Source organism: Pecten maximus, chromosome 6, assembly GCF_902652985.1.
Source record: "Pecten maximus chromosome 6, xPecMax1.1, whole genome shotgun sequence".
NCBI lineage: Eukaryota > Metazoa > Mollusca > Bivalvia > Pectinida > Pectinidae > Pecten > Pecten maximus.
Genome location: NC_047020.1, coordinates 34,071,045 through 34,359,402, shown reverse-complemented (window position 1 = coordinate 34,359,402; position 288,358 = coordinate 34,071,045). Strand labels below are relative to the sequence as shown.

Genomic DNA, 288,358 nt, shown 5'->3' with positions numbered 1-288,358 from the left:
GAAATGTGCGAAGGTTCTTACTGCGGAGAAAATCCCATGTGATTGGGCATGTCACCCCTAACCTTTTCCCTGGCGGATTGGGATTCAAACCCTGGCTGCCCAGGTGAAAGGCAATTGTGTTACCACTGTGCCACCCAACTACCCAATCAGAGATACATGAAAACACTCTTAGAGCTGAGGAAGGAATACTGTAAACGTGGTTATTTTCGTGGGGGGTTAATTTCGCGATTACAATATGTAAACTTTACGCGGTGGGGTAATTTTTGCGATCGACCCACCTTCGTTTGTAGATCGAGATTATGATAATTGATATCAAAATGATATGCATGGGGGAAATTTTCGCGATCAAAAGGACTCCGTGTTATTAGCGTAAATTTCCCCCTCGCATGAATTTCCACGTTTACAGTAGTAGGAATGAGATATCAATATAAGGACTGTCTACATGTATTTAGAGCTGTCATTTCTGAGCCCTCCAATGTGCTGTATTATATAGATGGTGTGTAGACAGATGCTGTTGTTTTAACACTAGCTAGCCAAAGCACATTGTCTCCTCTAGGGAGACTAAGCTGTATTGTTTTGTCTTGTTGAATTCAGAAATTAATGGCAAAGTAATGAAGATGAATGGTCATTGTTAGATTGGACTTGATCAGCTTTGAATGGAAAAACCCAATGACAAACCTATATCTTTTTAATCGGCTAAAATGGTTGCCACAGTGAAGCAGTTGGAAACAAAGATAGATTGGCAAATGTCATGCTTCCAGAGAGACCCAGACAATGGTGTAATGTAGGTCAGTGGTAATTTGTCCCGTTTGTAGGTCATTCCTGGAGACAAGTGGGAGTGCGAGTTTATTATTTGCTCAAACAAAACCAGCTGTAAAAGGTCTTCAATTCTTGCTTTTTGTGTTGAAATACCCTTAATAACTACTTCAGAAATTCTACGAAATACAATTATGAAGGAATCAATTTTCTAAAAAATCATCATTGGAAAATATCATAATTTGTTAAATATTAGAAAAGGTCTGAAAATGAAATACAATCAATTTGATTAGATGAGCAAATATTGTTTAAAATAAGACAAGAAGGGAACTGAAAGTTGTAGTTTTTATCAGATCTATTATTTTCCCCTTCACCATAACAAACGTGGAGTGTAAAAGGCCTTGGATTATAACATGAAGGTAAAAGACCTGGAATTTGACACACTGTAATCGGTATGAACCTTGTTTCAAGGTAAACCTTACCTAGGAGTATTATAAATGTGGGAATTAGGAACATATATGAAACTGAGTATACAGAATTCATCACTGGAACAACAAACGAGGACAGCAAATTAAGTGATGAAATGGACAGCAACATCTGATCCATATTCACTTTCTTAATAGCATTGTGATTGAAACGGTTGATGTCAATTTATTCCATATGAAGTAGCATTTCTGATGAAACATTTGTTGGAACCAGATCAGATGCAACCTTCAAAGTGAAATTAAAACAAATGGCAATAGAATGGTGTCCTCAGTCAACCAGACGTGTGTTATGCTCTTTAGAAATTTATTCAATAATTAATCTGAATTTGACAGAGACTATTGTGTACAACTTAACAACACTTGCTCCCTGCAGGCATTTACTGTTGCAAATAATTGTTCACGTTTTATGATTTATACATGAAGATATTATGACATGGAATCACTGAGCTGTACAGCCTGATTGATTTAAAACCACACCAAACCTGTAGATGTATTTTAAAGAGGAAACGTGTTGTGTAACTATAAGTGTGAAGGTCTTATGAAAAGGTCAGAAGTCAGTGTCAAGGTCATATCAAAAGGTCAAATGTCAGATTATTGCAGAATGTATTTCAGACAATAACTGATTGCATAAATTTCCTGTTAAATTATAATAGTTTCACATATCATGCTTACCTGTTAATGTATTTTAAACAGAAAAAAAGTTTCCTCTAAGTGTCAAGGTCATATCAAATGTGATAAGATCATGTTCAGGACTATATCAGGCTGAAGTCATTGAATTAAGGGTCAAAGGTCAAGTTATGGTACTATGCCTGCAATTGCCCAAACCATAATTACTTATCATCTCTTATTGAAGTTATGTGATACCTGTCGTACATAGGTAATTCATAGTTGAATGGTAATATTACTACATATTCAGTAAAGCTGATTATATGGCGGAGTTGCATAATACATGTTTAATGTAATGCATGTTGTATGATTAATCTTCAATTTACATATAACCCTATTATTTGTGAAGTTAACCTTGTTATGTAGCTTAAGACAAATTGTGTATTGAATAATGAGTATTTTCTGTAGCAGGGAGGTAGTTTATGACCGATGATGACAATATATATATCACGCTAGTGTCTTCTGTGATTGATAAAGCTGATATGTTTAATGACAGGTTCAATTTCATCTGTCATTCTGAGCTTGATATGTGCAGGTTTCTCTGTAAGACATAAATTTAAAGAAATGTTTTGTTTTTAGTAATGAATGCCCTCAATTATTTCAGCCAATTGTAGTATTTCTGTCTTAATTTGTGTACTGTCAACGTTGTCCTACAGTGATCCTATGTACTATTGTCCTACGATGATCCTATGTATTACATTATCCTACAATAATCCTATATATTATGTTGTCCCACGATGATCCTATATATTATGTTGTCCTACAACGATCCTATATACTGTTGTCCTACGACGATCCTATATACTATTGTGTCCTACTATGATCCTATATATTATGTTGTCCTATGATGATTCTATATATTATGTTGTCCCACGATGATCCTATATATTATGTTGTCCCACGATGATCCTATATATTAAGTTGTCCTACGACGATCCTTTATACTATGTTGTCCTAAGATGATCCTATATACTACATTGTCCTACTTTGTACTATGTTGTCCCACGACGATCCTATATACTATTGTGTCCTACGATGATCCTATATACTATGTTGTCCCACGATGATCCTATATATTATGTTGTCCCACGATGATCCTATATATTATGTTGTCCCGCGATGATCCTATATATTATGTTGTCCTATGATGATCCTATATGCTATTGTGGCCTATGATGATCCTATATACTTTGTTGTCCAACGATGATCCTATATATTATGTTGTCCTACGATGATCCTATATGTTATGTTGTCCCACGACGATCCTATATGTTATGTTGTCCCACGACGATCCTATATATTATGTTGTCCCACGATGATCCTATATACTATGTTGTCCTACGATGATCCTATGTAATATGTTGTCCCACGATGATCCTATATACTATTGTGTCCTACGATGATCCTATATACTATGTTGTCCTAAGATGATCATATATACTACATTGTCCTACTTTGTACTATGTTGTCCCACGACGATCCTATATACTATTGTGTCCTACGATGATCCTATATATTATGTTGTCCCACGCGATCCTATATATTATGTTGTCCCACGATGATCCTATATATTATGTTGTCCCACGCGATCCTATATACTATGTTGTCCTAAGATGATCCTATGTATTACATTGTCCTACTTTGTACTATGTTGTCCTATGATAATCCTGCTGCCCAACTTCAATTCCAAGTAATGTCTATGACAAAGGCTTATTACTGGGTGATTTGAGTTTCATAAAATTGACTATAAAAAGGATACAGAATGTGTTTATCATTTCTGCCTATATTGCTTTATATTGTGTATCATAATACATAAATTTTACAGATTTGAAAACTCTTACCATTCTTTTACACAGAATCCGAGAAGCTTCTAGAACCATTACCAGAAAAAATACCAGAAAAAACTTTAGAAAAGGACAAAGTACCAGAAAAAGTTTGTGAGGACATCAAACCACGCCTCACAGATATCATACCCAGTAAACCAGCCACCACTCGAAAGAATAGCATTCAAAATGGAGGATTGTAAGTACTGACATATCATTTTATTCTACACTTTACTGGTTAGACAAGAAGTCTTGTGTTGTGACTGAGATTTTAGACCTTCATCACATGCTTAGTAAGAAAGATGGCATTTCTTTTGTGTTACAGGTCAAGAAAAAAAGTTGAATATGTATGCAAAAAAAATCTTCAAGATAGAGCTTAATATAGCTTTCTCTCTCTCTCTCTCTCTCTCTCTCTCTCTCTCTCTCTCTCTCTCTCTCTCTCTCTCTCTCTAAATATATATATATAATATAAGATAGTATATTTGTGCTTTGTAATGAAGTCTTTCTTTCCTTTGAGTTATGTCCCTTGAATATCCTCATATGCAGCTTATGTGATATATAACCTGTTAACTGATGTCTGTATACCCATGCTCAGACAAGGTTTCGTTTCGTTTAATTTTCAAATTGAAGAGAACACCTCTAATATCAACGTAAATGTGAAATGGAGTTTAAAAACATTTGATGGGCCTTTCTATCTGGTTTAGGTTTTAACAATAACTAGTGTTCAGAAAATGGGATTTAATCAAGAAATGCAGTTTTTGTGCAATAAATTTTCAAGGGAAATGGTTCAATACAATAGAGTGAATTTCAGATTTTGAGATAGAACTTTTAAGTGGTGCACTCTATACTCACTTTGATTGGCTCTACCTAACCATGCATGTGGAGGAAGTAATTTGTATAGTGGTTATAATACTGTCGTATTATCCGGGTTGGGGAGTAAAACTTACCGTACATTTTCTGATGGGTTGGAATTTTGTTTTGTAAATCTTACGCTGTTGATGTGTAAACATTTGAGGTGACAGAGATTAATCACGGGGGAGTTGACCCGACTTGTCGTTGATTTAATGAGCCTTCAGTAGCTCTCTGTTACCTGTTAATAGAAAAAGCTGGAATAGATCTAATAAACAATTTGAGCCAAGTTTGAAGTTGGAGAATAGTTCTGGGTCATAAAAACATGATTAGATGGAGTTGTATTACCAAAATAATTTCAGGAAAGATATGAAGGAGCCTGAAGTGAATAGGTGTCAAACTGTTATTGGACTTACATACCTCTGTGTTGTCCTAGGAGAGAATATGTCTAAAATGTGTAACATTAGGTGACAGTGTTAAAAGATCACCATGTTTATTTGAAGCTCTGTTGGCTAGAGTTTATTTGAGAGAAGGTTGAAGCCCTGTTGATTTGCATACTTGGGTAAAGGTTGAAGCCCTGTTGATATGACATTGCTTGGGTGAAGGCTGGAGCCCTGTTGATTTGACGTTACTTGGGTGAAGGTTGAAGCCCTGTTGATTTGACGTTACTTGGGTATAGGTTGAAGCCCTGTTGATTTGACGTTGCCTAGGTGAAGGCTGGAGCCCTGTTGATTTGCATACTTGGGTGAAGGCTGAAGCCCTGTTGATTTGACGTTACTTGGGTGAAGGCTGAGGCCCTGTTGATTTGATGTTACTTGGGTGAAGGCTGAGGCCCTGTTGATTTGACGTTACTTGGATGAAGGCTGAAGCCCTGTTGATTTGACGTTACTTGGATGAAGGCTGAAGCCCTGTTGATTTGACGTTACTTGGATGAAGGCTGAAGCCCTGTTGATTCGACGTTACTTGGGTATAGGTTGAAGCCCTGTTGATTTGCATACATCGGTGAAGGCTGAGGCCCTGTTGATTTGACGTTACTTGGGTGAAGGCTGAGGCCCTGTTGATTTGACGTTACTTGGGTGAAGGCTGAGGCCCTGTTGATTTGATGTTACTTGGGTGAAGGCTGAGGCCCTGTTGATTTGATGTTACTTGGGTAAAGGTTGAAGCCCTGTTGATTTGCATACATCGGTGAAGGCTGAGGCCCTGTTTATTTGACGTTACTTGGGTGAAGGCTGGAGCCCTGTTGATTTGACGTTACTTGGGTGAAGGATAATTTGTCTCCAATAAACTTTTCTCACGACCTGTAAAACTTAGATGTCCCACTGTCCTGTAGAATTGTCTACACAATCTTTGATTAACATCAGATAATTCTAATAATTTTGTTACATTTCAAGAATTCAATATTCGACTAATTCCATGTATTACTAGTAGTCAGAAAAGTGAAAATAATGTAATTTCTTTTTTAATAATAAAAGAAATATCTCTTTTAGTATGAAAAATAGTATAACACCACATTGCATTGTACTGTGTATTGTAGTTTTACAGTGTATGAAAGTATATATGAAAATTCCTTAGACAATATGTCTACAGCAAATCGAAATCCCATAGCCCAAGTCATTTTTCCATAGACCCATTTTGTAAACATATTGTTGAAAGTAGCATAACTGTCATGCAAACACTTGCACCATCAAGCAAATTATCATATGGGTAAAACAAACTCTATTGTAAGCTCTGATTTCATATGATCATTTGTTAGAAAATATTGGAATGTTGTTTACATGAATTGTAATGTATGTCAGGACTCAAACTTTTCATAGCCAATGGGGCCAACACTTTGAAATTTTACATAGACCTACCAGGTTTTCAATAGCCTCTGGCCATCAGACCACCTTCACTTTCGAACACTGAGTTTAGACGGTGTGTGTGTCACATGCTGCAACTCGTGTGGAGTAGTACAGGATACCCTGGAGTGATTCTGATTCTGGTTGTAAGGGTTGTCTCCCTTGGTTCAATTCCAAGTGGGAGAATTTCAGTAGTGGTAATTGGATTGGCCTATGTATAAACAAAGTCACTCTTTTAACTCCTCTTTGAAAACATCACTCAAGATCCTATCTTAGTGTGCGAACACCAGTCTGTACAATAGTATTTCATGTAGCCAGTATGTTTGGTATTTAATAATGTATAACAACCACAATGTGAGGTCAATAAACGGCTCACTAGTATTACATTACAATATATAAAACAGGCTACAAAGAGGTAGACTTCTATGAAGAATCTTCTGATATTGGATAATGTTTTGATTGATTCTGTTAACTTTCATCAGAAATAACTTATTCCTTGTCATACACAAAAGAGTGGAAACAATGTTTCTTGTATTTGTTTCGATTATAATGCAGTGTTGGTGGCAATTGTAATTACTTTTATATTTCTGATGATTCTTTTGAAAGCAGTTTTATCAGTGGATATCTATAGGCTTCCTGTCTGTCTGCCTGTCTTGTATGTAGGTAATGCCAAAGTTTGTCAGCGCTCTAACGGCTTCACTGGATTTTGATCAAACTTCACACAATGATAAAAGACCAAAATATCTCGGACAAGTTCCAGTTTCAAGGTTTTTAGGTCAAGGTCACTGATACTACTTCAGTAGGAAACACCAGTTTGCTTTCTTCAACCTTTTTTTAATTTGCTCTAATTTAACATACTCGTGTAATTTAATCGTTCTTTGGTTAAACTGTCACTGTCATTACCAGAATTCTACAGAATGTAACCAAAGATAAGATAGTACTGATAGAATATGTAACTATGAAAGAAACAAACTAAATAAACGTCAAAAGATTTTGGAATAAAATAGATACATCTGACAAAAAAGGGGTAAAAATCTGAAAGTTGATAGATTTTGAGTTCCATTTGGGAGGATTATATATCTGATCTGATTTAAAACAAATAAATAGCAATTGAAATGAAAAACAAAAACAGTGCTAAAATCTGGTGAGCTTTGTTTACTCGTTTGATTTTGAGTTTTTATTTGGCAGGAGTTAGAATATTCGCGCCAAATAAAAAAAACATACAAAACAGAAATTTGTTTTGTAATGAATTGTGCAAGTTTTATTTGAGAAGGTTGGCTTTGAAGCCAAGTTTTTTTTTAAAGTAATAGGAACAATATGGCTTAAATTACTTGAATGAAGAATATTTAGGAATTATTAGGATCAAAATGTTTTGTTGCTAGGTTAGAGCTATAGGGGATTGTACATTTATTGATGATGTCAAAGGCATTATCAGTCAAGATGTTGTTTATACTGAAAATACACCTCATGCATTATGTAGGTAGGGAAAAATAAAAACCTTCCAAAAATATTTTCTTCTACATGAATATTAGATTAAATTGTCCACCCTTAGCTAATTCGTCTTCAATGGCGGTTTCTGGTCTCCATATAAAAGCATTTGCGAGTTCTGTTAGATGCATTTTATGATCGACTAGTCAAAAACCAAGTGTTGTCAGTCATCAGTAGCTTTGAGAACTAGCCTTTCAACATATACAGAGAAACATATATTAATTGACTTGTGGATGCAGATCTGGCCAGACTATACCTGATAAGGGGATAGGTGCTGGGGCATGTGTGAGATTTCAGCCTGCCATTATTTGATGCAGCCTGTCACCAGTAGCCCTAAAAACAACTCGCATCATTGCTGGATGGCAACACTCCAATATTGTCTGGTGCAAGTTTAAAGCTATTATGACATTTGTGTATCACTGTGGGAGGCCACGTCGATGACCTTGTACACAAACAGAACTGTCATTTTCTGGACCATATTTACTATATTGGATTTTAGTCAATATTAAACTTTCAAAATTAAATCCAGACATTGTAACGATGTAACAATAAAGAATGATATACCTGGACAAGGCAGTTCTCTTTTGTATTATTTTTATTATTATTATTTACTTTTTTTTTGGGGTGGGGGAATTTCTCCATCCTACTAAATGTAGATAGTAAAGATAAACACAAACATATATCTGTACTGTATGCATGTACATCTTATTATCTAAGAATGAAGTTCTCAGCTGACATATAACTATGTACTGTTGACAAGCAACAACATATATGTTACGTAACAGAATTTCGTAAATGCCTTGTTTTTTCATCTGGTATGAATCCCCTCCCCCCCCCTCCCTTGTAACCCTTGTAAACTTCTTGTCAGTATTTTGCTTTCAAGTTTCAAGTTTCGTATAAGCTTGTTTTAAGTACATACAAGTCTTCTTGTTTCTTTGCACCAACAATATGATAGCATTTCAAAGGAGATTCCTGTAACAATAGTTTTTAGCTACTTCCGGATTCAAACAAATGTCTTTTCTAAAATGAAGGATTTTTTGTGTGTGAGAGACAGTAATTCACACACAAATGGATGGGTTTGACTGATTGTTCTGTTTGAGCAGCTAATGCTTGTTGCTGGTTAAAGTAGCCATTCTTTATCCTGTGGAAACACAAAGGTTGAATATTATTATTCAACATCTTCAGGGCTCCCTGGATCGAAAGTCATTTACGTAAACCAGCATTAAATGTGATATTTTTTTTTAAATGTTTGTGTTTTGTCTGTTTATCATAAAAGACCAGTTTATCATAAAAGACCAGTATATGTAGAGGTTGTAGACATATATTTGAGTTTAGTGGGACATTCGATCATTTATTCGAATGTTGTTTTTCATGGTTAAAATGTTGAGGTTTCACCAAAGATATAACGCAAATAGGATATACAATTTTTTTCTTTTTGTGTTCAGCATTGAGTAGCGGATTCTTACAAAGTTTGCAAAACAAATTCTTTTCATACCCCGATGAAAATAAAAAAAATCAACCTCAATGCTTATAATTAATTTCAGTTAATTGTCTTTTTCTAATTCAAAGCATGTTTTATGTACAATTTTATGGGTTTTATTTGGGATTCTTTTTCTCAAATCAATACGCAACGTCAATTGTCATATTGTGACGTCACATTTTTCGAGCTATTCTCGGAATTTCTTTCATAGAAGAATGAAAAGAATTTTTCGACCAATCACATTTGAGTATTTACCATGAAAACAAAGAAAAATTAATTATAAAATAATGAAGCAAAATATGAGTTTCTTTCATGAAATTATTTGCCTCAAATTTTTGTAGTTCTCTTCTTTCTATCATGGAGAATAGAACAATAGTATTATTATTGTTTTATGTTTTCAAGGGAAAAAAGCCACAGAAAATAAGATGACTTGAGGGAAACTGCTTGGTTAATGTGTGTAGTTGTGTTGTCCATTGTTGTAATTAAAGAACAAAATTTACATGTAATGTCTGCCATTTGTCTTGAATTCTATAGTAATGGGATTTAGCTGTTAGCTGGTACATCATATTTCACATTCATAATAATACGACCCGAGTTTTATCAATTTTGTAACGGTAATGACTTCAATCGAGAAATAAATAAGATTAACAATTACACACGAGTCTAAAATTGCTTATTATTTTTCCAAGGCCGCTACTTTTCACTTTCATTTTTCATCTTACTTTTTTTTTCTGCTCTACTAGCGATTTTTACAGATTAGTAACTTGGGGGCTTGTTAGAATTAGCATGTATTATTGATATTGATTGATCTAATAGTTGGTGTTAAAGTTGATGTAAAACCATTGCTAGAGGCTAGCTTCTGATGCCGTGGAAATGATTGTATCTGATAGTTTCACAATGGCTCTGTCGATAATGGTTCCCAAAGTCGGGGCTGGAAACATTTTTCATGTGAAGTTATTGTCCTCCGGGGTAAAGAAAGCAAATCTGTACATATTGACAATCTAAATTTTTGATATTGGAAATTATAAGGCATAAGTTCTTTATGCTTTAGAAAATCTTTTTATTGATGTATTAGATGTTTTAAGATTTGAATTAATATGTTGACATGATATTCTAGCTCATCTTGTCAAAATGACTGTAGATGCATTAAACACTCTTCATCAGGGCATGAATGCCATGAATGTTGAAGTGTTTGATGAGGATTCTTCAATGACATAAATGCTTTAACTTTCGCTAAAATTTGACAGATTATGAAATGCCATCTGATGACAAAGTTGAATCTGTCAGAGAAAGAAACTTTGATAGGGATTCTGGATACCTTAGAATTCTAAAAGCTAAAGGGTGTTCAGGAAATTGTAGAACTCTTGACTGAGATGATGAACCCGTGGCAAAAAAAAACATAATGCCATGGATTTATTTCCAAGTGTGCTCCTTGCAATGATAGGGGGCAACAATAGAGTAGTCGGTTCGAGCGTTGGCCTACGTTCCCTCAGATGAAGATCTGAGATGCACGGTTTGATGCTTCTGAGTTTGTGTTTCTCAGAAAATTAGAGGGGACCAGTCTGCTGTCATGGTTGTGTCCATGAGCAAGACACTTTTCCCTTATTGCTCTGGATGACATGTGATAGGTCTCCTGTATGTTGTTCAGTGAGGTAGCCACCAGCTACTACGAGGAGACCTGCCACATAAAATTGTTGATCACCAATATTTGGTAATCCATTTCAAATGTTTAATCCAATACCTATTTATTGCTATATAGTTGTAGTGAAATAAGAGTCAGTAAAATTATACACAATCATTATGATTTATATGGTTCAAATTTTTCACTGTTTTATGAAATTTTTGAATTTTAATAAATTCATGTCGCATCTTTAAATAATCGGTAAATGCAAAAAACATGTTTGTCGACCCGCTCAATAAAATAATTATGATTAACAAATTAAGGTGACATTATTTTACATTGTTCCCATAGATGAAGTTGTAAGGACATTATATAACAGTTGAGTGTGTTTGCCATCATTGATTCTCTCTCGATCTCCTAGTTTTGTCACATTAGTATGGTCATAAAGAGCAAGTGTTTTGTGACCGCATGTGGCCAGCATGTCTTTTGTAGTTTTATGGGTTAATTTCATATCTTCAGAGCAATATAAATGCTATTGAAATTTCCTAATACACTCCTGGGGAAACTTAAAACACCTATATATTTGAGATTTTTATTGGGAGTTGACAAGCATGTTTTTGCTTTTACTGATTGTGACATTTTATCCGTGGTTATACAGATAGATTGACAATTCTAATGAATTTGTTTGATAGAATAGTGAAAAATTTGAACCATATATTAACCCTGAACAAAAATATACTAGTTTTGGTTTGATCATACTTTGTAAAAAAAAAAAAAAAAAAAAATACTATTGTTAATTTACAGTACTGAAATTTATTATAATACTGTAATGTCATAGGCATAGCTAGATTCACTGAAATTTATTATAGCTTTCTGATTTTGTCTTTAACAGTGACATTGCTGATGACCTTGATGTCAGTGAAGACAGTGACATGGAGAGGGTAAGTTTTCAGCCATATTTGATATCACCTAGTTTGTCATATTGTTGTAAAGAACACATTTATTTTCATGTGATGATGCAAGAAAAGAAAATTAAGAAGAAAAAAAATCTCTGATAGGAAAAGTCGGAACAAGTAATTAATTACCTTAAAATAATGAAAAATGAATTACCCTGAAGGATGTTAATCAAAGAGGTAGACTAGTCCTGTCTCTAAAATATTAAAATTAAAGGAAAATTGAGGTTTGGTCTCTAGAATATGTCGGATTCTAGCCAAGTTTCAAACTAAGGGAGATAATCTAGTATCAGAATTCAGCTGGAGAATTCCTTCAAGGAACATAGGGGCTGGTGGCCAGTTTATAAGAAGAGACTTCTGATAAACAATTCAAAATCTAAAGACATGATTCATGGTTGTGAACTGCTAAAATAGAGTTAGAAAAGAAAAACTGCTTAACCCTAAAGAAAGTTTATGAAATAGGCTACCAACAAAAAATATCTATTACTTCAAAAGCATGTTTCATAAACAAGGAACACGAAAAACAAGAGAAAGGAAACTTAATTTCCGTGAAGAAATGTTTTACCAGAGAATCGAAAAAGAAAAAAAAAATGTAAAAGCCTAACTCATAATTGTGAAATCATGCCAGATTTAAAAAAAAAAAGAAAAAAAAAATGTTTTAAGATGTTTTAACCCTTTTTATTACAAGAATGAACAAAAATGGATGACATTGTACTTAGATAAATCTTTGACATTGATGTACTTCAGGAACAATAAGAGTATTTAAAAAATATCTTTTAGAACCATAAATCATGAAAAAAGTAATTTCCCTAACTTTTTTGTTTCAAATTTATTACTTTCCGATGTCATATGTCTACAGACTGGTTAGGGCATGAAAATATGGCTGTCTGCTCCTGATGGGGTACAGAGACTGGCATCATGTCTAGACCGGGCACTTGATGGCAGCAGTCGACAAAAATAAAATATGGCAGTACCAACACTGTTTGGCAAAGCAAGCAGACACTGAACACACATTCTATAAAAAAGAAAATACACCGGCTGATATATGTTTGAGTATGATTGTCATTGCTTGATGTAATAATATTCCTACTTAAGTAAACAGTATCCAAATCCTTCTCATGGCTGAGTAATTAGGCAAAATTTCAAAAACCTCTTGATTCGCCCATTCCAAATTTTTGATATTTCCAAATAAATACTGGTCAAAATTAGTGACAGGAGTACAAAAATTAGATGTAGTTATCTGGTTTTCTAAAATCTGTATCACTTACAAAAATAATTCAGTGATTAATGATTATATCATAAATCTTAACTTATCCTTGTTTTACCAACTTTTTGTCCAACCTACTTGTTGGAACACTGCTTCCAAAGCCATCTTTGACTTATTCAGAAAGTGATGTATATTAAAGAGTATTTTCATGTAGATTAGATGCAAATACTGTAGAAGTAAATGCTTGATTGCATTGTCAACATTGATATAATTCAGGAGGGTACTACCTAAATATTTGAATAACAACACCCACAGATCCTGTGATACTGTAACATCCTGGAGGATAAATATGATGTGTTTATACCTTAGACAACGACCCCAAAATTTCAGTTTCAGATGACAAAGATAACTTCTGTACAATGTTAGTAAGAGCAAACACATTTGATTTGTGAGAATCTTAGATTTTTAAACTGTAAATGTTCAGTGCATTTATCATGATGGAAATTGATACCAGTACTTGGAAACTTAAACTTGAAAATGCTGAGGTTTTCATGCAATTCAAGTGCATCTTATCGTGGAATTCAATATGTTTCTCAAGCTTGTGTGTTTATTGCACAGCTTTTGCTATCTGATCACAGATGTTTCTGATCAAATTCAAATTAGAAAAGGCTGTAGTCACCAGCTTGCCCTGTTAAAGGTTTTCATAGGTTTCATACACATTCTGGACAGTCCTGCATCTAGTAGATGATTACCATGGACGTTTAATAATCATTCATTAGAATTGTTTCCTTTTTGCAGTCTGTACTGTTTTCTTCTATTGGTGTCTCATTGGCTCCTGTCCCCTTGACATACAGCTGTTATTAAATCCAAAAGGAAATAAACATTACCAACAGGTTGAAAGAAGTATTTATCTCAAACAGGTTACCCAGAACAGGATATAAAAATTGATCTTGATTAAAAAATAGGTCACAGAGTCCAATTAATTATTAACGGCTCTCTTCATGTGAAACAACACTGCCAGTTCTATTAAATTTTGGTCAATCTTGTCACCTTTTAACCTTGCTGTATATGTAAATTATTCAATGTTTAATGAGATAAATATTTGATGGAATGTTACCTCCAGTGAATTAATGTATCCTGTGAGTTATGTCCCCTTAGTAAGGCAGGGTCTGCTTGGAGAACAGGAGCAATTCTACGGAGTTCAAAGTGTGTTTGTGTTTTCAAATTTTGGCAAGTGTTTCATGAAAGTAATGAGTCAGAATTATGACTAATTTAAATGTACTAGACACGACCCCCAGATTCTCCCTTCAACAACTTGGCATTCTGTACCTACTCAACTGTACTGCACATATTGTTTGGTTTCTCATCATTCTGCCGACTGGTTGTGTTACCAACGTAGACACAATGTTATTTATTTGGAATGAAAATGATTCTTTATTTTGGAATAAAAACATGTATTATGTGTGTTTTAATGAACTCCATTAACGAACTTAATAAACTTGTCCAGTGACATGTAAGCAATCAGCATAAAATCTTGAGGTTCCTTGATTGATAGTAACAAAGACATTGATTAGGATTCAGCTACATAATTTTACTGCTTTAGGATCTTCAGTAAGATTCTTGAAAAATCTTCATACAGGAAGTCTCAAATTAGGTACGACCTTACCAGTGACCTTGGCAGACTAGCTATGATTATTAATTGCACAAAAGGGATTGGCAGGAAATAGCTTTGTTCTAGATGCAGATATATTGTCTACACAGAATAACTGGACTACATGTTTAATAAGATTATAAATCACGATACTTTATCCGGCTGCAATGATTGATCTGATCACACCCACACCAAAAACCTCTCTCCCCACACATGTACTGAAACCATTTCAGAAATATGAGACATTAAAATGTAATTGTTTCATTGACTGAAGTTTCTGGTGTCGACCAGGATGAATTCTGGACATAACATATTAGCTATATTCATGAACATACAACAGTGGTATGTTGATATCTTCTTTGTCTCAGATGTGAAATTCTCTGATCTTACTGGTTTCATTTTCCATTCTTTTGATTCAAAACATCGACAAATTGTTTAAATATAGAATTGATATAAATATAGAACTGATACAAGCGTCTTTGTTGGGCATTGTTTCATCTTGTAAGGATTTACCTCATCAACATAAAATTGGGAGTTAGTAAATTTCCACAATTTATAACTTTCTTAACCCTTAACATTTCTCATTACAAAACGATAAACATATATGTATCTGACTGTAACTATAGAGCTTATCACATCTTCTCATTCCGTTAAACAAGCGAAGCCCACCTCTTCTGTTTGACAAACGAAGTACACCTCTTCTGTTAGACAAACAAAGACCACCTCTTCTGTTACAGCCATCAGATTATTAAACCTGTAACAGCTTCGGTTAAGCAGATGTGACAATCATTGTTTTAAATGATAGATGGTTATTTATAAACCTTTAAAATGTTTTTAGGCATTTTTTCACTGAAAACAGATTATTAATTGATTTTTCCAATTGGAAATATTCAGTTGCTAATGCCAAAGTAATATTAATCATGCAATGCTTTCAATGAAAAACTTCGTATTTTCCTACATTGTGAAATATATACATAATGAGTGTTCTTCAGTTTTCTCAAGTATAGAATATGACCAAGGGGGAAAAAACCCCAATAAAATGCAATCATGGGCAAATATAAATAACTGTTTACCAGCTAATTAATATGATGAGGACAAATACATTGTACAAACAATGAACCCTGGATGCCTATTTGTGACAATTAGGAAGGACTGCAGACTGGATGATTATAGATGTGAATGAGTGGGCTATATTGGGATGGAGATAAGACTTCTTATAAAGATCAATATATATTGCGGCTCACATTGATACGTCACATCTACCAGACCATGTGTATATCTGACATAGGAGACCTTGATTAAACGCATAGATATGTGATCACCGACGTCATATGTAGGATCCTGACGTAGGCATCAAATATTGAATGTGGGAAAGTCTATCAAATTTTTTTTTTAAATGGTAAAACCCTGTCTTCGATAATCACACTTTATCACAATCCGTCATTTGTTGTGAAATATTTAGAGGAGATTGAATGATTTCTGTCCCATAGGGATATTCCACACAAGTTTCGATTTTAGAAGATGCTTTTTGTGAAGAATTGTACAAAAGTATCTACTTGTGTTCTTATGGAAATCGTACACCTTATTCTACCATAAACAAACATGATATTTAATTTGTGGAAATTTTATAAAGATCTAGCTAGATCAATTCATAAACGCTTGTGTAACCTTGATTGAATCATAACCGGTTTGACAGGAGAGACATATTTTTGTTCACAAACAAGCAATCTAGTAAATTATGAAATGTAATGATGGATTCTTACTCATCATAATATAATTGTTATTTGGATGGTTACATTAAGGTTTATAAATTTATTATTCCACATGATCCTAAACAGGATTGAGGAGAAATAAAAGAATATGTGGTACTGTAGAAAAAAATCTTATTGAATTCTCTTTAAAGAATTACATGTCTATCTGGGCCTTGCAGGAATTGCAACATGTGTTCTTAACAAACACATGTAATATTTAAAAAAAAAAAGAAGAAGATTCTTAAGTCAAATCATTTGTGCAAATCCTGATTTCATTTAGCAGTTTGATTTTATTTTTAAAAATTCTATGCTTGCTCTCCTGTTCCTTTGATGAAAACCACAGATGTGTGACTATCCACCAGTTTTGTGACGGGAAAATTACATACTGATTATCACATGACAAATTTGGAATTTTCAGTTGTAAGGTCCTAGGGGAAATTACTATGGTAATTCTGTTTCTCGTGATCACCCAATAAAACTGAGCCTCCATAATCTTGGTCGTATCTCTTTGATGAATATTAATACAGGGAACTAGCTTCCTCATAACTGGGACACTGAGGTATTCACAGGACAATTCAGGCATTTCTGTGGTGTTTTCTCAAGGACAATTGATGCACTAAGTAATAAATCAATCACAAGTACCAGACTTTTTACAAATTGAAGTTTCTTTTTGATGATTAATTTAAAAAAAAAATGCCAACATTGTTTGAAACATTTTCTGATGAATATTTACATCAGCTTGTAAAGTGATTTTGTTTGTTTGTTTCTGGATTTTCTGCAGTATAATCTGTTTTGGAGTCATTGGTTTATAACTGACAGACAGGAGAGACCTAATAGATGGTGGTACACATTTGCATATCTGCGCTGACTCTTGCAATCCTGTCTTCTGTGTCAGTTTTTAACATGCAGGGATAAATTTGGGATGATACATTGAGGGCTACTTTGAAAGAAGAAAATCAGTCATACAATATTTCTGTATGAAGTTCAATTATATTCATCAAAGAACTATTTTGAGGCCGTCATTTGTGAAAATTTCTAGTTTTAATTCGTTTGTATTAAATATATTTCATCAAAGAACTATTTTGAGGCCGTCATTTGTGAAAATTTCTAGTTTTAATTCGTTTGTATTAAATATATATTTACAAGCTTCAGTTTTGTAGCGGTCTTTTCCTGAACACTGAAATCTAATCACATTTGCGTACCTGATATCAACTTGCTGTTTCGTTGTAACAAATGATATGTATAAGTAAACACACCCGAGTTTTCAGTTGCTGCACGTGCATTGCATGCTCCCTATCTTATGCATTGGTTTGAAACATTTCAAAGGTTTTCCAACTACCATGAAAAGCTGCCCACCTGTGTAGTTTTTATACAGTTGTAAGGGTAACAAAGCTTAATGGGGAATCTGCATGCTTGTACCTTCATCACTGATGGACATCAAAAGCTTAAAACTTCAGATTTACGATCTGATATATGTTCAAAGATTGATTAGCATGCCTTTATCATATTACGGGGGTCAGTCAAGAAAAAAAAGTAAGTATGTTGACGGATGTAATCAAGATAAGTTTTACCCTGAATAAAATCGGATGTTAAATTTTAAGTACATCAACTATGCAGACAAAATGTTCTGTAATAGGTGTGAGTTGGTCATCCATATTGGGTAAGTGATTGGATGGGCGATACTCTCTCCTCCAGGCAGTCTTTAATTGATAGTACATTGTCTGAGGACTCCTCTATAAACCCAGAAACATGTCTGAAATGTCGCTAGACAATGGCTTCAGTAGACATACAGCAGTATTGATCCTACAGCTAATGCCAGGGCCTTTGATGTGCTGAACCCTGATTAGCTCAGATCTTCAATTGGTGATGGCGAACAAATAAAAACAGTTTCATGTTTGAAGACAATCTTTTATAGTTGTAAATGTAATCAGATGTAAAGGCCTTGTGTGATAATATTTGAAAAACATGCTTTAAAAATGGATTTTTTCCCCCCACTAATTATTTACCTGAAATTGTAATATTCTGTGAAAATATGTCATATGCTATATATATAATATATATATTATTGATTGGTAAAAGGAAATACTTTTCTTACCTCTGGCTAGATAATGACAGTATTCATTAATACACAAGTCTACAGATTTTGGTTGTGGGTGTCGCTATAACAAAGAAAGTGCTTTATTGAGGTGATTTTGAATTATTGATATATTTTCGCACAAAGAATCAAATCTGCAGAATTGCTTTGGTTTTTTGGGTTTTTTTTTCATTAGAAATTAAGACCATTTCTTGGTAATGATGCCCCTGAAACAAAACTTGGCAACATGATTAATTTACCAATATGGCCGAGAAGCTCTGCGCTTTATTCTTTTCTCATGTAGACAAATGGTGAAGTATAATAGAAAAAATTCGACTGAACGATGCAGTTTTTGTATGTCTGAGGAAAATAATGCCTGTCGAGTTAATGAGGGTGTTGTATTAGTTTGGTGGTCTATTTCAGGGCTGGCTATTGACATAACACTGCTAAATCATTTATTGGATGGATTTCATTCATTTACATTCGATGTTGAAGGCTCCTCCGGGTCATTGCCAAATTAACTGAAACACTGCATAAGTAGGCCTTGGAATGCGTAGATCAATAGGAAGCTACAGGACATGTACATGTTTTCTCATGCCTGCATCTCCAGCTAATGTACTTAAATTACCGATCATTGAAACATACATTTCTGTTCAGAATTGGATGCTTCTGGTATACAGGCTTGAAGATTAATTACCAGAAAGAAACAGATCAACTCTTTACATGTTCCTGGGGTCAAAGGTCAGGTTATAACTGTAAAGTCGAGATGTTTAAAGATTCAAGGTTATAAAATCATAGAAATGGCAACTTGCAAGGTCACCAAAGTTCAAGGTCACAGACTTACAAAGCTTTATCAAAACAGGAAAAAATTGTAGTCACATTCTTTGGTAAGACTTTTTTCGGTAGGGTATTTTGTCACATTTTTATCAAAGTTAAGAGAGATAAAAGTATGAAACTTCAAAATGCAAAAGTATCTTTGGAATTTTCAGCATGTGTGACCTAATTCATCACACTTCTTGGATACTTGCTGGTATGTTGTCATGTATGGTCTGACAATCGTATGTTAAAAGGTCTTTGATGATGGTCTACTTGTCTTTTCGTATTTTATACATGCTAGACATGCTAATCATAGCTGTGGAGCCCTGGTGGAATGCTGATAAACCCTGAGGTATTGGTTTAGCATTCCCATCACAGCAAGCATTATTAATGCTTCACTAAATTGCAGAATATTAGGGTTGTCATGTTGTGCACTCCTTCAAAATACTATTTGCATGTCATCTGGATACACGATGCCCTTTTACAAGCCTAGAGATAGCAAAGTCACTCGTAATGACGAAAATCAATAATATTCAAATCTAATTTCCTCTCTATCTTTTGAAGTTTCTCCGTTATCAGTGGTAAGGCTGTTTTTCTGTCAAATTAATTTTGGTCATAAACTGCAGAACTTTAAGCTCTAAATGCAGTTAGTGTAACAAATAAATCTGCTGTTACAGATAAATTAAGAAAACTTTTTTTTGTTTTTTTTTGTTTCCTCTCCGTTTCACGTTTAAGTACTTCTTTCTGAATATAAAATCCACTTCAATTATCTGTTTCCTCTGGGTTATAGTTTAATAGTAGATGAGTATTCAACCCCTACAGACAGGAAAATCCAATGTAAATTTGTTTACATCATCCATGATCATGGAGCAGATTTTTGCACTAATTTAGTGATTGGAAACGTACACACTTCCTGATCAATTGATGAATTTATCAGTTGAATTTATTTGGTCAATAACTGATGGTTTCTATTTTCCATAATAATTTGGTGTGTATGCAGATAAAAAGTCAAACATGAATGTCATTGAATAGTGTTGACACGTAATCTCTTAAATATGTATTGATTTACATATTAATTTCATTTTCTAATTAGGAATTCTTCAGTAGTATGAAATTGTACAAGAAGCACCACAATTAAAGCGAAAAAGATATCTTTCAGATATCTTAAACAAATAATCTGTACCTTAGTAATTAAATGGCTGCAATTTATTTTTCTTTTTGGTGAGTTTCTTCCTTCTTTATGAAACTCTCACAGTTTTGGCCTTAAGTTGAGTGCCGTCCTATGAAACTCTCACAGTTTTGGCCTTAAGTTGAGTGCCGTCCTATGAAACTCTCACAGTTTTGGCCTTAAGTTGAGTGCCGTCCCTGTGAAGAAGGCTTCTGGCTCTGTTCCCTGATCAAGAGTTTCAACATAGCTCTCAACATCTTAGGGGCCGCGGTGGCCGAGTGGTTAAAGTGTCCCGACACTTTTTCACTAGCCCTCCACCTCTAGGTTGCGAGTTCGAAACCTACGTGGGGCAGTTGCCAGGTACTAACGGTATAGGCCATTGGTTTTTCTCCGGGTACTCCGGCTTTCCTCCACCTCCAAAACCTGGCACGTCCTTAAATGACCCTGGTTGTTAATAGGACGCTAAACAAAAACAAACCCAACCAATCTTGGGAATGGCAGGACTTCTTCGCCGTTGTCAGTATATTGTGACCGGATGGGATGGCCTGCTGGGTGTCTTTGGCAGTATACTTCAGTGAGGTTAAGCAGTAGAGAGCTGACATCAACTTCCCCTATCACAAGGAGACAAATACAATACATCCACCCACTCAGCAAATTGACACATGCATTTCACACATGGGAGTCTGTCCTTAAATGACCATAGCTGTTAATAGGATTTTAAACAATATATGAAACCAAACCATCCCGTTTATGACATCCATGATAATTATGTAGGAGTTGGTGATACTAATCTTGTCTTCCTTTACATTTCTTGTGTAAAATTGAAATTGATAGATGTACTTTTCCTTACAATTACTATAACCTTTCAAAAGTTGATTGGAATCTCCGAAAAACAAATTCTGAAGATTATACATTTTCATTTCCAACAATTTAGTTATGCTATGCTGCGCCCTCAATTTAGTATTGATTAAAAAAGAATGCCTTGTGGAATTTTTCCCCCCATTTTGAGATTAATATCAAATAAATCAAGACTTTGATTGATGTAACAGTTAGATATTGTGAGAGTAATTTTAGACCATTATTGAATTTTAATGGCTACAGCAAAGTGATGATTTGGCACTCCCACAATATATGCTGTGAAATACACTTTTCAGAAATGAAGTAGCACAGTGGTGGAAGTGTAAAAAAACTGCTCAAATAAGATTACACTTGAAATGTGTAGGTTACTCTATCTATTTTCGTCCTGATCAATTGTTTCTTACAGATATAATACTATTTTGTTGATTTAAATGTCTGCATTCACTGACAATATCATTCTTAGGTTGACACAAGGGGGCGGCCATTGTCCTACCTTCTCATTTAGACAGCTGTCCTGATCCATCCTGTCTGTTCTAGGGCAGGACGGTTAAGGGATCCTCAGACAACAACATTTATACCACTGCACCCCACTGTTACGTGTTACCAAAGAATTTGGTTTGTTTTTGTTTAACGTCCTATTAACAGTCAGGATCATTTAAGGACGTGCCAGGTTTTAGAGGTGGAGGAAAGCCGGAGTGCCCGGAGAAAAACCACCGACCTACAGTCAGTACCTGGCAACTGCCCAACGTTGGTTTCAAACTCGCAACCCAGAGGTGGAGGGCTAGTGTTAAAGTGGCATTGTCCTGTTGTGGACGTAGGGGTCGAATAGCACTGTAAAACTCGCCAAATATAAGTTGAGCGAAATTTCAAATATCAAATTATTCAACTTGCATTTTTCTGCTAGTTGATCTTTCCGATATTTTAATCAGATTTTTTAGACTTTTTCACACCGATAGTGGATAATTTAAGAAATTGACTACAACAAAATGGTGCAATATCTAAAACACACAAATAAATACATTGCCCAACAGGAAAATGCATTTTATTAGTTTTTTTTGTGTGAGAAAGGAAAAGACTGCCACTGGGGCAAAGAGGCACTGTGTGCATTCTATCAATTCAGACGATATTTCTGATTTTTTCTCTCTTTCTGATAAGATAATGTAAAATTGAATGTGAAACCTACAGAATGTATACACATATAGGCCACTTACTGTTTAACTTGATTTTGTTCTTGTTTTGAGACATTTCCAGTGCAAAACGACTAGATTTTTAGATTTGATCAAGAAAGAAATGCATGCAGTAATGTAACTTAATAACCAAGATGAAAGTCAGGATTTGAATTACGGGAAATTATACTGGCATGGAGTTACAATTATTGAAACCATTTTACAATAGTAAATTATATGCTTGTTCTATTTTAATTTGGGAAATTCATTTCTTTAAAAAAAAAATTTATATGCAAGTGCATTTTTAAGAATTTCGAAAATAATCTCCTTTCTGCATAATCCTGATTTCTCCCAATTTTCCAAAAATGGCGATATAAAATGGTGTTAACAAAAAAGCTGTTGATTATATGACATTGGTATAGGATTCATTGGAATGATTTTTTATCAATTTCAAAATAATGAGTAAGTTTCTGATGCAACAAGTTGTAATTTAACTCAGTTGCCACAAATTGCCACTTGCTTAGAAAGTTAAATTCTACCACTGGAACACAGATTACATTGACTTTCATAAAGAACTATAACTCCAACAAAAGAACAATAGGTGTCCTTATCTTCTGTCAGTGTATTGTGAAAATGATCACCCTGGACAGTTATAAAAGTGACCTTTGGGTGACCTTTGGGTGACCATTGTAAATAATATAGGGAAAGGTTTGCATACTTTAGATATAAGCTGAAAGTGTTTATTTTCACATTTAAAATGATAAAACTAAAAACTCCAATGTTAAGGTCATGAACTTCCAAAACTAAAAACTCCAATGTTAAAGTCATGAAATTCCTAGTAGGGCTAAAATTTAGTTCCTTTTTTTAAATGATGAAATTATATTTTCTTTATTTGAGAGTTTATGATCATGTGTTGAATATTCAGATGATGATTAATCTTAATCATTGGTATATACAGTAAGTTTTTATTTACCTCATTCCTCATAACAATTTGTACTTGCACATTAGTGTATAGATTGTCCTTAGCAACACGTTGTACATACATATGAAAATCGGAGACATAATCGAGGTATCAAAAATGTCATTAGGGGACGGACATAATTTCATTAGGCGGATGATTGGTGATGGGTTTCTTTCTATGTTGCGGAGATTAGCGGGTGTCACATTGTTTGTCTCATATTGATTGGAGGTCTATCAAACAAGGTGGCTTGTTAGGTCTGCTGACAGACTAGACCTAATGGTAGTCGGTAACAGTGGCCAGTCTCTGAGGATCAGAGACAATGGTTATAGACCATGTGTAATCCGACAGCTATAAAACCTGACAACAGAGATAGATACAATACACACCATAACAGAGCTCCAATTTCATAAACTGTGATCATTCTCTGTATATCAAAATGAATTGGAAATGTATTTAAAGATTATATGAATTTTCAGTTGAACTGTATGTATATGATATCAATTTACCAAAAAAACATAAATTAGTTTTGAACTTCAAACAAGATTTTGTGTTACAAGACAGAATAAAAAAGTAGATATCAAGTGTATGGTGGTATGTGGTCAGGGGAAAAAAAATACACCTCTAATAAATCCAGACTGTGGTTTCACAAAACATTTATCAATGAGATTTTTTTGCTGTGAAAAATTCCTGTATTGCTGGTGTTGAATTTGGTTTATAGACTTAAATTTGTTGGGTTTGTGAGTCACGGACCGACTAGTACATAGTGTACACCTGTACCACACACCTGTGACACAATAGACTTCGCTCAGGTCTACCGTACACCTGGACGTTGCACCATAAATGCTCACTTTCACTTTCATCAATTTTTTTTTTGAAATCTTTGAAATGTTTAATTTCATTGAATACTTTTAAATAAATTTAATAGTAGGAATAGGATAAATTATAATAAGAACAAAAATAAGTTTGTAGCTACACAAATCCTCCCATGCTAAATACATTATGAGAAAATTTGAAAGATAACCGTTGGAGTGAAATTCCTGCTGACAAGCACATCAATCAGGTTTTATAGTGTTAAAACATCTGTATATTATACTGTACTTGTAACCTATTGTTCTCCTAGGCTCCAGTCAAAAAGGTAATCATAGTGTTATGGAGAAGACCAAGTGAACTCGGCATAAGGAAGTACAGGAGGTCAATTATAGGTTAAAAAGTGAACAGTTAACTTCATAGTGAGCTTTTAAAGTGAAAAAATTAAAGTGAAGGTTTTGCTGATACATGAATGATTTTCATTCAGATTTTAGGGAAAGATGGTGTATTACATGAGATTTTAAACGAGCAAGCAAACAAAAGTGTTGTATACTATATTATTAATCGAGTGTGAAATGTTATTAACTGTGGAGAATGTGTTATTGAGAAGGTGTAGGCTAGATGTATCAGTGCAGAATGTAGGATTTCATAGTAGACTAGTGTGTGTAAATAGTGATAACTAGACTGAGTCCTGCACTCCCCCACTCCCACACAGTGAGCGCGACTAGGTCAGGCTCCTCGCTAAAGCATGGAGTCTACTGGCAATAACAGGCATGGGACTGCCATGTAAAAATGCTATGACTGGCAAACAGCAAAAAGTCTCCTGCCAGAGCTAGCACCTCCATGCACAGGGATTTATATGTGACTTCTATATTTCAGCTACCTGACAACCAGTCCCCACCCCAGAGCAAATCACGCCCCACCCAAGGACAGCCGAGAGGGGTAGGAGGGAAGGTGCCGGTCAAAGAGCCAAGGTAAGGAATCTGTTGTTGTGATGTGTATGTCAGCTGTGTTTACAGCTATGATGTTGTTGTTGTTGTGTATGTCTGACACATATGTGTATGAACAGGTAATGAGGGATGGGAATTAGCAACAGTATTGTGGTGTAAGGTACACATGAATACTAATACACATGAGCCAGTGTGTGGGTTGAGTATAGGGGGTTGACCTGTGGTATATAGAGTGATGAAGCTGTATATTGATGTAAGGGGATCCACTCCACACAATTGGCTTAGTTTACAATGTATCGCTCCCTAACTTCTATTCCAACCCTAAACCCCTACCCAACCCCTATTACCCCCAACCCCCAACCCCTCCACAATATGCAGTATATTCCCCCATGTAGTATACATTATACAATACAGTAACCCCCTTTTTCTCACTGGACTATAATATTATACAGAAATACCTACCCTCTGTAGTCTACACTATATGATAAACCTTCTTCCCCTGGACTAAAGTTTACAGTATATAACCCTTGCCCCCAAAAGTTCCCAGTATATTGATAACTCCTCCTAACCCCTAACTCCCTATCCCCCACCCCCTGGATTGTAGTATGCAGTATATAACCCCTGGGTATAAAGTATGCATATACCCATCTGTATTATAATTATGCAGTATGTAAATAAAACATCCTCAACCCCAACCTTTCCCCTGGATTATAGTGAAAAGTGCACCCTCTGAGGAATACATTATGAAGCCTTCCCCCCCCCCCCCCCCCCCCCCCCCCCAAAAAAAAAGCCAGTAAAAAAAATCCCCGCCTGTATGTCAGAATTTGTACTTGAATAACCTTCCCTTATACAACTTTCTACATGTTAATCTCCCGGCTATGGTGTACATTAGACGTTTATTGAGCAGATTCACACCATTTAACACAGCATCAGGCTGTCTTGTGAGATACACAAATTGCTTATCCAGGACAGAATAGTAGGCGTTTAATGAAAATACCTTTCAGCGATATGGTGGTAATCAGGTTTACACAAAGGGTTTTATTTTTGCAGACTTCCACACACGACAGATTGATCTATACATGTGTTGACACATGAATTAAAGACTCTGTCGATGATGTGATGATGAGCTGCTTGTTTATAAACAGCAGTATATCTGCAGCAATATTAGGTCTTTTTCTCAACTTAAGAAATGTATCTCATAGAATTGTTTAATTTCTGTCTAAATCAGATCTTGTATCATGGTTTAAAACCAGAGTTAGAAACTGACACATATTTCCTGAGAGTCATGGAAATGACACAATAATTTTGTGGACCAACATGGTACCCACACGACATGGATCATGACAGAGTCCTTTCTTTCAGTCATTTTTATTCCCTATGTAAATGACTTATTTATTGTAATTTTAGAGACTAGACTCTTCCAAATTCATTTTTCTTTTGTGGATAATCCAAGTATTTAAAACTCATTATCTTCTGTGACACAATGTGACCGTTAATATTGAACTGTAATTAATTGTCATGGTTCAACTTCTGAGAGATTTGCAAAGAATGATACATTTTTTTTTCTTTTTTAAATTATTTGTCTGGATCTTCTTTTTGATCATCTGTCAAACTGATGTAGTATATCCTGTCATTATAGCAAAGGTGAGTCACATGACATCACTGACCTCAAGGTCATCCAAGGTCACAGGAGTTCACTCCCAGACTACCAGGTTCGTTGTAACTGTTGCGACTATTTTGGAATCTGTCATCTGATACAAACTTGTTTTCCCTAGACAAAGGCATTTGGATAAATGGTACACATCATGTTATGACCGACAGATTTTTTAAAAATTTGATAGAATAAGGAAATGTAAACTTGCTAGCTAGCCTGTAATTTAGTAGATAAGCCTGCAGTGGAGATCGATAACCATGAAAATTCCAGGATATTTTTGAGAATTTTTTGTTCTGTTGTTGGGAGGAGGGTACCAAAAGTATTACTGATAGAAGTGTAATTTATTATCCAATCAACAATGCTAACAGAACCGTTTTAGATTTATTTTTCCCAAGTGGCCTGCAAATTACTCCAAAAAAAATCCTGTTACACCAACTTGTGCAATATCTCAGAGGTTTTATTGCTGAGCATGTCGCCACTCATTTCACAATGATTCGAATCTAACAGCTGCTCAGGGTGCTAAATGACACGGAATGCCACGTAAATTAGTATGTGATGTCATCACTTCCCTCCTAGCGATGCGGGTATCACTCATTTACACTCCAAAAATTATGTTAGGGAAACTAGTTCGAAGTGTTTTTCTCATGAAAATAAAACATCTAAATATACTTTAAGTATTTTCTTTAAATGTGTAGTACTTTTCTTAACGATTTTGACATCTATTAACTGTAAATGCAGAAATCCCTCAGAAATCATCATTAATTTTAATTCAACTCGCGTGTGTTGTAAGAAGCAAAGACGTTAATTGTCTATCAAATAATCACAATATTGGACCTGCATGTTTTTTATGAACCAGCACAACTAGGGTAACGGCCTACCTAACGTGTATCTCATTTATGTTGGTTAATTGATTTTAAGTTTGAACCATTCTTTGCTATGATAGAGGAAATAGAAAGATTCAAGGCCATTGTCCAATATTGATCGACGGAAAAGTATTAAATTCTACCTCATCAAGTGGAACACATGGCATTAATAGGGTATTTGTCAAAGAACCAAGGGCATTGTGGTAGAGGTAACCGTAAAAAGCATTGCGGAATTGTGATGAGATGAGACACTAATGAAAAGGAGTATGACCTAGTCTCTAAAAATAGTAGGTCATTGTCATAGACCTTCCTTGTCTTTTATTAGGGAGTGATGATTATTATATATCGAGTATTGTTGTACATAGGAAGTGAATTTAAATTTACGACATGGCAAGTCACTTTCAATGGTTCTCATCAATTTGCTCTAGGGAGAGTCTTTATTTGATGAGTAACTGCTTATTAGCAGTGAATAAAAATGCAACATTGGATCATTATTGTTTTCAACGGGGCTCACAAACTCCTTTCTTTACATTAAAATTCTGAACTTTAGAGCAGGTTTAGATTATTTCTCATCCAACCTGTGTATCCTCAGGTAAAAATAAAACCTGCTTTTCCCCAGTGCATATTTGTTAATTAGAGGTGACTGTTATTGGATCAACCCTGGTGTTTTCATTTGCTTAGAGGTTGTTGGAGAAACCAACTCCCAAAATTTTATTATAAGGCATGCAATGTCAGCGTGTCTGTTTGTAGACAAAGTTTTGTACCACCTACTCCTCCCAGGATCATGCATGGATTTCAACGAAACTTTGCACTCGTATTATTCACGACATATTCTTGTGTCTCCCTGAAAGCTATCATTATATTCAATCAATTTATACCGGAGCTATGGCCCTTGATGGCAGTAAGTGAGACATACATGTATCTTGTCCAGACTACTCCTTCAAACACAGTTAACCAATTTTAATAAAATGTGCACATGAATAATAGGGAATATTTGCCTGCAGATTTTTTTTTTTTTTTTTGGGGGGGGGGGGGGGGGGGGGGAGGAGGGTTCTTAATTTTTTTGTCATAATAACCCAGGTCAGGTTTTGTGTAATGGCCAATATCTCATCAGTCCGAAGATATAATATATTAATGCCTATTATTTATAACATCGGATGTTTCCAGAGCTATTACTATGGAAACATAATGGAGGTTTCTGATTGGTCAATATTCAGATATTGTCACATTGTGCTGAGGAAAGTTAAATAAAGGTTTTAAGGCATTGCAAATACAATGGTACTATTTTCCCAAACAAAAGATGTCATTTTGTTGCCACCAAGGTGGTCACAAGGGGCTCTTAAAAAAGCAATCTCGGGTATAGAGCTGTATGCTGTTTGCAAGCTTCTCACTCAGACAGATTATGATGTAGACAGACTCATTAAGTCTGATGTTGAGTGTTTACTAAATAACCGATATTGTTAGTTACAATCAATAAAAAAAGAAAGAAAAAAAGAGGTAACTTAAGTGGTTGATAGAAATTACTAAAACATTTTTGATGGAAGACTTTGAGGACATATGATACAGTGATAACCGATTCCTAGGACTGAAGCAGATAAGGAGACAGATAACTGTTCCACAGAATGGCGTAAACTTGTTTGAATTTTAGACTTTGACACTTCGACGCATGTAGAATTATTGAAGAGAAATCCATAACACGCTCATAAAAGTGCATGTAAGAAGTGCGCTCACCTCACTAGAGGGCAGCACTGGGTGGTATAGCCGCTGGAGTGGTGCGAAAGCTTTGCATTATGTATAACGTAGTTAGCCGTGTCACTAGGGGTGTCAGGAGGTTCATAATGCTCCACGGTACTGTGGTGTATAGAGGTCAATATTGATCATGACTTTCGGCAGATCATCATTTGTAATACTCTTGTAAATGAAGTATGTCTTCGGCTATTGACAGAGTACAGAACTGTTAAACCAAAGACAAATACCACCAGAAACACATATTTTTCCAGTAAAAACGGCACTCTTGAGTAAAATTGAGAAATTTTTTATCAGTCTATCTTTTAAAAGATAGACTGTTAAAAAATTTGTGTATACTAATACATCTAAATGAAATCCGAGTTTTAACCAAAGACTGACTCTTCCAGGGAAATAAAATAAGCAATGAGAAAAGAAAAAAAAAGATCAACCCTGTTTTAAGATTAAGACTTAACCTCGTGACTGGTTTAAGGGAACTGCTCTTTATGTTCTTGTAAGCACAATGTACATATAAGGTCAATCACAGAACTATGGCAGACTATCGGGTTTGAAAATTTAGCTTATTTTTTAGGGTCTTTGTGTTACACGATTCATAATGCATTTACAGAACAATTGTAGATCATACTGATAAAAAATCTTAGTTAAAAAAAATGAACACTAAAATTATTTAATGGCCTTGTTACGTACAACTTCTATTTCAAACCGTTTCATGTAAACACATACAGATGATCGTGGGACAAGTAAGTGGATTGTTGCTGAACGTGACTTCTATGTCATCCAACCAGTAAACTTCATTACCAATATAAAAACAAACATCTGACAAATCAGTCTCATGTCAACAAATCAAGAAAAACAGTTGAAATTTGGAAAATACAACATTATCACTGATACAAAAAAAAGTTTATTATCTGGGATAGAATTACTTTTCTTTTTATCTGTTTTTTTTTCCAGTTTTAGTTGAGATAGTGCATGGTCAATATTTTGAAGAGCTTATTTTTATAAAACTGTTGAGCTTTAGGCTACTGTTTAGTGTCTCAGTTAATGGATTTCAAATGTTTATATGTAGTTTCCGACAAACTGAATAATGCAAATTACATTTTGTTGAAAGAGTTGACTGACATAATCACTTATTCCATTGTTTATAGCTCGTGATAATCATCAGAAAGATTTGTCAGTTTCTTTCTTAGTTATAACAGAAGTGTAAATTATTCATTGTGAGTCTAGTTTTACTACTGAAATTATCTGAATATCACAATAAAAGTAGAGAGTTTCCCTGACAACAAAATTAATCAATTAGCTGTTGACACAAGCTTTACCAATTTGTTGTCTCCGAAGCAGGAACCATTTTGTTGATCTAGAAACCAGTATGAAGCAAATTATTTGCCCATGACATTATGAAGGAAAATGTTTGCCCATGACACTATTATGAAGGAAAATGTTTGCCCATGACATTATGAAGGAAAATGTTTGCCCATGACACTTTTATGAAGGGAACTGTTTGCCCATGACACTATTATGAAGGAAAATGTTTGCCAATGACACTATTATGTAGCAAATTGCTTACCGATGACACCATCATGAAGCAAATTATTTGCCTGCAAAACGCATTAAGCAATTTGTTTGGCAATTAATATTGAACTAACCTAACTGTTTCTACCTTGAGTACAGTAAAATGAACTAATATACCTATTCATATCATAATATTTGCCCTTGACACAAGTATGTGCCAATCTGTCTTCCCATTGATATCAAACATAAACCAATTGTTTGCAATTGACATATACAAGATGAACCAATTTTTTGCCCAGACACCAGCATTAATTGGTTTGTTTAAACAGATCGTGATATTATGTCAATTCAGAAATTTAAGACAAATCACAGAAGATATCCAGGAAAGTGTCTTATTGGCTAATCACGCTGGTACTGGGGGACTGATGTGATTGTTTTCTGCCGTATATCAAGCCTTCTCGGCTTCTTTTGTCTTTGCGCTAGGTAAATATTTCATGGCTTTGGCACTTGATTTTGATTATTCCTTGATCTCAAAAGCCATTAAGTGGGAATTGTTAAGAGGGAAGGAGACACGTTATCGTCTACTTCTATACTGATGGTCGAGATGATTGAATCGAGTTGTAACCGATATCTGACATTGTACCGGCTATTGTAGATTGTTTATGCATTTAATTATGACAGCGATGAATAAATGGAGGTATTAAGTATGCTGTAAGATTCTTGTTTATGTACAAGTTACCTTGGTGGAATACTAGGCCATCTATTGATTTTTTTGTCCCGGCTGGAACAGATGTTGGTTAGGTTAGACAAAACTTCATTTTAATTTGATAATAACAGGAAGATAGTCATTCAAATTTAAAAGCCATTTGGAAAATTCAATATGCTTGTAATTATTAGAAAGTATGTCACAGATGTAATAGGGAGAGTTTATATAGATCAGCACGGTTCGAAGGGGGACTCCGTTGTTCATGATGTGGTAATGCACTATTTTATTTTTAGGGTTCATGACTACCACTTGCAGTCTCGCCAAATTTGAATAGATTAATGCAGTTGCTAGCAAAAAATTATTGCACTTGCATTTTTACTACCTGTATATATTAATCCTAAGACCCCGTATACAAATTCATACCGCATATATTTACAATTGTTGGTATTTCCTGACTGAAAACACCAGTAAATGTATATATAATCAAAAGCCAAATCGATAGTCACCAAAATAAGAGAAACTTCAAAATTATGAGTAAGTTTCTAGTTTTGGGAGTAGAAATTTAACACAACAAGTTGTGAACTGCTCAGGAAGTTAAATTCTACTCCTGATTTTGTGAATTTTATTGTTGATGATGAGTATTATGACATATCACAGTACAGTGGGAATTTGTTGGAATATTCTTTTGACTGATGTATATCATGTCAGTCTAGCATATCATTTAAAACATTAATCAACCGATTCTTTCTCTCAAGTTGTTGATAACTTTCAACATATTCCCATTTACCGGTGTCAAACTATTGCATGTGACGAATGATGACAATAAAACAGCAGAAGTCATTAAAACAGACGTGATGTTAATATTGATACAGTTCCACCACGATTCTGTTGTTGTAAATCAAGTTCTCTTTTGCTATCGTAACACAGACATGTTTTGTAGCGGAATAAACAAACGGAAAACAATGCAAATGAATCTCTCATGACGGAAACTCATCTGGTTGATGTAGCGGTGTGGATAGTATAAAACCGTGTTGCAATTGCTCTAATTGTGATAACATGTAGCATTTGATCAGCTCATCAATAGGCTGTGGTAGCATGTGGTACTTCTGTAGTGATTAGGTTCAGGATATACCACCCTCACATCGTGGTGCTGAATGATTTATGCTCCATTGAACAAGCTTGGTCTCACAGCTATGTGTGTACCGCCATTACACAGCCAGAAATCCCCCCTGATTGAGCTATCTGTTGTCTGTGAACATTGAATGATGGTATATAATAATTGCACTCAATTGACTGTACTTTGTCTATGGATGTTATATGGGGCGTCAATTTCCTTCCCGCAACGCATCATTTTTGCGTGATCAATGTCATATGCAGTCTCCCGTTATTGATGAGCCTGAAGTAAGGAATAGATAAGTAGACCTACAGAAACGATAAAAGATATGTCGCTATTTTACACAGATTTAACACACCCTGTGTATAAGGTAATAATTATTGTCTTTAACATGAAACCATGTTTATTTTCCAGTTGTATTTCAAAAATGTAATATAAAATGTGATGTATTGAGAATTCATTTTCGGCAAGACACTGTTCCCCCATTTGTTTTTGGATAGCATTCGATAGGTCTCCTGATGTTGTTCATTAGAGTAGCTAGCCACCACCTACTACAAGGAGTCCTGGACTCAAAATGACCCTGGCTGTTCATGGGACACTGAACTTAATAAACAAATCAATAGACATGTACTGTAAATCTTCTCATTTTCACAAAAAAAAAAAAAAAAAAAAATTCTTTAAGTTATATATAGTCAAGAACATGTCAGAGTTTACCACAGGAATTATTTTACATCGATGTGAAAAATTGTCTGAGTTTTCAATAGACTTTTACTGGCAGTGAAAATGTCATAAAATAGAAGTTGATTGGTAATCCGTGAATGTTGTCATGACAATGTAATAAACCTCCTTTTGGATCTTATTTTGTTTTAAATATTTAATGATAAGTTGTATGATGTGGAGACAGTGAAGAGAAAAAAGAAAAGAAAAAATGCATAACTTTGTCAGACATAATATCAAAAAATTTGACATTATTTTATCGGCAGATGTTGATTGGTGCTGTTGAGAACATTTGTCCTTGAGTTTAAAATCATGCTTAGACAGGTTTAAAAGAGGAAGGACAACAGCATTAGAATTGATGGGATTGTATTTATACCCGCCATTAAGGCAATGTTCTCAATCATAGTTGAGAGCCATATCACTGTTACCTCCATATAAAGAAAAATAGATCTCCCCATTCACTTGTCAACATTGACCTTGAGATTTGGGTAAATGTCGGTGCATAGCCAATATATGAATATTAGATACATTTGTTTGTGCCGCTGAATGTCATTGTAATGAGGGTTTGTCAGTAGACACTGAAATCTCCACATGATGTAGCGTGGCAACGATTGGTAAAGAAGTTTTAACATTAAGGTCTTCGGGTTGCCCTCATTGTAATATGTTATTGAGATAAGTCATTGTGATATGCTTTAGCTGTCCCCTGCATAATATTTTACAACTGTTCCGAGGTTAGTGTAACATACCAGGCTGAGGTCATGCAGTGTAATCATAACTATGGTGTCGGAACATGATTTTAGGGGTCAATAATGATGATTGTAGATTTAGGCAGCTGGCATTGTCTCTAGGCTAACCACCCATTCTACTGTACTAAGATTAATTAGTAATTAAAAAAGACAATTGAAAATTAAAAAAGGACTATTGAAAATTAAAAAGGACAATTGAAAATTTAAAAGGACTATTGAAAAAAAAAAAAAAATGAAAATTGCAAAATTTTTAAGCAATTAGTAATTTTCTGAAATTTTGTAGTTTAAAAAAAAAAACAAGAACCATCTGGTAGATATAATGATTTAAAGAAAGCTAGGAAATTAGATTTTGCATTTTTGTATGAGGTGTTCAGTCAAACTGAGTTTTTGCTTCCTACATTAAACACAGTGCCTGTTTTTTGGGTTTTTTTTTTTATAATTAATGTAAGCCCTGCTGTAAGATTTGTATTGGTGTTTTTTTTAAATAATTTTTCTAAAGAATTTGATTGTTCAGTCTGGAATAAATTTAGTTAACAATTTTTATGCTGGCGCTGATTTGTTTCTCTAGATAAGCTGTTTTCTATGATAAAGGATGAACTTCAATTATAACGTAGATTTGGTCTAAACAATATTGGATTTTGAGGAGAAAGAATCAAGGGAGAATTGGCAGTCTGACAGTATCCCACTTCACAGAGCTTAATTGATGGCACTTGGCACTTTCTATTCCAGCACAAAAAGAAAGCCTGTAAACAAACTATTTTAAGAAATCAAACCCAGCACTAGTTTAGAAGCCAGGACGAGGTTGTTATGGTTGGGTTATTGGCCTGTATACAGAGATATTTGGTATGGGTTGGTAAATTTCCTGTATTTCAATCCTCCTTCAAACGATAGATGGTTACTCCCATTTACTGATACACAAATTTTAGAAAACTGAAATCAGAATTGATCATTTCTGTATAAAAGAAAAGCTTTTTAGTTAGAATGTGACACAAACAGTTTGATGCGAGGTATTTGCCATCATAGAAGGATTAATGACACTGATTTATTTTCATAACAAAACTCTGCAAGATCCTTTTTTTTTTAAATGATATTAGCATTTCAACTGCAAATTGGATAATGACATTTAATGGATGATTAAGGCAGTAAATAATATTGAATGAAGTGATGTGTTCCATGAATTCAACCAAAGTCCTAAATCTCTTCCATGAACAAGCAAAGCCTTTCTCTTCTATAAATTCAATCAAAGCCATTCTCTTCAATGAACAAGCAAAGCCCTTCTTTTCCATAAGTTCAAGCAAAGTCCTTCTCTTCCTTGAACAAGCAAAGTCCTTCTCTTCCTTGAACAAGCAAAGCTTTTCTTTTCCATGAACAAGCAAAACCCTTCTCTTCCATAAGTTCAAGCAAAGTCCTCCTCTTCCATGATCAAGCAAAGTCCTTCCCTTCCATAAATTCAAGCGAAGTCCTTCTTTTCCATAAAACAAGCAAAGCCTTTCTCTTCCATGAATTCAAGCAAAGTCATTCTCTTCCATAGATTCAAGCAAAGCACTTCTCTTCCATAAATTCAAGCATAGCCCTTCTCCTCAATGAATTCAAGCAAAGCTCTTCTCTTCCATAAATTCAAGCAAAGTCATTCTCTTCCACGAATTCAAGCAAAGCTCTTCTCTTCCATAAATTCCAGCAAAGTCATTCTCCATGAATTCAAGCAAAGTCCTTTTCTTCTATAAATTCAAGCAAAGCCTGTCTCTTCACGAATGAAGCAAAGTCCATCTTTTCCATGAACAGCAAAGCCATTCTCATCCATGAATTCAATCAAAGTCCTTCTCTTCCATAAATTCATGCAAAGCCCTTCTCTTCCATGAATTTAAGCAAAGACCATGAATCATTCAGGAATGCTCCTGTATAACACATGTTGGAAGTATATATTAAAGTTTCTGTTTTTGGTGTCTTGGTTATGAGCACATGAGAGATTGCGGTCCACCTCTCCTTAGCACTGGTTGTCTGGTGGACTGGGGCAGAAATATAATTGGCATTGTCACATTTGTCTGTATCCAAAATCTGGTGGCAGACTGGTGGGGACTCAGCCATGTGGTGAAATGTTGAGATTTGTAAGTCTGGTTAGTATACTCTGGTACAGTTCCCATCACTTGAGGTCATTTAGAAAATGAACATTTATTTGATATGTTTTTGATTTGTTGGAATTTGTGGCAATTTTTGAATTCTTCAAAGTTGCTTTCAAATGAACTTTCTTGGAAGATTTCAATTCATTCTGGATCTCGGCACATGGAATGATATTTGGAAGATAATGGAAGTCTAATGGAAGATTTCTTTTTTAAAAAATTTTGTTTTTAAGAAAATAAATTGCTCCGATATGAAGATAACCATACGCCAATGCTGCTGTCTAGCATTTTACAGAGAGGAAATTGACCAACAATCCAATAAACAATTATAACTTGCCTTCTATCTACATGTGGTCTGCTGAAGTCTCCTGCTTACAAAGGTGCTGTTATATTGATGTGGATTTGTCTGGCTCCTTGTCATCTGCATCGCTGTATCAAGGCTTTCTGTGACCAACACTAGTATCAAAATATTAGCTGTACCAATGGCGAATAATAGCTTTCAAAATCCTAGCTGTACCAGGGGTGGATTGTGGCTTTCAAAATCTTATCTGTACCAAGGGCAAATTGTGGCTTTCAAAATCTTATAAGTACCAAGAACAGATTGTGGCTTTAAAAATCTTATCTGTACCAAGGGCATATTGTGGCTTGTAAAATCTTGTCTGTACCAAGGACAAATTGTGGCTTGTACAAAGGACATATTGTGGCTTTCAAAATTTTACCTGTACCAAGGGTGAATCATGACTTTCAAAATATTACCTGTACCAAGGCTGAATTGTGGCTTTCGGTTGATCAAGCCCCAGTTTCATCAATATTCCTTTACTGAAGGAAATTCTGTAGCTTCACATTTTCCATTAGAAAGCATTTCAGAACTTAAGAAGGGTCTTAACATGGATTTCCCCCTTTAATCTTAAAATAATGCTTTCCTATGTACATTTCAAATCTTTAATTTGCTAAAGTTAAGGAATGTAGATCTTGAATTTGCTAAAGTTAAGGAATGTAGATCTTTAATTTGCTAAAGTTAAGGAACATAAATCTTTAATTTGCTAAAGTTAAAGAACGTGGATCTTTTAATTTGCTGAAGTAAAGGAACGTGGATCTTTAATTGGCTAAAGTTATGGAACGTGGATCTTTAATTTGCTAAAGTTATGGAATGTGGATCTTTAATTTGCTAAAGTTAAGGAACGTGGATCTTTAATTTATTTACTACAGTTAAGGAATGTTGACAAAACTGGTGTCAGGTTGTTTAAATTTACTGCCTGTATTATATGAAATAACTGGGGTAGTAAATGCCATAAGTCAAAGCCATGTCTAATGGCGTGCTAGTTTCCATAGTGTGTACATCTGTAAATATTTTGATTTTTGATCTGAATTGCATGTCAAATGTTGCCTACCTCAGTGCCTCTGTTACAGGGTCACCGATATTTATGGAAAATGCATAACAGTGAAACTGAACCATTCTACTAAACATAGATTATAGCCATTCCCATGTGTGAGGCAGTTTTACTGGTATGTTGTGCATTTATGCATCAAAGCTCTAGGGGTGTTTTTATGATGTTGTATAAAGTGAGTAACCTGCAGAGATATTATAGCCATATCTCTAAGACTTGTGTTACAGCGGGAAACCTTCAACATGCCATTACACTGCAAATATCACCTGTGAGATGGTTAATATGATCTAGATTATAAAAAAAACACTGCAATATCTTTGGGATTTGTTCCCCCAACTTTCCCTTCCAAAACTCCTCCATAGGTTTATTTCAATTTATTTTCAGACTGGCCATTCTTTCATATCAGTCTACTGCCGGCCTCCTTATCGATGGGAGTTGTTTACAAAACATCTCCTGAACCCTGACACTGAGCACCTAAAGGTGGCATGTTGTGTGTACCTAACTGTATCAGTTGTAGTAAAGTCAGGGTGTATATCATATGAATCTCAGTATTTATATTTCAAACTTTACACCATTAGAGGTTGGATTTCCTGGGATATCTTGACTTGCCTACTTAAACATCTGTGTACAATAGAAGTGCACACACATATTTACATTCATACCAATTTCATTTTTAGAAAATTTATTAAAACTTAAAATTATATTTCTGTGTTATAATTTTTTTTTTTTTAAATAACTGCATGCATTTATTACAATATGATTTTAATCTAAAAACTTGGATGAAATAAATGAGATTCTATTACCGATTTAGCCTTTTCAGATTTGGAGTGATTTATTGGTTTTTCCTTGTATTACCTGTAGACGCTCACATTTCTTTACCTGAGGTAAAGACATTGCAGGTATGTGTGTTGAGGTAAGAAAGGCAAATATAGTGTACTGATTGATCCCCTACCTACTGAACAAGATAGCGCATGTATTTTACACAGACGCCCAACGCTTGGAAGAACATTCAACAAGTAACAATATAAGCAGAATTGGAAATAAAAAAATAAAAAAATTGACATCACTTAACTTTTTTGGACAAATTCCATCTTGAATACATCGTTAATGTAGGCACTATAAGTTATCTATTTTTAGAACGTTTACAATGTTTCTGTGGTGGTTGTGTGTGGAGTTTGTTTGGTACAAGCTGACTATACTTGGTATGTTTGTATGAGGGTCAGGTATAAAGTGTTTACACACAATGGCTGTGTAATGGGTAAGAAGTGTGGAATGTTGTGGGATCTACAGACAATATCTCAACACACATGGGGGAGCCACAAATTAATTAACATCTTAACTAATTAGTGGCAAGGTAAGAAGCCAGGAGGTGCAAGATCCTGGTGGGAGACAACCGACCAAGGAGGTGAGCGAACCGTGAGCGGACCGTGAGATCTAGAAGTGGGGGGTAGGCTTATTGTATTACGCATCCTCTGTGTTGTGACGCTGTCTAAGAATGCACTTTTAATATACCTTGAAATTTTCGGGGATATGATTCATGTTATATTTAACGATGATTTGTTTTGTATATGACAAGGTAAAGAGTTCGGTCGTTACTATCCCACCTATTTCAGGTAGAACATTATGCAAATCAGAACATTTATTAAGTTAATTAATCTGTCCATCAAAGTAGATGAAGTGATTCTTGCTTTTGCTTTACCAATGCACACAAAATAAAAATAAAAACAATACAAAAAAATGTACGTATTTGAGTAAGAAAAAAATTTTGGTCTTAATATGTGGAATGTGTAATTTGATCATATTTAGTCGGGAACACCTGTGTCTGGCCTGTACACTCATCGGTCTTTATACAAATACCATCCAAACATAGCCTGATGTGATGGTCAGGGCTTGCATCACCTCAATCCTGGGGCTATCGAAGCTGAACATGACTGGTCATTGTTGGTCATTGTGTCGAGGTCAGTCGGTGCTCAAGCCAGACAATAACAGACAGTAGCTTGATGTCTGGGTGGTGTCTGTAATAGCTCAATACACATCCATGATCAGTCTATAGGAAATTTAGTGTGATATGATAGTCAGTGTGGTTTATAGTGTCGTAATAGCCAGCATTCATTATAGAATATCTAGTGTCATTCACATAATCAATGCGGTTTATAGTGTCATAATAGCCAGTATTTATTATAGAATATCTAGTGTCATTCACATAATCTGTGTTGTTTATAGCGTCATAATGGCCAGTATTTATTATAAAATATCTAGTGTCATTCACATAATCAGTGTGGTTTATAGCGTCAAAATGGCCAGTATTTATTATAGAATATCTAGTGTCATTCACATAATCAGTGTGGTTTATAGTGTTATAACAGCCAGTATTTATTATAGAATATCTAGTGTCATTCACATAATCAGTGTGGTTTATAGTGTTATAACAGCCATTATGGTTCACTCTATGTCACAGGTCATAGCAAATGTGATATATTGTAGAAGAAGTGTGAAATCCAGTTGCTTTTCACAGAGTTATGATGACCAGTGAGGTTTATTGTCGTAATAGCCAGTGTCATTCATAGTGTGATGATAGCCAGTGAAGTTTAGTGTCATAATAGCAGAAGTGGTTTGGTGCTGAATCAATATTAATAACACTCGATGCAGTTCATGTTATAGATGTTGATCTATAATCTCTGGGGAAATGCACTTAAATTTATATGACCGAAAATAACTTCGTTTAATTGCAGGTTTGTACTTTAGAGATAGTTGATTGGTTGTGTTTGTAGTGTCTGACGAGTTAAGTATGGGAGCGCGGAGGTTATTAGGAGCCACTAACTCAATAATTGTTGTATGCTTCCCCGTCTATCAATTGTTTTCTGACGTTCATCACCTTTAAGAGTGCGATGAATTTGCCTTTCCCTCCTGTCAGCTAGGCCAATATCTCAAAACAGTGTTCAATGTTCTGCCCAATTGTTGCTTGTAACTTGGCAGGAAGAAGTGTATTAGTCAAATGTGCAGTGTTTTGTGTGGGTTGTGTTTGCACTAAGGCTCTCAACCAAGATGATGAATTGGGATACCTAAGCACGATCTAGTTGAAAGTAACAAATGTAAATCTCATGTTTAGAGATAAGTAGCACACCTGTTTGAGGAAAAGACCTCCTGATCTGCCACGGTGAAATTATTTAGAAAAGAAAAATCATGGTTAATACCATTTTCTGCCAATTTCAATTCATTATAGTCAAAAAAATTCTTGGTGAAAATTTGACTTCTGACTATGATTAATTGTTAACCAAAAAGATATGTTGTAGAGAGAAAAAAAAGAGAGATCTCTGACCAATAAAATGTACTTAAACAGATTGCTGTGATAATATTGTACTCGTTTGTTTATAAACAAAACCAGATTGATGTTAGAATATTGTATTAGCTGTCCTTCCACAGCAACACTTAAGCATCAAGTGCAAAGCCTTGTTTCTTGACTGTTAACAATATGTACAGCCGAGAGTGTGGTTGTCCTGTGACAGGTAGAGGAAGATGAAGTAATTAAGTGCCAGATAATGATTGATTCTAATGGAAATGGTGGGAGTCTCTACCCTGGGGTTTTGTATTGAGGACTTTTGGATATCGGCCATAATCTATAATCAGATACGATCTGTCAATTGTTGTGAGCTATTGAAAATTTGTATCAGGGCTTCAGTGGAGAAATGGTGGTTGTTATACTCAGAAAATGGCCATTTTCCCTTCGCTTGGGAATCAATTACCTAAAGGGTAAAAAACAATCGATAAAAATGGAACAATAGATAATTTGGTGGCCAACATTGTAAGGATTTTGTAGAATTGTCAAAAGCTAGATGAAAATCTGTATGTCTTTAAGGTTGTTACAGCTTTCACCTTAGTTTTCAGCAAGAGAAAATGTTCTTCTGGTTTCTGATTGTCTTATCCATGTATGCTGAATAGGGTTATTGATTGTTGGTCCTAATGGCTGATTATCTGAAGTTGAAACGTTTTATCTGGGTCTTTAGTCAAAGTCTATTTCACCATAAGGATGCGACCAACTGTACTATTTAATGACAATCTTGTATCATAATCAACCTGTTATCTGTGGATATTTTCATAATTTGCCTAACTGAGGTATGGGTTATATACATTGTGTTTGTCTCTGGGTTTAGTCCACCACCAGTTCCAGGGGTGTTGCCTTGTGTCTGTTCGTCCTTCTGCACATTGTCCACTGTCACTGGTCATGGCACCAACTTTGAATAGCTTTAAATCAGGCCTGAACTGAACTTGGAGACACCACCCTGGGAAATTCAATCCAGGATGCTATATGGTAGGAAATGACCGGAAGTCAACACAAGTCATTACAGTAGATCATAACGGGGCTCTATCTCCTACAATACTGGTAATTAGAACTTCATACATGGGTCATGGGTCATGGGTCCACTCACCTAGGTGAGGTGGTGTGTCAGGTACCAAAAGTAGGTAATCTGGATCTACATTTTTTGACATTTGACCTACATCAAAGAAAAAGCTTGTCCGAACTCGATCTACTACAGTACTTGTCACTGGAACTTCATACTTGGGTCATGGGTTTACTCAAGTAAGTCAGTGTGTCAGGTATCAAAAGTAGGTCACTCTGACCTTCATTTTGACCTTTGACCTACATCAAAGAAAAAAAAGTGTTTGGGCCTGATTTGCTGCTCCTCTTGTCACTTTAACTTCATACCTGGGGGATAAGTTCGTCTTGTTATGTGCTCAATTGCATTGAACTTCTGGAAGTGTTTACAAAGAGTATAAATATATTCGTGAATTCATTTACATTAATTCCACCAGCTGCAATTCAAATGTAGTGAGTCTGTCAAACAATCAGTGTGTACAATCATTTCAAACACAAATTCTTGGCATATAATTTCATATCCGGTGGGTTACTGTAATTCACTGAATTGTCTTGTTTAATCTTTCCTTTGTCTTAGACTTATGACTGTTTCACTGATTCAATTCTATATTTCTCCAGGCTTCCGTCTACCTAATTGATGTCTGCATCTCCTTACCTAAGTATTGGATTGCATGTTGAGAGTCTATTAAGTTCATTTAAACAGTTCAAAATGAAAGCAATGATTTCTGAAATTATTAATAACCATACCTAACTGGTCTTTTTACGATCTCTCCTTTTTTGCGATGGCTTTTCTTCAATCGAACAGTTATTGAAGTCTTTTTTTTTTTTTTTTTTTTATCAATTTGAAAAAATAATTTTTGATTTGATTGACGACATCTTCAAAGCACATTGGAAAGCAAACTTACAAGATGATGTTCCTATCAAGCAGGTCCATCAGTGTTCGGAATATGCAGGTTCAGATCAAAATCACATGTTACGTAGAGGGGCCTGCAGGCGAGATACACAGGAATCAGTATCACATTTGTGACACTGCTAATTATCTACAGAAATATAAGTTAAACCAAATATCTGTACTGAGATCTGAACATCAAATACACACATTGAAATGAAAAACCATTAGATATTCCTTTTGAAGGTAAATGATGACAAACGTACTGTTGATGTAGAAATCTTTACTACAATGAACATATATATTCATGTTTCTGGTATTTAAACCATGCTAAATGGATATTTTTTCCTCTGGGCATATATTATTTTTTTTTTCTTAAAATTTTTAACAAGCGAAACATGGAGTTAGGCTGCTTGCAATAAGTGTATGATTTCCTTCCTAGTAGCTGTTGCTGTCTGCAAAAGATTTGACAGCTAATAAAGTCTTTATCTCTTCTTTTGAAGAGGCAAAGCAAATAATTAAGTATTTAATGATTAGGGACTCCATTTACTAACAACAACACTATCGTAACTGTGTTTGATGATTTGCGCGATCTGCGTCTTCCGAGCAGAACACATTTTCAAAAGTATTAAATGCTTTATATTGATAGCAAGCACTTGGTACTCTAATAAAAATACAGACAGTGCTAATGATGTTCAGATCGCGTTGTGATTCGCACACTTTTCTCACTCTTAAATGTTTTAATACAGTGTAGTGCAGCTTCACTTTTCTAACCACAGAGAGAGAAAAAAAACGGAGTTATCTGTCGGTTTTTCTGCTGAAATTGGATAATTTTACTCTTCATATTTGAGCATTTCAGATTAAGGTAGAGAGTGATTCAATTAAAGAAAGGTATGTGTTGATACAAACTTTATAGCATGCATGTAAGTATAATAAACTCATCCAATATTCATAAAGGAATTTAAAACATCAATATATAAAAAAAATAACTTTTTTAGCTATAGTTATGGCAGAGATGAAAATGTTTAGCCGATTGGCTGATTTCAGCCTTTTTAAGAATATCAGTGTAATGTTAACTTGTAATTTTTTCCATTGAAAAGATTGAGTAATCTAATTTTCAGCCTTTTTGCCCTTAGTCCATTTTCATCTCTGTTACGGATGGTATACCCAAATATTTCTCGTGACAGATTATTAAAAACAAAAAAATCCAAGACAAGACTTGTCCATGATCACATCAATAAAAAAGCCATAATTCATTTACACATTTTCAAGAAATTTCTAAAAAAAATTGTCATTGGATAAATGATTTAACAGCTTATCAAAGCCTGGCCCGGGGGAGATAAGGCAAGCCATGCAGGATACCATTGTTATTATGTTAAAAACTTCGCCAGATCCTTTTGGTGTTTCCCCCATTACGCTGTTTATCTAAAAAGTAATTTATTTCAGGGTGTCACCTCCTTCACGATAACCAAGTTTTATTGCATCCAAAACTCCAAAATCAATATCGTATCCTGTAGTTGTGTGTTAATTAGCTTATCCGTCTTTGAATAACAGCCTGTACGTCCTGTTAATAGCAATGGCTGGTACATTGACACTCAACAACACAAATCAACACCAGTATTTTGTAAGCATATGTAATACAAAACTTCCCATCCAGCTACATTATTACAGAACCTAATTTCTGTTGGAATTAATAGTGTTAGGATTCCATTCTCACATGAACCTAATCCACACCCGACAAATCATAAGCTTACATATCTCTGATTAATTTGTTTTTTATTCAAACATCATATTTAAAGTAAACTTCTGTTTTCAAAATTAACGTTTTTTTTGTCAATAAATATATTGCATATATTGGAATTATTTTTCAATTCATATAGGAAAATTAGATAACATTTAATTTTGGATCTACAATTAATTACATATTTACCATTAAAGTGATCTTTTAGCTTATGCACTGCAACATTACTGCAGATGTTTGAAAACAGTTTAGTTAGTAATACAAAAATATTAATAATACAACTCATAAGCAACCTACAATCATAGAAAATAAGCAGTTTGTGAATAATTAATGTCAGGGATCATAGTATATCACAAACTAGTAAAATCCTTTACAAAAAGTATCAGGATACTTCCACTCACATTGCCCTTTAATTGATTGACATATACGGAAAAAAAACTCAAGTGAGCCGCTTTAGGAAGCTCCTAGTGGGCTGTAAGAGTGAGTGAATCTGTGAAAAGTAGGAGTTCGTTTGTATTGTTCTATGTCCTATTAATACATTAATATCTTTTATGGACAATGAGCTAAGTCAAGTGGGAGTTAAGTGTTGTTGGAGCTTAGTCTAGTTGGAAGTAAGTCTAGTTGGAGCTGAGTTGAGTGGAAACCAAGTCTAGTAGGAGATAAGTCAAGTGGAAGCTGAGTCGAGTAGGAGATAAGTCAAGAGGGAGCTGAGTCATGTAGGAGATAAGTCAAGAGGGAGCTGAGTCAAGTAGGAGATAAGTTGAGTGGAAGCTAAGTCGAATAGGAGATAAGTTGAGTGGAAGCTAAGTCGAATAGGAGATAAGTTGAGTGGAAGCTAAGTCGAATAGGAGATAAGTTGAGTGGAAGCTAAGTATAGTAGGGGATGAATGGAGTGGGAGCCAAGTTCTCTAGGAGCTTAATTGACTAAGAGATAAGTCAAGTGGGAGCTGAGTCTGGTAGGAGCTAAATCTTGTTGGAACTAAGCCTTCTAGTGGGAGCTTAGTCTAGTAAGAGATACGTTGATTGGGAGCTAAGTCTAGTACGAGATACGTTGAGTGGGAGCTAAGTCTAGTACGAGATATGTTGAGTGGGAGCTAAGTCTAGTACGAGATATGTTGAGTGGGAGCTAAGTCTAGTACAAGATACGTTGATTAGGAGCTAAGTCTAGTACGAGATATGTTGAGTGGGAGCTAAGTCTTGTACGAGATATGTTGAGTGGGAGCTAAGTCTAGTATGAGATATGTTGAGTGGGAGCTAAGTCTAGTACAAGATACGTTGATTGGGAGCTAAGTCTAGTACGAGATATGTTGAGTGGGAGTTAAGTCTAGTACGAGATACGTTGAGTGAGAGCTAAGCCTAGTACGAGATACGTTGATTGGGAGCTAAGTCTAGTAAGAGATACGTTGAGTGAGAGCTAAGCCTAGTACGAGATATGTTGAGTGGGAGCTAAGTCTAGTACAAGATATGTTGATTGGGAGCTAAGTCTAGTACGAGATATGTTGAGTGGGAGTTAAGTCTAGTACGAGATATGTTGATTGGGAGCTAAGTCTAGTACGAGATATGTTGAGTGGGAGCTTAGTCTAGTACGAGATACGTTGAGTGGGAGCTAAGTCTAGTACGAGATATGTTGATTGGGAGCTGAGTCTAGTACGAGATATGTTGAGTGGGAGTTAAGTCTAGTACGAGATATGTTGAGTGGGAGCTAAGTCTAGTACGAGATACGTTGAGTGGGAGCTAAGTCTAGTACGAGATACGTTGAGTGGGAGCTAAGTCTTGTACGAGATATGTTGAGTGGGAGCTAAGTCTAGTACGAGATACGTTGATTGGGAGCTAAGTCTAGTACGAGATATGTTGAGTGGGAGTTAAGTCTAGTACGAGATATGTTGAGTGGGAGCTAAGTCTAGTACGAGATACGTTGAGTGGGAGCTAAGTCTAGTAAGAGATATGTTGAGTGGGAGCTAAGTCTAGTACGAGATACATTGAGTGGGAGCTAAGTCTAGTACGAGATACATTGAGTGGGAGCTAAGTCTAGTACGAGATACGTTGAGTGGGAGTTAAGTCTAGTACGAGATACGTTGAGTGGGAGCTAAGTATAGTACGAGATATGTTGATTGGGAGCTAAGTCTAGTATGAGATATGTTGATTGGGAGTTAAGTCTGGTACTAGATATGTTGAGTGGGAGTTAAGTATAGTACGAGATACATTGAGTGGGAGCTAAGTCTAGTACGAGATATGTTGATTGGGAGTTAAGTCTGGTACTAGATATGTTGAGTGGGAGTTAAGTATAGTACGAGATACATTGAGTGGGAGCTAAGTCTGGTACTAGATATGTTGATTGGGAGTTAAGTCTAGTACGAGATACGTTGATTGGGAGCTAAGTCTAGTACGAGATATGTTGAGTGGGAGCTAAGATATCGACATTTACCCTGTGTCTTGTTAGCTGGTTATGCTTCCTTTCATCAGATGAGTTAGTATGGGACAATGTCCTCAAGTCATATGATGGTAAATTATTTAAAATTTGAAATGTTAAAAATCATTAAAAATTAAAGCCTTTTATGTTTTGACATAGATAAATGTATATTGAGGGGGGAAGGATTCGTGTTGAGTCATATGTGGCTATGTAATGTAATTATTTCAGTATCAATTCATCATCAATTAGTTTTATGAATCTACTGTCAATATCAATTTTCATAAAGACAAGTCAATTTCAGTAACTTATTTACAAGATTTGAAAATGGTATAACTTTAACAGCTACATTGAAAGATTTCTCTACATCTAATAAAAAACTCCTGTCTCATATTTGTTTTAGGTAATTTATGCTCTTTTTCAAATTGCATAAATTATCAAACTGGTGTAATGTAATTCATTTATAGTTTATAAAATACCGGATATGAAATTTATTGAATTTGGAATGCAGAACAGGTGTTAGGAAAGCGACAATTAGATATGCATGTCAAAACTTCCTTATTAAATATTGTGTATGATGTGATATGGTGCTTTTGTTAGCTTAATATATGTATATGTCTACATGGATAATTTAATGAAACTTTCTGAATCTATAGTCACAATACATTCTTATTCCAAGTAAGCACTTTGACAAATCTAATCGGCACTTTTTGACTCTTGATTTAAAGACCACTTAAACAGAATGGCAGCAAAATTTCAAAATATTTACGTAAATGGGTGTTACGAGATTTTGACTTAATTTTGTATGAAACATACCGAGGCCAAAAGGAGTTTTATGTATGAAACCATTATATATTTTTGTGGTATTCCATTAATCCAAAATCAAATTACTTCAATAAAATTTTACAAGATTTATTTGTAAGCAGTAGAACTGGAAAATTATGGAAGTAACATAAAATAATTACTAGTATCGTGTGTATTATAGACATCAAAGCAAGAAAGTTTGGTTAATTCCTCGCTAGGAGAGGCAATTCATCATCAGAAATCTGTGTATTAGTGTAAGGCTGCTTGCACTTGTATTCCATCAATACCCAGTGCAAGTTTTATGTGCGGGTTGTTGGCCAGATTTGAACGACCATTTTTTTTGTTATGAGATATCTGGCCTCTGATCAGTGCCAGTGTTTATTGCCAGTAATGATGCAGTGTATGAAAAGACAAGGTACCCTCTTCGACCCACCAATATAGCATCCACTTAAGTATCGCTCCACTTCTGGTGCAATGGTACAATCAAAGTAATATCAGAGGCAGGGAGAATTGTTAAAGTGTGGGACACACATACTCTCATTACTATGCTACATAGGACAGGTGTTCTCAACACGAGTCAAATATGAGGCAGAGACTAATATACCTTTACTCTCTCAACACGAGTCAAATATGAGGCAGACACCAATATACCTTTACTCTCTCAACACGAGTCAAATATGAGGCAGAGACTAATATACCTTTACTCTCAACACGAAGGCAGACACCAATATACCTTTACTCTCAACACGAGTCAAATACGAGGCAGAGACCAAATTAACCTTTACTCTCAACACGAGTCAAATACGAGGCAGAGACTAATATACCTTTACTCTCTCAACACGTGTCAAATACGAGGTAGAGACTAATATACCTCTACTCTCAACACGAGTCAAATACGAGGCAGAGACTAATATACCTTTACTCTCTCAACACGAGTCAAATACGAGGTAGAGACTAATATACCTCTACTCTCAACACGAGTCAAATACGAGGTAGAGACCAAATTAACCTTTACTCTCAACACGAGTCAAATACGAGGCAGAGACTAATATACCTTTACTCTCTCAACACGTGTCAAATACGAGGTAGAGACTAATATACCTCTACTCTCAACACGAGGCAGACACCAATATACCTTTACTCTCAACACGAGTCAAATACGAGGTAGAGACTAATATACCTCTACTCTCAACACGAGTCAAATACGAGGTAGAGACTAATATACCTTTACTCTCTCAACACGAGTCAAATATGAAGCAGAGACTAATATACCTTTACTCTCAACACGAGTCAAATATGAAGCAGACACCAATATACCTTTACTCTCAACACGAGTCAAATATGAAGCAGAGACTAATATACCTTTACTCTCAACACGAGTCAAATATGAAGCAGACACCAATATACCTTTACTCTCTCAACACGAGTCAAATATGAAGCAGAGACTAATATACCTTTACTCTCAACACGAAGGCAGACACCAATATACCTTTACTCTCAACACGAGTCAAATACGAGGCAGAGACTAATATACCTTTACTCTCAACACGAGGCAGACACCAATATACCTCTACTCTCAACACGAGGCAGACACCAATATACCTCTACTCTCAACACGAGGCAGACACCAATATACCTTTACTCTAAACACGAGTCAAATATGAAGCAGACACCAATATACCTTTACTCTCTCAACACGAGTCAAATATGAAGCAGAGACTAATATACCTTTACTCTCTCAACACGAGTCAAATACGAGGCAGACACCAATATACCTCTACTCTCACATGAGACAAATACAAAGCAGACACCAATATACCTTTACTCTCTCAATATGAGACAAATACGAGGCAGAGACTTGTAGAATCTAACAGAGGTCTGTTCCGTGGACAAGGATATCTCAACCCTCGTGTAAGAGTTTTGCTAGTAAGATCGAGGCTTGCTGATCATGAGTGCTGGCCAGCCAAACTTTTACACGAGGGTTGAGATATCCCTAGTTCGTGGAACAGACCTATGTCGATAATTTTTTCCACATATTTCCAAGCAGATGTAAGTTTTTATGAAAGTTTTTTATTGCCCCATTTACAATGCTCCTTGGAATGTGCATCAAAATTGATGTCATCATTTACGACATGGTTGTTCAACGTAAAATGTCAACATTACGTTATTGTGAGCAGCTTCATATAGTGCGTGCCAGCTGTCATTGACCCCCTGTGTGATATCAATCAGTCTTTTCCCTGGCAACCACGGGATAAACCCTGTAAAGTATATGAGAACAAACTTCCTCAAAAAACACTTAAATGTTAAGTGTCAAAAACATAGCTAATCAATTCTTCTGCTATATATTCATTCCCAGTATCTTTTCATACACCACAGTCTACAATTAAGTTACGTAACACAGTTCATCATATCTTTAATTCCTTGACTGCTGCGGTTTGAACCCAGGGCCTTTGGTTTACTAATCTAACGCTCTACCTAAAGAGTTAAAGGAAAGCAGTGAGGGTGACGGTTTTAACAAAAACACTTTTAAAGATAAAATCTTTGTGAATAAGCTGAAAATGATATGACAAGTACCAAATAATGTATATTCAGAGAAACCACCTCAGGGACTATATTAAGTCTATCATGTGGAAGAGACAGCATAAATACATTAAATAACTAATATTGATGAGTCAGTGCCTTCTCGTCAATATCACATACACCAAAGTTTGCTTGAAGTATCTATAACCTGAGAACATTATTTTGTCTGAGAATCAAAGATTTCTTTGTTACGACTTGTATTGTCCACAAAAGGGCCGGGTTATGGGGAACCTATTGGTTCGGGGTATATACCTGGATTTAAATAGGGAGGGGAATGCCGGGGTTCGTGACCTACCATCATCAGAGTAAAATTAACAGGCGATCCATTGTGTGTATGGGTATCGTACAGCTAGTGAAGGGAAGGTAGGGGAGAATAACAGTTAAGGTGCCTTGTGATCCTCCCAGTCAAATCTACACTGATATTGTATTACTCAGAGTCTTTAATAAATCTATTTGTGCAAAAAAGTCATTCATCTGTACTTCAAAAGCATTAGGTATTTGATTTGGAAGATGTTGTAAGGGCTTAGTTGTGTTTGAAAAGTAAATGCCTTTTTTTGCAAAACTCTGTTGCAAAATAAATGTGCTGATGTTAAAATAGATATTCGGATATTGTCTTAATTTGAGTGATATATTTCAAAAGGAAATTGTGATTGACTCAAGGAGTGGATTTTGAATTCAAGGCATACAGGGACTTTGTCATTTTGTGTTTTTGAGTACACTTTGTCGAGTGCCACAAATGAAGCAAAAACATTGCAGCAGCTGTACTTTATCTTATGACCTCTGTGATGAACTATACCTGTTGGAATATATGGGTACATACAGGTAAAAATCCAGGTTAGTTGTATAAGAACAGTGGTTGCTGTGTCTGATTGCACATGTTTGACAGTGTCTGTAATAGAAAATTGCTCTTTGAAAGATATGTATTGGGAGTTCCAATTTCAGTGTCACATTTTCCGTTAAATTTAGTATTCTTTGAACTTTTCAGGTTATTGGGTAAATTTCTTCACCTTCTGTCTCCACCTGCATGTATAATGTTGGCAGAATTTGCATGTTGGCAGTGTTAACATTCATAGCAGTCTTACTTGATTAATGAACTTGTAGCATGCTGCTGAATTTGTAATAAAAAAGGAAAAGAATTAACAGTATTCTACTTTTGATATATCATGTTTTTGAACTTAGGAAATGGCACATTCAGCATCTACGCTGTAATCAAGAACACATGCATCCTGGTATTTGATACGTGTAGTATATATAGTGTTTCATCTGATAGAGGTTAAGGGTCATGGGTCACAGGTCACAGAGAGGCAAAAAAAAGGGGGTCATGGCTCATAGCGAGCGAATATATCTCTGATAATGGATTATCTCCTCATGTATACTATTAATGACATCTACAAAAAAAAGGATATAAGATGTTCCTGTTGATGTCTGCTTATAGAAGATTTTAAATCTCTCTAGAAAATTAAATTTGAATAAATTCATTATCAGTGACTTAAAAAATACAAAATGATAAGATATTGTTTACAGAAGATTTTAAATCTCTCTAAAAAATTAAATTTGAATAAATTCATTATCAGTGACATAAAAAATACAAAATGATAAGATATTGTTTACAGAAGATTTTAAATCTCTCTAAAAAATTAAATTTGAATAAATTCATTATCAGTGACTTAAAAAATACAAAATGATAAGATATTGTTTACAGAAGATTTTAAATCTCTCTAAAAAATTTAATTTGAATAAATTCATTATCAGTGACTTAAAAAATACAAAATGATAAGATATTGTTTACAGAAGATTTTAAATCTCTCTAAAAAATTAAATTTGAATAAATTCATTATCAGTGACTTAAAAAATACAAAATGATAAGATATAACTTGGCATCCTTCTAATGTTTCAGTACAACGATGTACAGTCCCTCATCTTCTCTAACAACTTTATCTGCCAAATGTCACCATCCCTGTCCCCTGGTGTGAGCAACTACCTGATTATGAAATGTTAAGCATGTCCCTCTGTCCTTTTCAATGTGCACTTTACGTATCAAGTTACCAATCTCAGCCTCCTGCTCACTGTTCACTTTTTGTGAGAATCTAGTTTGGAATCTGACATTTACGTAGGGGAGATAATTGATATATTATCACAACCATCTATGATTAAGTTCAAGTAAAAGAATTCATGATTATTATGTAAACTGACACATTTGTTTAGCATCGAATATAAACTGACGTGTTTGTTTAGCATCAGCGATAAACTGACATATTTGTTTAGCATCGAATATAAACTGACATGTTTGTTTAGCATCGATTATGAAGGAGAAAAATAAATATAAAATGTCCCTTACTGTTTTAAAAAGATTTTTCCTTTGATTCAGGTAAATGTTCACTGACCTGATCGATAAAGATCAGGCGGAAATTAAATTATTTAAAAATTGTTCCACAACAATAGATAGAAAATGTTGTTTTGCCGTTACAATTAGATACAATAAAAGACTCTGCCGGGGAAGCTCTATTTGTGTTTGAGTTGAACAGCAAGGAAATATAATCAGCCAGAGTTATTTTATTAGATCTATACAAGCTGGATACAATCAATATGGCGGAAATGATGCCACTCTACACGTCTATAGACAAATGATAGTTTTTCAACAAATTATTATCAGCTGAAGTTGTTATGCTGGTAGGTGACATAGCAGAAATAGAACATCCAGGTTACGTGTCAGATTGTGTCAACAAATAGTCGGGTGTTTACCCCCACGTGTCATCAATTTCAGGCACAGAGGCCACAATTGTTCAACACTGGCAGGAGAACCCGAGGAGAACCCGACCTGAACGGTTGATTAGATTTATTATGAGTTGTTTATTGATTGTGTCTGGAGATTTGTAATCAATGAGGGTACTTACCAGACTTATGTGGACAGTATGTATTGAGGAGTTTATATCATTTGTCTACAAATCTTATTAAAATTGGTTTGGAAATGTTCCAATGTAATGCTGTCATAATGGTTAGAAGATGAAATTTGTCTTATCAGTGCGTTTAGAAATTCCGAGTTTTATTTAACGTTGATCTTGTCGTTTTTACTAGATGCAAAATGAATCTTTAGAACAATATTGCTCCCGGTGGATTTGATATATTTATATTCCAAAATTGAAAATGTCTGGAGATGTAACAGGATTTATTTTTCCCAAAGTTGTCTTTTATAATGACATGAAACAAAACCAGCTGATAACGTTAAACTCATGATCAGAATTTTCTGACAAAAATGTGGTTTTCAAGGTTTGCTTCTGTCAATTTAAAAAAAAAATATATCAGAATGAAAAATATGTGTTGGAAGATCCTTCTCGTAAGATGTTTTGTAGAAATGACTGACTTGTGTTGTCATTAGCTGTTGCAGTTTGTTTCGTGCAATCCGGATGCTTCAAGTGCTATTGTGTATTAAAAGTGGGATAAATCACCCGTTTATCTTCACAGAACAAAACATATTAGCCAGCCAAAGACTGAGTCTTCGGGAAAAAAATCAGTTTAGCCATTGATCTCTCAGATCTGGTGTTTGTGTATCGGTAAACCGACATGTCATTTGTTTCATATGGAATATTATTTGGTCCATTGGCGTTGTTGTCAGCTTTAGATAATGGATAAAAAAACAGTTGTATAGCCCCGAGATGACGATTAAGCCTGAGGGAGGAATTTTATATTTCAAATGCCAAACGATTCAGTGTTGTTTTTATTGCTTGAAAGGAAATTCACCTATGAAGCATCTGAAAAAAATGTGGTTTATTCAACTTTTAAAAAAAAAATGTGATTCAGGTATTAAGGTTGATTGATAGTGAAATGGTATTTCAACAATACAATGGCCAATTTATACATGATTGGACTAATACATTGTGATTTATAACACGATTATGTCAGGAGAATTTCCCTATTATCCAGATTTATACCTCATTGCTGATAGTCCTATTGATGGCATCAGGATAGAGAGAGGGATTTACTGGAATCAGGCTGTCTGTCTGGCCATCAACAGATATTCTACTGTCTATACACAGTAACAATATTGGAGCATTTTCATGAAACATCCTTTCTTACTGTCAAACATCCTCACTTACTGTCAAACAGCCTCTCTTACTGTCAAACATCCTCTCTTACTGTCAAACATCCTCTCTTACTGTCAAACATCCTCTCTTACTGTCAAACATCCTCACTCACTGTCAAACATCCTCTCTTACTGTCAAACATCCTCTCTTACTGTCCAAACAGCCTCTCTTACTGTCAAACATCCTCTCTTACTGTCGAACATCCTCTCTTACTCTCAAACATCCTCTCTTACTGTCAAACATCTTCTCTTACTGTCAAACATCCTCTCTTACTGTCAAACAGCCTCTCTTACTGTCAAACATCCTCTCTTACTGTCAAACAGCCTCTCTTACTCTCAAACATCCTCTTTTACTGTCAAACATCCTCACTTACTGTCAAACATCCTCACTTACTGTCAAACATCCTCTCTTACTCTCAAACATCCTCACTTACTGTCAAACATCCTCACTTACTGTCAAACATCCTCACTTACTGTCAAACATCCTCACTCACTCTCAAACATCCTCTCTTACTCTCAAACATCCTCTCTTACTGTCAAACATCCTCTCTTACTGTCAAACATCCTCTCTTACTGTCAAACATCCTCTTACTGTCAAACATCCTCTCTTACTCTCAAACATCCTCTCTTACTGTCAAACATCCTCTCTTACTGTCAAACAGCCTCTCTTACTCTCAAACATCCTCTCTTACTCTCAAACATCCTCTCTTGCTGTCAAACATCCTCTCTTACTGTCAAACATCCTCTCACTGTCAAACATCCTCTCTTACTGTCAAACATCCTCTCTACTGTCAAACATCCTCTCTTACTGTCAAACATCTTCACTTGCTGTCAAACATCCTCTCTTGCTGTCAAACATCCTCTTGCTGTCAAACATCCTCTCTTACTGTCAAACATCCTCACTCACTGTCAAACATCCTCTCTTACTGTCAAACATCCTCTCTTACTGTCCAAACAGCCTCTCTTACTGTCAAACAGCCTCTCTTACTGTCAAACATCCTCTCTTACTGTCAAACATCCTCTCTTACTGTCGAATATCCTCTCTTACTGTCAAACAGTCTCTTACTGTCAAACATCCTCTCTTACTTTCAAACATCCTCTCTTACTGTCAAACAGCCTCACTTACTGTCAAACATTCTCTCTTACTGTCAAACATCCTCTCTTACTGTCAAACATCCTCAAACATCCTCTCTTACTGTCAAACAGCCTCACTTACTGTCAAACATCCTCTCTTACTGTCAAACATCCTTTCTTACTGTCAAACATCCTCACTCACTGTCAAACATCCTTTATACTTTCAAACATCCTCTCTTACTGTCAAACATCCTCACTCACTGTCAAACATCCTCTCTTACTGTCAAACATCCTCTCTTACTCTCAAACATCCTCTCTTACTGTCAAACAGCCTCTCTTACTGTCAAACATCCTCTCTTACTGTCAGACATCCTCTCTTGCTGTCAAACATCCTCTCTTACTGTCAAACATCCTCTCACTGTCAAACATCCTCTCTTACTGTCAAACATCCTCTCTTACTGTCAAACATCCTCTTGCTGTCAACATCCTCTCTTGCTGTCAAACATCCTTTCCATGGTGGGCTATTAAAGTCACTCATGGTTTGTCATTCGTTGGTCTGTCCATTGTCCATCTATAAAGAATCCTTGTTAGCTCATCGGTTACAGTAACCGTTAGCTAATGCTGTCGCCCTGGAGTCTGCATCCATGTCCTGCCCCAAAAATTTTAAAACATTTTGGGGTAAGTTTTTTGAAAGCATTTAAGTCCATAAAAATAAATCATATACCCTCTTCATTTGATGAATATAATCATATAGATCTAGATATGATGAAATGAAAATTGGGTGTTGGAAATGTTTGGATTTTTTTCTGGAATTTTTTCTGAATTTTCACATATTTTCGATTTAATTATTCATCAACTTCAGTTTGTTGAGATTAGTTTTAGAATTTGAATCAAGTTTCACAAAAATATCTTATATCTATGTATCAGATGCATTTATTTGGCATTGAAAATTAATATCCTATAGCTAGGTAACTGAAATTGTAATACGAAGCATTGACGATGGCTGCTACAAGTGTGCTTCGCATAATTGATTGCACTTGTTATCACTGAAGAATACTTTTTTCTGAACTTCCTTTAACTTCATATGTAGTCCCTAGTTTGAGATTAACAATTAATGTATTCCACTTTTGATTTGCCCTTACAATTTAAAAAAAAATTCTTCTAAGAATATCAAACGTACTACCTGAAACTATCCACAAGCGTCTAGCTATTTCGTGTGTAACTAGCTGTCCTGATTTTTTTTTTTTATTTCTTTGTGAAGAATCACAACATAGGATATGAAGACTTTCTAAATTGAAGGTTAATCAGAGTTGATTAAGTGCTTGTATGGATTCATACACAAGGATCATCACCTTTCAATTCAAACACACAGATGATCTTCACCTGATCATGAGGATGTATCGGTGTTGGAAGAAATTGGAAATGAGATTGAAAACAATGCATATGATAACAAGAGATCAATATTGAAATGAATTCAGAATTAAAAGCACAACGAAAAAAAAACAAAAAACACCCTGGAGACTGATGTTATGAAATTACAGGAATTATTCAAAAATCAGCCAGAACCAACTGAATTAATTCCAGTCCTCGTGCGTTAAATTTCAAGTGCTGTTTCAATCAGTATGCTGTCGTATGAATGCACAGCAAAACATGCCTCTACTTCAACCATTTATTTACGCTTTTTCTATGAATTTCAATGTATTGTGTGTGGGGTTCTGTTCTTCAGCACCATGTGTTACTGTTAAATGTGACGAAACAATTGTTGGAACTGTATGATGGAAGCTAGTTCAAACTTAACATCAGTATCCTATCCCATGTAGGGAAATCTCCCACAATACTGTACATCTCTAGAGGTTGTGTAGGGAGATCTCCCACAATACTGTACATCTCTAGAGGTTGTGTAGGGAAATCTCCCACAATACTGTACATCTCTAGAGGTTGTGTAGGGAAATCTCCCACAATACTGTACATCTCTAGAGGTTGTGTAGGGAAATCTCCCACAATACTGTACATCTCTAGAGGTTGTGTAGGGAAATCTCCCACAATACCGTACATCTCTAGAGGTTGTGTAGGGAAATCTCCCACAACACTGTACATCTCTAGAGGTTGTGTAGGGAGATCTCCCACAATACTGTACATCTCTAGAGGTTGTGTAGGGAAATCTCCCACAATACTGTACATCTCTAGAGGTTGTGTAGGGAAATCTCCCACAACACTGTACATCTCTAGAGGTTGTGTAGGGAGATCTCCCACAATACTGTACATCTCTAGAGGTTGTGTAGGGAAATCTCCCACAATACTGTACATCTCTAGAGGTTGTGTAGGGAAATCTCCCACAATACTGTACATCTCCAGAGGTTGTGTAGGGAAATCTCCCACAATACTGTACATCTCCAGAGGTTGTGTAGGGAAATCTCCCACAATACTGTACATCTCTAGAGGTTGTGTAGGGAGATCTCCCACAATACTGTACATCTCTAGAGGTTGTGTAGGGAAATCTCCCACAATTCTGTACATCTCTAGAGGTTGTGTAGGGAAATCTCCCACAATACTGTACATCTCTAGAGGTTGTGTAGGGGGATCTCCCACAATACTGTACATCTGTAGAGGTTGTGTAGGGAAATCTCCCACAATACTGTACATCTCTAGAGGTTGTGTAGGGAAATCTCCCACAATACTGTACATCTCTAGAGATTTGCAACCCTTTTAAGATAGGATATCCAGATTTTGACTACATATGGTTTAGCTACTTTATGAAAAATCTTGTTAATGGTGTACAAATGATAAAAAGCTGATCAGATAGCAATACTAAAGATGCTTTTTTCAGTTGTGTTGGATTGCATATAAACAACTTCATTGAATAAAGGATAGTAAAATTGACATCACACTAAACTTGTATGATTAATCAAGATGAAAGTCACATAGTTAATTAATTGGTTGATCAGCGTAAAGACAAAATTGGATATATATTATTCCTGATCTATAATAGCTGGTGTAATGTATGTGTAAACAAAGATTTACGTGTAGATTGTTGTCTGTAGTTGTAGCTATAGATGTTTGTTTGCTATGTAACCAGCATAGATGTGTTTATGCAATGCCTGTGTATCAGTGGTGTATCTGGTATGATGGGGTTATACCAGGTAATTGGTGTATAAATACCTCTACACAATCATGTCTGTCCAAAATTTATGAGGCATTTTAGTTTATTTTTATTGGACACTTTCCAAGTAACATTTTCATTTAAACCAGGAACATGTGTATATACATGTATATATAAACATAGCCACTGGGTGAAATGTTGTTTATGAATAGATGCAATTTTAGGGTCGACTTGCACCGACTGTCTATCGCAATACAGTACCTGAATGAGAGATGTGGTTTTACAAGCCTAATCTGAATTATATCATTATAAGATTTCTTTTGTCTTTAATTACTTACAAAGTCTTGTGATGATTTAATACAGTTTGATAACACTTTGATGCGTTGGTATGCTGAGCTATAGCTGTAACATTTTTATGCGTTGGTATATGCTGAGCTAGCTGTAACATTTTTATGGGTTGGTATGCTGAGTTAGCTGTAACACGTTGCTGACTCGACTGTTACTCACGGTAATACATGTTGGTCTGTTTCTGTTGGTATATAATTAGCTAAACACACATTTCTGAACAACGAGTGGAATGATGACTTATTCTGATCAGGAAGAAAGATTAAAACATGTTCAGCTGGTGGCATACGAACTGGGTTGTACACCTGTCACCTGTGTTGTGTACACAAACATAAAAAACAACCTGTGTGGCTCAGGATGCTACGTGTATGCATGATTGTACAATCCTAGTATAGAGGGTGAACCTCACATTATCAGAACTCTACTCCATTGTGAAAATTAAATAAATTTTTTTTTTGACAAATGTAATTCAATATATGTATATTCCTCATCCTATTTTCTTCTTCATTCCTGAAGTGTAACAGAAATATTTCAGGAGTTACAGTTTGATTACATCACTTTCTAAAAATATCCTCATGCAGGTGGTTCAGTCGAAATATGCATTACTGAACATTACCTATCTAAACTTTTAATTATCTCAACACCTGTCATAACCACCATGCACATCATCATTAGCTCATCTGTTTTTATCAAGAAAAAAATCATCTGAACATCGGTTTAACACACAAGTAACATGTCCGTGACCGTTTGTGGTTTTTGACATTGTCATGTAATGGTGGATGTATTTGTGTGTTTTCTAGATCTGATCCGATGTTCACATCCAGTAGTGGATCTAGCAGCGATGAGTCTGAGGAGGAATCGGATACCAGCGGCTCGGATAGTGATAGTCCCGGCTCCGAGGCCGACAACCAAGATGAAATTGAAAAGACAGAACGACCCAAAACCCCACCCATTAAATCTCCTCCCCCACCTCAGGAACAGGTGAGGACATTCTTTCAAAGTAACTTTTAAAGTATGACTGATTTTTAGAGATGAATATATTTTTGTCAATTTTTATTCCTGAAACACAGTAAGGGCATTTTTCCTCCGAGATTGTGTGGAGAATTATTGGCCATTGGAGAATGTTGTGTATGTTGAGAGTGTATCCCTCCTCCTCTGCAGGGAATGTCCTCATAATTTCTTATCCTGTTATTACAATATATCTTTTGACATTTACAATATTTAAATTTTTAAAAAAGTCCAATTGAATTGTTAATCAAGACCCATAGTTATCTAAGAAAAAAAAAATTATCGCAAAAATATTATACAAACTTCACTTCACTACAAGCATTATGATAGAAATACTTCAAACAAATTAAATCATATGATGGAATATTGAGGATAAGATGTACAAGAAGAAGCAGCCATTATATTAGGTATTTTAGTGAGTGCCTCCCAAGTCTGTGCCAGTGTATGGGTGGTCCCTAAGGACCCTGTCTGTTCCAGGAAGACCAACTTGCACCTCAGAGAGGGTGGTCTCCGCTAATAGTTCAACTCCCCAGAAACCCTACACACTCGTAAAAAAGATAGCTGTTTTAGAAGTTCATTTTTAATTTATATTTTATGATGTGAAAATTTCCTGATTGTATGGCAGTTTTTAATGGAATTCAAAATAAGTGGTTCTAGCAAAGTTGAAATGTAAAATTTAGCTTGCAGTTTTGTAATGAATGTTTGAGTTCATTCTGTGTTTTGTAAATGTATATATACATAGATATGTATATCGATAATGAATCATACATGTGTCAGCTGTAGCACACCGTATCCACTTATTGTAGGCATAACTGGAAACATTTCTGTGGGCCCAGTTCAAAGGATAAAGGCTGTTTTAATAAAACATGTTGTATATTAATATTATTTTATTTACATGTACCGTTTAAACAGGTGTTTAAGTGTTACAGAGGAATCCAGCCCTACTTGCTTCACAGTATCCATAACGAGAATAAAACCATTCCATAAATTATGTTTTATTTTGATACTTCATGTAGGGATTCTACACGATTTATATCAGAATACACATCTATTTCCAGTGGTGTGTTAGTTATCATTGAAAATTGTTACGTAGATTTTTAGATGCCAACTCTGACATTACCTTCTTCCATCTCATGAAAAAAGATAGAAAAAAATAAATTAATTTATAAAAATGTAAAATGTTTTAATGGGCTTGATTAACATCAAAATACATATTAACTTCAAATAGTATGTCGGCTATAATAGAAGAATGTTACATAATATCACCCACTCTGACATTTCCTTAACTATCTCATAAAAAAAGACAAAAGTTCATAAAAATTTAACGTTTTCAGAACTTCATCAACATCAAAATACACATCATGGAAGAATATTACATAAAGATGTACCAACTTTGACATTTCCTTTTCTCCATCTCCGATAAGAAAAAAAAAAAGGAAAATTAGTTTATAAAAACATAACATGTTTTTTAAGGATTTGGCCTACAAGCCTTTAGTTTATTATCACTCTTCAAGTCATGTTATGCATCAGGTATCCAGCCAGTGTATTGTTTACTGTTAGGAGGGCCTTTTTGCCTTGTCGTTTTACTGTGATGAATTCCGTGATAGGGGCCAGGCGGAAGTATTGATCGGACAGATCCCCACGGATACGAGTCGGATACATTGATCCATGACCTGCTTCTAGGTTTATAACAGCATCTCGGAAACTGGAATAAATGTCAAAATATTTCAGTCAAGTACAGTCAGACTCATATCTGTCCATGCTGTATTATACAGACTTTAGGGTAGACTAGCCAATTCCATTTTGTCAGATTGGGCTGCGTTACATTTTATAAGCCTTCAATGTTTCTAAAGAAATGAATTTAAAAAAAAAAAAATAGAAATTTGTGATAAGTAGGTTATTTAAAAACAGTCAATTGAAGAATGCTGACAGTGGAAAATCTCTCAGATACTTTCTTTAAGTTATCATATCTTACAAAATTCAGTTGATTTGATATGATGTCATAAGGTTTTTCATAAATTCATATGACACAAAAAAGTATGATTTTTTGTGGTAAAATCATATTCTTAAAATATTTACATTGGTAATAAAATGTCTCTTTGGTGTGGTTTGATGTTAGCAGTTTAGGTATATTAGATTACATTGAACTGTTTTTGTTTTGGTTTAAAATGGCAAAAAATAGTTACCTTGGAAATGATAGAGAAAATAATGTTTGTTTCATAATTTCTCTAAAGAAACACCCTTTTGCTTCAAACTTTTAAATAAAACTGCAAATTTGAACCTTGAGAACAAAAACACTTTGTTTTTGCTAACTGGTTCGATGTCTGATACCTGTTTGTTTGTATTACAGAAGAAGACAAGTTGGGCTCTGGGGACGTTCATGCCCCCTACCCCCTCAGTTCCCACCCTCGCCTCAAATTCACTAGTCAGGTCCAGTCCCTGCAAGGAGGACCCCAACAATGAGGTCATAGACAACATCCTCAATGAATTTATCAAACCCGATTTGAAGGAAGATGGTGATGCTGATGACGATGATGATGGCGATGATGATGACTATGACACAGATGAAAGTATAAACAAAATTGTGTCAAAAAAGTTTAAAAATAATATTGTTCCTAGCAGTAACCTTGGCAATGTACGGAATTCTGGTAAATCACCCGGTGCTTCGTCTACAGGGCGAGGATCAAAACATGCCAGTGGAAAAGTACATCTAAACAGACTAGTAACAGAGGGCGCCCCCCTAGTGAATCCTCCAAAAAGGAAAAACCCAAGAAAAAAGTGTCTACATCTCAATGTGATCAGAGAAAGAAAAATTCCAAGATACATAAATCTAAGGTATTTATTGACACGGACAGTGAGGACGATGATGAGGAGGAGGTGGTGGCGCCACCTGTGATCCCAGCAATACAAATGGTCATGGACGAGGATGATGAAAATATGGAGATAGACATCCTCAGTGTCACACCAGAAAAAAGTGCCGATCCTAACGCAAAGTTTAATACGAAGGAGGTCTCGATGGTGTCAACACAACTGGATTTCCACAATCGTCACGATTCCAAATCCAAGGAAAAGAAATCTTCAAGTTCTAAAAGCAGCAAAAAGGAGAGCAAGACTGAAACTAAGTCTAGTGGTAGCAATAGTCAAACTAAACCGCCAAAATACAGTCGCTCCTCCTCTAAGGAGAAGTCCTCAAAGAAATGTCGTGCTATGAAACATAATGAAGAAAAGGATGTGAAGGAGCATAAGGTAAGCGAGGCACCAGCCCCGCCCATCGCTGTAGTGGCACCGATGAAACCCTACGAAAAAATGAATAATAGCAATACAAGTTTTGACAAGAATAGTATGAATGAGATTTTGGAGGAGTTCGGGAGAAACGACACACTACTTTCTCCTTTACCAACTGTGCCAGATAAACCTAAGATAATCCCATCTCCGGAGAAGGAAAAGGACAAATCAAAGATACTGGATGCGCTCTCCTACAAGGACGGCCGGCCAAGTATCATTGTAAGGTTAGATTGGGCTCTAGTTAGTCACTTTATCGAAGCCAGGAAAAAATCAGACAAGAGGAAGTCGAGTTCTGATATACCTGTCAGTAGTAGTGAATCAAGAAAGCCACGTGTAGATTCGGAAAGTGATATCAATAAGGAACTGATTGACAATGAGATCAACCTCGATACGCCGGAGAGTAAATTGGACTCCTCATTCTCTTCACATCAGTCCTCTAACAGTGTTGCAAACAGTCACCGAAAACTTCACAAAAAACGCAAGTCGGAGGCAGACCACGGGGATGTGGTAGCAAGTAGCAGCAAACGTCAAAAAGGCAGCAGCCATAGGTCTAGTCACCACAAAAAGACTAATCAGGACTCCAGTCAAAAGGAGTAAGTGTATCTAGTGTTTGATTCAGGGAAAGCTGGGCATAAGATTTCAAATGGAGAAAAAAATGTGTATTTTAGGGGTTTGGTAAGTATGTTTGTTTGTCTTAACAGGATTTGTTGATTACCTCCCTTGTCTTTAATAGTTCTATTCAAGATGGCGCTGCTAATCAACAGTGTGCCGATATTTCAGTGATACATTACCCAGTATATGCCCTGCAAGTACATGGTTGGCCTCTCTGGGTATATTACAGGAACCTTTTTTATCAACATTAGATATATATTTATCATCTAGTAGACTAAATTTGAAATTCATCAAACTTTTTTTGTTTCATTATAACAAAGAAGCTAAGTTTCATTGGTATTAACATCACGCAAAGTTTGTTCAGCTTAGTTTCTCAGAAGGATAAGTATCAACATCATCAGAAGCATTTAAAATTACAAAGTATTTTCAGAATTTTGAAGGATTTTGAGAATTTATCATTTACAGACTTAAAAAAAAAGACAGCAAGACTTTTTACTTCACAGAACTCTAATCATGATTCTGCAAATCAGTCTTAAGAATTATACAGAATTTTTTTTTTGTTAAAGAATTGTGTCGTGTGTCAGTATTAATTTTCCGTTCTTTTACTAGGATATAGTCTCGGTTAGACATGGTAAATCCAATCATATCTTTGTCATCTGTGGGGTGTAATGTAGATATAGGTCTGCAGGAGGATAACTCGGGTACTAAATTTTGTTTTAGGAAGCGAAGTCACACTGACGATCATGAATGGGACAGGAAACATCCAACGAGGTCAAGGTCAAACAGCGGTGAATGCCGTTCTAATGTCACTGAATCTAGTCATCATAACGCCAACAAACACACCAATCCCACTCACCACAAGTCTCAGGCTATAGAAGATGCCAGCAAGTCAGACTTCGATGAAAAGGTGAGAAAATGCTATCAAAGATGTCCATTGTAACTTTGAGAAAAGTTTATAATATTCTTTTAGTTTGCATAGACAGGACAAAGTCTCTTCGAGTCGACAGGACAAATACACTTAATGTATATTCTGACTAAAAGAGTAAATGCCGATGATTTTTGCTAATTCTTGCTGAAAAGTATGCCGAAAGGAACTAATATAGCATACAATGAATTAATCAATGTTCCAACAATTTCATAATTCCTTGATAAGTATTTTAAGGTTTTTCTCATCATCAATCATAGATGATCATTGAGACGTACAAAAACAGATTGCCAAAGAGGTGGCCATCTTGGATTTTGACAGTTTTTGGCTTTCCTTCAAGGTTTTGCATGTATCTTCATCATATTTCTGAAGTAGATTCCCCTTTGTCACCAATATTGTGCATGTTTTAATTTTGTTTATGATCCAAAGAGAGGGGGGGGGAAGAAAAAAAAAAACCAATAAGATGCTATATTGGATTTTAAGAAACCGAAAATGAGAAGGTCATATGCACATTAATTGGTACTGTTCAGTTTCACACCCTTTGGCACAAGGGTCTGAACAGGTAGCGAGGTTGAAAGCCGATGTCTGTTGTAATAGTGTAACCATTTTAGCTGTTGGATTGACAGGCTATCTCTTCAGTTGTTGATCAAACAGTAATGTTGTTGAGGTATTGAACATTAAGGTGTCGTGAGATTGTTATTGTGTAGATATGTTTCCCCACATACTACTGTCGGCCCCATCTAATCTTGCCCGTTATAGATTTAAGCTCTAGAGGCGTTAAACCTGATAATTGGTCTCAAATGTCAGAAGCCTGATTATTTTATTTTCAAGTCAATGCATTTTTTTTTTTTTTTTTTAAATCACAACCCTTAATGAAGTCGGTCACATTTAGAAACCCTTCACAAGGATTAATTATAAAATTCCAAAAATATTCAACATAACTGTTGGGTATAACAAAATATTTCACAATTTTTTTTTTTTATGAAAATTCAAGTTAAGCTAATCAGGAGTAGTAACAGCCTGGCCTATAGTGGATGGTTTATCAGACAGGCACTCGATTACTGGCTATAAATATATTTCTGTTTCTTTTGTATTCTTAATATGGAAAAACTATTTTTGGCAAGTGTTGAATTACAGTGACAAATACAGGCTTAAGGTTCCACAGTATTTTATTTTGGGAGGGGCTTTATGTGCATATATGTCATTTTAAATACATTTATCGTTTTTTGTGAAAGAATTACACATTGGATAACAATTATGTGGCTTATTATGCAACAAACCTGGACTTAATTAGGCTTATTAGGTCATCTGACCCGAAGGGTCAGGATGACCTATAGCTATCGTGCTTCGTCCGTCGTCGTCCGCCGTCCGCCGTCCGCCGTGCGCCGTGCGCCGTCCGCCGTCCGCCGTCCGTAAACTTTTCACATTTCAATCTTCTTCTCAAGTTCCACCAGTGGGATTAAGCTGAAACTTGCCAGAAATGATCCTGAGATGGTCCTGACCAAGTGTTGTTATTTTTCGGGTCGGTCCGAAATCCAAGATGGCCGCCATAGCCGCCATTTTGAAAACATATTTTAAACTTCTTCTAAAGTTCCACCAGTGCTGTTGGGCTGAAACTTGCCAGAAATGATCCTGATATGATCCCGACCAAGTGTTGTTATTTTTCGGGTCGGTCCGAAATCCAAGATGGCCGCCATAGCCGCCATCTTGAAAAACACATTTTAAACTTCTTCTCAAGTTCCACCAGTGCTGTTGGGCTGAAACTTGCCAGAAATGATCCTGAGATGATCCCCACCAAGTGTTGTTATTTTTCGGGTCGGTCCAAAATCCAAGATGGCCGCCATAACCGCCATCTTGAAAAACACATTTTAAACTTCTTCTCAAGTTCCACCAGTGCTATTGAGCTGAAACTTGCCTGAAATGATCCTGAGATGATCCCCACCAAGTGTTGTTATTTTTCGGGTCGGTCCAAAATCCAAGATGGCCGCCATAACCGCCATCTTGAAAAACACATTTTAAACTTCTTCTCAAGTTCCACCAGTGCTATTGAGCTGAAACTTGCCTGAAATGATCCTGATATGATCCCAACCAAGTGTTGTTATTTTTCGGGTCGGTCCGAAATCCAAGATGGCCGCCATAGCCGCCATCTTGAAAAACACATTTTAAACTTCTTCTCAAGTTCTACCAGTGCTGTTGGGCTGAAACTTACCAGAAAAGATCCTGATATGATCCCGACCAAGTGTTGTTATTTTTCAGGTCGGTCCGAAATCCAAGATGGCCGCCATAACCGCCATCTTGAAAAACACATTTTAAACTTCTTCTCAAGTTCCACCAGAGCTATTGAGCTGAAACTTGCCTGAAATGATCCTGATATGATCCCGACCAAATGTTGTTATTTTTCGGGTCGGTCCAAAATCCAAGATGGCCGCCATAGCCGCCATCTTGAAAAACACATTTTAAACTTCTTCTCAAGTTCTACTAGTGCTGTTGGGCTGAAACTTACCAGAAAAGATCCTGATATGATCCCGACCAAGTGTTGTTATTTTTCGGGTCGGTCCAAAATCCAAGATGGCCGCCATAGCCGCCATCTTGAAAAACACATTTTAAACTTCTTCTCAAGTTCTACCAGTGCTGTTGGGCTGAAACTAACAAGAAATGATCCTGAGATGATCCCCACCAAGTGTAGTTATTTTTCAGGTCGATCCGAAATCCAAGATGGCCGCCATAGCCGCCATCTTGAAAAACACATTTTAAACTTCTTCTCAAGTTCCACCAGTGCTATTGAGCTGAAACTTGCCTGAAATGATCCTGATATGATCCCGACCAAGTGTTGTTATTTTTCGGGTCGGTCCAAAATCCAAGATGGCCGCCATAGCCGCCATCTTGAAAAACACATTTTAAACTTCTTCTCAAGTTCCACAAGTGCTGTTGGGCTGAAACTGGCCTGAAATGATCCTGATATGATCCCGACCAAGTGTTGTTATTTTTTGGGTCGGTCCGAAATCCAAGATGGCCGCCATAACCGCCATCTTGAAAAACACATTTTAAACTTTAAACTTCTCAAGTTCCACCAGTGTTATTGAGCTGAAACTTGCCTGAAATGATCCTGATATGATTCCGACCAAGTGTTGTTATTTTTCGGGTCAATCCGGAATCCAAGATGGCCGCCATGGCCGCCATAGCCGCCATCTTGAAAAAACACATTTTAAATTCCTTCTCAAGTTCCACCAGTGCTGTTGGGCTGAAACTCGCCAGAAATGATCCTGAGATGATCCCCACCAAATGTTGTTATTTTTCGGGCCGATCCGAAATCCAAGATGGCCGCCATAGCGGCCATCTTGAAAAACACATTTTAAACTTCTTCTCAAGTTCCACCAGAGCTATTGAGCTGAAACTTGCCTGAAATTATCCTGATATGATCCCGAACAAGTGTTGTTATTTTTCGAGTCGGTCCGAAATCCAAGATGGCCGCCATAACCACCATCTTTAGAAACACATTTTAAACTTCTTCTCAAGTTCCACCAGTACTGTTTGGCTGAAACTTGCCTGAAATGATCCTGAGATGAGTCTGACCAAGTGTTGTTATTTTTTGGATTGGTCTGAAATCCAAGATGGCCACCATGTCCGCCATCTTGAAAAACACATTTAAAACTTATTCTCCAGTTCCATTGGTGCCATTGAGCTGGAAATGGGTGAGGGTGTTAAGGAAGGAGGGCCAACAAAGTGTTGTTATTTTTTCGGCCTCGTAAAAACTTTGACATGGCAGCAATGGCGGCCATTTTGTAACATGATTGCGCAATCATGGTTTTCCTGAACAACACCTATTTCAACCTTCTTCTCAAATTCCACCATTGGGATTCAGCTCTAACTTACCAGATATTATCCTTAGATGGTCCAGACCAAGTGTTGTTATTTATTGGGTCGGTCAGAAATCCAAGATAGCCACCATGGCCAACAGTGCCACTATATACTTGCTAGAGAGAATACATACTACAATAATATAAGGGTTTTAATTTAGAGTCAGATGACCGTTAAGGCCCCTGGGCCTCTTGTTAATAACACATTAATGGCTTTGTACTGAATGTTTGTTCGTTTCAGAAATATGTATATTTCAATTGCCTTTCTCTGAGATATAGAATACGATGTCTAGTGACCCAGATTGGTGGTTAAAAGGTAGCAAGCCTACAACACGGTCTGGGGCTCATAACAAAAATTACATTGAAGTAACATTATATCCATCAAGGATTGAGATCACTGTGATACCCTAGGGAAAACTAGTCCATCAAAGTACTTGTCTAGTCGATTATAAAGGCAGTAATCAGAGCTCTTATCTTAATCCTTTAATCTGGTTAGCTGGGATACATGCTGCAAACAAGTGGTTTTATCCTCATCCTCCCAGTGTTGGATATTATTTGTTTTGAGAATAATGTTTCTCTACTGGTATGTGTTGACTTTACAGAATTTATTTGGTATATAATTGACCTTTTACAATTATTTGGTATATAATTGACCTTTTACAACTATTTGGTATATAATTGACTTTTCACAATTATTTGGTATGTAATTGACCTTTTACAATTATTTGGTATATAATTGACCTTTTACAACTATTTGGTATATAATTGACTTTTCACAATTATTTGGTATGTAATTGACCTTTTACAATTATTTGGTATATAATTGACCTTTTACAATTATTTCGATATAATTGACCTTTTACAACTATTTGGTATATAATTGACCTTTTACAATTATTTGGTATGTAATTGACCTTTTACAATTATTTGGTATATAATTGACCTTTTACAACTATTTGGTATATAATTGACCTTTTACAGAATTATTTGGTATATAATTGACCTTTTACAATTATTTCGATATAATTGACCTTTTACAACTATTTGGTATATAATTGACCTTTTACAATTATTTGCTACAGAATTGACCTTATAGAATTATTTTTCTAGAACAAAATTTACCTAAATAATCAAATATAAGCGATGCAGAAATTACATCAGGAATGTTTTAAAAGGTCTCATGAGTCTTACTATCACTGTGTAATTAATTCTTGAAAAAAACAAAATAAATAAATTTATTTCACCTTGTATTTGTGTGTGGGGGGGGGGGGGAATTCATTGGAATATGTTACATAGTTTTGTATATCACAGAAGTTATTAGGGACTGCATGGTTATATTCCCGATCAGGAGGAAAATTGACAGAAATATTTCATAAAATGGAAAGATTTATGATTATATGTCAAGGAAATATATTGCATGTCGACACAGCAGAAAATCCAAATCACATTTTAAAATGGATACTAGGCACAGACATCTAGTGTAGAAATAAAAAAATCATTAAAAGGGGAAGATTAATGCCAAAATGTCTGGAAAAGATATAGGCTCCCTCTACAACGAGACTTCAGCATTAAAAATCACAGCTGGATCTCTGCTTAAATTTTGATAGCATTAGTAACTATAGACACAAAAGGCTAGTTGGATATTGATTGGGAATTGACATTAGGTAAAATGGGTGAGTGCTCGGGTTGAGACGAAGCCGCCCTGCCTACAATAATGGGAGCAACATCCAGAGTGAACTTCGCCACACTATGGATAATTCTGTAGTTGATTGTCTTGTTGGTTGGGGATGCTGAGAGATGAGGCCTGTTGAGAGCTAGTGTCGACTACCACTGGAAACTAGCATGGCATAGCCTTAAGGGATCAATATTTTAGTCCCATATACCCGTTTTCTGATTAATATGACATCTTATACTCTAGCACGAACATGATACCAACTCACCTGCCCAGTAGTTAACTACTCTTAGATCTGTTCTATAAATTTACCAGTTATTTTGTCAAGTCATGTGTTGACTCAAAATAACAGACATTTTGGCTTTGTTTCAAAGCTCACAGATTTAGGGTTTAAGTATTAGATCTTTTTCAGTGTAAGGAAATCTTGGGTTTGAGTGTAAGATCTGTTTTATTGCTTCAAGATCTTGGGTGTTGGTATTTAAGCTGTTAGATTGTTGAGAAAATCCTAAGTGTAGTTATTTGATCTGTTTCATTGTCGAGAAATCTTAGGTTTTAACATTTAATCTGTTTTAGTGTTGAGAAAAAGTTGGGGTTTTTGTCCTGCCTACAGTGAAGAGAGCCTTTAAATGGTGTTACTTTAGCGACACCAGCAGCTTCAACATTTCACTTTTTTTTTTAGTTTTGCGCTCCAATTCATTTTTCACCAAGTATAAGTCCAACATTAACTAAATTTGGTATATGATATAGTTAGATCACAAAGTGGTCATCTTTCAATGTGTGTACACAATATCGTCCAGAATTTATGGTTCAGCAACTCTGGAAATTAGGGATGCTAGGAGTCTGGAATTAATGTTTTGTGTTCAGCTCAGTTTCTCAAAAATTATCACTGTTATTTTAACCGAACTTGGAATAGAGTTGTGCTGTAGGTATTGTCATCTCAACACACTCTACATATTACATGAATTTAAACTTTATATTATGGGGTATTCTTTAGAAATTTATATAAAATCTTCATTGCTTAGCCAAAATTATAGCAAAATTTGAATGAATTCTATAATAAATCAGCTGTATTTTCTTCTCATTTTTCACATAGTGATTCTTTAGGGTGATTAAGGTGATTTTCGAAATTTGGCATGATTATTTATCTGTTTTAGTGTCAAAAAATCTTAGGCTCCAGCATTTTATCTGGAATGGCTTGATATAGAAAATAAAAATAAAAAATAAAATTTCTTCGTTTAAAATTTGGAGATAGGCAGCACAACTTGTTCTTGGAAATAATCCATCTTACGCCATACATCCTGTTATAGAGTTGCTTGGTGCGTATTCTGTTGTAAAACACTTGGTAATTCCCATAGCTACATTACTGTACTAGGTTGTATGCATCATCTCTTAAAACATTCATACAGGTTGTTACAGCAGAGATCGTTAAGAACACATCTCCTGTGTTTACAGATCCTTTGAACCGATTATTCATTGGTGTTAGTTATACCTTCAAATTAAAAAAAAAAAAAAAAAAATTGATCTAGGGAATGATATGCCTGTGGGAAGTATGTTGCCAAATTGTTACTGCAGTCAACTTTAAAATATTGACTTCATTAATCATCTCCACAGTTAATCAAATCGAGTTTTGATTGATTTAACAAGGTCAAAAGGTTATTAGGTGAAGGTAGTGGATTCCCTACAGTGTTACAATTAAATCAGTGTTGTTAATGACAAAAATTGTGTTTAATTATCAATTTTATTGTAACACCATGTCAATGTTAATCTTCTTTAGATACTGATTGTTGTATTATCTTATTTGTTAAGTCTGGCTTAATGAACAGCAGCAGTGTCGGTAACTCTAGTAATTATATAAAGGAAGGACGACTTAATTCTTAATAAATGAAATAAAATTTGTAACTGTTGATTAATACATGATGTTAAATTTAGAGTAGGGTAGTTATTCCCCTTGGTATTTTACATAAAGTTAGGACAATTATAAGTTTAATTGACGTATTATTTTTTAATTAACAAAATCAAGATTAAGATCTAGTTTCAGAATTCAGTTACACTGCAACTTTACACACGTTGGAGAATAATTTATTTTGGCTCTTTATTACAGAGCTTCTGTTAATCTCACAACTAATTTTATTGACATTTAAAATAAAATAATGCATCTGACATTATATCACCAATAATATATCCAATTAACGATTTTATCCTGAAGATTTTCTTGATTTGATGGAATTTCTGCTGTTCAGAAATTGATGCTGATGGCACAATTTGCTGGTGATAACACCAAGGTAATGAACTTAGACACCCGGAGCCTGCATGGTGTTGTTTATTGAATCATCCTGATTTAAAAAATCTCTATCTGTCTGTCTTACCGTGATCAGACTTGTTGTGGCCACGGATGTCTGTAGTCCTTGTAGACACTGCTATCACGCTGCACCCAAACCAGGTTTTAATATCAAACATGTTAACTTGTTTTCTCTTTGTATTGTACTGTAGCTGATGTTCATCGCAACTGGGTCATTTTATCCAGACTAAAATTTTAACCTGTTAATGTTTTATTTTGTGCATTATGATCCAGATGGGAAATAAAAATTGTGCTTGGTAAGATAATATATCCTATTATAGAATTGTTTACATCATCTTACAGAATATAGCCATTTGATCTTTATCAGATTTTCAAGGTTGTGTTTTGATACTTAAAGGTACACAATATAGTAAGTTTTTCTGACTACATATTTGTAATAAATAGGGACATAACAGATTGATTGACTCATGTATTCTTAGAAAAAGTAAGCTGGGCTACGATATAGGATCTGTGTATTATTGTAATGACTGACCACTATACCCTCAGGGTGTGCCTACACTATTTTAGGATCTGTCCGGACAATTTTGTCGTATGATTGACCTAGTAACAGACTGACCTTCTGTCCGGACAAAAATTGTCGTATGATTGACCTAGTAACAGACTGACCTTGTGCGTGTTTGACAATTTGACCTACAACAGCTTCAGTTCCCTGACAGGCCTCTACACCTTCAGGGCAATAACGGCTATCACCGATACAAGAGTCTTGAGATGCTAATACATTTTGTATGACATTAGTATCAACATTTCCAGGGTTTCTTTTTGAACGACAGGAAACTACAGAGAGTTGATGCTCATTTATCAATGCAGTTTTCTAGTTTTTGCAAAGATGTTTAAATGACAAGTAAATCAACAACAAGAACCGAGTTTGATCTGTCTGAAGTGTTTCTAGTTTTTGTTCAGACCGTACTTCAGTGCTCATTTCATTCTCCTAACTCGCCCTGGAAGTCAACACGTTATGCAGCAGTTTATTTCTGTCAGATACATGGTCTTTATTTCTGTTTCTTTAGATGGAAATAAAACATCATGTATTGCTCTAAAGGAAAACAATAAAATTGTACATCTTGCTCTGAAGGAAAACAATAAAATTGTACATCTTGCTCTAAAGGAAAACAATTAAATTGTACATCTTGCTCTAAAGGAAAACAATTAAATTGTACATCTTGCTGTGAAGAAAAACAATAAAATTGTAAATCTTGCTCTAAAGGAAAACAATTAAATTGTACATCTATTTTCCCTTGTGTTAATAGTAGTATACTTACGTTATATAAGTAATAGTAACAACACATCAAAATCCTTTACTGATACGGTCCATTACAATTAAGGAAAAATGGGCATAATGCTCTGTAAACCACTTAGATTTCGCAAAATATTTTATTTCGTGAACTTAACTGTTTAGATATTCGTGAATACATGATTTTGTGAAAACTGATATAGAAATGACTTTTAAGTTGTGAATGATGAGCTTACAGAGTCATCAACTCTGTAAGACTCCTTTATTGAATCCAAAAGTGTTATTTTTTCGTACAAATAATCATGAAGCATTTGAATTCGCAGTTGGCTCTCCTCGAATGTAAATGCAAAAATAAATCCTGGTGGCTCTTACATATGAAAGGGGTTAATTTAATCTCGAGGAGAAAAAAAATCATACAGGGACACCAAAAACCATTATGGTTCTTAGTTTGAACATCAATTTAGTCAATAAATGACGATCAGTTTTAAGACTTTACTTGAGAGTGTAGAGATGGCACTTGGTTTTGTCTGGAAAAGGTGAGAGATTTCCACATGGACATTGACTGAGATTTTAGGGTGACAAAGTTGTCTCTTTAGCCTTGAGAAGATTTAGCTCTGGTGACCCAGAGGTTTATTGTTCAATAGGTGAAGAGCTTCGTATTGATAATGGTGATGTTTCTTAGCTGAATCCTTGGTATGCTGTAACCTGTAATCTGTATTGTGCATCATTGTCATCAGGGAAAACACATTTTAACTGGTGCTAGACAGTACAGGGATGTTTTGGTGGAAGAGCATGAAGTTACGCAGCAGTAATGCAGAGCATTTTGTAGGGTTAACATTGCCCCTCTGGGAGCATTGTCTAGCTGTAAAGCTCCCATTCTGTTTTATTGTCAGCATTTCTTTGTTGGACTCTCCTGTTTCTCTACATCTCCATGCTGTTAATGCATTGGAGTTACACTAGTAAAAGTCTCACCATTCCTCCATATATTTCTTTAATGGATTTTCATATTCATTTTATCTATTCGAGGGAACACAAATGATTTCCTTAAGCCACATAGGAAATGTCTTTGTACATTGTTCTTCCCCATGTAATGGTCCAGTTTATAACGTGTCCACACATCTTACAAATTATGAGTACTTTTTATAGCAGGCATATCTTGTCTAGGAACTTTCTCCGTTGGAGATATAGAAATAATCACTTTAATTTGTTGGTTTCCTGGTGACGTCTAATGGAGCAAATAAAATGTATTGTGAGCCATTAGGTCATATTACCTGTAGGCAGTGGAAGAGTATTTGTTGGTGGTGTTTCTGATGGTTAATATTAAACTATGATCAGAATGTCTGATCAATCATTTGATTTTCAATCAGTTTTAACATTTTGAATGAAATGTTCACAAAAAAAACAACAAAAAAACCCAACAACAACAAAAAATCTCCCAAACAATGGTTTTTAAGTGGTATTCAATATTTTTTGAGAATTTGAGGTAAAGGTGGGTTCAGGGATTGAAATCCATTCGGAATTCAAATGATATTGTTTTGTCTTACAAAGTACTTCATTGTTATAGCTGAGGTGAGGACTGCACACTAAAACTAAACATTCATTATGTATTTTCTACAGGAAGATCAGATGAGTGTGCCCCCTGGTGGTGAGGGACAGCTTTCATCTGTGGAAACCTTGTATACTATCAACCGGGAGGGTGATGGAGACGTGCCTACTCACCCAAGACGCCTTGAAGATAGGTAGGTCATTGGTTACTAGGGATCACATGGTAATACATGGTACAAATCTCAAACCACCATTGGTTACTAAGAATCACATGGTACAAATCTTAAACAACAATTGGCTACTAGGGATCAAATGGTACAAATCTCAAACCACCATTGGCTACTAGGGATCACATGGTACAAATCTCAAACCACCATTGGATACTAAGGATCACATGGTACCAAACTCTAGCTATCATGGGTTACTAAGGATCACATGGTACGGATATTACACTATTACTATTTATAGAAAATCTTTCGTCATCTTTCAAGCGAATCTGCTTTTGATTTTGATCAAACTTCATGTTTTGGCCAAATATGAGGATACTTCAGATGAGCTGGCCTCGTGGCTTATTGAAGGATATTGTTGGGGGTATTTCTATCGTTTTTGATATCTGTTTGATTTCTGTTAATTGAGGTTATTATCTCCTATTTCATATGTCAAACATGTTAAAATCAACCCATACCAGCTACATCATTAAGCCCACTCTTATCTATTTTTGCCCTGTAAAAATGGTAACTAATGCTATTTCACCGTCAATTAGCCTATCCCATACACTGAGTCAAAGATCGTTTTGGCCTCCTGGGCTTATAGCAGACTGTAAATAATGGTAGTCTACTACAGAGGATGTATACAAAGGCGTTACAGCACAAATGTTGAGGTAGACTGTGGTCCTGATAACAGAATTATTGTCACCAGACATCATCAATTTTTACACCTCAACCTTTGTGCAAATTAAATGTATGTACGATCAAACCTGCCTTAACGACCGCCTAAATTAAGTGACTCCCTCTCGTATGTGACCATTGAGGGCTTTTTCTGAGGGCTATTTTGGGTCGTTAATGGGCCCCATTCCCAAATGGAATTTTTTCATTTTAAAGCCAAATTCCTATAATTTGCAGTTTACTCCTGAAAAAAATCTTTCCCAATTCACCAATTTTCTTCCCAAAATGTGTCAACATGATCCCATCCGAAATGAGTGAGAAAAAGTCCTGTCATTTATTTCCCTCCTAATGTTATTTACTATACTATTTACCAGAGCTATGTAAACAGTACTTAGGTGTAATAACGTAATGACTGGTTTTACTTTTTTGTAGCAGGTTGGACCCAGCAGATGTTTTCCTCAGTAGAGCCAAGGAACTCAAACACGATGCTGACAATCTGGTTTGTTATTGTATTCATACCCCAGTTAATTAACATGAACTTCTACTGTTTCAATTATGAAAAGTAAAAAAAAAAATATCATTTTTGTTGTACAAGTAAACAAGTTCAGTATTGGTTCATCAATTGATAAAAGGCATTCAGTACTGACATTATCAATTTAGATTTTTTTTTTCTTCTTAATCCTGTAAACAGTTGAATTTTCTGTGACGTTATTGTGTGTTATTGAATTATAATTATTCTTTTAAATGAAATGATTCCATAAATTAGAATTTCGTTACATTTTGACGTTAACTTTTTGTTTTGAGCAGACTGATAAGCTGGCCAAATCTCTCATGTATACGGAGGCAGTTCTGTCCTTTATCCAGTGTGGCTATGCCATGGAACGTGACCACCTGTCCGATGTGTTCCGAATGTACAGAATGTACCGAGACACCTTCAAACTCATTACGTAAGTAGTTATACAGGGAGAAGGGGGAGGTTACTCGTGATCACATGACCGGCTGACCATAGCAGAGGAGCAAACCTCCATAACCAGTCTCACCTGGGATAAAGGGGTAAAACCTCCATAGCCAGTCTCACCAGGGGAAAGGGGGCAAAACCTCCATAACCAGTCTCACCTGGGGAAAGGGGTAAAACCTCCATAGCCATTCTCACCTGGGGAAAGAGGCAAAGTCTCCATAACCATTCTCACCTGGGGAAAGGGGCAAAACCTCCATAACCAGTCTCACCTGGGGAAAGGGGGCAAAACCTCCATAACGAGTCTCACCTGGATAAAGGGGTAAAACCTCCATAACCAGTCTCACCTGGGATAAAGGGGTAAAACCTCCATAACCAGTCTCACCTGGGGAAAGGGGCAAAACCTCCATAACGAGTCTCACCTGGGGAAAGGGGTAAAACCTCCATAACCAGTCTCACCTGGGGAAAGGGGTAAAACCTCCATAACGAGTCTCACCTGGGGAAAGGGGTAAAACCTCCATAACCAGTCTCACCTGGGGAAAGGGGTAAAACCTCCATAACCAGTCTCACCTGGGATAAAGGGGTAAAACCTCCATAACGAGTCTCACCTGGGGAAAGGGGTAAAACCTCCATAACCAGTCTCACCTGGGGAAAGGGGGCAAAACCTCCATAACCAGTCTCACCAGGGGAAAGGGGTAAAACCTCCATAGCCAGTCTCACCTGGGGAAAGGGGGCAAAACCTCCATAAGGAGTCTCACCTGGGGAAAGGGGCAAAACCTCCATAACGAGTCTCACCTGGGGAAAGGGGGTAAAACCTCCATAACCAGTCTCACCTGGGGAAAGGGGGCAAAACCTCCATAAGGAGTCTCACCTGGGGAAAGGGGGCAAAACCTCCATAAGGAGTCTCACCTGGGGAAAGGGGCAAAACCTCCATAAGGAGTCTCACCTGGGGAAAGGGGCAAAACCTCCATAACGAGTCTCACCAGGGGAAAGGGGGTAAAACCTCCATAACCAGTCTCACCTGGGGAAAGGGGGCAAAACCTCCATAAGGAGTCTCACCTGGGGAAAGGGGCAAAACCTCCATAACGAGTCTCACCTGGGGAAAGAGGTAAAACCTCCATAACGAGTCTCACCTGGGGAAAGAGGTAAAACCTCCATAACCAGTCTCACCTGGGGAAAGGGGTAAAACCTCCATAACGAGTCTCACCTGGGGAAAGGGGGCAAAACCTCCATAACCAGTCTCACCTGGGGAAAGGGGGTAAAACCTCCATAACGAGTCTCACCTGGGGAAAGGGGGTAAAACCTCCATAACCAGTCTCACCTGGGGAAAGGGGTAAAACCTCCATAACCAGTCCCACCTGGGGAAAGGGGCAAAACCTCCATAACCAGTCTCACCTGGGGAAAGGGGTAAAACCTCCATAACGAGTCTCACCTGGGGAAAGAGGTAAAACCTCCATAACGAGTCTCACCTGGGGAAAAAGGCAAAGTCCCCATAACCAGTCTCACCTGGGGAAAGGGGTAAAACCTCCATAACCAGTCTCACCAGGGGAAAGGGGCAAAACCTCCATAACCAGTCTCACCTGGGGAAAGGGGTAAAACCTCCATAACGAGTCTCACCTGGGGAAAGGGGGCAAAACCTCCATAAGGAGTCTCACCTGGGGAAAGGGGTAAAACCTCCATAACGAGTCTCACCTGGGGAAAGGGGTAAAACCTCCATAACGAGTCTCACCTGGGGAAAGGGGTAAAACCTCCATAACCAGTCTCACCTGGGGAAAGGGGGCAAAGTCTCCATAACGAGTCTCACCTGGGGAAAGGGGCAAAACCTCCATAACGAGTCTCACCTGGGGAAAGGGGTCAAACCTCCATAACCATTCTCACCTGGGATAAAGGGGTAAAACCTCCATAACCAGTCTCACCTGGGGAAAGGGGGCAAAACCTCCATAACCAGTCTCACCTGGGGAAAGGGGTCAAACCTCCATAACCATTCTCACCTGGGATAAAGGGGTAAAACCTCCATAACGAGTCTCACCTGGGGAAAGGGGGCAAAACCTCCATAACCAGTCTCACCTGGGGAAAGGGGTAAAACCTCCATAACGAGTCTCACCTGGGGAAAGGGGTAAAACCTCCATAACCAGTCTCACCTGGGGAAAGGGGGCAAAACCTCCATAACGAGTCTCACCTGGGGAAAGGGGTAAAACCTCCATAACCATTCTCACCTGGGGAAAGGGGTAAAACCTCCATAACCAGTCTCACCAGGGGAAAGGGGTAAAACCTCCATAACGAGTCTCACCTGGGGAAAGGGGTAAAACCTCCATAACGAGTCTCACCTGGGGAAAGGGGGCAAAACCTCCATAGCCAGTCTCACCTGGGGAAAGGGAGCAAAACCTCCATAACCAGTCTCATCTGGGGAAAGGGAGCAAAACCTCCATAACCAGTCTCACCTGGGGAAAGGGGTAAAACCTCCATAACGAGTCTCACCTGGGGAAAGGGTTAAAACCTCCATAACGAGTCTCACCTGGGGAAAGGGGTAAAACCTCCATAACCAGTCTCACCTGGGGAAAGGGTTAAAACCTCCATAACGAGTCTCACCTGAGGAAAGGGCAAAACCTCCATAACGAGTCTCACCTGGGGAAAGGGGGTAAAACCTCCATAACGAGTCTCACCTGGGGAAAGGGGGTAAAACCTCCATAACCAGTCTCGCCTGGGGAAAGGGGCAAAACCTCCATAACCAGTCTCACCTGGGGAAAGGGGTAAAACCTCCATAACGAGTCTCACCTGGGGAAAGGGGGCAAAGTCTCCATAACTGGTCTCACCTGGGGAAAGGGGCAAAACCTCCATAACGAGTCTCACCTGGGGAAAGGGGTAAAACCTCCATAACGAGTCTCACCTGGGGAAAGGGGCAAAACCTCCATAGCCATTCTCACCTGGGGAAAGGGGCAAAGTCTCCATAACAAGTCTCACCTGGGGAAAGGGGGTAAAACCTCCATAACCAGTCTCGCCTGGGGAAAGGGGTAAAACCTCCATAACGAGTCTCACCTGGGGAAAGGGGGCAAAGTCTCCATAACTGGTCTCACCTGGGGAAAGGGGCAAAACCTCCATAACGAGTCTCACCTGGGGAAAGGGGTAAAACCTCCATAACGAGTCTCACCTGGGGAAAGGGGCAAAACCTCCATAGCCATTCTCACCTGGGGAAAGGGGCAAAGTCTCCATAACAAGTCTCACTTTTGGAATGGGGCCAATGTCTGTTTCACCTGGGGCGAGAGGCAGTCTTCATAACCATTCTTTCCAGGGGAGAAGAGCAAAGCCTTTAAGAAATAAATAGATGTGATCTTTGTGAAATTTCCAGGAAATTAGAATGCACTTCTCCACTTATTTCATACTCGAAATCCTTTAATCATGCCAGAAAAAAGAAAAATACGCAAGACTCGAAAAAGATTTTTGTGTTTCTTAAGTCACAATAGCTGAGATTCGAGAGTAATTTTAGTAGCCTTAAGGAGTGTTTGTTAGAGTATCAGATTAAAGTGTTGTAACTCTGCCGTGTCACAGTGCGGTGATTATAGATGTTTCTCAGCAGCAGCAGCCGTTTTATTTCAGGAAGATGCATCTGTTTTCCTACTAGGTATACACTTCCTGTGGCTTCAATCACAATTGGAACAGGAGACATGTTGTCTTTAAGGGACCGGATGCTCAGCTCCTAATGAAATTGCAGACCTATAACTGACTTGATACAAGCTATTAAGTACCCAGAGCCTAGATTTGTGGCCATGCCAGGGAAAATCAATGATGTCGGCTTATGATCAATTATAAGGCAGCAAAGCGAGTAATCGCCGATTAGGTTGTAGCAGCAGGAGGCATTCCAAGTACAATGAATATATTTTGGTTTAAAAAAAATAATTCTGCAGACAATTTCCAAGTGCATTGTGGAACCTTTTGTTAAAATCATATTGTAAAAACATCCAGCGGCCTGTAATCTCAGGCTACAGTGATATCACATTTTATAATTAAAATTTTTTCTCTCTTGTTTCAGGCATATATGTAGGTTTAGAAGCACCAATGACAATTCCATGTCAGAGAAGGAGAAAAAACTAGCAGTATTAAGGTACAGCAGCATAACATGTTCATGATTGAGATTGATAGATTTTGCCTTTTGCAGTATTAATCCAACTATGTCTGATAATAAGCCCACCCATATAATGATATATTACGTTGCTGTTCTGTATAATTAACAGTAAATTCCATTTCATTGTCCTGTAATAAATCCATCCCCTGCTAAAAATCTATGGGCTTATCTGTCAGTAATTTAGTGAAAGATAGATCCTGAAGCCAGGAGTGGTGATATTGTTTCGTTATTATTGTCCCATCTGGACAAGACATCAGGTGTTTATTGTTGTTATTACAGAACCAATCACAAACTTCCAATTTCATCATGCAATTGTGATGGAAACTCACACTAATGCTTACAGCTTCTTGTACAAGTTGTACATAGTCAAGTTTGCAAGTCAAAATTAGGTCACTGTTACTATCAATAGATCTTGTATAACATTGACGTTCTCTCTCTGTCAACTTCATTTCTTATCCAATATGTCCAGGAACTTCAAACCAGCATCTCTTGATAAGGATGATCACTGTTCCCTCAAAGAATTTTATGATTATCTGTATGTTGAAGTCATTAGATACATGTATTGGGGAAAAATGTTTCAAATGACTTTTGAGCTCTTGGCATTAACATACCGAAAATCAACATGAATTGTATTAATTAAATAAGATTATGAAACAAATAGAATTCTTCCATGTTGTCATTTAAGATTTTTTCTTATTTAATTTATAAAAAAAACAACAACCTTTAACTGAATGTTTTTATTTATGTTTTCTTTGCAGTTTTAGAATCCAGTCATTGTTATGCCAAAAATTATTCAAGTTAAAAAAGACAGAAGCGCTCAAATTCAAAAGGGTCATAGAGGAGCATAACAAGGTAAGAATTTACTAATCTAGGGGAAGTAACTCTTTAAAACATAATTATTCTCTGTGTTGTAGGGGAAGCAACTAGTTTCTATTTCTAAAATTTCATACCAAGTTGGTCAACAGATTGATTTTAAAATAATTGGTGTCTGTCAGTGACATCTTTGCCAGGACTAACATGTATATATTTATCATATATGTATTAGAACACACAAACTCTTCCTGCTTTCTCCAAAGATAATTCTCTGTTATGAATTTATGAATGTTGTTGGAGAATTTCAGCTTTTAGAAGACAGTAGGTGGGATTTTATGTATATGGAAGATTTCAATGAGATTCTAGGCAGAAATATTTGTACAATACCCCATATCTTTCTCAGAAATTTTCTATAAATTTTCTAAATGTGACCATAATTCTTGTATACTTGATAATAAAATCAAACCTATGTTAGGAATGTCTATGGATTATTTTAGGTATGTCTTTGGAATATGTGTTTCACCTTTCTGTTTGATTTTGTTTCAGGTGGCATCCAAAGCTCCACCGGCCCCCTCCCATGCTCCGTCTCCCCACCAGACCAGCTGGCCACGTACAACCGGCACCCCTTCACCGATGTCCCCCACCCCCTCCCCTTCTGGTAGTGTTGGCTCAAATGGTTCTCTGGTAAGTGCAGTAAACCTGTCGAGCCTTCCCCAATATTATTTACTTAATTAAAAAAAAAGGAAAAATAAGAAAAAGTAATGTCCAATTTTAGCACACACGAAAAAAAGGGGAGAAAAAGAAAAGTAAATATTTAATTACTATAACAAACTACTGTAGCAGAGTTTTGTATCTTGACTTTTGTGGTAGTAGCATTTAAAGTTATATTCTATCTACAGGGTAGCTGCAATGAAATCACCCCCTCCAAGCTGGGTGGAGGAGTCGTGTCCCTCACTGCCATGTCATCCCCGGGTAGTGTGAGCGTGCCCCAACGCATACATTCCATAACCCAGGAATACCTTGGTACCGTTAACTACTTGGTCATGGGCCAAGACTTCTGGGACCAGGCCGATGCAGCCATGATTGAGTTCAAAGGTAAAATGACATTCTGTTCACCATCATGTATTTAGGTAATGGTGCATAGTATTACAGAGTATTTCAGTTACGATGTATGCTGAGGTTTACGTTAAGAATTTCAAAACCAAAATTTGAGCCCCGCTTTGCATAATAATGGATCTATCTTAGGTGTACAGTCATACTATCTGTGGTTTTCATTTCTGGAATTACGTTTTTCAATTTTAATCATCAAAACCTTTAACCTTAAATATTTGAACCCCGACTTCATAAATCCTGATTCTAAAATAGACCTGCATTGTCAGCACTTATATGTCACTTGGAGAAATAATTTTTGTTTTGTTAACAGAGTGGTTTGCCGAGTTGGATGAGCAGTGTGGGACCCTGACTCTAAACAGCAGTATAGCAGACCTCGTACTTTATGTACAGACAGGTCTCCAGCGACTCAAGGATAGGCTCAAGGACACATGACAGAGGCAGTGATTCGGATACAGGGGGGCGGGCCAGACAAGTGTCACTAAACCGGTAAAGACACTGACTACAGAGCATTGTACCGACTGCCTATGTTGAATCTGTGTTGTACTCAAGGAAGGACATACGGCGACTGTAGCCCTTCATATCATTAAAGTGTTCAAACTGGGGTGACAATTATGTGCTCCTGATTATATTAGGTGCTGTTGTTCATGTAGACCACTTCTTGGATTAGTGCTTGATGATGAACCATTGAAGTGAAATGTCATAAGAAGGCCTGCAATTGGATGGTGCTGCACATGAGGCTTGACATGGATAGCCAGGTCACATGGTGAGGATATGATTCCCTGTCGGATGGTGCTGAACATGGTGAACAAAATCTTGGGTCTATGGTGAATGATAACACTGGGGCCTGTCCGATCTCACTTGCTTGTAATTGGTTGACAAGTTCCAGCTACGCTGGCTTGTGTGATGTTGAGATCGGTAAGCAGGATCATCAGCATCGCTGGTGAAATATATATCCATAAACAGACATCAAAGGACAACATTTTACCTTTGTCTTCAGAAATCTGACTTGGGTCATTTTTACTGTCTTCGGACTGATCTGGTTTTAACCCTGTGGTGACGACTCGACAGTTGCCATCACAAGCCAGAAATCTCCCCACTACCTAACCATCTCTGTCTCCTCACAATGGAAATTTGAATTGACTCTTTTAAAATGTCAGTTGCCGTGGAAGTTGCCATGGATACCATAGGATGTGGGTACATTTTTTGGCAGTCTAGTCGAGGCCACCCACCTCACAAGGGTTGGTCAATCATGTGTGTCGCCTTCCGTTACTTTGTGATATTAAAGTATTGTTAAGAGGAGTTCTTAAACCCTTGAGACAAGGGAAATAGTGCAAATATTTATAAAAAAAAATTATTTCCGACAATGGAAAGACTTGAGCTTGTTGTTATTGTTATACACAAGTATATTGCTATTATGTAAAAAAAAAGTTGAATCATGATGGGCGACAAAAAAATTATTTATGAAATGATGGAGATACGCCATACATATATATTTACCTGTGTTTTATGCCAATGGGAGTGATTCCAATCGTCAAAGCCATATCAAATCGCGCATTGAAGTCATTTATGTATTAGGTACAGCTGTTTTGTGTACCATTAATTTATTACACTACTTTGTCAAGGTAAGGGAAATGTATAATTCAGTATTTTTGGAGGGAGAAATCATTATTTATACCAAGACTGGTAAGCAAAGATATCTTGAGGCACTGCTTCTCTGATTAATATATAAATATATATATTTTGTTGTTGTCATGGAAAATGTTTTTTCCTAGATATTTAGCTTTTTGTCTTCCAACAGCATTCAAACAATTCAAACAAGTACGACCAATCAACGTTTCTAAGCCTGTGTAATGATGGAATATAAGCCAGCTCTACAGCCTCTTTAGTCTAAATCATTACCAGCTGAACTACAATTAAATGTTTCTAGCAATACAAGATTTTCATTATCATACCAGCTACATTGTACACATAGTTTAAACATGATTAGATATACATAATATATTATCTGCAGATAAGCCCTTGCCCACGATTAAGTCCCTGTCTTTTTTTTTTTTTTTTTTTGTAGAAACATCAATTTTTAAATTTTAAGTGGATTACAAAATGCCCTAACCGAATAAATACTTATCTTAATCACTAGGGTAGGGGAGCTTATTTGAGGATAGATATGGTAGTTTATTGTAGGGCTGAAACATCAAAAACAGAGAAAAATGGTCACCCACCGATCAGCAAATAAATGAGTTAAGACCAGCCATGAAGCATTAATAACGCAAATTTTCAAAATGTGTACAGTAATTTAAACATTTACGTTTTAGTAGGAAATAAATTCAATATTCAATTAAGTGCTATAGAATTTAAATGTGGGTATGGTCTGAGCTTATAGATCCCCCTACATTGGTGTTTACAACAAAGTATTTGTGACCTGTCTCGTGTGTTTAGTCGAGTGTGTCTGAATGTTTGTGAGTTATGTATTTATACAAGTATACTACACTGAAGCCACATTTAGCCTATAATGGATTATTCCTGTAGATGTGTCGAAATCTAAAACGAGATCTGAAAGGACCACCCTTGTGTCTCTATATCTTCTGGAGCTGTAGGGTTAGATTTTTAAGGGGAATAACTCCTGTCTACGGTTCAGGCGATCTTGCCTCCAAATAATTTTGATTATTATATTAGGATATCGAGTCTTAGCTGTACAATTTAATTTGTTGGCTTTTTCATAATTAAATATTAAAGACTTTATATTGTCTGTTCTGGACGTGATATCCAAGACTCTTTTTCCAAAACTTTGTTATAATTTTGTAGTAATGATCTGTGGAAGCTGCTCTGAAATATAAATCATTTGTTCCATATATCTGCAAATGTAAATAGGAAATGTGTTTAAAGAGTACGAATCTAAATCTAGTACTTTGGCCATAGTCCCAAGTTATAGTGTTTACTATAGACAGTAAAAAATGATGTACAGCACAGCTCTGAACCATAGGGTAGTCATGGTAACAGGAGATATAGAGAGACAAGGGTGTCTTATGTAGACAGAGATTACAATATAGAGCAGATTATAATACCTTTATTCTGTGTGATATTTTTTTAACTTATTGAAAAGAATTTGTATTTTGAACAAAAATATCTTGTATTTTTAATTGCAAACTTTTTTGTGAAAAAAAAAATTGTTCAGACCTAATTTTGGAGAAATGGACCAACTCTGAATTCACATGTATAATGATATAAATATTAATTGTATATATGTGTCTGTACAACATATGTTATTTATTAAGAAACATATACATTTTGATTCTCAGCGTATATAACACTCTTTAAATCTCCAGATACAATATTGTGTAGCAAAGTTTGAAAACATTTTGTTATAATTTTACAACGCAGATATTTACTCTGGAATTTAAAGTTTTACTTATTTATTGACAGTCTATTGTATGGAGGAAATTCTGAGATACTGCAGAAGTTTCCCTGCAGAATTGGGTCTCTGATGCAGAATTTGAATGAATGTGTATAAATCTGTGTTTTTATGTGTTAGATGATTTTTGTGAAAGCACAATGTACTGTTAAATAACTCAAAGTTTGAAACTCTACAACACTAGTTTTAGGTAACAAGGATATTGCTATATCATAAACAAAACCAATCTTTGCAAGTGATTTGTACTTAGATAATATGTGATAGATAGAAGGCTGTACTTTAAGGAATGTCGGTGAAAGTGTTGACTTAAGCATCAATATTTGATAATAATATAAGATTTTTTTTTTTTTTTATAATTTTTTTTCTTTCTGGTATGAGTAAACTTTAATTCAGATATGAACACTTGCATATTCCTCAATTTGTTTTTATAGAGTCGTGTTTTCATGTTATCGTTTTGTAGGGTGAAATAGTTTGTGATTGGTGCATTCCTTGTTGGCCACACGATACTGAATGTACACTGCAATTAGTAAGAGCAATACCTAATGATTTTGTGTGATGCATCACCATTATATTAATTTTCACTACATTGTCATTAAACTGTATGCAATGGCTAGGATTGTGTTCAATATTTAATTAGCTAAGTTACGCAACCTTTACTCCTGACTGGTATTGTATTTATGCGACTATAAGCCAATACCTGGTGACGAGTCTTCCCCCTGTCGGTTGCAGATCATTAAAAATTGGTGAAAAATACTTTTTCATTTTCCTATGATAAGCCCACTTCCTGCTTTGAGTTAGATTTTCAATGTTGGCCTTCTCAGCTGAAGAAATAAGATGAGAGAAATCTCAGACTTGTTGAAATTGGTGACAAGATGGATGTCTCTTTCAAATAAAACCTGACAGATACAACAGGGGTCAGCTGGCTATAAATCTCCCAATTGGAGAAAAATATTGACTACAAATCTTATAATTCAGGTATAAAGAGGTAGTATTGGGAAAAGAAATAAGAATATTAGTAAAGAAATTTTGTGCATTAAATGGTACAAAATTAATTTTAAAGAGCTATTTCTATGTCTGAAAATCTCTCGCTTCAAAGGTTGTGTGGAGATTTCACATGATGGAAAAATAATTGATCATAGTTCAATGATCCAAAGACTTGATGAAATATAACTACATTCTAGACTTTTCCCCTGTGTTTAGCCCCTGTTAAGAGTCATCAACTATATTTTGTTAGACTGATATTTTCACACCAATGATGAATATAACTTGGAAAGATTGCCAGCTTTGAAATATTTGACAATCGCTGTGACACAAGATTAGAGTCAAGGCTAACCTGTAGATTCGAACACTGACATCAGATACATGGCCAAATCAGGGTACACAATTATAGTCTCTATATAGCTGTTGGTCAGTATATGACACATTCCATGATGAAATTGACCAGTTTTCCATGACACATCTTGCCATACTGAAGGCTAACTAACACAGTTCTTTTAAAAGCATGATGGTTGTACGTTAATGTTAGTTGATAAGACCTACCAGTGTGGAGTGGTCTTAGCATTGTTGTATGCATGACTGGTGTGCATGGCAAGTAAAATAGGATAGTTGGTGCTGTGTTATAAATATGATCATCCTATAGATTTGGGAGTGAGACGAGACATATTCAGATACATAGATCAAATCTATGTTTGATTATGTCTTCATTTAGTCAATCAATTTCACATTAATTTTGTTCAGTGTCATTTACTTACATGTGAATATTCGTGTCATTGACGAGTGTTTATTATGCCTATAAGGCAACCCATCCCCCCGTCACTCCCCACACACCTGTACTAAAGAAGCCAGTATTTCCTTAATGTAAAAACTGTGTAGGGTACAGAAATGCCTTCTTTCACAAAGCAATTACCCGGGTTCACAAGGCAGCGCAGGGTACATATAGTTAGGTCTACATTGTTTTATAAAACTCACCATTATTATATCTAGTCCAATCATCAACTAGAATAAATACTTCCAGACACTTAAGCAATACAGAGAAACAAAAAGTGAAAACGTGCATATCTGGTTTTCCATTGGTCGGACCAGAGCAACTAGACTCATCCGCAGATGAACGTCTATCTGGAAGTACCGGCTATGGCGGAGTGTTTGGCTACATAGGTAATTGTTATGCACAGCCTGACCACAGCAAATAGTGGTGATTGAACTTTATCTTAATTTGGTACACTAGTACCCTCCCTACAAATATCAAGCCTGTTCTACAGAAAAAGGGCATCAAGCCTGTTATACAGAGAAAGGGCATCAAGCCTGTTATACAGAAAAAGGGCATCAAGCCTGTTATACAGAGAAAGGGCATTAATGGCCTCCCTACAAATATCAAGCCTGTTATACAGAGAAAGGGCATCAGTGCCCTCCCTACAAATATCAAGCCTGTTATATAGAGAACGGACATCAAGCCTGTTATACAGAGAAAGGTCATTAATGGCCTCCCTACAAATATCAAGCTTGTTCTACAGAAAATGGGCATCAATGCCCTCCCTACAAATATCAAGCCTGTTCTGTAGAGAAGCAGCATCAAGCCTGTTCTACTGAAAAAGGGCATTAATGCCCTCCCTACAAATATCAGGTATCTGCTCTATAAAACACTATACTTTGGTGTCCTCTCTGCAAGTCTCAGGCATGTTCTAGTTAGTACAGTACTTAAGTGTCCTCCCCTAAGATACCCAGATGTCACACACTGGCACTGAAGGGATTCTAGTCAGACTCAAATACAACTGGTTGCCATGGTTTCACTCGACTTTTAGCTCCAGTAAAGGTATTGGAGCCTGCTATATCTGCCTACCCCTGTTTTAAACTGTGGCCTTTGTGGTAAATCTAGGTTTGTTTTATTGTTATCATTTCTTAGTTACATGAGATTTAACCACACACTTACAACCATTACAGTTGATACGAGTATGACACTTTTGACTATTTATTTTGAATGCACTCGTGTATCATAATGCACTTGAATATCATGCTTCGTGTCTGTACAGAGAATTGGTCTATAAGCCTGTTGGTCTTCTATATATATATATATATTATAAGTCGTGTGTATATACTTACGAGTACAATTCTTTTTTCATCTTCATTTACTCTTAATTCGTGACCTACGTAAATCATATCATATATTATATATACGCAAACAATATTTTTGGGAGAGGAATGAGAGTAATCTCCCCTTCTCCCATGACAAAGGTTACCATATATGCCTAACCATGTCTCGTGTGTAGGATATCATTCAGACAGGACCCATCAACTAGCTGTCAAGTGTATATTTATGTGTAATAACCAGAGTTATCTCCCCTAAACTGGATGTGAGGCAGCATCATTGTTTAGATGCAAATTTCCGTCATGCAAGTAGATCTTTGTGGGGTAAGACTATATGTATGCAATACTATGTGGATCTTTTTGTGATGATTTTTCTTATCTTCCCCATGTCGTAGAGATTTCAATTAGTCTGGGTATGTTGTCGGACACCATCCTAAATCATTGTCTTCTAACTATACTGTACTTGTTGAATAAGCAAGACCACAAACAATAGCCATCTTAAAAATGAGTGGAAACTTCATAATGAAATTCTTGTTGATATCCAATATTTTGTCAAAGTTTTGGAATCAAAGTCATGATGGGTCAGTATGACTGATACAGAAACCCTTCATACATGGTGCTCATTACAAGTGCTTTTAACTCATTTACCTTCAGCATGGTGGACATGTAGTATCGTCCATTTTCTGATTCTCGGACATTTAAATCCATTACTCTGGGCAAAAACCATTCCATGTGCATGGCAATATTGGTAGTTTGTATGAAATTTTAGCAATTTTTATATTGCACTGCATCTAATGCATATCGGAATGCAATCAATATTTTGGCTGTATTAAGGGACAGACAGCTGTTTCACTATTTTACTTATCAAAACCATAGAGAAATATATGGCTTACTTTTAATTTTCACCAGGTATTAGAAGCAGATAATGTAATACTGCTGTCAGGATTTTTTTGATTTTTTTTCTCTCTCTTTCTTTTGCAAAGATAAATAATGAAATGTTGTGCAAATGTTTTTAAACCTAAGTCTGGTTTTTGAGCCCATTTGACCCCTGGGGGCCAAGTGAGCTTATGCCATGGCAAGTTGTCCGGCCTTGTCAACATTTTCCTTAAAGGACTACTTGTCAAGAACTGCTGAAAGGAATTTGATTGTATTTGATGTACTGCATCTCTGGGTCAAGGTAGCATAAAGAAAAATATCTAAAAGTGTTCAACCCATAACCATTTTGGAGAAGAAGGAAAAAACAGGTACATCTTCAGACTACTGCTGTTGAATATCTAGAGATTTTACCAAATTTGGTATGACACATTCCTTGGCAAACTTAATTAATTGTTTTGTGAATTGAATGGTTCAAAAATATGTTTTAATCCATAAGAATTGTAGATGGTCATATGTGGTCTAAATTTTACCAGATAGACCAGGTATTGTTTTTCTTGTCGTTTTCTGTAAATAACTATTGCAGAACTAGGTGAGCGATACAGGACCTATGGGCCACTTGTATTTACCATTTTGTTCTATTATACTGGTTGAAGCTGCTACTGATATAGCATTGTATGCTGATTTTAATATCTTATCCATGTTTTTATCCTTCGGTCACTTGGTTTATATGTTTTAACAACATTGCCTATTTCTACCTATTTCTGCCTGATTTTAGATATCTCATCGAAAGATGCATGTACCTATTCTCAACGTTGCTCAAAATTGAAAATGATGTCCCAAAACGAAAATCAAATACAAATTGAAAATCTAGGAATCAAACAGTTCTATTATTTTGTCCTGTTGAATGGTTTTGATTTAATTCAAGTGAGAAATATGGATGTTTTTATCTGTGCTTTATTGTATTGTCATTCCCCGTCGTTGAGCTACATTCCAAATATTTGAAATATGATGTGATTAGGGTCTCGGCTGAACAGAAATCAGCATTGGTAAGAAGCCACTTAAGTGGTTACATCTTATTAGGACAGAACTGTTTCATTTCCTCATAGCTCAAAATTTCAGACAATATCACTACCGTATGTATTAGCAGCTACAGCATTTGGAATATCTCACCGGGTCTAGTCAGATAATGGTGACCTTTATTATTTGTGATAGTTGTGTTGATGATCTTGCCTAATTTAGTATTTGCCAGGTCTCTTAGATGTCAGCTTGTGTATTGTGAGATTCTGTTCTAGGATCTTTTCGGTTCTAATATAGCCAAGTAGCAGTTATCCCCCCCCCCCTGTCCCCAAAGGCGCGATTATTGTATTCCTCCCCTCTCCAAACACTGTTAGTATCATATTGTAGAGTGGGTTTGGTGACGGTTTAAACATAATTGTGCAATGATGAAGCAAAGCTTGGAAAAACTTTTGTGTTCATTATTTTCAATGATACATTCATCACTTTTTAATTTATGAAGAAAAATAAAAACCTGATTTATGCTATGTAAATATTCCTAGATTTTCATCATTGGTGTATCTGTTCAGAGTTTGCTACATTTGAGTGGTGAAACTCAAAGGTATGTTTATGCATTATGTATAATTTAACTTTTCCCGATCTTCAACATAATATTACAGCATAATTTATGTGGATGCCATGACTGCCAGAATTGTTGGTGAACATTTTTTTTAAAAACACATTTGCTGACAGACTGATCTACTTCTCTAAACCGTTCTAAAACATTATGTATGCCTATGTATTTGGATAGAAAGCTGCATCATATTGAACGAAGGCCTACACAGTGCGGCCAAGACCATTTTGCATAATTGTATTTATGTAAATGATTGTTAGTGATAGACATGTGCCTTTTGAGGAATTGCACAAAATGTCCAAATCAAACGTACCAAAATCAGGAGAGGCCATATCCTTGACACACCATTTTGTTGCTAGATTTATAAAATTATTTTATGATGGAATGAAATGTACAAAATATATCATTGTGTGTTATGTTGATGGGAGTTTTGGCGATGGCCCCCCCAAGACATAAGGGACCTTTCTGTCAGCTTTGTGTACCAGCAAAACGCCATATAGTTATCATTAGATTGTGATGGATCTCTCTCTGTGATTATGTATAATTTGTTTCTTAAATGTATAAAGAAATGTTTAAAGCCTGTTCCTGAAAAGTGTGGTTGTGTGAGTCATCCGTGGCTTCCGTACGCGCTTGTCGCAGATATATCAATCTTTTTTTTTTTTTTTTTGTCATCTTTTGTCATTTCATGGGCCACAAGAATTATTATATAGAATTTCAGTCGGCCAAATGATGAGATATATTATACAAAACAATTTCATGTTCACTATTAAATTGACACAAATGTGCAACTTTACTATGTGTTTTGTTGTTTGTTTATACAAATGTACATTTACAGGGATTAAACATTTAAAGGGATTAAAATTCCTTTGTGTCCCTCTGGTGCCTCCTTCAAAGGCTATCGTATGGAGCTGTCATGGATTTTTAGGTCACCTGAGACAAAGTCACCCAAGACAAAGTCTCAAGTGACTATTCTAATGGCCTTTTGTCCGTCGTTGTGCGTCATCCGTCGTGTATCGTTCGTAATTTACATTTTCAACTTCTCAGAAACCCCTGAACAGGTTCCAGTGAAATTTTGCAGAAACCTTCCATTGCCAAATGTCAACCAAAATTGTGAATTATATGGTCCCCACCCTCAAGGGGACAGGGCCAAAAGGGGTCTAATTAATTGAAATTTCAGAAATATTTTTCTCAATACCCAAATAAGGTAGAAAATACTAGTACTTTTCATTGATGTAAGGTGCTTTACCAAAATTGTGGAATTCATGACCATGGGGTCTGCATTATAGGGAAATCATATTTTGACTATCATTTGATTTGATTTCTATTGGATTCTTTCTAACTTGTTTGTAACATTATCAGCATGGGAAGACAGTTTGCATGTTGGCCTTGACTGACCCCCTGGGCTGATGGACGGGGTCAAATTTACTGAATTATTTGATAATTTAGGTTTACTGTTAAGGCCCCTAGGCCTCTTGTTCATCTTTCCCTTTGTCCAAGTTCAGTATTTTGAATTCAGTTTGAGATGAATGAAAAAAATTCCCGTGTTTTGATTTTATGTCTTGTCCGTCATACCGTTGGAGGCGAGGTACAAATCTGTAGTAAAATGATAATTTCAACACATTGTAAAAATGTAAAGAATTTCACATTGTGATGATAAACAAACAACACTGAGGTTAAAACATCAACCCATTTATTCATGCAGTAAAATTAATTTGCAAACAATTTATAAGCTTTCTGGGGATCAGAGTATAAATTGTGGAATATTATTAGAACGGGTACATACTGATCAAGGAAAATTTTTTACTGAACACCAACTGCCAAAACAGCTTAAATTCTTAAGGATTTTAATTAACTAGGTTTTAAGGATAAAAAAAATAAATGAAAATAATATGTTTTCTTTTCAAAAATTATTTATTTTGAGATATGCAGTTGAAACTGCTGAATAAATTCATTAAAATAGTCCAGGATTACACTCGACAGGTAAGCATATATCTTCTAGCATACAAAAGTATCCTGTAATTTATATTATACTTCAATATTGATATAATTATTAATTACGATATCAGTTTGATTGGTCAATGAACTGTGAAACCTGACTTTACCGACCAATGACTATAACAACATCCTATAATTCATATCGTGATACTTCATTATTAATTACATCTATTTTGATTGGTCAGATGTAAAGTTAAACCCGAATACAAAGACAGGCTAGATCAACCCACCAGAACATACTCCACTGCCGACCCTGACTATACCGACCCTGAATATACCGACACACTGACTATACCGACCCTGACTATACCGACACACTGACATATCCGAGACGTTGACCCAGTCCATACAGAGTCGGTAAAGTTCCACTGTATGTATACACAGGTGAAAGGAATTTGGATTGGATAGAAGTATAACATTGTGAGAATGCTGAATTGGAATGTGATTCAATCAACAAGTGTACGTTATTTTAAAGTTCAACTAAAATATATAACTAGATTCAAGCATGCCTTACTCTGACACAGAATTACGATTCGGGTTAATATATTGCATGGCATTTCAAATGCCCCATTCTCCTGAAAACTTGCATATAATGAAACCTGACCTAATCGACCACTGACTTTAACAACATCCTGTAATCTGACCCTATCTACCAGAACCGTTACATGCTCCACTGTCATTGCCAACATTATGTCGTATCCAACATATTGACTCAGTTCCATACAGAGTTGGTAAAGTCAAGGGCCTGTTCGTTTATGCGGACAAACCAGTTCGTCTGTTTTTAAATGTAATATTTCAGGTATATATATTGATGGACCTGCAGATATTAATGTAGGCCTTGAAAGTCTTTGTCAAAGCTCGTCCAAAAACAACAAACTATCACTAGGTCTGTCCTTATCTCATAAACGAACAACTCAGGTCCAACCGGTCAAACCGTTTGGACCAGATAAACAAAAACGGCCCAAATTTCACTGTTTGGTTCCATGATGGACCAGGGGATCATAAACAAGCCACTGAAAACATCCACAGACTCAGTTTTGCTGAGCCCCTTCTATAAAATGCTCAGTCGACATTCGCTGAACTCTAAACATATTTGAGTAATTGCCAGATGTTCAGAACACAATAACTACATTTGTTACCCCAGTGTGCTGAACTTTTGTTGCAGATATTCTCAATCTAGTCATGCTGAACACACTTCAGACAAAGGCAGAAATAATAAACTTAACATAACTAAAAAATTATTGCACTTCAAACCAGGATTGGTCAGTTGAAAATATTGGACACAGGGACTAGCTACAAACACCCTAACCCAGAGTCTGTATTTGCATGTATATGGACCAGGGTTGGATATTTATTCCAGTTTCCTGTGGAAACCACAACCTTATATAGACACCAATGCAGACAACCATCAGTTCTTTTGAATGATAATTACATGTATGTAATAAAAATAAATTGCATATCAAATATGGCCATTTGGAATGATAAAATAAAGACAAACATTCATTTCCTTCTGTTCTTATTTTTGTGACTTTGTCATTTTGTTTCATTTTTGTGACTTTGTCATTTTGTTTCATTTTTGTGACTTTGTCAGATAGGGTATACCTTCCCCCTCAATAACAATTTGTATACTTGGTAAATATTGGTAAAGTGACATGACATATTAAGCAATACTTTTAAAATGTTTATACAGTTTACAAACCCAGCCAAATCTTTTCTAATATATTTTCACACAATAATGCAAAAGAATTATATGACAATCTTGTACTTAACTTGACATACAGTACTGAATTAATGTTGCAAAAGAAAGAGGAAATCCATTTCAACAATAGGAAAGATAAAGCAGGCAAAGTAATATAAATATTGAAACTCATTGCACAATTTCAAAAGCAGAACATATGTACTTCAAAATTCATTTTCAAAAGACATTTTTTGGCTAAAAAAGCACAATAAACACATTTGATAGGAAATACTAGAAAATGTTTGTCGTGTTTTAATTTCTGTCTTTCTCTGTACCAGTTATGACGACAAACTTCTCATGAAACAGAACATCAGTACATAACATACAAAGTGTTATAATATGTATTTCACCCGTGAACGAAAAAATGTTGACTGGACAAAAGCTTCTTTCTCCTCATGTATATTAAAATATATTGATTGTAAAAAACAAATTGAATCTAAAACACTGTAAATATGTTTTATATAACTTAATAACAAGATAAATACCAAAGTAAAAATTAACATACATTCTGTATACTGAATTGGACTACCAGCAATGAAACTACCACCCTAAGGGACTTTTTTCCATCTAGAAAATCCAGATTTTCTGATTATGCAACCAGTTTTACATAGAAATGTATCAAGTTGGCCTCTTTACACAGGTTTACAGATTGGACAAGTAAAGCTTTACATAAAAAATGGCCTCTTTACATAGGTTTACAGATTTAATATGTAACATTTTAGATAAAAAAAAAAGGCCTCTTTACACAGGTTTACAGATTGGACAAGAAAAGTTTTGGATTAGAAATGGCCTCTTTATACAGGTTTACAGATTGGACAAGAAAAGTTTTGGATTAGAAATGGCCTCTTTATACAGGTTTACAGATTGGACATGTACACTTTTACATAGATATTGGCCTCTTTACACAGGTTTACAGATTGGACAAGTCAAGTTTTACATAGAAATTGGCCTCTTTATACAGGTTTACTGATTGGAAAGGTTCAACTTCCCATAGTTGGTCTCTATAAAAATTTACAGATTACAAAGATAGGTATTTCACATATTTTGAGCATAAATGGAGGAATGTTGTCTGTCAAAAAGAGATGAAAAGCAAGTACAGGAAAAATTATGCATACATTACAAATTAATATAAAGAAAACTATGTAAGATATATAGAGGTTACACAACGAGTGGTTGTTGGATATGGAATTTATTTCACACAAGTAAGTTATTTTTTAAAAGTTACAAAAGACACAAGCTTCGGCAAAGAAAATTAGATAAAGAAAATTTTATCTATTCTGTGTGAGTGATATAATTTAATCTGAGAGGAAGTTCGCCATTTCTTCCCCCACTAACAATATAATAAGTAATCGGACAAAAATAATGTGGATCATGCTCATGACACCAACCTATCTTTTATTATGTTATTGCTTGGTATTTTTATCATCAAATCAACATTGCAATATTTGTCTATGAAGGACAAAAGGCTGGAGGTACTGGAGATATTGAATTTCATCAGTATTATATTACGGGACGGAACTGTGATTATTTACCCTGTACCTGGGTTGCTCATAGTTATTCATAGACATGAAAATCACACCATTATTTCTGTATCACACTTTGAGGAATGCAACAATTTAATATACAGAGTGAGCATTGGAAATAGTTCTGAAAATTGGTACTAGCTAATGACTGTATGATTGTCAGTTAACATAGAATTCTACTTATATACATGTAACTTGACATTGTATAATCTGTGTCAACAGGATATCAAATTTTTAACAGGCTCTTCTACATCAAAAAACCTTGGTTAAGTATTGACATACCGTAAACCTCAGGTTAATTCGAACAGAATTAAATAAATATTGACGAACCTGTTCGAATTATTCAAAATTATGCTTCAGAAAATAAGCACAAGTTCGAACTATCCGAGTCGATATTGGCGAAAATCTTGGCAGAGTAAAATCATTTACCGTAGTTAAATATTAACGTTACAAAACTCACAGGAACTTAATTATATAAATGGTGCAAATTCCCAATCCGTGACAAATTCCATTATACATTTGGACCATGGGTTGGAAATTTGAGCCCAGTCCCTAAGACTACAGTCATAGATGTATCGGTGGGAATTAGTAACATAGAATATAAAATAAATATCGAAAAAAACATTGTAAATTAAATAACTAATTTTCAATATTGATACTTAGCATCTAAGTTACATTTTCATCAGGATATGTAAATGAATTGTCAATAAAAACAACAAACACATCAATAGATATATAATGCTGAGTCTCCTGTGTGACCTTCAAGATGACCTTAAAGTTGACCTTCAATATATATATAATAAGAACACCTCAAGTGTATATAATGTATATGTATTGTCCCAACTGGACCAATGTTCTGCAGTTCTTCCAACATGTTACCAAGCAAGAAACCACCAAATTAAGAACCCACAAATATTTCATGTAAAACAGTATACAAATGTATTCTGGCTTACACAGATAGCACCAATTGTAACTCAGAAGTGAACAAAACATGGGTTCACAGCACAATTAAATATAACTGGTGTTAATTACCCAGGATATTACTAATATAATATAAAATTATCATACCAACACACAATTTACACACAAAAACATTTAACATGATTCATAGCGAATTTGATAAACAATATTTACGATTAAGATACAGGATGGCATTAGTAAACTTAGCAGTATATATAATATTACAACTGTAAGCTAGAAAAACATGGTTTCAAAAAATTTAAAATTTCAATTACCGAATTACCAATTATTGTAAATACCAATATTTTAAGGAATGATAAGAACAGATAAACTGTTTTAGATAAATTAGTTGTATAGAGTAAACTCTGTCTAAGCCAGACACTGCCTCATCCCAATGTTTTTGTTAAAACATGCCAGAAACATTAGTTCGGACAATGACAATAGATTCTCTACGGTCTGTATACAGCCAGGTGTATGGTTTAGACAGAGTACACAGTAAAGGGAGGTAACACCCGTTGATCACCCTATCATTGGAACTCTGACAATTTTTCCAGTTTCGTCTGTAAATATCCGAACCCTTTCTGTCCGGTAGTCCATTGTTACCATGGAACCATCTGGTAAGACCTGGACCTGGAACAGAAGATCAGAATCAACCATCATTACACATCCTTATAAGGTCAAGCGTTATCATACATCCTTATAAGGTCAAGCATTATTATACATCCTTATAAGGTCAAGCATTATTATACATCCTTATAAGGTCAACCATTATTATACATACTTATAAGGTCAAGCATTATTAGGTACACATCCTGATAAGGTCAAGCCTTGTTACACATCCTTATAAGGTCAACCATTATAACACATCCTTAAAAGGTCAAGCCTTATTACACATCCTTATAAGGTCAAGCCTTGTTACACATCCTTATAAGGTCAATACCTAATCTACACAGTCCTTGACTGTGGAGAGAATAATTGACACAACATCAACAAGTACTTTTTGTGTACGTGAGTACTTACCGAAATATTTGGATATTCTTTCCGAATGATAGCTTCAGCTTCCTGCCATGTCTGTGAAGAAAGAAATAATGATAGTACATTAACACATATCACTATACTTGCAGGGGTTGACACTAACAGTAGCCCAGTAGCCCTGGGCTGCCTGGAATCTGGTCGGGCTTCCAGAATGTCCTGTCCAGCAGCCCTATGGGCTGCCATCATTTTCAGTCAAATGTATAATGTCCAGCTAAAGTTTTCTTCATTTACTTCAATAAATTTTTTTTCAGAACTTTTTTCATGAAACCATTTGGTTTAAGATCTAATATCTGTATGCTCAGAATGAACTAGAATGCAGGAAACTGCATCTAGAATATTCAATTTTTTCTTCAGTGTTGGGATAAGGGGCTGAAGGGACAATGCCCCCTAATCCTCGAAGAGGGGCATCACCTTTGGCAGCCCAGGCTGCCTCATTCCAAAACCTGGCAGCCCTGTCAATCTTATTGAGTTTGATTAAAATACAGATAATTATTTTATCAGGGTATATCATATTTGGGATTTCCAATTTGCTTTCTAATTTGTCAATTTTAAATAATGTGTGCATACTTTACTGGTGACAGTCAACTGTATTATTCCTTTATAATAAAAAGACTGGCGGCCACAAAAGTAGACTGCATTATCTTATATAATAAAATAAAAAATGGCTGTCGATAGGATCTTTATATCGATTCAAATACCTGTAATTGAACACCTCTTTGTAGTACACCTGAAAAGTCTGTGGCAATCTTAATTCAATGTCATTTTTGTAGTTCAAAAGAAAGAGAAATTATCGAACAATTGGTATTTACTGTACTATATATAGCTCTCTTCTTAGTAATGATAAATATATACATGTATCTGCCTACAGGTATATAACGGAATCAAATCAGAGACTGTTGTGCTTGTTGATCATGAGATATTGGACTGGTTATATCTGCTGGAACGCACAAGGTACCTGGGTATGGTAATATAAGGTGTCTGTAGAAACTGCATGAAATCAGAATGGTATCTTTATCAAGGCTTCAAATATCAAAATGTTGTGTTGTTGCTTAAAACTCTTCTGTTTGTGTCTGTAATGTTGTGTTCATATACTGTGACAGTATCATTAACGTGTTGAAATGATTTCTTTATTATACAGATGTTCTAGTGATGGCTGAACATGTACATATGCACAGGGATTATTTTGGAGGAGGCCCACAATTTTCCTAAACGACAAACATGATTCAGTAAAATCCTTTAAATTTCTATAAATGGCTGATAAATTATATTACAGATAGTTCTTTTTCTTGGAAATGACTCATCCATTTGGTAACCCAAAATAATCCCTGCATGCGGTCTGTACATATTACAATATTTACAAATATTCATCTTTTTCACTAACATTGTTTCAGTCAGCTCATGATATATAAATGTATAACAAAAACGCTGACATCGTACCATCAGGGACAACAAATAATCCAAATAATTGTAACATTTTACCTGTTGTCAAGTATTATAAAGTCTGTGTGAAACACAGTGAAAAGATAAGAGTATATCATAAAAATCCAGAAACATAAATTGTAAAAGAGAGCTGCTTAAAAGCCTTAAACAGGGCAAATCAAAATTTGACATGGATATAACTAGTGTAGTTTATGGTTTAAAAAATGTACAAAACCAAGATATGGTACATGTATGGTGATCATAGAGTGTGAGGAAATGGATCAAATATACAGGTTAGATTAGATATAACATGCAATTCTAAGCATGTACATGTACTCTATGCTTTAATATGCACAATATGTTGTGATTTTTATGTAGGATAAACAGGATACGACCTGAAATAAGGAATGAATGTTCGAATGAATGTTCGTAGAAAACAAATTTTAAAAATGATGAATTACGTTTCCAGAAAGTGAGTAAACATACACAAATGTTCAAAGGATGAATTCTAAATACTTCTATTCTACGAACTTCAAACAGATGATTTGATCACTAGATAGTCAAAAGAGGATCCTGAAGATGTTCATAAAAATCCTTAAACCAAATATGAATACATACATAAATTGCTTATATCAAAGTTGAATGTACAATGTTTACGGATCTAATTTCTGGTATTTCAACCCATAAACTTCTTTGTAAACTGATGACATTATGTGCGTTATAACTGTGATGTCATGTGTGTTATTACTGATCATGATGATGTCATGTTACCATGAAGAAGCCAAAGAGGGCAGAAAGGCCTTAAGGTAAATCTTCATTTTTGTTTAATTTTTCTTACATTTATCCTTCGCAAGGACTTTACTTCATTTACTTTATATATATATTAAGATCACATTTTCTATATCCCCAAAAACATTTTGATTACATCATTCTTCCCATCATCAAACTTAATCAATTAAAATCAAATTTTGTCTTTAAAACATCATTGATCAAGTTTTAAACATTTGATTGTATAGTATAGAATATATATAATGGTTTTAAGAAACAGCAGAAATGCAAACTACCTGAGTATTATTTTGAGACTTTTCTCCCTTTGATTAAAAGCTATATCTGGATCTGTATATATATAAATAGGCTAATGAAAGTAGCTATTGTTAATTATTGATTTTATGGCATGTACTTATATAAGGCAAGTAGTGAATATACGGTAGTAATAAAACAAGAAATAAAGGATTTTTTTCTTATTATTTACAACATTTAATACAACTTTCACACTCACTTTCACACATTTACTGAATGCATATATATATATATATATACTTATACAGATAAAGGTGTATTTTCAGTAAGAGAAAAAATCTATTTTATATGGACCATTCATTTTCAAACTTATTGTACTCCATCTTATTTCATGCAACGCCTCAAGTTTATACAAGTGATGGTCTACTTACTATACATATATATGTCATAACTCTTCAATATTATATATGTACACCTATCAACCTCTTAATACTGTAAGCTATATATAATTCAACAAGGGTACATCTTTATCTTCATTGTTCAATACATACTTTATTTCTATTAGCCATTAAACATTGTTTCAATATATTTACATGTACGCATTTTCTAAAATGTTACTATTATGTATACCAAATCATTGTCACCCTTGATGCTCTTCTCAAAAAAATCTCAACATTTGATAGTTTATGAAGATAATAAAAAATTCAGTGTTGTCTGAATCGAAGTGAAGTTGGCATTTACAAAGCAAATTTGGTTATGAATTTCTTGAAACTTCAGTTTCAGGAGCCAGAATATTTTAGAAAGTAGAGTATTTATCTTACAATAATACCATGCCTGGTAATAGCCCTCTCCTACCTACTGTACTGGGAACTCATAAGAATACATAACTTTGTAATTAGCCTCTACTTTGGCTCAAAGATTATGTGCTCATGGACCCCTGGACTTACTGCAGGATATAATTTTATTACATAGATACTTGAGGAGAAGAAAAATTGAGATGTTTCATAAATATTGCATCACTGTCTGAATGATAAGAACTCTTTTTATGTCCTCATTTCGGCAGGTTTTACGCGTTGAAAATTTTCTAAATCGAAGTTGAAAACAGAGAAAATAATCTTTTTACGCATTTGAAAATGGCAAAGTCAAAGAAAGCAAATTTTACATAAATTTTACATAAATTTTACACCAAGCTTTTTACGCATAAAAATAAATTGAATACATTTCCATTTTATACAGATTTTACACAAATTTTATGCACTTGCGGAACAGATGCGTAATTTGTAGGTAAGGTTATCCACAAGAATTGTACAATAAATTGCATTACAGTGCATAATGATTCAAGTCACTGGCATCATTCCCATATCAGGAAAGAGAAATGTTTAATGTGCTATATGGTTGCAGTGTTTAATTTTGATTTATAATGTGAATTTGGTCTTAATAACTATACTGGTTAATGTTTTTATTATTAAAATTCTGATGACTAAGGGGAGATAATGTATTTACTGCATTATCCGAAGTGCTCGCATTAATAGAATTAGAGATAAAATCATCAGCTTTATTTAAAGAATAAATCCTGATTTCTTTGCATTGATTGGAGATTGGCCCTTTTGCCTCATTTTGCAACAAAAATCTGTAAATTGAGAAGAAAGTTTTCGAGAGTAAACAATATATTTTGGGAATGAAAATTGAGCCCATTATCGGCTCCAAAATCCCTTCAGAAAAAGCCTCAGAAAAATCACCTTATTATTTCCAAATCTTTATGAATGAGATATTTGAGAATTTGGGCAACAGTATATACGTACTTCCTAGCTAATTATGTGAGAAACAGCTACAGTAATATTCTACCAGGGAGACCTACTTTCTAGCAAAGTTGACTGGTAGGAAGACAAATTCCCTAGCCGAGTCATTCACAGATGCAACTGAAAACAAATGTTTATTGTTGTACTTGATGTAAAGTTCTCTTATTGTTTACATCAACAACTGTAAAAGCACCTGTCACATAGTATATTAAGAGGACTTTTATTTATGATGAATACAAATATATACATAACATGTACACAAAGACATAAATCATACCACAGGTGCCTGACTCGTTTTTATAAAATAATAACATATAGAGTACATATAAATGAGAAAGGTTCTGAACTCCCCCAGGCTTGAAATCTGATGTATCAGTTCAACACATTTTCTATAACCAATCAGAATGCTTGTTCAAATTTACCGCGGCTGACACAACATGGCTACTCAAGTGGAAAATCTGCTATCAGTATGCATAAAAAGTCCCGGGGCCGTCGATAGGGTGCTCGTATACATAAAGTAAGTGTATGTAATAGTTGTATTCGGTGATCTGATGAAGCGTACCTCTTGATTAACCCGTGGACTTCGTATTTAAAGCTATGTCCAATAGAGTCAAAGTGTAGTGACCCCGTTACGTCAACTTGTCCGACTAAACAAAATCGAGGGGATTTTGAAGTTTCACGCCCGATTTCGTAAACTAATATCGAGAAATCGACAACATGTTATGGCTTATTTTAAAGATTGACCATTTCTCTTCAATTTAAGTCCTACTTCGACAAAATCCACCCAATACAACCGAAGCTACGGTACTTAGAAATAAATACATCAGATTTCAAGCCTGGGGGAGTTCAGAACCTTTCTCATTTATATGTACTCTATATGTTATTATTTTATAAAAACGAGTCGGGCACCTGTGATCATACATTTATAACAGTTCCAAGCTGGGAACCCAAAGATTTGTACATGTATATTTCCATATGAAACCAAATTTTTGGTTAACCCTGCATATGTTAATGATAGACTATATACAAAGGAAATGCAGGAATCTTTTATTAATTTAGGATATTTATGTTCTCACAACAGTCAGTGGTATCACAACTTCATATTTCTCAGTAAATTTTTAGCTTCATTTTTATGCTCAATTGCAGTGATATCTATACTAAATCAAACTAATCTTCAAGAAATAGTATTTTCTGCATTTGGATGAAATCTTGATATATAACTAGCAGACATTATCCGAATATCTGCAGAAACATGTTTGTCTGGTCACAGGTGCCTGACTCGTTTTTATAAAATAATAACATATAGAGTACATATAAATGAGATTTCTCATTTATATGTACTCTATATGTTATTATTTTATAAAAACGAGTCAGGCACCTGTGGTCTGGTCACAATTAGGGATTTAAAGGAAATGTTGGCGGAAGGAGGCTGCACCATGGCATAAGCTCACGGGTCCTTCGGACCAGGTGAGCTCAAAATGTGTCTACAAATAATACTTTACAGTATATTTATATAATAATATAATATATAAAGTGGGTTTATTTTTTTATACGGTACCCCTACTGTAGTTACAGAGTAGGCCTCGTAATGCGTTTTGCGCGTTTTATCATGAGCCACTCAAAAGCTAACAGCTACTGTAGTAGTTACCCGAGAAACAGGGAACATGTTTCAATATGATCTATAAAATATACTAAAAGAAATATGTTATTGAGAGCGGCCTAATATTGAAATATACTCCTTAATAACAACAAACCTTTCCGACACAATCGGGCCAATTCGTTGTTGACATATTCTCGACGTGGAGTTGTCTTCGCTTGATTATCGTTTTCGGCTAAGTGGTCAGATTATATAAATCTCCGATATCTGTCGAAAAGTTATATCTAAAACAGCCGTGTAATATTCATAAATGTTTAAAAGTAGTTGACTAACTATTTCGATACAGGATATCGTCAACCAAGCAAATGAACACAAGATTCCTTATCAAAGTCCACTCGTGATTGAAACCGGAAGTAATGACAGGTGGCGCTACTGAATGTTAAAATGTCAACGTGTGTCCCTAATGAATATTCGAGGAGAGGTTTGTACCTAATGTGAGTAAGGTTATTGCCAAGTTTGATAATTTTATGTTTATGATAAGAATTTTGTAACCAAAGAAATGTATTTTACCATTATTTTTCCTTTTAAGTCCGACAATATTCTTAAGGCATTTACTTTCCATTTCAGGTGACGTTAGACCATTTGACACCGGCGTCTGGTGAAATTTTCAACTTGCCAAAACCTCGGAGTTGACATCATGTTTCAAAGTACAGCGACAAATTTATAAACCGCTGTATAGTTCATCAGTGGAGTAACTCAAAATTTAGCGGATAAACTGTTAACTTAAAAGATTTCAACTCATATAGATATCTACTTTTGCATTTGAAGATTTTTCAGAAAGATGGAGTATAAATTAAGAAAGTTAAGCAGTGTGACATTGCTACTAGTTATAGTTTTTGCCCTTGTACTGGAAGAAGTAGCAAGTCAAGATGATAAACCAGCGGTTGTTCCGGCAGGATTCAAATCACTGGGATCGTCTGAATCCAAGGAAAAGGTGATTTCTTCTGTCAAGCAAACTCGGTGCACTTATATTATATTAATACTTGAATTTTAAATGGTAGATGTCTTGTTGTACCTGTGATAGTATGTATTACATATTGTACATTACATTTAATGAAGAACAATATTGGCCTCTTGTTACCTGTTTGGTGTATGGGATAGCCTAATATTAATTGGCATAGGATTCGGATCGATGTACAAAAGATGTATGTTTTTTTTTTAACAAAATCTAAGTTCTACTTAGCTTCGTTCGATAATTTGTTATATGAACAGATTGGCTTCGTTCGATAATTTGTTATATGAACAGATTGGTATCAGTTTAGGAGAGTGCCAGGACTGGGCAAAATAGACAATCCCAAAGTATTGAGGAAGGAATTAAGTATCCATGGGTTTTATTAATTTTGGTTATCTATGGGGGAAGGGGACTTCATATGTTCAATGTTGTATTCAAAACCTATTTAGTATTATGTAGTCATTAAGCTATTCAATTAAGTTAAAACTCCCTGGGATTCATATTTAGAGGATTAGGTTTTCATTAGGCAAAATGAGGTCATTGTCTTAAAACCTGTAAAGGGATTAAGCCTAAATTTGGTCAAGAACATCCTTAATTAGCCCAAGGACATATATCATTTTTTTGAAATTAACCCTGGTAAATACTAGCCGCAATATACCGCTCGGCTAGAGAGATCTTCTCTTTAGCTCGATCGGTTGAGCGTAAGACTAGTAAGCCAGAGGTCACGGGTTCGATCCCTAGCGGAGGCAGTGATTTAAATTTAAATAATCCTGCGCTTTGTTACAGAAATTATGTCTACACTGGTATATCTGTATGTGTAATAGATTCAACTTTTACAGAACCTAAAACAGATATTAAAATGCTTTAAAATAAGATGTGATATAAGACATGTCAGATGGATTTCACATCAGAGAATGAAATTTGATAAGTAAAAAAAACCAGAATTTTTAATTACCTCTAATAATTCTTAAAGAATGTTCAAATATAGGACAAATTAAATATATAGACAAATTATGTCAGCTTTTAATTTTTTTTCCTTTTAGTAGAAAGCAGAAATGCATGCTAATGTTAATTGTTCAAAATAAATTCCATCCATTCAGTACAATACTATAGTACCAGTAAAAGGATTTAACATCAATTTGGTCTGGAAAATCTTGGGTCATGTTGACATTGTGTATGTTGGAAGACGGAAGTTGGTGTGACTGACTCCATTGAGAGTTGGTCCCAAAAAACTTTAGATTTACACATATTCAATACCTAATAAATTACACATACGCACTCACCACATGCACGCATGTCGCACGCATGGGAGGCCGTCCTTAAATGACCTTAGCTGTTAATAAGACGTTAAACAAAATAACCCAAACCAAAACCACGAACATTTTGTAGTAAGCAAAGAATACAAATATTTCCTAACACAGGGGTATTGGTCAGTACTAGTTAATAACATCACTTTAAAGCAGTTACCCTGTACCAAATAAGTATATATATGCCAGGGATTTTCCTACGATAGAAACAGGGTCTGTTAATTAAAGGACCCATTCACTTGTGAAAATTCCCAATTTGCCACTGAAAAATTCCTAATTTTGAAGTCACTTTTGAGTGATTAAGTAAGTTTTATCTACAAAGACCTTTACTTAGGTACTTTTGAAAAAAAACAGCTGTAGATAACCAAATGAAATCAAAACTAATATAAAGGCAAAAATCATCAAAGAAAAACTGAAATTTGTATGTATCTCGCTATTTTTTATTTTTCCCAATGTCACATTTTGTCGCTTAGAAATTCTCAATTCAATGGACCCTGCATGGACCCAGTTGAAAAAATGTAGTAAAATCACTGTATATATATGCAGAAATGAAAACAATTAGGCACTAGGACAAGCCTATGGCTCTGACCGTCGCCTGTTGGACAGGTGACAGGGCCATAACATGGAAATGATTGAGTTGAAATCTATAACCATAGGCTATATATACACATGTTATGGATCTCAACAAATCTGCTATGAAGCCTGGTATATAAATGGCATTATCATATAATCACCATGTTTAAAAGAAAAGCCTTTAAAAAAATTGAAAATGTACAAAAAAAACTAATGGACACTATCATGTCTGAAACAATATTGTAATTCAATTGCCTAAAGTAAACAATTCCATTATGCACTTTGATCTTGTTTCAGGTTGATAATGAAAGTTCTGATGAAGGATCTTTACTTAACACTATAAGGAAAGCCAAAGGAAATGTAGGATTTATTCATGCATTTGTGGCGTCACTGTCCGTGATCATTGTGTCAGAGCTTGGAGACAAGACTTTTTTTATCGCAGCCATTATGGCCATGAGACATTCTAGAGTGACTGTCTTTGCTGGTGCCATCGGAGCATTAGGACTCATGACAATTCTATCAGGTGAGAATCACAAAACTACCAACAATCTATAGTGTCCTTGACTCATGCTTTCCCTGTGGAGCTCGCCAATAAAAAATTGAATTCCCATTGCTTCTATATTTCTTAGTATTTAGACTTACCATTCTCAGAATTGTTGTTCTGAACTTGCCTAAAAAAAGTCCTATGCAGATGATTACTGTTAGATATTAATCTCAATGAAGACAATAGTCTAGAAAATAGTTTAAGAATTTGCTTATTAAAATACCAGTATACAATGTCAGGGGTTAATTTAAGATTTGGGGAATGCTACCCATTATGAAGTTTAGGGGAAATGATCATTAAGGGTCGTGGTGTCTTGAATTATTTTTTAAACTTTAACATTTTACAGCTATTCTTTGCTCTAATACTTACATATTTCATCAAAATTAGGGGGAATTTTATTCAAAGGGGAAAACGCCATCGGATGGGAATATTAGCTAATTTTATTGAATTCGGTCTAGATTAACCTCTGAATGTATATGTTAAATTGGGGAAAAAAGCTTGGTCACATCATATCAAGAAACAACTTGCTATAAAATTGAAGATCTTTCAAAATTGCCCATGATGGATTCTTGGTTACCACTTATTTAGAAGAAATGTTTTGATGGATACATTTTCTGCAGTATAAGCTCTTATGCCTTTTGTGCATTATTTTCCTAAATCAGCACAATCTTATCTGATGACTATCTAATGAGCTGTCTATTTTCATATTAACTTAATTTATATTAGAAGGCCTCCAGGTGTAACGAGAGATGTCCTCAAGGTGGTATACGTATACAGGTCTAGGTGTAATTTGTAAGTTAGGTATGGTTATAAAATTGGAGAGGTGATCTGTCAAAGCTAGGTTTGTGGTTTCAGTTATAAAAAATTTAAATGGCATTTTATGCTTTGTTGTCATTGTGGAAGTATGGAAATTAATTAATCTACTTTTTGTGAGGAACTGCAGAAATATTTTAATGAAGTAGATATGTACACATCTATACATGTGAAATGGATAGTAAAACCAAATAACAAGGGAGTTTAATGGAAGGATTATTGTCCATCTTATATATTCAAAAAATAAAGTGTTTTAAAGGAAAAGAGAAAAAATGTTGTATTATCCTTGCTTTAAGATGTCAAGACTTTTTCTGGGGCCTTTTTGGTGCCAATAATGGGTCCCATTCCAAAATGAAATAAGCCTTATTCTAGAGATTTGAAGATTTCTTAACATTTCCTTCTCAAATCACAAATTTTCTTCCAAACGAGACAACAAAAGGGCTTCTAAAGCTGTACAAAACAACTAGAACAGTGCCATAAATTGTATTTTTTTGTGTCATATATATCTGTATAATTTTGCCTTATTTGTTTCAGCTATCCTTGGTTACGCTACAACTATCATTCCAAAATATGTTACCCACTATGCATCATCCTTATTATTCGCTGTGTTTGGAATCAAAATGATCAAAGAAGGTAAAGAAGTCTGAAATGTTAAGTTATTTGTAACAAAATTTTAATGTGACATTTTATGGTATTAGGAGCATCCATCTGTATTTGCCTTTGTCAAAATCTTGGTTTTTTGCAAGATAACTTACTAAAATACATTTTTTATTAAAAATAACTTATCTAAATACATTTTACAATACTCGATTTTGATAAAACTATCACTTGTAGTCATGCATTTCTTAAATGAATCTTACAACTAAAAGATGTTATATTTTAAAAATTCACAGGTTAAGCTTCACCAGTGAACTTATGAATATTTCTGTTGATTTTTCCAGGTTATGAAATGTCTCCGGATGAAGGACAACACGAATATGAAGAAGTACAAGCTGATCTTAAAAAACGAGATGATGAGGTGGGTTTATAGTAATAGTGGCCGCTATACAGGAAACTCTCAAAGGGTGATATGATGAGATGGGTTTATAGTAATAGTGGCCGCTATACAGGAAACTCTCAAAGGGTGATATGATGAGATGGGTTTATAGTAATGGTGGCCGCTATACAGGAAACTCTCCAAGGGTGATATGATGAGGTGGGTTTATATATTAATGGTGGCCGCTATACAGGAAACTCTCAAAGGGTGATATGATGAGGTGGGTTTATAGTAATAGTGGCCGCTATACAAGAAACTCTCAAAGGGTGATATGATGAGATGGGTTTATAGTAATGGTGGCCGCTATACAGGAAACTCTCAAAGGGTGATATGATGGGGTGGGTTTACAGTAATGGTGGCCGCTATGCAGGAAACTCTCAAAGGGTGATATGATGAGGTGGGTTTATAGTAATAGTGGCCGCTATACAGGAAACTCTCAAAGGGTGATATGATGAGGTGGGTTTATAGTAATGGTGGCCGCTATACAGGAAACTCTCAAAGGGTGATATGATGAGGTGGGTTTATAGTAATAGTGGCTGCTATACAGGAAACTCTCAAAGGGTGATATGATGAGGTGGGTTTATAGTAATGGTGGCCGCTATACAGGAAACTCTCAAAGGGTGATATGATGAGGTGGGTTTAATGGTGGCCGCTATACAGGAAACTCTCAAAGGGTGATATGATGTGGTGGGGTTATAGTAATAGTGGCTGCTATACAGGAAACTCTCAAAGGGTGGTATGATGGGGTGGGTTTATAGTTCTGGTGGCCGCTATACAGGAAACTCTCAAAGGGTGATATGATGAGGTGGGTTTATAGCGATAGTGGCCGCTATACAGGAAACTCTCAAAGGGTGATATGATGAGGTGGGTTTATAGTAATGGTGGTCGCTATACAGGAAACTCTCAAAGGGTGATATGATGTGGTGGGTTTATAGTAATGGTGGCCGCTATACAGGAAACTCTCAAAGGGTGATATGATGAGGTGGGTTTATAGTAATGGTGGTCGCTATACAGGAAACTCTCAAAGGGTGATATGATGTGGTGGGTTTATAGTAATGGTGGCCGCTATACAGGAAACTCAAGGGTGATATGATGAGGTGGGTTTATAGTAATGGTGGTCGCTATACAGGAAACTCTCAAAGGGTGATATGATGAGGTGGGTTTATAGTAATTGTGGCCGCTATACAGGAAACTCTCAAAGGGTGATATGATGAGGTGGGTTTATAGTAATTGTGGCCGCTATACAGGAAACTCTCAAAGGGTGATATATATGATGAGGTGGGTTTATAGTAATGGTGGCCGCTATACAGGAAACTCTCAAAGGGTGATATGATGAGGTGGGTTTATAGTAATAGTGGCTGCTATACAGGAAACTCTCAAAGGGTGATATGATGAGGTGGGTTTATAGTAATAGTGGCTGCTATACAGGAAACTCTCAAAGGGTGATATGATGTGGTGGGTTTATAGTAATGGTGGCCGCTATACAGGAAACTCAAGGGTGATATGATGAGGTGGGTTTATAGTAATGGTGGCCGCTATACAGGAAACTCTCAAAGGGTGATATGATGAGGTGGGTTTATAGTAATGGTGGTCGCTATACAGGAAACTCTCAAAGGGTGATATGATGTGGTGGGTTTATAGTAATGGTGGCCGCTATACAGGAAACTCAAGGGTGATATGATGAGGTGGGTTTATAGTAATGGTGGCCGCTATACAGGAAACTCTCAAAGGGTGATATGATGAGGTGGGTTTATAGTAATGGTGGTCGCTATACAGGAAACTCTCAAAGGGTGATATGATGAGGTGGGTTTATAGTAATGGTGGTCGCTATACAGGAAACTCGTGGATGATATGAATGTTTTGATGATACCAGTGTTTCACTGCACAGTGGTACTGATAAAATAGCCTCCAAATGTATTGGTTATCCCCCAAAGAATATTTCAGGAGATTTTGTTGCCAGCCTTTTCTATTCCGCATTGATAGAATTTTTTTTTTTTTTTTTAATCAACATTTAACAACTTTGTTAATGAGATTCTGATATGTTCAAATATTGTCAATAAATGGTTCTTTATGATTACTTCCATATTAGTTGTTATAGGGTATTATATATGATGTGTATTTGTTTGATTACAGCGACTGAAACAGAGTTCTGGGATACAGGACATAGAAACAGGCATTATCCGGACCCCCGGACGAAATCTTTGCTATGGATTATTAGGAACAATCTTTCTTCAAGCTTTCACATTAACATTTTTGGCCGAATGGGGAGACCGGTCACAAATTGCTACCATCATTTTAGGAGCAAGAGAGGTTGGTATTTTTAGCATTTAGATATATAATCATCATTAAATGCTGAGCAGTCAATGTAATTAATGCACTTGTACTAGTATCTGCCTCCTTGTATAAAACCAAAAATTGGTGTCGTCAAAAAAAACAATTTATTATGAAATACGTGTATATCATCTACATGATCATGTGATCACTCACCGTGATATTATCAATTTCTGATGTACCAAGCTTATACCTGAATACCTGATCAATCATAAAATGTCATTAATTTAATTTACAGAATGTATTAGGCGTTATCATAGGAGGTATTCTAGGCCATGCACTGTGTACAGGTCTAGCCGTCTTAGGAGGCAGAATCGTAGCTCAGAAAATTTCAGTCCGTACTGGTAAGTAATTATAATGTTCAGCTCAAAGTTAAAGACTATTCCAGTAAAATATCTACCCAATAGGATGACTGTCAGTTTGTCAAATAAGAACCATCGAAAGAAATGATCTAATTTTAACAGTATCATATAGTCACTAATATATATAATTAGTCATGTAATAATTACAACAGTACGGACAAGTCAATTGTCAAATTTTCAAAACAATCCATCCCTTTATCAAGACAACTAAATTTTCAATAATTCATTTGCTGAAGGCCTATTGTATATATAGATACAAAAGAAATATATTTACTGTATCTAAGCTGTTTCATTGTTACAAGAATAACATGACTATTCTACTAGGGTACAATCCCGAAACCTTTTGATTACACTAGCTGTATATACAGTAGGACTGAAGCTTATCATATGCTTATGCCAGTTATGATGCTTGTATTTATACTTACATAGAACATTGCTGGGAATCATTTCAAAAATGTCATAATTAATGATTGTCAAAATAATAAAAGATATACAGTCGAACCTGTGTATAAAGGACACATAAGGGACAAAGCAAAAGTGTCCTTTATGGAGAGGTGTCCTTTATAGAGAGGTGTCCTTTATATAGAGGTTCAACGAGTTATGTCCCTTAAACAAAGAGACAATCCAAAGTCTGATTACAGTACACTATATATCTCCTGATTTATTATATTTAAACACTAAGGCAAATAACTAAAGATAAATGCTGAATTAATTATATATAATGAAAACTGGATTTTAATTGTAAAATAGCAAAGTCATATGAAAGCCTTTAGATATACAGCAGAAAAGTGAAGCGACATTGTGCAAAAAAAATAATTCAATTGAGACAGACGTGCCATGTTGCCACTATGTCCAAATGATATGGCATTGGATATTGATATGATCAGTTTCACTGAATTTGTCTGCAGATGCTGAATATCCATGATTTTATCCTTATGAAATGTCTAATTAAGTCTGCTTATCTGTTTCAGTGACGTTGACTGGTGGTGTAGTATTCATTGTCTTTGCCTTGTCAGCTTTTGCCGTGGGACCATACTGACGGAGGAGCAGGTTTTATACTAGGACTGTGAAGCAAATAGAGATTTTTTTATTTATTTTTATATCGGTGCACTGTGTTTTGTTGGTGACAGAAAAATGTGATAAGAAAATACTCTTGCTGTTGCTAATGATGTGAAAACATATTACAAATACCTCGTACACCTTTTGGTTTTTGATAATTCCTTGCTACAATAAATTACTTTGCTTAAATTAAAAGCCCATTGAGACACTATACCTGTACTGAGATTGCTAAATTCAAAGTCATCATGTGACCTGGTCCCAATACAGAGATGTTAGGATTCAAATCATTTTGGGAACTGGTACCAAAACAGATGTATTAAATTCAAATCATCTTGCGTCCCAGTACCAATACAGAGATATATACATGTTGCTGAAAAATAACAGCATTTTGAAGGGATAATTCCATCAGATTTTTGGCAAAAGATACAACAAAAATATCACAGCAGTTTTCTTGACGTTATATGGTTGACACCGGTAACTTTGACAACTAGAATTGTGCCACATGTACACAACAATATGTTTAAATTTGTGCTTGTTTTTGTTTTTAGTATTAAAAGTTATATTCACATTTGTATTGAAATTTGAGGGTAAAAATCTTTATCATCAGACATGATAGATATGTAATGTTAGTATATGCCGTCTTCAAACCATCATATCTGGATATCAGTAATTGCAGTATGACCTTTCCATGTCTTATTGCCAGTCATGGGGCTTATTGCCATACATTGGCTTATTGTCAAACATGGCCTTATTGTCAGACAAGGGCTTATTGTCAGACATTGGCTTATTGTCAGACATGGCCTTATTACCAGACATGCATGGGTCTTTGTTTGCAGACATTGGCTTATTGCCGGGTAAATGTGCCAATATAAAAAAAATACTGGTTTTGCATATGGTCAAGTTGGTAGTAAATTATCACATGCTGGACTAAAAAGGACCTGGATATTGATTTTAATGATGTTTCAGTTGTGATAGGACAGCTGATATGTCATGGTTATTTGTGAAGTGCATTAATTGTTTAAAATCACAATAATACTATGAGAGTGTTGTTAAAACTAACTAGTATTCTATCATTTAGGAATATTATCGACATTGATGTCGTATTACTGGTACAACCTTACCAGTCCCCATCCCCTCCAGTTAATCACTGTCATACAATCTCATTATACCTCATGGTTAATATATATGGGTAAATGCCATTTCCAGATTTGACGGCATATGTCCAGGCAGATACTGTAAATAACAAAGGGTCAGGTCATAGATACTCTCCTTCTTGTAATATTTGGTTCAATGTATTCAACAGAAATAAAAACTAATAGTGATTGATAGGGATAGTGTTAGACCGAATACCATATTTGACCTAAGAAGTACATTTTGTGCTTATAAAAACAAGAAAGGGGTGAAGTTGATAGAACCATTATCAGGGAAAGGTTTCCATGTGAGATCTGGGTGGGATTTTTTATCTTTTTTTTACAAATCTTTATGAAGCGAAAACAATCATGAGTCTTTGGATATAAGACTGAAGATTATTTTAATAGATCAATGAAGTAAGGAACTCTTTATATGTTTACATTAGCGCACCCAACCTCTTTTCCTGAAAAAAAAGATGAGAGTGTGCTTACAGAGGAAGGTTTGCTTATTAGGTCAAATACGGTATATCTTTTTCTTTCTTTTTTTTCTTTTTTTTTGACAGTATAGAAATTAAAAGTTTATCTATATTGGCTGTCTAGGAGCTAATCCTTTGTCTCAAAAGTAGCATTATTTGAGCTACTCATGACATTGTTTGAAATGTGTGGTAGATGGAATGTAGTTTCCATAAAGAATTAAGCAAATATTTTTTTTGGCATCATTCATACAGAACATTGCATTTGAAAAATGCATCTTGTGTATAATATAATATTCACAACTATTTGGATTTGAGGTTGAGAATTTATTAATTAAATGTTGGTTTGTGCTTTATTTAATTCAATGATTCAGACATTATGTGATTGACCAATAGACATTTAACTACGTGTTGGCTGTGTAATTACATGCAGCAACAATTTTGTATTTAAATTTTGATCACATTTTTCATAACTGAAGCTATTACTGTGACGTATACCTTTAAATATTCTCCACATTTACAGAGTTTTCTATGTACAGTACTGGAACCATGATGTTTGTTTATTGTGTTGTTTGAAGTTAATGACAAAAATTTGAACATCAAGCAAAAAATCATTTCAAACTATCATTTTCCATTGATTGTGACTACGATATGTATTATTTCATATACGCTATATATAGTTTCAAAGAACACTGGCACAAAGAACATGAGCTCACATGTGTACGATTCAATATTCACATACAAGCCGATTTGGGAATATTCTGCTATCCTGATCTATGTTTTCATAGTACATGTCAAAAGGATTCATCAACTACAACATGAATTCTACAAGCTTCAGACACTTCACCAGGGCATCCAAATTTCATGGTTAATATCCCTGAACAAGGTCCATTTCAGTTTAATGTGTTATTCAATCAGTAAGTATTAGAGGAGAAGCATTGGAGAACATTTGTAATACCGAGTAAGCATGTTTCTCAAGTTGTATGATAAATACCTGGTACATGCTTGAGTTATATACAATATATATACTTAAATTTATTAAAACTTCTTCATTTAACAAGTGAAATTTAATTAAAGAAACTTGTTCAATGAATAAATGTAACTGATCTCTCAGATTTATATATACCAGGGTTATATGTATATTTAATTACTGGGTATATAACACAATGTATTTCTTGAATATGCAGAAGTCATTTTCCTTACTGGTACTTCTCAGCCCAGCGTTTTGGTTTTAAACAGGATTCGTTTTTCTATAAATGAACTGTAAACAAGGCAGTATGTGTAGTAGAAATAACTTCATGCTTAAGAGAGTCATCAATTGAATAACAAAAAAAAAACTGTAAAACATCAAATCAGTTTGAACAAGAGATCTAGATACAATTGTTCAATCTTAAACATTCCCTTTTATTTTATATAAGAATTGGTTGTAAAATTTGTTTCAAATCAAATAAATAGTTGATGTCTTGAGAAAAGTTGGATTTGAACTACATGTATTGTCAAGTTGTTCACATGGCATTGAGGTATGTAACTGTAAGGCTTGTTTTTACAAGGTTCTGTTTTGCAATATTATTATAATAGAATCAAAATGTCAAAAAAAAAAAAAAAAAATTACAATAAAATAGAGAAAGGCCCATAACACCTTTTTTTTGTAAAAATTAATTCTTTTTGTTTCAAAATTTCAGTACAATCAAAAAAAATTTGAACCATCAAAAAAAAATTCAAATAATTGCAGTAATTTTTGGCTGTGTTATTTTTATTTTGCCATTATCCATTGGATCAACATGAATGTTGTGATAGCTACAGACTGTAGTGTACGTTTGTGTGATCTGTGTGTTAAATCACGACGACTTGTCAAATCTTTATTATGTATATGATTGTATTGCTGTTTGGTTGATATTTGTCTAAGAATAATATTATGTACATGTATAGAACTTTTGAGTTGAATCAATGTAAAAATACAAAATGTACAATGTAAGAAAGGTCATTAATATCGACAAAAAACAACATTTGGAGTTTTGATTGAAGATTTATTTATGGTCACATTCATACATACATACATAAGTCAAATTGCTTCCAAGTTAAATTCAACTTAGGTGTCATATTTCGGCCATAGCTTTGCCTCCGTTGAAAATGATAATATTTTGACCACCATATTCAGAGAAACTACAGGCACCAGTTTTTACTATCATCATTGCCATAATGTACATCGTTTATAAACTTTTTTCATTTCATCAACCGAGGGTAATTCTAAATACATTGTACACATTTTCATCCCAGTTTTTGTCAATTTGTCTCAATTTCATTGTGTAAGAAAAATTGACCTCCATCATGTAAATGTTATTTTCAGATGTTTGTTGAATTAGACACTTGTTTGAATATTAAGTTATGCTGAAATGTTTACATATATTTAAACAATCATGTAAGTATATTTGGTATTGTTTTTGTGCTGTATGTACTTGTTGAATGTACATTGTATACTTAATGTTTGAGTACATAAGTTATGTATTATTATCATCATAATTGACAATTTTTTGAGCTTCATTTAACTCATGATAACCATGATAGTAATTGAAGACTCTCCTTGCCATAAATTTTATGTATAAACTTGTGTACTGTATAATGTGACCTATTGTGACATCATAAACGAAAAACAAAATGGCATCCCATGTTTTCCGGTATAATATGATGCACAATGGAGTCGTTAATAGATAGAAAGTTATGAATGGGATATTAAAGTTTTTAAGACAAAACTGTTCTGCAAATTTTTGAACATGGGCTAAAAGTGGCCATGATATGTTTCCATTTATCTTCTTTTTTTTTGTCCGTTTTTTTATTTCAGCTCATCTAGAAGTGGATAAAATTTTCAAAAAATGGTAAAACTTGTTGCATAAATTTCATAACATGGGAACTAACAAATTTGTAAATTTCAATATCCTGGAGGTTTTTATTTTCAAAATATTACCCATGATTGTAGATATACATTATGTATATTGCTGTAAGTCTTTATTACAAGAGTCTTGCACAAAAAATATCTTTGAGAAAGTGTAACTAAGGGAGATAACCAAAAGACTATTGCAAATGAAAGTAATATAGTTAGGCTAGTGCAAAGGTTTGAAGCATGCCTGTTAGTCAAGGAAAAAATATACAATTTATGATGCATTTGTAATCAAATATAGGCTAATGGTGTATAATACATATATATATATATATATATATATATATATATGTTGTTAGTGATCTTTCATTAACAATCGTGCTAAATACCTTTGGTTAGTGCAGATAGTCTTGCACCGAAAGCTATGTGAGTGATCAGTTATGTAATTGTTTGAAGATACCATTAAATGGTTATGTATAATTGTTTAGGTCTATTCCAGAAACTTAGACAGGTTGGACAGGGATGTCACCAACCAATTACAAGCTATTTATTATTTTAAAGTTGAATCTCACCAACAAATCTCCTAAAACCTAGCACACTTTTTATGGAGTAAAGTTTTTACAACAATTCTTCATTCTGATGTCAATTAAAAATGTTAAAGTGGCAAATTAGTGTTTTGACCGTGAGAGTTTACAAAAGAACATATAAGAACAAGAAGTACTTATGATGTAGTTGTTAGAATATTCAGCAGCTGTCATTGGCTCGTTTGTTTTCATGTGCTGTTTTTGTGTATTTGAAATATGCAAAGATAATTTCTTGCGATTAGAATGAAATACATTGTTGATACTTGTAGGCCCTGAACTAGTGCTCATTCATTTTGAATCCTGTCTCTTTTGAAAAAATGTTTTGCAGGGAAAAGAGCTTAATCAAGATTGATTGGTTTCTAGTCATTAGACATTCTTTAAAGGAATTATTTTGAAACTATACATGACAATTTACAACCTCAAAGGAAAATATTGCATTTATCAGACAAAACTTTTTATTTCTTCTTGTGGGAAATATTCGGCATACAATTTCTTTTTGTCTTTATGCATGTAAATATGCACAAACACTTAATTTGAATTTAATGTACACAGGCAAAATGTCTTCATGTTAATTTGACCTGAATTTGACCTGAATTGACGTGAAGACATTTTGCCTGTGTTCTGTTTACTTGCTGCCATGGAGCTGGACTCATACGGCTTCAAGTTATAATCAGAAGTTATAATCAAGTACGTATACCAAAGGTTTTTGTGTGGGGAGTTTATACTAGTATATTTGCAGCTAGAATTTGTGTGTTGAAATACTTACGAATGGAGAAGGGCGTGGTGTACATACAATACAAATGTACTTACGAATGGAGAAGGGCGTGGTGTACATACGTGTTCGTATAGAAGGTGGATGATACCATTGTAAGTCGAGAAAAAATGTGTATGAGATTGTAGCGTCCTAACACGTATTGTGGCTTATATAAAAATACATATATTTTAAACATAAGTGTATGCATACAGTACAATACTGGTGTTTTTGTTTGTTAATGGCATTGGTTCACTTGGTATTAAATCTACAAATTCCAAATGTTCCAAAACACAAGGTATTATATTGTTTAATGAAAGAGAAGTTGGTTTTCAAAGGAATGCCATATAATCAAGTTTTGAGAGAACAAAAATGCAATGCATATTGAAGAGTACATGCACTTTTTAAATGAAGGCAGTTTAAACTAAAATAAATGTATGAATTGATAAAATGGGATGAGTTTTTATTTTACCTATAGCCATCATGTTTTTATCTATCATTGTGTGCATCATGTTTAAACTTGTAAACATTTCAAACTTCTTTCAAGTTTCACCCATAGGATTCAGCTCAAGCCTAAAATGATCCTGAAATTGTCCTGACCAGATGTTATCTCCTACCAAATGAAGAATGGTTGGGATACAAAATTTCTGGTGGCATTTCTGCAGCATATTTCAGAAACCATTCAAGATAACCAAATAATATTCAAGATTAGAGCAACATATACAACTAAATAATTTATTCAACAAAAATAATTCTGGATTTCTTCCCACAAGAATGTTAATTGTACTAGGTGAATGGACGTATATGCTAGATACTGGAGGTGAAGAGGATGTTTTTTTATATAAACTTTATGAAGGAGGTACCTCATTGCCGTCTATATAAACTATAACTATGGCATAGGCCAAAAAACCTGTCAAATGGATAGAAAACATTAGAGAGACACTAAAAAGTAGAAGTAAATGGATCTGCATCAAAACACCAAGATGTGCTCAGCAGATTCCTCATGGCAAGGTACTTGGACCAATTTGTTATATAGATCAGTGATATGACAGAGAATACAGTGTCTTCATGTCGGCTTTTAGCTGATGATGCTAAAATATACCGTATGATCAAAAACAATTAGGACCGGGAAATTCTGCAATCAGATTTAAATAGTCTACACAAGTGGTCAGTTGACTGGCTTCTAAAATTCCATCTGTATAAATGTGAGGTGCTACAGGTAAAAGGATTTGATAAAAATAGAAATTAGTCTTATGAACCAAAATGGAGATGTTACACTTGAAAAAAATCATCAGTTAAAAGGATCTAGGCATAAAAGTGGATGCAAAACTCATATTGTATTCAGAAGTTTATAAATAAAGCAAATTTAATCCTGGAGTTGTCAGAATATCTTTTACATACTTAGAAGAGACAGTGTTTAAGCAGTTATTCAAGGCATTGGTTTGACCACACCTGGAATAAACTAAAGGACATTCAAATGATTGAAAATTTTCAACGAAGAGCTACTAAGCTTCTTCCTGGATTCGAAAATATGTTGTATGAAGAAGAATGAATGGAAACATTGAAACTCAATGCTTAAGCACTGCAGGACCAGAGGGGATCAGATAAATGATTTTAAGATTTTTAAGATGAATTATTAAGCTATAATGATAATGATAGAACTTAGGGGCCATAAATTTAAGTTGTATAAAACCCAATACAATACTGAATTAAGAAAAAAAAGTCTTTCACTTTTAGAGAAGTAGATGCATGGAATAGTCTATAGTCTTCTAGAACTTGTTATAAATGTGAAGACTACCAGAGATTTAGAAATACAGCTAGATGATCACGCCAAAGACTCTGTCTATAAAAACTGATATTATATTGTATACTTGTCTTGTGAAATGTACATAGCTAGCCTGCGTCAATTATAATCCATTAAATAACTTATGCTAAGGAGCATCTTTCAGTTTCAATGTTTTCATGGCTACAGTATAGCCAAAATAACAGATTTCAGAGTTCTCAGGCACATATCAAAAACTATTTAAGATAGCTTAATAAAGTGGTCTAGTGATGCTTTTTGCTGCTGTGGAGCAATTTACATTTTCAACATTTTCACCTTTACTCAGGGAAAAAAAGTCAAAACACTGACTTCAAAGTTTCTTGATTATGTCTCTTTCTCCAAAACTATTCAAGATAACTCCACAAAAAATCCTACATACATCATTTCAGTGGTCTTCTAGTGGCTTCTGCTATAGAATAGTTTTCAGGTTTTTTTTTTCTTTTTCTTTGGTTGCCATGGGAAAAGATAGTCAATTTCACTGATTCCAGAGTTTTGAAAAATATATCTCCAAAACAGTTTAAAATAACTTCATTAAACTTAATACCCACAACAATTGAGTGGACTGTACACTAGGACTCAAATGTGTTGACGCCATTTCTGGTCCATCTTTCATAATGACGATTGCCTCCGGCTCTATACGTTCGTTGAGGATGCTATGCCCTGACCTATTTTTCTGGTCGGTCCAAAATCCAAGATGGTCACCATAGCGGAAATCTTAAAAAAAAAACATAAACTCTCCCTTTCTTTTGACTGGTGCCATTGAGCTGAAAATAAGTTGAAATATAAATGAAATAGAAGTTGACAAAGTGTTGTTATTTTTCGACCTTATCAACACTTTGATATGGCAGCCATTTTGAATCATGATTGCCAATCATGGTTTAACTAAAACGGCGAGTTGCAAGATTGTCTGAAGATCGTAGTAAAGTGCTCTGTCGTTTTTCAAGAAGGCTGGACCATAGCCCGAGTCCCGAGTTTGGTGTCATGTCGTCGTGTCGGGGCCAGAGGAAACTCGGCTAGTTGGACCACTGTTCAAGAAGCATGAAATAGACAAGAGACGTTTCCATTAACTTTCATTTCGATGCGTCAAATAGAACAACAGTTATGGCTCAACAGATTTTCGCCAATCAAGTTTGTGACGACCATTTTGGATGATTTTCAGGAGAAAATGTGTTTCCGCGATATTTAAAGGACATCTGTAATAATCCCTCACCGTTTAGTGAAGATCAGATCGAATTACAGTTTTTGAGGAGTGCGTCAGAAACTTTCGTGTCGGGGACAAAAAGAGAAAAACTCCTATGTCCCTTAACAGAAAACACACGGAAACCGATCCACCGGCAGCAACCCCTGTCTTCACTCTTACAGCGACACACAGCATTCCTGTTTCTGCATGAGTTTTACCAGAGACCTATATACTATAGTATATAGGTCTCTGGTTTTACCAAAAGGTATAGCAAATGCAGAGACATCCGAAACAACAAAAGGAATAATGGGACCAAAACTCTTGGAGAAAATAGTAACCGGAACTTTGACGACATCAAAACAGACGTAAAATAACAGGATTTCAGAACATCCAAGGGTAAATCGGAAAGCAACACTGTCACAATAAAGATCCAATATAGTTGTCCCGCCAATAGGACTCGTATTTCGTACTGAAATATGATATCTGTCCTAAACTCATACTTAACTCGCTTAAATCATGAAAAAGCAGTTAAAAAGAAAAGCCTAAACATCAAAAATAATACCTCACTTGAATTCTTTCCGAAATTCGTTCAAATTATCGAAAACATATTAACTCATGTATCAGTCAGGTCTCATTAACTCTAGCTGCGATAACGTAGCTCTGGACGACGGACGGACAATTTCTGACAGATGGTAATGTAGGCAGGGTATGAATATTCGTTCTACATTAACTCGGGCCGTGGTATTTGTGAAGGTTGTTTTCTGCTCCATCGACAACAGGAGTCGTGCTAGGTAACTGAACTCAAAAATCATTCATGCGTACATAACTGGATTTAAGGACGTATCTCTACTTCCCCTATTGGGCCCCATCCCTCCTGTCCCCGGGGTCAATATATTTATGCAAAAAAATGTTAAGCGTCCCTCAAGGATGGTGCTTCTAAGCAAATTTTGTCAAAGTTCATTCAGTCGTTCATGAATAGTAGCGTTTTAAAGGATTTACCTCTATTTTCCATACTGGTCCCTCTTGGATGAATATTTTTCTGGTGATCAATTAATACGGTAGAAGTACATGTGATGGCTTCAGGGAATTCATCTTAAATATGGAAGAAATGTCACTTAGTGAGTGATATGGCTTCAAAGCGATATCGTTTGTGACAATGGTCGGCCGTATCCGGGATGGGTTAGTTCAGAGTTTATATCGTCGTATACAAATTTGCATTTTTGTGTGGTCGGGTGGCACAGTGGTAACTAATGGCCAGGGTTCCATTCCCCAATCGGATGTGAAAAGGTATTGGGTCACCTGCCCGATCACGTGGGTTTTCCCCGGGTACTCCGGTTTCCGCCCACAGCAAGACCCCTCGCGCGCTTCCATCCGGGCCCAAAGTTTACTTTTTTTTTTAATTTGCATTGCCAAATCAACAGCATTCATAGGCATATGAAGAGTAGCTTGTCAGTATAAATCGCTGACACGCACTTTATTGATTTTGCATTTGGCCAGTTGACATTTGAACTACTCATTCATGAATACCAACTGCATGAAAACCTAATGCTTATTAGTGTCAATAAGATAAAGTATATACATAGTTAACTGATACACGTTATAACGCGAAAAAAACACGTTATTACGGAAAGAAAGCCGTTTATTTGCGTTATAACGCAGAAAAGGCGTAATAACGCGAAAAAAACACACGTTATAACGCGATAAATTACGAAATAACGCGAAAAAACACGTAATAACTAAAATAAAATCACGCAATACCGTAAATCGAAACTCTTGATAACGCAAATCGACACACGTAATAACGCAAATCGAAACACGTGATAACGCAAATCGAAACACGTAATAACGCGAATAAAAAAAGTAATAACGTAAATCGAAACACGTAAAAACACGTAATAACGCGAAACACATAATAACGCAAATCGAAACTCGTGATAACGTACATCGAAAAGCGTAATAACGCGAAGAAAACACGTAATAACGCGAATAAAACACGTAATAACGTAAATCGAAGCATGTGTACGTAATAACGCAAATCGAAACACGTTATAACGGTTTTAAAAAATATGTTTTTGCGTTATTACGTCTTTTTCTGCGTTATAACGCAAATAAGCGGCTTTATTTCCGTAATAACGTGCTTTTTCGCGTTTTAACGTGTATCAATTAGCTATCTTATTGATTAAAAATTGATTGTAGAAATTTAAGTTAGAAATACATGTGAGGAAAGTTATACAATGTACATGTATTGAGGTAACTGGTCCCTGGTTTGGTGGAAATCAATATGCACGTTATAGTTCCCGTTAAAGAAGAATTCGTGACATGTTCCTGACACGGAAATGCATGTGAACGAAATAGCTATAAAGTTAAATCTCAGTTTTATATGCTACACAACCGGTTAACAGTATGTTTGCCAACCAAGATGGTCCTGGTATTGGCTTCGTTAAGGTACGTGTTCCGACACTTTATCACTAGCCCTCCAACTCTGGGTTGCGAGTTCGAAACCTCCGTGTGGCAATTGCCACAGCTGGTCGGTGGTTTTTCTCAGGGTACTCCGGCTTTCCTTCACCTCCAAAACCTGGCACGTCCTTAAATGACCCTGGCTGTAAGTAGGACGATAAAACAAACAAACAAACAAATACACACACAAACAAAAACAAACAAAATTGGCTTCTCCAAGCTAACAACCTTGTCAGCGCAGAGGTAACTAGGCAGAAGAAAGCGAGTTTTCTTTTAAAGGCATATTTAAGGACGACAAGACATTGGATGGTGGCTGGCGATATAAAGTATATAGATCATTATATATATATAAAACAAGAAAATTGGTATAATAGATAATCCATCCTAATATGCAAGAAGAGTTTATTACAAACTTTATAGATGGAATTGTATTATGTGATCTTTTTCAAAACTTTCAATTTAAGTTAGAGGTATACTTATTATGGACGCAGACCGTTTGCCTCTATATCCATTGATATTGATAATTAAAAAAAAGTTGTCATTTCCACCTAGCTCCCGGGATAGTGTTGAGTAGCATATAGTCCAATAAACAAACACAAAATTGTCTATTCTCTAATGAATTCAAACATGGAGAGTTTAACGTATTATTGTCCTTCCCCCCAGAGGACCTTGTACTCGGTTAACATAGAGTGTTCTATCTGTTGCTTCTTTTTGTGATTTTGAACAGTTTTACTCTCTTTCATTGTTAGATCGTTTCTTACCTTTACCGGTTTTAATTTTCCCTTTTTGTTCAGTTGTTTAATATTTCTAAAAATCTTTAATTTGCCTTCTAGGTTGTCTGACACTAAAACGCACACGTTTTTTTTTTTTTATAAATTGCCACATTATATCATATATATATAGAGTTTATTGATTGTTTGGGGTAAAAAACTTTTATTGTTGTAAAGCTCTGTAAAATAAGGTTATAATTAGTTTATATTTCAAAGTAATTGTATAATAAACATATAAGCAGCTTTAAACGCTATGGACTGGAGAAAAAAACTGTTAAAATGAACTGCACTTTACATGCCAAGTTTTTTTTTTATTTTTTTTTAACATATTCAGAGTTAACTCCCTTGGGTATGGATGAGACTCTCGTTCTCAGACGTCATTTCATGAAAGCAAGATGGCGAGTGTCTGAAAACAGTTTCTCTCCTCAGAAAAAATGATTTGCAGAGGCAAATACGATGGAATGAGGTATGCAAATTTGTTGGATCGAGTATATGTTATGTAACGTACTTTTTTTGTCTGTAAATAACCTGCAGGTCATCGCTACAAGTGGATTTAGTGTTTTGTGTACGTATTCAGGTCTCCTCGGGGGTTCGGTCTGAGGATTTGCGTACAAGGTTGTAACAGGTTCCGATTGACACGAAGCTGATACAATATCAGATATATTCCAGTATGAAGTATGCAGTCGAATGCATCATTAAGTTTGCATTTATTCGCGTATGCTCATATATTTCGCAGTACACTTAAACCGTGCACATTAGCACAGACACCAGCCAGTCTTTGTTTCGAATGCACCATATTCATTTCATTGATCCGACAACTTAATACAGTCTTCGATCTTGTTAGCCTATTGATTTCAGCTGTGAAGGATAGAGTACGTTGTGAGTCTAATTTTACCGTGCATGTTCATGGTAACAGGTATAGATAGATGTTTAAGAAGATAATAATAATATGATAAAGGCCAATCAAAGGTTAAAATTTAGTGAAGTTGGATACAACTGGAACTTTAACAATGGCAATGTCACAATATAAGTGTGCTGTATGCATTACTATTTATAACTTTATATAAAGATATAATTTATACCGACATGTTGACAGGAAGAAAAGTTTTTATGGAGTTGTTTGCACAGCACACCTTGACCTACATTCAACAGTCCAATGCAAGACCTCTCGATGGATTCTTGCATGCATTGTTGCTTAATCAATTATAAACATGCAATATAGGAAAAATATCCTGCTCACACTGGGGCTTGAACCAGTGACCTTTTACTCTCAACGCAAACATCGGACCAGCTAGATAAAGGCTAGGGAAATTCATGCAAGCCTTAGCTAGTATTGAGTAAGGTGACATATACTCTCAACTTTTACATGTATCCCCTATCTTTTCCACGTAATGTGGAGATATACTTCTGATATCTGATAATGATAATATGATATCTTCCTTATTATGATATTTTCCCTTTATCAAATTTTCTCTTCCTATTTGCTTAAAATGCAAAATTATGATTAAAAGTGAAATATAATTGTAAGACTTAAATTTGTTACCAAGAATGTTTTTGGTTTGTGAATTATTTTTGTAAGCAAATTCCCAAGTAACTGTTAGTTTCACAACTGGGCAATATTTCTATGAGCTAATTATCACCAAATAGGGCACAAGTTCATGATCACCTGGCAACAGCTACATACCTATAGCTAGACACCTTTCAATTGTCACGATGGGAAACAGAGAGGTGTTTCAGTTAATATAAAGGTTTATGACAGCTGTTTGAAGACAGTTTCAAGTATACCCTTAATCTGTCTGGATATGTCAACAGGCATGAGCTTTGTGAGTAGTCATGGTAGTGTCGTGAGGTTATAAATATAATTAGTGGAAAAAAATTAAATATTTCACCAAAAAATTACAATCATATTTGGAATATGAATTATTTTTTTAATCATTTAAACATTATATTTCTTAAAAGTGAAGTTTAAAGCCTCTTTGTTTTTACTTATAAATATAACACTTTATCAAGCTAATTTTCATTATCCCCTATGGACTTATGGTCATTTAATTTCAATCAATCTGCAACAATTCATTAGTAATGTACAATGTATGTAATAATGATAAAAATATAGAACCTGAACACACCCTGCACATGCTGAGTTATATTACATCCCCGGGGACAGAAAAGCATAGGTTTGTTGATAAAATGCCTTGAAGTTTCACTGCCAACTCATGGTTGGTGGATTTTCAAGTTAAACTATCTTTGATTTATGTACTGTATAACAGAATTAGCAAGCCATAGATAGTGTTGTTATTCTGATGACTATTTTTCTTTGCCTCCAATTGACTTGGGCTTATATTATGATACGAAGATTTGATCGCCAGTCTACAATTCTTCAAAACAAAATAGTTTGTTCATGCTTGTATGACATATTTTCAGCATCTTATTTACATATAGAAAGTGGAGCATCGCATTAGATATTCTCCATAATCGTGGGTAGTTTCCCGGTTTTAAATGCAATTATGAAAATCTATAGTATTGATTCTCACATTATATTATAAAACTATGGTATTGATTCTCACATATTTTCATAAGGGTATATATATATCTTCTATTATTTAACATATTTTTGTAATTGTCATAATCTTTATGTTACGAAAACATAGAGGTAGCTTTAAGGTTACGTCACTACTAGATTAATCCGTAGGAAAATTCCTTTCAGTATATGCATGGTGATAGGAGTTTGCTTTGAGAGCAAGAGAAGTCATGTGTAGTTCAACCTTCAACCTTTAGCTTTGTGAGGAGGGAGTCATGATCCGTAGTGCAAAAATCAATTAAGGTTGAGCAGTAAATGTTTTTTTATAGCTTGTAATTATACAGTAATTTCTTCTTTGTTTCATTAATTGCATTATTCTTGCCATGTATTATTCTTGTGGGAATCCCTAAATTTGATTTATGTCTAATTATAAACTCGCTTGTTACTTTCGTTTTCTGCAGATGTGGTCCTGATCTCTCGTCGTTTGTTGCGAGACCATGGCCAACAAAAAGATAGACATTAACAGGTGTAGCGTAGAAGACCTTGAACAACTGCCAGGTATCGGACGTCACAAGGCAGAGGCTATAGTCAAACAGAGGAAGGTGAGTTTGTAACCGTCTAAGACTGAAGTTCATTGGTGACCTGTCAATGCAAGCTGGTGTAAATATGACAGTTCTTGAATCATAGAAATATATAAATTCTGGATCCAAAGTTTTGATGGAAAGCAGTTAAGATAAACTGCTTTCTTATACTAATATCCCCATGCCAGGTAGTAAGTTCACTCATGTCTATTGCATTGCAGTTAATTAGGTGAATTCAAGTCAGAGTTTGTGTTGTCGGCCCTGGTCCTTGTAAGCACACTGTCACATTTTCTCTTTTTTTTTTATTGTGGGAAAAATGATAGGTGGACTTAGCCTTGATGGTGGACTTCACCTGCACCAGCTGTAAAAAGTATTTTAAGATATTTATTCACATGTCTGATGCCAGTATTTAGATGGTGGCCTTACGCAAAATTTTCCAGAAAGTAGAAAATAAGTTGTGGAATGTGTTTGCAGACACCTGAATCTTTGTACATGTAACTTAAAATTAATAAGATTTGTTCAAGAATTGATAAGATTATACACAACTTATGGAAAACATGCAAGGTCTCGTTGAATTTACATAATTTGTCAATAGTCAATACTTGTCAATAATTTGTAAAACATCAAGGGGTTATAAGGTAACATTATTTGTCATTGGACTGTAAAACATCAAGGGGTAAAGTAAAAATTTTGAGTTAAATCAATTATAACAAAAAATAAAATTTGCTGACATTTGATCATCTTCCACAGAATATGTGTGCATTAAAAAACCTGATTATCAGATATGTGGCAAAAACAAACATGACAGCGCACCAAATCCTGTTTCCATTGACTTTTGATACAACAACCCATGACTATCTATATATTGAAGCCAAGTGTGTGAACAGCTGTCTGTCATAAGAGATGGCTATACAGGCCAGGTTATTTTGTTTGTAAAGGCCACATGTACAATGATTTCTTATGAATTACAAAATCTATCGAGATCCTGTTATATGCACAATTTATACATGATCTGGCGTCCGTATCATTGTGAATAGTTTTCAGTAATATGGGCTTTAAATTTTTCTTCTGAAATGGTGCAAGTGATGTCTACACATCATGATTATTATCCAACAGATTTGAAAAAGTAGAATAGAAAATAGACAATGCATACCAGGTATACGTAGTTTATGATTGTCTTTGTGTACATGTCAATTTCATGTGCACGTACCTTGCGTTGATAGTGCAGTCCATTAGAGCAGTGGCCTGCGTAACCTCAGGTGAAGTGCATGGTTCTATGCTCCTGTGTTTCTCGTGAAGCTGAGAACAGACTATCTATACTGTCATGGTCATATCCTTAGACAAGACATGTACACTTTTCCGTAATTATATATAATTTCTCTTGCTGGCATGCGACAGGCCTCCAGTATGTTGATGAGTGAACTGAAGTAGCCACCAGCTACTACAAAGATATCTCACCGTTCACAGGGCAATGAACCCAAACATACAAGCTAACAAACAAACCATGCTTTTGGGTTTTGTTCTACATGTTTTATAAATTGGATCCTTTAATTAGTATATATATCTTTAATGGAATTCAAAAAAATAATTGGGTCCTTTTTGATTTCTTGGTATCGAAGACTATTGGGATAGCTAACCCTAAACGTATATCTCCGATACTAAATAGCACTGTATATTTCATGATGGCAAATATTTCATTATAATGATATACATCGGTAACACCAGTGAGAGTAAATGTTATTTGTAAATTATCCGGCTTACTTGCCACTTTTGTCACTCAGCAAAAGTCACTTGGATATTGTATTTAATTACTCCTATTGATTTTTATGCTGCTACCATGAATTGGCAAGGGTCATATAATTTGTCGGCTTGTATCAGTATGTCAGACTGGCCTGGTTGTGATAACATACCCTTTGATGTGGAGTTACTGACAACACAATAAGCTATATTTGTGCATATTTAATCTGTGTAGGCTCAAAAAAATAATAATGCTATTATATGGTTGATAGGATTTTTAGCTACTGCTAATGTATTGCTACCAGGATTTTTAGCTACTGCTAATGTATTGCTACCTGAAAAGAGGTTTGAAAATTCTGTGAAAAAAGAAGGAAGTAAATGATCAATGAATAATGTGCAATAATTGTGATATATCTGTTAAAAATTATATTTTATTAAATTTCTTTTATTCTTGAATTGTTATTTTATGTTTTCTCAAGTCATTTTCCGATATGAGTGATGTGATGTTTTTTGGCCAAATTTTCCAAATATGAAAGCTAAAGATTAAAACAAAAAATCAGTACTTTTTTCCAACCTTTTAAAGGTAGAGACCAGGGAGCCCAACTTTCAATAAAGACATATGTAAATGTGCTCTGAAACTGTAAAATTTTCAGTTGAGTAAATGTGCTCTGAAACTGTAAAATTTTCAGTTGAAATAAAATGTAGTTCAGCGGGCAACATTATTGTATACAAATCAGATTACTAGAAAAACCTTTTGTAATTTGCATAACAAGTACATGAAGATCAATTATGTCATTGTAAGTACACTGTACTGTTCACAGGTTACCTTACACAGCATAACAGTCACACATGTCCTATAGACGTTCTTCGTTGTCAATTGATTTTGTATAAAAACAGTGAACTAGGCCATTCCTGTATCAATCAATAGTGATAAGTCAGCAGAAGCTGTCAGCTGTTGGTGGTGTTTGTAGTCATATATCTTGAACATGTGTATTGTATAAAGCATATGTACACAGACTGGAGAGGGAGGGACACTCGCCAGTTTAAAATGTATACCCAGCCATTGTTGGTATGATTCTCACTGAACTCGTAGTACATTCTTTAGTGTTGAATGCATATATGCTTATATAATTTCATTTAGACACATTATATTTAGTTGCAAGCTTTCAATGAATGTAACTGTAGTCTGGGGTTTAACATCCTCGCAACAGCAAACCAGATGCAAAGATTTGTTTTTGGGAGACACCTGCCAAAATTAGTGAAATTAAAAGGATATAGAAAAAGGAGAAATTCCAGATGTTGCAAAAATTAAGGGGACAGCAATTTTGGTTTCTTTGATGTCCCCAAACAGATTTAGAAAATCGAGAGAAAAACCGGTAGATATAAGGGCACCTAAACTTATTGTTACAAAATTAATACCATGTCATATAATTGGGTGAGTTTAGCTTGTTAGATGCATTTGTACATATCAATACAAAAATATACCATTGTCCAGATTGAAACTTTCAGGAAAATCATTCAATGATAAGCAGCTAGCTACAGTAAGCAATGAAAACAATATTAATTATTTACATATCATATACATATGTACACTGTACCAGGTATTGAAAATATGTTTTAGCTCACCTGATCAATATTTTTGACTTCTGATAAAAGAATTGGCTAGAATGTTATAAAAAAAATATCATATCGTAGAAGTTTTGTTCAGGAAAGTGTTTTCTGGTGTAGTCTCATTTAACCAAGTGCTTGTCAGTGCATACTAGGGTACTGGTTATACTCAACCGTCTAGTTGAACAAGACAACCTAATGATATAATATATAGTTTACTTTGAGTTTGGTTCAACTTGACTTGTAAGTTAGATAATAGAACAGTATGTATGCACATGGTAGTGCTTGGTTATAATGGATCAATTTTGCCAGCCTAGATATATGATTATACATTTATTATAATTAACATATTTTGATTTCCAGGCTATCCGAGGGTTTAGCTGTGTAAATGATCTCCACAACAAGGTACCAGGTGTAGGGGCATCAACAGTTGAACAGAACAGGGGACTTCTCGTCTGTGAGGTGACCACACCTAGATCCAGACGTACTAGCAGGTTTGTGTTCCCTTAGCTCTTGTTTGAATAAAGAACTTAAAGAAAATCAAGAAAAAGATAATGTTTTATCTTCATGCCCTAGACAGGTGTGTCGATTTTGCTATCTGTGCAAGATTTATTGAATCTTTCACTCTCTCAGGGAATCTCCATCTGAGACTTGCTGAGTGTTTCGCAGCTTAAGAATCTTACCCTTAGGGTTGTGATCCACTGTCTCACTCCCAAGGAGGGTGAATGATAATTTTTCTCTTGTCTTCTTTACCCTGGTATGTATCTAATGTTGATATTATAACAATGCAAGACAATGACGATGTGACGTGATAGACTTGTTGACAGGACATCAATGTGTTGTTGTCTGTCTTTAATTGTTGCCGTGACATCATACAAATGTTGCATATCTCAACCCTAGGTGTCAACCCTAGGTCTCAACTCTAGGATGAGATTAGAAAAACAAAACAGTTTGTTCATGCTTAGTAAAATTGGGGATATCTCTATCCAGGGTAAGAGAGTTCCTTGTTTCACATAAGGATTGAGGCAGAGATTCTTGCTGCAGGGTTATGACAGGAAATTCAGACTCATAAAATGCCAAACTCTCTGTATGCCTCATATGTCAACTTAATAATCTCCTTCTCAGACTGAGGTCTGCTTATCTAGCCCCATTGGGTGGTAGATTCTATAATTCTGTTTCAACATATACACATATTTATATTTGTTTGATTTCAGAGGTGGTAGGAGGACACGTCATGACTCATCAACAGCATCTGGGCCAGAGGTAGTGACACCCTCCCCCAAACCATCCTCGAGTGGAGTGACCCCCCGCCTGGGGTCTCGTCAGGGCCTGAGGCAGCGGTCGCGGGGAATCATTGCTCCACCCGATCTACCCACTTCAAGTTCTGCTGCTGACAGTGTGGCTAGCCTCACTCCCAGGTAGAGAGATAATTCTTGTTTTCATGATACGAAGAAAAAGAAATCTACCCAAGATGGTTTGGCATTATGTATTTTATAGCCTCTAAGATTACCAAATTTTGCTCCAGTTCATAACCCTTAGGTCAGAATTTTTTCCATTAACAATGCGACTTCCTCTCATAAATCTTGTATGAAGCAGTTTAAGTATGCCATCAAGTTTAAAATGCAACAACATTGAATCGTTATTTTAGTGAGAGACCTGTTATTTGTAGGATATAGATTTGTCTTTTGAGTAGTGATACTTGCTGTAAGAAGAATTGAGGTTTTTGATTAGTCATAAGTCACATTCTAAATATTAGGCATAAATAGATTCCATTGTCATGCTTTGTTTAGGCATGACGACACAAGTCGCAGTGCTGTGCTGGACTCGCTTAGCGACAGCCACATGAGCGAGGATGGCGGCTCTGGTGAAGAAGATGGTGGCTCCGATGACGAGGATGCCGTGGAGGATGATGATGAGGATGAAGATGATGAAGAGGAGGAAGAAGAGGCTTGGTTTGGTGATACATTATCGGATGAGGAGACGTCCCAGGACAATTCAACATCATTCCCATTCCTGTCCTCCTCGTTATCATTATCCCTGGCGGGGTCGTCCTCCGCCAGCTCCACCCCAGGGCCGTACCGCTCGCGTATACCTATCCCTATCTCTGGCTCATTCGGCAAACACATTGTAAGTGTCCAATCTCCTCCGTTTTATCCTCTTCTTCATCTATTGTCTTCAATGAAATGCTGTGTCTATTCTATATCAGTCCTATCTATCTGGTCATAAGGTAATACCAGGTAGTAAGCCGTCCTGTTAGTCCTGTGTTGTTCCCCTGGGATAACTACAGGATGAAATCTGTATGTTATTTGACATTTCAGATCAAAAGAGCTGACCTCAAACAATTCTCAATTGACCTTTTATGAATGCCTTTTGTCATTCATCACCCATCGTAAACAATTTACAATTTTGGCTTCTTCTCAATAACCAAGAGACCAAGGGTCATGATATTGGATCAGTAGCATGTTCAAATGAATGACCTTGATCTTATTTCAAGGTCACAGAGGTCAAATCTGATAAAATTGCTAAGTAACCAAGAGGCCCTGTGTCATGATATGGGGCCAATAGCATTCTGGGATGAACAGCTTCCAAAGATATTTAAATACAGAGGTCAAATTTGTTAAAATCTTTAAAATGACTTCTCAATATACATGAAGCTTTGTGTCATGATTTTGGGAGAGTGGCATGCTTTGATAACAGACTGAAAAGTTTGTTCAATTAAATGACATTGTGTTAAATTCTTAATTCAAAAACAAAAAATATCAGTATGTATTTCAGAACTCTGGTTGCCATTAAGGCCCATGGATCTCTTGTTCAATTTGCACCTGGTTGTGTTACAGATGAAGCGCAAGTGCAGCAGCAGCAGTCGGGATGAACTAGTCCAAGGGAAGCGTATGCGGACAACAGATGATGTCAGGTACTAAATTGGAAATAAAAGAAACATGCTCTGATGGTCATATTCTCAGGCTGAATAGGCTCTTAATTTTCTATACAATAATCAGCCATGTCATTCATGTGATAAAGCATATTTTTAAAATTTCCTTAAAGGTATGGAAGATGTAAATAAGCCACTGTCCACAAACAAACCCATTCTTACATTTTACAGAATCTTCAATGTTTAAAACAGTAATCAAAATGTGGTTCACAATTATACACTCCCTCAAATTTCAGAAGCAATATTTTACACTAGGAGAGGGGTTTATATGATAGTAAATACATTCAAGGAGTCATACTAGTATTAAACTGGAAAATTATTGAAATACTTATATTCAGCTGTAAGCAGTTGCTTTTGTGGGTATAATTTTTGACACAGGCTCATTACATGAATGAAAAATGAAAAGTCGATTAGTATACAAATTACATATCCCATGGAAGACTCCACCAATAGAGAAATTCTATACATGGTGATGCATGAGTGCTGAAAATGTGGCTTTATCATATGATTCTTGAGTCATCATGTGTGGTAAATAGTTTACTAGAAAAGTCCTAACAGGTTATTCCTAATTCCATCACCAACATGTATTGAAGTTCTTTCATGGTCCCAACAATGCTGCATAACGAACATGTATTGTTACAATCGTTGTGTTTTCCAAGGGACTTCATTGATATTCTCCTACATGCTTAGATGTATATAATGAATTCGTGTTTTCTAGTGCGTTCTCCGTGCTGATGAAGACTGTTCGCCACCAGTACAAGAGCGGCCATAGACCTCGAATCCCATCCAAGGAACATCCGCCAGCCAGATTGTCAGAATGGCTTCAAATCTTTCAGGTGCGTCTTGAAATATTTATTAGTAAAATAAATGTAAAATCTTGTCACTTGTAAGATAGTCTGATAATAATATATTGATAGGGATAATATTTTAACTGCTCTATGAAGTCTTGTTTTATGATAATGTTCCTTCCAGTTTTAGATAATATTTATTTCACTCTTCATCAATTCAGAATTGATTCATATATATGTAGAGATGAGATTCTGTTGTTCGACTTTTGTGATCTATCTAATTATTGTAATTGCTGAAGTACCACTAGTGTTTAACGACCAGATGTGTAGCTTATTGTTAAACTATTGTAAAACATGCTTTACCACTGACAAACACTTCCAGTTACTTTATACTTAAGCTGACGGTAGCATAAGACATAATTTGCTTATTGCATTTATGAATGAATGAGCTTAAACTTATAATATTACCTATGACTGTAACTTGCATAATTAGATGGAATTTATTGGCCTTTAAAATATGAATATGTTATTGTTAGGGGAATGGGGTTAAGGAAGTGTTCGGGTTAAAAGCACTGAAGTCATTCCTGGCCAATCTTGTTTCAGCATTACAGTTTCTCATCACTTCATAATGCAACAGTTTCTCATTACTACATAATATGAATAATTTTGTGATATTTTCTTATCAACAGACGTGGAGTAACGCAGAGCGTATGATGGCACTTGATGAACTTATCACTATTTGTGAACCAACTCAAGTTAGACATATGATGCAGGTCATTGAACCCCAGTTCCAAAGAGATTTCATTTCTCTACTGCCAAAAGAGGTAAAGTTCAATGCAATTGATTAGACAGATTTGTCTATTGTAAATATAGTAAATGAGGGGTCGTGATAACTCAGTTGGTTAAAGCGTTAGCCTACATCACCTCAGGTGAAGATCTGATGTGCATGGTTTGATACTCCCTACCTGTGACAGTTTGTGTTTCTTGAAAAGCCGAGAAACAGACTGATCTGCGCAGTCATGGTCATGTCATTGGGCATGACACTTAACGGAAATGCTGTTGATTAGATGGCAAGTGATGGGCCTCCCGTGTGTTCAGTAAGTTAGCCACCAGCTGTTACGAGGAGGCCTCACCTCTAAAAGACCTTGGCTGTTTGGGACACAAACTCAACAAGCAAAACAAAAAATGAAACCAATAGAATATTATATCTCATGAACCCTTGAACAGATTTAGCTTATGATTACATTATAGCTCAATAATATCAAATACTGACTCTGATCAGATTTTGATTGTCATCATCAAGGCTTATAGGGTCATAGGTCATAGGCCACACTTGATTACTTACGAGAACTGTAGTGGGTAGTGGATGTAGATCTTTAGGAGCACTTGCTCAATTTGTTAATATCAAAACACTTATACTACTTGCTTTTATTTTGTAGCAAGGAATTGTCTTTTGAATATCAAATTGGTACACTTTACTGATCAGTTGAATGATAAGTTTTTTACCTGATAAATAACACTGATAAATAGAGGTACGCATTCTAAGATAAATATTCTGATGTACATATAACATAATGTACAAAACTAACTTGTATGTGATTATTATTGACAGTTGGCACTGTATGTGCTGTCATTCCTTGAACCCAAGGCGTTACTGAAGGCTGCTCAGACCTGTCAGTACTGGCGTCTCCTGGCCGAGGATAATCTTTTGTGGAGGGAGAAGTGTCGAGATGAGGGCATTGATGAAAATCTAGTTTATGGACCAAACCGAATAAGGCGCAAACGCTGCCCATGGAAGGCCCTATACATGAGACAACATCAAATCGAACTGAACTGGAGATGTGTAGAACTTAGGCAACCCAAGGTAATTATTTCTGTGTAAAATTACTTATTTACATAGTAAAAATAGGTGTTCATCGAACATTCATTATAATTCCTCTGTTTAACTGAAACTGTTATGGTAAGAAATAACTGATATACCAATTTAAGTCCCTAAATTTTAAGTGAATCTTCAGAAGTTGAAATAAAAGTAAAGATCCAAGTCAAATAGCATCTTACTGATGAAGGCGAAGTGAAAGGCTAATAATCCGTGTCTAGACCTTCACTGTTATACATCCGGAAGTGGGTATGAAAATCTTTGGTTTGAGAGTTAAGGGAGTTAAATTGGTGTTTATGATAGTAGCGATTTAAAGGAGTAACCCTATTTCCCCTATTTGGCCACGCCCCTCAGGCCCCTGGGGGTTCAGAGTAAAAATTTACACAAACTCTGTTCCCCTTCTGCCAAGGATGTTCCTGACCAAATTTGGTTCAAATTCATTCATAACTTTATGACTAGTAGCGATTTAAAGGATTAACCCTATTTCCCCTATTTAGCCCTGCCCCTCAGGCCCCTGGAGGTTCAGAGAGCTGTTATTTCATTACTTCAATGATTCTATGATTTGAGATACAACAGGAACATGTTAACTAAAGAGTGTTGGTTTGGTGTTTACAGCTATTGAAAGGACATGACGACCATGTAATAACGTGCCTGGAGTTCTGTGGAAACAAAGTGGTCAGTGGATCCGACGACAACACACTAAAGGTGTGGTCAGCCCTCACAGGAAAGGTAAAGTCTGTCACTAAATATGATAATCTCAAGGTGGGGTCAGTCCTCAAAGGAAAGGTAATGTCTGTCATTTAATATGAAACTTTTAAATTAGGGTCAGCGATCAGTCGAAATGTTAAGTATGTCACTAAATATGATACTCTCAAGGTGACGTCAGCCCTCACAGGAAAGGTGGAGTCTGTCACTAAATATCAAGGTGAGGTCAGCCCTCAAAGGAAATGTAAAGTATGTCACTAGATGTAATACTCTCTAGGTTGGGTCAGCAAGCACAGGAAAGGTAAAGTTTATCCCTAAATATCAAGGTGGGGTCAGCCCATGCAGTTAAGGTAAAGTCTGTTGTTATAGGAAATCTAATTAATTTCAGCGCTTGAGTACCAAGTGTCGGTCCGTTTAAAGTGATTTAATTGTTATGTTTGTGCTGTGTTTCAGTGCCTGAGAACATTGGTCGGTCACACAGGAGGGGTATGGTCTTCACAAATGTCTGGCAACATTGTGATCAGTGGCTCAACAGACCGGACACTTAAAGTTTGGAATGCAGACACAGGAAACTGTATCCATACCTTATATGGGCATACTTCTACAGTGCGGTGTATGCACCTCCATGATAATGTGTAAGTGTGGACGAATGGAATCAGCAATATTTCATACATCTACTAGGGATTTAGCATGTCTGAAAGGAGCACAAAAATTGCCTTTCATTTGTCTGTATTCCTTGTTCAATTTCCATTCAATTTTCCATCCCAAAACTTTGTCCTGTGTTATTTAATATTGAGCTGCAATTACCTATGTGTTCTTCATGTATATAAATTTCTTTGTTTGATCTTTAGGTATATTAATTACCTTTCAAACATACAAAACAGGTCCTAGAATTGAGTAAACAATAATCCAGAATTAAAATTTCTCCTTTGTTTTTCCAACAATTGTCATTTAAAATACAAGCTGTGATTGTTATTCAGCCAGGAAAACCTTATTCATATAATTTTTATGGGTTTTTAAGTCAGGTCAACATTATTCATGTAATTTTTAAGGTTTTCAAAACTCTCATATTGAAAATGACTTGTGTAGAAACAGATTATTAATAAACCTATTTATATGTATTATTCTGTTAAAAATGTTAAAAAAAGGTTTTAAAAAAATTGTTAATTGTCTTGTCATTGTAGTGTTGTGAGTGGGTCGCGGGACGCCACACTACGAATGTGGGACATTGACACTGGTCAGTGTCTACATGTCCTCATGGGTCATGTGGCAGCAGTTAGGTGTGTCCAGTATGATGGACGTCGAGTGGTCAGTGGAGCCTACGACTACATGGTGAAAGTCTGGGACCCAGAGACCGAGACCTGTCTACATACATTACAGGGTCACACAAACAGAGTCTATTCTCTACAGGTATTGTAATTCACAATAATACAATGTATGGGGGACTCATAGAATACATAATTTGGTGAACAAATACTGTGTTTATGCCGTTTGTTGCATATTCAAATTTTTCATCTCGGAGCCATGAAAATTCATTAAACTAAAATTCAGTTAAAAATGTTAAGCCCTGTGTGACAGATACAGTATGTTTAGTTTGGTCTTTGACGGTATTATAGATACATTATCTTTCTACCCTGTTCACAGTTTGACGGTATTATAGATACACTATCTTTCTCACCTGTTCACAGTCTGACAGTATTATAGATACACTATATCTCTACCCTGTTCACAGTCTGACAGTATTATAGATACACTATCTTTCTGCCCTGTTCACAGTCTGACAGTGTTGTAAATACACTATCTTTCTGCCCTGTTCACAGTCTGACAGTATTGTAAATACACTATCTTTCTACCTGTTCACAGTCTGACAGTATTATAGATACATTATCTTTCTACCTGTTCACAGTCTGACAGTATTATAGATACACCATATCTCTATCCTGTTCACAGTTTGACTGTATTATAGATGCGCTATCTTTCTACCTGTTCACAGTCTGACAGTATTATAGATACGCTATCTTTCTACCTGTTCACAGTCTGACAGTATTATAGATACACTAAATCACTATCCTATTCACAGTTTGACAGTATTAAAGATACACTATCTTTCTACCTGTTCACAGTCTGACAGTATTATAGATACACTATCTTTCTACCTGTTCACAGTCTGACAGTATTATAGATACACTATCTTTCTCACCTGTTCACAGTCTGACAGTATTGTAGATACAATATCTTTCTCACCTGTTCACAGTCTGACAGTATTATAGATACAATATCTTTCTCACCTGTTCACAGTCTTGACAGTATTGTAGATACACTATCTTTCTACCCTGTTCACAGTTTGACAGTATTATAGATACACTAAATCACTATCCTGTTCACAGTCTGACAGTATTATAGATACATTATCTTTCTCACCTCTTCACAGTCTGACAGTATTGTAGATACACTATCTTTCTACCTGTTCACAGTTTGACAGTATTATAGATACACTATATCACTATCCTGTTCACAGTTTGACAGTATTATAGATACACTATCTTTCTACCTGTTCACAGTCTGACAGTATTGTAGATACACTATCTTTCTACCTGTTCACAGTTTGACAGTATTATAGATACACTATCTTTCTACCCTGTTCACAGTTTGACGGTATCCACATAGTGAGTGGCTCCCTGGACACGTCCATCCGTGTGTGGGATGTAGAGACAGGTAACTGTCTACACACACTTATTGGTCACCAGTCGCTGACCAGTGGTCTGGAACTCAAGGATAACATTCTAGTGTCTGGTAACGCTGACTCAACGGTCAAGGTTTGGGATATTACAACTGGCCAGTGTCTTCAAACATTACAAGGTGAGTCAAAGTCAAAATTATTTTGCACAGGGTTGCAGAAATGTATTTAACCTACTTTGAAAAAGAGAAATATGTATAAATAAGAACATCCTTGGAAGAGGGTATGCCACCTGCCATAAGTAGGTTACTGTGACCTGTATTTTGAAATTTGACCTCATTGCATGATATATTGATAGCCGTTATAGATTCTTTGTGTTTTATGTGAAGACAAAGTTTATGATTAAACGTTGTAACATGCTTATCTTTAATGGGATAAGTGAGTAGTGCCCTTTTTGACAAGTATATCATTAAAAAAGAGGGAGAAATTTATTGGAGCAGGGGAGGTAGTAGGTTACAGTAAAATGTAGAAGCTATGATATTTGTTGAGCTCTGACCATAGTTTCTTCATGTTGTATTACTTATTTTTGTTTTTGTCTTCCAGGCCCAAACAAACATCAAAGTGCTGTGACTTGTCTACAGTTTAACAAACGCTTTGTCATTACGTCCTCTGATGATGGAACAGTGAAAATTTGGGACCTTAAAACAGGAGAGTTCTTACGCAACCTGGTGGCTCTAGAAAGTGGGGGAAGCGGGGGTGTTGTGTGGAGAGTTCGTTGTAGTAACACAAAACTTGTGTGTGCTGTAGGCTCTCGTAATGGCACCGAAGAAACAAAATTGTTGGTATTAGATTTTGATGTGGACGACAAAAAAATCAGTGTATGAATACAAATCCATATAGTGCTGCAGAGAATCATGCCAAAAGAACCTAGATTGGGATGTTCTCGTCAATTTGTGGATGTCTACGGATACTGAGAATTTGAATGTCCTTGTGAATCTGTGATTTAGTGATACAGCGAGGATAGGCCATCAACCATCTTTGTGATAGTAAAACAACAGTTGAATCTGCATGTTAATGAATAACCGGTAGTATCGTATCCTGAACCCACCTCAAAAATGCCAAATAACTGGGAGTACAACTCCACACCTACTGGTAGTCTGGTCAGTGACATCACCATGGTGATATGTTGTAATGGTGATGAGTGTGTGCTTTATATAGATGCTGTTATGTACAGGACAATCACTGGTTAAACAATATTGTATTATTTTAGTGAAACAAATACATATCATTGGAGCATATTCATGTTATAGAAGTCCATTCATAGTTTCAAAATTTTGAGTACATGAAAATAGTAGATGATGTAAGTGATGGGTGGGATTTGTAGTATATATGGGGTTTTAAAAGTTCGAAATTTTTAAGTGTTATGCATACTCCATCAGAAATCCCTTAAATGAATAAGCATATCACAATCAGTTGGTGAAAATATTTCAGTACCAATCTGTTATTTACTGATAAAGTACTATTTCAATCTGTTTTATTTTAAAATATCTGTACATTCCATTTCAATGTAAGTCAAGGGTAAAGGATAATATGAAAAGTTTGTTTGACAATGACAAGTTTTAGAAAAAAAAGGGAAAGATACATATATTGTGTATAATATTTTTTCCATACACCGGCCAGTTATAAGCAAGATAATTGACATGAGTATTTATCAAAATCAATTGACATAAGAACATACATGGGCAGGACTTTGTAACTGTGGTAACAGAATATTACCAGCTAGAATGGCTTTATAATTAATTGGAGGAAATGTATGCCTGCTAATTATGAAGCTTTGAATTGCCAAGCCTTGCAAATAAAAGGCAATCAAGACGTACATGTTTTAACCCACAAAATAAGTTTCAACCAATTGAATAAACTTACATGTGTCCACCTTACCAGTCAGCTGTACATGTTCATTTATTCATTAAGACCAATTCAAGCAGGGGCTTGTATAAAACTAAATAAGTGTGAGGAATTTCTTTAATTTTGTGCTATTTATAGATATTTATGAGATTATTTGTAATGTATTGTCTATACAGGATATCTAACAATATTCTTTGGTTATATTTTCTATTATTTTAGTATACACTCCAGCATTGATCAGCCGTGGAATGATTGTGTACACAACTTCTTCAGATAATTATTGTACATGCCTGATGCCATTTAAATATGGTCTCGTAAAATTTGATCTACATTTCGTATATTGTTACCAAAGTTAGTGTAGTAGGTCAGAGTAGACTGTCATGTTCCTCGGACAGGCTGTCATGTACCTGTGTAATATGACATTTTACTTTTAATTCTACACATTGTCGTAGAAATACTTTGAGAGATATACACGACTTCTCAAAATCTAAAAAGACAAATTATAACATATTTATGTAGATGATAAAGAAATTTTGTTAAATTTTACAGGATTCTGTAAAATCTGAAAAATTTATATGATGTAACTTAATATAAATCACTTGATGAAGAATAATCCGTTTAATATCATGTGCCGAGAAAGGCATCCTTTTTGCTTCAACATTTGGTTAAAAATTAAACTTCAAGAAATATGAATTCGAGGAAATAACAGCCTTAACAATAACTGGTCTCCCAACAACATTTAAATGATAATTCTGTGATCCTGATTTATCGTAGGTGTGGGGATGTGAACACTCAGTTTTCAGATTTCAGAATGAATGAGAAACTAGGTCTGTTTTAAAACTTAATGAAAAGTCAGGAATCATTAATTAGAAAAATTTAGTCTGCATCCTGGAAAAAAGTGTCTTTCAAATATATGTCTTGGAGCAGATGGTGTTTGTCATCCCCAAGAGAATATTTTGAGGTATTAGTTTGGTGTGTTTGTATTCTCGGTATTAATTGTGATTGTATAACCCTTACTAGTCATTCTAACCAGTCAAACCATCTCTTTGTGTTCCTTTTCTTGTATTAATTGTAAATTTTATGTTACATCATTCAAATTGTTGTACTCTACTGGATTAATTTTTTTCTTTGAAGATTCAGTATTCTTCGAATTCTCTGTAGTCTCTGTATGGTCTAATGAGTTGGGTTTTTTTTTTTGCATTTGGAATAAGATTAAGAAATCAAGGTAAATTATGACATCAAAATTTGTGTTACAGTGTTGGACTGGTCAGTCTAATTCCTTGTAAAGCATCAATCATTGGAAACAAGCTATATCAGATTTTCAACTTTCAGTACTCTCAGTACTTTGATTCATTATACAGTGTAACATTTAACCTCATTTTTCTGACATGTGCAATTTCTTTGGTTTATAAATGTTTTGATTTGACTTGGTGCCTTGAGGGTAGCAAATCAGTCTTGAATAGAAAGGTTCGTGTAAGAATATAGAAAATGTGTTTTATTAAACTTTGTTCAAATTAAGATGAACTTACTTTGAAATTATTTCTTTATCCTCAAAATCCCTGTTTTAATTTGCATGTTTTAAACATGCATCATTTATGTTTGGAATCTGTAATACTAGTTTGAGGTATCACTTAAGCAAAGTCTGAAGGAACTCGTTCATTGGGATGTGATTTCCTGTTTTAAAAATGATATAAACTTGATTTACTGTTTATAGGTTAAGATGTTATGATATTGTAAGTTTGTGTAAATACATGTGTACGTATGTGTGTGCGCAAATAATTGCAGCAGGTGCTATACTTTAAAAATTATCACATTTATAAAATGTTAATTCTCACAGGTATTTGTGATTATGATGTGTTGCTAAATGATTTCAAGATTTCTTTTCGTTTTTTTTTTTTTCAAAGAAAAAATAAACAAAAAGTAAAGTAATTCATGTGATGTTGGACAACCTCCACACTTAGGCTACAAAGTGATGAGGCTAGGCTCCTAAACTTGTTCCAGATTATAATAATAGTTTATTGACCTTATTTGATTTTTTGTTTATCTCACTAAGCCCAGTGTTATTTTGTAGAGTTACTTTCCCATTTTATGTGAAGATCCATTTACACCTGTGACACTCTGTTTCCCCTGAAGAGGCATGTGTGTGTATACAATGTTATCTCAACCCACGTGTCTTCATTGTAGTATTTTGATGTTGCCCTTATATATATATATAGATATACTGTAATCTACCCATGTCTTTCCAGGGTGGAGCTGTTAAATGTAGGATTATCTCCCTTACATGTTTTGATAACTGTAGGTCGATTAATGAAAGTGTACTGGGTTATTTGTGAGTATGTTGTGATTGTACGTTGTGTATTGTGATTTCATTGTGTACATCTATGTCCCTTCAGGTTTTTTGTCCTACCATTATTTTCATTTGTGGACAATATTGGTAAATATAGAGACAAAACATGAACATTACAAATGTGGAACAGACCAGAACATGGTCTGGATCATGTGTACAGCATGTTCATGGACAAGGCAGTAATTTGAAGTATTATCGTATTTACTTTACCGACTATGTGCCAGTTGAATTATCATCGTACAGGTGACTTAACATGTGTCTGCATGTGTTAGAATGTGTTAAAAAACCGAGGTGATATTATGATGAAATTTTATTATAAAATATGTTGAATTGTATCTAAAGAAAGACCCCCTGAATTGACTTTCACATCTTGATCTTGTGACCATGCATGGTTGTTATAATATCAAAACCACAGTGAACAATTGCTGTATTTAAATGTGAGAATTATCAGTAACTCCTTTTCCTGACAACACCTCTAGCCACAAGTACCAATACCTACAGTTGCATTGAAATTTGTAACTTTAACTAGTCAGACCAAAGCACAAATATTAATATCATCTGCACAAAATTAAACCTGATGAAAATATGCCTAGCAACAATTATAAAAATCTTACGTAGCTCATTGTACCTGATGGAAATTAATTTTCAGTTTATGAATTTAAATAAATTACAAACATTTTATTTGACAAAAAAATGAATGAATTGTATGTATGAAGTATGAAGTCATTGAATTTAGCGAAACAGAGAATTCCAACTATCAATATTAAAAATAATTGATTCTGTTATTAAACAGAGAATTCCAACTATTAATATTAAAAAAAAAATTCTTTTTATTGTCAAAATAAAGGTGAATGAATCTAGTAAAGACAAACATGGGCCACATATTTTACTATGTTATATGTCTTGTAATACAGAGATAATTGAGGATGTGCCCAGTTCCTTCACATGACTTTCTCAGATTTATAAGTATTGATCGTAATGGATATGTAGTTCTATATGTTGTCTGACTTTCTCACCTTCCTCACCACTTGTAAAACTGTAGTGTTAGTTGTGTGAAGGTGCTGTTGGACACTCATTCTTGTATAGTGACAAGTACAGAATGTGATGGGCTGGTACATGTGTGTGTTGGTAGTGTGTGTGTATATATGTGTGGGGTGTGTAGTAATGGTGTGTTGGTATCAAGTGTATATATATATCCAGTGTGGATCCAGGCAAACCTCTTCTCGTAAAGACTTTTCTATTCTAACTTCACCTACATTCTGCTATAACCTCGTTAGAATTTTACTGAAATGGGCATTTGTGTATTTAAAAAAATAAACTATGAATTGGTAGCCAGTTTTAACTTTATTTTATTTTTTCAAATTTATGAGATGGTTATAAAATGTTTTAGTTGCCACATACCTAGCTCCCACCTCCTCCCCTTGTGTATGACATCCTGGATCCTCACTTGTATATGAAAGTGTCTGTAACCAGAGATTTAATTAATTCTGGTTTGCCTGTGCGTGTCTGCGTGTGATGTCTGTAAGTGTACAGATGTATAGTAAGTGAGAACGCTTTAAATGAAAGAGAGACTGTTCAATACATTGTGTGGTATCCAACTTGTACAATAATGTAAAAGTATATAACACAGGAAATACGATACTGCAGAATTAAAAAAAAAATCACAACAAACAAATTTATTCTTTTGTTATTTATATACCTGGATAGCCAAGCTTTTATGTGAAAATAGTGGATTTCCTTTTTAGTTGTCTGAATGGTTGCTTGAACCAGTCTTTTATTTCAGGAGTGCCTTGACATAATTTTTCAAGGCCCTTATTAATATCTGAAAGTCTGTCATGATTTATGCTTGAATTGTTTTTTGAAAACATACTGGATTGTCAAACATACAGGTCCCACAACTCAAAACTTGGCCAGGTTGATAATCATCCTAGCCTTACCATTCAATTTTCCAAGACTTCTACATTTCACACCCAACTAGATATACCCACAAGATATGTAGGTCTCTGATCGACTGTCTTCAAGTTTGAAGTCTTCGCTAAAGAATGAAAGGAGTAGAGCTGAGCTTGGCTGTGACATTAAGATTGGTTCAAATCTGGAATCAGTCTGATTTAACTCTTGGATTTTGCCTCTCTTGTTACAATACATACCCTGATCCCAACAGAAAGTCTTCTTCCAAGATACTTCTGAATTCTGTGGAAAGGTGATGGGGAAAATCAGCACATGCTACAATGGGTTAACTTTCAAAATTTATTGATAATCAAAACCTATCATTATTAAAATAATGAGTGACTTAAAATTGAAAAAGAAGAACATGAACAAGTCTGTATTTAATGATATGCACAACTATTTCCTCATTGTGCATGCATTGTATGCAAGCTTGGTTACATTTCCTGTTTACAAATATAATAGACTTGCTTGATAATCCAAGGGTACGACTTACCTTGTTTAAATATACTGTATGATTCAATAATGTTATATTTTAAGACTCAGCTAGTTGCTCAATAAGCCTTTGTCAAAACTAGTCGCTTTATATAGCATTCTCCTCCCTAGTACACCAGTCATTTTTGTGATACTGTAACCATGTCCAGAACCATGATGCATTGTCATGCAACAATTACATTCTATACAGATTTGATACAATATAAACTATATTGGTATCTGTTCAATAAAAAGCACTATCTGACCAGGAAATAATATTCAATAAAAATGCATTACATGCGACATGTGCATGGAAGGAATGAGTTTTGGTACAATGCTAAGTATTATAAAAAATATATATAAAAAAAATTAATAAAAGTTCGTCATTGTCGATCTCCGAACCCCCATGCGACTATTTAACCTTACAAAACTTCCCGCTCAAATGTCAACTACGAATTGAATTAGAGAGGGTCCGAATGATCATTTCCGGTTTACTTTGGTCTGGTGACGAAAGTTTGATCGACAATTTATAAAGAGCTGCCGTGGATACAACGGACTTGTCATGGTGATTTTATTCTTTTATTCTCCATACACGCTACACATACTTATATTGCTATCATTTTAATGTCTGAATTATTTTCGAGAACGAATATGTTAACAAATATAGCAGACGAAACTTGTATGTTTTTCGGCGAAAGTCGATTTTAAGTGTGACACGCCCCCCGGATAATGTAAACACTTGCATGCTAGTATAAAGATACTTCCATGTTGCGCTACATTTGTAATTCGTTATTTGTTGATTATTGAATATTTATAATGTGACTTACCAAATGTCCTCAGATATAAATTGAATCAACATTGAGGAAAGTTTTCTTTTTTTCTTTTTTTTTTTTTTTTAATAAGGAAATACATATAACGTTTGTATTGAGATGGTTTATAATATATCGCGTTTTCCCTCCTACAGTCAGCGGGATGACTCCGTAAAGTATATATTTAGCATCAGAGTATCGAGTATAGCTCAGAAAACGGATAGAAATTTGAGACCTATAATCTAATGTTCTTCAACATTACATGAGCTGTTTCACTGAAATTATTCACAAAGTTTTCATTCGTTTGCCTCAAGTCAGAAAAAAGACGGTTTCAAAAGTGCTTGCACAAAGGTGAAACAGTGGTCCAAATCAACTACATAAGCAGTGTCTTAGATTTGTAAAAGTAGCGAGTATGAGTTAGGTCACCTTACTAGCTCAGACTAGCGGAAATTTTGCCTAAAGAGCGTAAGGTCACTATAGTTTGAAGCCCGGCACAGGCAGGGTATTTTAAATAAATAAATATTTAATAAAAAGATTAATTGAGACTACAGCGAGTGAATGTTGAGACAATGAGCAATGCCCATTCCAGTACACTATGTACCCAACAAAAAAGTTATAGGAGTTTACAAATATTTTTTTTCTTCATTATGAGTATTCTAAATACTGTAAGCAGCATTTTTCTTTCTTTTATAAACTGTTTGTGATTATTCAGGAAGAAATCACAGAGACGGAGGCTGGAGAGAACAACGTTGGTGTTAAAGGTCCCTTCCAGCCACTGTTCTCCGTCAAAGTCCCAGATGCTGTGAAAAATGGAGAGATTCTGCAGTTTAATATTAAAGTATTCAAGGTGAATATTGTGTGACAAATTGATGAAAACATAGAAATTGAAACTTTAGATTACTGAAAACATGGAAATTGAAATTTAAGATTACTGAAAACATAGAAATTGAAACTTTAGAATGCTGAAAACATGAAAATTGAAACATTAGATTGCTGAAAACATAGAAATTGAAGTTTGGATTGGTGAAAACATAGTTATTGAAACATTAGATTGATGAAAACATAAAAAAAATTAAATTTGTTTATATCCTTTTTTATGCAGTTTTAATATACACATTGTAATTGGAAATGCCAGTTTTATTGATCGAGTACAAGTTTTCATTTTGTCAGTAAATATTCGTAAATAAATGCACGGCTACAATATTGTGACAGGCCTTGAGATCTAAACTATATATAAGCTTCAATGTGTTTTGTCTGTCTGACCTTCCATCCTTTCTTCGCACTTTATGCTACCTCGGCTCTATCCTACAGCTACTTGTCACTGGAACTGCATACTTGGGGCACGAGTTCACCTAGGTGAGGTGGTGTGTCATGTATCAAAATATATCACTCTGACCTACATTTTAACCTTTGACTACATACAGTGGGGGACTGTATTGATTACTTGAAGCTATATTTGATGGATTCATTGAAACATTATTGGATGGATGGATGGATGGATGTATTGGAGCTGTATTTGATTGGTTGATTGAAGCTGTATTTAATTGGTTAATTGAAGCTGTAGTTGAAACCATATTTGAAGGAAAATTGACTGTAGGAAGCTGTATTCGATTTATTTGATTGGTCGATTGAAGCTGTATTTAATTGGTTAATTGAAGCTGTAGTGGAAACCATATTTGAAGGAAAATTAATTGTAGGAAGCTGTATTCGATTGATTGATTGAAGCTGTAGTTGACGAGGTTAAAATTGATTGAAGCTGTATTTTATTGATTAAAGCTGTATTTGATGAGACGGTGATTGCTCAAAGCTGTATTTGATGAGAAAGTGATTTATTGAAGCTGTATTTGATGATATGATGACTGATTGAAGCAGTATTTGATCGATTGAAGCTGTATTTGATGAGATGATTGGTTGAAGCACAATTTGATGATATGATTGATTGAAGCTGTATTTGATGAGATGTTTATTAATTGAAGCATGATTTGATGATGTGATGATTGATTGAAGCAGTATTTGATCGGATAGGTGTGTACATGATTGAGGCTGTATTTGATGACGTGATGATTGATTGAAGCAGTATTTGATTGGATTTGTCTGTACATGATTGAAGCATGATTTGATGATGTGATGATTGATTGAAGCAGTATTTGATTGGATTGGTCTGTACATGATTGAGGCTGTATTTGATTTGATAGGACTGTACATGATTGAGGCAGTATTTGATTTGATTCGTTTGTATATGATTGAGGCTGTATTTGATGTTTACAGACAAACACAGATGACCTGATATGTACAGTATCCAGACAGTACGAGGACCTGGAATGGCTTCAGCACTGTCTCATGACAGAGAACGAGATCAATGGTCTCATCGTAAGTTATGTATTATTATCATAAATATTTGTCTTTTTTTTTCTTTTTTTTTCTCACCTTTGACACACAGTAATTGTTGATGTATCATACAAGTCATAAAAATCAACAGGAATAGCGGATCATACATAAACTTCCATTTGTCTTTGATGAGGTCATCATTGACATATCATGTGGCGAAAATGTTACCATGTAACAGTTGAAAGAAGACAAGCATTATTTACTGAAGGGGGGATCTCACAGGGCATTTTATTAGGGCTTTTTGGGACAGTTACCAGTATTAGGCCCCTTTCCTAATTGAAATTTCATATTTCAACCAAAATCCCCAAATTTGCAGTTTACTCCTGAAATTTTTTTTCTCAATTCACAAATTTTCTACCCAAAATGAGACAAAAAGGCCACATCCCAAACCAGTGAGAAAAAGCCCTGACACTTATGATCATGTCACATTTTATCAAATGTACGTATTATTACACTGATAACTGGGTATAGTTATAAACTAACATTTGGTAAAGCTTGGATTTTGACCGCTTACCAACAAATCATTGTAAACACTACCAACATTCTAGCCCGAGTTTCCTCTGGCCCCGACACCATACATAGTGTGAGGGCCAGAGGAAACTTAGACTACCAATTATTCTGGTAATAAATGAATGATACCAACCAATACAAGTACTTAGATAGTAAGAGAAGAGCAGTTGCCATAAAAGGTTTGAATAGACAGGTTGTCAGATTACACAGGTTCAGATTGAGGAGTAATGTACTAAAAGTCATTATGAAGCTGTGGGTGAATGCAACAAAAAAGTAATTTTTCATCAATTTCCAGTTACCTCCCTTACCCTCCAAACCAGAAACAGATGCGAAAGCTGCAGAGAAAAATACAAAAAAACAGCTTGGAAGTTCAACCAATGTTCTCATGGCTGATGAGTTCCACGTTCACTGTCACAGCGTAGCAAAGTAAGTTTCATTGTAACCACAATACAAAGTGACCAAAAGTGGAGAGCCTTGTCTAACTCCAGTGGGAATTTTTAAAACAATCACAGATAAAATACACCAAATCTGTAGAATCTCCTGTTTACAATGTATTGTTCCAGTCATTCTTTTGTGCCACTCTGTACTTGTTCTTGCCCCAGTTTCATCAAGTTTCCTTCACTTAAATTTTTTCATAGGAAAGCATAAAATAATATAAGAAGAGTTCCTCGAATAAGATTGTTTCCTTACCTGGTAAATCCAATTATGCTTTCCTATGGAAAATGTTAAGTCATGGAATTTCGTTAAGTTAAGGAATTCTGATGAAAACAGGAATGAAAAGTTTTTGAGTAAATCTCTTAACAAAGCCAATAACACTGTCTAGAAAGTTCTAGAAATCTCCTGGATTAGAGACTGGGACATTATTCATGTCTTTCAGGTAATAATAGTTGGCTTATATAAGACTACACACTCACAGGGACTCAGTAATGATCTTTTAATTAGACTTATTGTTAACATACTTATTTTAGCATAGTCAAATTTTAGTGCAAATACAGAAAATGTAAAATATGATTTAATGTGTGGACATGAATTAGTGCACGGGGGTGATATCTTGATATCAATTTCAGGAACAAAATTTGTGAGATTTTGCTATTTTTTTAGGTATGTAAATTATACACTGGTATAAACTTTTCAGCAATTTTAAATGGTGTTTCCTAACTAAGGTATAAGGAATTATCACCGTTTGTTCCAGTTTTGTTCCCATATATTTCATTTCAGTGAACATCTACAAATTTAATCATGCTTGTTTTTATCTTCTAGATACCTGGTCCTGGTGTTAGAACATGAAGTTTTAGGGAAGGACAAAGAAACACTCAGCAATTTCTTATGTCAACAAGAGGTTAGTGAATATCACCATTACTGGTAGGGCTGTTGATCTGATTGGCTGTTTGAGTAAGGTCTGACACATTATTGGTAGGTCTGTTGATCTGATTGGCTATTCAAGTAAGGTCTGAACACATTATTTGTAGGTCTGTTGATCTGATTGGCTACTGGAGTAAGGTCTGACACATTATTGGTAGGTCTGTTGATCTGATTGGCTACTGGAGTAAGGTCTGACACATTATTGGTAGGGCTGTTGATCTGATTGGCTATTGGAGTAAGGTCTGACACATTATGGGTAGGGCTGTTGATCTGATTGGCTATTCGAGTAAGGTATGACACATTATTGGTAGGGCTGTTGATCTGATTGGCTATTCGAGTAAGGTCTGGACCGATTATTGGTAGGACTGTCGATCTGATTGGCTATTCGAGTAAGGTCTGACACATTATTGGTAGGGCTGTTGATCTGATTGGTCATTCGAGTAAGGTCTGACACATTATGGGTAGGTCTGTTGATCTGATTGGCTATTGGAGTAAGGTCTGACACATTATTGGTAGGTCTGTTGATTTGATTGGCTATTTGGGTAAGGTCTGGACACATTATTGGTAGGTCTGTTGATCTGATTGGTTATTCGAGTTAGGTCGGGACACATTATTGGTAGGTCTGTTGATCTGATTGGCTATTCGAGTAAGGTCTGGACACATTATTGGTAGGTCTGTTGATCTGATTGGTTATTCGAGTTAGGTCTGGACACATTATTGGTAGGTCTGTTGATCTGATTGGCTATTCGAGTAAGGTCTGGACACATTATTGGTAGGTCTGTTGATTTGATTGGCTATTCGAGTAAGGTCTGGACACATTATTGGAAGGTCTGTTGATTTGATTGGCTTTTCGAGTAAGGTCTTGCATACCTTTATTTTACATGTACAACTATTGCAAAACAAGTTAATCAACTTATATTAATTTCTGTGGAAGCTGAGAAAGAGGCTGGTCTGTGCTGTTGTTTTTGTGTCCTTGAGCGAGACACTTTACCCTAATTGCTCTGGATGGCATGCGACGGGCCTCCCTTGTGTTGTTCAGTGAGGTTATCAACTACAGTGTACTACAAATAATCTCAATCTGAAAATGACCCTGACAATTCACAGGGCAATAAATCCTACAAACTTATATAAATCTCTTGTTGGCCCTGATTGAAGCAGGTGAGGGCCCAGTCTCTAGGTGAAAAAAACAGATGTTTGGGAAATGACCCCATATATTTTCATACCTGATTTGGTAACCTAAGTGAAAGGTAAGTGTGTTATCACTGTACAACCCAACTCCCCAAACAAGGGTGTATATGTTTCACAAACATTTTCAGATTTATTAATACACTCATAATGTGATAAAGACTTGTTCATACCTACTTACTTACAGCCACCAATCCGAGCCAAGCTGAAGAGAGGTATCATGAGTCGACTGTCGTCGGTTGTGGAGGAAGCCAGGAAAGGTCAACACAGGGTCAGTACTCCATCTATTTATAGCTTATACTCTTAAGGTTAACCATTACGTTGTAGATTCATATCTTATAATATTTAAAATATTTTGATAGGAATGTCATGCTTGATGACAAGGGTTTATAAATTTTAATATAATATAAATTTAATATAATAAAATATTTTATATAATTTTAAATGTTCTACTCTGCTATTAGATATCAAAATATGCATATAAAATGCTGTTATTTTGAAATGAAGTCAATTCCATAGTTACATGTTTCAAAGATGTAATTTGTAGGGATCACTTTTTGGTGAGATTTGTTGATTTTAATCCATGTTTTTGCTGAAAAATCCCATTGAAATTCTCAAAATGGGCTATATTTATGTAAAGGAAAATTCCATAACCTTTCTGCAAAACTCTGAAATTCTCCAATAATATAATTGACCAAGAATTATCTCTTAACTTTAGTAGCTTGACTAGGTTTTGAGGCTTTGAGTTCAACCTTGATACAGGTTTGAGGCTTTGAGTTCGACCTTGATACAGGTTTGAGGCTTTGAGTTTGACCTTGATACAGGTTTGAGGCTTTGAGCTTCAACTTAAGTCAGGTTTGGGGCTTGAGCCATGTTGAATGCTTTTGAGTTCTAGCTTAATTCATGTTTGTGAGTTTCAGTTTAAGCTTGAGTCATATTTAAGAATTTAGCTTGAGTTGCGTTTCATATTTTGAACTGTATACTTGGTTTTACAGGACATAGATGAATACTTCCACAAACAGAGAGAATGGAGTACAGAATATTCCAAGGCATCCAAGGAGACCTCACAGGTATATTGTAGTGTGGCCATACTGGACCTTTCGGGCAGGAATAAATTCATCCTCCCTTGGAAGAAAAAAAACAAAAAGAAAGAAAAAAATAATAATGTTCGGATTATTGTTCCATTCCTTATATTTCATGGTGGGGAGTCATGCTGGTATGCTAGAACAGTCTGTATTTTTCCGTAACATTCTGACCAATGTTTCGAATTAGAGCAATTCAACTAACGAATTTGATTAGAAACTATGGTCAGAATGGTACGGAAAGCTACAGACTGTTTCAGCATACATGAGGTATGGATGTGTCTGGATTATAGTATAGCATATGCTCGTAACTATGAGAAGCCTATGTTATGAGTATTTTCAGTGTCTTACCTCATTTTATGCATTCTGCATTGGTGGACGCTATTTTGAATTTGTATCTTCAGACCACTCGATTCCCCACCGTGTGTTTGAAATGTTGAAATTTATACAAAATAAAAATCATTTTATATAATTGACTAGTTTCCCCTTTAGGATGAGATGCTGGTTCAATGTTATAATACCTTCTAAGTTATTTTGTAACATCAGTTGAATTCATTCTTACATTACATTGTTGCTTGGCAAACAATACATTTTAAGATTAAAAATTTTTTTTTTTTATAAAATTGAAGAATGCATGACTTTTGATTATTTTACAAATTGATGTTCATTTTTTCTTTCATTTCAGAACTTCAACAGAATGTTGATAGCACAGATGAGTAAGTATAACAAGCTTTTAACTGATCATGATTGATACTAGAATTGTCCCAGGTAACTGTCAGTACAAGACAGCTTGATTTATCTTCTTATCTTATCATATCAGAAAAATATCTTTCACATACGGACATGCATGAAGTAGTTTCATTGGGTCTCTACACAGGTGTACATTAATGTGTTATCAATTTCGAGGGGCCGCGATGGCAGAGTGGTGAAGGTGTTCGGACATTTTGTCACTAGCCCTCCACCTCTGGGTTGTGATTTTGAAACTCACATGGGGCAGTTGCCTGGCACTGATCGTAGGTTGTTGGTTTTTCTGCAGGTACTCCGGCTTTCCTCCACCTCAAAAACCAGGCACATCCTTAAATGTACCCTGGCTGTTAATTGGACATTAAATAAAATAAACCAAACCAAAAGTTATCAATTTCTCAGTCATCTATAAATACAATTTACAGATTCTGTTTATCTTAAGTCCCTTAATTTAAACTACATGTATCATCAAATTATCAGTTTTATCGTTTTCAATCTTTCAGGATTGGCTGGCTGTTATGGACATTTAGCCACGGCAATGTCGGCCATGGACGTGTACAGAGATGCAACGTCTGTACAGATGAACATGTGAGTTATTTTAAAGTTGTTTAGGAATTTTAGAGGTCAATAGGTCAAGTGTAAAGATTTAAATTGGAACAAAATACAAAAAAAGTATAAGGATTGAATTCATGCACATTTGACAAATCCTCATTTACTTTTCTGGTAAATCATATGTCAAGGTCAAAGGTCAAGGACTCTAATAGATATATAACACAGGATATTTTCATATGACAGTTACTGGTAATAGGAAATATTTAAACCTAAATAATTGATGTAATTATATTCATTTTAATGTCAGAATTTAGAAAAATAGAATTTTGATGGTATTGAGAGAATTTAGAAAAATAGAATTTCGATGGTATTGAGATGTGACATTAATGAAAATAGACTTTGCTTTTTACTTAGATGTTAATGGAAACATTTTTTCTAGCTGATATATGAATTTAACATTTTGTAATACACATATTTTTGATACAAAAAATCTTGGTAAGTTGAAGTGTTGCTGTTCCCATAGCTACGATTATAGCTTCATAACAGGTACTCTATTGATGTCGGTTATTGGCCTTTAAATCACACTTCTTTCTTGTTTGTTAGTGTCAATACAGATATAGTGAAACCTGACTTAACTGACCACTGACTTTAACGACATCCTGTATCATCTGACCATATCAAGAATAGAGCCATGCACCACTGTCATTACCGACACACTGTCATATCTGACACATTGACTCCCACAGTGTCGATATAGTCAGGTTTCACTGTACACATACAAACAACATGTATTTCCAGGTTACTCTCAAAGATGGCTGAAGGAATGGAGGATTCTAAGGTAAAATTAGCCATTGTTTTTTTGTATACTCACATTACATATTAAGAAAAAACATGCTTTTTTGTGTGGTTTAAAGTTTTATATGAAATTATTTTTGATAGACAATATATTGATTTTAGTTCCTGATGTGAAAAACTTGCTAAAAGTTGCTATTAAAATTTTAAAATTAGATATAAGATTATTTGAAAATAATTAACCTATTTTCACAGCTGAATGCATGGACATTATGATCATCAATGAAAGATAAAAAAACGTGGTTTTATTGGCAAACAATATAAAATCTGAGGACATCATGAAAATGATAAAAAAATTAGATTTCATATTGTTTAAATGCAAGCCAGTCTCTGTCAAATCTATATGTTTACAAAGCTTGATTCTCTGTAACTGGATAATTCCAGGAGATTGTAAATTTAATGTACATTATTCATGAGAAATTTAAACAGTTATCTCCCTTTATAGCTATTGCCTTGACCTTTTACCTGTTTCAGCGTGGTATGGAGGTATTATGCAGTAATGATGAGAGGACCTTAGGTCGTATGCTAGACCTCTACGCCCGATACATGGACTCGGTCAAGGTTTGTCGCTGCATGTTCTCAATTACATGTACACATGTCTCCTGTTACATTTTGTGCCCAAATAAATACCCACAGAGGTGGTATGGAGTTTCATGTGTGTCTCTAGGGGTCAAAGACTTTGTTGAAGGAGAGATGAATGTAGAGGAACAGGACTGGGCCGCCGGTAGCCAGGTGGTTCAAATGTTTAGAGCATCCGTCTAGATTTTGGAAGCCCTATGTTCAAGTCAGGTGGTTCTCTTTTCAGAACTATAATAGGAAAAAGTAGGGTACTTTTTCTTATTAATGCAAACCGGGACTCAAACTAGTAACCTGGTTCTCGAAGTTGACATCCTACCATTAGACTTAAGAGAAATTCCGCCTTGCTAGAGATATTAAAGTGACTCATACTCTTCACTTTTACACTAATCCCACCTTCACAAAGTCTTCATCTCTGAAGACAACCACAATGTAAGTTCTTTTACTCCAAAGCAGCTTCTCAATCCCTCATAGCTTTCAACAGCACCAAATATGTAAGAGGAAAGTGTAATGTAAAATAACCTGCCCGTGCTGGGCTCCTACTAGCGACCTCTATAAGCGGACATCTGACCACTTATCTAAAAGGAAATTCCCATCAGCAAGTATATGTAAGGTGACCTACACTCCAATTTCACAGAGATATATTGCCTGTAAACATGTATCAGTCAAAGGTTTTACCCAATGAAATTAATCGAAATAGCTCTCTGGACACAATCTAATTAAAATTTAATGTTCAATTTAAGTCTGTATGAACTGGAAAAAAACAAAGAGTAGCAGAGTGGAATCGAAGATCTTTGTTTTAATCAGATTGCTCAATCTGGACATATATGTCCATAAAACTGTGAGGAGCATCATCTGAATATTACATGTATACATATAAATGCAGTATGATAGTGGTAATTTGTCTGAAATGCCAGAACTTTATCATTATTTCGATATATATTGTTTGTGTTACTATGGATATATTGATATGCCTTTACAGTTTCAAATATGAGATTTAATCTTGACAGTTAGTTCCATGTATTGAAGAGGACTGATATACTTTTATTGTCTTTATATGTTTGGCTATCCAGGATAAAATAAATGTGTTCGTGTTTGTAGGAGATGCTGTTTAGGAGAACCACACTATTGGTGACCTATGAAGATGCTACAAAGGCATTAGAGAAGGCCAAACCAGTCAAAAAGGCAGCAGTGAGTTTTATATAGCATTCCATATACCTCAAACAAAAGATTGTGTTGCAGGGTTCTTAGCTAGGTCAAAGAAACGGTCATGGTTACTATTAGTAGAAAATCTTGTCACCGCTCTAGCGACTACATTTTAAAATGGATTTTGATCATATTTCGATTCAAATATGGTCAAGTATGAGAATAACTTCAATGAGTTGATCTCAGGGCTTATTAATTGCAGGGTAATTTTATATCATTGGTCATTTTTGGCTGTTCTTGTATCTTACACTCCATTTAGCTGCAAATTGTAGCTGTATAGAACTAGGAAAGCTTATCATAGCTAATTATTCGACTATATCTAAAGCCTAATATCTTCAACATTTCAGATTTCAAATTAAAACTAGCTTTATCAGTAATATACTATTAAAGTAGCTAAAATGGTATTCAAGAAAGTATTTTGTGGTTTTTTTTCAGGCAGAAGAAGCGAAAACATCATCTCAAAAGGCTTATGAGTCTTGTTCAGATGTTGCTAAGAAAGAAGTAAGACGATGATTTCCTTCACAAGTAACACATCCACCATATTACAAGCAACATTCCTGCATCATAGATTATCTATCAAACAAATATACATGAAACAAACAATTCATTAACTTTTAAAGCAAACATTGACATTTTCTTAATTTAAACATGCATATAATATAATAAAAGTCAATATTTTGTAACTGCAAACAAAATGAAACCATTTTGTTTTAATATTTTCAACCTTAATTAAAAGTAACTTTTTTTCTTTCTTTGCAGTCAAAGTCTTTTACAATTCAATATTTTGTAACTGCATGCAAAATGAAACCATTTTGTTTTTTATATTATCAACCTTAATAAAAAGTAACTTTTTTTCCTTTCTTTGTAGCTAAAGTCTTTTATGCATCAGAGAATCATTACATTTGAAGGTGGGTTGTCAAAGTTTGCCGAAAGCCAAATCAAGACCGCTCGAGACTCATATACCTTATTAGTCCGAACACTTAAAGCCGTGAAAGAGATGGACATATGACACAAATCAATATAGCATGTATCTGAACCAGTCAATGCCTTACACACTTGCCAAAATAACTTAATATAGATAGGAATGAGTCTGTTTTCATATACATTGATGTACATGTATTTTGTATCTGATCCTATTAAGTCATTTTATATTTGCTAGCAAATTTTACTACCTGTGTGTAAAATGTAAATTGCAGTGAAAAGTCAGTGTATAGGCCTAATCATTTTGGAACAATTGAAACCCTTCATTTTGAAATAACTATTAGAAATGTTCAATTTTTTTTTCTTGTTTTTTTTTTTCGCTATTTGATAGAATCAAGAAGTAACCTGGAATTAAAAAAGTTTTGAGGGCTTTTCCAGTTAAATATCTCCCCATCAGGAGGCCTCCAGGTTTGTTAAACAGTAAGACTTATAGAAATGATTTAATGAAATTTGTAACTTTTAACAAGAGTCTTTTCTCCAGCACCCATGTATAAAATTTCTTTATTTCTAGTGTCATTTGGATATTTAATTTTACTGGAATAGCCCTGACAAGAAACTTTTTTTTGAAAACACTACCAAATTTGAACCCCATGAAAATATATATTTTATTTTCATGTACCTGGTAAGTTGTATTTTCCTTAACAATATGACATTGGCAGAATGGTAAGCAATACGATAGATATGTAATTGTGTAAATCCACAGTGGTGATACAATAACATATGTGACGTCATAAATACGTCTGTACATGTCAGGATTTTGTGTCTGCAATGAATCATGTGTTCTTTTGACAATACTCAGCAAGAAGTTCTGAAAATAGATTTTATAAAAGTGTTTCTTGTGTTGTAGAACGTAGACTTGATAAGTTCGAACTATCCAAAATAGTGTTAGTTATTTAAGCTAGTAATAGTTCGAACTCTGGTTGTTTATAATTATTGTTTTTCTAGAAAAAAATGTGTGTTCGAACTATCTGCGTGTTCGAACTAACCAGAGGTTTACCGTATATAGAATCTAGCACTCCTAATTGAACTTGTTTATTTTCATATAAAACTTGCCAAATGTTTATTTCATATGAAATTTAATAATTTGTTAAATGTAAAAATTAATTCAGTATTCATTGACACTTATATTAAAACCTCTATGTAGGTAAAAGACATTGACAGTAAAAAACATGTTTTTTTTTTTGTAGAGCCTGAGTATTTCATTTAATATAAATTAGATTTATATAAACATGTATAGTATTGAACTGGTCTCATGGAACATTGTGAAAAATATTTAAATCAACCAGATTTTTTCTACTTCCTTGGTATGGTTGTATTATCTGTGTTAACGGCATTGCTGAAATCCCAGATTATAAAATGTTAATAATATATTATCTGTTATATATATGATTTTTTTTTTCATGTTACCATATTTATCCAGCAATAAGGCTATGCCTGATAATAAGCCCACCATGTCAAGTGCTATTTTATAATCATACGAAAAACCCAACCCCTGTTGTGAATCTAACTTTGTATTGGCCCACTGGGCTTATTACAGGATAGATATGGTATTTACTGCTGTGGGCAATTATTTATACAATGTGATATACTATATTCTGTAAAAGATTTTTGTTAACAGTACATTGTATTACTATAAACATACACACTTCAGCAGTTATTTTATTTTAGCACTATAGGCATTCCGCTAAAATATGATTAAGCTAATTGCAGGTTCTTTATACAGTATATATTGTTTTATACAACAATATTGCGGATTTGCTAATTCATCATTTCGCTAATCTGTTTACATTCTGCTAAATTACGATTGTGCTAATTGTAGGTTCTTTATATTGGTTCCTATGACAACAATTGTTGGTGCTCTAATTCATTATTATGCTAATATGTTTAAATTCTGCAAATTACGATTGTGCCAATTGCAGGTTCTTTATATTGGTTTTTATGACATCAAATGTTGGTGTGTTAATTCATCATTGTGCTAACCTGTTTAAGTTCAGTTGTGGGTGTGCTAATTCATCATTGTGCTAATCTGTTAAAATTGAACTGTGGATGTGCTAAGTCATCACTGTGATAACCTGTTTAATTGTTCTAACCTGTTTAAATTCAACTGTGGGTGTGCCAATTCATCACTGTTCACCTGTTTAAATTCAGTTGTGGGTGTGCTAATTCATTATTGTGCTAATCTGTTTAAATTCAACTGTTGGTGTGCTAATTCATCATTGTGCTAATCTGTTTAAATTCAGCTGTGGGTGTGCTAATTGATAACTGTGCTAACCTGTTTAAATTCAGTTGTGGGTTTGCTAATCTGTTTAAATTCAACTGTGGGTGTGCTAATTCATTATTGCACTATCCTGTTTAAATTCAGTTGTTGAAGTGCTAATTCATCATTGTGCTAATCTGTTTAAATACAACTGTGGGTGTGCTAATTCATCACTGTGCTAACATGTTTAAATTCAACTATGGGTGTGCTAATTCATTGTGCTAATCTGTTTAAATTCAACTGTAGGTGTGCTAATTCATCATTGTGCTAATCTGTTTAAATTCAACTGTGGGTGTGCTAATTGATCACTGTGCTAACCTGTTTAAATTCAGTTGTGGGTGTGCTAATCCATCATTGTGCTAATCTGTTTAAATTCAACTGTGGGTGTATTCAGTTGTAGATGTGTTAATTCATCATTGTGTTAATCTGTTTAAATACAACTGCGGATGTGCTAATTCATCAGTGTGCTAACCTGTTTAAATTTAACTGTGGGTGTGCTAATTCATCATTGTGCTAACCTGTTTAAATTCAGTTGTGGGTGTGCTAATTCATTATTGTGCTAATCTGTTTAAATTCAACTGTTGGTGTGCTAATTCATCATTGTGCTAATCTGTTTTAAATTCAGCTGTGGGTGTGCTAATTGATCACTGTGCTAACCTGTTTAAATTCAGTTGTGGGTTTGCTAATCTGTTTAAATTCAAATGTGGGTGTGCTAATTCATTATTGCACTATCCTGTTTAAATTCAGTTGTTGAAGTGCTAATTCATCATTGTGCTAATCTGTTTAAATACAACTGTGAGTGTGCTAAATCATCACTGCTAACCTGTTTAAATTCAGTTGTGGGTGTGCTAATCCATCATTGTGCTAATCTGTTTAAATTCAACTGTGGGTGTATTCAGTTGTTGATGTGTTAATTCATCATTGTGTTAATCTGTTTAAATTCAACTGCGGGTGTGCTAATTCATCAGTGTGCTTATCTGTTTAAATTTAACTGTGGGTGTGCTAATTCATCATTGTGCTAACTTGTTTAAATTCAACTGTGCGTGTGCTAATTCATCACTGTGCTAACCTGTTAAAATTCAGTTTTGTGCTAAAATGTGATTGCACTCAAATAAGTACATATATGGTATCCGCTTGTATTTAGCAGGTAAATATGACCAGCTGTGATTCTTTTGTCACAATGTTAAATTAAATAGAGTGGGTATACATATATATTCTATGGTGTACATTTTTTTGTAATACAATTATCTTCTTTTTTTTTCATTTATGGTTACAGTCTTATCTGTTGGGATATATACCCGACTATAGATACATTATATGTTTGCTCTCAAGTTGATGAGCAACGATTTCTGGACAAACCAACAGAAAAACGATTATTAGGCTGAATTGAGTAGGGGAGAACACTCGTCTAACCAAGCACTAAAGTTCTATTAACAGTCAACCTGGCTTATAAACGCCACTCAAGACAGAGACAAGTGTAGTTTTTAGTGACGGACAGCTGAAACACCTGCATATTTCTGTGTTCATTTACTAAATGCAAAGAACTTCATGCCCTTTAAAGGCAGGCGACCTTTACATGTATATACCTGTAGTCTTCATAGACAGGTTTTTGTTATAAACTTTAAGGCAGGTTTGACTTAGCACTGGTTGATGCAAAGGCATTAGGTGAGTTGAGCTTGATTTGTGGATGTCAGGTGAGCTGGAATCACATATCCATCTTTGTATTGTCAATATTACTTATTTTTTTCTTTTCTAGAAAGATTCAACCACTCATTTGTTGATACTTAAAATATTCTTAATGCCTGAAAGGCAAAATGTGCAATATTTTGTAAAATTAAAGAAAAGACTATTTTCACCACATTTTACAAGAAAAACCATTCCAGGTATTTTGCATAAGACAGTATTTGTGTATTTATATACATTTATTATTGCCTGTTGTATTTGACATACGACCATTAAAACTATTAATATTGCCTGTTAGAAATATGTCTTGTGTCTTTGTTTACTGTCGTGTGCCAATGACCTTTGGTCACATGGTTTCTTGTTGACCTCCGAAGACTTTCCTTCCTTGCCATAAAAAAGTTAAAAGAAATAAAATTGTACATGTTACTGTTGCCAAGGACTTAATAAACTTGACTTCTGGTTGCATGGTCTGTTGATCAACTCTCTGCTTCAGAATTTTGTGACAAAATATTAACCTGGTTAGAAAAATAAAAATTTACCTCTGTGACCTTGATCCTTAATTTGATTTTGACAAACATGTCAATTTTTCATCTGAATCTTTTATATATGGGTTGTATAGAAAGTACAAGTCTTACGCTTTTCAAAACAATTATGACCATAAGAATGATCTTAATGTCAGATTTCAGAACTATGAACTTGTGTGAGATACAAATGTAATTTAATTCTGAACATCCATTCAAACCCATAATATGATCTGTTAAAGGCGGCTGAAATGGTGAATATAAAATAAACAAAAACAACAATTGTGTATAAACATTCTCTTTAATATCTGACCTCCATAATTGTGTATTTTACTGGTCATAAACAAAGTGTAGGTAATAAATATTTAGAACCTGGTTTAGATCGAAGAGTTCTTCATAAATATTAGGAAAATAGACAGGCTCGTATTTCATTATACAATGTTATAAATAAAACAGGCTGCTGAAAGAAAAAGTTTCTTAAAATTGTAAAAATTATTCTTTGCCACCTATCCGTGATCACCAGTTTACTGTTTTAAAATTTCCGATCCATCCAATCAAATCACATTTCTGTTAAAGAAAACAAGTAATTTACATAAAAATTTCATATTTAGAGTGATTAATTTGTATGGGTCAAACTTACATGATTTTGCTTTTGGGATTGGAATTTCATGCAAAACAAATATTTGATTATTCCAGATTGGACATTAATTCATCTTAGACATGTTCAAAGTTTGACCTCTGATTAATTTTGCAATTATATTTGATACATGTTTGACAAAAGATTCCATCTTAAAATTTAATGAAATAAAACAAAACATTAAATTTTTTTACATTTAAATAAAACATGGTAAAATATATTGCATAGGTCCACAAATTTGCTGTCAGACATTTTGGCAAATGAAAGGACAACATGTGTACATTGTTTGTATATGAAAATACATATTAAAACATTTTTTATCTTGCATACTATGTAATTGCAGAATTCTGAGAATGTATCAAATGATATCAGTATCAGTTGGAAGACTTTTTATACATAAAATGCTTTTTAAAAAACTAAATTTCTAATACTGACAATAATTCGATGTTTTACTAATTATAACTACACATGGTCACTTGTAGATTTATATGTGTAAAATGTTTTTAGTATAATATACCCAATAAAACTTGATACCTGTAACTCTTGATTAATAATAAATCAAACTTCGTAAATGTAAAATATTATCTATAGATCTAATTTACGTAAAACTAAAATATCAATGGCAAAAATAGGCTAGCGATTCGTCTAACATTCTCACTTACATATACATAAATGTATCTGATATATGAACACAGACTAAAATACATATAATATAAAAATTCTACAAAGGCACCCTGGACTTGATAGTCAATATGAAAGTTTTCACTGGGGAAAAATTAATTATTATTATTTTCATAATTTTTGCAGTTACACAACAGATCTTATAATTACAGGGCTTTTTTCTTGAACGTTGATACTTTCTGAAGTCAGATCAACTTTGGCCTCAAATCAGAATGGTTAAAACCTACCGATGTCAAATAGGTACATTTTAATCTTTGTTTTCAAGCATAGTTTAAACATGTGCTAAATGACTTATTTTGTACCCTTGTCAAATAAAGAGTCTACTGAAAAAGAAAAAAAATGAAATTATTTTTAGAACAACCTTTGGTACTGAATTGTAACAGTACACATGATCAATTAAATTTAAATCATTTCCTCTGCTAGGTATTGAACCTAGGACCTCTGGCTTACTAGTCTTACGCTCAACCCATCGAGATAGAGAGAAGTTCTAGCCGAGCAGTATATTGTGGCTAGTATTTACCAGGGTAACAGTATTACAGTAGATTTAAACTTTTGCTGAAATCTTGTGTATTTTGAAGCCAATATCAAGCCAAAACCTTTAACTTCCAACCACAACTCCAGAAAGATCATAAAATAAAAAGATACAAAGTAAACAGTGGTTATTTTCCTAAAATTATTTCAATATCAACGAGGCATGAAGCACAACCAAATTTGGTACAAATAATACTACCGTATATAAATAAGTAACAGGACTAAAACATTGACTTACATAAACTTGGGGGACGGAATGAGTATTACCTAATGCTAAACATAACAAATTAGTTTCATACATAAATTTGTTTTCATTAATTTTAAAATTGCAAAATTTAAAAAAAAATGTAGAACTACTGATACATATTAAATGTGATTGAATTTCATTAAATTTGTGCATGATTTTTGTTTGTGCAAACTTTTTAAATGAGTACAGTTAAATATGGTTTAGTATAAACATGTCTATTCCCAATTCTCACTTATATTGAAACAAGTTTTGTGTTCCTCATCAAAGAATTACCTTGGCAACATCAAATTTACTCTGTAATAACAATCAAATTATTGACATATCTGACTTTCGAGAATTATCGTTGTCACTGTGGTTTGTTATAAACATATTTTATTCTAGAATATGTATTTCTGATAACACTTGGAGTTTGTTATAACTTGGTAACTTGACACAACTCTGGTATATAGTGTAAATATACTCTGTAAAATTAATATAAAAGGAAAACTTAAAAACTTTACTGAATAATACAATCTGACTTGTTTTAAATACTTTTTACATGAGTACTGTAATATCAAAATATCTTTAATTAAATATGGTAAACATATGGTATATTCTATTTACACAAATATTATCAATCTACAACAAAGAGACTTAAAATCATCCGGAAATAATATCATTGACAAGATCTTCCAAATAAATTAAAAAAAAAATCTTTGGCAATATCAATTTAACAAAAAGAAACAGCACTATACATTTATACATGATCAGGGCCAACATCAAGCACAGGGGTCATTATCTGGGTCAGCATCACCACAGCCCACTCCAGGCCCTGTAACTTGGACAGCAAACACTCGACCACTTGGCATACAAACACACACTTTGTAGGCATTAGTTGTTGTGGAGGAGAGAGGGGTCGTCGCCCTGGGCAGGTTACTGTCGAGGTATACTCCATTAGTGGCGTCCATGATGATGTTACCATCCTGTGATAGCAGAGTAGATTGAAAATGTTCAGTAGACCTTCTTTAACCCTTTCAACCCTAAGAAACTTAAGTTGACTCTGCCATTCATTCATCATTTGAAGTCCAATATGGTCAGTAGGGGTGAAAGGAATAAGTTGATCGCTACCATCAAATTAATGATAATAGCGATAGACATATAAAGTTATCATCCTCAAATAAGCCTGGGCACCAACTCAAAAACTTTGACCGAGAAATCTAAATGGTGATGTTGGGTGTGACATATTTTAACTGTGTGGTTTATGGTAATGAGGTACTTCTGGACGAGTGCAGTATATGTTTAATGAGGTCCTTATGTACGAGTGCAGTATATGTTAATGAGGTACTTAAAGTTGGGTTCAGTTAATGCAAATGAGGACTAACTATGGAGTGTGGTTTATGCAAATGAGGACTAACTATGGAGTGTGGTTTATGCAAATGAGGACTAACTATGAAGTGTGATTTATGGTAATGAGGACTAACTATGAAGTGTGGTTTATGGTAATGAGGACTAACTATGGAGTGTGGTTTATGGTAATGAGGACTAACTATGGAGTGTGGTTTATGTTAATGAGGACTAACTGTGGAGTGTGGTTTATGTTAATGAGGACTAACTATGGAGTGTGGTTTATGGTAATGAGGACTAACTATGGAGTGTGGTTTATGGTAATGAGGACTAACAATGGAGTGTGGTTTATGTTAATGAGGACTAACTATGGAGTGTGGTTTATGGTAATGAGGACTAACTATGGAGTGTGGTTTATGTTAATGAGGACTAATTATATATAACTATGGAGTGTGGTTTATGGTAATGAGGACTAACTATGGAGTGTGGTTTATGCAAATGAGGACTAACTATGAAGTGTGGTTTATGCAAATGAGGACTAACTATGGAGTGTAGTTTATGCAAATGAGGACTAACCATGAAGTGTGGTTTATGTTAATGAGGTACTTACCGTAGAGTGCAGTGTGATGTTGTTGGTGATGAGATACACCTTGCCAAGGGAAGATAACTCCAGCCCCTCCATTCCTTTAATCTCAGTATTTTGGTACGACTCTATATTGAGACCGTCGACTCCAGGCACACTTTCCAACTAAAATGTAAATACAAGAGGTTAAATACATAGGCCATTAGGAAACACTGAGGAACACATATCATCAAAGATTCTGAATGTTGATAAAATTTGTTTTTGTAGCTGATGCCCCTACAATATTTTACAATATATACGTTGTGGTCATTGTTTTAGATGATATTTTTTTCTTCTTTTACCCCTGTTTTGGTTCCATTAATGCATGTAGAATTTTCTAGGTTTTATTAAAACCATATAGAATCTAAATCTACTTGAAAATCCTTTAGTTTATTAAAGCATTTACAATGTGTATCTGGTGCTTCTAAACAATAATGGCTCTCTCAAAAAATGATTTTACAGTATGTTAAGTTAACAGATTAATAAATACACAAATAAATCACTGACCACAGGAACCTCCACCACAGGGGCGTGTATGTTGATGAAATTTCTAAACAATAACAGCTCTCTCAAAAAAATGATTTTGCAGTATGTTACGTGAACAGATTAAATACACAAATAAGTCACTGACCACAGGAACCTCCACCACAGGGGCGTGTATGTTGATGAAATCTCTAAACAATAACGGCTCTCTCAAAAAAATGATTTTGCAGTATGTTACGTGAACAGATTAAATACACAAATAAGTCACTGACCACAGGAACCTCCACCACAGGGGCGTGTATGTTGATTCCAGGACTACTAGTGGATGTCCACTCCTGTACAGCCTCCAGCCCTGTAGACAGGAGCATCTTCCCTGTATCTGGACTTCTCACCTTAAAGTCCTCTACAGATTTCACCTCCGCACTACCTGGCCGTAGTTCAACTGAAATAAATAGAATATATTTAACCAAATGTTTTAAATCATAGCTCTTTGGTTTTTTTTTTTTATATTATATAGTAATCATGACTTTTGTTTAGATACTCTGGGCCACTGAACTTTTTGGAGTAGAGTTATCTGGACTCTTAAGAGTAGGTATTTGCATTTACTGTAGATTTTCAGGCCAGTCTACAATAGTTCACTGGCCACTGTCAGATCTTTATAGCATAAGCATATTGAAGAGATGTATTTTAATCAGATAGGATATTTCAAGTTTGGACAGAGATGAAAAACATGTCTTTTAAACATTCTACATTCATATCATGGTTTGAGCATGGAAAAGGGAAACATTACAACCGAATACATACCTTTTGAAGCCCTATCATCAAGTCCACCATCAGCCATGAAAACAACCTACACAATCAATAACCATTCTCTCAATTCAAACAACAACCAACGCTGGATCATAATTCATTATAGGATACATTTCCTTATCTATCATTAACAGGGGATTCATATCTTATTTTAATGAATATCTTAATTATTTAATAACAATTTATTTGTGTAACTCAGTCATTTTTTTTTCAATTCATGAGATCATTATCAAATTGTAATACCGTGACTGAGTTATGCAAATTAAGACTATGTCAATGTCATGTTTTCTATCAAGACAAACTTTGGAACCTTGCAGTAGGACACTTACTGGGCCATTATCATTTTGGATCATAAATGAAGAGTTTTTCCGACTTCCAATGAAACCATCAAAGATCTGGACAGTGGAAAGTGTTGTATCTGACAGGAAGCGGAGCAGTCGGGAATCTGGAATAAACTCCAGTGACTGCACGCCGAAGTAAGAAAACTTCAGGGCGTACATGATGCCAGCGGTTAACTGGAAAATAAAACAAAGAACCAAGCCCTTTAGTTGTAAAGTGTTTTAAAAAGGCTTTAATACAGGATATTAAAAATAAAAACTTAATCACTTTATCATTATCATAAAATTTAAGGAATTTATGAATAATTATATATTATTCTACAGTATAGCCATACTTTCTCCTTGCCCTGGCACCAGATGTATATCCAAAACATTTGGGGGACATATAATTTGTTTGGTGTATCAGGGCTTTTTCTGGGGGCTTTTTGAGGCCATTAATGGGCCCCATTCCCAACTGAAACTATTTCATATTTAAGCTTTACTCCTAAACAAATCTCTACAAATTCACCAATTTTCTTCCCAAAATAAGACAAAAGGTCTTTCCCAAACCAGTGAGAAAAAGTCCCGTGTACGCAGATGTTCAAATATATACCATTTGTGTATTCGCTACAACAGGTAAACTTATGAATAACTTATGTACATGGGAAAGTTTGGATAATTCAAGTTAAATACACAGCATTCCAGGGTGTTTGTTTTTGAAACATGCAGAATCGGCTTACCAATGCATTTGCACATGCTAGAAGAATGACGAAAACGATGACACAGTAAAGGAAGTATCTTTTCCTGCCACGGATGCCAGTCTTGTGGAGATAAGGCTCGTTGATGTTGATGTAGCCAGCCCTAAAGTTACTGTTATGTTCCCTGTTGATTCTCCTCTTCAATGTTGACTTCTCTCTCATTGACATATTAGATACATCTCCCCTCTGTTAAAAGATAATTATAATGAAGCATACAATTTTCTTGTGAATTTATCATCCCTATCTCTATATCAAGATGGAAACTGCAATCAACCACAACAATAAACATGTAAACAAATATTATAACATCTTTGACCTTTTTTTCTAACTAGTTTTTAATGAGGCCATGGTAGTTAAATTGACGACTTCTAACTCAGAGATTTGGCACATATTCCCAACCCACAGTTTATACATGTGTATTGTAGTATGTATTTGGACTGTGGGTTAATATGTATACGTATATATGTATTATATATACTACATATGGCATGTGGGTGGGAAATTGGAGCCAGGTTTCTTGTGATTTCTACATTCATTAACACTTAAGAATTCTGCAGAAGTGAATTTGCGAAATGTATAAACAGGTTTCTTCTGTTTTCAATCCTTTAACAAAACTTGGAGGGTGCTGCCAATTTGGGCAATCCCCATTCTGGCAATATCTGTGTCCCCTCGGTGATAAGCACATACGATAGTTATACGGAATAATACATGAACACTTTTATCAAACTTTTTTTGCAGGAAACACTTCAAGGTCAGCTGCATAATCATGGTATTCAATATATATACATAAGACTTTTGTAAAATTTTGGTGTAAAAGGTCAAAACTTGAAGCAGTGATTTTCTTACACTTAATTTACAGGGGTTTATACCTTTTCCTTTGGGAACAAAACTGAGGTATTTTTGGCTAATTGAGCAAATATTATCAACATACTTTTTTCGTGTATAATTCATAGCTTAAATATAGAAATTAGTAGCATTATTACATCTGCCTGTTAAACATTACATGAAATACTTCTAATCAGCATTTCTTTATCAGTTAATGTACAAGAACTCTTTAACAAATCCTGATTGGGAAAATATGAACATGAAATTGGGAAAACACAACAAAATTTCACAGTGGAAGGGGCCTATCACATATATATATATAGATATTTTCGGCCCTAAATGTACCCCAAAAAAATCCCTGAGAGGGCATAAATGAAAATTTAATTAAAGTTCACACAAATTCATTATTGGAGTGAAAGTGATAGACAAGTGTTATTGTTAAGATTCTGCTATGGAAGTTCAAGATTTCAACAATACAGTTAGGAAAAATGTCAAAATCTGAAGAAAAAAAGTAGGCCACAGTGATCTAGTTTACGCCTACCAAAAAAATGCTTTAGAGAAATGACAAACTTCAAAAAGAGAGCTATGAAAATACATATTCTAGGGAAGCTACTACTATTAAACGCTTATCTTATTTTTCCTAAATCAGTTGAATCCGAATGGTAAACATTTCATTTTAGCTATACACAGTCAAAATATTTTGATGGAAATTAAAACACTAAGCTTGTACGAGTTACCTCCCTCTTACAATTTGGCCTGAAATTACACTTAACAAGCAACCCAAAAGTTTTCTTTCAACTAACATTGAGCAATAAAAAGTTAAAATGACGAAAATGTCTCCATATGATTAAAAAAACACTTATTGCATGTATCAAAACAAACGTATTTACTTTCTGGGATCTTAGGTAAACTTTTGATGGTAGGGCTAAAAGGTCTTATTTCTGGTGAAATTCAAAGACACTGTGATTTTTTATGCTAACGATTGGTTTTTGGATATGTAAATATCAAGAAAACTAAATGCACCGTTAAGGAAAGTCACTAATGTCTACACAGATGCAAAAATGCAACTTCAAAACTTCTGAAAGTTAAGTACCCACCTCATAAGGATCCATCTTGAATTTTACGGAATGTCCGTTAAGAAACGAAACGAAACACTTTGCAGCAGAAACAGTGGAAAGGGAGATAATTACAGAGCAATTATCACTGTTATCACATAATTAACATTTTATTACCTGTAGACCTCTATCATTTCTAAATGGTTACGTTTTCACAACTTGTGTTTACATTTAGATACGGTTTAATACTGAATGTATGATTTATTATAGGTGTCTTATAACGCATGATCAAAACTGTTTTAGTACAAAATTCACTTTCAGACGAGTTACTGTACAACATACCGTCTGACGTAAATACTACAATATAATTTTAGCAAATATTGGCGTGATCTTGGATCGGGATATTTTAAAACCGTTCGAATGACTGCCATACGGGTGTTTTTTTCTTTTCCATGGACTAAACGTGATTTTCCTTAATTATTATAGTCAAACCTCGTTAACTCAGGATCATTAAAAACTTCGAGTTATCCGAATATTCGAGTTACACGAGTTTCAGGCTTTGGTATGATATTATATACTATATTTGATCGGTATCTCGGGTTAAACGGGGTCTTCGAGTTATCCATATTCGAGTCAACGAATTTTGACTGTATTTATTATTTTTCTCTGTCAGCATAGATACGTCTATCCATAATGACCTTGGTCAGCATTAATGGGGTAGTTTTAGAGGGTTTCCTTTCACCATGGAAATCCTTTATTTAAAGACCATTGTTCAGAACTTTATTGATTTCTCTTTTATAAATTCCATATATTAAATGTATGGTGTTCGTGCTTGCATCATTGGGTCGTAGAGTAAAATTACATCGTTATATATGCTTTTTCCATTAAATCCTTACGTAATAAAAATGGAATTAGGAGCGAGTTTAATTATATATCGAATGCTGCATGCGTCGTGTCCTGTATCTTGAAATCTGATTAATTTGCGGTCTTAGTGAAAGTAGACCAACATTATATTGCACTTGCTGATCCCCATTGTAGGCTAAAACCCTGATGTAATATAAATCTACCGGTACTTAATTGTCACGCACAGTCTCATATCTCAATATTTGTGTAAGACTCCAAAATTATAACCGATTCATTTAGAAAAGTACCATTCTCATCCCTATGAAATCATCCCTACCGGCCTCAAGTTATTTTTGCTATGGATTGGCAGCTATCCATTATGAGAAACAGCATCTTACATTCGTTTTTATTTTGAAAAATTATAAAATTTCATTATCACGATTTTATTTTTTTTCAAACTCACCATATACTTGCTTAAATGAAAAATTCGTATACATGTTCTATAAAGTATGGAAAACTCACGTGAAATTTGTGTTAGTCATTTTAAATGAATATGAATACTAGAGAAAGGTTCGGGAACGATTTATTTCGTGTTAATTTAAAGTCGATTAATAATTTAACCGAAATGGAGGAAACGCTTTGCCTATTATATTCCATATTTGGCATTGTTTACCAACAAACGGTGACTCATACAAATCAATATCCAGCATCCACGCTTCTTTTGGCGCGTTTCCATTGGTCTTCTGCGCGCTAGGCTATCCCACGCTATTTTAAACAGAAAATCGATAGATTACTAACTTCCTCGCTCATGGGCTATTTCTGGAGGATTTCCTTTCCGAAGGAAAAAAAAAAACATCTACAGCGCAACAATTAGTCATTGTGATACGACTCACAGTGATACATTTCCCAATTGATGATGAAACATTTTTGGGATTTCCAACCCATTACCTACTAGTATATAAAAATAAGAACCTTAAATTTCTTCACTTCAGACCATCTGCGGACAAGAAGTTCATTGTTTCTAACTATCTAGTGCACAATTCTAGATATCATTTCTTTAATAGTCTAGTTTAAACTTTTTTTCGTCGAACAAATTTGAAGAGATAGAAGAAAAACGAAGAAAATACTTTGCTGGTGAATCTTTATAAACATGTAAGTAATTTAAAATACGATAAAGATTTTAGTTCATACTAAAATACTTCAAACGTCATAAGACATACTACTCTAATTTTCAGCCCAGAGGAAAAGATGCTTCATGCTGACTCCACGATTAGTCCCCTACTGAGCCCCTTTCTGGCCCCTCCGTGAGTCGGGATATTGGCGCACTCCCCCTTCCCCTGTCACCCTCCGCGCGGCCCGCTGACTGAAATATTAAACACAAAACCCTCTGACTCGACTGTGCTGGAGTCAGAGCGAATATCGTGGCTCGAGAACACAGAGCCATGCTGTGTGAACGGCTCGGGAGTTTTTACGCATGGATGGTTAAATATACGTGCTACCTTACACACGAGAGGCATGGAATTTATTAACGAAGAAAAATGGAATAATTTTAACAAAGGAAATTGAAATATTTTGTAAGTTAATATACGTGTATATTTAACAAATATAAAAATGCCCAGCGTGGTTTTACTTGGGTACAAGTTTAATTGGTACCAGTTGATATAGTGCTTTAGAGAAGTTATAAGAAGTGTGAGTGTTTTTTAAGACAACGGTTCGTCATGAATATCGGAAAAGAACAGAACATCGTGGATGACAACAGGAATAACTTTAACCATGTTGGAGTCTTCATGCCGGAGTCGGATTCTGGAGACGATTCGGAACCAACTTACCGGGCTTATAGTGATAATGTGGATACGGATGTTAGCAACACACAGGACGAGGGGGACGCTCCCTCACCCCCTGCCCCACGGGCAGACAGGAGGGTACCCGTAGTGCCCCTCAATAACCTCAACATGTTGACCAGTAGTGATTCGGACAGTTGCACAGACGCCGAGTTTCTCGGCGGGCAGACGACAGATGACACTAGCAGTACGTCGGAGTCCGAGGAAACTCAAATGTAAGTACAAAACTGATTTTACCATCATATCATAATTATTTCGGACGAATTTGTATTTGACAAGTTGAGAGACCATTAAAATCGTGTTTGTGGACAGAGAAAAATGAGTTGGGTTCAGTTTTCAATTCATCAACTCCACTGTCCTTTTGTATTTGACCGTTGGTCATCCCGTTTAAATATCTGATGAACGAGACGCTATTCATAGAAATACCAAAGGGTACTCTTTAAATATTTATCACATTTTTCAAACTAGGGCGTGGAAATTGACCTATGGTCAAACTCGATCTATAAAAAGAATACAATTATAGGGGTTATCCGGGCAGCGTGTTTAGGAGACGGTGTGCAGTCCAATTTGATCTAATCATACTGATGTGCTGATATTTCAGTTAACAAATTAGCGCTCGTTCGTCTGTGTAGATCAGAAATATATATGTATGTAACGCGCGAAAGTCTCTGAACACAACATAAAGAGGGGGTCGTAAATGACATCATACCCACACATGCCGCCGTTCCAAAATGCTGACACATTTGGCACCGAACACGTTTGTGTTGGTCCATTATATTTAATTCCACCATTAGCCTGTCATGTGGCTTGTATACTGCAAGTACATACATAATTGATAAAGTCATTCACTTTACCATTCGTATTTAAAGACAGTTCATTGTGAAATCATACAGAGATGCATACGTCTATATCCGTATTGATATAATACTATCAAATTGTCTAGTGTCAACCAACGGGAGACCACATTGTTGTAGCCTTAAATTCATATTAATGACAGCTGGCCCTCCGTTGTAATTTCCTCTTAGCCTTTATCAGTCATCCTACACAACTACCGTGTAAGCAAGTCTGCTCAGAACGTGATTTCTGAAAAGGATTTACAATTTTAATTAAATACTTATGAAAACACAGCCACACAAACAAGTCATTTATCATAATTATCTATTTTCAATATAAATATTTTCGTTTTGAATATATACAAATTGATATAATTTATTTCGTGTATGTAGGCAGTGCAAGCTAACCATACTTCGCGAGTAAGAATTGACTTCACAAATAGTAAACAATGGTATTACTAGGCTGGTCGACCTTCGACTGATAACGACCCCGGACCACAAAAGGGCAGTTAGACCCTTTTAGGGGCCATCCGGCTAATTGAAAAGAATTATGTGAAAGTTGGAACCTTTTAGGGTTCATCAAGATAAAGCCCGGAAGAAGTTTATTTGGAGAATTTAACAGCCTTGCTCGTGTCATAATGTTTGATTTGTGTAGGTCGCTATAATAGGTTTAGTTCGTCCCTGGCCTCGAGCAAAGCAGACATGATCGTTAGTCATGATGAAGATTTGATTACTTTCTCTCTTTCCTGTGATGGTCGTTCAACGGTAATCATGACACTTTAAAGATAGAGAAACATTTTTTATTGTTTTTGTTTACTGCAGACGCATAGACAAAAACTGTATGAATCTACAGAGAGATCTGGAAATCATCCTTCCTTATATAACGTTTTTCATCTAGTGATCACTGGAGACTTTACGGGAAGCGTCTTTTGTGTACAATTAACCACGGGGTCAGGGTAATATGTTAAATTCCAGGTGTATTTGGACATTGATAGGCGGTTTTAGGGGACTAGATTAACAATATGAGAAAATTACTTCTCTCTTCATTTCTGAAACATGTATATCTACATTATGAGAAAATGACTGAACTTACTTATCGTTTGTCTATCTAGCCCCTAAAATGCCCTACATCATATGCATACAACAAGTTCTCGTGACCCTGTGCAATGGATTTTTGACCCTGCTGGACCTGTAACTGGCGGTGCACGTAGGTACATGTCATCTTGGTTCTAAGTTTACTCAGGTTCTAAGTTTACTCAGGTTCTAAGTTTACTCAGGTTCTAAGTTTACTCTGGTTCTAAGTTTACTCAGGTTCTAAGTTTACTCTGGTTCTAAGTTTAGTCTGGTTCTAAGTTTACTCAGGTTCTAAGTTTACTCTGGTTCTAAGTTTACTCAGGTTCTAAGTTTACTCAAGTTCTAAGTTTACTCTGGTTCTAAGTTTACTCTGGTTCTAAGTTTACTATGGTTCTAAGTTTACTCTGATTCTAAGTTTACTCAGGTTCTAAGTTTAGTCTGGTTCTAAGTTTACTCAGGTTCTAAGTTTACTCAAGTTCTAAGTTTACTCAGGTTCTAAGTTTACTCAGGTTCTAAGTTTACTCAGGTTCTAAGTTTACTCAGGTTCTAAGTTTACTCTGGTTCTAAGTTTACTCAGGTTCTAAGTATACTCAGGTTCTAAGTTTACTCAGGTTCTAAGTTTACTCAGGTTCTAAGTTTACTCTGGTTCTAAGTTTACTCAAGTTCTAAGTATACTCAGGTTCTAAGTTTAGTCTGGTTCTAAGTTTACTCGGGTTCTAAGTTTACTCAAGTTCTAAGTTTACTCAGGTTCTAAGTTTAGTCTGGTTCTAAGTTTACTCGGGTTCTAAGTTTACTCAAGTTCTAAGTTTACTCAGGTTCTAAGTTTAGTCTGGTTCTAAGTTTACTCGGGTTCTAAGTTTACTCAAGTTCTAAGTTTACTCAGGTTCTAAGTTTACTCAGGTTCTAAGTTTACTCAGGTTCTAAGTTTACTCTGGTTCTAAGTTTACTCAAGTTCTAAGTATACTCAGGTTCTAAGTTTACTCAGGTTCTAAGTTTACTCAGGTTCTAAGTTTACTCTGGTTCTAAGTTTACTCTGGTTCTAAGTTTACTCAGGTTCTAAGTTAACTCAGGTTCTAAGTTTACTCAGGTTCTAAGTTTACTCAGGTTCTAAGTTTACTCAGGTTCTAAGTTTACTCTGGTTCTAAGTTTACTCTGGTTCTAAGTTTAATCTGGTTCTAAGTTTACTCAGGTTCTAAGTTTACTCTGGTTCTAAGTTTACTCAGGTTCTAAGTTAACTCAGGTTCTAAGCTTGTTCCAGCTGAAGTTTGTTAATTTATGGTTTAGTTTTGAGAAAAACCACAGGAAAACACTCGTGAGCTTAAGTTTCAACGCCATTCAGACTTTTCCCTGACGTCGTTAAACAGTCATTAGATAGTCTTTTCCCGCCAAGTTTCATCGTAAAGTAAAGAGATGATATTTCTTGGCCAATAACTCTAAAACAGTTAAAGTTAAAAAAGTATTTGATACGATAGACCGAACACGGAAATCCAGCTCGTTAGTCCGGTATTATAACTGTTCGATGTTAAATTGATTTAAAACCAACACTTTTTAATTTCTGAACTTCAATTACTCTTTACTCAATCTTACTTAAACTTCACCATTCAACTCAATAACCTTCACTGATTAGCCCAATCTCACTTGATCATTCACTCCATTAACCTCATTACCATCTTAAAAACAATAACTGACTTAACCAATATTGACCTTAGCTATTCTTATTTAACCATCTACTAATTAATCTAGCCTCTATTAATCATAAACCCAATTAACCTCATTATAACCTCAGCTAACCATAACAGTAACATTGGTTAACCGTTGTTAAACTATCTCTTTATATACATATGTTGGAACAAATCTGTTCGTAACATTACTGCTGCTCTAATGGCTAACCGAGGTTAGGTTAAAGTTTAAGTGAACGTTACGTTGATAACAACTGAGGTTAAGGTAACACTTTAACAGAAAATTAAACGTTAGTGATGACTGAGGTTAAGAGGTTAAGGTTACAGTTTAAGAGAATGCTTAACGTTAATGATGACTGACTGATGTTAAGGCTTCAGTTTAAAAGAAAGCTTAACGTTAATGATGACTTATGTTAAGAGGTAAAGGTTGCAGTTTAAGAGTTAAACGTTAATGATGACTGAGGTTAAGAGGTTAAGGTTACTGTTTAATAGAAAGTTAAACCTTAATGATAACTGAGGTTAAGTTTACTGTTTAATAGGAAGTTAAACCTTAATGATAACTGAGGTTAAGGATGCATTTTAATAGAAAGTTAAACATTCTTAACTGAGGTTAAGGTTACTGTTTAATAGAAAGCTAAACGTTAATGATAACTGAGCTTAAGGTTACTGTTTAATAGAAAGTTAAACCTTAATGATAACTGAGGTTAAGGTTACTGTTTAATAGAAAGTTAAACATTCTTAACTGAGGTTAAGGTTACTGTTTAATAGAAAGTTAAACATTCTTAACTGAGGTTAAGGTTACTGTTTAATAGAAAGTTAAACGTTAATGAAAAGTAAGATTAAGGTTTTCGTATTACGATCGATAATTATGCTAAATGATAAATTAGATATAAAATAAATTTCTTACTTATCAGAGACCGCCTGAGTTTGATTGGAAATTCGTTATGTGAATCGAACGCTCTAACATCACATTACCCATCATGCATCTCGTGAAATCTTTAATCAACGTTTTAGTGAAATTGCTTCCGCATTATGGGGATAAAACCAAACAATTGTGTCAAATATCATTTGTTTCTGGAGAAATGAGCACAGATCATCATTAGAGATACTATGGCTGGTTCGAATCGCTCCCTGGGGTGCTAAGGTTTTATTTTAATCACGAAACTGACAGATTTACAAGGAAGAATTGATGTTTATGATCACTTTTCAACACAACGCCCCATTTTATCTACACATTCGAAGATACCAGTCAGGTATTAACTTAACTCTATATGACCTGGTATCGGCCATTCGTGCGATTTTTACGTTCAATTTGGGTTCTTGTAAAAGTCATCGATAAGACTTTCTTTATCTTACATGTGCTATGGCTCCCCCAAAACCATGCTTGAATTATTCTTAGGTCGATATATGTATTAAAAACGAAAAGGAAAGCCAAAGAGACAGAGGTCTTTGTTACATTTGATAAAAAAAATCATATACAGCATTTTGATTTTTCCAATTTCTCGACACGTACCTGAGATATTGGTGATGGGAACTTAGGATACATTTTGTATGGACGTTTGTACAAAGACTATGTAAACACGGGCTTTCGGTAAAAATCGAGACCAATAATATATAACACACGTAATTTTGACGGGAAGATGTAGCGTATGTTTTTAATTATACCGCTTTATAGCACAAGGGGCGGTGAAGTTAGCAGCAGGACCGAGACTGGTTCTCTCTTTTCTCCTTCAAGACCAAGAATGAAAAAATCTCGTTTTGTATATGATACAGCAACGTGCCCCCCCTCCCCGCACCCCCTTTACAGGTTCAACAATTACCGAAAATAGGTAAAGTGCTAAACTACAGATTATTATACGCGACGAAACAGCTCTGGGATACGTTTTTTTGTTTTCTTTCATTTTACGGCACGAAAACAACATGCCGAAATATACACGGAACACAGATTTCACGGGTCCTTACCACGTGTTTGTGATATTTACTACTGCTGTGTGTATATATACCGGCGTTTGCATCTGGACGTGTGCATGTAATCATTTTGTTGAAAATTGAAAACATTTATCTTAATTAATTACGGTCTTACAGCCGCGCCTGAAATCGGCCGTGATAGGATGACAGAACTTTTGTTTAGTTTATCTTTTATTTACGAACATAAAATTCAAATCTAAATTGAAAAAAAAAATGTTGGTACATTTTTCAACTGGGATAAAGCTGTGTATGTCTGCGTGAAGTGCTTCTATACAGTCATTCTCCATTTCTTTCAAATCACTGTCTTGGAAATATCGCAGTCAGTAGTTGTTGGAAATGACCTAGATTCAGTCAAATTCTATGACTATGAAATTGATTCTTTTCATTACTGTTGATGAAAAACTAACACTGTTTGAAAAATAATCCCTAAGGGGAAGCACAAACTCAACACATGCTCATTGAATATTGAAGTTCGAGCGATTTCAATGAAACTGGCACTTATGGAAACATTCACACAGAGAATGTATCACTCAAGAATTTAGTGTTTTTATTCTCCGGTAATGGATTATAACGGAACATTTCAATCGCTACAACGACTTGCTATATGTAATTACATAACACTTCCTTATATAAACATTTGCTTGGAGGGACAGGCAGCTCTGAATTTGATTAACGGTTCACTAATGCCCCTAAAATCGACATGTAAGGTTACTGCAGCGACCCTTGCCTCTGGTGACATCCATGAGCCGGGGGCCTCTTTTGCTCACGTTTAACTACGTTTTCGATGACATCGACCTTTTGTGTGAAATCAAGTCATTTTTCACACGAAGGTGTAAATATCATGTTTCCGTGACCCCTAGGATGAAACAGATGACCACACACGGAGTACCTGCTGACCTGCGGTCATTGAGTTAGGGTGACCCCGGACTGTATATCGAGTTCATTAAAACATGAACGATGTACTGGCGTGAGCTGCTACACAAGGGACTTTTTCTAAAGATGCTGAATTCAAAAGTCAATCATTTTTGTATTTCTAAAAAGTCGAAAGTCTAGACTAGCAGCCCTTCCAATATTAAATATTTGCCTGACGATACGACGATGCAAACAAAGTCATGACTGTAGACATGTGAACAAGGAAACTTAAAGCGTCAAAATTGCGGTTCCACACCTAAAGGACAATCTGTCATTGATGAATAAAGGGTGTAGGAAATGTATTAAGTCGTTATAACTTACAGAGCTTCAAAAATAACGTATTATGTTAAGGGAGCTCTGTCATTTTGGTATATTCATAGTTGGTAGCGATCATAGGGACCTGAGAATCTGTTACAGGTCCCTGTGGTAGCGATCATAGGGACCTGAGAATCTGTTACAGGTCCCTGTGGTAGCGATCATAGGGACCTGAGAATCTGTTACAGGTCCCTGTGGTAGCGATCATAGGGACCTGAGAATCTGTTACAGGTCCCTGTGGTAGCGATCATAGGGACATGATAATCTGTTACAGGTCCCTATGGTAGCGATGCATGGTTTCAATGAGCAATGAATATACCAGACACTAGACTGGCCACCAAACCCTGAGTTATTATTTTTATTAATAATTGCCAAGGTAAATTCTAATACTAGATTGTCTGCCCCTAGTTTGAAACCTAGAATCAGACAAATCCTAGGGACCAAAATCATGAAGCTCAATTTCATTTAATATTCTCGAGACAGGGGACCAGTCTAACCAGATACCAATGTAGTTTAGTTCCCTGGATATAGGCCTACCAAGGCTCTATAAATTTATGCAGAGGCGATATCTAAGGCGGAACCCTTGGATTTGAAGACGGATTTTGTGGTAAACAGGAAGTCGATCACTGCCACAATTTTTGTCCGTGTGTAGACGAGTCACCAAATCTCTGATACAGTTTTAGGGTGGTCATTATGTTGTATGGAAATATAGAAACATCATTGGCACCAGGCGTGACCAACTGGTAACTAAATGAAATCATGCGTATAATTTTCTTTGGAGTAGACTAATGGCAGTAATCTAAAATCGCTGGCCTAACACCAGAAAACCTTTTGGTGAAGAATCTAAACTGTTGCCATGCGTACTGTTGGAACCTTGTATCTTGAATACCAGACATTACCGTGTAGGACTTTGTAACAAGCGTATGGATGACTTGGTCCCGGATTACCAGGCATGACACGCGTATGTGGGACTCTTACCGTAGTTTCCAATCGCAACATCTCAGGGAAATTTCCAGCAACCCTCGGAAATCAACCTGTTTATTGCGCAATTCCCAGATATAAAAGCAGTTGGTACCGGGCAAGTTCGAATTTAACCGTCATGCGTATGACTCATGCCAAACGTTTAGAGGACTTAGTTTCGAGACAGACGGAACAAATCGTCAACAAAGTTTGAACAGTTAGGCTAGCGTTACTAGTTTTATATGAAAACAAGAACGGACATTATGAGTTTCGGTTGCTTTCAGACGAGCCTTGACAAATAAGGCCTTTCAAGCACCTGCAGGTCCTTTATGTCGAAAATGTTTCATTTAAAACAAAAAGAGGGAAAGTTTGTCCGTTAGGAAACTGTATCGGGCTAACATGCAGACAGGTGACGCTGTACCGGTATAGCCAGAACACCGTACCAGACGGGACAAACGTAATCTGTTTGAGCTTTGATTAAGCTACTTCTGGAACAAATGCCAAAAACTTCCAACGTTACAAATTATAAATAGCGGTATCATAATAAGTTATAACCTCGTATAAACTATTTCTAAGAATAGATATCTCATCAAATAAAATTGTCTGGTGTCTGGACACAGAGCTATATCACAGGGGCTTGGCACGATTTTCCAAATGATAGTCTATATATATATGTATATAGTATCAAGGGTAGTAACTACAAAGACGGGGAAGACCAACGTATTTAAAAAAAAAATAATTTGTCGTATTCTGCGGGTCAAAAATCTTAGTGACACATACATGACCTTAAAGAAAAATGTTTTATCTTTCCAATGAGTGTTCGATGAACAAAATTGGCCAAGTATTATCCAAGTTATGACCTGACGAATTCGGAAATAGATGCTGAAATGGCTAGGTCGGAATCTCCCTGTCCGGTTGAATAGTCGCCTCGCCTCTAATGGGTACCTCAATAACCATTCAGAAATCGAAAAATCGACGCTTGCAGCGGTATACAGTAACCATAACTATGTCAATATAGGATGTCGGTTGGTTATGTTATCCGTCATGTGCCGTAGCCAATTCCATATTACATCACCGAGCTTACCGTCTTCAAAAAGAACGGCCATCTTTCCCTAACCTTTCGTGACTTTGTTTATGTCGTTACAGTGGTCGTACAGCCAAGAAGCGTTCCGAATGAAGGGAAAGATGGCCGTGCTTTTTGAAGACGGTAAGCTCGGTGATGTAATATGGAATTGGCTACGGCACATGACGGATAACATAACCAACCGACATCCTATATTGACATAGTTATGGTTACTGTATACCGCTACAAGCGTCGATTTTTCGATTTCTGAATGGTTATTGAGGTACCCATTAGAGGCGAGGCGACTATTCAACCGGACAGGGAGATTCCGACCTAGCCATTTCAGCATCTATTTCCGAATTCGTCAGGTCATAACTTGGATAATACTTGGCCAATTTTGTTCATCGAACACTCATTGGAAAGATAAAACATTTCTCTTTAAGGTCATGTATGTGTCACTAAGATTTTTGACCCGCAGAATACGACAAATTAATTTTTTTTTAAATACGTTGGTCTTCCCCGTCTTTGTAGTTACTACCCTTGATACTATATACATATATATATAGACTATCATTTGGAAAATCGTGCCAAGCCCCTGTGAGCTATATGTACGTAATGTGATCTAGCGGTACTTCTATTGGCGTGTGCCCTCCCTTATGTCAACTCTTGGCACGGCCACGAACACTTGCCCGTCCCTTTACCCCCCCCCCCCCCCCCCCCCCCCCCTCCCCTCCCTGTCTGTAATTCATAAGACCCACCTCCGCCGCAAATCTGGTTCGACACCAAGATTTGTCTAAAATACCCTGTTATGTGGGACAAGACCCAGTGACGAAACAAGAGGCATGGGATAACGAAAAACAAAGGGGCGATAAAATTAAGAGGTCTTCTCCATCATATTTATCTTACTTTTATGTTCTACAGTTGTAACGTCCTTGAAACGAATGAATTGTCACAATGTCATAACAGTATGTAAGTTTTATATTTCGTTCTTAACCACCAAGGTCTGCCTGGCAGGTGGTCTGTGCACAGGGGCATGGAAATTGCGACAAGTTACAGGGGCTCGAGTTCAGTAATATAATTACTGCAATTGGTTTCACTCTACCCTGACAGTCAAACTTTGTTTTTTTATAATACACAATCCGTGAAATAGTATTTGTGTTTAGTATTGATATAAACAGGTACAATGCTGAAAATACCCCATCAGAAGAGGTCTGTCTTTTTTTGATTATATGGCAGCCGTAGGTCTAATTAACTTAATAAATCATATACCATAAAACTACTGAAATCTAGTCAACCGGACGTAACACCGAGCATATCGAGAATCAGCCATGGGTGAAAATCGGGTAACGTAATAAACCTGGACAAAGCTAAATGTAAAAAAGTAAATCTAGTTCACACGAAACCAGAACCGGAAGGATTTCCAGACTTATCAATCAAATCACAAAAAACACTTTCTAAATGTAGTTTTTTCTTTCAAGCCATTCGTGTAAAAATACATTAATTTTCTTTTTGCTTTAACCGCAAAGTTCGCTGCATTTGGAGGTAACTGTGGGTTAATCTGAGTAGAGACACAGAATACTGTGTCTACATGATATTACCTATGTCTATCGTCACGCGATATACCTATTAAAGCTGTCTTTAACTAGGCGTTCGCGTCAGCACAAATACCATTACTGTATCGTCAAGTATACTCAATATTGGCCATAACATAGCTTGCATACGTCCTAAAAGATGCCAGAATCCAATGCAAATTGGATCAAAATTCAAAATTTAAAATTCATTTTGGAACTTATATATCACTTTAAAACCTTTTCACCATTGATTTCGAAGGGCTTTGCTAAAATACTTGATCTCTGAAGGCTGGTGGTACTATAGATTGCTACACGATGTCCCCTCCTCTTCCAACTAACACTTATATTTCAATAGGCACGGTGCCCAATACTTATACCAGAGACGTAAATACCACATATATATCTGTCTATGTATATACACTGCACGACGATAGTCTATTATCACAAATACAAAAATTGCCAATATCGGTGACATTCATGTAATATATGACTGCCATGGTCCAATTGCTGACGTCGCCCTTAGTATTAAGCAGTACATGTACTTGTAACATTATATATCACTGCTTTTCTGGTCATCAAGCATGCATTGTCACCGATTTAATTTAAACCAAGGGCTGAATTTATTCTTTATTATTCAAAACTGGTAATAAGTAAGAATTAAACTTATTCCGGTTGGGTCTTAAAACTTTTATTTGAACACGCCTTTGTTCAATTGTTGTTCATATTGGCCATGAATGTCATCTAATAGCTGTTCAATAAATGCATCCCAATGCAGAACAATGGTTGCCACTATTGTACTTCATCCAAACTCATAAATCATCCTTGTTCTCAGGAATTGCAAAAAAGGCACCATGTCGGAAAATCACGATCAATGCTTGAGTCCACGTTCCTGTAATTACATGTAATTGGGTAATAGTCGAGAGTGACCCGTTTTGTGTAATTTGATTTAAGATCCCCCATAAACAATACTGGCTCCCCTAACAGATGGTCAAGGTCACTACTCAATCAAAATGCGAGTTCATAACCTCGTACGTTCACAGATGTCTTTTAAACGCAAATAACTCACGCTCCTAGTTCCTTATACAGACGATAACAAGATCATTATCTGATAGGTTTTACTGATAATTTTCATAGAGAAACTTCCATAAATTAGTGTAGAATTTTGCTATTCAATTTAATTGGTTTATTCCGTTATTACTGATGCATTGTTTATACGTTCAGATGATAGCGACTACGTCCTTCAGGTTACATTGTCATATGGGTATTGTCCGTGGCTATCTTATCGCCCAGAAACACCCCGGCTACAATGGCAGCTAACCGGGGTCTCCGTTTACAAGACCTTTTCACATCTAACTTGACAGAGAAAATTTGCATCTTAAAATCAATTCAAACACCCGAACAATTGACGGAGCCGTCCGAGTAACGAGCGACCAGATATTATGACGGAAAACATGAAATTTAGTAGAAAGATCAAACGATTTGGCACTCTAGATAGCTGGTCCATGCTGTTGTTATGAACTATAGCTTTGCATTGGACTGAGGGACAAAGAATTTAGGAGCATACTCTATTGGACCATATTTCATTCACGTTTTGTCAATTTTCAATGACACAATCAAATTTTCACTGTTTGGTCGGTCTTAAATATATATCGTTAATTATTAGTACATGTAATTAAAAAATCAATGAATTACAAATTTTAAATATCGATCGCTATATACATAATGTATTAAACTAATTTGTATTTCCGAACTTTGACAGTGACAATAGCAATTGTTTATTCTCGTAAAAAGTAAAGTGCAGAGAATATGAATATTAACAAATGGATAACAATAATGCATGGTAAAACAGGATGGCCATCAGTATTGTAATTAATCATCTAATTGTATCAATAATAAATTTAGCCAAATGAAATAAGCTCATTTTGAGTTACGTAATTAAATAATGTATCAGATTTACATGTATTTGGTCTATCATAATAATATCTAGACATATATTTTCGTCTGCTATTGAGTATAAGTTGAAAGGGGACATTTTATATGAAAAAAAAATCAATAGTAGCCTGGTCATCTGTCTCTAGAAAGATCAAAATTATGAATTAAATTTTGGTTTATGAATTTGGTCTCGAGGATACACGTTTCAAACTAGGGTAAGATAATCTAGTATTCGAATTTAGTGGAGCAATTGTAACAGGAAAACGAAGGAGCTGGAGGCCAGTCTAAACAATAGGGTGCTCATGGATATTAATATTCGTGGATGTTATCAATCCGCTCAATAATCCTGAAAAGTCCTGGATAGAGTTACGGCCCTTTAGTGTAACAGAATAGAGACTCCATACATTTTACACACGGGAAGAGGATCAGTTTTAGAATCTCCGAGGGAATGGTTCTGTTTATTCTCGCTTTGTCGAGGAGGCCGACCAAAACATATCATAATAATTTGGTTATGATCAATTTGGCAACCGATTTTGCAGTTTAGTGATACACATGCCCTGAATCAAATTTGATTGCTGTATAAGATTTGAAGGGCGTGTGGAATTTACACAAAGTTTCATCGTGCACCAAAGCTCGTCTTCAGCTGAGGAGAAATGTGCTTGGTCATTCGTGTGCTATTTAAATATGGGGGTGGACTTTGTTCGACGTTCAATTTCCCATAAGAAAGTATTATTGGATTAAAGGGAAAACAACTCTTCGTTAAGGAATTTCCTCAAACTCTTTAATGCTTTCCTTAGGATTTTTAAAGTACATGAATATTTATTGCACTGAGACCTATTTTCTTGTGCTCAGATGTTGTCCAACAACTAAAATAGTTTTAAACTCATACTTGTTTTTTACGACTGGCTACATCTGGGGTATCGGACATTTTTAAGGGATCACATTCAATCATTACTGGACATGTTTTATGACAGGAAACTGATAATAACTGTCAAGACTGTTCTTATCATATTAAGTGACCTCACCGATACGGATCCATCATGTACATAAACTTGAAACATCAACCCAGTCGCCTTAAAGTACAATGTACTGACAAGGAAAGTGGACGTGTAAAATATACTGTGAATGTGTGGAAGGAACTACGGAGGGGGTATACAAGTGAATTCGATACTGATAAATTGATGGCAACATTTGTTTCCATGGAGTCAATAATCACACGATTTTCGCGAAGTGTTTTAGACATTACTAGTTATGAGCCGGGGATAAACTCCTCGTCTCAAAGTTTATGTTGGCATATTTGAAAAAGTACAGAACTCTGATCTGCTTTGCTGTCAGCCATCAATGTCAACTGGCGTACTTTTGACATTTATATGTTCAACGAATTAATATCCACCATCTTAGCGATCAACTTTGACACGAAGGGCATTTTACATCACACTAAGTTAAACTGTACCCATTACTGAATTGCTTTTCACATGTCAATCGGATTCCGTCGACACCATTCCCGAATAGATACGAGGAAATACGGAAACTACCGACGGTAGCCGATGATTCACATGCTTTATCCTAGTTGCAGTTAATTTATGCACCAATAATAGATGCTGTAGTGCTTCCTCTCCTGGGTCGTAAACCTCATGGTCAACGCACCGAATAGCTTATTTACTCACGTATCGATAGCTGAAGTAATTAAGCTCACAGCATGACTGGCGATAGTATCCCTCTGCTATGACTGTCTCTGGGGAACATCTAAATCAATGGTAAACGGAATTCAAGTATCCATATGAACTGTTTAATGTATTTAAGTACATCTATGAACCACAGGGACATGGTAAAAATTCCATACATATAATATATTTATGTGGTAATGGGTTGGGGATTTGTGCCAAGTCCCTGTGCTATAGACCGTGAAATGTACCCAAGCATCCATGTAAATTGTAATTTAGTGCTAGAAACATTTGACTGCTTTTTTTAAAAGTTATTATTAAGATTGGTATAGAGATCGTCCTAGGTGGCAGATTAAAATTTCAGAAATGCCCTCTCTCTTCACCCATATGACATCCTACGTTTATTTAGATTACATCTTATTCAAAGTATCTTAGATAACTCTCCTCGCATATTTAATTTTAAATTTAAATTAGCTTTTTAGATAACGTCTTTATTAACGTTTAATGTCTAAGGATGCCGACCGTTTCATATCAGTTCTATGTATATGTTTTTTTCTCATAAATTCTTTCATTTCTTTGTGTGTGAGGCGCTTTCCATTTGAATATCATCTATAAAAACGAGAGTTCGCTGAACCCCGGAGAAGGCCCACCTCCTGCCTCTACGTGTCAAAACATCAGAGGCAAATCTGCAAAAACATCACAATCTCGAACCAGCATATTAAATGACAGAGTTCCTACAGCACTATAAAGAAAAACATCCCTCTACTTGATAGATTTTATCGCTTTTTTTGAAATCGTAACATATTCGAAACAAATTCTACCCTCATCACACGGTAGCTCTCACACTAGTCATACTGTGGTTACAGAAAAAAGTTGTCAAGATTTATTAGCGGTTCCTGACATGTTATAAATCAAAAATCAGAAACAAACAGGATTGTTTTTCTGAACTATTGACAACAAAACAGACAGGGTGGATTAGACTTGTGGTGCTGTTATTTTCTCGTACAGCGAACTCAGGCTTTTATTTGGATTTTGACTCATGACTTCAACTACGGCCAAGACGCCATAGATCCAATTGGAAGGTTGGTGTTATCATTTACAATGTTTAAAACTTAATTTTATTGTACATTAGTAAACAATTACTTATGTAGAATCTCGAAAGGCTTTCTTCTAACGTCAATGACCTTCTCGTGTACAGCTTTGCCGATATTGTATACCGTGTATAACTGCAGTGTATTGTTTTAGGGATATGGGATAACTTCGGCTCCTAATACAAATCATTTATTGAAAATATCAGAAACAAAATATTTGATGAAATGCAAACGAAAATACAAATCATTTTATGAAAATATCAGAAACGAAATATTTGATGAAACGCAAACGAACCCCCCCCCCCCCCCCCCCCCACCCCCCCCCCCCCCCCCCCCCTCCCATGGCGTGAATGGTCTTGAAGTGTGTTATTTTCAACTATGGGTTTTAGTTTTGTTTTACTAACAAATATTGTAAAGTTATGGCCCCTTTGTATGGTATATCTGGCTATACGCCTCAAAGTTGGTATTCCCGACTGTACTGCTGTTGTGTGTAGTGTGTTTAAATGCGGTCATATCTCGGTAGGGTGCACCCTAATACTTTCCAATGTTTATGTTATAAACTTACTCTACCATGCATCATAGAATGTTTTTTCACATTTTTGTTTTACTACCAACGTGGAAAATACGGTCGATTTCAGAAATAGTTGCTATTTGATATTGAGATCCAAGGACGCACATATCAGTCACAGGGACCTGACTTACTGCTAAACTGTTTGGACAGAATCGTGACACCTAAAACTAAGCACTTGTAGTGTTAATAGTTGTAAATTTCTGAGACCATTAGAAAACGCACCGAGACTTTCTCGGGTTTTAATTGGTTTTTACAATATGCCTTTATAAAACTAACCATTGAGAAATCGAAATCTGACCCGCCTTAGTTCTGTTTGTCGATTTCCTTTTTTTTTCATGTCAGAACTGTTTTGTCATGCACTGTGAATGGTCTCTCCACATTTCCACACTGCCTCGTACACGTTCCGTGTGACCGTGTGTAGATAGCGATCTTTACATTATAAATTAATTCATTTTAAATCAAAGTGTCTTCTACACTGATACATACTATTAACAGTGTGTTGTTGTTTGTTAAACTTTCACAGTCCGTTATTATAATTAGGCGTTCATGGTCACAGGGAGTCGATCAACGAAGGCGTCTTTTCCACAATGAGATCTCTGTTTTACTATAAAATACCTCGATTTCAAAGACTTTTTCATGTGTTTCTTTTTTACTTCTTTTTTTTTTTTTAGAAAATATCACGGTGCGCGAGTATATTAGATATTTTCAACTGCTGAAAATACATAATCTTATGAAATTCACTCATTTAATTTGCTCCTGGTTCATACACATGTACATGCTATATGGAGAAGAAAAGGGAAGGCAGTAATGATGCACCCTGTCACATACCTCAATTAAATATCACTGTGATATATGAATTGATTAATGAGCTAATTTACGACCTTTATGTTCATACTTTCTTGTCTAATGCACAATGGTTAAGCATTTTGATTAATGGTCTTATTCACGACTTCGGTGTTCATACTGTCTGGTAAAAATACAATGACTATGTTTAGGGACGGATTACAGGGTAATTCTTTTTGGAAAACATTTAAATATTAAATGACTTTTACTCACATCTTGTGAATAATCGCTTGTCGACCTTGCCACTTGTTTTTTCCGTGCTATCAGTAATTAGGTCGGTTTCATTGTTAACTGTTAAAATTGTGAGAACGTAACTTAATGAGATGCAAAATATAGTTACTGCACATCTAAAAGTCTAACAATTATTGAACAGTTGAATTATTGACAGTCTAAAATTCACATTGCAGTAAATATGCTATTCAAATCAATTGGAATTTGTTTGGACAGATTTAAGTTTTTTAACAATATAAAAGATTTATCAAATTTGTGTAAAATGAGAAGTATTGCTATACCAATAAGATATACAGATCATCTATCAGGGAGCTGTACTATTTATTTTTGCCGATTGAATGTTATCAAACGTACCGTAAATTATTTTATGATGGCGTTACGCAAGGTTACCCAGTGTGTCCTCGACTTTCCCCCCGGCGTACCTGTTGATCCTCTATAGATCAAACTATTAAACTAGGGAATATAGCAACACTAAATCGCTGGTCGTTAGCCACAGTGTGACCTTTGACGGATGTAAAATGGACATAAAATACCTTTCCTCAAAGGACCCAATACTTTCATCTGTCATCGCACATTCTATGCCATTGTCATTTGTAACCAACTCATAAAAGGACAACATTTTTTTACACTATCTAACGACTTGGAGTATCCGTTTAAAGGTATGTTTTTATGTTGAATACATTCACATTTGATAAGTAATTGTACTTAGATGTTCTCAGTTATACACAAGATATTGACCAGCGAGGTTACTGCCAGTCGTGACAGCTGTCCTTAAATGACCATTGCTGACGATTCAAAACCGATCTGTTTAAACAATCGGCATTCAGCCATCCGCCATTCCGGAAGATGTGTGCCGTAACCACCTTCTAAATCACTTTGAAAATCGAAAGATTCGGTTTCAGTATTTCAATATTTCATATCCATATGTTCAATGCCATTACGTATTCAGTATTGAACCGGTATGTCTTTTCAGTTTAAACAGTAGAATTTTTCTATACTGTCGCTCACAGGTAGGAAACTCTCAGTAGTTGCTAATGGAGTCACGCGCTGAAATTCTCTTCTCTTAACCAATCAGAGTCGTTACGTTATCAACCCATTTTTTTTTTGTCATTTTCTCACTTTACCGCAATCATTAAGAATTGATAACTACATCGCAAATTGATAAAGACTTCAATTCCATGCCTTTATAGACACCACGCTTAGCAATTTTCTAGAATACAGTCAGTATCGTGAAAGGCACCTTACTATGGGGCGTAGTATTTTTCAATAAGACTTCGACATTTACCATTACACGTGTGTACTCCAGGTATACATAAAAGGTGATAGTGCCGCGTGACACTGACTAGGACGGCGATGAGTTTCTGTCATCGACAATTGATGTTTTTCCTTTATCGACTATGAATTGAATAGTAATTCGGTTGTAACGGATACGGTCCCTTGGAATTGCCCGCTTTGTCCTTCTGTCCGATGGATCTTGGTCACGATAGGTGTTAATGAGTGTAAAACATGGATAGGGCCAGATATAGACATTCTATTATATTATATTTTTTGTGTAATATTCTTCGTTTAACCGTATCTGTTTGTGGGGATATAAAACACCAAACGTAAAATCTAACGAACTAACAAACTAATTTTCTCATCCTTTCTTTGTGCACAATACACAAGGTACAAGAATATGTACCATGACATATGAACTCTAATTTAAAGCTATCATTGCGATAAAACAAAGCTTACATTCAAAGTATATATTTACAAAGTAGAGAAATCTATCGATAATTTTGCCAGTCCAGTTACATATGGAAATATTGTATTGTATTCAAATCTTTCGCCAAAGTTCAAAATTTTAATAAAACTTGAAGCTCCGCTTTATGCTGATTGACATGTCCATCAAACGCCACACCACAGCCGCTGAATCCGTATACATGTGGTAAATCAGCCTTGTTCTGAGCGGCGAAGATAAGGCGATGATAGAGAATACCCAGGTGGATGGAAGTGGTGAAGGGTGGGGGTGGGGATAGTTTATTCATAAACCAGGCGTTATTATACACGTAAGTCGATTTCTTTACATTGAAGGCGAGGACAGACTGATAGCAATCGTTATCTAGGAGTTTGTAGTTCAGTCGAAGTCTGCACAATAGAAGTTATCTCAACGACGAATTATGATGTGATACAAAATGTTTTATTATGGACTAGGATATCCAATAGTATCCGAAATGATTATGAATTATTTGGTATCTGAGTCGCTCAAAATGTTGGTGATAGATGTCTCATCCCGAACGCATTACTATTCAGTCCTCTGTTGATGTTCAGATATTAAAGTGAACCAAGTCAGAAATGGTAATTCAATATAATAAATCCGCTGAGAAAACCAAAGTAATGATTGCGACATATGACCATTCCGTTTGTCACCAATACGTCGAAAGTTGTCTTTCCAACTTGTCGCATTGTTGTCCCGCGAGAGTGCCCATCTGTCCATTATGCCAGGTCTAACAAGTCGATAACTGGTCACTATTAACTCCTCATCCTACAATATAACATGTACACATAACCTTGTTATCCGACTACTTAGTCCTGGAATCGATCATTTAATGTGGTGTGCAATTTCCGGAAAACTGCATGTTTCCCGAAGGTGTGACGTAATTATTACGCAACTCTGAAAGACACGTGATGATTCCCGCCTTCTGCCCCCACACTGGGAATCGTGTAACAATTACAGTTGGATGGTAATGGAGGGCTTAGTCATAATAACATGTTTATAGGTTTTGAAGGAATTGAAGACATAAATTTCTTAACATAGTGATTCATTCTTGCTACTTTTGTAATTTATCTAAGAGATTAAGTACAATTAAGTATTGAGAGTTTAATCAAGTTAATAAAGATAGCTTTGTCCAACGTCAAAGTTAACGCCCCCGGTATTAGACTCTGACATTGACGAATGTTTGCTCGCTTTAGTAACGCAAATGAACCGCAATCAAATATGTGGAATGTTTGCTCATACAATAGCGTGGATAATCTGAAATAAATATGTGGTCAAGCTACACAGCGACTATATTAATGTCAAACTTTATAATTATACATATGTTGGAGGTCAGTTTTAGGAATGAAAGGACGCATGCAGCCATGAACGGACTCTCAATTGTAAAAAAACCGATGACTTGGGAATGTGGCCTTCTTGGTGGAATTCTACGTCACTTGTAATGAAATAGATAAACGACTAAGATTAATTATACTATGTTGGTTTTGTAATTTCAGTTGGGTGCCTGTTGGGAACAGAAATGGCAGTCGTATGAGCACTTCTACTCCTCCTCTGCCGAGTCTGACCAGTTCAAACGCCAGTGACAGTCAACAGAGTCCCATTAACCGGAACACGTTGCCGAGATATTCCCCACGTGACATGTCGTCATCAGGAAATAACTCCAACGTCACTTCCCCTACAGAACCATGTGACGACACCATGGGACGAGGCCGGCGACATTCGTGGCAAGGTCATGGACACAGGCGGCTCTCGCCAAAACGAGTCAGTGTGCTACGTCACGATCCCGTTACCGGGACAACGGAAGCGGTGCTTGTTGACAATGTTCCGAATGGAGATTCAGGTAAGCATGCAGATACGATCCCATTTCACCTCCTATATAATGTTAATGTTCCAGCTGTACTTATGAGATTCCAAAACGATGGTTTTAAATGGTCATGGCACAATATGTACTGAAGAGTCAAGGCTATTATCAAATGTCATATAGTGAATAGAGAAGTACGAAAGCTACGATTTCCGAATGACTTCCCATCCACAGTTTTTCAGATGATCGGATGCGTAAAGTGAACAGCGGACCACTCTAAATCGTTATTCTGTTAAAAACATTATCTTCTTCTCAAGAGAGCATATCCCAATAAATTATCCCAATTATCCACAAGTTTTGATTGGTGGTATCAAATTGCACGGTCTAAAAGGACTGTTTCCATTATCAATACGCTGATGCGCATGCATTGCACGTGTGCGTGTCGCAAACAGATAATGTCCAAATATGTCACGCGTGTTATGGTTTTGACCATAATTTGTTATGGATGATTGTTTTTGGGAACGTTTTGCCAGTCACGAGATTTTGAATAGATCTACGACCAATACAGTACTGTGGCATTACGAAGACCACGCACCTATCAGTGTAATTTTACTAAAGTGAAAAAGTGACGACAATTACTTTTGTGAATGCGTTTATTGTGTCTCTATATCTTGAATTATCCGATAAAAATAAACGGTGAAATCTTTGTCCTTACTGCACGTGCCTCATACGCGTTGTGAAATCCTATACCTGGAGCTGCGAATAATTAGAAATATCAAATACCTCTAAATAATAAAACAACCTTTAAATCGATACTGAAATGACCATAGCACAATTAAGTCTTGAAATCTTGTCGTCGATTAATTAAGTTAATCACAATAGATACTTGGATTTACACATAATTACGAATGACGCCATTACAGCCATGGGGACAACGACGGTTATATTTAGAATTGAAAAAGGAGCGATTTTCACCTGCTTAGGGTCGATCAGATTGACGGATAAAGGACACAGGGGCCGAGTGTGGATTCGAGCCAGAAGTGCTCTTTGGGAATTTATTTATTCAATAAACTTCAAAGGAAATAAGGCACAAGTTGATGACTAGTCAGTGATCTCGTCAAGTGCATATGCAAATGCAATTAAATCAATGCGCAACAGCAGGTGCGCACACGCCCATTGTATGTGTCCAGTTTTAAAGTTTGGACAGCTTAATACCCTGCAATTAAAAGTAAGAGTAATACATTCATTAATTGGATGTTTGAAAGGATAAAACAACTGTCTTTCTATTTGAGAAAAAGACTACTTTGTTTGTACGTGGTATTAGATTTTAATTAAGCCGTAATGTATTGATCGTAAGGGAAAAGTAAACAAATATTGTATAAACAATCTATGTAACGTAATCGAATTGCCTTCTGGGGAAGTTGATACAAGCTCTGACTAGTGTAATGGAGTGCTTAATGAATGGACAATTAATTTCCTGTTCTGACGACCGTATATTATGGCCCTTCTCGCCAGCGTGCTAAGATAACGTTATCATGCCAGCTCGCCTCACCTAGCATACATAACGATGCTAATTCAAGTTTCAAGTGCAATATGGCGTATCTGTTACTGGGGAACAATACAAAAGCATCGCGTACACCATGCACGTGCTCAAATCACAGCACGCGCTGATCAATTATTTAAAAGTGCGCTTGTTTTTTTGTTAATTGATTGACATTTTATACTAAACACACATAATGAGACATGATTTATCAGTTCTTCATAACAAAACATTGAGTACTAGATAATTAATGGGACATTTCTTATTTATACCGTATTATTGCGACATTTTTGGCGGTCGATATATTTTGCGAAATGTTTCTGAAAAATGAAGGTTAATATTTTAACAGTTTAATCTATTTTAAAAGGATGGCTATCAACCAATGATATACAAGTACTCTCTTGTTCGTGATTTTTCTTTCTTATCACGAAAAACACTAAATTATCCAAATAGAACTCCATTTTGGTGCTAGTTTTGCATACTGTTTTGAATGAGCGTTTTATCACCTACTTAATTTCAAGGTCAGTTATGTGAAAAGGCTATTTGGAATAAGTTATCAACACTTTAAGTTATTTAACATACATGTGCGTAAACTGTCTAATGAAGATGGAAAGCAGCAATTACGACCAGAACCAAAATCGCGATATCACAGTACATTATCTGGCTCGACGAAACCCCTGATATATATGTATGATATGCACCTTGTACTATATATACGTCAAAAGATGTTTCAGTGGTGGAATGACGTCACCAAAAATAATAACAGTCGTCACTGACCACCAAAAGGTCAAACTGTTACGGAATGTGATAATGTTTTAACACGTTTTTAATCGATGGAGTCTTTAAAAATCCTCAAAACTGTACGCTAGCGCTAACGTGATTAAATATGGCTTGCTTTTTTATTACTTGTTTTTGCTCTTAATGGACTACCACAAGTAGCCCTATACACTTAGGTGTAATTGGCGCGTTACTTCTGAGAAATTTTGATGCCGCCTGTCAGCACGTATTTGCAGTGATTTTACAGAAAGATTTGCGTGAATGTTAAATAGAAATGCAGTGTGTATCACGTACTTAGTAGTTTCTTTACTTGACGGTTACACAGAGAATATTTGCAGCGGAAAGTTCGTATCCAATAATGTTAATTAAAAATAAGTCGGAATCTTCAGCCACCGGAGCTGCCATATCATATTCCGGACCTTTAGAGTCCGTCTATCCATTTATCATGCACTAATTTTACACTCCCTGACAAGCCTGGTTCGGGATGATGCATGTCTCCATCAATATTGACCAATACAACTTGACCAGCGAGTGACCCGGACTTTCACACCCTTAGTAATCTCGAGTCGTTAGGGCCTTTATTACCAGTTTAATGGGAAACATGTGCAAGTGTATGAAATTCCACAGATCCGGTATGTACCTATCTGACAGTTCTAGAAAGATTTCATGAAGTCGAGGCTATAGAAATAACGCCAATGTTTGGTATTTAAAACTTAGGCATCATTGGCATGCATGTGGCGTAATAGTTAAAAAGGTGTTCTGTTGCGAAGACAAAATAAACTAAAATAACCTTCAAATACATCCCTGTAAAACACACTGTAAACCGTCCCTTATGGTCCGTGATGTAGAGTTGACGTTTTGGACCCATGTGTGGAACAGTTTTAATGATCGTTAAAAGAAAGACAAATAATAAAGAGTGCCAGATAAAATAGGTCACAGCATCGCCCAATGACACATAGGAACAAAAGCAGCAAAGCTTTGACATGTAAACAGTGTTGACACACAAGGATGAAATATACCACAGTGTCTACATACAATGACAAAATATACTACAACGTCACACATACAAGGACAAAATATACCACAGTGTCAATATGCAAAGACAAGATATACCACAGCGTCAACACACAAGGACAAAATATACCACAGTGTCAACACACAACGACAAAATATACCACAGTGTCAACACACAACGACAAAATATACCTGTGTCAACACACAACGACAAAATATACCACAGTGTCAACACACAACGACAAAATATACCATGACGTCAATACACAATGACAAAATATACCAAAGCGTCAACACACAATGACAAAATATACCACAGCGTCAACATACAATGGCAAATTAACCACAGTGTCAACATACAATGACAAAATATACCACAGCGTCAACATACAAGGGCAAAATATACCACAGTGTCAACATACAATGACAAAATATACCACAACGTCAACACACAAGGACAAAATATACCACAACGTCAACACACAATGACAAAATATACCGCAACGTCAACACACAAGGACAAAATTTACCACAGCGTCAACATACAAGGGCAAATTAACCACAGTGTCAACATACAATGACAAAATATACCACAACGTCAACACACAAGGACAAAATATACCACAACGTCAACACACAAGGACAAAATATACCACAGCGTCAACACACAATGACAAAATATACCACAGAGTCAACATACAAGGATGAAATACACCATAACGCCTACACACAAGGACAAAATATACCACAACGTCAACACACAATGACAAAATATACCGCAACGTCAACACACACGGACAAAATATACCACAACGTCAACACACAATGACAAAATATACCGCAACGTCAACACACACGGACAAAATATACCACAACGTCAACACACAATGACAAAATATACCGCAACGTCTACACACACGGACAAAATATACCACAACGTCAACACACAATGACAAAATATACCGCAACGTCAACACACAATGACAAAATATACCACAACGTCAACACACAAGGGCAAAATATACCACAGCGTCAACACACAAGGGCAAAATATACCACAGTGTCAACACACCAGGACACAATATACCGCAACGTCAACACACAAGGAAAAAATACACCATAACGTCTACAACAATGACAAAATATACCATACCGTCATCATGTCAACATGTACAAGGAAAAGCTATACTACAACCTCTACTCAAATTTTGAAGGTTTTTCCTTATTTAAAACATTTTATCACGCCTTCTTCGATTCATCTCTATGATGTTTTATCTGTGAACATGAACCCCGCGATAAGATCAGCCGATAACCGTCATTCGAAGTATGTTTCAAGGAATAGAAAAATGAAAGAAAAAGTTCTATATTTATAAATCTATGTTAATGTAGTGATATTTCTATCAATTACAACTGCTTATAGCAGAATGAACGATGCCGTGGACTTTTGATAGTAGACTATGTGATTAGACATGGCTGTTTGAAGGGCGTTCATCAATACCAAGAGGACATCACTCCGCGGTAGGGAATTAGTTGTAAGTAAAACACTTATGCCCTACAGATTTTAAATAACGATTTCCTGATTTTTTATGGAATACGAAACAGCGCTCCAAGACCATTCTACTTAATAGCTATTAGTAAGCATAAGCACGCGCGTGATCACTTAGGATTTGTCTTAAATACCAGAAAAAGGTCGATGCAGGTGCAGTCAGCATGTGCATACGCACACTTTGGTGCACATGGCAAAGGGCAACGGGTACATATCAATACAACCAGCAGATACTTCTCAATAATCTCATAAAATACCAATGTTGGCTTTAAAGCTTACTGCGGTTTGACCTCTCCGAGCCCAATGAGGAATAATGCATACACTCGGAACTAATCGGGTCTTATCAGGCTTATGTACCTTCGGACCACTTCGGTCGTACTAATTAAGCATACTTTCTAGACTACATAGACCACAGGTTCTCGCTACATCTGTCAGTATAGTCCGCTGAAACTGGCCATAAGCACAGGCTCCAAAATTCTTACCGGTCATAATTTTGGAGCCTGCAATTATGGTCAGTTTTAGCGGACTACTGTTGATACAAGTACCTGTGTAGAAGGCTATGTCACATGCATACGGGCGTGCTAAACATGACCATGTGGTCTCGGACCTTCTTGATTACGTCACGTTTATCCCGCCCGTGCTTACACGCGCATACAAAGACTAACTGCTGCGTGCAAACATTCAGAACTATCGCTAGTTCCCTTTGCTCTTTCTCTCTTTATTCATAACATCTTCTGACTTCCATACCAAGCATCTCACATCTGCTTTGAAGTTGCGGAAGGAATTTGAAAGACATGTTATATACTAATAATTTTAGCCGTATGTCGATACTCCTTTGACCTCCCGATGGACCAATACTAGTCTGCCCAGGACAAATATACTGTAACATTACGGGGTCTTTGAAGCGCACCTGGAATGCCCGGTAAGAAGTCAAGCGTTTCACTGCCGTGGCTGCTATAATAAGCAAATTGAATGCGGAACAGACGGTACGGACTATCTTTTATTAACTGATATAAATAATTCATTGCAGGGTGTACTATAAAATGTGATGACAATGTACCAAACGTAGGTTTATAGCTAGCCATATCTTGAAGCAATTAATCATGCCGAACATTAAACAGAGAAAAAAGTTTTCTTCCAAAAATAATCAATCATGTTGAGATAAAAGGTGATTTGTTATGACAGTGAGGCATATTGTGTCTTTTCCTAGCCACCGAGGTGTATCTTCTGAAATCGGCTCGGGGTCGTTGTGTTGCTTCGACATGGTTCGATTTAATCTCATACACTAGTTGTAACGTTTATAATTCAGTTTATTTTGTTTTACTGGCAAAAACGAGATCAAACTTTCAGATAATGTTAAATTCAATCAAGGAAAAATTGCCAGTCGTTATGTTTTTGAAACGTTAAAGAATTTCACAAGAAGCACATTGTAAGCATGCATTGAGTAATAGGTAGTAATATTGATGCCGAATGGTGGATATAGAACTGCATCATACAGCTGTTTAGTCCGTCTAGGACTCTCAGACTACTAAGTATGGGCGAAAATTGTGGAAATCCAGAGGGAAAGCCAGGGAAGTCAAAATGAAGCAGATGTTAAAATATGGAACGGAAATGTATTAACCTTATCAAATCAATAATGTAATAATTTTGGATATTGAACATTCTATAAATTCATTTCAACCGATGCAGCTACTCATAAATATTTTAACATGACAGGGTATCGGCTGTTCATATCACTACCCATCAATCGCAACGGATTGAACAATACACCCACGAAGGAAAAAACTTTCAATAAGGATTTAATTATAGATGCAGTATAAGACGAATAATCACACTGTTTTGTCTTTCTAGGACCTGTCAGTGTCTCAAACCATTGCGTCGTATCATGCGTACATTTAATTTTAAACAGGCAGAAAGACAGACGAATAATCACTGTTTTCCTTCCAGGACCCGTCAGTGTTTCACACTTTTGCTATATACCCTAGGTACACTCAATTGTAAACAGACGGACGGTCAAACAAACAGAAGGAAAGAAAGAAAGACAGACATACTAAAGTCCAGACGAATAATCACACTGTTTTGTCCTTCTATGACCCGTCAGTGTTTCACACCATTGCTATATATCATAGGTTCATTCAATTGTAAACAGACAGACGGACAGACTGACATAATGAAGTTCCATTGTCCCTTTTCATAGCAAATACTCTATCTATGACCGTTCAACTAAAGGACTTTCAAAACTCGGCTTTGTTATCGAATGAATTCCATTCTTTAAAGATAGTGTTTTAATGAGCGATTCTATTTTGCTATTTCTTGCCTGCAATGAAGATTAAAACCACGAGGCGAGGGAAATATTTTGTGATGTTATCACTTTTTAGACAAAGAACTAATTATGTTGTATATTTATTACCAGGCACGACCGTTGCCGTGAAACTATGTTGGGAGAGTATTCTAGTTTATCTGAAAGGAATGTTCATGAGTCTATTATATATTTGCTCCATGGTTATATTAATGATAACCTTAACCAACAAGCTGGTAGAAAGGGCAAACTCGTTTATAAGATTGATGATCAATATACGCAAGAACGAATAATCAGTACTCAAATTAACCAGGATCAGAAGTTTCATATTTGTAAAATTGCCTGTTCGAGTAACCCATGTTAGCTTGGAGGTTTGAAAAGCATTGTGTCTGTTGATTACGTGTAGAAGAAGTTCCGAACATTTGAAAATCTGATGTACACAGTTCGCCTTTGAACAGGCGTGCCTATTATCAGGAATCCCCCTTAATTCATTTTTATGAAAGAGACGTTTGATTTGAAGATGGTTCCCTTTATCTCGACAGCAGGTCAAATCTTGTATCGTTTGGGGAATTTCACGTATGCTTGTGAAGTTACAAAAAGCGCAAAAAATAAAATTCCTTTGGTATGAATTTAAGAACTCCTCGTCAGGATCGTTTGGAAAATAAAAATGAAGTTTAGAGAGTGCATTGTCTGAAAATAGGAAACTTTTCAATTTTCAAACAAAAGAAGAAAAAAAATGTTATTACTTTCCCCTTTCAACTATAATCCTGAAGTTACTGACATCTGACCGACATAAACACAAACAGCAATCTATGAGTCATGCATGCGTCTTTATAACAAAACTTTATCGAGAAAATTTCGATTAAAAACCGTTTTTTTTCTAATAGTCTGACGGTCGTAAAGTGTGTAATGGCGGACAACTGGAACCGTGCATGTGTACTTCGTTAAAAAGGTTCGTCAGAGGTACTCGACTACCAAGTGTCCGTTTAATGAGATACTTAGATATTTGACAGTGATTTAAGCACAGGTTAATATATAAGACATGCTATTAATTCACATTCCACGTCTAGTGATTAATTGTATCATTTTTTTTCTGAAAATAATACTTTGTTGTGGTATAGGTCTTCTGAGTGAATTGCTTACTTGTTAAGTAGTTTCAGACGATAATAAAACACATATTGTCTGAAGTAGCTTTAAACTTTTAAGTAGAATGATTGAAAGGTGATCCATTTCTTCATTATATCAGATCTGAGCGAGACCCAATTTGATAAATTACAGGTCTGTTATTTTTAGCCGACTGCAGAATATATTAAACTGCATCATGCAAGGGTTCATTCTAAGATACCAGGAAGTCATGGCCAGAGTTTTTGGGAAGTCACATTACCTGATTTTCATCTAACCTAAAACACGAACTACCCAATATGTTTTAACGCTCAGATATTTAAATAATTCAGTTCTTTATCCTTAATATTATACCACCCCTGTATTTGTGTGTCATTAACAAGAACGTTGATTTCTGGACACCAATTGACATCATGTGTTGTTCAGCACGACGACAGGATCAGTTTCTGATTGGCTGAATTTGAAGTACAAGGTGATGCTTTGAAAGTGATCTATCAAAATTATGATTGTCGTTGGACACATTTCGTGGCTGTAGTAGTGGGAACCATCGAGAATCTTATCGTAAATGGTCAATCAAAATGATACGGGAGGATGCCATTTTGATTTCCTTTTCAATGTAATCATACTTGTAGCAGATTAAAACCAACATTATCTGGTGCCCGGATGTCTATAGCCTCGTTATGGCAGGCAAGGTGTTCGGCTGACATTGAAAATAATCCACGTGATTCCTCTTCTGGTGTCCTAATTTTATCGTCGTGTTGCATTTCAATCACTTGTCAAACCACCATTCGTTGATATAATTAGATTTAATCAACAATCAACCAAAACGTTTAGACTGGAAATCCGTCATCTAGCACATATAGGACTATTTTGTAATTATCTTGTTAATACACATAAAAGTTAATGGTTTAAGATTTAACAGGATGAACTAGATTTGATTTAAAAGTGCTACGTGGTAGCAAGCAGGAAAGTGGATGAAAAATACATGTTCATCAAAAGCATTAGTTTACAGCTAGCCTATCTGCTTCAAAATTACCTTGTTTCACAGTGAAAATGAACAAGAGAATAATGACCTTGTAAATGCTTTTGTGAAGTAACTTAATACTGAAAACCTTTAAAATACGTCATCATTTATTGAGTACCTTTCAAGTTCGGTACATTTCAAATGCGTCATCAGTTCTTGTGTACCGTTTTTAGTGTGTCATCAATTCATGAATCAATCCTAATTGTATTTCATGAAAATAACATCAGTAAATATATCTGAAATTCCGAAATCTTTATCCGTGATATTTTCAGGTATTGGCCATGATATTACACACTCCACGACAGTCCACGGAGAACTCTTTTATCCTGACTCTCCTTCCAATATATCTCTGTCCATCCTGAAAAAGAGGGACGGGCGATGGGGTGACGTCACTCAGTACCCATGCGACACTACCCTTGTGTAAGTATGACACACTTTTAAGTTTTAGCTTAGTAATGTAAACGTTGTTGTTTTCGCGGGTGGTTCATTTCGCGATTGCGATTTATCTATCTAAATTATAAGCGTAGGGGTAATTTTCGCGCTCGATCCACCCATTTGTATATTGAGATAAGGCAAATTTATATCAAAATGATACGCGTTGGGCTAAATCTCCGAGATCAAACGACTCCCCCTCGCGTAAATTTCCTCATTTACAGTACTTGCATTTATAGCGAGTGCAAGATTAGGTTATTTAGTTATTTTGCCAATTCTCAAGGAATTTGAATGGGGATGGTTGAAATGTATAAACATATACATTCAAATGCATCCGAAGAAAAAACAAATAGGGAAATGCCGAACTGGTGTTCGTAGAAAAAATGTTTGTGCGTAATTATTGGAACGAGGCATGAAGTAACAGCTATATATTTGATTAAAGAAAAATCAAGTAAATACCCGATTAAATTTCCTTCGCAAATCTACCTTTATCTTACACTACAGAGTACACAAGGCCTGACCAAGCTGGCAATGCTCCTGTTCTACAAAAAGTTCATACGCGTGCTTCCAGACGATCTTTCCAATGTGAAACAAGAGCAAAGCGTGTGCACATCGTTTCATCACGTGTAATCCGTCTTTGACGAAGATGAACAAGTTATCTTTAATTCTTTAGAAATCTGCGCACAAACAACTGGCCCTGTATTGCTTTGCCTTTATGTCAGTTAAGTCAAAAAGATTATTACAAAATAGAAAGAGAAGGTGAAGATGTACAGTGATGCGCTCCTTGATTTTTATAAAGAAAATATGCGTTAAACATAAAGACGTGATGATCCAGTTGATAATTTAGAGAAATGAAAAGAGAAGGCGATCAGTAGGTCTCTAAGCTCAGTGAATCTGACCAAAATCACTGTTGTGTTTGAAGTAACTTCATACAAATACTAAAGTAATCTTGTGGCTAAGACGTTTCAAACAATTTCATATCAACATTGGATCGGGATATAACGCGTAAATATCCGCCAAATGTTTTTTTTTTCTTAGTAAAGAATCGAGAATATTTCTTCTTGGTTGATACTGCATGTTGATTTACTTTTAGACCTGTACGCGATATGTAGTTGATATGTACTTTTGTTGTAATGCTTCCCCTATATCTGGTTTGTTTGTTTTCTCCCTTGTGTTGTCTTTTGTTTGGCTCTTTCACTGTTCCTATTGTTGTCCTACTTTTGTTTTAATTCCTTATCTAGTCCTATTATTAGTTCACCGTTCTGCTATGAGAATTTCTTTTGTCTTTTCTATTGTTCATATTGTTTGTATTTCTAGCTGTTTATTCTTGGTGTCTCCGTTGCATGTACCTTTTGTTGAATTTACTTGTTCCTGGAGGTTTTCCTTCTGTTTAGGTGACTCCTTGATACCCGATTCCTGGTATTGTCTTCTCCTGTTTTCTATATATCATCAACTCTGTTCCCGATGCCCTTTCCCTTTTTGTTTTAAGTTTTTGGATTTGCCTTTCTTTACTGGTGAATAATGATATCCCCAACGTTTTAACTTCAATGTAAGATTATATTTCAGATTTGCATGTTAACTCAGCGGCTCTATTACCATACACCCTCTTACATGACTTTATTGCTAGTAATTAATAATACCTTAGTTGCAGCATTCTACAAATTATGTCATATCGAGGGTTTATAATGGGTTGTGCGCGAGTCGACGTTAAATCTGGTAGGATTTATATACCAATTAGTTTTACGGCGTAGACAGATTGTGAAATCTTTATCTTACTAAGTAGTCAATCGTCAAACGAGACGGCTTGTATTGCAGATAAATTTGTAGAAGAAATGTGGAGCATATAATTCTGAATTAGCCGAAATTGCATCAATTCAACATCTGTATTCTGACTGCCGAGAACGTTATAACATTACGCATATTTGTAGTAACAAAATGTATTTGAAACGTTGAACGCATTGATGTAATAGTGCGGTATTCTCCTCAGCACACAAGCGAGTAATAATCACAGAGGGATCAGAATTAGGTTTTTGTAAAGGAACGCAATTTAAGGATGCTGCATCTCCGACAAAGACTATGATAAATTGATAAGAAGAAAGGCTGTTGTATATTTTTACATGATACAAAAAGTTACATATTTCACGCTATTAACACTCTCCAAACGTTTAAGTTTCTATGTTAAACTGTTGAATCTATATTCCTAGAGTATTAATGCATTTTTAGGAAGCAGTGTATTATGCTCTTGGCGATGTAGCATCTTTAACAAATGGGCACACTTAAATACTGACAGATTGACAGATTCAATGACATCTGGAAACGAAACTAAAATACCAAATCGCGTTGTACGAATGCTTTTGATAGCATCATGATGACTAAACGTTATTTATCAAAAGGTTATAAGCATTACTGGAAATAGAGGCCAATGTGGTACATTATGATTAATGCAAGTTTGTATAGAATTTCTGGTGTAAAGTAACTTATCTTCACAGAAATAAAAATGGTCATCTGCTCCAGTTATGATCTTATGAAGGTCAGCCATTCTAATAGTTGCCACTTTGGGGTTCACGTTTTGTAGGGGAAATGATGGCCAACTATGCCGTATTTTTCAAAGAAGTATACTATCACACGTTTTGTAGTGCCTGCTCTTTTCGGGTTTATTACAACCATTTTCATTGTCATGAGTGGTACCAGATCTACTGTACACAATTGTTTCATTTTTTTTCTTACATTTTGTGTTGTAGGGACAGTCTTTTCATCATCGTAAGCGGCCTGTATGCTATGCTCGTTGTTGTGATGGGCTGCGTGATGCCTATAGCAGATATATTTGCTACAAAACCGATGCCATATTTATTTGAGGTGAATTATTTTCTTATTATCAGCAGACAAAGATATTTGCTATTTGATCAGAATGTTATGAAAAGCTTTGAATCTATGATTTAAAAAGTCATATTTGTATATGAAACCTGGTCTTGAACTATGTGTTTTTGTTTTTCAGGGCTTTTACATATACCTATATAGTGTGAGCATAATTTTCCTTATATACGCCTATGTATATTTGCTACAAAACAAGACAGTGCGGCTGCGCAAGAAGGTCAAACGACGGATGAACTCACCGGAATCAAATGGCTCTACTTCCAGTCGGAAGCGGAAGTACTCATTTGATGTGTCAAGGACATACAACACCGGAAGTTTCTATCTAAGATTAGGAGCCGTCGGTAGGTTGTTTCATGATCAAATAAAAACTGAAGGCTGTTGAAGAAAAATAAAAATAATTCTGAGAGTTTCTCAATCAGTTAAGTCTATAACAAATTGAAGAATTAGAATTTATCTTTTGTTGTTGTCAGCGTTTGGCGTCGGGAGTATGATTCAGAGTGGCCTTCTCTTTGGACAATTCTTTTACTCCGAGTCGTTCTCGTCATGCAGTGACCCAGTCCACGGAGTGCGACCTCTACTACAGCTTAGCTTCACCTTCATACAGCTCTATTTTGTCTTCCTTAACTCAAAGGTAAACACATATATGTACCTGCTATTCACGTAACGTGCTTTGTCTTCTTTAACTCAAAGGTAAACACATACAATTACCTATTGTTCATGTAGCCTGCTTTGTCTTCCTTAGCACATTAAGGTAAACAAATACAATTACCTATTATTCATGCAGCCTGTTTTGTCTTCCTTTACTCAACGTTAAATACATACATTTACTCACAATTCATCTAGTCGTCTTTGTTACCTACAGTTCCTGTAGCCTGCTTACATTCAAAGATAAGATCATTCTAAAATTCTTGTCTGCAGATATTTTAGATAAAGTAAATGCACAGTAAAACATGGATAAGTCGAAGTCGACAAGATGACGTAAAATATTCGACTTATCCATTGGTTCGACTTAACCGTGTTTCTTTGTACGGAGAAGTGCAATGATATAAATGACCAGAATCCATGGACTGTCTACTGTATTCATATCCGATAACATGGTGTGACATTCTACTCACAATTACATGCCAGTGATTAAAAAGACCTGTTAGGTTTACTATAACATGGACTAGAGAGCATTCAAATCTAGGCTATAACAAATTACACATGGATATATTGGGATACAAAAGTATATGACTTGAAACTCGACACAATTTTTTGGTTAGGTTAAAAGGATGGCAGAAATAATCTTCTTCGCCGATAACAGTTTGATATGTTAGTGACGATTTATTTGAAATAGTCGTCGTCCTATTATTCCTGTGAGTCTATTTCCATCTTAATATATTTTAACATGTGTGTAATCTAATGTATAGCAGAAGCATGCCATCGTGGTTATGCATAGACAAATCCATTTTCGCGAATGCATACTCAACCACTTCCATGAGTGTGATATTTGATGCTTTATTCAAGCTACTCGCCAGCGGGTGATTTCTTAGGTTGATAAAATAACCAAATACACCAAACAACTTTTAACATCAGCGACCAAGCAACGATCGTTTTTCCTTTCTTAAAAGCAAAAGTATTTTTGTTTGACGTTTCGACAATTTACTCATGAGTTTTGACCCGTGCCTGGGCATTGTTTGGGAGATTATTATCGCCTAACCGTCTGTCTGCAAAAAATTGACATATTTCAGATGCGAGAGAAATATCGACATTTTGAGGTTATAGAGTTGTGTATATTAGGCTGATTAAACGGTGTATACTGCACATGCTGTTATGCAATGTTTACGTGTGGTTAAAAAAAATTTCAGGATTTTATTTCATGGGTTTTGTTAAACCACGAAATAAACGAAATAAAATCCCAAACGAAATTGTATGCTTTTTCAAAAACACTTTCACAGTTTGAATCAAAGAGCATATATTTTTACGCAATTTATGAAATGGAATATACTTATCTCGGTCCGTATCCCCCGGTATTTACAATGTATAAGTTTTGGCAATATTTCCCTTAAGCTGCTAAAGACGGAACGCAAATTTGTTTGCACATATTTAAGAGACCTATCGTTTTGTTAGTATCGTTTTAATTGTTTAGAAACGCACAAAAATAGTTCAAAGAGACCTTACTATTGAACCTTACTATTTAAACTGGATGCAATGTAATTACAAATACAAGTTGAATCTATATTTAAACTGTACTGATGGAACAAATTGCATTCAAGATTTGAAAATTGTTTCTCGGGTTTCCTGAATGTGATGGGAAATGTTGTTACAATGTGGATTTGTAGTTGTATGCTTCGTTAGTGACATTTATAAACGTTTACATTCTACTAGAATACTAGAGCACAGAAGAGTATTTCTATAGTCTAGCAATATATTGTTTCGGTTGTTGAAAACCTTTTAAAATGGTTGCCTTGGTTCACCTTGGACTTCTCTCTTATAATACAGACGTCAATGCAGTTTGAGTTTTATTCTAGGAAACCAGGTTGCATAATTGAGTGAAATCGACGTATAACCATCATCACTTACCAGTCTATGCCTTAGGTTATACTGACATGTGAAAGTACAATAAAACACCAGTAAAGTATGGGTAAAATTTACAGACATTAACGATAAAGCACTAACAGAAACCACGTGAGGGAAAATTCATTCATTTGTTATATATATTGGATAGTTGCCTGTCACGAATCTGGTCTCGGAGGATTTCGGCTTGTACTGTAATAGGGTACACCATGACCATGTTACCTCGCTCCTAAATCATACTCCCTCGTATATTACTCTTCAACACCCATCTGTCATTTACGCTCATTTACAAAAAGTCATACTATCAGGACATGAAAAGATTGTGGAGACGCGGATGTATATAAATTGGCATGTATTTCAAGTGAAGATTATACAAAGTTGATACGAGCCCTGACGTGAAAAGGTGTTGTAACATTCATTGGCATCCTCTTTACAAGATTATTGTATCCCTGTTTATAGATGATATTTATCCTCTAGAAACCATAGCTACAATAACTTATTTATTTACTTAAAATCATTTATCTTAGAAGCGTAAATAAAAGTATATAGTTTTATTTTGTCGTGTTTGTAGTTCTGTGTCACTTTCGGGTTTGGATGATTTGATTTCAAGGGTCTGCCATGTCGTTTGTGTAGTTCTCTCATCACTTTCGGGTTTGGATCGCCTGGCTTCACGAGTTTACCAGACATTCGGCTTGGACCTAGGCTGCCACCACCTGTACGCTTTCTCCCTTAATACTATCCATATGAGTGCTTTCAACATCAAAGTAAACACAAAAATATGGCGGCTGGTGCCCAGCACGCGCATACAACAGTGCAGCAGGGGTCGGCCGAGACTCCTTCACATATTTTCTTGTAAAGTAAAAGGCTTGTATCGTGTTGTATAATAACATTTCAGGATCTAGGTTTATATTTTCTATCAGCAGGTCGCAACATTTCGAAAAATTCATAATTATACGGTAGTTTCTTAGGAGATTTCATCACACTCGAGCTCGGGCTGCAGTGTGTTACATGACACCCGCTAACCAATGGAATATGGGGATACCTCAATTTAATTAAAATATTTACATTCGTTTTGTTAAGAAAACGTGATGGGGATGACGAGGAATCATACCAAGCGATTCCTTGGATTTGATGTCTCCTGTCTGCTATATCTGGAATGTTTTTCAGTCTGGTATTTAAGTTGATAAATCCTGGTGATAACCTCGTCCAGGGTAAATTATTGTTTAAAATTGTGTCATTGTTTATTGACAGCTGAATATACTGTAAATGCTTTTCTCAAATGATTGTTTTTTTTCTTCTTTTTTCGAGGGCGGAAAAAAGTTGCTCATAATGGATGCTTCAGAATTATTATTTTAGAAAATAGTTCGTTTTACATTTCTTACGAACCACACCCTTTCTGCTTCGTCATTTAGGTAAAACGAAAAAGAAAATGGAAGAACTATCTAAATGTTCAACTTTGTTATATTTTCAGATGTGTATCCACCGCTACAAAAGCTTAGCCAGGTTCGGACTTATGCACATGGTCGCCACTAACTTGTGTGTGTGGGTGGAGAACATCGTCCGGGAAACACTGCGCGAGATCGAGACATATAACTTCCGCCAGAGGAAAGAGGGCACATGGATAAGTCCGCACGTGTTAAACAATGAATCAGTTCCCATGGGTATGTGTCGTATTGATGGTAGCGTAAACAGTAAAGCGTATCAATATCTGTCTGAACATGCACTTAGGGATGATTTCAATGCTCAGTATTGGATTATTTAGAACTGTTCGCTAAAGGGCATACCCAAGGTCACAATGTATGATGGTTGGTACTGTAAAAGAGCGAATATTTGTTTCGCTGTTTGAGAGTAGAAAATAAACCGCGAAAATAAATAAACTGTACATGTTATTAATAAAACAACTGTTGGTGCTTATCATAATAAACATGATAATGCCTTCATTTCGCGTTTGTCTGGTAAATCAGTGAAATTATGATTCTTCGAGAAATAGCCGTTAGTTAAAAGGCGTTAAAAGCCTATTTCTCTTCAAATATTTTACGAAAGTTATATAATACGAAAACATAACGTCTGTTTTGGCCCAGGTGGTATACTATAATAGTCTTAGTAAAGATATTAGTAGAAGTTTCTAATTTTTGTAGACGTTGGTGTCTTTTATACAATCTTTTACAAACAAAATCCCTTAAAACTCTATTCTCTTGAAATATTTGGATAGTTACTAGCAGAAAAACATGACTAAGTAGAATAATTACATCGTCACAAATAATGATGATGAAGATGTTTATTCATTTATCATTAGCAGACCCTTGATAACTCTCATATGGTTTTTACTCAGCATTGACCTATAAAAGTAACCAAAAATTTGAAGATAAATGCCCTCCCCCCTCCCGGGAAAAGTAACATTACTGAAATGCAAATATAAGACATAATGCCGAGTCCTCGGGGAGAGGTTGATCCGGGTCATTATCGATCGCGCGTGCTTTCGTTCGATCTGATGTGGGCACGTGCTATGTAGTTTGACAGATACGGATTTCCGGCAGCATATCTCGTGTTTACGACTGGTCTGGGATACTCTTCCTCCATAAGGCGTCTTTCCCGCTCACGGTCAAAAGACAACGACACAGATTATCATCACAATGTGTCTTTAATCCACTAGTGTCAGCTGAGAGATCTCGTGAAGTTGCGTTATTGTTTCCGCCAGGGGGCTTTTGTCACGTGCACGGTACCAGCATGCTTTGTGGCGCCGCCCGTAATGTTTCAATTGTAGATAAGCGCGAGTAACTGTGCAATTCCGCTTGTTTTAAAACAACTAGAAAGAAAATTGAATTAAAACCTTCTATTGACCACACATAGCCTTCTATTTGTTTAGAATTCGGTCAACAGTAATGTCGACAAAGAGGTAATCAGAATATCAAGGCATATAACGGGTTTTAGATTTTCAAATAAGTTAAAATATCCCGATACAAAGGACCATCCGTGTACAATGTTAAGTGATCTTAAATGAAGGAATGTCGTTGTCATGTACCTTACGGACAACAAACAAAAGAAGGATGTTGGAAGTCGTTCTTGTTGAAAAATAGATTTTCTATAGATTTCCCTTTTACAGCGTTTGTAAATGACTTCGAGCCCTACTGTATATGCAGAGCATCAATAAATATCATTTATTGAAATCTCGAGTTAGTGTCAAATTCGTGTCATCGGTTAGTTTTTTAAAATAATAAACTTGAGTAAGATATCTGTATATCTATAAATGATGTATTTTAGCTTTAAGCTTGGTTTTTCATGATAACGACGATAACTACCTAGGATACCTCATGCATTTTCTATAATGTTTCATTTTAGATCTACCTTGATAAACTAAGCTTGTGCAGATTTTGTCTGACAATCGGCCATTTCTGATAGCATATTTACGTAAGGTAAACGTGAATGTTGTGCTTTAGGTCTTACATCTAGAAGAGGCTGAAGGGAAAAGTATTTATCGTAAATATTACATGTGTTCTAACTATATTGTACATTGTATTTGGAGAAAGCAATTTTTGATCAACCCAACTTCAAAATCTGACAGTGTAGCGTTATTGTTTATTTTAACAGTACAGAACGGTTCCGGAACGTCTGTCGGTGTCGTGAGATGTAACGGTAACTCCCTAATGAAGTCCGTAGTGGAGTCATCTGGACCATACCTGTATCCGTGTAGTGTGGAGTACAGTATTATCTTTGCAGGTAAGTCACGCGATTTAATTAATTGGATAGATAACAAATTTATACAAAACTGGTACGTCAATATTGTATTTGTGGGAAATTAAGTTTGACGTTTTCTATGCTCTACCTCGGTTCTTAATTCTAGAACGCGACATTATGTGGATTTCGCCTAGATTTACATGGCAGGTGTCGATTAAGCAGACGACAATATTCCTGAAACGTTCAGTTAGTTTTATGCCTTCTTAAACACGTTTTCCCCATCTGTACGTAACCCTGATTGCAAACAAGACCATTAAAACGTCACATTTCCAGGTGAGGTGGTGAATTCCATAGCTTTGTGCTATTATTCTCCTTAACGTGAATATAGAAAAATGCATCCCATTTTCTGTTTTGTAACCCTGTGATAATTTTGCATCCATACATATGGGAATTTGACAATAACTGAGAACGTTTCGAGGGCTTAGATCTGGTTGAGCTTAAAATGTTTAAATGAGGTTCAATTTAGGACGTTTGGAACTATTGCCTTTAAGCCTAAAGTTGTTCTATTCCTGTATAAAACATTGTGGTCGGCTCTACTCCTACACTTAATCAGTGTAACTGTCGAATTCGAATTCAAATATAGCAGTGGCGTAGGAAGCGGGGGGGCAGGGGGGGCAATTGCCCCCCCACTTTTTTCAGTGGGGGGGCAAACATATCTTTTTGCCCCCCCACTTTTTGACATCCAAAATCTAAAAAAAGGGGATAAAACGCGAATTTATATATTCATTTCGATAAATATCTGTATATTTCCGAACCGATAATGTTTTCTTGAAGGCAACGATAAAAACTTTATCTTGTACATCCGGAACATTCCGACTTTTATACTAGTATATCAATCCTCAGACCTGTGCAACAGCCTGGTAAGTCAATATTTATATCTTTATAAGAAATTTTGCTCAACTTCATCACATAGATTCAATAAGTTGATGATAATTTGTGAAGTTAATTGAGTTCATATGTGAGAAAAAAGACAGAAACACAACATGAAGAAGAATGCGCGGTTTTAACGTGAATAGAGTGATACTTATTACCGACAGGTACGAGGAAATACAAAAAAAAAAATCGGCTCGCGCCTACGGCGCTCGCTGTATCACTAAATTACTGGTTCCCTTTCGATTGCAGATCTACAGGGGGGCCTTTGCCACCCAGGGACCCGCTGGGCGGCCCCCAGACCTCTCGCAAAAAGGAAACAAAATCGGCTCGCGCCTACGGCGCTCGCATGATCACTTAATTACTGGACCCCCCCTTTCGAAAACTCCTGGATCCGCGCCTGATCCCGAATTATTGGAAATGTACTATATTCATTTTCCGCGGAGGGCTTAGACCCCCTTGACCCCATATCAGGGCGCTGCCCTGGACCCGCTGGGCGGCCCCTCGGACCCCGCAAAAAAAAAAATCGTCTCGCGCCTACGACGCTCGCATTATTACTGAATTACTGGACCCCCCCGCCCTGGGCGGGCCTGGTGATTCATGTTTTGCTATATTTAATATATATATTCTGATTTGCGTAAATAACTTATTTTGTACTACATAAATTATCAAAACTATCATGGGATGTTGAAATGATAATTATTGGCTAATTTTGCAGAGATGGCATACGATTTGTTTAGTGTGTAAAATTTAAGGTTAAAAAAAATTTTGCCCCCCCACTTTTTGACGACTTCCTACGCCACTGTATAGTATTGCTTCTTTTCTATCATGTCAGGTATCCTGTACGTCATGTGGAAGAATATCGGACGGTTCCACATGGGTTACGATGGTAACGACATACAGGACATTGAATCAAAAGCGAAGGCTCAAAGGATTAACGTCGACTGTTCTGGATCCAGCCGGGGACTTTTCATCGGAATCTTCGTTCTGGTTGCCACAGTCATTACTATGATAATATTTTTTGTTCTGATCGGTTCCATGTCGTATCTGGATACAGCTCTCAAACTGGAACACCTTTCAGAAGTTGTCATCTACGTTTTGACGTCGATCGCGGTCATCTTGGCGTTTCACAGAATGCAAACTTTACGTTACTCGATCGAGAAGCAGATTGACCTTGAGGAAAGTCTTCTGTTGATCGGGTTGGTTGGAGAATTTACCTTCGGATTATTTAGTATCATCGCCGCTGCTATGGACAGTCAAGAATCCAATGGATTCCTTGTCATATTATCAAGTGTCTTGGGAATGTTCCAGGCAACACTTCAGACTGTATTCCTTCTGCACGCGCTCCGGAAATCGGCGGGAAAACGGGAGCACGAGCGCCAGAAGCCAGGTCGCGAGTTTGTGACGTTCTTGTTAGTGTGTAACATTGCTTTGTGGAGTATTAACACATTTGAAGTGCTGCGCTCACAAGCTAACCCAATGCAACTCAACTACTACGGTGTAGTGGCTTGGAACATTGTCAACCACGTGTCTATTCCACTAACGATATTTTACAGATTCCACTCAACTGTATGTTTGTCGAACATATGGAAAAACGCATGGAGGCGACGTTACCCAAGTGGTTAGAATCTAGTAAATTTAATTAGTTGTAGCGAAGATCAAAATCAACCCATTGTCACTGCTTGGTGCTACTGAATCATCGAATCATCGTGTTTCTTCACCAATCATGTTCCTGCATTCTCATCTAATGAAAGGATTTAAAGATAACAGTGATATAACCATTCTCGTGTTCAACCACGTGACTGTATTGAACTTTGACCTAATGAGATGAAGATAGCATTAACGTTGGCTGGAATTGCATGGAGCTGAGATACCAATGTTTTATGCAAAGACACCAAATATGGGTGTTTGGTGATCGCAATAGATGTATGTAGTTCATCATTTTGAGTACTTGCACCAACAGTTATAGGGCCTATGTATCATAATATCTATAAAAAAGGCAGTGAATTCCGAAACTTAAAGGGCATTGGATTACAGCATCAAAGTCCAGTTAAGATTTTACTTTGTCGCGTTAATTCCATACCATCACAATGCTCAGCACATCATAATACTCCCAAAATATTATCAAACAGTATTAGACTTAAATTTCATTTTGTGTTTTTATTTTTCTGTACACGAAGTAACAAATCTATAGAAAGAACATCATATATACACACATATATATAAATTATAACATTGAAAACACTGAGGATAAGAACATTTTAATATATATATAATGTTTACAATTTTGGCAGCATTTCTACGGATATGGTACATATGTATCACGTTAAGGATTTATCCTTTTATTATTGATGTTGTGTCACGGATAATATATAAATATTTTGTCTCATTGCTTACAGATCTTTGTCAGTATTGACACAACGTATAGAGATTTCTTTGATGAATAGCTTTATTATAGACGGCTTTAATACTCACTACTGTGTGTCTATGATAACATATTTCAGTCGGATTTGTTTCTTCTTTGTGTGAAAGATTTGTAGATATATTGAGAAATCAGAAAATAATCAGAATAGACCCGAGTTATTGAAACAGAACAGAACTGCTTTTGTGTGTTGTGTAGCTGTTGCGCAACTTCTCATAGTGAAAACCTCTCTAACGGGAAACTAAATGGAAATAAAGATAGGAACTAAAGATGATATTGATAAAACGGCCAAGAATATCTATATGGATATATATTGTGGACCAAATCATAACTTGATCATATCAATGTTACTTTTTCAATGTGTTTCTTTTTCGCGATTATTTCCTATCCTCGAAAATAGCGAGAAAAGGGGCCCTTGAAAATTACAATCTTTACGGTATATTTTAAATGACTCGATCATATGTATGACCGGACATGCGGTCAGTAATTCATCAATGTTACCTCGACAGAATCATTGTAAATAGTCATTTAAATTATGGAAAACATACGTCACGACCATTGGATATTGTATCATAAGTATATATATCACAATTATATCACCGAGACGTATGACGTTTCAAAACAAACTTTATAAACATTAAAATTGATACATATTTAAAAGAATTTGTTGTCTTCTCTTGTTTGTGGATTAATGGAGACAAATAGTGTTACCTAGTTCACACCATACTTCAGTGTGATAATTATATTTGTGCAATATTGTGAAATAGATTAAAAATTAATCAAACAACTTATCGAAACAGGAAAGTTTCAAATGGAGAGATGTGAGACATGTTCCTTCATACCTATATAGAATCGGCGTAAGGTACAAATAGTATTTCAATCATTCACATTTGCTAAATTTGCCTGTTTATTTTCTTAGAAAATTCAATGGAATAATCAACATATATCAAACTAAAATAAACATTTTCGAACGTGTTCGTTTGATTTCAAATCATCACTTTCAGAAAGTGAAATTTCAGTTCTCTATCAAAATCTGCAGTTGGGTGATCAGTGGTTTTTCGGTAACCGATTATTCTAATTAGCATATATCAATAAAGATAATAACGAGCGGCAGAAGCAGGCGTGTGTGTGTTTGGTAATCTTAGCATGACTTGGCCATTCATGAATTGCTTTTCCCTGAAATACGTCTATCGTAACGTTACGTTATCTAAAAGGCAAATATTCCCCTCTCCTGTCTAACGATTAAAGAATATTTTCATTGATAATACTGACTTTATATAATGTGACATTCTATTGCACAAGACGTATAATTATCTCAATATCACAACACGTATTATAAAGACTAAAATATCATTCCGTTTCCAACCTACCCTACCATATGTAACACTATTTCTTCAATTTCATCTTTAGGAATAATGACAATGTTTTGGTAAGTTTAATAACTTACCTTTATTGATCTTGTCGGTCGGATAAACGGTACACTGTAGAAGGACTCTTCAACATCAGCCACTTACCTCGATCTATACTTACAACAAAACCAGCAGGGACAGCTTATAACTAAGATGTATTACAAGCATAGTGATTTCTATTTCCCAATTGTTAACTTTCCCTTTCTAGATAGCGACTCCCCTTGCATCCCCTATCTACATGTCCCAGGTGATTCGATATTCAAGGACGTATTCCAATTATCACAGTTATGCGACAAATGTCGACTGCTGAAGGAGAAATTAACACAGGGTTTCGAGATATGGAGGTTGGTGAAGACCACAGGAACGTTTTACGGTCGATGTCTTGTTCATCTGGAAATTTTCTTTTTCGTTATGCGATATGAAGTTAGATGTGTTTGATACTTGTTGATATTCCTAGTAATTCCGTTTTTGTCGTCATCCTTACTCTCATTTGAGACTGTGTTATTTGTTTCGTAGATAAAACAGAATACGCTTACTCTTCCAGAACACATGGCCTCTTATTCTTTTTCAGAAGTCTCCGCGCAAATCTATATTTTGCTAATATTTCCCCGTCGTTTAATCAATTTTTGAGTTGAAAATTTGTTTTCGTTATTCTGTCGATATTATATGATGTCATTTCTAGGTCTACAGTCCATTTTCACATCATTTTTTGTCATTAAACAAATATGGCCAATGCTTGTCATATGCTTTCTGTGTACTGTAGATTAGAAAAAAACAGAGGTAGACATCTCGTCTACAGTCGATTTCTTTTCCAGATATGTCTGCAAAATTAAGAACCATCCAAAATATCTATAATTTATTGCGTTTTGTGTATCTAAATTAAGTCTTGCAAATACAAAAGCATCCATCAATATGTATCAATTTTGTTTGGATGGTTTACTCTCCTGTAACCCAAGAAACATTGAGGGGACGCTGATAAGTGGCTGATTACCATTCTGTAATTTTGGGGTCTCCGTGAAAATCTATTTTTGTTCAAATCATGCTCTCATGTCACCGACTCCGAATTACAGTTAGAGTTTCGTTTATCCCCTTTCTTATATCAGCAGTAATCTCTATTGCCATAATACACATAAAAGCGTGAAACAAATTATTTATTTAAACTCAAAGTTTTATTCCGTAGAGTTGAATATATTAAAACACATACAGTACAGATATCATAATGTAAATTGCCTCAATGGTTTCAAAAAAGGTAGCAGCACTTGGTATATATAGCTCGATACATTCACAGATTGCATAATATCGAAAAATTGCGGATACATGCATTTTTGCTTTCGGTTTCAGATTCGTGTTAAACTGCAACAAGTTAGTTATTCATATCACTGTTCAAGTATCTCTCTGGACTTTGCAAATATAAATTGACAGTAAGAATTCTGCCTCAATAATGCATACATATACCTTGGTGTTGGTATACCATCAGGTAAATGTCCGGTACCACCATTGGGAACATGGTCATAAATGTAATATATTTTCACACATCATAATGTAAAATATTTTCACTCAAAAAGTCACTTTCGAGAACTTTTGATATCACAACAGTTGTTTTAAGATTTCTCACATAATCTTACACGAAACCTTTATATCACACATAGACGATAAAAAAAGATAAAATTGCTCATTCACGAACGTGGATATTAACAATGAACTGGTTCATAGTGATTAGTACAGCTATGTTTAGTACACAAGAGAATACATGTTTAATATCTAAGCATAGGTTCCTGAGTGACGCATAAGATAGGAAGAATAGTCTATATATATGCATTACAGAGTATTTTTCCTATTTTATGCGTCAGGAACCTATGATCTAAGTTACCACACGATCCAAAGGCACACTTTATGATACATGGAAGGGTATCATTGGGAATACAGGGAGGGGTCTAGGGGATACAAATATACATATCATTATATATGCCCTGGCACCTCCCCAATATACCCTAACAATACGACCCTTACACATATCCTAACATGTGCCTATGCATCATCTCATACAAATGCACCATCTTAATACCACATTGTCAAAAAATGTCCTTTTAGGACGCAAAATCACAACATAAATGTAGCACTAGGAAAGAAATACTATGTCAAGACAGTAATTATACTCCCAGAAGTTCAATTCTAGACACTTAACACATATGTATCAGATCAGCCATACCTTGTTATTTCGTTGTCCTACAATAAGCCCACCCTTTATATTGCGTCAGAGTTTATGTGTTAGATCTCCAGGCTTATAGATAACTATAATGAGCTTTAAGTACTGCTGATTCGTCCAAACTAGCCAAGGACAATGGCAATAGGCAGAAATACATTCTTCTTTGAAGTAGAGCAAGTGATGAATTAATGGAAAATCTACCGACAACACCTTCAAATAATTATCAATCATCAAGCCCTGTAACCATACACAACACACCAGGTCAAATTAGGATATACATTCATGTAATTTTTGGATTTTTTTTCATAATGCAAAGCTCACAACATCATTACATTAGTTACCGGGAATCCTTCACACAATTTCTAAATGATCACCTAGGTTTATTAATGTTCAATAATAGAGAAATATAAAACTACCTTGATGAGAATGGATATACAAAACATACAGGAAAACGCTGGTCATTTTCAATGAATTAACTTAATCAATTCTTCTTATCAGAAAAGCCATTATTTTGTTGGCTTGTGATTATGGCCACATTATGAAAATTGACAATATCTGAACGAAACAAGATCTCTTGTATACAAAGTTTGCTGCATAATGTTAACAAGTCAGTGTTGTGAAAAATTTGATACCCACATACCAGTCTGAATGCAAAATATATTATCCTGTTAAATTGAACAACCAGACATCAATTTACAGAAAGTACATTTATAAATAATATCTGAAAATGGAGACACTTTGTATTAAGTTTATAAATTAGCCTACTGCATATCTGTTTAATACGGCAATCCATGCATGAAAGTTTTGTACCACATGACTACGCAGATTCACATCAGGAAAGAAACACACATAAACATTTCATACATCATCAGATATTTTGTTTTGTTAATTTAAACAAGAGGCCCAAAGGGCCTTAACGGTCACCTGAGATTTGAAATATTTCGGCCAACTAAATTGACCTTTTTTTGCCCCACCCTTCAGTCCTAATGGGATCAGTCTTTGAAGAGTATTTGATTCTAACATATAGTTGATAAGAAGATTTTGGAAATTGCAGTCAATTTGACCCTTTTTGGCCCCGCCCACCAGCCCCTGGGGGTCAACCAGGGCCAACATGTACATAACATCAAACTGTAATCCCATGCTGATAATTTGAACCAAGTTAGAATGAATTCCAATACAAATCCAACAAATAATAGTCAAAAATGTGATTTCCCTATATAAACTATAGTAAAGTTTACCCCCTCCCCAGGGGCAAACGCGAGACCCCAGGGTCATGAAATTCACAATTTTGGTAAAGCACCTTAAGACCCTTCCATCTATGAAGAGTGTTTGACTCCACCATATCTGAGAGTAGAGAAGAAGATTTTTGAAGTTTTAGTCAATTTGACCCTTTTTGGCCCCGCCCACCAGCCCCTGGGGGTCAATTAGGGCCAACATGTACATACCATCAAACTGTCATCCCATGCTGATAATTTGATACAAGTTAGAATGAATTCCAATACAAATCCAACAAATAATAGTCAAAAATGTGATTTCCCTATATAAACTATAGTAAAGTTTACCCCCTCCCCAGGGGCAAACGTGAGACCCCAGGGTCATGCAATTCACAATTTTGGTAAAGCACTACAAGACCCTTTCATCTATAAAGAGTGTTTGACTCCACCATATCTGAGAGTAGAGAAGAAGATTTTTGAAGTTTTAGTCAATTTGACCCTTTTTGGCCCCACCCCTCAGGCCCCTGAGGGGTGGGGACCATATAATTCACAATTTTGGTTGACCTTCAGCCATAGAAACTTTCTGCCAAATTTCATTGAATTTTGTTAAGTGGTTTTGGAGAAGAAGTCGAAAATGTAAAAAGTTTACGGACGCACGACGACGGACAAAAGGCGATTAGAATAGGTCACTTGAGACTTCGTCTCAGGTGACCTAAAAAAGCTAAATTGATATATTGTATTTTTAAATGGTTTACAGATAAAAAAAAAAGAGTTAAATGCCAATCTACGTTATTGCACATCGCTGAGATCGTCAGAAAATGAACAAAAACACTCTTATGTAGAACTGGTGTGTTTTTGAGTAAAACATGTCGATCACACATCATACAATTATACTTACTGGTATACATCTAATCAACAACATGTAAAAAAAAAAGTTATCTTCAACCTGAGCCACCAAAACTGCACACTGGTACATAATTATATATAAGCTAACATTGCATTTGTTACAACATAACGGAGGTGTTATTACGTAATGTGTTGGAATGGTAACATCAAACATGGTATAAGGTCATAGAATTAATGATTCTCATCTTCAGTTTAACTGACCTCAAAACAGAATACAATGAGATATTGGTCGGTCCTGGGGTTTTGTCTCACCGACGGAAGTCAGTTTTCTGTCACCCATCCACATTGAAAATCTTGAATAATTATCAATTATAAGAGGGACAAATTCTGATTATAACAAACAAATGAATAGAGGTGAGAATTTACATACAGTGATGATGTTTGATCAAAATTCACCACAATTTCCTGTTATATTGATGAGGAATATGAAGGCTGTATATGTAGCCACTCACTCTGGTATGTTAATTCTGCAATACCTTTTAGCGACTACATTTAATGGTAACATCAAAAGTTCCTGTCACATTGACGAGAAAAAATGAAGAACGTATATATAGCCAGTCACTTTGATAAGTAAATTTTGCAATACTTTCTAGCGACTGCATTTAATATACTAACATCACCTATGTTGATACATGCTTCATATCAATACAGATCAACTCTGTAAATGCATTTCTATTAAAGGGGCATCTTTCTATACATAATATATTTATTTATTGTGGGGAAAATGCATGATAAAAACAGTTTAATGATTATGATTACACAGACTTTTTAAATATCATTTAACATGTCTTCATAACAATAAATAACCACATAACAAATAATACTGTATAACATTAATGATCTGGCCTCTTTTAATTCCAATTAAATTTGGTTACGTAAGTAAAAAACACCTGATATTTAATAATGCACATTATGCTTTTGATTCAATTCAAATCAGTTGTTATGGATAGCAATGGTCATAACAGAAAAAATACAAAACCATAAAATGTTTGTAAGGATGACATTTAATGAGCAAAAAGATTTTAAAGTAAAAAATTCGCTGACTAATTGTAGTAATGAATACCATAAAGGTGTGGGGAGACACCTCCATCATTGATGGTCTCTGTACAGGTGTCACCTCCATCATTGATGGTCTCTGTACAGGTGTCACCTACATCACTGATGGTGTCTATACAGGTGTGTCACCTACATCACTGATGGTCTCTGTACAGGTGTGTCACCTACATCACTGATGGTCTCTGTACAGGTGTCACCTACATCACTGATGATCTCTGTACAGGTGTGGGGGGGGGGGGGGGACACCTCCATCACAGATGGTCTCTGTACAGGTGTGGGGAGACACCTCAATCACTGATGGTCTCTGTACGGGTGTGGGGAGACACCCACATCACTGATGATCTCTGTACAGGTGTGGGGAGATACCTACATCATTGACGGTGTCTGTACAGGTGTGGGGAGACACCTACATCATTGATGGTGTCTGTACAGGTGGGTCACCTACATCACTGATGGTCTCTGTACAGGTGTGGGGAGACACCTACATCACTGATGATCTCTGTACAGGTGTGGGGAGACACCTACATCACTGATGATCTCTGTACAGGTGTGGGGAGACACCTACATCATTGATGGTGTCTGTACAGGTGTGTCACCTACATCATTGATGGTGTCTGTACAGGTGTGTCACCTACATCACTGATGGTCTCTGTACAGGTGTTGAGAGACACCTATATCATTGATGATCTCTGTACGGGTGTGGGGAGACACCTACATCACTGATGATCTCTGTACACGTGTGGGGAGACACCTACATCACTGATGGTCTCTCTACAGGTGTGGGGAGACACCTACATCACTGATGGTCTCTGTACAGGTGTGGGGAGACACCTACATCACTGATGATCTCTGTACAGGTGTGGGGAGACACCTACATCACTGATGGTCTCTGTACAGGTGTGTCACCTACATCATTGATGGTCACTGTATAGGTGTGGGGAGACACCTACATCACTGATAGTCTCTGTACAGGTGTGTCACCTACATCATTGATGGTGTCTGTACGGGTGTGGGGAGACACCTACATCACTGATGGTCTCTGTACAGGTGTGGGGAGACACCTACATCATTGATGGTCTCTGTACAGGTGTGTCACCTACATCATTGATGGTGTCTGTACGGGTGTGGGGAGACACCTACATCACTGATGGTCTTTGTACAGGTGTGGGGAGACACCTACATCATTGATGGTGTCTGTACGGGTGTGGGGAGACACCTACATCATTGATGGTGTCTGTACAGGTGTGGGGAGACACCTACATCATTGATGGTGTCTGTACGGGTGTGGGGAGACACCTACATCATTGATGGTCTCTGTACAGGTGTGTCACCTACATCACTGATGATCTCTGTACAGGTGTGGGGAGACACCTACATCATTGATGGTCTCTGTACAGGTGTGTCACCTACATCACTGATGATCTCTGTACAGGTGTGGGGAGACACCTACATCATTGATGGTCTCTGTACAGGTGTGGGGAGACACCTACATCACTGATGGTCTCTGTACAGGTGTGTCACCTACATCATTGATGGTCTCTGTACAGGTGTGGGGAGACACGTACATCACTGATGATCCCTGTACAGGTGTGTCACGTACATCACTGATGATCTCTGTACACGTGTGGGGAGACACCTACATCACTGATGATCTCTGTACAGGTGTGTCACTTACATCACTGATAGTCTCTGTACAGGTGTGTCACCTACATCACTGATGATCTCTGTACACGTGTGGGAATCATCGTCTCCGTACAAATTTTGCAAAGTAATAACACAACATAAATGGATGATGATCTCCACTACATTATTAGGCTTGGTTTCATAAAGACTCCAGGTCTACATGACGAACTTTTGGGTGTCTTGACTGGAAAAGGAAAGAGAGATTCTTAGAAATGACACATAATTTTACTATTCTTAATTACATTCACATTTATTTTTGGATTGATTCATTTAACACCCACACTCTCTGTCTAATCTCCATACTCAGCTTATTTCTATGGCCTTGCTGCCCAGCCTCTATATAATATCTTTATTTGTTTGTTTGCTAGATTTATCGCCTCATTAACAGCCAGGGTAATTTTGAGGCAGGTCTCCTTTGTAGTAGTTGGTGACTACCTCACTGAACAACAAAAGGGAGGCCTGTCGCATGCCATCCATAGCAATAAGGGTAAAATGTTCCGTCAAGGACAAAGCCATGACAGAAAAGAGAGCCTGTTTCTCAGCTTCCTGAGAAACACTAACCAACAAGGGTAAGGAGCATCCAACCACGCACCTCGAAACTTCGCCAGAGGTTACATGGCCAGGGTTCTGAACGACCTGAGCTATTATAGCCCCTTATCTCTAACATAAGACAAACTTAAGAAGTACATACCTTGATTCTAGTCTCGAGGCCATCCACCCTCATGCCAAGCTGATTGATAACATTATCACCGTGGTACTTGAGGAATTCCTCTGCATCTTTCTCATTTGACATATACTGCATTTCCTACAAAACAGTACATTATAATATTTACTGCAGAATTAACAAGAATCACAAGGGCCTTGTTTTGTTCATATGGTTGTTGTGAAGCGAGATTGAAACTTGCCCAGCCATGATGAAAGCTAGGCCATAGGGATGTTGATCCACGTTATTTGTGTAAATTTTTATATATTCCTGAGGGCTAAGCATGTCTCCATTATATTTAGACTGTAACTTGTCCATAACTAAGGGATGGTACACCACAAGAATTTTACGCCACTTTATTTGTGTAAATTTAGATACTTATGGGCTAAAGAAGCTACCATCACAATTTGGTCATCTTCCAAATACAAGAGTTCAGCTCTTGAAACATGTGTCTTCTCTGTACCTAGGAATATGCCAACTAGGTATGTGGATGATATTCATGTCTGTGTGATTTCATTGATGAAGAATCGTGGGGCATCACGAAAGCCAAAATCGGCAGTTCTGGGTTTATGTGTACCATTGTAGTACGGTATTTTCCCCATGGCCATGGTATATTGACCCTATAAAAAGCATTTCATTACTAGATTATAGCTAAGGTCTCTTATCCAATCTCAGTTTGTGTTATCATTTTGATATATCATTGGTGTTTTAGAAAATGAGAAAAACAGTATAAAAATGCATGCTACATCGACCGTAATGGGGATGGGTGGAGAAAGTGGGGTCATTTTGCCATAAAGGTATTTAGGCACTAGGGTCATTTTGCCCTAATTGTAGTTTGATCCCTGGGTCATTACTCCATGATTCAAAATACCATACCATGCTACACCATTTTTGTAGTTTGTATGGGACTGATATCAGCCAAACAACTGATCAGTTATTCTTTGTCTGAAACTAATGAAGCTAAACGGTGAGCCTCAATTCCACAATGATATATTCCAAGGGTCCAGAGAAGACATGTACCTGTACAGGTTGAAACCCTTGTATCAAGATGGAAGATGTTCAGTGGTATTTTGTACCTAACAAGATAACACAACCATCAAAAACACACTGGGGTACTTTCTGTGATATTAGATCATGGTGTGAGTCATTAAATTCAGACACTTTGTCTGTCATTGATTTCAAGGACTTTTTCCAAGACTTTTGTGGCACAGTGATGAACTTTTGCTGAAGTTTAGACAGTTATGGCAGTTTGTCATAGTTTTCTTCCCATCACAATAACAAGGATTTAGTACTTATGTAAACATGCTACATGTAACAATCAAAGAAAGATTTTATCGCAACACTCTACAGATAATCTGTTTTTATTATTTCACGAAAATTTAAATATCTTCTATACATTATTTCAACAAAAAAGATATAAATTCAATGACTTTTCAAGACATTTATGCCAAATTCCAAGACTTTTATGGCATGGCACTGATTTCCAAGATTTTTCCAGGAAAGGTCCGAAATTTATGGACCTTTCATATCTGTATGAACCATGCGGATACATATTTTATTATATATGAAAATAGTCACCAGCAAAATGAATGTTTTCAATAAGATGAATATAACAAACCTGTAGTATTGCTGACATGTTCTGCTCCAATAAATATTTGCTCGTGATTTCTCGGCCATTGTAGTCGATCTCTGCCTTGACTCGGTCGTTAACCACCTTCATATCATGTACGGATCTACAACAGCAGGAGAGTTCAACATAAATCCTACATCAATCGATTCTTTACACCATAATCTTAATAATCAAGGAATAATCCAGAGGCAAGGATGAAATAAGGTAGGATTCAATCATGCCTTATTTTACTCTTGCCTCTGGATTTATCTATAAAGCAGGATTTGACTTAATACAAGGATAATGATTATTTTTCCCCTGTTAACATTGACACACTGTCAGATAAATTTATCTGTTTTTTTTTCTTCGACACTGTATGGGTACAGTGGACCCTCGATAATCCGAACACCTTCGTTCCCAGTCCAAACCGTCCGGATTACGAGTTTTCCAGACTACCAAATTTCGTGTACCAGGTCCAAAAAATGTCGTGTAAGAGTTATCTCCCTTGATTATATACAATCCGTTACATTTCATAAACACGTCTAATTGTCAGACTTTTTAACAATAAATATACTTATGTTTCTGATATGATTCTTGTTTTGTCTGCAGAAAGTAAAAAATAAACTATGTTTTTAAAAGAACATGTAAAGTGAAAAATATATAGCGGGCATATGTGACCTACAAACAACACACATGTGTCACGTCCCGGAGGTTCACAAACAAGTAGAAATTACAAACGTTAAATACCTTAAATAAAATACCCGGATTTTACAACTTACCGTCAGTCCATGTTTTTTTTTATGATTTTTACGTACCAGAAACCCCAAGCTATCTATTTAAAAGTATGCGACACCAGCGAGAACTACCCAAGATGTCCGATAATTATTAAACCCGTATTCACTTAACAATGTGACGCTTAGTTAAGCATCAGACAACTATTGACTAATTTGTGTGTAATCAACCCAGTTCTTGTGATCACTGCTTAATACGTAAATGTGTATGTAATTAATAACATGCATCTTTCAATGAGTCGTCGTTTCACGTAACGGTGTTACAAAGCCGACATCCGTGTTTACCCAATACAAGTGTTAATGATGTTAATTACCGATCATAAATTTATTACATGTATTTGAGATTGATTAATTATCGTATCACGTACTGTATGTTTGTGCATAAATTCTGGCATTTAGGTCGTAGAGAGTAAGTAATGTACCGTTATAAAAACAAAAGCTACACATTGTAACACAGGTAAACACCCGGGGCTATGACCTGGTAGCGGTCGCTGTGACTTGCCCCGACTTTTTTTTCTCCTCGTGGTGAAAAAATCGTCCGGATTATTGAGGGAAATTTACTAATGAAAAGTACGTTCCGTTCCCAAAATGGGCTTCCGGAATCGGAATCGGAATTTCCGGACTGGTGAGTACAAATAACGTTACGGAAATCCGTTCCCGTGCATTTCCGTCCGGACTGTGAGTTTTCCGGACTATCGGCGTCCGGTTTATCGCGGGTCCACTGTATTTTTCTTTTCAAGATATATGTTAGCTGACTTATTCAATTGTCCTACAACATCTGTACAAGAATAACATATGAAGAATTTTACACAAATTTCCATCTGAACTGAAATTTATGAACCCAGTCTATGTTGTTTTTTTTCACTTTAGTAAATATCATTATATCCAGTTTTCTGTCTGATGCACGATCTACAACTTCAAAGGGAAGTAATTCAGCAGAATTGATTTATCTGACAATGAAAATTCTTCACATAGGTTTGATGAAATGTTTACACAAATAAGCGTAAGAATCTGATCTACAGTGTTTATGTGTCTGGCTGACATTCTGTAATAGAATTTCATCCTTTAATTGAGATACTGATCGTGAACACTTACCTGACAATGGGATCACTCTCCATGGTATACTGAATAGCTTCTTTTTCATGGGGAGGGACAGACCTACAAAGAATCAAGCAATAATCATGTTCATTAAGTAAATGATAAAGTTTATTATAACACTAATGAAACAATTTTTCAACTTATATCATTCACCCAAGAAGTGGTCAGGGATCTGTGGAAGAAAATGAAAGAACACAATGAAAGACGAGTATGATATCTGTGGTGCCAACCAATCACACAAAATAGCAAGCAATGTAAACATCTGTGTGTACCAGCAACCCAGACAGGTAGGAATCAGGCACTTGTTAATGATGTGTGGCGTGGAGTCTACAGGGGGTTGAGGATACAGCTCCGACTAAAATTTATAGAAATCTTGTCCTCCCAACCCCCTATAGGCGTTTTAAATCTTAAGTTTAAGTTGTACATGTTCTTACTGTTGAATTATCTTGGTCTCATTGTATCTACATGTATGACCGCTTCATACCTTATAAGGTAAAATTTTAATTATCAATTTGATTACTTTAATGAGCTTATAGCATTCCTTGATATGATTCATATGAAGACGGTAAAAATATGACTGAGAAACCATTTTTTTTCGTCAAATAATGACATTAAATTGTACTTACTTTTCAACGATAGCCGAATAATTTGTCCGTATGATGACCATCCCTACAGCTCCGAGAAGGCCGCCAATTATTACAGAGCCAAGCGAATCGATCCATACTAAAGAGGGGCCAAAACTACTTCCTATATAGTAACAACCTAACGCCACAATGTTACCAACCACTGCTGCAAAATCCTCCAACAACACAACTGTCATGCTGGGTTCCAAACCTTGCTGAACTGTGGCCAACAAAACATCAAAATAAGTACTGGCGACAAACATTGACACTTCACAAAATAATAATTTGTAAAACTAAAAGCTCACAGACATTTACTTTTCTTCAATATTCTCAAACATCTTAGAAATAGAGGATCTCGCGTGAGTGGCTATGTCACATGGAATTGATGAAATGAGTTCAATAATAAAAACACTATGTTTTTATCACATAACTTATATCTAAGAGAATATAAGAGAAAACTTTCCAAATATTTTGCATATAAGACAGGAGTATTCCAACTCAGATGGTAAGTTTTTCTCTACAGACACAACAGTGTGATCTCATATATAAATAGAGATGTAATCAATCATTATGACATAACAATAGTGTTATTTCACATGTGTCTTTGGATATTTGTGACATGGCTGTAATACATGGAAAAACAGGTCAGTTATGTGATAAATGAAGTCATAATTTAACTTTGACATGTTTGGCCAATAGAAATTAAAGTAACAATGTAGAACTACATAATCTTGACAGTATTTATTGCTACAATACTGGACCGATATTTTCCTGTATACAGTATTCAACCATTTTTTCTTTTCTTCAAAATACTTACTTCCATATGGTGTTGAATTAAATGTGTTTCTACAGTATGAATATGGTTTCCATTAAAGTTTAAAGGTAGAATACTCAAATTTCTAAAACCCGTAACAAGTGATCCTTATATTACCAGGAGAATGTATGTACGTTATACAAAGACAGATGTAGCAAGAGAACTTACCAAAATTTTGTAATCCTCTTAAATTTCTTTCATTTGGCGGCATCTTTTTAAAGGCCTCCTGACACGCAACGAGTAATGAACCTGGAATGTAAAAGACAGAGGTAATAAGGAGATCTGACAGAAGCTGTTCACAAGCACTATACACACAAGTGATCATTTTACTACGTTTGTACAGAGATATTGTAAATGTTGAATTTTTCTGATGTTCAAATTTTCATTGTTTTAACTCACTACGTTACATGAACATCTAACAACATCCCATAAGGGGTCATGTTCTGATGACCTTTTGGATTAGCCAATCAAATGACTACTTCCAGAATCTTGGAAGTGAATTTCATGTGTCCGAATTAGCATGACTAGAGTGCATATATAGCCTATACAATCTGTCACTTTGTTTAAGTCATTTCGTCCCACAAACCATATAGCAATAGAAATGGTTTGCTTCGATGACATTGACAAATTGGTAATTCGCCCTGAAAGTGAAATACACAGTTGTTAGATGTTCATGTAACGTAGTGAGAATGGCCATTTAAATTTTAATTAGATTGTGTTTTAACAAAAGTTTAAATAAAAACAATGCATTTTTCATAGAAAGTTGGGGTCGAATAGGTATATATATATATACCCTCGTCAAGAAATATCCCCTCGTCAAAAAAATTAATGTAAGTGTTCAAGAGATATCTTGTACAGTTCACAAGCTTTTTTAAAGTCACAGTGATGCTTCAAGTATGATGTTCCAGGACAAATACTGTAGTGTATGAGATAGGGCCTGGACAAGCTAGAGTGCAGGAGGTCGTACTTACAAAATACAATCCTTTAGTCCACCCCTGTTCCTTGTAGGGGACTAAAGACAACATTTACCGTAAATACATACACTGACACGTTGACACCTCGGCCATCATATTATACTACCCAACATGACACCCTATCTGGTCATACAATATGCGGATCGTTGGAGTCCGGGAACTGAACATGTAGCCTTTATTGATTTGACAACACTCAACACCAAAATGAGGTCCCTAATTCATGGAGTCAAATCCTTATTTTACTTTTACTGGTGTTACAATACTTCCCAGCACACTACTTCTCTATTCAGTAATTAGTTGTACAGATATAGGGAAGCTGTGTACAGACAAATAACCCGAAAGAAAGGTTAGAAACTTAATTCTGGTGAATTGATAGCGATGATTGCTTACAGGGTTAGTTGTGTGATATATAAGGGCAGTCTGTACAAAAGTGAGATAACTACTCTAAGATACTTTGTAATATCTGAATGGCGAGATTAAAGGAGTGTGTAATCATATACTTACCACCTTCTGTAAATGTGGCGCATATTGGTATCAACAAGGCCTGTCAATGAGAAAATATAACATGCAAAATATTGTTTGTCAAAAATAATGAAACACAAATATTTATAAGTACTGCACAGCAATAATAAATACCATGACATATTATCTAGTCATGATGCATGTGTTTACTTTCCATTTTACACACGAGACAAAGAAACATCACAAAGTATACCGTAGATTCTAGTCAATCATTGATCATAAGCTTTCAGTAAACCATTGAGAGTATGCTTTCAGCTCCACAAAATGAAATTTGACACTTGGGTTCAAAAGGACATGTCTACCTGTCAAATATTTTGACCCTTCATTATTGCAACAAGAGCTGTTGGAGAACAGCATAGCTCGTCTCGCAAATGTTTGTCAATAAACAACTCAAATATATTAATTGGAATGGTTTCGCAAATTGCATTAATAATATTTATATTGTTTACTTGATCAGATTATGTTTTGTGAATTCATGCATTTGGGAGACAAGCTATGCTGTTGTAGATTAAATGAAGATATTAAACACAAATGTAATTGCTTTTGAGAGTAATGAGAGTTGTCTCCCTTGAAAAATGTGACCGGTATAAATTGTCTATTGTGATGTTTTCATATTGTTTTATGTTCAGTTTCACCCCAAGAAAGGATAGTGTAACTCCATAGGGACTCTTTTACCAAATATCAGCACCCTAGTACAATCATAAAGTAATGTGTTAAAAAGCTTTCAACATTTGCACGAAAATTTTTAAAAAATGTGTTTTTTCCTCAAAAAAAAAACCTAATACCATGTATAACTATGCCTTTCAACACTCACAATATAAAGTTAACACAAAGTCCAAAGATTTAAAAACAAAAACAAAAAAACACAGATTTAAAAAGAAAAAATCCAATTTTTACTCCAGGAAGGGATTGTCTTACTCCATAGGGACTCTATTGCCAAATATAAGCACCCTTGTACAATTATATAGTGATGTATTAAAACCTCTTAACAATTGCACCAAAAACTTAATGCAGAAATATTCTAAGTCCAAAAATTTGAAAAATTCTGGTTATTTCCCAACAAAATCTTTTAGTTTAACTCCGACAGGGGACAGTTTAACCCAAGATGGAGTTTATTACCAACTATCAGCACCCTAGTACAATTATAAAGTGATGTATTAATACCTTTCAACACTTGCACCAAAAACTTAACGCAGAAATATTCCAAGTCCAAAAATTTGAAAATTCTGGGTTTTTTTTTTAAAAATCTTTTAGTTTAACTCTGGCAGGGGATAGTCTAACCCCAGAGGGACTCTATTGCCAATTATCAGCACCCTAGTACAATTATAAAGTGATGTATTAATACCTTTCAACACTCGCACCAAAAACTTAACGCACAAATATTCTAAGTCCAAAAATTTGAAAAATTCTGGTTATTTCCCAAAAAAATCTTTTAGTTTAACTCCTGCAGGGGATAGTTTAACCCAAGAGGGAGTCTATTACCAACTATCAGCACCCTAGTACAATTATAAAGTGATGTATTAATACCTTTCAACACTTGCACCAAAAACTTAACGCAGAAATATTCCAAGTCCAAAATTTGAAAATTCTGGTTTTTTCCCAAAAAAATCTTTTAGTTTAACTCTGGCAGGGGATAGTCTAACCCCAGAGGGACTCTATTGCTAATTATCAGTACAATTATAAAGTGATGTATTAATACCTTTCAACACTCGCACCAAAAACTTAACGCAAACATTTTCAAAAATCTGTTTTTTTTTCCAAAAAATCTGTTAGTTTAACTCCGGCAGAGGATAGTTTGACCCCCACAGGGACCATATTACATAAATTACTATGCCTTTCAACACTTGCACCAAAAAGTTAACATTTGGAAAACCAACGCCGACACTGACGCCGACACCGACACCGACGCCGACGCACGCCGGAGTGACAACATAAGCTCTCACTCTTCTTCGAAGAGACGAGCTAAAAATTCAAGTGTAAACCTGTGCCCATTTGCTGTAACCTTGAAACTTGGGTATAAAACATTAAATGTTAAGTCATAAACTCTATATTTCAGAACTTATAACTTTTAACTACATGTCTTCACTTTCTCCTCAATCACAGTAACAAATGTTTGACTCCTCTGGAGAAGTAAAATGTTCCTCACCCATACAGAGTAATGGTAAGGCATATCAGACATGAAGCCCATCATTCCTAAGCCCACGTTGATCAGCCCTCCAAAAAAGAAGATGGATATTCCAGCCGTGAAAGAAAACACAAATTTTGCTGATTTATATCCATATCTGAAAAATAATACAGCAATTTGAAATTTCCCATTTTTTCAGATCTTAAGTTTTCCAAGGTAATTTCTTGGAGTGTAGGACAAAAGCCCCCCCGGACATTAGCCCCCCCCCGGACATAAGCCCCTAGGACAAAAGCCCCTCCGGACGAAAGCCCCCCCGGACATTAGCCCCCCCGGACAGAAGCCCCTTCTTTAGAAATTTAGCTGGTATACTTTATATAAATCTGTACTTTTGAAAAAAGAAACTATATATATATATATATTGTTGTTTTTATCTCTGAAATTTGGAGAATAATTGTGTGGAAAATGAAGGTCCTTGGTTCAATGTTAGTGTAGCATTATATGTGTGTGGTTAAATACATAATTTATTTTTTCAAACTTTATATTATTAAGCAAGCTAAAAATTTCAGGAAAACTCTCCATGATGAACATATTGTTACTGATTACACATAATTTTTGACTTCCTAATATACTGCAAATATTGATAATCAAAGAAATGCCTACAAAAGCAATAAACATTTGATCCCTATTTGCAGTGTCTCAAATTATAATATAATAAGTACCTAACCAAACATGTTGCTCTGCGTTGTAATAAGAAACGTTTAATTTTAGGAATGATTAAAATCAAAGAAACAATGAAGCCATTAATGATATATTTCTTCCAGGAGAACACAACATCAATTAAAAACCTACCAAACACCTGTGTAACAGCTTATTGTTTATGTAACAGTTCAAGTAGTTGTTGTTGGAACCGGTTGTTTACATTGCTGAAGCCACTGATGACATATGTATATGTAGCAATTAAAAATCATAAAAAAAATAAATATCATTTTTTTTATGAAGGGGCTTTTGCCGAAGCCACTGATGACATATGTATATGCAGAGACATATATATCTGTATATATGTCTCTGGTATATGTAGCAATTAAAAATCAATAAAAAAATAAATATCATTTTTTTTTATGAAGGGGCTTTTGTCCACTTTTTGATTAGTGTGAAGGGGCTTTTGTCCGGAGGGGCTAATGTCCGGGGGGGCTAATGTCCGGGGGTCTTTTGTCCGTACCTCAATTTCTTGTTATTCTGACATTTTTTTTAAGTTTTCAAGGATATTTTCTTTCATCAGTTTTATAATCTTATCATTCAAAGTTTCAGATTTAAGTTTTCCATATATTTCAAAACAATCAGTTAATCAAGCCCTATTAGAGTGATTTTTACCTAATAGACACATAATTAATTTTGTAAACATGAAGATATGAATTTTGGCTGCTCACTTGTGTCAGCTTGATTACGTTTTTACCACTAAAAATTGACAACAACTAAAAATTGACAACATAAAAATATGATCCTAATATTGTATAATATAATGGATTGGAAAATGAAACACTAATATACTTACGGATGGTCAGAATCAGGGGCTTTGTTTGAGCTATATAGTCCAAATAACATGAAGATCTGAATAACAAATACATAAAGGACATATGATACAATATCTCACAATTTAATGTGATACAAACATCATGTAATCTGAAACAGGCTCATTTACAGAGTACCAAGAATATATTCTGTCCCCTATACATTGTATTCTGAAGCATTTACAGTTTGGGATCATTCCTCTATGCAAGCACTGCCAGGATATGATCTATGATAAATAGCACAGGGACTTAGGCACAAATTCCTTACTCATGGTCGATATATGAAGTACATGTATTATACATAAAGGACTGTGAGGCTGGAAATTTGTGCCAAGTCCCTGTGGTAAACAGTAAAGTCAACATGTAAAGAGAGACACTAGAAAGTACCATTTCATTATTGGGTGCAGTAACAAAATCTAACCCAGCAGTAGTTAACACTTTAATTTATTTTCAGGAACTTAAATGTTGAGCTTATTATCAAATAAATGTAATATTACTTAATATTGATACATTTGAACCATTCACAAATCACTGATATCATGTAACTGTAACAGCAGAGGAAAAACGCAACGACCAGACCAGGACTCAAACCCGGGACCTCCAAAATCTATATAGATGTTCTAACCATTTGAACTACCTGGCCACTGGTGCTCAGCCCAGTCCAGTTCCACTATGCCAGTTCCACTATGTAACGATATTACTCCAGGGATTGACGATAACAGTAGCCCGGCAGCCCTAGGCTGCCTTGAATCTGGTCGGGCTGCCAGAATTTCCAGACCATGGCCAGCAGCCCTGTGAGCTGCCAACATTTTCAGCTAAATGTATGATGTCCAGCTAAAATTTCCTTCGCTTACTTCAATAACTTTATTTTCAAAACTTTTTTTTTTATAAAATCCTTTGGTGTAAGATCTAATATTTGCATGCTCAGAATGGAATAGAACGCAGGAAACTGCATCTAGAATTCATTTTTTTCCTCAGTGTTGGGGTTAGGGCCTGTAAGGACATGCCCCCGTTCCCCCAGGAGGGGCTTCACCTTTTGCTCATTTCAAAACCTTGCAGCCCAGCGGTCTGTCAGGGCGATTAGTTAGTGTTAACCCCTGTATTCATATGGAATGAATTAAATCAATATGAGATCACCTACCTGATTAATAGCGTCTACACAGGAGTGTATCATTTCAGCAAACATACTATGAGAGCCTGTTGAGAGCCAGGCAAAGCCTTTAAAACCAGCATTGACTAGGTTACTGAAAACAAAGAAATACAATGTAATCCAGAAAAATCAGAAATTCTCGAAAACCTTGTAACTGATTATATGTTAAGATTCAGTATAAAGTTCACCATAATATCTTCCCATTCTAAAGCTTACACATTTTTCCTACCTTAATTATACAGCAGCCTTATCCTGAATCTAGAAAATACTGTAATATTTTCTTGAAGTTACTGTTAACATGCTTTATTCTTACGCATTTCCGAATTTTAATAGACCAGCGCATTGATGAATTGGCATGCTGATTTTTTTTATGTATAAACAGTTCAAAGAAAGTGTACTTATCATTATTTTTTGTAATGCTTCTGGCGTTAAAAGTACTTAAACTAGCTTACCGCTAAATCATGTGCATTTACATTATTTCTTCCTGATTTTCGTTTCAGGAAATTAACTCTTTTAAGGAATTAGTTATTATAATTTTGAGTTTGAAAACGGGAAATAATTCAGATACAGCTATTTCATTAAATTCAACAGTTAAATACTTACGCTACTATGGCTGATAACACCACCTTACCAGGTGCTGAGGTAATGGTCTGGCGTAACAAACCCGAATTTGATTCCATCTGAAAAGAGAAAACAGAAAACTTACAAGGACGTTTTACTTATCTTTTATTCAAATCAAATACTGAACTATTAAATTCTTTAAAATCGTGATTTCCGCAACATTTTAACATTCTCTGTATTAATACAGTTTATTGGAGACATTGAAGGAAATATCCTATTTTGAAATGTACATGTATTAGCTTCGACCTGTTTACTCACCATCTCATATCCTATTGACAAATATTTGTTGTGAAAATGTTAACTACCAAGCAATACATACTATGATTTCCCCCCCCCCCCCCCCCCCAAATTTTAGACCATATTTTGTTTAGGAACCACTATGCCAAATATTCACAAACTATCAAAAATAAATGATAAATAAATAAATTTCAACGTATACATTCCAGGATAACACTGATCAATGAATAATAACACAAGAGAAAAAAAGAAGATTTTTGCCCCAGTCACTACACACAACTACACACAACTACACACAACTACACACACCCTCCCTAGTCCTCCCTTCCGCTCCACATATCTCTGTTATTTAAACTTAATCATGGAGATTGTTTATTTCTTACCTTTTCTTCAATTCTGAAATCATCTTGATAACCTGAATGTAAAAGAAAGAATATATACCTGGTAACAAAATATGTATGTAGAATATAAGGTTGAAGGGTTTGTTTTTAATACGCACAAGAGTACTGCAGCAGCCGTGATTTCTAACTCAAAGTCAATGTCAGTCATTACCACTGTATGTACACATGTATGAGCTTCAGACCACTCAATCTCTTAGGAAGTTCAGTTTAATATCAGGGGGAGGTGAAAAGAGACCGACATCTGTATGTTATCAATATCAATTGCCTTATCTGGCTGTAATTGATTACAACTCTACCAAGAAGTTACATTACTGACAGGTTCTGAGAATGAATTGGTAATAGAAATTGTTACATATATGTGTCTTGTCACTTACACAAAAGTTATATAGTACATCAACACAACTTTGGATTAAAGCCCGACTCAGTAGATACGATGTTATATTTTATGACACAAACACTAATATTCTTTTACGATTTTGATGGTACAGTAATTTCCCCATGGCTCACTTTGAATTTTAAATTGAACAAAATAATCTCTTAATTTGTCCAAAAAAACGATTGGAACAACCTGACAGTGAGGCTTAATTCCATCGATTCTTGGCTGAAGAAGAACCCCAATTATTATAGATCAATTTTAGACCAAAAATGACCAGTCACAGTTCACATTGTACACAGGTGGTTCCTAATATATATACATTTATATACCACTTTTCATAACTGGACTAAGCAAGTCCATTGTATTCTTGAATTTATGGCTTCAAATCAGAAATTTCTGAAGTCACTAGAAATGCTTGGCTGATATTTACCATACCGATTCTTGTGTCGTTTTCGCTGCATTTCCATTCTTTCAATGCTTCCCCAGACATCTATCGTCCTGAAATAAAACGGAAGAATCTTACAGTCGGACCTGACTTTACTACACTGTATCTACCGTCCTTAAATAAAACAGTAAAATCTTACAGTCGGACCTGACTTTACTGACACTGTATCTACCGTCCTTAAATAAAACAGTAAAATCTTACAGTCGGACCTGACTTTACTGACACTGTATCTATCGTCCTTAAATAAAACAGTAAAATCTTACAGTCGGACCTGACTTTACTGACACTGTATCTACCGTCCTTAAATAAAACAGTAAAATCTTACATTCGGACCTGACTTTACCGACACTGTATCTACCGTCCTTAAATAAAACGAAAGAATCTTACAGTCGGACCTGACTTTACCGACACTGTATGGGACTAATTCAATGTGTCAGATATGACAATGTGTCAGTAAAGTCAATGTCACAAATAATGTGGTATAATGATCGTACTAGTGGATATGGTCAGATGTAACAGTTTAAGTTTAGTCAGTAATCAGTAGAGTCAGCTTTCACTGTATTACATTGCCTTTAATTTGCTTCACTTGATTCCCCAACTGGATATGAATAGGTTAGGTAATACAATGACAAAGTGCAATTTTGATTTCAGCTTTTTAATCAAAGCATGTTGGTGAAACAGGAGACACGGACATATGAAAATATGCGTTTGACTATTTAAGGATCTGATAGGTAAGTATCTATCAATTTAATTTGCAGGTGTATATAGATGAAACTGAAGCTGTATTGATGTGTATACACCATACTTACTTTTTATGTAGATCGGATACAGAGTACATGGTGACATATTTCTTGTCTGTATTGCGGTATGCATTCCTTTTTCTTATGTATCTAAGATTTTTTAGATTTCTGAAATGAAAAAATTTATAATCATTCAGTTCTTTTTTGTACAAGGGTCTTTGTATGCTAGATTGTTGATATCTACCATATAAGAAAGTATATCTATTACATAATAGGAAATAGTGAATTTAAACTTGTTTATGAATCAAGACACTTGTATTACATATATGTAATGTACCTTGAACTAGAAAACTGTTTCTAAAAAAGCTGATCCCAGGGAGCCCAATTACTGCCAGTTTTCTATATCTCTATCTATTTTTTTTGTGTCTGGGAAATAAATTATACAAAACTACAATGTACATTAATTTTGTTTTAATAATGAGCTTAAAACAGACATAAATCCTTTGTTATTTCTACCTTAAAAAAAAATATCACTGCAAACATTACTTTACATGTAATACATGTGAATGCTCCTTGGCTACTCTTATTATTACAAGTAGGTGTAATTATAACAGAACCAAATACATCTATATCTTTGGAAAGAATGCATTTATAAACAAGGGCCCAATGGGCCCAAATCGCTCACCTGCAATGCAGTGATCTTTTCATATATCGATCCTGCAGTTATTTGAAAGCATGCTACAGGACCAATATAATGTCTCTCTGCACTTTGGCTTTTCACTAAAAGTCATTTAAAGATTTAAGCATACTTGATCGACGTGACCTTGAATGAAGGTCAAGGTCATTCATTTGAACAAACTTGCATTTGGTAGCCCTTCACCCCAGCATGCTACAGACCCAATATCAACTCCCTGGGACTCTTGGTTATTGAGAAGAAGTCGTTTAAAGATTTTAGCCTTTTTGACTCCTGTGACCTTGAATGAAAGTCAAGGTCATTCATTTGAACAAACTTGGTAGCCCTTCACCCCAGCATGCTACAGGCCAAATATTAGGTCTCTGGGACTCTTGGTTATTGAGAAGAAGTCGTTTGAAGATTTTAGCCTTTTTGACCCCTGTGACCTTGAATGAAGGTCAAGGTCATTCATTTGAACAAACTTGGTAGCCCTTCACCCCAGCATGCTACAGGCCAAATATTAGGTCTCTGGGACTCTTGGTTATTGAGAAGAAGTCGTTTAAAGATTTTAGCCTTTTTGACTCCTGTGACCTTGAATGAAAGTCAAGGTCATTCATTTGAACAAACTTGGTAGCTCTTTACCCCAGCATGCTACAGGCCAAATATTAGGTCTCTGGGACTGTTGGTTATCGAGAAGAAGTCGTTTAAAGATTTTAGCCTTTTTGGCCCCTGTGACCTTGAATGAAGGTCAAGGCCATTCATTTGAACAAACTAGGTAGCCCTTCATCCCAGCATGCTACAGACCCAATATCAACTCCCTGGGACTGTTGGTTATTGAGAAGAAGTCGTTTGAATATTTTAGCCTTTTTGACCCCTGTGACCTTGAATGAAGGTCAAGGTCATTCATTTGAACAAACTTGGTAGCCCTTCACCCCAGCATGCTACAGGCCAAATATTAGGTCTCTGGGACTCTTGGTTATTGAGAAGAAGTCGTTTAAAGATTTTAGCCTTTTTGACTCCTGTGACCTTGAATGAAAGTCAAGGTCATTCATTTGAACAAACTTGGGAGCCCTTCACCCCAGCATGCTACAGGCCAAATATTAGGCCTCTGGGACTCTTGGTTATTGAGAAGAAGTCGTTTAAAGATTTTAGCCTTTTTGACTCCTGTGACCTTGAATGACGGTCAAGGTCATTCATTTGAACAAACTTGGTAGCCCTTCACCCCAGCATGCTACAGACCCAATATCAACTCCCTGGGACTCTTGGTTATTGAGAAGAAGTCGTTTAAAGATTTTAGCCTTTTTGACCCCTGTGACCTTGAATGAAAGTCAAGGTCATTCATTTGAACAAACTTGGTAGCCCTTCACCCCAGCATGCTACAGACCCAATATCAAGTCCCTGGGACTCTTGGTTATTGAGAAGAAGTCGTTTAAAGATTTTAGCCTTTTTGACTCCTGTGACCTTGAATGAAAGTCAAGGTCATTCATTTGAACAAACTTGGTAGTCCTTCACCCCAGCATGCTACAGACCCAATATCAAGTCTCTGGGACTCTTGGTTATTGAGAAGAAGTCGTTTAAAGATTTTAGCCTTTTTGACTCCTGTGACCTTGAATGAAGGTCAAGGTCATTCATTTGAACAAACTTGGGAGCCCTTCACCCCAGCATGCTACAGACCCAATATCAAGTCCCTGGGTCTTTTGGCTATTTAGAAGAAGTCGTCTAATTTTTTTTTAGCCTTTTTGACTCCTGTGACCTTGAATGAAAGTCAAGGTCATTCATTTGAACAAACTTGGTAGCCCTTTACCCCAGCATGCTACAGACCCAATATCAACTCCCTGGGACTGTTGGTTGTTGAGAAGAAGTCGTTTGAAGATTTTAGCCTTTTCGACTCCTGTGACCTTGAATGAAGGTCAAGGTCATTCATTTGAACAAACTTGGTAGCCCTTCACCCCAGCATGCTACAGGCCCAATATTAGGTCTCTAGGCCTTTTGGTTATTGAGAAGAAGTTGCTTGAATGGAAAGTTGACGCCGGACGGACGGCCGGACGGCCGGACGGACGACGGACGGACGACGGACGCCGCGCCACGGCATAAGCTCACTTGCCCTTCGGGCAGGTGAGCTAAAAATGAAATATTACATAAATAATGTTTGTTATATATTTGAGTTCTATTAAGAAAATATCTAATTTGTTATCTTCTATTTACCGATGTGAAAGCATGTATTCTCTCAGAGCACGTTCTTCTTCTATTAATTTCTCATCCTCGTCAAATGGATTTATGGCTGCAAAAATTAAGAGAAAAAAAGTGAAAATAATTTTTTTCCAACGTCTTCTCTCAGAATTATATTAAATATCAATAGTTTTTTTTTCTCTTAATAAGGTATTTTAAGCTTTGACACAATTTTTTTTTATGGTGGCAAATGTTATAATTGCATGGTCAATAAGATCAGATCCATTTCCAAATCCAAGGGTCCAAGGTTGTACCTTAATTTCTTTGACACGTGTAAAGTCAATCATAATCAGTAGAAACCTGAACATGTACCGGGCAGCTCTACATATGGTGAACATACAATCTAAGTCTTAAGATCTTGTATCTGTAAATGTTTAAGTTGAGTTATGGTATAGTTTAACATACATTTGTTTTTAGGGAAGACTGGCCATGAAAACTTCTCATCCTCTACATTAATCTCCTTTCCTTTGGAATGAGTTATTCTCAGTGTTTGATCTTCCATACACTTTTGAAGTTGATGATGTAGTGGCAAGCCCTCTTTGTAGTCAAACGAAATTACTATACTTCCATCTGTAACAGAAAACAAAATATAATCATATGATAATTGACAATTTCTGCGAACTACAGTCCCTATCAGATGTAGGTCAGAGTGACCTACTTTTGGTACGTGTACACACCTCCTCGTCTAGGTAAACTCATGCCACATGTACATGTATAAAATTCCATGGACACCCTGACCCTCTGGGTGAAAGACCATAAACCCATATTCATGTTTATCTGAAATTGGTACTAATTACCTGCATGAAATAATGAATTGTATATTCAAATAGTATTCAAATCAAGACTTTTCAAGGCACATAGCAACATTCACAGAATTTTCAAGATAGCATGTGTTTTGAAATAGCCAAAACACTAATATTAATTGAATTGGTTTCACACTTAAAAATCACTTGTCATCACCTGTACACTTATTGCATCCTTACCATCATTGTGTGGAGGGGATGCTGATTCTGTATCTTTTGTTGTAGTGTTTACATCCTTTCCCTCTATACTGCTTGCTTTGATCACAGATGGTTCCGTCGTATTCTCCTGTTTTGATTTAGAGTCCTTACCACCATTCCTTGAGGTACCATCTGTCTGCCATCTGACAGAAGAACTACTGGAAATTCTGTCAAGTCCATTTTTCAACTTTTGTGGGAACCAGGTTGGTAAATTGAGATGGCGTTTAATCAAGCAACTTTTACACACTGGTAAGAGATTAAACGAAAAAATAATTATATCAAACAGCTGACATACTGCAAGACAGACACAGGAAAAATCTACTAATATGTTACATACGGCCAGTGGCTTACAGACATTATTTAAAGGGTTTCTAGATTATTTTCTACACATTTAAATGTGTGTTTCAGTTACGTAGAAATGTACATAATATATTTTTTTTCAAACTTTATGTCTGGTAGAGTATTAAATCTGTTGTTGGTCTATCAGTATAATCACAAGGTCTAATTAATTAAACAGAGGAATCAAATAAACATGAGTTTACCAACTCATAAGAAATCTTACAGCCATGGCAAATGATTCTCTTAAAGATGTAAAGAAACGGGGCTAGATCATGTTTACCCCAATGTTAAGTGTACAATCATGTAACTTTGTTATCTAATTACCTTCATAATTCTGAGATGATATCCTCAGCAATGGTGGAATATCTCCAATGCCTTTGGATAAGGCCAATCTCAGTGTCAACATCGTCTTGACTCACTACAAAGATATGTAACATTGAAGTAAAATGTGACACTATTAGTTTTTATTCAAACAAAAATTGAAAATTTACAAGCGTGAACTTCCGTTGTGTGTACCATGCATTATGCAAGGAACCTGGAGTCTGTAGTGTTCATTGTTTTGTTTTTCGCACCTATCTATTATTAAGTTAAAAGAGTCTATAGGAAGGGACTGTCATAGCTCAGTGTCAGCCATGTAACCTCAGTGTGAAGATCTGACAGTGAGGTATGTGATTCACTGCTCCCTACCCATGCTGGTTTGTGTTTTTGGAAGCTGAGGGACGGCTACATGTGTAGTAGGAGTGGTAAAATGCACAGCCAGACCGGGGTTCGAACCCGGGACCTCCGAACACTAGCCGGATGCTCTACCAAATGTGCTACCAGCTGGTTGCCGCTGATCGACACAGTCCAGTTCTGGTACACCCTTCCCTCCCTTTTTTAAGTCTTCTACCCCGAAGAGTCAAGACTTCACAACTCACAACCCAGGCTCGAGTATCCCCTTGTCAAGTATTCACCTTAATTGAAACAAGGTTTGGTCACAGGCACCAAATGTAGTAGGAGTTGAAAAATGCACGACCAGACCGGTTTCGAAACCCCAAGACCTCCGAACACTAGCCTGTGCTGTCATGGTTGTGTCTTTCGGTAAGACACTTTACCTTAATTGCTCTAGATGGCATGTGCCTCTTGTATGCTGTTTAATGAGGTAGTACCCAACTACTACAAGGAGACCCCAATTAAAAATTACCCTGGCTGTTCACGGGGCGATAAACCCAGCAAACAAGCTATTATAGGCAAGGTTTAGTGTATATGTATATAATTTACATTTACACATTGTACTTATTAGAACATGTACATCAAAATTGAGAAAGTTTGGATGGCTACTTCATTTCAATTTTTCATCAGTGTCATTTTCATTTTTCATCGTAATAATAATAAAATTAGGAACACACAGCGGACGGTTGGGGTATTTACCGAAACGGACCGAAACGGACATGGAATTACCGAAACGGGGGGAAATGGGGCTTAAATTAGCATTCTTTTCAGAGAACGGACCCGAATATATGTTCAACAGTGTCCAACTATATCATATGTAAAATATTGGGAGTTTATTTGACCGAGAAGTATTTTAATTCGATTTTTTAATCATTCGCGATTAGCGGCCCGATTGTCGTCCGAGTTGAATTACCGAAATGGCCGATAATGGACCCTAAATCGATATTTTTACAAGAGAATGGACCAAATATTGTATTATTTGGTGTGTATAGAGGTCAGAGGTAAAATATTTTGTATTTCTTTTGCCTAGAAGTATTTAGAAATAATTATTAAAATACCCGATTGATGGCCCTATTTCTGATTGGTAAATACCCCAACCCCACAGCGGACCCTATTTTTTACCCAAGATATTTGGCATCGGCTCGGTTTCGTGATTCTGATCAACCATATCACTAAAAGCCTACTTCATTCACATTCTAAAACCATGCATCAAAATAGTGTATCTTTATCCTTTGTACAAACCGAGTCCCTGTGAAACTGTTTTTTTTTTCTGACAATCGTACGTGCAGACAGACAGATATCGACTAAGTTCTGAGGATGAACGTGTGCATTCATTTACTTGAGGCATTTACCTATCAAACGAATTGTGGTAAAAAAACACAATGCAGTACAAGCAACGATCGAAAGATCACACAACAAGCAGCATTATGAATGTCTCCTAGCTTGCCTGAGAGTTTTACCTTGCAACTCGCTCGAAAAATCATCTCCTTAAAATCAACTTCCGGTAATGAGGCAAGGGCGGATAACTCGCATCAAAATAAACAACAGCTGTTTCTGAAGGATACTGCAGCAAGTCACAACAATGTAAACAATCACATTACAACAATATTTGCGTTTTCGTTAAGTGTTGGGTCGAAACAAAACGACAAAAATGTACATTAAAATGAATATAGTTTAGTGGTTGTAGTATTTAAGGATCGATCATCTGTACTTATCTTCGGATTTTTGAAATTGTTAATGTCATGTATGTAAGACTCTAACGGTCACTCTACTAGCCTAGCCCGAGTTTTCTCTGACCATGAAACATACACCAGACAGTGTCAAGGGCTCAAGGCCATCGGAAACTCGGGCTTGTACTGTACTTTACGGCTGTCAGTAATTTTTGGATGACTTTTAATTAACAAGTTCTCCAAAAATGACTACTTCATGAATTGTTTAACAACTATCAATATTTTATTGGATAATAGTTTTAGGAAAACAATTAGTGTATGCAGTTTTTTTTAAAGAATACGTTTTATAGGCGTTATGTAAATGATATGTCTTTCAGAGTGTTTCCTTGAAAACTGCAATAAAAACAGAGTAGGAACAACAATTGCATAGGATAACAGCTACAATACATGAGATAATTACATTAACGGGACTGGATACAGATGATATTTAAGGAGTTGGAACTTAAATTCTGAACTTCTGGTTTACTATATATATATATGCATTATATATATTGACCACAAGCTATATAGGAGTGTATATCAATATAAAATTGTAGGCCAATTTATTCACATTGATCTATTAAAGTGGTAACATTATCTTCAAACGTTTGATTTATAATTACAATCAATGGTCCCTTTTGTAATTAATGTATGCATTTAAATGTTATCCTTTCAACAAGTGATCATGCTGTATCCAAAATTAACTGGACAGAAAACATATGCGATATTGAGGAAAACGAAACAGATATGGAAAAAGTGGCTATCAACTCTAAGCATTACAGATGAGAACAACTTGGATTTCATTCATAAGGTACTGTATGTAATGAGAATCAGTTTAACATTCACCTGCACATGTATTTGAAATTCATCAATCTCAAAAGGTTTACCAAATATAAGTCAAGAAATATACAAAAAATTTATAATGACATTAAAAAATCATACCATGTTTACATTGAAATAACATGGAATTCCATGGAAATTATTCTAATGATGGAAAATCCGAAGATGGAAGGTGAACCATGCAAATATCAATCCTAGAAAAAATGCCAGATGTCATGACCCTTGACCTCTTGGTTTAACCTGACTGATTCCTATGATCCTTGAAATAGAAAATTTGTAAAGTTGGAAAATGTTAGCTTACTTCAATAACATATAGTACATCACCAACCCTGCCCTGCTGGTTGTTTTACAAATTTTGTCTGTTAATATAAGTTCAAAGCATTTGACTGTTATGAATTTTGACATTAATTTGAGGTCATTTAACTTTAAACACATTTTGTGACAATTTATTCCGGCAAACAACAGGTGAAATATGAAACAAAAAGTCTAAGGTATTGAGAAGAAGATAACCACACATTGAAAGTAGTTCACAAATAGTATGAGGTCATGCATTCATTTGAAAAAGAAAAAAAAATGCATTTCATTGCAACATTATGCTGCATTGGCAGATATTATGACCCTAAACTTTTTGACTATCTAGAAGTTGTTAAAATAAGGGTATAATCTTGAAAATGGGTCAAGGACACAAGGTCATTCATTTGAACTACTTAATAAATCTTCAACCCTGATTCCTGTGGTCAAACATATGACTAGTTAGAAGAAATTGTCATGCAAGCTAGGCATTTAAAACATGTGACCTTGAAAGTGGATCAAGGTCATTCTTTTGAACTCTCTCTATAGCCCAGCATGACAATTGCTACAGTGTAATTGCTAATAATCATTGACACTTATTAACTATAAATATATAGTAAGATGACCCATGACCAGGTCCTTTTGATTATTCATATTTTTATGAGGACAGATGAAGCTCATGATAAGATACAGCATAAGATCATTTTTAGCTTTTTGGAAGTTAATAAAGGTTTTAGCTAATTACTAACTTTTGAACTGGAGACCATTCATTTTGTATCAAACTCACACTAAGTTGTATGTAGAACACAACTTTAAAATGTTACATTCTCATTTTTAATACATTATGTTTTTTTCTATTTTTCAGATTAAAAGATCAGAGATTACTGGGTTACCTATAGTTCATCACCATGGTTATGTAAGTGACCTACCAATCAAACACCGGTTTGCTATGAGGAAGTTCCATGGTGTCATGAGATATTTAAGGAAAGACAATGTGATATCGGCTAAGCAGGTGGTTGAGCCAGAATGGATAGATAAGTCTGATATAGGTACGGTACACACACAGGATTATGTACATAGGTTTTTGAACGGCCTGACAACAAAGCAAGAACAACAAATCACAGGATTTGAATGGAATGCAGGTCTTGTCAGCCGATGCAGATATGAAGCAGGTACATATAAGGTGTAAAAGGGGAGAGAATAAAGTCACCTTACTAGCTCAGATCAGTGGGAATTTCCCTTTTGCCCAATTGTAGGATGTACCCTTAAGAGAAAGGGTTGCTATAGTTCAATGCATTAATTAACTCAAAGTTGCTGGTAGTTTTGTCACAGGACAACAAAAAAACAAATGTCAGCATTTTACTCAACTGCATGAGACATGGGTGAGCTTATTGCTGGATTAAATACAATGAGCTACTTGTGAAAATTTTCATTTGTGATTCAACAATTACCATTACATGCAACTTTGTTTTGAAAAAGAGTGTCATATTGAACATACTTGGTTAGCAAAGTTGTATCACATGTCACTGAACATTTTGCAATACTCATTTGTGTGATGTTGGACTCTCAATTATATATATGAGGACATGTGGTTGCTAGCTTGTAGAATTACATTATAGATTTTAGATCATTTTGAATTTCTGAACCACTTGTTAATTTCATTGGTCGTATAATCTTGTTAAAGATAAAAGATGACACAGTTGTATCAAAAATAATATGTTGCAGTAGTATAAATCACGACAATATTTAAGTTTGAATTATACTGAAGGGTGTAATATGAGTCAAATTATTTGTTTTTGAAGGTGGAACACTGTTAGCTGCAAAATTGGCCCTGGAAAGGGGCGTGGCCTGTAGCACTGGGGGAGGAACTCATCATGCTTTTCCTGGATATGGTTCTGGCTACTGTCTCATCAACGACCTTGCTATCACTGCCGCAACCTTGATCAGGGACAAAATGGTTGACAAGGTCCTCATAGTCGACCTGGATGTTCATCAGGTAAAAAGTAATCAACCACTTTTTTTAAGAAAAGCGGAAAACACTTGCCTGGAGAGTGCTAGGACAGGTCTTAAGTGTGATAATCCCCGACTCAATCAAAGAAGCCTAATCTATCTGTTTATTGACAGATTGTTATGTATAGGACAATAAAAAACATGGGTCAAAACTGTGGGTTTTCTACATCAATTGCACATACATGTATAAGGGTATGGGGTCACTTTGGGTTTTCTACATCAATTGCACATATAAGGGTATGGGGTCACTGTGGGTTTTTCTCAATCAATTGGATGTGAAAGGGTATCAGGTCACTGGGTTCACTCTATCAATCAGATGTGAAAGGGTATGGGGTCGCTGTGGGTTTTTTCTACACCAATCGGATGTAATGTAAAAGGATATGGGATCAATAGGTTATCTCCATCAATAAGGCAATAAAGGGTATGGGACGACTGTGGGTTCTCTCTGGTTTCTTTGGTTTCCTCCCACATTAAGAACATAGCTGTCTTCAGATCAGTTCTAGAAGTCAGTAATTTATATATATAATAAATGCATAAGTTGAAACAACCTGTTTTGTAGTGATTGTGAAATATTGTATATTGTATTACTTGATATGTAGATTTATCTTACCACATTCTATGTATCAATGTCCTGTAGGGAGATGGCACTGCAGCTATATTCCAACACAATGATGATGTGTTCACATTTTCTATGCATTGCGGTAAGAACTTTCCACACAGAAAACAACTGAGTGACCTGGATGTAGATTTGGACCCAGGAACAAAGGTGAACTCTCTACTGTATACTCTAGGAATGTTCTATCAATGAGTTATATTAAAATGTGTTTTGTTCTAATTTAACTAGGTAACATAACTGTATATACCTTTGTGTTGGGAACTTTGGAGAAATGTTGTTTATACATGAATTGTTATAGGGGTATATGGATACTAATTAAATGTTACCTCCCGTAAAAAAGATTTCCAATCAAACATCAAACCTACGTTTGAGTACAGATTGTGAGCACTGATACATACACTAAAGTAGTCGGGAGCCATGTTGATTTGTGATGTAGACAGAGCAAGCATGATGATGAAAACATAAAAGGGAGATAACTAGTTTGTACGTGAATAAAAGAAAATCCACGATAATGTGTAGTATTATTTTTATTTTCATAGTAATGTCATGTTTTTATTATTCTTCCATAATCTAGTATTTGTCATAATCTATCACTATAGAAAGGTTATATATTTTCATTGTTGACACAAAATGGTTTTCTTTTGAAAAACTGTTCAAATTTCCATATTTTGGTGTAAATAAAAATCCCCCCCGAAAGTAACATTCTTTAAAACTTGAAGGTACAGTTTGAAAATTGAAATAGGATTCTCCCTTTAACTACTAAACAATTACAGAGAAATGTGTCATTTTCATCCGATTGTTTTTTTTTAATTGCATGTTTTCTTGAAAAGGTCTAAATATCGAGAAAATCAGCATGCAAAGACATAGCAATTCTTTTGCAACAAAGCAAATGATGGTGCCAAGATCAATTGAAATGTCTGAATATAACATTAAGTCTTTGTATCTTTAAGGATGAGGAATTCCTGGAAAGTTTATCAACACATATACCTTGGGTGATTAACAGCTTCCGTCCTGACCTCATATTATTTGACGCTGGTGTTGACCCACACATAAAAGACGAATTAGGAAAATTGAATCTTTCTGATCAAGGTAAGACAAATATCAAGGTCTCCAAACTGAACAAAACTAATTTGTAGTGTCAGAGCGTGTACTTAAACTAATTTGTCTTGTCAGAGCAACTACCAAAACTAATTTGTCTTGTCAAAGAGAGTACCTTATTCATTTGCTTGATCAGAGCAGGTACCAAACTGATTTGTCTGATCAGAGTGTGTACCAAAATTAATTGCTATGTCTAGTCAGAGGGAATTCAAAAACTAATTTGTCTGATCAGAATGAGTACCGATACTGGTATGATTTGTCTGCATAATCAGAGCAAGTGCCAAAACTAATTTGTGTAGTCAGAGCGAGTACCCAAAACTAATTGATTTGTCGGATCTGCGAGCTGGAGTTCCAAAACTAAGTATGTAGTCTGATCGGAGCGAGCTTGAGTACCAAAACTGATTGTCTGGTCAGAGCATCAAAACTAATGTAAACCAAAACCAGAGTCAGATAATGAGATTAGTAATGTGAATCACAGTCGAGAATTAAAGTCAATGATATAATATGTTTGGTGATCAGTGTTGCTACCCAACAAGTCTACCTACTGGAGATCAGACAGAGGACTTATAAGTCTGTCGTATCAGTTGTGGGTATACTTATCAAAGCCACCTTTATTATTTTCCAGGATTATTTGACAGAGATAGCTTTGTGATCAATGCAGCATTCGACCTCGGCATCCCCATAGCAACCGTAATAGGAGGAGGTTATCAGAGAGACCTGGATGTGTTGTCAAGGAGACACACTATCGTACACAGGGCCGCTATGAAGGTATTATACCTTTTCACAGGCATGGGTAACCATGGAAAAATGATGGAAACATTTTTGCTTATTCACTTTAATGACTTGTTCCTGTTACTGGATGGTAAAATGTATTAGCGTGGTGGTTTAGTTCCCAAATTGTTGTCTAAGACTTTGTTGGCCTGGTAGATCAATTGGTTGGAATGTTAGAGTTCAAAGGTTCTGGGTCAATTCCCACCTGGTCGTTGGCAAACTTTGTCTCATAACACTGGATACCTGAATTTTTATTGTGAATATTGAATGTTCATTACACTGATTGACAATGACAAACTTTGAGTGATAGAAAGATTGATTATCAGTTTCAGTGTGTATGAACAGATACAGAACTTGTTTATGTTTTATTTTCTTTTAAACTCTTCAGGTGTGGTGTCAACACAATATGACAGTTTCAATGCATGTGAAGAATGATAAGGATGCATACCCAGAATTACGGACCAAGCAAGTGTAATGCCCTGTTATCCTGGAGGTACACCGTACAGGCTGATAAACATTCTGGAGATACCAATTGATCATATATAAATAAATTACCTAGAGCTGTGATACACAAAGATCCTACAGAAACACTGGTCCCTGGAATCAGAACACAATTCTCTATGCCAATCTTGAACAATTTCGGCCACCTTATTCTTCAGAGGCCTAATTCTAGTCGCCTTCTACATGGAATCAACAACAAACAGTCGTTATAGATTCAACCTTTTATCAGCTGATATACACAGTTTATATTATCACAATAAAAGATACTCAATGTATGTACACTTGTATATATATCTAATAAGGTTAAAAGTATACAAATGATATTTCAAATTTATTGGGATGGTAAGCTCCATTTTGTAACAAATTTTAAGTTTAGTAATGAATTGCAGCAAGTCCATGGCCACGAACAATGAATTTAGATTAACAGAGATGATGGATTATGAATGTTGCATATACAGAGAAAAATGAAAAACTGATATAAATTATATTTCATTCTGATATTTGGAGCGTGTACCACACTAAACATATGAAAATATATACCCCACACTTAAGTTACGGTAATCTAATGGAATTTAACCAGAGCAGTACCAATGTGTACCAGTAGCTTAAATGTCAGATTTTTTTTCAATTACAGGTATATAATTATGTGGTATCTGGATTTTTTTTTTTAATCTATATACACTGTAATAAAGCGCTTTACACAATACTTTCTTATTTGAATAAGGCCTAAAAAAATAATTCATGTGTTTTCGCTATTAAACATGTCAAAAAATATGGTAGCTACTTTAATAAGGTGGAGAAATCTTTTTTGTTTTTTTTCTTTTTTGGGGGGTTTGGTAGAGTCGATGGCTTGACTTAATAGTTTTAAATAAGGTTATAGAGAAGGAACAATATATAAGGGATCCTATAGCTAACATTTAGTCTTTAATAGTCATTCCTTGAAAATAGACCAAAATATAGCAAGTTTATCAAGATATGAAATAATTAATAAAATTTAAAAATATGGGCACAAAAATATAGTCAACAAAGTTTAGTGAAAACACAGGAACTGTTTTTCTTATTTTGGGCCCCAACATCCAATTACTGTGTCAAATAAATGATAATAATATTCTATTAAAGTAGTCATAAACTTATCCACCTATCAATGAGAACATTGTAAATACAAATGTATACACGTTTTTATCTATACAAACTCCGAATTTTTGTATTAACATAGTTATACTGCTATTTATGAGTAAAGTTTATAGGGAAAAGATTCCCTGTGCAATCTGGATGGAAAAAAATAACTTTTCATTTACATACCTTTATGTAGCCAAAACAATATAGTCTTTGGATAAAAGAGTTCAAGATTACCATATATTGACAGACATCTGAAATAAAGAACTTTTTATATGTTTCAATTATAGCACTTATAGAGTCAAGTGTGCTTATCAGGTCAAATACAGTATATATACAAATATAAAATGTCAAAAGATATTGAGGGAAATTCAGACAAGAATGGAAACACTTTCAATCTTTCTGACATAGTAGTATTTCTTGTTCTTGTTGAGTGTGGTGTCCAGAGCGAGCTCCGAGTCTACACTGGTAGGTAAGTGTCGGAAGGGTTGCTGTGTCACCAGTAAATGGTGCACAGATTCTTTCCTGTTCCCCACCATCTTGGTAAGCACCATCTTCTTCATGCATGGCTGGCATGTCTCAAATGCATGCTTCAGCGACGGGGTCTGCATAGGGAATGCAAACACGTGATTTAGAGAGATGTCCTCTTGTTGGTAGTGCGACAACATAGCTCGTGCACAAATGGCTAAATTTAGGCTAGGGAGATTTAGGAAGAGTTTTAGCATCACAACCATTTCCAGCACATGGTGCATTTTCTCCAGATGGACAAGTTTCTGTTCCAACTTAACATCTGTTTTGAGGAAGGCTTCCAGATTACTGTGTGTGACAAGTTCCTTAGCCAGAAATGTGAAGACATAGTCTTGATGAAGTTTCTCGACACCAATTTCAGCCAACAGCTGAAGAGCATACACTCCAGCGAGGTTGGGCATGCGAAGCTTACCGATGTATGAATCTCGTACCATCTGTGCTACTGTGGTATTGTTATTACGATGAACCATTGGGCGAAGCTCACCATTGCTCAGAACTGTGAAGACATATTTGAAACATTCCACAAGCTCGGAGTAGGAGGTACACTTACACAGGACTGTCCACAAATGGTCGGTGAAGTCCAAGTCCTTTCTCTCATGAAACACTAGAGTGTCCATTACATTGTTGAACTCCTCATCATTCTGCTCATCTGAATTTGTCAGCTGACTTGCATCCCCGTGTTTCAGGACCTCTAGTAAAGCCTATCAGTTAAAAGATATAAGGAAACGAAGAGAGAAATGTTTTATCAATTCATGATTACATATGTAATAATATCTAAAATGCCGACATAATCATGGATATGAAGTTTCTCTCAGCCATATTTGATGATTAAGAAGTGAAGAGGTTTGGTCCATTTAATTAAGTTCATAAAAAGGTTACTTATCTGTACATCTCATTGATTTTGCAATACAAATATTCAGTCTTTTACTATGACTTCCAGGGAAAGGAACAAACAAATCTGCAAGTTTTTGTTAGTGATCTGTGTGGATATATAATAAGGTCAATTATATTCTGCAATGGTATATTGATTTAATTTTTTTTATATCCCCCTTATTGGTACACATGCTCTTACAAGCACAAACATAAACAATACATATATGCTATTCTGTTCTTTTCAAGTTTCAGAATAATGATACTGTCATTTACATAAGTGCATGTTTAAGTTTTTCTGATGAAAAGTAATTGTTCAAAACTCTTTGAAACATAGGTCTTAAACTAAAGGTAAATGTTTTTACATAATTATACCTGCTAACCTTTTAGAATTGATATTCTAGTGGGAGAGAAATACATATCATTTTTGACTGGACAACACAGTTCACAGACGAAAAAAAGTAAACAAAATCTAAGTGGAGATAATTTGCTTTTTTGAAATCTTATGGCACTACGAGTACATGTACACAGAAAAAAATATGTCCCATGTGTAAGGCCTTGCATACCAAGATCAGGAATTTACCCGATTGCTTGAAGATTTCCATAAGAAAAACAATAATGCCTTTGTATTTTCATAAGTTTGTCCTAGTTGTTTTGGTTGAAATAAATTGGGGCCGCAGTGGCCAAGTGGTTAAGGTGTCCCGACACTTTATCACTAGCCCTCCACCTTTGGGTTGCGAGTTCGAAACCTACGTGGGGCAGTTGCCAGGTACTGACCGTAGGCCGGTGGTTTTTCTCCGGGTACTAACTACGTACATATACTTCGGCTTTCCTCCACCTCCAAAACCTGGCACGTCCTTAAATGACCTTGGCTGTTAATAGGACGTTAAACAAAAACAAACCAAATTGAAATAAATTTGTATAAAGTACCTTGAGTTTGTCCATAACAGACAGCTCCTCATCTTCATATCCCATCATCCATTTAATTTCTGATGTAGTCAAACCTACAAAAGATGCATATGTATATACATGTACATTGTATGCATACATTGTGATCAGTGGAATTAATTAGTCAAAAGAATACTTTGGCATTGGCATATAGTTGTTCAAAAAAAAAAAATACAAGCTTGCCATATATGTCATCTGTAGTGTCAACAAGGCCACTAATACGAAATTGTTGAATGTAGATTTCTTTTATAAATCACTTTACAATATTCCTGTGATCATGAATGAGCTTTATGGCAGCTAATAACAGACAAGCTCCTACATTTTCTAAATTAATATGTACATATTTGTCAAGTGAAAATTTACTGTCAACAAATTACAGTCAGTAAATTATTAATCACTCCATGCCTCCAGTAGTTGCAGAGATTTTCCTACAATTTTTCAACTGGGTCGACCAGGGTACATTCAAAAGAATTGGGAATTTCTACGTAACAAAATGTGATATTGGAAAAAAACAAAAAATAGTGAAATTCATACAAATTTTTTTCTAAATTGCCTTAATATAGGTCTATTTATATAAAACATATACAATGTACTTAATCTTTTCAGTGGCAAATTGGAAATTTTCACAAGATTATTTTAGGGGAATGGGTCCTTTTAACGGACCCTGTTTCTATTGTAGGAAAACCCCCTGAGTTGTACCTGCAACATGAAGCTTGAGGGCTTCTAATGCATTGTATAGACTATGAGCTGCACTTCTCGTGTCTCCCGGTAAAACCTGGGCCTTTATAACCGTTCTGGCATCCAAAGGGGGAACACTGGTAAACTTCTTCCATCGTACCTCCAACTGCAAGGATCCCTGTCGGTATTTATCGACAGGTTGGCGTTCATTTTCTTGGTGTGTTTCAAAAAGATCATATTTTCGCCTCACACTCAATCTGCTTTTCCTGACAAATCCAATTTATGAAAATTGGGTAAATGTGAATCATCACTCTGGGGATCTTTCACATAGGCTAAAGAAATTTTCCAACCAGCCCATTTGTTCGAGTCTGTTTCATTCAAGTAGACTGGCTTAATATACATGCATGCAGTTCTTTTATGATCTGAGCCATCACACAAAATGAACATTGAGGGTATTTTGTTAACAGTTAGTTGCAGACTGTCAAGATCTGTGTCAGAATCCTTACTCTGGTTTTGATCAGACTCATTGGGTGAGTATGCTAGAGACAGATATGATGACACTTTTCTTGCAATGCCTAATGGAACACCGGCTGCCCTGGCAAAAGATCTTTTTCTGACATTTAACGGTGAATGGGAGGGGGACGAGAAACTGAAATCTGCATATGTTTGTAACTTCAATGGAGATCCTTCTACTTCACTTTGGTTATGGCTCACACTTCGTGCTTTTCGTGATCTGGTTGAAATGTCATCGTTTGTCCCTATATCTGGTACAATGAATTCTTCTTCTGTCACATCAGTATCGATCACTGAACTTGCAAGCACAACGGGGAACGTGAAGTCAAACAACTCTGTGGGAACAACATCGGCGAGACTTCCTTCGTCAGCGACTGAAAACTTAGCTTCCCTGAACTCAACTTTCGCCTGTTTGTCTGGATTACATAATAAAACATCTATTACCTCTTTAAACTCGGAAATATCAATCGCATCCATTTTGTGACAAACAATGTCAACGTATGTGTGTAATGCAACTTCAAATCCAGCGCCTTTCAGCAACCGGTGCGCGTAGAAAAAGTCCGAGACGTTCCGTATGCTTTTTGCAAAGTACAATTTCATTGGTGCTAGAATCCAATCTGATTGACCGAATAGCCAATGGAGGCACTCGTCTTGAAAGTCAGATGGTTGGGCGAAGAAAGATGGCTGACGACTTCAAGTAAGAATCGCACGTGGAATATATGTTTTCATATATTGTACATAATTCAATCAGTTTATTGATTAATACACACAGCGTGACTTTAGGACAAAGATCTGCAATATGTTACAGATAAACTCTACTTAACTGGCCGTAGTAAATGAACAATTTTGCTCTACTTTCTGTTTACTCCTGGGAAGATTTACTAAGTACAAGATTTAATGTACTTGTGATGCTGATATAATGAATGCGAATACCTTTTTTGTTCTTTACGAAAATGTCTAATTCTTGTAATTTTGTTTTTACAGAATAGCAAAACCTGTTGAGTACTATAAGAAATTTCTGGTAAGACAGTAAGCATATACCAGAAATATTGACAGTAAATGTGTAACGTTATGTGACACGAAAATATCTATAACAAGATAATTAAGCAACACGAAATGTGATGACACTCATAAACTTTTCTACAATGGACAGAACCCATCTCAATTACAGAGTATACTGTCAAAACAGATTGTCAATTGATCACTGACACTTAATTGTTGATCATTGTTTACTGTAAATGTGCGCATATAGTGCACCTTTTTTTTCAAGAATTGACAAGTAAATATTATTTCAATCGTTTGAGGGACGAATCAGAATGAAATTATTTTCTCCTATGGCTAATGCGTGCCACCAGGTGGCGCGGCTGTAGTCCGCATTTGCACGTGCTGTAGCACGGTATGGTCATTCAGAGCGACCACGTTATACGGTCAACACGTATACATTTTTCGAAATTTGGATAATTTTTTTTACAAGGTTAGGCTTTGTGGTATGAGAGGGGAGTGGTACTTTTCAAGGACATATTGTTGTGGAACATTGAGGTATGAGTGAGGGCAGTTTTTGTAAATACATGTATATCATAATGTTAATAAACTCAGTCCGGGCGTGGTCCCGCCTTGCAATTTATATGATTGTTGATCATAGTTATTATTGTGTTAAGGCACAATTGTGTTATATAGGAGAAAAAAAAGTCGACTGCATGAAATACCAAGATCCAAGTATTTTGTCAGTCAAATGCATGGATGTCATGAAAGTAATTCAAAAAATATTTTTCATTGTTTCCTACAATATCAGGATTACAATTTAACTGTTGAATTTATTAAGTATTTAGTAAGTAAATATTAAATGCATAATCAATAAAATAACACTTAAGCTTGCTGTATTTAGGCTACTTTGGTCTGTATTACGATGTATCATGGCAGTCACTGAACACCAGAATACAACCTAACTGAAAACTGCTCCGATTTATTATCTGCACTGTAAATATGAACCTTCAATTATCAATATGATGTTCGTTGTATGTAGTTGTACATGTTTCTATTATGGTGTTTTTAATGCATAATGTAATTTTTTGACGATCATTAAATATTCAACTCCACAGGAGAAGGATGTCCGACCAGATGGCAGAGAACTTGGGGAGTTCAGGCGAACAGTACTCAACATAGGTACAATACTCGTAAATATCTTAAATTATGAAGGTGGATGAAATAAAGATAGTTAGTGATAGAAATCCATTTCTCCTATATGTGTGTACATAGTATATGTCTCTTAAAATGTGACCGCTATAATACCTCCATTGTAATTTTGAATTAAGCCTACATGTATACATTGTGTATCTGTAACCAGATTTATAAAAAGGCATGTTAGTTTTAAAATTTGCAGATTTAAGTAATGTTCACCTCCATATTGTTTCAAGAAGTTAAAAGAATAAATTTGAAAATTTCTTGTAGAGATACAAGTGGATGTTTCTTGTTGTAGGTTGTGTCACCACAGCTGAGGGATCCGCTTTGGTAAAGCTGGGAAACACAACAATCATGTGTGGAATCAAAGCAGTAAGGGTTTTAATTTTGTACATAGAAATTTAAGAACTTGAATATATTCCTTTATACTTGAGCTTATTGAATTAACCTCAAATCATTGACACTGATGTACCTAATTTTCAATACATATTTCAAAACATTACGACAATCACTGAAATAATATTTTCTATTTTTTTCTATCAAATTTCAAAATTGTTTTTCTACAGGAACTAGCAGCACCAAAACCAGCAGAGCCCGACAGAGGATTCATTGGTAAGTCCTTAATTATTGGTTCACTGTACTGTTATGGTATTGTCCATTAACCAATGATACCGCAATTATGTAAATCAATACTGTCATAGTATTGAGTTTGGTGCAATACCATATTTTATCAGGTTATTGCAATGCTGTAAGGAATGTGTAACTAGCACAGTCATACTTACATGTAAGCACAATTATATCTGTGTGAATAGTGATTCGGATTAAAATATTGTTAATTAACTGTTGTCATTTGCAGCAATAGGTTATTACTTTAAATTTCTTCTTTTTTTTCAAGAATGTAAGATATTTTCAAGACACATGAATAGATTTTAGATAAAATGAGATTTTATTCACATAAACAAAATTCATTTTAAGTTGTAAAACTTATTTGTTTCAGTGCCCAATGTACAATTAACACCTCTTTGCTCTCCACACTTCCGACCAGGACCACCCAGCGAGCAAGCCCAAGTTTTGAGTCAGTTTGTTGCAGAAGTTATCAAAAAGTAAGAAACTATTAACCTTTTAGAAATGCATTATGTAGAAAGTGAGGTCTAGATTAACATAAATGGAGGCTGTATGATTTAGCATAGAATACATTCATATTTTTTTATTCTCCCTAACATCTCCCTTGACAATGCCTTACTTTTGGCCTTTAGTTGAGCGTTCGCCGCTGTGAGGAAGGCTTTGGGTTCTGTCCCCTGACCGAGACATACCAGAGTCTCTAAAAATGGTAGTTGCTGCTCCTGCTTAGCGCTCAGCATACAAGGAGTGGGACAACTGGTTCGCCCGTTGTCAGTATAATGTGACCAGGTGGGGTGTGCTGCTGGGTGTCTTCGGCAGTATGCTTCAGTGAGGTAGCACTATAAATCGGCAAAAGTTTCGGCCTATCACAAGGAGACTTAACACGAACATACCGCAGCCTCCCAAAACACACATACGCACTCACCACACGCATTCATGTCGCACGCACGGGAGGCCGTCCTTAAATGACCTTAGCTGTTAATAGGACGTTAAACAAACCAAACCAAACCAAACCAGGTTAATTAAGCATATATTTTCTATGTTATCCTTGTTACCCATTTATGTATAGCACAAATCTGACATGGATCTTCTTTTTCATTACAGTTCCGGATGTGTTGACTGTAAAAACCTTTGTGTGGTACCAGGGAAGGTATGTATGGAAATTAAAAATTAGTAGAATTCAGATATCCACGAGAATAAATGATTAAACATTAGGGTTAAGTGTTGAAGAAAATTAAAGGTTAAGTTGGTGTGAGGTGTCCATGAGAATTAAGGGCTAATATAGAGTCAGATGTCCATGAGAATTAAGAGTTAATAGAGAGTCTGGTGTCTATTACAGTTACGAGTTAGTTGATAAGGGTCGGGTGTTTATGTGAATTAACAATTATTTGAAGGTCAAGGATCAACAAAAATTATTGGTAACATGAGGAGATTAAATGTTGTTTGAGTATCATTAAGAACACTGTTTAATGTGATTTAGACTTAATGTTTAACTGATTGTTCTAGCTTGATGAAAATAACATTTGGTATTGAAAGGTCGCTTAGTCTAAAACATTTAAAATTAACCAATATTATATGGATTAGAAATTGTTGGGGAATTAGCAGAAATTGTGAGGATATATTTTCTTGATATGGATGTCCTATTGTACTTATCAGCTGGTGTGGGTTTTGAACTGCGACCTGATGTGTTTGGACTACGATGGGAATGTCTTTGACACCGCCATATTGGCGCTACTAGCAGCATTCAGAAACAGTAAGTCCCATTTTCTTACAGAGGTAAAGCTGCACATTTGTTCAGATTTTCAAACTTTAATTTCAACACAATAAATTGACCACAGGGAATTGTCACAAATTCCCAGCTCACCCAGGTCCACATATATTTACATTGGTTATTTGTGCTTGGTCCCTGTGAAATTGACCAATGAAATGACTATAGAAAGATAAATAAAGAAACAATAGATAAAATCTAATGAAATGAAATAAATGAATAGTTAATCTCCAGGTAAATTCGGTGTTAACTGTGAAAGCGGGGAAAAATTAAACTATATAAAAATGAAAATAAACATAATGAGCAAAAACACCACAACATGTTATGTTTGGATTACATCCTACATGCTGACATGTTTCAACCTAAGGGAGGCTATCTTCAGAGTGCAGCGACATGATGTTCGAAGTGTGGTACAATAACAATAATGTCATGTGACTAAAACAATACATCAGTGACATTATCAAGTTGCTAAGAGTTACGGCACGGTAAAGTGAAAAAAGTGTAGCCGTTTTTGATTGGTGCATAATACAATAAGTGCTTAATAGTTCCAGAATGATTTTAGATTATATCAAAGTATCCTAGTAAGTGTGCATTTATAAATTGTAGGATTACAGTGTTTACGATGCAAGATATGATTAAAGGAACAGAAATAATGGATAGTGAACATCAAATGAATATGTTGTACCTCATCACCTTTATTTTCATTTACTCTACGTCCCTGATGAACGCTATTGAATATCGTGAAGGTATCGATCCTAGGATCCTTACAGCCTCTATAGAACTGAATTCCTTTTAGGGACGTTTGGTCTCCAGCCCCCTGGTGTCAACTTCTACTGCAGTTTTTGGAAAGTTTTAGGATTTCTTGCTCTTCATTGTTCTAAACTGTAAACTTTATTTAACCGTACACAGCTCGGTTGCCGCTGGTAGAGGAAAAGGAAGAGGTAACAGAAGTGACTATGGAGAAGACAGCACCACTAACGGTATCCTCACATCCTGTATCCTGTACTTTCTCCATATTTGATGAGTAAGTAGTTAGTGCCTGATACCCACATTTGATTGTGTTACCCTTAGATAAATGTTACACAGAAGTCTGTGGTTATCCATTGATAGAGAAGGGCACAGGGGCTTGGCACGATTTGAGAATTGAGACAATCTTGTTCATTTAACTTATATCTCCACAGGGTCTTGGTACAATTTTCCAAATGATAGTCCATATATATATTATAGTGTCAAATACATATATATATATATATAAGTTAAAAAGTTTAAGGTGAACCTTACGGACGAAAAATATGCATTTAAAAAGAATAAAAAACACGACACAGCAGCTAGCGCTTTCGTCACATCCAGGTGACTCTTCAGATTCCTGAAGAGTCACCTGGACATGACGAAAGCGCTAGCTGCTGTGTCGTGTTTTTTATTCTTTTTAAAAATATATATATATATATATGGACTATCATTTGGAAAATCGTGCCAAGACCCTGTGGAGATATAAGTTAAATGAATAAGATTGTCTCAATTCTGGTTTATAGCCAAATAATGTGTGTTGGTATATTCACAATTCAATACTTCCTACCAGAAAGACTATCTGAAAATATGTTGTTTAAAGTTGGTAGTTTATCAAAACAACAGAGAATACAGACATAATAATGAAACTCTAATTCTAACTCAAAATCAATAAAACTAGGGCAAAATACAAATAAAAAATACATAGATTTGCATGGAGATCCTTGAATAAGTACATGGAGAATAAGACCAGGTGTTCCGGAAGAGTAAGCATCTTCTGCTTCATTGACAAGGCCAGTCATACAAAGGGTGGTCCATTTGATATTTTGTCTGAAGTTTGTTTTGAATGTACATAATTTTCTTTATGAAAATTTTGACCAAATTTGTCAATTACTTTTACAGCCGTATCCTGTTTGTGGACCCCACAGTGGAGGAGGAAGGGCTGGCCACAGGCATGGTTACCGTGGTAACAGTCGGCGAAAAAATCTGCATGGTGCACAAACCAGGTGTGTATATATTTGCTCTCTAACAGATGTATAACACAAGATATCAGCCAGCAATAACCCTGTCTGCTGATAAGCTCACTTGGGTGTATGGTATGGTAATTCAGGGAAAATGCAAACATGCTTTTAGCTCACCTGGCCCAAAGGGCAGGTGAGCTTATGCCATGGTGCAGTGTCCCTCTTCCGTCAGCATTTGCTTCAAATCTTCAATCAAAGAGGAAATAGAGGTTAAGTCCTTTAAATTGCTACTTGTGATAAAGTAACGAATAGGTTGTAACCACATTTGGTCAGAAACTCCCTTGGGGAAGGGGAACAGATTTTGCATAAATGGTGACTCTGCCTAGGGCCAGAGGGGCGGGGCGCAATTGGGAAATAGAAGCAAATCCTTTAAATTGCTACTTGTCACAAAGTACTGAATGGATTTTAATCAAGTGTGGTCAGAAACATCTTTAGGGGAAGGAGAACAGATTTTGCATAAATAGTGATTGTTTGGTCAAATCCAACCAGGTGAGTGATGCAGGCCACCTGAGCCTCTTAATTTTAATTGTCCTATTAAAATTTCAAGCCCAAGAAGAAGCCAAATGTACAAGATACAAGAATATTTCTTAGTCACATATACTACAAACAAAACATTAGCTCTGTAAAGCTATTATTGCAACGTAAATAGGATAAATTAAGACAAATTTGACTAAAAAAAACTGTTGTCTGGAGTCCTTTATACAATGAAAAATACAGTTGCTTTTTTTGTTTGGTTATAATAATATTTAAACTGTTCCTTTATACTATTAACATAAGGGGACATGGTCACAGGCTGTGCCTGTGCTGTTTGCTAAGCACTTTCTGCTTTCAATTATTTTTCAGGAAAAAAATGATTTAATGATGTAATTCATAATGAAATTGAAGTTAGATACATTATAAAAGCTATATTTTAATGTTTAAAAGATTATGTATGTTTAATTTTATTTCAAAAGGTGGAAGTCCCCTCAAGTCTGAACAGTTGTTGACATGTTTTGATCGAGCCTTTGACAGGAGCAGGGAAGTTCTGAGACTTATAGAAGAAACAATATTAAGTGTAGAGAGGTGATGTGTGTAAATAAAATGTTATATTTATGGCAGTGTCTGTGCTTTTTTGTACAAAAGGGTTAAGATGGAGAAGGGTTTTAAAGCAAAATTTCAGCAAAGTTCCCCTTTTTGGGCCCCTGCTCTGTCCCCAGGGGTTACATTACCTTATGATGTTTCACACCAAATAGGGGAACTTTACTGAAATTTTGCTTTAAAACCTTATTCCTTCTTAACCATTAAGTGGATTACGATCAAATTTGGCGTGAAATATCCTTGAGGAAGCGCAATCATATTTTTGGGGTAAGAGGGATGGGGCCACAAAAAGGGGAACTTTGGTGAATTTCTGCTTTAAAAGCTCTACTTCTTATCTCTTGTATGGATTACATCCAAATTTGGTGTGAAACATCATTTGGGGAGGGAAATCATGTTTTGTATAAATAAGGCTAGTGTGACCCCTGGGGCCAGTGGGATGGGGCTCCAAAAGAACTTTTATGAAATTTTGCTTTAATACTCTACTCATCTTTAGCCCTTGGGTGGATTACAACCAAATTTGGTGTGAAACATCCTTGGGGTTGGGCAATAAAGTTTTATATAAATGAGGCTGGCCCGACACTTGGGAAAAGTGGCACGGGGCACAAAGAGAAGAACTTTCCTGATTTTTTTCTTTAAAACTCTACTCTCTTAAACCTTGAGTGGATAACAATCAATTTAGTGTGAAACATCCTTGAGAGAGGGTGATCATATATTATATAAATGAGGCTGGTGCGACCCCTGGGGACAGAGGGGTGGGGCCCAAAAAGGGAAATTTTGCTGAAATTTTGCTTTCTATGTATAAATTATTCAATTGTCAGATGACTGTGAAGGGCCATGGCCCTCTAGTTATTGAAAAAAAAAATAAAAACAGTAGGATCAAAATTGGAGCACCTTGACAAACTCCAGATGGAAGTTAAATAGGAACAGAAAAAAAAATATATCAAACTTGAATCTTTTGATCGAGGGAGCACTGTAAATGGCAGTACATTGGGTGCAAACGGATCTAAACTGAAATTTGGACCATGTCAGCTGGTAATTTACTTTCGTCAACCATTCCCATTTTGCTTATCTTCACAGGTGCCTAGGTTCTGGAATCTATATACATGTATTTTTAAAATCCCATTGTGTTTGGTTGTTTAGAATGATGAGATTAAATAGGAAGAAATAAATAAAAATTAAAAATGCCTCTATTGGACCCCAATCCAACAATGTTGGAGGATAATAAGGCGAGAAACTAATGACAGGCGCCATGTCGGAACCAAATACTACTATAGCCAGCTGAAGTAAACCCTGCCCGTCTGCATCCAAAGGATAGACTATTTGGCAGTTCCCAAGGATATAATCAGAAACTTTCAGATTACCAAGGATGCTGCGGCCAAATTTTAACATAATCTATGTATTCATACCGAAGGGAAGAAAGAATTTGGAAAAGCTCTCGATCACCCATATTTGCCCCATCCCCGTCCTTTGATTCTCCCTCTCAAATCAAATTATATCAAGTTTTTTTTTAATGTCATGTCAGTACCTCTAAAATGTCACCGTGGTTATCCTATGGTCAGAGTCGGATGAAGCCAGTTAAGGCCCATGGGCCTCTTGTTTAAAGGAAAACTATTGATATTTCGTATTTCTAGAGCTCAGTTACTTTTCTTGCAAGCGATGGTACCGACACTCTCCCAACAACGCATATGTAAGATACTAGAAACTTTCCCGAATTCCAACAACTTTACAATCGCCGTATTTCATTTATATTTTTATCATTAGACGATTTAATAGAATATATATATATAGATAGTTTAATATTTACATATAACATCTGAGAAACACAAATGACTGATCGAGGAAGACAATTTTATGACTCGCGCCCTGACCGGGCTTCGAACTCACGATCTACGGCAAAGACAATAGGTGATGGCTCACCCAATCGGAAAAAATGCCCAGTTATATTCTTGGTATTGAAAGAAAAAACAAATTCTAATGGAAATAATTATTTTTACCCTATGTTAAGGCCTCATACTCTCAAAGGAATATACAAATTGTATATAAATGTTTACATTTTGACCTCTTTAAAGTTTTCAGATTTGATATATACAATGTACCTAACAAATTATCGCGAAAATAAAAAAAACTGGAAGAAAATGTGAAAAATGCAGCCTCCTAAAGCGCCCTACCCACACTAGGGTATGTCCAAATAACATGGAGTGTAATACACGTACATTGTATTAGTAAATCATCCGTCAACTTATTTGAAAATTCCCTTCTGGATGGAGAGTTTTCATCACATCTAAAAAAGAATATTAATCCTTTTGCTAACTGCCATGTTGATCTAACTAAGAATCTTTCACTATCGCTGTGGTTGGTTTGCATGGTTCCAATGGAACTTTAAAAAAAAAAAAAATAAATAAATAAATATTGAAATAATTTGAATATATTAACGTTTTCTGCACAGGGACTCGGCACAATTTCCTAATCCATGGCCCATAACGGTATGATCAACATAATACATGTATTAGGAATTCGTGTCAAGTCCCTGTGGTTTTCTATATGCCGTCTCCAAACATGATTTTCTACTTCTATACAACATTGTACAGTATCAAGTACTACATTATAAATCTGCCAGATGCTTGAAATGCTAAACCAGGAAATGTAATTTTGTATAAAAGTCACATGTTTACTGATACGCTACCAACTGATCTTAATAACCCCAATACAAATCGTTTATGAGGAAGTAGTTTGTAGTTCCAAGAAATCCTGGGGCCCATGTACACCTTGTTCGTATTGACACAACAGGACGTGACGATTGACTCCATGCGAAACTACAACCTATAAGGTGTTGATGGAATTCAGCCTACTGGAGGAACTAAAGCGGTATTTAACAGTGGTTTTTGCATGTTTATACGCATGTCCTCGAACCCTGTCATTTCCAACATAATAGCATCATCCGTCACGACGCCTGTTGACGAAGCTATAAATTGTCTGTATGTAAATGATTTATACAAATTCCATGTTTACATTTTAAGTATAATTCGGTTAATACTTGTCATGATGAACCAGACATTACTCCCACAAGAGGCTGATTAGATAATTAGGTCAGTGTCATCGAAATTGCATTCGTCTGACACATATATATCAAAGTGTAATCTTATACACGTACCTTATAGAGGTGTTTCTATATATAACCCAGTCAAACAGGTTGGGGACATCTCTCTTCAATGAATAAACCTAAACCGAAAGTACGTTTAAATACATGTATAACAACAATGGATTGCAAGTTACATGAGTGTAGAATGTGTTTCTCATTAGAATGCTGGTCACAGGGACTTGAAACAAACTCCTAATCAAGGGCCATATATAGTACATAAAAAAGAGAGGAAAATACATGAAAATTGGATTTGGTGTTATTTTGAGTAATTTTTTTTATCAAAATCTCATAATCTGTAAAGGTACAAGCTCATATATGTGTGTGGAAATAAGTGTATTTTTATAGTCAATTCATTTATTAAATAAATAGCACATTCCAAATTATTCAAGTGAAATAAAATAAAATCTAATTTATTAATTACCACAGGGGACTAATATCTTAAAGTGAAGAAACTTTCGATTTGAAAGAAGACTGCAACCAAAATGGCAACGCACCAGCGGCCATTTATACCTTCCGCCACCATGCTTGTTACGAACGAGTCTTTAAACTCCTTTATAACTAACCATGTACAACCGGCAATCAGTAAATGGGAAGCAGGGGTGAAGAGTTTAAAAAAAGGAGATTCAAAGGGAAAAACGGTGCAGGAAGAACGACGCCGTTTTCTGGAAAAACTACTTCACGAAATGTCTGGAGACGTCTTACTGTTACAGGTATTTTCAAAGACATGAAATGATATACTGATATTTTAAAGAATTTCAGAACAGTTTTCTAATTGTCAGATAATGTTTTTATTAATTAACGCCTTTATATATCTAATCTATTGAAGAACAGTTTGTGAATGACCTTTGCTATTCAGAAATTGCTTGTTAATTAATGTACTGTTTAGTTAATGTACTGGTTAATTAATGTACTGAGCATTGTATGTTTTTCGGCATTATTTGTTGCAATATCCGACCTTCGAGTTGTTCCTGATATTACATTTACACATTTTTTTTATTGCATTGCGTTACGTCATTATGACATCATGTCATTTGTGAATGGTTCTGATAAATGTCGTCTGCTTACACAACCTACAAGACCCACATGAAATAGGAGACTAGGATAATGTCACAGTCGTCATCATGATGTATGACGTTCGACATATATTCGATTCTTGTTAATATCCCACGTGATTTCGCTATCATCACCGCGGTTCTTACATAGAGAACGTAGAATTTCAGGGATTTTACCTTGATTTGCATGACGGTTTTAGTCGTCGGTGACATTTCAGAAAACCCGGTCTAATTATTTCTGTACTGTTCAATGGTCTCCCTGTAAAATTTCACGCTGTATTAATTATCTTCGTAACTAACGACGAGAATGACATTCGTTTATATTATTTTGCTCTTCTTGTTCTGGGAACATAAATGCAGTTTAACAGGTGCTTGGTTCATTATAGTCAATAACATTGATGACCTTATTGTGGTTTTATTTGGTTAGATATTAGCTGAAAAGTATGCATCATGAAATACTGACCTGATTTTTATAAACATAATGGTTATTTGATAATTGCTTTCTGCTGAAATACATTTGATGGTCTTTTTCTTAGTGTGTTTATTGTATATTAAATCTACTAAAATATCATTTAATTATAAACAGGATTACTTATATACACTCTCACGAGCTCTAATATTTCATGTTTCAGATTAACCTTGGTTATCAAAGTCACCCTTCAGTTAGCAACAGTGACAGACCTAAACCATCGAGAATATCTGATGATATGCTACGGTTGTTGGGTGACTGGCGAAAACAAGCTAATACTATCAAAGCAAAAAATAAAACCAAGGATATCCAAGGAAAATCTGAGGAGCTGCGTAGGCTGCTTTTTCAAATACAGGGAAACGTTGCTTTTTGGAGTGTATGTATTTCTCAAATGAATTCATTTTTGATTTAAACAATATTTAGATGATTTGATAAATAGTTCCATTTCATTTACAAAAAAAAAAGAAAAGAATTTTTAATTTTTTTTTATATGGAAGCAAATGTTTTATCCACCTTTGCTTGTCAAAGGATCCGCCTACTTCTCTTTAGCTAGCGAATAGTAGACGGTTTGCAACCATTGTATATCGAACAGGAGATGGATAGTAACCCTTGGTTAGAGGAGAGTAGACAGATCGTAACCCTTGGTTAGAGAAGAGTAGACAGATCGTAACCCTTGGTTAGAGAAGAGTAGCCAGATCGTAACCCTTGGTTAGAGGAGAGTAGACAGATCGTAACCCTTGGTTAGATAAGAGTAGACAGGTAGTAACCCTTGGTTAGAGAAGAATAGACAGATCGTAACTCTTGGTTAGAGAAGAGTAGACAGATCGTAACCCTTGGTTAGAGAAGAATAGACAGATCGTAACTCTTGGTTAGAGAAGAGTAGACAGATCGTAACCCTTGGTTAGAGAAGAGTTCACAGATCGTAACTCTTGGTTAGAGAAGAGTAGACAGATCGTAACACTTGGTTAGAGAAGAGTAGACAGATCTTAACCCTTGGTTAGAGAAAAGTAGACAGATCGTAACCCTTGGTTAGATAAGAGTAGACAGATAGTAACCCTTGGTTAGAGAAGAGTAGACAGATAGTAACCCTTGGTTAGAGAGGAGAAGACAGATAGTAACCCTTGGTTAGAGAAGAGTAGACAGATCGTAACCCTTGGTTAGAGAATAGTAGACAGATCGTAACTCTTGGTTAGAGAGGAGTAGACAGATCGTAACCCTTGGTTAGAGAAGAGTAGACAGATAGTAACCCTTGGTTAGAGAAGAGTAGACAGATCTTAACCCTTGGTTAGAGAAGAGTAGACAGATCGTAACCCTTGGTTAGAGAGGAGTAGACAGATCGTAACCCTTGGTTAGAGAGGAGTAGACAGATCGTAACCCTTGGTTAGAGAAGAGTAGACAGATCGTAACCCTTGGTTAGAGAATAGTAGACAGATAGTAACCCTTGGTTAGAGAAGAGTTCACAGATCGTAACCCTTGGTTAGAGAAGAGTAGACAGATCGTAACCCTTGGTTAGAGAATAGTAGGCAGGTAGTAACCCTTGGTTAGAGAAGAGTAGACAGATCGTAACCCTTGGTTAGACAAGAGTAGACAGATCGTAACCCTTGGTTAGAGAAGAGTAGACGAATCGTAACCCTTGGTTAGAGAAGAGTAGACGGATCGTAACCCTTGGTTAGAGAAGAGTAGACAGATCGTAACCCTTGGTTAGAGAAGAGTAGACAGATCGTATCCCTTGGTGACAGAAGAGTAGACAGATCGTATCCCTTGGTGACAGAAGAGTAGACAGATCGTAACCCTTGGTTAGAGAATAGTAGACAGATAGTAACCCTTGGTTAAGAAGAGTAGATAGATCGTAACACTGGTTAGAGAAGAGTAGACAGATAGTTACCCTTGGTTAGAGAGGAGTAGACGGATCGTAACCCTTGGTTAGAGAGGAGTAGACAGATAGTAACCCTTGGTTAAAGAAGAGTAGATAGATCGTTACACTGGTTAGAGAAGAGTAGACAGATAGTAACCCTTGGTTAGAGAAGAGTAGACAGATCGTAACCCTTGGTTAGAGAAGAGTAGACAGATCGTAACCCTTGGTTAGAGAAGAGTGGACAGATCGTAACCCTTGGTTAGAGAAGAGTTCACAGATCGTAACCCTTGGTTAGAGAAGAGTAGACAGATCGTAACCCTTGGTTAGAGAATAGTAGACAGATAGTAACCCTTGGTTAGAGAAGAGTAGACAGATAGTAACCCTTGGTTAAAGAAGAGTAGACAGATCGTAACCCTTGGTTAGAGAAGGGTTGACAGATAGTAACCCTGGTTACAGAAGAGTAGACAGATCGTAACCCTTGGTTAGAGAAGAGTAGACAGATAGTAACCCTTGGTTAGAGAAGAGTAGACAGATCGTAACCCTTGGTTAGAGGAGAGTAGACAGATCGTAACCCTTGGTTAGAGAGGAGTAGACAGATCGTAACCCTTGGTTAGAGAAGAGTAGACAGATCGTAACTCTTGGTTAGAGAGGAGTAGACAGATCGTAACCCTTGGTTAGAGAAGAGTTGACAGATAGTAACCCTTGGTTAGAGAAGAGTAGACAGATCGTAACCCTTGGTTAAAGAATAGTAGACAGATCGTAACCCTTGGTTAAAGAATAGTAGACAGATCGTAACCCTTGGTTAAAGAATAGTAGACAGATCGTAACCCTTGGTTAGAGAAGAGTAGACAGATAGTAACCCTTGGTTAGAGAAGAGTAGACAGATCGTAACCCTTGGTTAGAGAGGAGTAGACAGATAGTAACCCTTGGTTAGAGAAGAGTTCACAGATCGTAACCCTTGGTTAGATAAGAGTAGACAGATCGTAACCCTTGGTTAGAGAGGAGTTGACAGATCGTAACCCTTGGTTAGAGAAGGGTAGACAGATCGTAACCCTTGGTTAGAGAAGAGTAGACAGATAGTAACCCTTGGTAAGAGAAGGGTAGACAGATCGTAACCCTTGGTTAGAGAAGAGTTCACAGATCGTAACCCTTGGTTAGAGAAGAGTAGACAGATAGTAAACCTTGGTGACAGAAGAGTAGACAGATCGTAACCCTTGGTTAGAGAGGAGTAGACAGATAGTAACCCTTGGTTAGAGAAGAGTAGACAGATAGTAACCCTTGGTAAGAGAAGGGTAGACAGATCGTAACCCTTGGTTAGAGAAGAGTTCACAGATCGTAACCCTTGGTTAGAGAAGAGTAGACAGATAGTAACCCTTGGTAAGAGAAGGGTAGACAGATCGTAACCCTTGGTTAGAGAAGAGTTCACAGATCGTAACCCTTGGTTAGAGAAGAGTAGACAGATAGTAAACCTTGGTGACAGAAGAGTAGACAGATCGTAACCCTTGGTGACAGAAGAGTAGACAGATCGTAACCCTTGGTTAGAGAAGAGTAGACAGATAGTAAACCTTGGTGACAGAATAGTAGACAGATCGTAACCCTTGGTTAGAGAGGAGTAGACAGATCGTAACCCTTGGTTAGAGAAGAGTATACAGATAGTAACCCTTGGTAAGAGAAGGGTAGACAGATCGTAACCCTTGGTTAGAGAAGAGTTCACAGATCGTAACCCTTGGTTAGAGAAGAGTAGACAGATAGTAACCCTTGGTAAGAGAAGGGTAGACAGATCGTAACCCTTGGTTAGAGAAGAGTTCACAGATCGTAACCCTTGGTTAGAGAAGAGTAGACGGATAGTAACCCTTGGTTAGAGAATAGTAGACAGATAGTAACCCTTGGTTAGAGAAGAGTTCACAGATCGTAACCCTTGGTTAGAGAAGAGTAGACAGATCGTAACCCTTGGTTAGAGAATAGTAGACAGATCGTAACCCTTGGTTAGAGAAGAGTAGACAGATCGTAACCCTTGGTTAGAGAAGAGTTGACAGATCGTAACCCTTGGTTAGAGAAGAGTAGACAGATCGTAACCCTTGGTTAGAGAAGAGTAGACAGATAGTAAACCTTGGTTAGAGAAGAGTTCACAGATCGTAACCCTTGGTTAGAGAAGAGTAGACGGATAGTAACCCTTGGTTAGAGAAGAGTAGACAGATAGTAACCCTTGGTTAGACAAGAGTAGACAGATCGTAACTCTTGGTTAGAGAGGAGTAGACAGATCGTAACCCTTGGTTAGAGAAGAGTAGACAGATAGTAACCCTTGGTTAGAGAAGAGTAGACAGATAGTAACCCTTGGTTAGAGAGGAGTAGACAGATCGTAACCCTTGGTTAGAGAAGAGTAGACAGATCGTAAGCCTTGGTTAGACAAGAGTAGACAGATAGTAACCCTTGGTTAGACAAGAGTAGACAGATCGTAACCCTTGGTAAGAGAATAGTAGACAGATAGTAACCCTTGGTTAGAGAAGAGTAGACAGATCGTAACCCTTGGTTAGAGAGGAGTAGACTGATAGTAACCCTTGGTTAGAGAATAGTAGACAGATCGTAACCCTTGGTTAGAGAATAGTAGACAGATCGTAACCCTTGGTTAGAGAATAGTAGACAGATCGTAACCCTTGGTTAGAGAATAGTAGACAGATCGTAACCCTTGGTTAGAGAATAGTAGACAGATCGTAACCCTTGGTTAGAGAAGAGTAGACGGATCATAACCCTTGGTTAGAGAAGAGTAGACAGATAGTAACCCTTGGTTAGACAAGAGTAGACAGATAGTAACCCTTGGTTAGACAAGAGTAGACAGATCGTAACCCTTGGTAAGAGAATAGTAGACAGATCGTAACCCTTGGTTAGAGAATAGTAGACAGATCGTAACCCTTGGTTAGAGAATAGTAGACAGATCGTAACCCTTGGTTAGAGAAGAGTAGACGGATCATAACCCTTGGTTAGAGAAGAGTAGACAGATAGTAACCCTTGGTTAGAGAAAAGTAGACAGATCGTAACCCTTGGTTAGAGAAGAGTAGACGGATCATAACCCTTGGTTAGAGAAGAGTAGACAGATAGTAACCCTTGGTTAGAGAAGAGTAGACAGATTGTAACCCTTGGTTAGAGAAGAGTAGACAGATCGTAACCCTTGGTTAGAGAAGAGTAGACAGATCGTAACCCTTGGTTAGAGAAGAGTAGACAGATAGTAACCCTTGGTTAGAGAAGAGTAGACAGATCGTAACCCTTGGTGACAGAAGAGTAGACAGATAGTAACCCTTGGTTAGAGAAGAGTAGACAGATAGTAACCCTGGTTAGAGAAGAGTAGACAGATCGTAACCCTTGGTTAGAGAAGAGTAGACAGATCGTAACCCTTGGTTAGGGAAGAGTAGACAGATAGTAACCCTTGGTTAGAGAAGAGTAGACAGATCGTAACCCTTGGTGACAGAAGAGTAGACGGATCGTAACCCTTGGTTAGAGACGAGTTCACAGATCGTAATCCTTGGTTAGAGAAGAGTAGACAGATAGTAACCCTTGGTTAGAGAAGAGTAGACAGATCGTAACCCTTGGTGACAGAAGAGTAGACGGATCGTAACCCTTGGTTAGAGACGAGTTCACAGATCGTAATCCTTGGTTAGAGAAGAGTAGACAGATAGTAACCCTTGGTTAGAGAAGAGTAGACAGATCGTAACCCTTGGTGACAGAAGAGTAGACGGATCGTAACCCTTGGTTAGAGAAGAGTTCACAGATCGTAATCCTTGGTTAGAGAAGAGTAGACAGATAGTAACCCTTGGTTAGAGAAGAGTAGACAGATCGTAACCCTTGGTGACAGAAAAGTAGATGGATCGTAACCCTTGGTTAGAGAATAGTAGACAGATCGTAACTATTGGTTAGAGAGGAGTAGACAGATCGTTTCCCTTGGTTAGATAAGAGTAGACAGATCGTAACCCTTGGTAACAGAAGAGTAGACAGATCGTAACCCTTGGTGACAGAAGAGTAGATGGATCGTAACCCTTGGTTAGAGAAGAGTAGACAGATCGTAACCCTTGGTGACAGAAGAGTAGACAGATCGTAACCCTTGGTTAGAGAAGAGTAGACAGATCGTAACCCTTGGTGACAGAAGAGTAGACAGATCGTAACCCTTGGTGACAGAAGAGTAGACAGATCGTAACCCTTGGTGACAGAAGAGTAGACAGATAGTAACCCTTGGTTAGAGAAGAGTAGACAGATAGTAACCCTTGGTTAGAGAAGAGTAGACAGATCGTAACCCTTGGTGACAGAAGAGTAGACAGATCGTTTCCCTTAGTGACAGAAGAGTAGACAGATCGTAACCCTTAGCAATTCTTTTGTTTTATTTCCGATTGATAAGTTATAGGTCATTGCTTAAAAAATAGGTGCATTGTTGTCTTTTTAAATCGTTTATTGAGAAAAACAAGCAATTTTATTCAAAAATTTGCTTGGAATTTCAGAAATTTGTGAACCAGAACAAACCTAATCAAGAACACCAACAACAGAGGCCTTCTGGTTCCAACGCTGGCGGACCGAGACAACAGCCTTCACATAGTCCAGCGAATGTATCTCAAACAGCAGACGGACGACAGTTGCCATCAAAGCATTCAGCGGACACCCAGTTTACGGCAGAGGAACGTAACAGACTTCTTGAAGAAATTAATGTCTTACACATGAAATTAGATTCGAAAAAAGCAGAATATAGAGAAAATATCTCAGAACAAAATACAAATATGGAGAAACTACGGAAAGAGGTAGCGAGACAAAAAGAAGAATTCGATGCTCAAGATATGGAACTCCGTCAGGTCAGGAGGCAAAAGGAAGAGGCGTTGACCAGGTTTGGAATACTATTCTTCATTTTACTTCATATGAATGAATCTCTTGTTAATATGCACGGGTGAAAACATAACGCTGTTACCTTCAACATAAAGTAGTTGTCCCAAGCCCTAACATACTCCATGAAATTATTGTCATCCCGTTAGATTCGTCCAATGTGGGAGCCCTGTCTTCTACTTTTTGTCAACGAGAGTAACTTTTTTCGGGCCTTACGAAAAGATCGTAGATGGTTTCCGATCACCTCTGATTTCTTCTATGTTTTCAATTTAAGGACAGTAACAATATCTAAACTGATCTGTTGCCCCACGGAATACTCGGGATCTTTCTTTCTTTCTTCTGTTGAATCCTCCCTGCCATCGGTGTCATTATGGCCTGTTGCATGTACGCCAAGCTCCTTCAGTAATTCCCTCATCTATCAATATACTCAACAAATTCAACATAAAATCTATAGTCGTTGAAAATGTTGGGTGAGTTTAATAAATGTAATAATGAAGTTTCAGGAAAATAAACTCTGAGAACACTAATTAATGGTAGATCTATAGACAATAGTAATGCGATAATTGAAATACAGTATTTGTAAATAATTGTAAAGTGAGATATATCTATCTACTGTATATTGCTTTGATTTTTTGTTTAAAGTATTAAAGGACTGAACTGAATCGTGCGATGATTAATGGATGCATTTTTTACGCAGTAAGAATCTTGTATGAGGCTTAACACCATATGGAGCACGTGTTTATCGTGCTTGCGAGGTTATTACTTACATGACTATAAGTTTGTGTACATTGTTGTTGGGTACAAAAAACCAATTGATATGAAGAAATGTTAAATATGTATACTTTTATATGCTGTCTGCGGGAAGAAACGAAGCGCCTCTGACATCGAATACGTATAAGAAGTATTCTACTAGGGCGTGAACACTGAGTCGGCTAGTTTCCTAAACAGGTTGTAGTTGTCCTTTTGGAAAAAAACTCACAAGTCATCTGGTCACTTTTTTTTTTTTTTTTAAATCCGTTGGGTGTTATGCTCGGTTGGTTATTTGTTTAGTCCCCGAGGTTTGCCATTGCCTTAAATACCTCATTTAATTTCTTTGGACTAGTGACATTGATTCACATGGTCAAAATACCAAGTTAGAAGATTACTAGTAGTTACTTTTTATATTTTGATTTATTTCAGGAGCATTATATGATTTTTAGCTTGCTTTCTTGACTTCCATATGTTTTGCCCCTTGCATCAATGAAAAGTCATTAAAGGAATAAATTATTCGGCATACACTCATTCTTTTTTTTAAAAATTAGTACCTGGTATTGCATTTTGGTACTTGAATATATACCATGTCATGAAGCTACATGCATGTGTACATGTAATAAACTAATTAAAAAACATAGCTATTATTAACTGCATGTTTCCATTGCTTGGCCAGACTTAGCGAGATTGCGGGTCAAAAACTACGACAAAACAACCCGGGTATCGCAGATCTGAGCTCGGAAAACAGACCGACCAAAATTGCTGAGAGATTCAAAGAGTTATATGCCAACGAGTGGACTGACGCCTTTACCGAGCTGACGACGAAATTTGAAGAAAAGAAAACTGTAGATATTCTCTTGATGACCCTGCTTGTGAGTATCCTAAATACAGATTAACAGATGAATTACACATGGTTCGACAATAGTGGTAGCTATATATTACAATTACCCCCTATATAATTACAGATATTTGTTTTAAAATGAAAACACGATATGATATATGATATGTATTTACAGGAGTCTGTAATTAAAAAAAGAAATGCTAAAGCATGGACAGCGTATATGTTGTTTGTCACAAAAATGCACCAAAAGCCATTTATTGTAAACCATAATAAAATATCCCTAATGATGATACATGTATATTATAAATATGGAGATGGATTTAATAAGAAGAAACAATATGGATACAATTTGATTAGGTATTCACGTTGAATTTGGTGTAAAAGATGACAAGAGAAGCTCCAACGTTTGGAAGTTGATCAATAATACCGTATTTGTAAATTTTGTTTATAAGTGCATTGTATTACGTAATTTGTGTCATCTCATCACCGGAAGTCGTTTTTATGTTTAGTTTGAAAGAATAAGTTGGGTGAAACACGTTTTCGACAATTTAATTAATAGCCAAGCGATCCACTTACATGCCATTGCAACACAACACAAATCTTAAAATTATGATATAATTACGTTTTACACGAAATTTCAACAAGGTACTACAACATGTGTCAGGTAATTTTGTTTTCATTGTATTAAAGGACCTCTCCATTTGCAGTAGTGCTACCTTTTAATTTCAAAATGAAACACATTCTTTTGACAATTTTCCGCGTACATTTGTATTTTATATGTCAATCTGGATACATGAAATTTCTTCTTCTGACGACGACTTCGATTAGAGGGCTTCTTTGATATTTATATTTTTCGGATCCCAGGGTAACGCCGAATTTAGTTGGGGATCTATACATTTTCAAATGTACCGTGTTTGATTTTAGTGAAAACTGCCAGTTGCCTTTACGGTGACCACTTACAACTTTGAAAAGATTTATTATTTTCTTTAATCAGGAGAGTTATGAATTCACGGTTGATATAGCAGACAAGCATCTGAAGCAATTAAAATACAGCGCACAGATGCCGACATTCATTGAGGAGGTAGAGGATGAGTACAGCAAGTCGCGAGAGAAAAAGGGCGACCCAAGGAACAAAGCAGGTAAGCATTCACATAACGGTAAACGGATTTGTCAATATTGAAAGTCTGATGGGATTAAAGGGCTCCCTCCCTTGGCCGGAAGAAGTAAGATTGATCAATTTCACTTAATTTTACTTTCACTTTTATGTCTTTAACCATATTTATTGACAATGGCGATCGTATATACCTGAACAGCTAGAAACCACGGATACTACATTGATACTCAGTTACAGCCTACCACTAGACTGAATTCAATTTCCTATTGTGACGTTTCCTTTTCTAGATAGCAGCATTCCTTATATCTTAATCTACGGTTCATGGAACAACTACAAAACAAATATCTTAACTAGTTTTGAAAAAAGGCTATATCATAACATTTGTTTCCTATTGAATTCCCAGTTTTGTCCCTAACTGAACTGATTGTCAATTAGTCAATGAGAATGATGCGTTTTCGGATCTCTTGCAGGAATAAAAAAATCTTAGTAGAATAGGATTTGAATTCATCTGGATTGACTTTTAACAAGCCATTCACTGTTCATTTCATACTTGATCTCCGTTATAATTTTATATTAATTTAATAAGCAACACTTTTATAATATTTTATATCATGTCCAATTTTACAGATGCCGGTTCAATTGTCTGATGAATGTGCAGACCTACTTAAACAGTTGCGGAAAACATCGGCATCTGCCTTTGTTCAGGAAATACAAGATGTATGTACTTAAATACTATAAGATATAAAAAGTTGATCTCACATGAGATTTCCATTTGATAGAAGATTTATGAAACACGTTTTGAGAATTTTTCATTTTCGCGCCATTTGAGCATTGAGGCTGTGAAATGAATTCGAACGGAGGTTCATATATCTTTCTTATGAAGCGGAAACGAATTTGTAGATCATATAACCGAAAGTATGTTTTCGAAAATTTGTGAAAACAGCATTAATCAGAGTGACATCTGAAATCTGAAATAACACATAACAATACTTATATAACACAATGGATACTATTGGAACCTAGAGTTAATAACATTATGTGTTATGACACGTGTGTTTATATGCAATTAGTCTAAAGATACTTCTAACCGGGTAATTATATGATAAATAGGAATATTCCCTGGTTGTCTTCGTACAAGAGAAAAAACGCATTAGACGAATAATCTGAAATATTCGTATAGTGCTTGAAAAGTATGTCAAATTAAATTAAAATTAAGATAACTATATGACAGATGAAGTACGAATATTAAAATAGCATAGAGTTACTTCCTTGTGTTTATTGTCCGAATTCAAACGCTAGGAACATGTTGTTCTAACATATACTGATTCGCCTCTGTAAGACTTGATTATAAGTTATATTGCTGGTGTCGTCGATGACGCAGAAGACACTTCCTCTTCCGGAACACCAGGTCTTAATTTCATGTTCTTGTGTCTCGTTGCAAATCTAGATATTTAGGTAACAATTTTGCCGGTTTGGAGTTAGACTTACGGGTCTGTTATTATGTCGGTTTTCAAGTTAATGAAGTCTACACTTCATAACAAACCTTCTTACAGAGTCTTGTGCCAATCTGACATGCTTTTTATCGTAATAATATTCATTTTACAAATTTTAATATCGTATTTATGTGTTCATGAATACATAGCAAATACATGCAATCTATATCCTAGATGCGAATATATTTTGGATTAGTGCCATTATGATATGTAGATACCATTTGTTTGGTTTCTTTTATAGAGTTTCGTCAAACAAAGGCAGGTAAAAGTTCCAGAAGTAAATGGATCACCTGCAATGATTAAGTTCAACAAAGCATGTGTAGATATCACATGGGCCATGAATGTCCAGACTCCACCTTTGGTATTTGCACCAAAACCGGCGACGGGAACACCAGTCCAGACTGAACTGTATTCGTTGTACACACAATCCGGTGACGTCGTCGATTATGTTGTCTGGCTGGCTTGTTTACTTCATAAGGATGGTCCTTTGTTAGCCAAAGGAGTCCTTCAGCCATTCAAAGTTGAAAGAAGAAAGGGAGCTCAAGGAGACAGAAAGTCGGTGGTAGACCCAGACAACATCAATTCCTTTACTAAGGATAAAAACAACAAGGGAGTCGGTGGCCACAAGTAGAAGTTGGACAACTAATGAACAGCAAGCAAGCGAGTTTACTGTTGCAAACTAGTTATCGCCATATACCCGCGTAACGAAGTTAACGGTTATGCACGAATCAGGTTGTCCGTCTGTCCTTCTGTTCTTCTGTCTGTGTCAGCATTTTGTCCGGACAGTCACCTAAACTTTTTGGAACTCTGTGAATGTAGTCGTCATACACTGAAGTTGTAAACCTGTTCTTAATTTATCGACCCGTCTATTTTCATGGCAGTTGTGCCCTTTTCACTTATAAGTTATACTTGTACAACTCATACAGTTTTCTATATAAAGTTTGAGAGGCACCACTGATGCAGTCATCATACATTAAATTCATGCCCTGCTATTGTTTTAGATCCAGCTATTTTTATCGAAGCCATGCCTCTGACTTTGTACACAAACTGGATCTTTAAGGACAGCCCAATAGAAACTTTTCGAAACTTCAAAAATGTAGGCAGACGTATACGATTCGATTAATCTTCAAAAAATTTCGAATGTTGTTTTTTTGTAGCGATCACATGAATGTATATTGTTCGTGACAGTGCAGAAAATTTACACATTCCATTAAAGTCACGTGTCTGTACATTATCTTTTTTGGACCAATTAATGCTGTTTTCGTTGAATGCCTTCGGCTTCATCGTAGCACTATAAGTAGGCATCAGTTCTAGGCTATCACAATGAGACAAACATGAGCTTACTGCAGCTTCCTGAAACACAGACATCCACCACACGTATCCATGTCGCACACAGGGGAAACTGTCCTTAAATGTCCACACCTGAACAATTTATCGATGTTGTAATGGGAACAAATAACAAAAAAATATTTATATAAACACGTAACATAAGCTTTGTATTGTTCATTAACACATGTATACATGTACCTTGAAATTATGATTATATAATTAATTTTTATGGAGGCGTTTACGCCTGCCATATTACAATCACCTACGAGTTGTGACGTCACAATCTCTCACTTTCGTTTTCGTTATATTTCCTTTCACAGTTCATTTTGTAGTTTCTTTCGGTTCATATATGATGTAGTTGAACTATATATGCATTTATGAAAACTATCAAGACTACAAATAAAGTGCTATTACATGAAAAAAGGTATATTCAGTATAAATTTCTCTTCGGCGGAAGTACGGAATTTGAGACCTCTGGTGGTAATTTCTGTTTCTTTGTTTTCATGGTAAATACTCAAATGTGATTGGTCGAAAAATTCTCTTCATTCTTCTATGAAAGAAATTCCGAGAATGGCGCGAAAAATGTGACGTCACAATACGACAATTAACGTTGCGTATTGATTTGAGAAAAAGAATCCCAAATAAAACCCATAAAATTGTACATAAAACATATTTTGAATTAGAAAAAGACAATGAACTGAAATTAATTAGAAGCATTGAGGTTGATTTTTTTTTTAAATTTCCATCTGGGTATGAAAAGAAATTTTTTTGCAAAAAAAAACTTGCTTAAGTGATTTGAGTTATAATACATATAATACATATGTTTACTTATGAATTATAAATGGGATGTCCTCCATATTGTATGTATTGTGATAATGTATTCTTAGCAATTATTATTGTGTATTGTTACTTACTTCAATGTACCTAAAACACTAATAGGGGACAACCAATCAACTGAAAAACAGACATTTGAAAGTGTCTCCTTTGTATAAAGGTTGAACCAGAGGTAAAATGTTGGCAGCCACAGATTGGCCAGTATATTATATAGTTCAAAAACAGATATGTAGCCTGATAGGTAACTTTTCATAGGTTATGTTGACATAAACTTGATAAGTCAGATGGAAAGTTTGTTCAAAAGTTGACATCATGATAATTAATAGATGAAAAAAAAACAACCAAATTTCTTAGTATTTTTACTGCGGATTTCAACCAATTTCAAAATGGCTACCCTGGAAAATGTTTGAGCTGAAGGACCGGTTTTTATTATGTGTTATATGAGACCCTAACCTTTTGTTATAAATCATAATTGCCAAATAGGATTAAAGACATTTAATGATATACTTCAAAACATTAACACTGAAGTCTATGAAAAACAGTTGGTTGGTTGCTTCCTATTCAACACAAAATGATCAAAGGTACGATATCAACGCAATCAAACAACCATGGTATCTCCATGTCATGTCAGTGTTTTCTTGTCGCATTTGGATATCTAATTCTAACTTTGCATATTAATGTTATGGTACGAAATGGAGCGGCTGATACTGATGCTTTGCTGTTTACAACACTTAATGAATACTATAACGCCAACCAGAAATTAATGTAAAACCCATTTTTATTAGATCTAATGGTACAATATAATACAAGGCATACATTGTTTATTGAAATGCAAGTTTAAAATGTGATGACATATGCTTTCTGTCTGCTTTGCTATCAGTATGAATCTGTTTGATTGTTTTTTTTTCTATATAAACATTTGAAAGAAATATGGTTAAATATTGACTGTGTACTGATAATATTCGTATATAACATTGCGTTTTTGCAATAAATCATCAATGAAAATAAATAACGAGCAAATATCTATATATACACACACAAATAAATGTCGATAATCTGCAGCTATTTACATGACGATGATGTGCGATATACCGGTAAACTAGGCGAAATATTAGCACTGTGAAATATCGGTAAACAGGTACAGTGTATATGTAACGCTGTAAATATATATATAAAGTCCCGTATCATTTCTGTATGGTACACCTATATGTCCTTCAATTTGTCAAATGTAACCTTAATGCTATTAACTATTTCAGAATGAAAATTAGAAAGAAGGACATGAACTATATCTATTATAAACCAGATGTTCATTAAAAATATTTGCGTGATATCTTGCATATTTTTGAGTGGTTATTTGGTTCGTTGGTTCATTGGCCCATGAGCAGCCAAGGCCATTAAGGTTGGAATTCTTGCAGTAGCTGGTGGCGAACTTATTGGACAACATAGGGACAACCGTCTCAAGCTATCCAGAGAAATCTGGGTAAATTCTTTTGCTCAAAGATCGTTTAACGAAGTTCTATCATTTCCATTTCAGATTCGAGGTTCTCCCTGGTGTTTCCTAGAACTAATTACTATGACTTGTTTTTAGCTAAATAATATCTTTACTTCATATCCGTGTATCCATAAAGTGATGTAAGCTTATAAATATAAATATACATCATATGTAGTTGCACTAAAACCGACGACTGGTCATCAAGATATCATTGCTATTTTATTTTGTCATTAATAAATACATTTTTGAAGTACGTGTATTGGATTGTCTTTATCATTACACTCACCAGGCCAAGGTAATCAAATGAAAATAATATATGAAATCCTTTGACTATGTATTAAAGAATTGTGCTTTAGATGCAGAAGATGTAAGCATGTTTCAAAGCAAATTTAGGATTAGATACAGAGCAGCCAAAATAAATAAAAATGCACCATACATCTGATTCATTCTTCTTGAACTCGGTGATGGTAGGACATCATACACTCGTATCGTCCTTCTCGGACTCATCAGATGATAGGGACACCATACAGTCCCCTAGTCCTTCTAGGACTCATCAGTGATGATATGGGCATCATACAGCTGTCTCGTCCTTCTAAGACTTATCAGTGATGGTATGGGCATCATACAGCTGTCTCGTCTTTCTAGGACTCATTAGTGATGATAGGGACATCATACAGTTGTCTCGTCCTTCTTGGACTCATCAGTGATGATAGGGACATCATACAGCTGTATCATCCTTCTAAAACAGGCCCTAACATCTGTTGGTGATCGGGTGCCAGAGTGGCAACGCAAAAGTCTTTCACCTAGTCATCGGTAAATTAGGGCGTGAGAAGGTATTATAATATATCCTGCCCGACAAAATCTGAGCTATATCTGGGTACACATGTGTCCTCCCACATAAAGACTCCTCGCGTGTTTCCATGTGAGACAGCATGAGTAATTAATATAAATAGACGACCTTACATAAGTGGCTATGCCATATGGAATTGATTGAACGAGTTTGATTAATTATACCCCCGCAACGAAGTTAGGGGAAGGGGGTGGGGGATACTGGAATAAGGTTGTCCGTCCGTCCGACCGTCTGTGGGCACAACGATGTACCGGCTACTCCTCCTAAACTACTGATCCGATTTCAACGAAACTTCATGACAATAATCCTTATACATTGTAGATGTGCGTAATCTATATCACGTCGTAATGTTTTGGTTACCATGGTAACCAGAGCACAAAACTTAGTTTTTTGGGCGAGTCTGTAGATGCAACGATGTACCGGCTACTCCTCCTAAACTACTTATCTGATTTCAACTGAACTTCATGACAATAACCCTTATACATTGTAGATGTGCGTTATCTATATCACGTCGTAATTTTGTATAATAAATCCCATTCACACTTTGCCTTTCTCATAACCTTTTTAATTTTTTCTTTGTTATAAATTGATCAATTGGAAAGATTTTCTCATGTGAAATCATTTCTTCATAATGTCATGTACAACAATTTATTCATGATATAGATAAAAAAAGAATTAAGGAAACCAAGAAAACTTAATACGACTAAGTGAGATTTAACTGTATATCTCGTTTATTGTATAAATGAACACATAGTAACGATGAGGGTTGCAGGAGCGGGGGGTATGAGTT

General features: G+C 35.7%; 13 protein-coding genes and 1 long non-coding RNA gene across 22 annotated transcripts in view; 10 read left to right on the top strand and 4 right to left on the bottom strand.

The window, feature by feature from the left end:
- Positions 1-63,251, top strand: part of LOC117329621 (AF4/FMR2 family member 1-like) — a 97,744-nt gene extending 34,493 nt beyond the window's left edge. The window contains exons 7-11 of the mRNA XM_033887644.1: positions 3,764-3,929; positions 11,899-11,947; positions 25,298-25,392; positions 60,125-60,305; positions 62,683-63,251. Coding sequence (XP_033743535.1) covers positions 3,764-3,929; positions 11,899-11,947; positions 25,298-25,392; positions 60,125-60,305; positions 62,683-63,228 — 1,037 coding nt within the window. The 3' untranslated portion in view covers positions 63,229-63,251. The remainder of the gene's footprint in view (positions 1-3,763; positions 3,930-11,898; positions 11,948-25,297; positions 25,393-60,124; positions 60,306-62,682) is intronic.
- LOC117329620 (AF4/FMR2 family member 1-like) lies at positions 63,124-93,489 on the top strand. The gene is made up of 10 exons (XM_033887643.1): positions 63,124-64,210; positions 64,950-65,136; positions 75,891-76,012; positions 77,135-77,201; positions 77,510-77,649; positions 81,685-81,756; positions 82,536-82,629; positions 83,137-83,274; positions 83,490-83,685; positions 84,014-93,489. The coding sequence occupies exons 1-10, from the start codon at positions 63,243-63,245 to the stop codon at positions 84,133-84,135; spliced, it is 2,106 nt and encodes a 701-aa protein (XP_033743534.1). The 5' UTR covers positions 63,124-63,242; the 3' UTR covers positions 84,136-93,489.
- An 880-nt stretch (positions 93,490-94,369) lies between these two features.
- Positions 94,370-106,056, bottom strand: LOC117329619 (subtilisin inhibitor CLSI-I-like). The gene is made up of 3 exons (XM_033887641.1): positions 105,940-106,056; positions 99,933-99,983; positions 94,370-99,542 (listed from the first exon to the last, which is right to left on the bottom strand). The coding sequence occupies exons 1-3, from the start codon at positions 105,973-105,975 to the stop codon at positions 99,432-99,434; spliced, it is 198 nt and encodes a 65-aa protein (XP_033743532.1). The 5' UTR covers positions 105,976-106,056; the 3' UTR covers positions 94,370-99,431.
- A 106-nt stretch (positions 106,057-106,162) lies between these two features.
- LOC117329618 (transmembrane protein 165-like) lies at positions 106,163-117,787 on the top strand. The gene is made up of 8 exons (XM_033887640.1): positions 106,163-106,276; positions 106,410-106,776; positions 108,972-109,197; positions 110,566-110,664; positions 110,973-111,049; positions 113,201-113,377; positions 113,637-113,742; positions 114,732-117,787. The coding sequence occupies exons 2-8, from the start codon at positions 106,624-106,626 to the stop codon at positions 114,797-114,799; spliced, it is 906 nt and encodes a 301-aa protein (XP_033743531.1). The 5' UTR covers positions 106,163-106,276; positions 106,410-106,623; the 3' UTR covers positions 114,800-117,787.
- A 9,459-nt stretch (positions 117,788-127,246) lies between these two features.
- On the top strand, positions 127,247-148,210 carry LOC117329617 (F-box/WD repeat-containing protein 7-like). Of its 2 annotated transcripts, XM_033887638.1 has the most exons (14): positions 127,247-127,327; positions 129,841-129,981; positions 133,669-133,799; positions 134,520-134,723; positions 135,096-135,432; positions 136,143-136,219; positions 136,956-137,073; positions 137,715-137,849; positions 138,638-138,889; positions 139,517-139,630; positions 140,060-140,241; positions 140,791-141,016; positions 142,255-142,465; positions 142,887-148,210. In XM_033887638.1, exons 2-14 carry the CDS (start codon positions 129,877-129,879, stop codon positions 143,165-143,167), a joined length of 2,373 nt encoding a protein of 790 aa, XP_033743529.1. In that variant the 5' UTR covers positions 127,247-127,327; positions 129,841-129,876; the 3' UTR covers positions 143,168-148,210. The 2 variants fall into 2 exon arrangements, with proteins under 2 accessions (XP_033743529.1, XP_033743530.1); XM_033887639.1 differs by lacking the exons at positions 142,255-142,465; positions 142,887-148,210 and adding an exon at positions 141,251-141,325.
- Positions 148,211-149,437: 1,227 nt separating this feature from the next.
- Positions 149,438-165,437, top strand: LOC117329615 (sorting nexin-5-like). 2 transcript variants are annotated; one of them, XR_004533240.1, is made up of 15 exons: positions 149,438-149,518; positions 150,475-150,609; positions 152,031-152,132; positions 152,956-153,086; positions 153,921-153,999; positions 155,395-155,478; positions 156,203-156,277; positions 156,975-157,005; positions 157,537-157,621; positions 158,384-158,423; positions 158,912-158,998; positions 160,115-160,204; positions 160,655-160,720; positions 161,088-163,795; positions 163,858-165,437. XR_004533240.1 is itself a non-coding variant. In XM_033887637.1 (14 exons), the coding sequence occupies exons 1-14, from the start codon at positions 149,516-149,518 to the stop codon at positions 161,226-161,228; spliced, it is 1,149 nt and encodes a 382-aa protein (XP_033743528.1). In that variant the 5' UTR covers positions 149,438-149,515; the 3' UTR covers positions 161,229-165,437. The 2 variants fall into 2 exon arrangements, 1 of the variants encoding a protein (XP_033743528.1); XM_033887637.1 differs by having other exon boundaries at positions 161,088-165,437.
- A 506-nt stretch (positions 165,438-165,943) lies between these two features.
- Positions 165,944-174,072, bottom strand: LOC117329614 (beta-sarcoglycan-like). Its single transcript, XM_033887636.1, has 7 exons — positions 173,993-174,072; positions 172,053-172,256; positions 171,325-171,510; positions 170,990-171,035; positions 170,458-170,627; positions 169,691-169,828; positions 165,944-168,719 (listed from the first exon to the last, which is right to left on the bottom strand). The coding sequence occupies exons 1-7, from the start codon at positions 174,005-174,007 to the stop codon at positions 168,516-168,518; spliced, it is 963 nt and encodes a 320-aa protein (XP_033743527.1). The 5' UTR covers positions 174,008-174,072; the 3' UTR covers positions 165,944-168,515.
- Positions 174,073-176,084: 2,012 nt separating this feature from the next.
- On the top strand, positions 176,085-218,541 carry LOC117329613 (proton channel OtopLc-like). Its single transcript, XM_033887635.1, has 9 exons — positions 176,085-176,849; positions 196,594-196,937; positions 206,493-206,640; positions 209,394-209,508; positions 209,648-209,867; positions 209,997-210,157; positions 213,554-213,743; positions 215,671-215,799; positions 217,523-218,541. Exons 1-9 carry the CDS (start codon positions 176,512-176,514, stop codon positions 218,311-218,313), a joined length of 2,436 nt encoding a protein of 811 aa, XP_033743526.1. The 5' UTR covers positions 176,085-176,511; the 3' UTR covers positions 218,314-218,541.
- A 7,289-nt stretch (positions 218,542-225,830) lies between these two features.
- LOC117329610 (zinc transporter 9-like) lies at positions 225,831-248,836 on the bottom strand. 5 transcript variants are annotated; one of them, XM_033887629.1, is made up of 23 exons: positions 248,794-248,836; positions 246,947-247,040; positions 246,266-246,529; positions 245,688-245,852; positions 245,259-245,334; positions 242,450-242,548; positions 241,626-241,693; positions 240,802-240,833; positions 240,164-240,240; positions 239,552-239,654; positions 238,395-238,450; positions 236,864-236,999; positions 234,700-234,739; positions 233,390-233,470; positions 232,411-232,627; positions 231,782-231,844; positions 229,905-230,019; positions 228,275-228,388; positions 227,197-227,767; positions 226,612-226,996; positions 226,382-226,531; positions 225,962-226,097; positions 225,831-225,928 (listed from the first exon to the last, which is right to left on the bottom strand). In XM_033887629.1, exons 2-19 carry the CDS (start codon positions 247,026-247,028, stop codon positions 227,723-227,725), a joined length of 1,833 nt encoding a protein of 610 aa, XP_033743520.1. In that variant the 5' UTR covers positions 247,029-247,040; positions 248,794-248,836; the 3' UTR covers positions 225,831-225,928; positions 225,962-226,097; positions 226,382-226,531; positions 226,612-226,996; positions 227,197-227,722. The 5 variants fall into 5 exon arrangements, with proteins under 5 accessions (XP_033743520.1, XP_033743521.1, XP_033743525.1 ...); XM_033887630.1 differs by lacking the exon at positions 226,382-226,531 and having other exon boundaries at positions 225,962-226,064; positions 226,692-226,996; XM_033887634.1 differs by lacking the exons at positions 226,382-226,531; positions 226,612-226,996 and having other exon boundaries at positions 225,962-226,064; positions 227,272-227,306; positions 227,387-227,767.
- Positions 225,881-227,306, top strand: LOC117329611. 2 transcript variants are annotated; one of them, XR_004533238.1, is made up of 4 exons: positions 225,881-225,954; positions 226,021-226,123; positions 226,293-226,557; positions 227,223-227,306. It is a non-coding gene; the product is annotated as an uncharacterized LOC117329611 (long non-coding RNA). The 2 variants fall into 2 exon arrangements; XR_004533239.1 differs by lacking the exon at positions 225,881-225,954 and having other exon boundaries at positions 225,987-226,090.
- A 23-nt stretch (positions 248,837-248,859) lies between the features above and the next one.
- On the top strand, positions 248,860-255,836 carry LOC117329607 (uncharacterized protein SYNPCC7002_A1628-like). Of its 2 annotated transcripts, XM_033887627.1 has the most exons (8): positions 248,860-248,917; positions 249,723-249,853; positions 251,039-251,345; positions 251,976-252,169; positions 252,821-252,949; positions 253,750-253,888; positions 254,523-254,665; positions 255,057-255,836. In XM_033887627.1, exons 2-8 carry the CDS (start codon positions 249,728-249,730, stop codon positions 255,141-255,143), a joined length of 1,125 nt encoding a protein of 374 aa, XP_033743518.1. In that variant the 5' UTR covers positions 248,860-248,917; positions 249,723-249,727; the 3' UTR covers positions 255,144-255,836. The 2 variants fall into 2 exon arrangements, with proteins under 2 accessions (XP_033743518.1, XP_033743517.1); XM_033887626.1 differs by having other exon boundaries at positions 248,872-249,853.
- Positions 255,379-260,299, bottom strand: LOC117330153 (protein zwilch homolog). The gene is made up of 4 exons (XM_033888374.1): positions 259,816-260,299; positions 259,331-259,591; positions 258,614-258,687; positions 255,379-257,514 (listed from the first exon to the last, which is right to left on the bottom strand). Exons 1-4 carry the CDS (start codon positions 260,297-260,299, stop codon positions 256,657-256,659), a joined length of 1,677 nt encoding a protein of 558 aa, XP_033744265.1. The 3' UTR covers positions 255,379-256,656.
- Positions 259,394-267,508, top strand: LOC117329609 (exosome complex component RRP43-like). The gene is made up of 11 exons (XM_033887628.1): positions 259,394-260,519; positions 260,807-260,843; positions 261,922-261,985; positions 262,299-262,372; positions 262,567-262,612; positions 262,998-263,103; positions 263,726-263,771; positions 264,278-264,374; positions 265,299-265,413; positions 266,298-266,401; positions 267,370-267,508. Exons 1-11 carry the CDS (start codon positions 260,323-260,325, stop codon positions 267,480-267,482), a joined length of 999 nt encoding a protein of 332 aa, XP_033743519.1. The 5' UTR covers positions 259,394-260,322; the 3' UTR covers positions 267,483-267,508.
- A 3,555-nt stretch (positions 267,509-271,063) lies between these two features.
- Positions 271,064-284,673, top strand: LOC117329606. Its single transcript, XM_033887625.1, is given in 8 exon segments — positions 271,064-271,342; positions 272,317-272,529; positions 278,493-278,869; positions 280,292-280,487; positions 281,451-281,578; positions 281,580-281,595; positions 282,198-282,287; positions 283,305-284,673. Coding segments are annotated over 8 exon segments (1,638 nt in total). The 5' UTR covers positions 271,064-271,114; the 3' UTR covers positions 283,695-284,673.
- The last annotated feature ends 3,685 nt before the right edge of the window (positions 284,674-288,358 follow it).

Coding starts and splice junctions, on each gene's coding strand:
- LOC117329620 (XM_033887643.1), top strand. CDS start 63,243: ATGGTCATGGACGAGGATGATGAAAATATGGAGATAGACATCCTCAGT. Junction 76,013..77,134: donor CCAAGACGCCTTGAAGATAG/GTAGGTCATTGG, acceptor ACTTTTTTGTAG/CAGGTTGGACCCAGCAGATG. Junction 77,202..77,509: donor AACACGATGCTGACAATCTG/GTTTGTTATTGT, acceptor TGTTTTGAGCAG/ACTGATAAGCTGGCCAAATC.
- LOC117329619 (XM_033887641.1), bottom strand. CDS start 105,975: ATGTCAACAACGAATTGGCCCGATTGTGTCGGAAAG. Junction 99,984..105,939: donor GGCCCGATTGTGTCGGAAAG/GTTTGTTGTTAT, acceptor CTTTCTTCACAG/ACATGGCAGGAAGCTGAAGC. Junction 99,543..99,932: donor AAGAATATCCAAATATTTCG/GTAAGTACTCAC, acceptor CTTCTGTTCCAG/GTCCAGGTCTTACCAGATGG.
- LOC117329618 (XM_033887640.1), top strand. CDS start 106,624: ATGGAGTATAAATTAAGAAAGTTAAGCAGTGTGACATTGCTACTAGTT. Junction 106,777..108,971: donor CGTCTGAATCCAAGGAAAAG/GTGATTTCTTCT, acceptor ATCTTGTTTCAG/GTTGATAATGAAAGTTCTGA. Junction 113,378..113,636: donor TCATTTTAGGAGCAAGAGAG/GTTGGTATTTTT, acceptor TTTAATTTACAG/AATGTATTAGGCGTTATCAT.
- LOC117329617 (XM_033887638.1), top strand. CDS start 129,877: ATGGCCAACAAAAAGATAGACATTAACAGGTGTAGCGTAGAAGACCTT. Junction 139,631..140,059: donor GGTCAGCCCTCACAGGAAAG/GTAAAGTCTGTC, acceptor GCTGTGTTTCAG/TGCCTGAGAACATTGGTCGG. Junction 141,017..142,254: donor ACAGAGTCTATTCTCTACAG/GTATTGTAATTC, acceptor CCCTGTTCACAG/TTTGACGGTATCCACATAGT.
- LOC117329615 (XM_033887637.1), top strand. Junction 150,610..152,030: donor TTAATATTAAAGTATTCAAG/GTGAATATTGTG, acceptor TGATGTTTACAG/ACAAACACAGATGACCTGAT. Junction 152,133..152,955: donor ACGAGATCAATGGTCTCATC/GTAAGTTATGTA, acceptor ATCAATTTCCAG/TTACCTCCCTTACCCTCCAA.
- LOC117329614 (XM_033887636.1), bottom strand. Junction 171,511..172,052: donor TAGCATGTGCAAATGCATTG/GTAAGCCGATTC, acceptor TTTATTTTCCAG/TTAACCGCTGGCATCATGTA. Junction 171,036..171,324: donor TCCAAAATGATAATGGCCCA/GTAAGTGTCCTA, acceptor TTGATTGTGTAG/GTTGTTTTCATGGCTGATGG.
- LOC117329613 (XM_033887635.1), top strand. CDS start 176,512: ATGAATATCGGAAAAGAACAGAACATCGTGGATGACAACAGGAATAAC. Junction 209,868..209,996: donor TCTAAGATTAGGAGCCGTCG/GTAGGTTGTTTC, acceptor TGTTGTTGTCAG/CGTTTGGCGTCGGGAGTATG. Junction 213,744..215,670: donor CAATGAATCAGTTCCCATGG/GTATGTGTCGTA, acceptor TTATTTTAACAG/TACAGAACGGTTCCGGAACG.
- LOC117329610 (XM_033887629.1), bottom strand. CDS start 247,028: ATGTTGACACTGAGATTGGCCTTATCCAAAGGCATTGGAGATATTCCA. Junction 240,241..240,801: donor ATTTCAGAATTGAAGAAAAG/GTAAGAAATAAA, acceptor TTCTCTTTTCAG/ATGGAATCAAATTCGGGTTT. Junction 230,020..231,781: donor GAGAGTGATCCCATTGTCAG/GTAAGTGTTCAC, acceptor CTGCTGTTGTAG/ATCCGTACATGATATGAAGG.
- LOC117329607 (XM_033887626.1), top strand. CDS start 249,704: ATGTTATCCTTTCAACAAGTGATCATGCTGTATCCAAAATTAACTGGA. Junction 249,854..251,038: donor ACTTGGATTTCATTCATAAG/GTACTGTATGTA, acceptor TCTATTTTTCAG/ATTAAAAGATCAGAGATTAC. Junction 253,889..254,522: donor ATTGAATCTTTCTGATCAAG/GTAAGACAAATA, acceptor ATTATTTTCCAG/GATTATTTGACAGAGATAGC.
- LOC117330153 (XM_033888374.1), bottom strand. CDS start 260,299: ATGGATGCGATTGATATTTCCGAGTTTAAAGAGGTAATAGATGTTTTA. Junction 259,592..259,815: donor TGAGTCTGATCAAAACCAGA/GTAAGGATTCTG, acceptor CCCAATTTTCAT/AAATTGGATTTGTCAGGAAA. Junction 258,688..259,330: donor CCTCAAGCTTCATGTTGCAG/GTACAACTCAGG, acceptor CATCTTTTGTAG/GTTTGACTACATCAGAAATT.
- LOC117329609 (XM_033887628.1), top strand. CDS start 260,323: ATGTGTGTAATGCAACTTCAAATCCAGCGCCTTTCAGCAACCGGTGCG. Junction 260,844..261,921: donor AGTACTATAAGAAATTTCTG/GTAAGACAGTAA, acceptor TCAACTCCACAG/GAGAAGGATGTCCGACCAGA. Junction 262,373..262,566: donor TCATGTGTGGAATCAAAGCA/GTAAGGGTTTTA, acceptor GTTTTTCTACAG/GAACTAGCAGCACCAAAACC.